Source organism: Ceratotherium simum, chromosome 36, assembly GCF_057802395.1.
Source record: "Ceratotherium simum simum isolate JZ-2026a chromosome 36, ASM5780239v1, whole genome shotgun sequence".
In the NCBI taxonomy this organism is placed as follows: Eukaryota; Metazoa; Chordata; class Mammalia; order Perissodactyla; family Rhinocerotidae; genus Ceratotherium; species Ceratotherium simum.
In genome coordinates, this window is record NC_141935.1 from 25348673 (window position 1) to 25637030 (window position 288358).

Sequence of the window (288358 nt, forward strand, 5' to 3'; positions counted from 1 at the left end):
TCTAGGCATTGCCTCCCTTCTTTGGCTCTTACGTACCAACAGACTATCCCATATCCTGACTCTTTTTCTCTGGGGTTGACCAAACTACTGTGCTTGCCCAATAATTCAGTTTTTCCAATCAAGAAAAAATGAAATGGAAAAAAAAAAAGCAGATTGTCTATATTTAGTCACTTTTGGACAAAGTTCCTATCCAGACCAGAAGCTTAGGCAAGGGTTTTTTCCTCCTTTCTTTAGTTTGTACAGATCTTGTCAACCCCCAATCTTGCACTTGGAAAATAAGAACAAGCCATTTATGGGCTGTCGTCATTCTGATGGATGATGTGAGCCTTCTCTGCTCCCTAAGTGCATATCTCCTTCCTGACCCTTGATCCAAGGCAATTAAGAAAAGCAATAACATTACAAAACCTCACTTTTGATCAATGCATTCCGGCCAGAGGGAGAGCGGGTTGTCTTTACAGAATATCTATAATTAGATTGGGTTTGGAATTTGGACTGCTGCACTGAGTAGAAAAAAGCATAGTTTTAAATTACCATCTCAATATTTCAGAAGGAACTAGAGGGAACTAAAAGCTGTGAACAGTATTAGCAGTGAATCAAGGCATTTTGAACTAGTGACCTTATTGTAACACTTTATAAGCCTCTAGATGAGTAGTTAGGTCTTGTACAAATGAGGGGTGATAGCTGGAGGTCACTAAACATTTTTGTCTAACCCAATCGAGCAACAATAGTGAAAGGGAATAAGGTATGCTGATAGACAGTAGGGATTCCTTTGCCTCTCATAATACCTTGAGATGCCATGAATCTACAAACTAAGCTTATTTTCTTAATAACAATTTTATTGAGGTATAATTCATGTACATCACTGCATCTATGTAAAGTGTACAACTCAATGCATTTTGAAAGGTGTATATACCAGTGAAATTGTGACCATAGTCAAGATACATTTTTATCCATCCCCAAAGTTGCCGCGTGACCTTCATAACCCATCCCCACACCATCCTTTGCCCCTCAAGGATCCACTGATCTGTTGCTGTCACTATGGATTAGTTTGCATTTTCTAAAATGTTATATAAATGGAAACATACGATATGTACTCTTTTTGCTGGCTTCTTTCACTCAGAATAATTATTTTGAGATTCATCCATGTCACAACCCATATGTTCTTTTCTATTGCTGAATAGTATTCCGTTGTATTAGTGATGGACATTGAGGTGTTTCCATTTGTTGGCTATTATAGATAAAGTTGTTATGAACATTTGTGTAAAAGTTTTTGTGTGGACACATTTTCATCTCTCTTAGGTAAGAATCTAGGTGTGGAATTGCTGGGCCATGCAGTAGACATGCACTTAACTTCATAAGAAACTGCCAAGCTATTTTCCAAAGTGGTTGTACCATTTCATATTCCCACTAGTTGTATATGTGAATTTGTTTGTTCCAATCCTCACCAACACTTGTAGTGTCAGTCTTTTTGTGTGTGTAACATAAAATTTGCCATTTTAACCATTTTTAAGTGTACAATTCAGTGGCATTAAGTACACTCGCAATGTTGTGCAACTATCACCACTACTGTCTACTTTCAAAACTTTTATATCACCCCAAACCGAAACATTGTAACTATTAAGCAATAACTCCATTTCCCCCTTCCCTCAGCCCCTGGTAACCATTGTTCTACTTTCTGTCTCTTTGAATTTTCCTGTGATAAATATTTTATATAGATGGAATCACACAATATTTGTTTTTTAGTGTCTGGCTTATTTCACGTAGCATAATGTTTTCAAGGTTCATCCATGTTGTAGTACGTATCATTTCATTCATTTTTTTGTGGTTTTGATTTGCATTTCCCTAATGATCACCAATATTTAGCATCTTTTCATGTATTTATTGGCCATTTGTATATCTTCTTTGGAGAATGTGTATTCAGCCCTTTACTCATTTTTTAATCGGGTTGTTTTTCTTTTTCAAATTGTAGAAGTTCTTTATATATTCTGGATATTAAACCCTTTTCAGATATTTGATTTGCAAATATTTTCTCCCATTCTGTGGGTTATCTTACATTTTCTTGTTAATTGCCTTTGATGCACAAATTTTTAAAAAGTTCTGATGAAGTCCAATTTATCTATTTTTTCTTTTGTTGTGTGTGCTTTTGGTGTCATATCTAAGAATCCATTGCCAAATCCATAGTCATGAAGATTTAATTTTATGTTTTATTCCAAGAGTTTAATGGATTTAGCTCATATTTAGGTCATTGATCCATTTTGTGTTAACTTTTTTATATGGTGTTATGCAGGGGTCCAATTTCATTCTTTTGCATGTGCAAATCCAGTTGTCCCAGAACCATCTGTTGAACAGAGTATTCTTTCCCCACTGAATGAATCAGACACTCTCATCAAAAATCAACTGGTGAACATATAGGCTTATTTCTGGACTCTCAATTCTATTCCATTGGTCTGTGTGTCTATCCTTATGCCAGTATCACGCTGTTTTGATTACTGTAGCTTTGCAGTAAGTTTTGAAATTGGGAAATGTGAGTCTTCCAATGTTGTCTTTCTTTTTTCAAGACTGTTTTGGCTATTTGGGTCCCCTGCAATGCCATATAAATTTGATAATCGGCTTTTCCAATTCTCCAAAATAAACAAATAAAAAGGCTGTTGGAATTTTGATAGGGATTGCATTGAATCTGTAGATCGCTTTGGGTAGTATTGATGTCTTAACAATATTGTCTTCCTATTCATGTACACAGGATAGCTTTCCATTTATTTAGATATTCTTTAATTTCTTTCAGCCATGTTTCATAGTTTTCAGTGTACCAGTCTTCTCCTCCTTGGTTAAATTTATTCTTAGGTATTTTATTCTTCCAGATTCTATTGTAAATGAAATTGCCTCTTTAGTTTCATTTCCAGAATGTTAATTGCTACTGTTTAGAAACACCACAGATTTGTGTGTGTTGACCTTGTACCCTAAACTTTGCTGAATTCATTTATTAGCACTGGCAGCTTTCTTGTGGATTCTTTGGGATTACATATTATAATCTATATATAGATTACTGTCTCTCTATATATTACATATACTATATATTCAGTCACCTGCAAATAGATAGTTTTACGTTTTCTTTTCCAATTTGGATGCCTCTTATATTTTTGCATAATTTTGGCTAGAACCTCCAGTACTAAGTTGAGTAGCAGTGGTGAAAGTAGCATCCTTGTCTTGTTCCTGATCTTAGGAGGAAAGCTTTCAGTCTTTCACCATATTAGCTGTAGGTTTTTCATAAATGCCCTTTATCATGTTGAGGAAGTTCCCTTCTATTCCTAATTTACAGAGTTTTTATCATGAAAGAATGTTGGATTTTCTCAAATGCCCTTTTTGCATCAGTTGAGATAATCATGTAGTTTTTTCTCTCTTATTCTATTAATGGGATATATTACATTGATTTTCTTATGCCAAACCACCCTTGCATTCCTGGGGCTAGTGTCAGTCTTTTTTTTTTTTTCCTTATTTTATTTATTTATTTTTTGTGAGGAGAATCAGCCCTGAGCTAACATCCATGCTAATCCTCCTCTTTTTGCTGAGGAAGACCAGCTCTGAGCTAACATCTATTGCCAATCCTCTTCCTTTTTTTTCCCCCAAAGCCCCAGTAGATAGTTGTATGTTATAGTTGCACATCCTTCTAGTTGCTGTACGTGGGATGCGGCCTCAGCACGGCCAGAGAAGCGGTGCGTTGGTGTGCGCCCGGGATCCGAACCCGGGCCGCCAGTAGCGGAACGTGCGCACTTAACCACTAAGACATGGGGCCGGCCCCATCTTTTTAATTTTACTTACTCTAGCAGGTGTATGGTGGTATCTCATTGTTCTAATTTGCATTTTCTTGATGGTTAATGATATTCAGCACCTTTTCATGTGGTCATTAGCCATTTGTATATTTTCTTTTGTAAAGAGTGTTCAAAGTTTTTTGACTGGGTGGTTTGTCATAATTTTGAGTTGTACGAGATCTTTATACACTCTGAATAGAATACAATACAACAAATGTATTGTGAATATTTTTTTCCCAGTCTTCAGCTTGCTTTTTCATTTTCCTAACCATGTTGTTCAAAGAGCATGTTTTTAAAGTCTAGTTAATTTCTTTTCTTTTATGGTTTGTGTGTATTTTGTGTTCTAAGAAATCTTTGCTTACCCAAAGTTTCCAAAGATTTTCTCCTGTTTTCTTCTAGAAATTTTATAGTTTTAGCTTGTACATTTAGATCCATTTATTTAGAGTTAATTTTTAATGTGTTGTGTGAGGTTTATTTTATTCCCACGAGGTATTATTTGTTGAAGACTTCCCACTCCCCCTTGCACCTTGGCACCTTTGTAGAAGGTCATTTGTACATACACATGTGGACATATTTCTGGGCTATCCTTTCTCCATACCACAGTTTGATTATTGTAGCATTCAGTCTTGGAATCAAGAAGTATAAGTCATCCAATTTTGTTCTTTCTAACAATTTCATTGGCTATCTTCTAGGTCACTTGCATCTCCACACAAATTTTAAAATCAGCCTGTCAATTTCTAAAAATTGCTGGAATTTTGATAGGGATTGTGTCAGGTCTATGGATCAATTAGGGAAGAACTGACATCTTAATAATATTGAATCTTCCAATCCATCAACAGATTACATCTCTCCACTTATTTAGGTCTTCTTTCTTTTCCTCTCAGCAATATTTTATAGATTGCACTGTATAGATTTTGCACGTTTTGTTAAATTTCTAAGTATATCATGTTTCTGATGCTATTGTAAGTGAAATGAATTTTTATTCATTTAGTCATGATTTTTAACTTCATGTTCCAATTGTCCATTGTTAGTATACAGAAATACTATTGATTTTTTTGTATATTGACCTTGCATCCTGTGACCTTGCTAAACTCACTTATTCTGATAGCATTTTATAGATTCCTTAGGATTTTCTTCATAAACAATGGTGTCATTTGCAAAAAGTTTTATTTCTTCCTTTCTAATCTGTACGCCTTTTACTCCTTTTCTTGCTATAAGACATCCAGTACAATATTGAATAGAAGTGGTCAGAGTGCACATTCTTGCCTTGTTCCTGACCTTAGGAAGAAAAGCATTTGGTCTTTCTCTGTTAATTATTTGATATTAGCTGTGGGTTTTTCAGAAACGCCTCCCTTTGATCAAGTTGAGGAAGTTCACTTCTAGTCCTAGTTTGCTGAGAGTTCTTATCATGAATGCTGTATGAATTTTACCCATTTATTGGTCTGATAATATGATTTTCTTTCTTTCATTTGCTAAAATGGTGAATTACATGAGTGATTTTTAAATTTTAAACCAACATTGTATTCCTGGGGTAAATTTCACTTGGTCATGATGGTCTGTTATCCTTTTTGTGTATTGTTAAGACTGAATGTACTAATATTTATTAAGGATTTTTGTGTTTAAGTTCATGAGTGATATTGGTCTTTAGTTATCTTATTTTCTTTGGTTTTGGTATCAGAGTAATATTGGTCTCATGAAATGAAGTGGCAAATATACTCTCCTTTCTGAAAGAGTGTTTTGTAGGATGGGTATTATTTCTTACTTAAATAATTGATAGAATCTATTGAGGAAGCACCTGGACCTGGAGTTTTGTGAGAAGGTTTTCAATTGTGCTATTCAGACTTTCAATTTTGAAGAAGGTTCTTGCTGAGAAGCTTTCCACCGTTGGAAAGCCCACCAGCTGTTTATGCTACAAATGCTAACTAGAAGTGAAAAGTAATTATTACTAGAACTTTGTGAGAAAAGATTCCTGTCTATCAAGTTGCTATGCAGGTGGCCTAGATAGAATTTTACTTTTATTCCTAATAGTGCATGACCTCTGGTAGGGAAGAGTGAGCAAGTTTCCATCCCCACGGGTAGCACGATCCTCAATTTCTTCATTTTTATTCCCCCTTCACAAATACGTTTACCTCACCAGACACTAACTTCTTTAAGCTGGTACCATTTCTTGTTTCTGGAGCCCCAGCACCCAGCTCAGTGCTAGGTACACTGCAGGCATTCAAATGTTTGTGAAGGTACAGACAGCGATAAACACTGCTCATGGTTCTGCACGGATCTCATGGCAACAGACAAAAAGTCGAGTTTAGGAGTAGCTCTTCTTAGAACCAGGGAGGAGAGATGCCCATAGGTTCCCATACCTTTTCCCTCAGTGGCTAAACCTAGGGAGATTTAAATCATACTAGAATTCCTTAAGGAAATTTTTAACTCACTGTTGCTTTTACAGGGTTAGTACATGAGGCTTTTTGTTTATTTTTGAGGTTGTTAAAATAGAAGGCACTAGAATTTGTGCCATAAACCCTAGATCACTCTTATTCTTTTTGAGGATGGAGGCAACATGATAGAATGGAAAGTATACTGGATTTGGGAGTTACAAGCCCTGGACTTGAGGGATGTGTGTTTACTGATCTAAGCATCAAATGAATAAACGTGAAAACACTATAACACTGCATAAACAAATATACAAGAGTGAATTAATATTGAGTGCATAGAAATTAATAAGAGTTATACAGGCCATGTCAGTGGGAAGACAAAAATTCAGTCTTCTCTGAATTGGGAGTAAATGCTACAAAGCCAGCTTCAGCAACACAAGTTAATAGCTAAAGGATTTCTCTGTTCTTTTGCCACCTTCCTTCTTTCACTTCTTAATTCCTACCCCTTCTCCATCTGCCACTCCCACCTCATACCCCCCAGCCACTCCCACCCCTTCTCTACCTGCCACTCCCACCCATATCCCCATGCCACTCCCACCCCATATCCCCCTGCCACTCCCACCCATAAACCCCTGCCACTCCTACCCCATATCCCCTGCCACTCCCACCCCTTCTCCACCTGCCACTCCCACCCCATATCCCTTGCCACTCCCACCCCATATCCCCTTGCCACTCCCACCCATAACCCCTGCCACTCCTACCCCATATCCTCCTGCCACTCCTACCCCATATCCTCCTGCCACTCCCACCCCTTCTCCACCTGCCACTCCCACCCCATATCCCCTGCCACTCCCACCCCATATCCCCTTGCCACTCCCACCCATAACCCCCTGCCACTCCTACCCCATATCCTCCTGCCACTCCCACCCCTTCTCCACCTGCCACTCCCACCCATATCCCCTGCCACTCCCACCCATATCCTCCTGCCACTCCCACCCATAACCCCTGCCACTCCCACCCCACATCCCCTGCCACTCCCACCCATATCCCCTGCCACTCCCACCCATATCCCCTGCCACTCCCACCCATAACCCCCTGCCACTCCCACCCCATATCCCCCTGCCACTCCCATCCCATATCTTCCTGCCACTCCAACAAGACCCAATTCATATCTGTCCTTTCAAAATAAACCCCTCCTTCAAATTTCAAGTCCTCTCAGCATAATACACAAATTCATAGCTCAATCAAGTAAACCTCTCAGAGGATTTTTATTTTTAAATCTAAAGGAATGAATTTTTAGGGCAAATTTCAGTTACTGTGTCAGGCAGATAGGGGAGGTGTTTTAGAAGCAGGGACACCTTTACATAGGGACCTATCAGACTCCCCAAAATAGATGGCCACCTACTTGTGGAACCAGACCAACTGCTGAAAGTATTTTGCTTTCACTTTAAAGCAGTTTTTCTCAGCACTCCAGGGTTCAAATAAACTCTCTGAGACACTTTGTTGGTGTAGATTTTAAATTACAAGCTTGATGTTACCCTCAAATACAGTTCTTAAGGAAGATTAGTTACAAATAGTTGCCAGTACTTTCAAATGACAGAAAAAATTACATTATAGTAAAACTGGATGAATTTTTTACGTGTGAGATAACAATTCTTTCATCACCAGATGGAATTACTCCAATTCATGCAATAAATGACTATTTTAAAGTTGCTCTATTTTTTCTAGTTGAGATTTCAGGCCTATTTTAAGTCAAGACATCAATATGCTCCTGAGCTCACCTCACTCTCCCTGGGAAGTGGTAAGCACACGTGATTTTTCTGAGACTCAACTGGGCCCTGGAGTACCAAGGTATTATCTCAGTCCTTTCATCTCAGTGGGAAGGTTCCCAGGAAATCTTCGGTGTCAGAAGTAGTGGCCCTGGTGACTCATAGTCAAATATGACACTATAGATTATTTAGGACTTTGATAGTGACCTGAAAGAGGCGAACAGGAGGGAGGGAAATTTTGACTTATCTTGACATAAAACTAGCAGAAATCAGCATCATCAAATTCCTGTAACTAGAAATCATGAGGGTAAAGTAGAAGAGGTCTGTCCATGATGGGGATGCCCCTCACAGCAGACCTTGTGAATGTCTTTTATAGAACCACATAAGATAGTACCGTCAACATTTTACATATTTTACATACAATTTGAATACAAATTCTTAAAATTTGTAATAGAACATTAAAATAATCTTCTAATAAAATCAGCCTTAAGTATAAGGAATCTAAATTTCAGTATCTTGTACACTTCTAAATAAATATCTTTGATCTATAATCCTTGAAAATATTACAGTTTATAGTGACATGACAGAGACAAGACAAACAGTATTGTAGGTGAAAATAAACCATCAATTTAAAAATTAACAAGCCTAAAACACATTGAATTGAAATTATAGAAAATCAAAACACTAATAAGTACATAGTAATTAAATATCTAGCATTGGCATAACCAAATGCATGCTCAACAACACACTTTCAACTTATATAAAAAGCCCTTTAAAATTCATATAATCTAAATAAATAAGCAGAAACACAAAGGGAGGTACTGTACCAGCCAGTAACAACTAGAAAGTAATTTCTCCCTTTTTCTTTCAAATGATCCTAACAGAAAAACATGAAATAATGATCACTTGCTAAAAAACTATAATTCATGTTTTGTTTCTTTTAAAATGCTGCCTTTGATATAAAAAGCCAAAGCAAGGCTTCCTATATGTTAGACCACTGCACTTTAGAAAAGGAAATGCCATCTAGCTGACAGATCTAAACAAAAACAGACATCTGCCTATTTAAGATATGATTGAATTTTCGCTTAATGACCCCATAATAGGTCTAAATCAAGCCCATGATATGAATGCACATTCAAACATCTGAATGCATAACCTGTTAATACTGAATTATATATGATTTAATTTCATTTGCCAAAGTATCAGTTTATTTTACATAAGACCAGAAAGAAAACATCTAGAGCAGGAACTAATATCTTAGCTTTGTATTCTGCTTCTTAGATTCTCAGAACATAATAGATGCTCAATAAAAGTTTGCTGACTTGAGTCCAGCATTCATCATACTTCAGCAAGTGCTGAATCCATGATGAAACTGGTCGCCTAAGACTCAGAGGGAGCTCTTAAATTTTACCGCTAGGCCTGTGATTAATTTCTGGCTAGATAATCATGTTAACTGTCACAGATCTGTCACAGCTTCTCATTTCAGGGCCAAGATTTCTACAGTTCATCTGTTCCACAGTTAAGCCTTCTTCAAAGATTTGTGCCTGCACATCTATAGACAAGTTAAAAGAATAAAGATAATCTTTGTTATTCTATGTTGGGTCTTTGCTTATGATAACTGTCTGAAGCACGCGTGCACACGCGTGCCTACGTGCACACACACACACCCATCTCACAAATGGAGAACAGAATCTGGAAATAATGTACAAAGCCTAAATTACATAGCTCCCAAGGTTAACTGAAAAAAGACACTGAAACCATAAGGTAACTCCTTTTGATTACACACAAACTTATTGCATGATGGCTGGAAGCAATGTCTTTGGACCAACAAATGTAAACGAAAAGTGTCCTTTAACCATTAGCTTGACAGGGACGCTAGAAATGGCGTGGCTCCACCACTGCCCTGTTTCATTCTGCTAAGTGCAGCTCATTACACTCGGAAGCAGCAAGGAGGAGATGGACATGCTCTCCAAAGACCACTCCTTCCGTCCACAATGCTCGGATGGATATTTGCCTCATTATGTGGATTATCCTAAGAGCTCCTCTGGATTGCCACTTAAAGCAGCTGTTTCTGATGCCCATGGTTCCTCACTGGGGGAGGGGACGTATGTTACAGAACTCCTAAAACAAAAGCCGTTTAGAAAGTTGCACTCTTTGATTCTCACAGCCGGCATGCCTGTCCCTCTTGAACGCTGCTAGGAGAGGTAGATCCAGTGTTTCAGTTCTGCCATTCCCTGCAGTAATTTAGTGTAATAGAAGTCCACGTTGTCTGCAAAGTCCGTACAAACAGGTGACTCCATGTCACCAAAAGTGCAGTATAATGCAGTTCCTCCAACACTAAGGAAAACCGTTGCTATGCACAGCAAGACCAGTAAAATACAGGAACCACCTCCAACTTCATCTGCAAATACGAGAACAGAGTAAGGTTAAATTGACACAATATGGAGACCCTGGCATCTGCTGCCTTCTCATTGATACGATAACTAGATGTTTCTAACATTAGTCTTCTAGGGAGAGGAGTCATTGACAGAAAGCTAGTGCACCTAACAACTCTACAAAGACCTATGTATTAGTTACCACAAAGATACATACTGTGGAGCTTGTCAATGATAAAATTAAAACTAGCTCACTCATACAACGAATAGAATCATTTCCATAAAAAAAGGGGGCTGGCCCCATGGCGTAGCGGTTAAGCGCGCGCTCCGCTACTGGCGAGCCGGGTTCGGATCCCGGGCGCACACCGACGCACTGCTTGTCAGGCCATGCTGTGGCAGTGTCCCACATAAAGTAGAGGAAGATGAGCATGAATGTTAGCTCAGATCCAGTCTTCCTCAGCAAAAAGAGGAGGATTGGCATGGATGTTAGCTCAGGGCTGATCTTCCTCACAAAAAAAAAATTAAAAAAGAAGAAGAAAAGGGCACTACTTCTCGGATGTGCTCATAACGTTATTTTAGGGTACAACTTACAACCTTGCTATTGCAATATATTTGGAGTTCACATCATATGTCCACCTTAAAGCAAAGTCAATTTGATATTAAACAACAAAAAACGTCTTTGGGTGGGATCACTCTTGCATCTTAATACTCAATTTTATTCGCATCATTTAGTGGAAGAGTAAAGTTCTAGCTGGTACAGTGGTTTCTTTTTATTTTGCTTAATACCTCTGGCAGGTTTGTTTTTAATAAAAATGTCCACATCGGTCTTTCTACATTGAAGAAAATAACCATTCTTTGTTGAAAGTCTTAATGATCATTCATAATTTAAAAAATAATAATAAATATTTGGAAAAGACTAAAAAGTTTTATGATCAGCATGATGAGTGTGTAACAAAACCTTCTTAGAAAAAAATCTGGCAGTATCTATTAAAATTTTAAATTAATTTACCCTCCAGACTGGTACACTTTTGAGAGTGAAGAGAACGTTACCCGAATGCAATGCTGCACAACAGGTGTAAACCAGGATGGCCTCAGGCCACTGGTCCCTGTCATTCAGCCCAGCAAACCCACTTTTAGGAATTAGCCTACAGATCTGCACCACACAAAATATCATATATACAAGCATGTTCACTGCAGCAAGGTTTGTTACAACAAAAAGTTGAGAATACTTTGGTTATTCCAGTTACAATGGAATAGTTAAATAGTTATAGGACATTCACATAATGGAATACTATGCAATTGTTTAACAGAATGAAGTAAATTTAATATGTTCTCTCATAGAAAGATTGATGGTTAAATTAAAAAGGAGTGACAGAACAATAGATAATGAACCCATTTGTGTTAAAAAAAAAAAAAGACATACCACACGTGTATGTGTCAGTGTGTATACACACACATACGTATTCATACATACAGAATGTGTCTTGAAAGGATGATGAGAACCTTCAATCAATACTTGGGGAAAATCCTCAAGGGAAGGTTGAAGGACTTATACTTTTTTACTTCATTACTATCTGAGTTTTTTCATTATTAGTATATATTACTTTTACAATAAAAAAACAAGTTTTATAATATAAACGAAATAGATTTTATTTGGAAGATTTTATAGTAATATGTGAATATAGTCTTCCTGTAAAAATTCAAACACAAAAGTATCTAAGAGTTTAAGGGACTCTCCCTTTTTATCCTACCCAATCATACTCCACTCCACCCCAGAGGCAAACACTGTTAAATCTGGTGTGTATCCTTCCAGATCGCACACATATGGTTTCAGGATTTTTATATAAATAAGATTATGTAATCATATTGTTCTGTGATTTACAAATTTATAGTTTAATAGATTTTAATGGTTAATAGATTCAATAGTTTATAACTGTATGCCAATATATTTTTTATACAAATGAATAAATATGATCATATCATTCATGTTGTGTTTTTTGGGTTTTTTGGGGGAGGTGTCAATTCAGTATTTTCACCATCTTTTCTTTTTTTGGTATGATTCCCTCCCACCTCCTTATCTATCTTAATAATCTAGTTTATGTATCTTTCCATATTTTTCTTCATAATCACATATTTATACGCAAACATTTAAATATAGTTTACTTACAGACATCTATTTTGTTTGTTTTATCTACATATGTTGAATGTCCAATGTGGAAGCTGTGAGACACATGTGGCTACTGAGCACAAGTTAAGTGACTTTGTTTAAGATGAGATGGCTACTGAGTGAGACAGGACTGTCAGTTCTAAATCCAGGGCTCCTCCTACTAAGCAAAGATTCAGTGCCAATTAGTGCAAACAAAGAACTGAGCACTTTATCTGGAGAAGGCTGTGATGGTTACAAGCAAGGTGCAGAGGCAAAATGCGGACTGAGAACAGATTATTTGCAAGCCTCCTACCAGCTTTATAATGGTAAACATTTAGAAGCCTCTACGGCCATCACTTTATGTCCTACTTAGAAAGTGAATTGACAGGTTTACACTGTTATTTTAACAATGCAGTTGTTTTATAAACTTGAGAAGCATACTGACAAGTTCTGGGCCATATTTCCACTCACCCTTATTTACCTAAGCCTTAGGTAAACCTAGCAACCACCTTAAATACAGACCCAGGAGGAAAAAGTCAAACAATAGCAACAGTGTTAAACTGCTGCTCTTGAGAGACACTATCTTCTATAGAGTCAAGAAGAAATCACTGAACACCAAAGAAAATATACTTGTAATCCATAAATATTTTCCACACCTATAAAGGAGGAGTATTAATTACCACTGAAAAGAAGATAAAAATAGCAGGCTTACTTAAAAAAAAAAGTACTAAACAAGGAAATTGAAATGAGCTCTATGAACATTGAGGACTATCTGTGGGACAGGGAGGCCATGAGTTGAATTTTGCAACTTGCTCACTTATTTAAGCAAACAAAATGCTTAGGAATAATTTAAGAGCTGATGATAGTTTGATTCTACACATTTCTTTATAGAAGATAAAGCAACTAAGTTCACATATTCTTTTACAAATCCCGTCACCAAACGTCCTATCCTACGTTAATTCATTCAGCAAGCACTGAGAATCAGCTCTGTGCTGGACTCAGTGCTGAGCAGTTCACCTTGATCTAAGTTATCGTCTATCTCCTGGAATCTCACTCTTCGCTTAGATGGTTTCTGGTGCATCTGGGCAGGATGGTCTCCTACGGTATCACTCCTCTTCTTTAATATAGAGACCAACCCTTCGGCAGGAACAACCTGTCAGAGATTATAAGAGTCATTTGTTATATTATGGTGGGACATATCAATGATAGTTTACATATAAGGGTAAAAAGGCTAAGTGAATTCAACTGGTATTTGAATTTCTATTATAGGTTTATCCAATTCCTATAGGAAAAAAATCACAATTAATCATCAAAATTTATTTCTATGCAGATGACTGCCAAATACACAAGTCTAAAACTCTAACTTAAGCCCTGAATTGACTTGAGGGCCAGGCAGTGTGACACAGCGTGCAGTGGACTGGAAATCAGGCCTCCTTGAACTCACTTGCTTCATAGCTCCATTCCCCTGTTAAGTCATCTGTAAAATGATCACCTACGGCGCCTCTTAGCTTCATTATTAGTGTTGGGTTTTGCTTTATAACAGAGGCTGATAATCTACCACTGCATTTTTCATTCTTTTCATTCACCAACAATTTTTAAGAAATGAACATGCGAGACTTAAAACATATTTGGTACCAACTTTTAACATCAAAATGAGTGTTGTCCTCAGTTCCTCTGAGAAACTATGCATTTACTAAATAATGCTCTACTGCTCAAAATATTTTAAGGACATCTCTTCCAGAATATCTCTCACAGCCAGTTTCCTAGGGACATATTCCTTTGTAGTTTGCATAGATCAGCAAGCTACGGCCAGTAGGCCAAAGGCCCACTGCCTATTTTTGTAAACAAAATTTAATTGGAACACAGCCAAGCCCATTCATCTACATATTGTGTATGGCTGCTTTGGGGCTACCATGGCAGAACTGAGTAGTTGCAACAGACCATCAAGTCTAAAATACTTACTATTTGGCCCTTCATAGAAAAAGTTTGCTGTCTAATATCTCTTCTATGTTGTCCTCTGGGTTTCACTTGGGACACTTCTCTCCTGCCTCCTCCCCATCCCTTTTTTAGGAACAAAAACAAAAACGCTTGCCATTTAGGAGTTAAAAGACTACGAGGTGTGGGGAGAGAGAAAAGAGGATCAGTTGGAGAGCCAGGCTGGGAGGCAGGAGGCCTTATCAAAGGGCCCCCCAAGCAGTAGGTTGAGTCACAGAAGTTAACTTGTGACTTGCCTGCTTGGACAAGCTGTAGGTGATGACACAGGTGGGCACTGTGAGCCCAAAACTGCAGAGGTCAGTGACAGTGGTATCAGATCACTGTAAGCTGAGGACTGTCTGTAATGGCATTTATCTGATCAACGGCCTAAAATACTTAATATGATTGCCAGTTCCAGCCAGCCATCTCTGATAATGTGCTATGCATAAATATTACAGGTTCTATTGGTTCTTTTTAAAACTCAAGGCTTTTAGGGCCAAATAACAAAACAGTCATCTACTGGGCTTCCCTGAACATGAGTCTATAAAAACCATTATCTAAAAAATAAAAAAAAAATCAATGTCAGCGATTTATTCTTTTTATAGGAAATATGTATTTCAGATGATATCCTTCCTCTGAGAAAACTAAAGTACTTTAGTGACATTAAAGTGCTAAGTACAAATATGCAAAGGAACAGCCTTTCAAATCTTGCTTTAGAAAGCAACGTTAAAGAAACCCTTCAAACAACAAAGAAAAATGACTTTACAAGGACCTTGCTGAAACTGAGAGGGAAAGAAGTCCTAAAAAGTTCCTAAAGAGCAAGAGATGGAAAATCAAAATTAATTTTTTAATGAATACATTACTACTAAAGATGTACCATTGATATTCTTTTCATTTTTAGTAAATGTAAAAAAAAAAAAATGAGGTTTTCATAGACAATCTATTTTCTCCATAAAATCAAGTCGTACATTTAACAACAGTGAATTCACAAACCACAGGCATTTTCAAGTTGCGTTAACTACTTAGAATAAACAATTAAGGGCCGGCCCCGTGGCTTAGCGGTTAAGTGTGTGCGCTCCGCTGCTGGCGGCCCGGGTTCGGATCCCGGGCACGCACCGACGCACCGCTTCTCTGGCCATGCTGAGGCCGTGTCCCACATACAGCAACTAGAAGGATGTGCCACTATGACATACAGCTATCTACTGGGGCTTTGGGGAAAAATAAATAAATAAAATTATTAAAAAAAAAAAAGAATAAACAATTAAGAATAGTTCTGAGGATGAGCCTCAGAGTGGTATTACTGTTAACTGCCTATCTTTGTGGTATGAATTTTGAACCTGTAAATTCAAGAGACAGACTCAAATCATAAATCAAAAGGCATTGCAAATATGAATCTATGGATGTTGAAAGACTGAGATAAACTTCAGAAATCATCTGGAAAGACAGAGAATGTGACTCTTAAGACCTGGATGCTAGTCCGAGTGCAGCAGCTGTTGGCCCCAACTTAGCTCCTGCTTGGCCTACTCTGAGGTGGTGGGCTCTGGAAGTCATGCAGTTAAGGGATACAAGCCTTCCCAAGTGGCCCCACCTTATTTACTATTGGTGACAATGAACTTGGGTAACTTTTTGAAAGAGTGAATCAGTATGAGAAATTACAGTTGAGTGAGAGGGACCAACATTTTGACACCTTCTCCTTCCCGAACCCTTAATTCTTGGCTAAAAATATAACCATATTCCATATTTTCTTTTCCTTTTTCTCTCCCACCAAAAACCTTTTGTTTCATCTGCCTGCCCCAATGTCTGAAGTGAAGGAGCATGCTCTTTTCCATTATTTCCTTTCAGTCTTGCTCAGGGATCTTCTTCAGGTTTCTCTGTTTCTTTCCTAACTGCCCTCTGGTCCTATAGTCTATAGATGGAGAACAGGGATGGTGGGACCATGCTTAGCCATAGGATATGCAAGCCAAGGGGGAAACTCTTAGAAGCCAGGTGAGTGTGTTCCTTTCTGTTTTGGCAAGAGTTTGGGCAGAGGCCTTAAAACCTATCCCTAGCATAGAAATTCTTACTTATCACACCAAGGCAGTCAAACATGAAGAGTTTAAGAAATGATTTTGGTAGTGTTGACCTTAATTCTATGGTAGAAGGGAAAGTAAGCCAAAACAAGGTCACAGTTTTAGTTTGGGGTCTCACTCAAAAGACTGCCACGTGTTTCTTTCTTTTTCATTTTCTCTTTTTTTTGCTGAGGAAAATTCACCCTGAGCTATCATCTGTTGCCAGTCTTCCTCTTTTTGTATGTGAGCCGCTGCCACAACATGGCCACTGACAGAGAAGTGGTGTAGGTCCACGCCGGGAACTGAAGCTGGGCCGCCAAAGCAGAGCACACCAAACTTAACCACTAGGCCACTGGAGCTGGCCCTGCCACGTGTTTCTAAGTAGGTTGGGAAGTTGATTTAGGGCACATAGAAATGTGTCTCCTCCAAACTACTCTAAAAAACATTCCTATGCCTTTTTTCTCTTACCCATAATGTCAGTGTTGAAAGGTTAAGAATTTTTAAATCTCAAAAAATAAAGCTTTAAAAACTAAATTTAGTTTCCCAGTTAAATTACCAAGTTCTTTTCCTATCCAAACAAAATATACCAAGCCCTTCCACTGAGAACAAAAAGAATTTCTAAGCTATAATTAATATATTTGTTACTGGTGGTACTCTATGAATAAGTATAGAATTAAAAAAAAAAACACAACAAAGCATCCATCTGGCCTAGTTCTCTATATTTGTAAATAAATGGTTCTTCCGCACTTCCCCTCCAATATCAATGATCATCTTAAATAGCATTTTACGAACGAACTGGTTGTAAAAACAAAATTATTTTGCAACTCTACTGGCACAGTAAATCCTAATGTGACAAGGAAAACATTCAAAGAGGCCTTGCTGTTAGAAGTGCCTCCTCACAAAATTAAAGGAGAAAATAGATACCAAATAATATTCTTTTAATGATGCAGGTTGTACTCAACCCAGAACCTCAAGGTTGGTAAACTTTGAACAAAGAACACATGCTTGGTTTCCAACTACTTGAGAATTAACATTCATAAATCATATTAGTACATTATAAACAGCTGAAATGCCAGTGAGCTCCCCGTAGAAGCACATGTCAAATTTACCACCGCTGTTCTTCACTGAAGGAACGATGTTCTCTGTCTGTTTCTTTAGATTTGGGTTCCACAATAAGGACTATAATCTAGTACACTTTATGTAAAGACAATTACATAATATGTCACATTTAACCTTCACAACTCTTATACAGGCATTATCAGCCCCATTTAACAGATGAAGAAACCAAGCTTGCTTAGAGAGCTTAAATAACATGCTTCAACTTGTAGCACCGGTTATTGGCAGAGTTTGAATACAAACTCAAGATTAAACCTCTTGCCATTTCCCTAATGTGAAAAGGTCTTATTTTCTATGACTCTTAAAATGTTGCTTAGTGTCATCTGTTATAATACATATTACAGTTAAAGTGAGATGAACAGAACTTTCAAAGAAACCTAGTAAGTTTCTTTTGTCTTTCCAAGTAGTCTATACCTGTAGCAACCAATCCTTATCTTACACACCACTCCAATTAAGAGAGACTTTAACGACTAAATCCATCAATCTAGAGACAAGAGGGAGGAGATGGTTAGATGAAAGATCTTTTGTGTCATTCAACTAATCTGGAAGTAGATTAATATCATGGCTACTACTATAGCAAATTAATATAACAAGTCACAGCTAGAGCAAGAGGAGGCAGCTATATGGAGGAAAGCCATCTTCCAAAAAAAACACGATGGTGATCTCCAACCTCACAATGCTGCATCTTAGAACAATGCAATACAGAGAGAGCGAAAAAGAGCAAAAAACATATTATGATGAAGTACGTCACTGGTGAATTTTTAAAAGATTAATTTAAAAAGGAAAAAGGGTTTTTTTAAATAAAAATAGGAGTTTTATGATGTATGTTTCTAAATTAGGCACTACCTCGTGTTTTTGTAATTTGTTTTTGTTTGCTTAAGGGGACAATTTAATAAGTATAACATAGGAAAAGAAATGGTAAGAATGCCAAGATATCATCCAACTTATTATTTTTGTGTGTGTGTGTGAGGAAGATTAGCCCTGAGCTAACACCTATCGCCAATCCTCCTCTTTTTTGCTGAGCAAGATTGGCCCTGGGCTAACATCCGTGCCCATCTTCCTCTACTTTATGTAGGATGCCTGCCATAGCACGGCTTGATGAGCAGTGCATAGGTCCACACCCAGGATCCGAACCTGCAAACCCAGGGCCGCCAGAAGCAGAGAGTGCGAACTTAACCACTACGCCACCAGGCTGGCCCCTCATCCCACTTTTTAACCCTCAGTAAATTGTTTAAATAGTTAGATTCCAAAACAGAACTCTTGATCCTCCTCCCCTCAAAACTGCTCCTCACCACCATCCTCCATCCCTAATCTATTAGCAAGCCCTGTCAGTTTCTCCTTCAAAAATATATCTTCACTACATCCACTGCTACTACCTGAATCCTATCCTTCGTTATTTCTCACCTGAATAAACTGCACAACCTTCTGACTGGTCTCCTTTCTTTGGCCCCTGCCTCCCTATATTCTAGTCTCCAGAGACCAGCCAGGAAGCAAATCAGGTCACATCTCCTGCTCAAAATCATGGCTTTCCACCACCATTCGAATTTCATTCCAGTTCCTTACCCTGGTCTACGAGGCCCTACAGGAACCAGCTCCAGCTTACCTCTTCCACCTGAAACTCCTACTGTCTTCCCCCTTGTTCACAGCTCCAGCTGTGCTGGCTCTCCTGCTGGTCCCAACAGCCCAGCTGAAAGAGCCTACTCCTCATCCTACCCACCAGTTGAGTCTCCCTACATCCCCTCACCCTGCTGAGATTTCTTCATAGCCCTTACCAATGTCTGAAACTATATTGTGTATTTTTTGTGAACCCGTTTATTATGTGTCTCTCCCTCTAGAGCATTGTTTACAGCCTCTAGGTGGCTGTTGTTTACAACAGTCTGTGTGGCTTTGTGGAGAATACAAACACGTATTCCACAGGATTCCTACCCTAAGGAGTTTACAATTTAGTGCAGAAGACAGTACGCGTGTGTGTAGGTCCTACATAACAATGGAAGACGACAGCAAGACACGACTTTAGGAGGAATGGCGCTCAAGCCCCTCCCTCATTGAAGTTCAGAGAAGTGGCTGGAAAGGAATAAACATTACGGAGTTCAGTGACCAAGGAATAAGGGCAGCAGCTGGCATTTACTGAGTACCGTCCCTGAGCCAGGCACTGAGCTTGGCTCTCCACGTGCTAAAAAGGCACCACCTACATCATGAGGGTTGGGGAGAAATAAATACGTGGAAAGGAGCTTCATCACCCCGGAGCAGACTAGCACAGAAGGTAAAGGTCAGAGGTGACAATATGTGAATTATATCTGGGAGGCAGCGAGGAGGCCAGGCTGATTACAGTACAGGCTGAGAACAAAGCAAAGTAGATGATGCTGGAGAGGCAGAGTGGGCCAGACTACCAAGTGTCCTGAATACCAAGCCACGTAACACAGCCTTTATCCCGCAGCTGAGAAGAGTTGTGGGAACAGACTGACAAGGCAAAAAATATATTATAGCTAAGGTTTAAACAGTCTACATGTTAGACTCAGACCCTCAGGTATGCTTGGCTTCATCTGTAGTGTTTTAAAAAGCTGAATACCTCTAGACAAGTAATGGAAACCTTCTCCCTATCACTCTACAACTAAGTCATTTCATTTACTTCTATTACCTGATTGGTCCCTTTGGGTATCAGTTTGAGATCCCAAGTCTATACAGTGCTAATGTAAGGCCATTTGGAAGGGGAGAAAAAGATGACAGGAGGGATGGGGAAACTCATCAAGTAGCTATCGCAAAAGTCCAGGAAAAGGCAGTGAAGATGTAAATGAAAAGAATGATTAAGATGGAAAAGAAAAGGAGCTGGGTGCAAGAGACACGACAATCCAGAGAAGCATTAATTAACTAGAACATTTAGATAAAGGGCAGGATAAGAAAGAAAGGCAAAGATGAGACCATCTGGCACAAAGAAAAGACAGGTAATCCCTGATCATTCTTTAGGGGCCCTTTAGACACTTACATAAATCCTAGGTCACCCATTTTCCACGAACCCTCTTATGTTATTGGAAGACTGCATTTCTTCCATTGTGAGGAAGCTGAACTTCCCCTGCTCCCCTCAAGAGGGCCATTTTGGGCAGAACAACCATGACTGCTGTTTCTAAGACCTTCCTTTGTCCAAGATCTATAGAACAGCTACCCACATGATTTCACAGAATACTACTGCTTAGACCTAGCCTCCCATCTTACCTTGGTAAGGGAATCCCACAGTGGTTAGTCTTAACGTAACTTAACTTGTCTCAGAAGTCACTTTGATTAGACAGCTTCTCTGAAGATAAACCCAATAGCAATTTTGGGTTGTCATCTGTCTCTGCATCAGAAAGTTCTAGGCTATGTCCTCCCCTATTCTGTTTCCTATGAGACAGGTAGACCTGAAGACACCTAAGCGAATGTTACCAATACAGATCCAAGGCAGGGCACATATTTTGCCCTCGTCCAGATTAAAAACTTTCTACCCAAGCAGTAGCAAAGTGGCTTCTTCTTCAGCTACCACATTATGACAATATTTCTAAAAACAAAAATCACTTGAATCTGAAGCATCTAATATAGTTTTCTGAACATACGACATCCCTGCAAATAAATGACACATGTATATGTTAATGAAGAAAAATGAATGGTTTACCTCCATATGGCATATCATGTTGCTAAAATCTACTCACAAAGGGGATCTCTGAATTACATACTAAGATTATTTCCCATGTTAAAAGATAGATTAATTTTGGTAAAATTTACCCGATATTCGATGTGTCACTTATTTAGAAAACAAAACAACTCCCTTACCCCCACACTTGTCATAGTCTACTATAAGCTGAGTGGACTTTTATTAGCAGAACAGGGTTCAATCATAATGCCACCTTGAATTTGTACAGCGTATTTCTTCTCTCAGGTTTTGACGCCAGGAACAGCTGAAGAGTTTAAAAAGAAGATAATGTAACCCTCTCAGGTTCCAGAATCAAGGAAGTCAATGATTTATTAGCATTACCAGGTTCCTGGGTAAAGTGGGTTTCGGGTTCTGACATTAAAATAATCAAGTCAGTATATTATGGGTATTTCAATAAAATTTCATCTTTTCCCAAAAACTAGTATACTCAAATCCAACAGACAACAGTTGCAGTCAGACAACTGTTAGACTGCAGGCTCCATATGTACAGGGTCCTTATCCGGAGTTTTAACTCTTAATCACTGCATCTGTAACGTCGTGGCACTTGCATAGAAGTTACTCTCATAAAATTTACCAAATGAGGAAATAAATCAGTGAATCTCTCCAACGTGCTGCCTGACACTGCACATATGATAAACTTTCTTAAAAATCTATGAAATGAGCATAAATGTTTTTGATGCTTTTCTAAACAGAGGAGATTATACTTTCGATGATAGTGCGTCACGCTCTTTTTTACATAGGAAAAAACAGCAATGCTTCAGATATGAAGCTATCATTTTACTTAGCAAAATTATTTTGGATTTGAAAAAGCTTCCCAAACCTAGAAAAGTTTCATTTACACATGTCTCTATATTAATGAATTAAATTACTGTAGACATTTTTTATATATTTTGTATGAGATTTTGTGTAAATTATTTCATTTTATGTGATGAATCTAATTGTCTCAAAAAACACAACTAACAAACGCTTCCATGGGGCTGGCAGTGGTTATCAAAGCCAAGTTCCACTGGGGCCAGGGCTGAGCAATGCAGAAGTGGCAAGAAAACGAAAGCAGAGAGACAAGAAAAAAGGGAAAAACTGGCGATGAAAGAACACCCCATTACATTCTACCAAAAACCTGGTGGCGGAAAGAGTGACAAGCAGCTAAGAAATCTGTGAGGGGCGGAGCCACTAAGGGAGAAACTAAGGAGAAACAGATTTGGGAGAAAGAACAGCACAGAGATGTGGGGGAAAGTAGTCTCACGAGCCTCAGTGGTTCCTGAGGGCGTGAAAAATACTATTCCTGAGTATTATTTAGTTATTAAGAAATTATGTTCTGTATCCTCTACTCACAAGACCATGGAGGCACGAAAAATATTTAAAAAACAATTCCAGCAAAATTAGTGACGTGCGCAGCAGCCCCCATAAGGCCAAGAACTTCATGATTCCCTAGTGTATCCTCGCCCCCGACACATGGAAGATCCTTAATACAATTTTACTGAAAGCATGAAACAAAGTGTTTGGATTAAAAAAAGTTTGCCTTATAAGCAAACCCACTATTTCCTGAATAGTTTACGTAGCATAGAACCTCACCCTTAAGGTATTAAGGAAATAGTAAGCATTAGTGATTCTTAGTTTTGAAATTTTAAAAACTCTTTTCCTGACAAAGTTAGGCAGATTTTATTAAAGTTTATTTCCCAGGATGAAGAAGGAAGTATCCAGAAACAACCTGTTTAGCATTATCATAGGAAAGTAAATTAGTTTTGTAAATCATACGTAGCTTTTGGGCTTCTTAAAACAGCACAACTTAACAGACCAATAGCATTTTAGGAAAGGGGACCATCTCGTTTAAAAAGTAACTTCACAGGAAAGACAACTCCAAAATGTAAATGCACATAGTTTCCACTGCTAGGCGTTAGGTAGGAAAAATTAACATTAGGAGTTTGAGGAAGGAATATTCCATTTAGCTGTTATACAACATCAATTCAACAGTAATCCCCACCAGAAATGTTCTTTAAGGTAGGGAGACTCAACAGGAGCACTCTGATCTTCTTCACAGTTTATACCTAAAAAGGTAAAACCAGACCTTATGTCTTTTCTCCATAAGGTCACCTTGATTATTGGCATGAAAAGAAGCAGTCAGATAATGGTAACCTTTTGGTATTAAAGCCGGATTTGAATATGGGTGTAACTTCTGTTTTGATAATTCCCTGTACCAGAGGTCTGGCAAAAGCAAACAAGAGAAGGAATACTGGTTCAGTGCTGTACTATTAGCTCTATTAATTTTTTTTTTAAATGTGGTAAAATAAAATTACCTTTTTAACAATTTTTAAGGGTACAATTCATGGCATTAATTACAGTCACAATGTTGTGCAACCATCGCCAATATCTATTTCTAAAATTTTCATCCCTCCAAACCGAAACTCCACACTCATTAAGCACTATTAAATAATTTTAAGAAAAAATTAAGAAGAAAAATCATAGTTTATGGAGGATTGACCATAAATGGCAATAAAAAGATCTGATTAAAATAAACAAAAGAATGAATACTGGGTCAAGTGCTTTACTATTCTACCTAATTTTGTCAAGAAAAAATTAAGAAGACAAATCATAATTGATGGAGAATTGACTATAAGTGGCAATAAAGGAAGCTAGCAATAAAACTGTTAATTATCCTAGAAAGCTTTTACAAGGCTCCATTTTCATGTGTATTTTGCTGTCTACTTTGGCTTGTACTTTTCCATTTCCCACTGGAACTTTTTTTTTCAATGATAAGGCAGAATTAGAAAACAATGGACATAAATAGGACATAAAAGCTTATTGGAAAAAAATGTAAGATGAAGAAGAAAGGTAGTTAGTATCCTATTTTGCAGAGGAGGAAACAGAGACTAGAGAGGTAATAGTAACTTCATAAGGCTGCTACCCGGTGGAGTCAGTATCTGAACTTGGGCTGTGAGACTCAGCTCTTTCCACTACACCAGGTCACCCTCCCAAGGGGCTTCAGGTATGGCTTTTACCTTTTTTTTTTTTCTGAACTTAAAAAATTGTATTATCAAGCAAAGGAGAATGGTCACCTTGATCCTCTCCTCTCCTTTTTTTTTTTTTTTTTTTGGTTTTGATTAGCTGCATTACTGTTTAGAGAAACTTTAAAACTTTGAGTTATTTATAATATTTGATGTAGTCAAGTAGCAAGTATTGTTTGTTCAACCCTAGAGCTTATAAATTAATACTGTAAGAAAGAGAAGACTCACAACATGCAACTTAAGGCTTAAAAATCCATCCAGTATCTCCTAATCTTACCATATTTTAAAATGTTTCCTTCACTCTGGTATACTGTTTTAAAGAATTAAAAAATATATTAAGAAACAATGAGTATCTTCTAGATGAGAAGAAAAATGAGATTTCCTTACAGGTATGTAACTAATTTTGTCTTGATCATAATTCCCAGGACTGCCACATAAAAGTCACAGGAATATAAAAAATGGTATTCATAATGCTTACTGTACCCAGAGGCATAAAATATAACTTCTTGATGTATAAACATCATGATTAAAAGTCATTTTATTCAATACATGTAAATAAACAAAACTACTAATGATTAAAAGTTTACGTTAACTAAATTTTTCCCTCATATTTGAGAACAGGGAAAACTTACAAAAACAAGGCAACGTTTAGCATATATGTGCTATTAAATTTCATTTCACTTTTAACTGTACTTATATTAAATCTCAAATTTACCTCTGCAATCTCTATCCTTTTTGCAAGATCATCGAGAGAAAGAGAGCTATCATCGGAAGGCAGATTCTCCTGTAGACTATAGGAGGCTTCTTCAGGAGAAAGATCTTGAAGATCAGAGTCTTCCTCTTGGTTATCTTCGTATGAAAGGGAATCTTCAGTATCTTTCAAGCATCCTTCTAAAAGGCTGTTCAAATAGTCTTCTGTTTCTTTATTGACTTGGTCGTCCTTATCTCCCTTTTCCTCTGGGGCCATATACACTTCTGGAAGCACTGTACTTAAGTCAGATACTTTATTATTTTCACAAAGTACACTCTCAGAGCCTTCTGAGTCAGTCTGCTCCTGTGGTGATTTTCCATCACTGTCTGTGAGATCAGGTTGCTGCAGCTCATTTAATTCATTGTTCTCAAGCTGGTCTGTGGGCAACGCCTTAGAAGCATCCTGAAGTGGCAACCTGAGTTCCTTTCTTTGAATCTGTGAATATTTACCCTCAGAAATCAACGCAGGAGGTATGTGATGAGAGCCTGGTAAAATCAAGGGCTCTATCATTGACTCGCTGGTAAGCAACACCTTAGAGTCTTCAGCAACGCCCTCTATTTCAGCCACATCTTGGCAGGCCTCTGTTTGAGCCAGCTGCAAGTGGCTGTCACTCTCACAGGCATTCTCGGAGGAATGTGGCCCAGACCCGCTCCCAGCAGTCTCTGAGGGCTGGGCGTGGAGCTGCAGTGTGGCTTCAGCGCTGCAGAGCGGCTCCTCCGTGTGGTCCTTCCCTGCAGTTACCGGAAGGCTCCGAGGATTTGCCTGCCTGTCCATCTGATTACAGCAGAAACTGCTCTCCCCAGTCTCTTCTTTATGTTGGCTTTCTTTACTTGGTTCCAGGCCAAGACAAGTTTCACTCTCTGAAGACGAAGAAAAACAAGTTGTTTTAAGATTCAAAACAACACTTTGTACAGGAGGGAAGAGAAAAGGCATATGAATAATATGTGTGACACAACAATATTCTAAACCTCTCAAATGGATCTTCTATCTGTTGGATAATAGTGTCTTTAGGTGGAGGAAATATCCTAAATATTCAGTAAATAATCCTTTATATAGAAAAATTAACAGAGATTATTCAAAAACACGATAAGAATATGAATAAATAATTTAATCTTCATTATCATTGAAAAAATCATTTGTCAAAGGTTTAAAAGATATTCTTCTGAACCTTATTGGCCTTCTATATTTAAATGAATATTTTAAAGTACAGAAAATTATTTTCAGTATAGTTAAGACATGGCATATTTTTATTTATTTTTTTTTCCCCCAAAGCCCCAGCAGACAGTTGTACGTCATAGCTGCACATCCTTCTAGTTGCTGTACGTGGGACGCGGCCTCAGCATGGCCGGAGAAGCGGTGCGTCGGTGCGCGCCCGGGATCCAAACAGGGGCCGCCAGCAGCAGAGCACGTGCACTTAACTGCTAAGCCACGGGGCTGGCCCAAGACATGGCATATTAAGTAAATATTTTTACATGATGAACCTTAGTTATATACTTACATAATTTAAAGTGTAAGAAAAGTAATATTGGTTCTGATCTATTTAGACTAAATTAAGGAACATAAGTCTGTTCTGTTAATTTATTTAAGCATAATAGCTTTAATAATAACATTCTTAATGTGCTTGAAAATTACTTGCAATTTCTTAAAGGGAGGTAGTGGTATAAGGCATAAGTTTTGGCACCAGGTAGAAATGGATTTGAATTTTGACATCTCTTTCAATTTCTATATTAAATAAAGTCAATTTAAAATATTTTTCTTTCACTTTAATACTAAACAGTTAAGAATTTTCAGGGGCTGGCCTGGTGGCGTAGCGGTTAAGTGTGCATGCTCTGGCAGCCTGGGGTTCGCGGGTTCGGATCCTGGGCGCACATCAATGCATTGCTTGTCAAGCCATGCTGTGGTGGCGTCCCATATAAAGTAGAGAAAGATGTGCATGGATGTGAGCCCAGGGTCAATCTTCCTCAGCAAAAAGGGGAGGATTGGCATGGGATGTTAGCTCAGGGCTGATCTTTCTCAAAAAAAGAAAAAAAAACCAGAATCTTCACATATACAGTCACGTGCTGCATAACGAGGTTTCAGTTTACGATGGACTGCATATGACGGTGGTCCCGTAAGATTAGTATCATATAGCCTAGGTGTGTAATAGGCTATACCATCTAGGTTTGTGTAAGTGACAAAATCGCCTAATGTCACATTTCTCAGAACATGTCCCCGACGTTTTGTGGTGCATGATTGTATACTGAATGCCTACATTGGTAGGTAACAGAGAAGCGTGCTCACGATTCAGTCAGCTTATCGGTCCATTAGCATTCCTAACTATTGCAGGAGTTTTAGCTTTTCTAAAAAAGTGATATATTGTTTAATTTATACAAATAATGAGCCAAAGGTTAAAATCAAAGATGAAATATAGTGGTAGTTATATTCTACTTGGTTTTTCACTTATTGATACTTTAACAATTACCACTTGACAATGGAGGCGGGTACCATACCAAAGAAAAGGCAGTACTTAAACACCATCTTCTGATTTCAGCGAATCAGGGATGGAGGCTGGCCACCTCAACTCTGGACTCCTGAGTTCAGTAGCATTGTACTACTTCCCCCCACACCCTGACTCAAATATCAGATGAAGAGAGGACAAGGAAAAAGAAGTCACTTTTTGGGAGACTGCATTCCTTCTCTCTTCCCACCCCAAAGAATCACTCAAAGTTTGGGAGACTGCAAGAAAACACATGGACATTTTACTCCCCTAGGCTGTCTGCATCGCCACTGAGGTTAGAGCAGAGTGCCACAGCCAGGTGGAAAGGGGCCAAGCTCTCCTCCACAAGTTCTCAGTACCCAAAGGTTCAGAAGACAGCCTTCAAAACACATGCACAGGATTCAGAGTAAATGAGATTGAAGGCCACAGTTCCACTGGTACCATTAAAGCACAGGGCTGAGAGAACCCCACATCAGAGGAATGGGGTGTGCTGTCCCTAGCCCAGGGTCAGTTACCTAAAGGACTGCAAATACCTAGGAGAGCCACTTGGGAGTAAGCTCCTCCTCAGCTGGTCCTGCTGGAGCCACCACACATCCCCATAGATCAATCTGGACTCAGCCAAACGCACTATTCTAGCTGGCTCCAACCGAGAGCAGACCAGCCCCCCCGGGGAAGGAGAGCAGAGAAGAGCCTTGGATAAAATGAGACTTAAGTGTTAAGATGAAGTTTGGAAATGAATAGGACTAAGTCCTAAAGAATCAAAACAAGACTATTTAATAGCTATAAGTGATGAAAAGTTACAGAATCAGCCTGAGGTGCCACTACATGACTAGAAAGTAAGGTGGTTGATTGCAGTTACTGGACAAAACACGACCATTTTAATACTGTTTCTAGTGAACCAAGACATCACTTAAGTGATGAGTAATAAAGACTACCCACAGGTACTACATATTATTTATAAAATACCAGCCTGAAAACAGTTGCTTCATTCCATCATGTAGAAACAATACTGAATATGGAAAAAAATGCAGGTAATTTAAGACGCAAAAGGCAAGAGTTCCAAACTAGATCAGGAGAGTAGCTGCAGTTTATTTTTGATGCCATATAAAATCTAAGTTACATTTTTAATACATATTCAGTCCCCAAATCAAACATGACATATGCTATTTTATAATTTATGATGTCAAATATGCTTTGGGGGGAAAGGCTAACATTTGTCTTTACAAGTAATGAAGAACAGTCCCCTGCCTTACCCTCCCGATCTGTCTGACTCCTCTTCTCTGGGGACAGCCCCTTTCAATTCCTTTAGCTGTGTCTTCAGATTTACTCTCCATTTCTAGATAAGACTTATACGCTATTTACTGATTTTTCAGTTTTAGAGGCCACCTGCTGACTTTCCAATGTGGAAGAAGAGAATTAGTTCTCTTGGTTCTTTTCATTCCTTTCCCCCCGATGATACCTTATTTCCCCTCCTCCAGCTTCCCACTACAGTTCAACACAGTCCTGGGACAAATCAACATTCAAATGTTGACATTACCACGGCTCTGTAAATATTATTTACAACTGACCCATTCTGCGTACTACGATACCTTTTCCTTTCTCATTTATGCTTTGTTTTCCTTGGTGTTGATAACTGCCTCACTACTTTGTTACCAAGAAAAAAAACCAAAACCAAAAACCTTTATCTATGAATCTCCAAACTGTGAGAGATGTACAACTGTGGCATATGTACCAACAGATAATCTATCAGTTTTGAAACATATCCTTCTTGAGCTCCTGACCTGAAGCTGCTCTCCAGGTCTGCTACACAGGTATTGTCCTGGAATTTCCCTTCTCGGTGAGCCTAAGAACTCCCATTGGATCTATCTTGGAAAGTCTGTCATCTGAATCCCAGATCTTCCTCCTCGTTTATTCTTTCTTGGTGGAATATTTCCTAACAAAAGGTACAGGGAAGGTACATTTTTTAAGATTGTTCACATTTGAAAGTCTGCACTCCTTCACCCCTGACTAAACCTTTGCTCAGGTGAAGTTTTCCAGGTTAGAAATTGTTTTCTCTCACCATTCTGAAGGCACTGCTGTATTGTGTCTAGCTTCCAGTAGCTGCAAATAGTTTCCTACCGTTCTGAATACCAATCCCTTGTAACCTACATTTTCTTCCTGGAAGATTTAGATTCGTTTCTTTTTATCTGGTGTCCTGAAACTTCACAACGTTTCTCATTCTTTGTGTTGGTACTTGTTGGACTTTCAACCTGGAAACTTGCGGCCTTCAATTCTGGGAAATTTTCCTGTATTACTTCTTTGATAATTTGTCCTCTGCCATTTTCTGTTCTCTCTTTTTAGAATGCCTACAGTAGGATTTGGGGCCTCCTGGACTGATTATCTAGAACTTTTCTGTTATACTGTTCATCTCTTTGTCTTTGGATCAAGTTTCTGAGATACTGCTTCAATTTTATCCTTCAACTCTTCTAATTAATTTTTTATTTTGGCCATTATACTTTTTAATTTCTAAAAAATTTTTAATTTTCTGAATGCTCCTCTTTTAGAGCATCTTATTGTTTCCATATATCCAATATTTTCTCTAATTTCTGTGATAATATTCACTTATTTTTAAAAAGTTTTCATCTGTTCTCTGCATTTGTTTCCTTTGGTTTGTCTGTCTGATTCGGTCTCCATCATTCTTATTTGAGGTTTTCTTAAATGAGGCCACGAGCAAGACTGTGGTTAAAGGCAAGCTTTCTCCAGGAGTAGTCCTCAGTGTGAGACAAAGAGGGCCTAGGGCCATTCGTTGGGAGGCCTTTAATGTGAGTATTTGGAGGTTTTATCTCATAGACTAGTAGCCAGTTTTCCAGAGAGGAAGAAACAGACTTAGCTGCCAGAGTTCCAGATGTCAAATACAAAATGTCAGCTAAAGGTCTCGCCCTTCAGTCCGTAAGATTGTCATTCAATCCTTATTTTCCATATACCCCTTCCTTGAGTTGTTCCTGATTCCTGAGTCCAGAATTCCTCAAAAAATAAACCTTCAGCCTCCTGCTTGGTAGAGAGGGAATATAAAGGTCTAAGTGCTTCTTGAATAGTCTTTCAGCCCAACCTCCTGTTTCCAGTCCAACCCTACACCCTCGACTTCAGAGGTTCCCTCTGTGCTTCCAACTCCCATCCTTTCCAGGCAGGAATCAACCTTTTCCCTGTAGACACTTAGCTTTCAGCTTTCTCTGGTGTGCTAAGCCGGTTGCCACCCATCCATCTGCTTTCCAGTTTCCAAATTTTTCTGGGTGTCACACTGGCTGCTGTTTCCTTGCCAGTTCTGTCCGTGGGGGTTTCTGCCTTTTAAGAATCCCTTTCTGATGTTTTAATGGTGTTCCAGCAAAAAGTGGAGATAAATGTTTGATCCATTGTGTTTAACTAAAAATATTGTCTGAATTTCCCACAATTATGTATTATACTATAAAACTTACTATTGTTAATGCTTCTGTTAACATTAACACGAATTTCTGTCAACTGTCTCTCCTGAACCCAAAGATCTAGTGAAGTAAGTTTGCTATTCCCTATTGCATTAACTTCACACACACTAAAAAACACAACCCTACTATGATGAAATAAAAATAGAATAACAGCTAAGTGCATGACCAATATTTAATAAATACTGAATTAAAGAGGTAGTTCTAAAATGAGAAGTTAGCCTAAGTTCTAACACATGCTCTGTAGAAATGTACATGCCTTTGAGTTATTCTTTCATCTCCCATCGCCCATGAGTTCTCTTTAGGGAAAAATCCCCCCCACAATTCATGATATGGGACTAAAGCATTCATGAATTAATACTTATTTCTTATACTTTCTGAATATCTCATTAATTAACATTAAGTACAAACATTTGAGTGGTATCAGGCTTGAGAAGAAAGTTTTCACAGTAAATATTTATTTTAGCAGACTGGAAAAAAAGTCCTTAAACAAAGTCTGAAATGTTGATAACAGAATTATTAGTACATCTTCTACAGAGGATAATTCAAAACTAAAAATGTACATAACCTGTTATCAAGGAAAAGCAAGTTAAAACCACAATGACATACCAATTCATATCAACTAAAAATGACTAAAATAAAAAAGACTGACAACATTAAACGTCAGCAAGGATGTGGAGCATCTGGGATTCTCATATATTGCTGGTGGGGTATAAAATGGTACAAGTACACTGGAGAACTGTTTGGCAGTTTCTTACTAAGTTAAACACGTACCTTTCCTATGACCCAGCGATTACACCCTTAATTATTTACCCAAGAGAAATGAAAACATACATCCACAAAAAGACTTCCTAGCAGTTTTATTCATGATAACCCCAAACTGGAAACAATCCAACTGTCTATCAACAGATGAATGGATAGAGAAATTGTAGTATAGTCAAAAAATGGAATACTACTCCGCAATGAAAAGGAATGAATTAATGATACATATAATAATATGGGCGACTCTCAAAAACATATGCTGAGCAATTCTATTTATATTAAATTCTAAAACAATGAAAACTCATCTATAACAGAAAAGCACTGGGTTGCCTGGGCCTGGAGGTGGGAGAGACTGACTGTAAAGGGGATTGGGAGGAAGATTTTGGAGTGATGAATATGTTCTATATCTCGACTGGGGTAGTGGTTACATGAGTGTATACATTTGTGAAAACTCATCAAATTATACACTTAAAATGGGTACACATTACAGCATGAAAATTGTACTTCAATAAAGTTGATAAAAAATGGGAAGGGAATGATACATATAAAACTCAGAATAATGGTTACCTTACGGGTGGAGTGAAAGCAGGGGACACAAAGGTAGTTGTAAAAGAAATGACAATAATTTAGTCCTTAGTTGGGTATTAAGTTCACAGGCCTTCATTTTGTTATCATTTGTTATAATGTATGTATGTAACATATATTATTTTTACATATAAAATATTACCTAATAAAAATAGGGGCCAGAGCAGTGGCGCAAGTGGTTAAGCGCGCGCGCTCCACTGCAGTGGCCTGGGGTTCGCTGGTTCAGATCCTGGGCGCACACCGATGCATCGCTTGTCAAGCCATGCTGTGGCTGCGTCCCATATAAAGTAGAAGAAGACGGGCATGGATGTTAGCCCAGGGCCAGTCTTCCTCAGCAAAAAAAGGAGGCTTGGCAGATGTTAGCTCAGGGCAGATGTTCCTCACAAAAAAAATAAATAAAAAATAAATAAAAATATAAATTAACAAAAATGGGTGGACTTAAGGGTCAGAAAACCAGGGTTTGGCTATGAGTTCTAATTAGTTCTGTTCCTGAATAAGTCACTTAGCTTCCTTGAGTTACTTAAAATGATTCTGCCTACCTTATACTGGCTATTGTGAGGAACAGATAAAATAATATACATAAAAGTACTTTGAATATAAAATACCAGGTAAATTACTTGAAGACTTTAATAATGGTAGATTAATTAGAAAAGTAGCGACAACAATACACAAAGAACATGGATAGAACACTCGTAGCAGGGGTAGTGATAACAGGAGGAGGAGGAAGGGGAGTAATGAGAGCAGTGAGTACGTACTGAGTTCATACTTTGTGCCAGGTACTGTTCTCAACTTTTAACATGAAGCTACTAATTTAATCCTCATAAGAATCCTGTGAGGTAAATGCTATTAGCGTCCACATTTTGGAGTTGAGGAAAGGGAGGCACAGAGAAGTTAGGCAACTTGCCTAAGGTCACACAGCTGTGAGCGGTGGAGACAGGATTCCAAGCACACAAGTTTGGCTCCAAAAACAATGTTTTTAATCATCACACAAAAAATATCAAGTTACATATTACATAAGGAGCTTAGGATCAAGGAATGTAGAGAGAAAGAAAAGGGAAAGGAAAGTTTATATTGTACTACACGTCAGACATTATTAGAAATGAGGAATATGAGGTAACACAAGGACAATGTATTAAATACAAATCATTTAAAGTAATATTTTCACATTTCTCTTTTTCTCATATTGTTATGTCTCTATGTATTTATTCACAGAATAACCAATCTGAGGAGATTAATTAATTCTGGGAGATCTGACATCTTTCTTTAAAAGATATTGTTTTATCAGACTTGGCAAGATTTCTTTCCCCAGAATTTAGTCCGCATCCTCCCCATAAGATGGTTACTAGTGAGATGTCTGTATTGTGGAAGTCTTTGATAAGCCATACAGCTTACTCAGCAGAAGCACCCTGCAGTCGATTAGAAACCAGAAGACTCGGGTTCTGGTTGTGAATCAAAGCACGAATCAAGGACTTAAACGTGGTGCCTCAGTTTCCCCATCTGCACCACATATCTCAGAGGAGAGGCCAAGCTAGAAGTCGTGCCACGCTGATGCTGGGCAGCAACCAGTGCGAGGTGTCAAATTCAAACTACCAGCCTGTAATAGCACTCCTTCCAAAATGCACAACACGGAGAAGATCTATGCCCAAACTATTTGTTAACTTCTTCCCTCTTTAAGATTTTTATGAAGCTAACTTTACTGATTTCCAACATAAAAATGACTGGAAAAGAACAGATGAGAAGAGCAGAGTACAGCAGGATTGGCCTGAGGCAATATCCCAAATTTTCCTCACAAGAGAAAAGAGGATAAAGTAAAATTTAGGGGAGAAAAAAAGGACTTTGTAAACAAAAAAATGTGAATTAAATTGAAGACATCATCATTATCATCTTATCTCTTCAGGCAACTCAGTCAAAACACCTGATGCTGCCTGGTAACTATCAGGGCACTCAGGCTCAGGAACATAAAGCCCAGGAATATAAATTAGTATTAAAATCATACATCAGGAAAAATAAACACCTTAAAACGGGCTTATCTTTATTTTCTAAAGTTTTTATAATGAATATACACTACCAGTGCAAGAAAAAAAATTTCTAAAAATCTTTAACTTTTGATGTAAGACAAAGTGGTATAAAATATGTCATAAATGCTTTAGAAATGTGTAAATGCAAATTAAAGTACATCATATGTTAGTCAACAAAAAAGGCAAGTAAATCCATTGTTATAGATAAATTATCAAGATATACAGCTTTTAAATATCAATATTTATAGAACAAATATCTGGTAAAGTGCATACAATAATTGCTGGTTTTTAAACAGAAAAGGACATCTGAATACTCCAAAACCAATTCTATTTCAGAGCATTTTTGTACAACCTTGTCATATTCTGTTACATACATATAACCAACTACTGAAAACATGGAAATAATTTTATGGTTTTATAAGAATTTAGAATTTATAATTTCTACTACTAGATACCTAAAAATAGTTACACAATATTAAAAAAATCTCACTTTTCTATTTGTCTAGGAGAGGTATATGCAAAAAAATTCCTTTGCAGCAATTCAGATGTAACACTTGTAAAATATTACAGGAGGCAGGCATCTCTTACATCCCTCTCGAACTTAAAAACATACCCGACTCTTGGGCTGTGGCTCCTCTTTCCTTTGGATCTTCAGACACCATTAATTGCGTAAAGCATTTCCCTCCCAGGGACTTTTCTACAGCTGCTAGCTAAAAAGTAAAAAAAAAAAAAAAAAAAAAAAAAACTTTTGGGGAAACTGTTACATTAAATTAGAAAGCTGAAAATAATTTGACAAAGGTTTCATTATTTTCTAAAACAGTCCATGCAACAGACATACGACATAACATTTTTCCTGAAAAATATTTTCAAAGAAACAATCTCTTACCTTATGTTTGGACAAAAGAGGACTGTAGAAAAAAAGAGAGAAAAAAAGAATTAAAAAAAATTTACAGCAGCAATCTGCTTCCAAACAAATGTCACTGAAATGGCTGTTAAAAAAAATACAGCTTCTCCGGATTCTAATATTAGCACAGAACATTTCCACCGCTGAAACATTACCACTGGTTCACACAGTTCAAAGTGCAACTATATCATGTGTTTATCTCCTTAGATAGACAATTACTGCTGAAAACTCTCAAAGAAGCTACAAATACTGAGACCTAGGAGAAAAAAGTACGTTAACCTTTTGCCAATAATGTATTAAAGAGTATTTCACACATATATATTTTTTACATTTTGGTTTATGTCATTATAGTCTAAAATAGATTACGGTGTAAGATAATTTTATTGGCATCATCCATGGAAACAGATAACAAAAAAAGTAATTTTTAAATATTATATTTTAGAGAATACCCAAGATAACAGAATACATATATCCACCAAAAGGCATGCACAAAAACGTTCATAGCCATTTTATTCATAATATTCAAAACCCAGAAACAATCCAAATGTCTGTTAACAATAGGAGGGACAAATAAATTGCTACAAAGTCATATAATGACTTATTCTACACAGGAATAAAACAGAGCAAATTACCATTACATGCAACAACATGTAACACGGACATAATGATGGGCAAAAGAAGCTAGATACAAAAATCTACACACAGTGTGATTACACTAACATGAAATTACAGAACAGGCAAATATACTGTTATAGAACTCAGACAGTGGTTACTTTAGGGGTCGAGGGGGTACTGACTTGGTACACGCATGAGGGAGTTTTCTGAGGGGCTAGGCTGTTCTGTATCTTGGTCAGAGTGGTAACTACAGACATATATGTATATGTAAAAATTCACCAAGCTTGTGCACTTCAATGTATGTATAACTCAAAAATATTTTTTATATTAAAAAAATTTAAGGGTAATAATTTAGGAGAATTACTCAAATTTAAAGCATAAAGATGCCCTGTTCATATCATGTGCAATAAATATTTGTTTTGTTTTGTTTTGTTTTGTTTTGTTTTTTTGAGGAAGATCAGCCCTGAGCTAACATCCATGCTAATCCTCCTCTTTTTGCTCAGGAAGACCGGCTCTGAGCTAACATCTATTGCCAATCCATCTCCTTTTTTTTTCCCCCAAAGCCCCAGTAGGTAGTTGTATGTCATAGTTGCACATCCTTCCAGTTGCTCTATGTGGGACGAGGACTCAGCATGGCCGGAGAAGCAGTGTGTCAGTGCACGCCCCCAGATCCGAACACGGGCCGCCAGCAGCTGAGCATGCGCACTTAACCGCTACACCACGGGGCCAGCCCCAATAAATATTTGTTTTTAAATAATTAAAACATTTGTAACACATTAAAAAATCATTAGTACCATGGGAAGGACAGGGAAAAGTGTCTACACTGAATATTTTGAAAGAAAACAATCTCATTTATGCATTTTAAAGGATTCCGATTATTTTAAAGCTCTATGAAGTTGAAAGTTAACCTATTTAATATGCTAAGAAATTAGGTTATAATGCGGTTTCAAAGGTTCAAACTGACTGACACAAGTAACTGCCATCACAAGAGTTGAATAGCCATCACTTCTGAATCTAGAATCATTCTTCCAAGGCTGGTCGTCAAAATAATCAGATCCAAAAGCAATTCTCTATCTGCTGCACGAGCTAACAATTACTTGGGTCTGGTTCATTATTAACAAACAGAGTTTTAGTTTACTTTTGTGATTCTGAGGGAAAAGCAGAAAAAGTTAACAGAACGCAGTCTTTCATCCTCTGTGTTGAGGACCCACGTTGCATCCCAGAAACCTGCACTAGTTTAATCACCATCATGCCCCTCACCTTCAGAATTCTGAGTCTTCAAATAATGAACTCAAAAAATATATTTAAGTGCTTTATTATTACTATAATTTAGTTTTAAAAAATCCAACTCTTTGATACAAACACAACTACAACAAATATAATTCTTTGGATACAAATCAAGCAATTAAAAATTATCTGGTAAATGTAATTTTCTTTCTGCATTATTTTGATGAAATATCATATTGTATTCACTTTCCAGTATTAGATTACTCTTAAAAATCTGTTTTTACTACAACATATAAACATTGGCAAACAACTACAATAAAAAATCCTAACACAACTTTTTCCATCTGAATTCCCTAACCTCTTACCAAACGGAGATCAAAACTAGAACTTAGGTGCTTAGAACCTATGTAAAGTTGATCTTTCACTGAATTCAATGTAAAAACCTGAGATAAAAGCTGAGAAAGGAATCTAATCACTTTATTTCATCCACTTTAATTTCTCCAGTTGAAAATATTAACAAAACAAAGAAATGGATCTTGTATTTCAAATATTCAGTGCTATAATGCTTCTTCAATATTCTATTCTAACTCATTTTAACCAAACACTGATATACTTACTCTTGATGTGTTGTGCAAAGTTTAGTAAGCCGTTCAAAATCTTCACCATTAAATCCTTTTTCTGAATTCCTTAGAGATGTGACTGTATGTGGTTGTACAGTTCTCCATTTTGTTTCTAAATGTAAAACATTTGTTAGTCACTGGCTATCACAAAACATATTTAGGAGGGAAAAAATAGTTAACTAGCACCACTTACAAAGATTGGCATGCAAAATTATCTTTTCAAACAACCCCAAAGGTAACACAATTAGAAATAGCTAAGCAGCTACTTTTCAATACAAGTCAATATTACCCCAGAGACTAAAGTAGCCAGTAGGGCATGCAAAGAGATCAGAAGAAACGCAAATAGCTACCAGTGTTCTTTTCTTGGCACTGACATGAAGAGTGAAACACAAAGAGAAATTTTTTTCTCACAATGACTTAGACTTGTGGTAAAAATGCCACTTTCTTTGCAACATTAACTTGACTGTAGAAACATTTATTTCCTGATTTACAAAACCCAGTCAAATAGTTAACTTTCTAGATAGCAGCTTGTTAGATTACAGATAATTCCACACTCTATGTTAGTCTGTACTCACCCCACTGTTCTTGAATGGCAGAAAGATTTGCGAGCAATTGCTCATGATACAATCGTTCAAGCTGAATGAATTTCATTGCTTTCTCATCTGAACAGAAAATTTGAGGAAAATAGAAATCCAGACCACTGACATTTAGCCCCGTATTTGAAGAAGGATATCTTATATAAGTTGAGAAAATTGAAGCTTACTAAAAAAATGAGAGGACTCTAAATATTTTTAAATTTCAACAAGTCTTAAGTAAGATTTCTTGGTTTTGAAGCAAATTTTAATGTTGCCTGTTATGCAGTAGCTGCTTGGGTTCCACGGTATAAGCAAACAGTAGAAACTAAAAGAAAGTTTTAATGCTCAAGGCCTGCTTGCTAATATATCTCTAACAGAGTCAATTAAAGATAATTTAACTGGAAATAGTACGCCTGCGGAATCCTGGCATCTAAGTGTTTTCCTTTTTTCTCTCCTTAAATTACTTTCTGTCAAGCAACTATGTTCCTCTTTAGTCAAGTGTTTGTTTCTGATTCCAACTCACCTTGACCCTTTACTTATTTCTCACTGAATGCTTTTCTCCCACGAAACCAAAGGATTACATGCCTAAATAAGGACAGAGCAAAACATTATATGGATCTTTTGCAAAACTTTAATTAACTCGCCACAGTGATTTTCATAATTATGTGATTCCACTCTGTAAATTTTCTTATAAACGTCTGCCTTCTCCACCTGTATCATACATTTAGCATCATATGAGGCCGTGATAAATTGTCCAACTGTCTACCTTCCTTTGGGCCATGTTCTAAACGTTGACCCAGAAAGAAGGAAGAGAAAAACTGATCAGGTTTTTGTCCTTCCTATGATCACTCAGAGATTCGGTTCTCTCTCATTTGCAGTCTTAAAGATATGCCAGGGATCATAAAACAAGCCAGGGAGAAGCAGGAACAATTCCACTTTCCTCTGCCCATGACTTAAAGTATACCAGTGTTTCTCAAACTTTACGGAACATAAAAATTATCTGAAAAGCTTGCTAAAATACACATTCATGGGTCTGATCCCCAGAAGCTCTGATTCTAAGGCACATGAATTTGCATTTCCAAGAAGCTCCCGGGATGCAGATGCAGGTCTGCACTGCACTCGATCATACTCATTATCTGGTTAAAAAAAAAAGAGTTCTAGCTTCATTTCCACCAGAATTAGATTTCCTACATACTTAGTAATAAACTGCCATTGTATGAAGTTGTTACCACAGTTTACTGGATCGAGTTCAAGGTGACAACTGCTTATCCCTCCAATCTGCTCAGAGATGTGGTACAACTCAACAAGGTGAGGAGGAAAAAGAAACTACACAAATGGAGAAAAACAGATGCACATGATACGTTCTTTCTAGACAGTATATGTTGGGCCATCCCTCAAAAAGAAAAACAATTTAAAAAAAGGGAATTTGAAAAACTGAGGGACGAAATCTTTCCCATACAAAAGTTAACATACAGTCTCACAACAACATTTATTCTGTTTGTTACTAGTGAAGAATTCAATCTTCCCTTTGCAGATACACAGCTGAAATAAGACAGTCAAGAGATTTATTATGTGTAATATGCTCGACAGGCTCTACTATATGAATATTACTTGGTTTGTACTTCTGTTTAATTCAAAAGAAAGAAAATCCAATGGAGTTTTTAATTATATTTTTCAGCAACATGTCCCCCCTCCACCCCCCACCAAACACACAAACATTTAGATTTTGGTAAACTTAGGGCTTATTTATGGAAGGTCACATTTGGGTGGTTCCAGAGAATTTCCTGGAGTGACAGAAATTCCCTACATCTTGCTTTCTGAGATGGTTACATGGGCACATACAACTGTTAAAACTCTTTGAAAACGAAAGATCTATATATTTTATTGTACGTAAATCTCAATTTTTAAAAATGAGCAGTTCTCTAAGAGTTCTACGAATTTCTTCCTGTAATTAAGAAAAGGATACAGTCTTCCTCCTGGAAATAGGACTCTGCTATCTGTTAAAAAACAAACAAAAAACAGAGGAAATTAAATTAACATTTGGATGAAAAGCCTAATTTGGAAGAAATCAAGACCTTGAAATTCTGAAAGTATTTGATATCAGTCTAATAAAACTCTTAAGTACATTCACCAGATCAGTTACTGTGACTGTAGGCACAGGACACATTTCTGAAATCACTTATCTCAAGCAAAGCGAACACAGACATTCTTTGGTCTTTATACAACCTCATTCTTCCTACTTTATTTCAAATCAAAGCAAACTTCACAGATACATTAGAGTTTAGAAGTAAGAACTCTAAAGAACAAGGAAAATGCTACAGAGGCTTATAAAGGTATAACACAAGTGAAAGAATGACTATCGTCAATTAAAAAGGTGAAATATGTCATGTCACAGGAGACCTTAAAACCACATTCATTTCATTTCTATTCCACAAACTACCTCATGGGACACTGACTTTTGGATCTGTTTTGATATTTCAGAAAAGGCCGGGCCAAGTGCTAAGAGTTGAGCAATGATGTCTGGAATATATACAAAGTGCTGCACAGATATAAAGGGCATTGGATGGGAGTCCAGAGACCCAGGATCTGGTCCCAGTCAAGGCTTATCATGTACCAGATTCATTCTATGCCATCCTTAAATTTAAAAATTCTTTGATTCTAAAAACTTTGGAGTATTTTCTTTAGATTTTTATTTAGATGTAGCATTTATAAATAGAACAGTAAAACTGAAATTGTTTTCTGAGAAATATCTGCATAAAATGACTGCTCTCATATTTAGAATATTTCATATAAGAACTTTACACTTTTAAAGCAGTTTCCACTGATTCTTACTACACCTCTAGTAAAAAAAGGTGTTCCATTAATAGATCACTATCTCCATTTTCCAGGTAGCTGCCACTGCAAAGAGCAATAAAGTACTTGTCAAACCTATAAACTAGCAATGAGAAGGAATGGTTTTTCCAAATCCCACAATGGAAACAGCATACTTTTAAAGGAAAATATCTGCCTAGCTTAAAATTTATCTATAGATCTAACATTTTTCTATGAGCAACACAGACGACTGGATTTATCACCTCTCTGTAAATTTTTAGTATAATCTAAAGTTTGATTCCATACTTATTTTCTACTCTGAGGACTTTGCAAAGGATAAATTGATTTTCAAGATTCTGCTTGTCTTTCATCAGCTCATCGTTCTAATAGTATGTTATAATAGTACTAGTTTGAACCAAGTCAAGTTGTCAATATTCAACCATTGTTTTACCTAAATATGAGAATTTCATATACTGCAACTAGTAGTGTGCTGATAAATGTTTACTGAATAATCAGCTCTCGAGTGTTGGGGAGAGCCCTGATTCGTCTTGTTTGCTCATTTCTGTGGTGCCAATACTCCCATCATGGCCAATTTCAAGCTACCAACATGATGGACATTCTCATGAGTGGGGACTTGCAGACTCCAGCACACCACTGGGTTACACCATCAGAAATCAATGACAACATTTCATCTACAAACTACCAGTGAGAAATCTATAGCATGATTTCCCTACTATTTGTGACATGAGATATAGTTTCAGGTTGCCCACTAAGATGAATGTCTGGCTTTCCAAAGCTATTCCCCTTGCCTTTTTACATTTGTGCATCACTGGCACATAGTTATTTATAAATAGCTCTTATTTAAGAAGTATTGATGGGGTCCATAGCTATTCTGAACCAGATTTTCTGGCACTACATAAATATATATTTCAAATAGCTTTCAAGTTTCTGTTGCAGTTCCAATACCATAAAAACAACCATGAAGACAGGGTCATGAAACCCAATGCCTCAAAAGTAAAAGGTATTTCCAGGTAAACAGGCAACTTGAAAAATAAATATACAGGGTATTTCCCCTATAAAAACCTAACCCCGTGGCTTGTAATTAATCTTTGGGTGGGGAACATGATGTAATCGACACAGAAATCAAAATATAATGATGTACACCCGAAATTTATATAATGTTATAAACCAATGTTACTGCAATAAAAAAAAAAAGTTGTGTAGAAAAAAAAGAAAAAACCTAACCCTAGCAAGTCCAGCCAGGCAAGGGAAGATGTGATTTTCTTTGAGGTCCCATATGTCTAAATGTGGGAGGTAGCCTGGCAGAGCAGAAAGAACGTGGAGTTTGGAGGTGAATAACCTGACTGCGTTCTACTCCAAGCTCTGCCATTACCAGCTGTGACCTTAGAGATGTCATTTCACGTCTCAAGCCTCAGCTTCCTTATCTGTAAAACAAGGACGACAGTACCTGTAACTCTGTGAGACAAAGCTGCCGTTAGGATTGAATGAGAGAATGTACTTAGCATAGTGCCCAGTACCAAGCAGTAAGTGTGTAAAACGGTTTTTGACTCTGAGTCTGAACGAGAAGAAGATGCAGAGTAGAATCACATGAAAAAGTAAATTGAAAATCACTCTCGGAGGACAACAGTTTTAAGGTTATCCTGGTTTCAGGCTTCTTTTACCTACCAGGAACAAAAAACGGGAATGAGGAAGGTGTATCTTTTGGCCATAGCCTCAGAGTGGCATCAAGGATCCCAGTGGATCCATTTCCTGCCTGAGTCTGACACTAGTTTCCGTAAAAGCCCACTGACCAAAGAGCACAGCACTTGATGTTTTTATTCCCACTTCTCTATGAAAAGCTTCCAGGTTTATGACTTCAGCTGTACACTTAAAGCTAACCTGCAGTCATATTAACTAAGTCAGTCTATGAAAGATTACTCAGCCCTTTAACAGTTCCAAGAGCTAAAAACACAAGTATATATCTAAAGTAATTGTAGTCATATTTCCAATGGCCTTTAGCACATATGCATCCATACAATATCACTTTAAAAATAATAATTGTCCCCAAATTAACTCTCCTCCTTTAATTCCGTATTTCTGTTAATGGTATTACCATCCCTCCAAACTGTATATACTAGAGTTATCTCTGACTTCTCTCTCATCCCCTTTTTACTATCTACACCAAGTTCTAGTGATTCTTCCTTCGGAAGATTTCAAATTCATCCTTCTCCATTTCTACTGTCACCACCTTAACTTAGATGCTTTTCTCACCATATGCTTGAATTATAATGTCTCCTTTTAGGTCTTATGTTTGTCAACATTATGCATGTATATGGTTTAAGGAGTCCAACAGTTCTCTAAGTGCGTTAAGAAAGCCTCTGCCACTCTTGCCCTATACTCTTTTCTTCAGGAGCAAACAGATTTCTTTTATCTATTTTTTTTTAACTTCTGTATCTCTAAATATTATGCTTATATTTCTTATTTCCAGTTTTAGCAGAAGATGAGGATTGAGTCCTTTGCTCCTCCCCTACCCCTACTCTACAAACACACACACTTTCTCTCACATACTCACTCTCTCCATATTGTTACATTGCAGTGATGGGTAGATAAATATTTAATGTTTACCTTAGAATGAACCAAACTATTATTATTTTTCCTTTCCTGAAAACTTTTTGCTTTCCCTGAAGTTGCTTTTCTCTTTTCCTTCTTGTTTTTTGGCTAGTTTCCATGCATTTCTTACTTGTACAACTCCAAATAGTCCGTCAAGAGTCTAAATTTCTCTCAATATATTCGGACACATCATATACTCAGAATCAAGAAAATGATATAGAATTCTCTCTTCAGACTCTTCTGATCTGCTCTAAACAGGACTGATTATCCTCTCCTTCTTGGTACATAGCTGTCATCTTAGAATCTCCCTTCACCTGGAGATTCCCTTCACCTCTCTCCTGGGTAGCATCCCCAATTTCCTATATCTCACATCTTTCTATTACTCTCTTGTTTGGGTGGAGCATATCTTCTAGTGGTTTCCTGAGAAAGAGTAGAAAGGAGATACCAAAGGCCTGAAATAGGAACATCCTTGATATATGTGAGGAAGTGCTGGGGGCTGGTGTACCTGGAAAGGAGTGAATAAGAAGGAGAGTTCTAGGAATTAACGTCTAAGAGGTAACAGGGCCAGATCATGCAGGGTCTTGTAGGCCATGGTAATGATTTTGGCTTCTACTCTGAATGAGAAGCGAAGCCACTGGAGGGCTCTGAGCAGAGGAGGGACGTGATCTGACTTATGTTTTGTCCGATCACAGTGACTGCTGTGTAGAGGGAAACACTAAATGGAAGTAAGAGTGAAAGCAGAGAGGTTTCTACTGTGAAGAGTGAACTGCCAGGATCCAGGTGAGATTTGATGGTGCCTTGTACTGAGATGGTAGCAATGGAGGAGGTAAGAAGAGATCAGATTCTGGATATATTTTGAAGTAGATCTGCAGGACTTGCTGATTAGATCTGGATGTGGGGAAAAGTAAGCAAAAGATGACTTGAACGTGTCTGGTCTCAGCAACTGGAGGGATGGAGTTGCCGTTGAACAAGAGGGGGAAGACTAGGAAAGCAGTAGATTTGGGAGAAAAATAAAAATTCAATTTTGGACATCTTAAATTTGAAATGTCCATTAGACGTCTCAGGAAGCTGGATATTTAATTCTGGAGTCCAGAATTGAATCCTGAAGTACTCCAATGCTTAAAAATTAGTAAAATTTGGAGGACTCAACAAATGGCCAGAGAAGGCATGGCCAGCGAAGTAAGAGGTAAAAACCAAGAATGAGGGGGTCCCAAAAGGCAAACAAAGAAAATGCTCCAAAATAGAATATGTGATCAACTTGTCAAAGCTTCTAATAGCACCAGTACGATGAAAACTGAGGACTGATCGCTGGATTTGACAACAGGGCGGTTATTCGTGACCTTTACATGCAATTCTGGTGGAGCAGTGGATACGAAACCCAGACTGCAGTGAGTTCTAGAGAGAACTGGGTTATGGAATGTCACCTAAGCAGAATTCTTGTCCCAAATGTTTTAACCTGAATCAAATCATAAGAAATAATTAGACAAATCCTGATTATAGGACATTCTACTAGAATTCTTAGGCTCTTCATAAGTGTCAATATTATGAAATTAAAAAAAAAAAAAAAAAGTCAGGAGATTTTTCTGGATTACAAAAGACGAAAGAATCTTGACAACCAAATGCAATATGTGCTCCTTCACCAGATCCTGGATTAGGGGAAAACTAGTTATAAAGAACATTCATGGAATAACTAGAGGGAAACCTAACTATAGGCTGTATATTAAATAATACTGTATCAATGTCTAATTTCTTGGGGTTGATAATGGCATTGTAAGTATGTATATGTTCTTGGGAAATATATGTGCAAGTATTAAGGATGAAGTGATATAATGCCTGAAGATTACTTTAAAATGCTTCCATGGAAAAGATGTGCCGGGGGGCAGGGGGAAGCAGGAGCACAAATTTGGCAAAATGTCAACAACTGGTGAATCCAGGTGAAAGGCACAGTGTGAGGTGCTGGGAATCACTGAAATGAATAAAACCTCACTCCACCTCTCCCTGAGTTGAGGCTCCCTCGGGAGGTGCGAGGATATTTTCTATTTCTGGGCTGAGAAGGGCAGCCATCAGCTGACTCCCGTAGGCCTGATGTCTCAGTTTACTGCAGGCTTCAGCATCTCTTTGCTGGTCTCCAGCCTTCATTTCTAACAAGCAACCTTTGAATTAGTGACAGTGAGGATACAGTTATAATGCTTAATATTTATTTGGTTTTTACTGCATACCAAGCACTATGTTAAGTGCTTTTACCAGCATTATCTCATTTAGTCATTTACGACTTTACAGAAGAAGAAACTGAAAGTTACTTAGCTTGTTAGTAGTAGAGCCAAAGCCCATACTTTTAAACCACTACTATACTGTATAAGCTCCTCTGCCAGGAGAGGATCGATTGCTGAGATATTTAAGAAGCATAACCTACAGGATTCAGCAAATCGCTATGTTCCTGGGAGACAGAGGTGGAATTTTACTTTGAGATATAAAGAAATTAAATAATCTCTTAGGCCTGATCAAGATTGTTATCATCTTCCTGCCTAAAAATGTGATTTTCTACTAGATCTGCTTTGGCTGTTGGACCACCTGCCAGTAGAAAAGAACATTCTTTTTAACAACAGCCCAGTGACACAAACTCCTTGAAAAGATCTGACTACACTTGTTATTTCCATCTTTACTCCAAATGTCTTTTTTCCCAACTTTTTATTGAAATTCTACAGGAGAGTTCAAAGAATAGTAAAATCAATAGCCATATACCTTTCACCCAGATTTGTCCATTGTTGACCTTTTGCCAAAAGTGCTTTCTCTCTCTGTCTTTCCCTCTCTTACATATTTTTTTCCACTAAAATACCTTAAGTACGTTGCAGGCACTGTGTCACTTTACTCCTAAATACTTGCAGATGTACCTCCCAAGAACAGTGATACTCTCCTACATAACCCACAACTCCATTATCAACCTCAAGAAATTAGACATTGGTGCAAATTTATTTAATAAACAGCCCACTTTCAAATTTCTCCAAAGTTGTTCCAAAAACAGATGCACTGAATGGAATAAACAAATTCTAGCCCCAGAATTATATGGAACTTGCTTTATGAAGGAGTCTCAGTTTTCTTATTTGTAAGCAGATGAAGCTAATACTTACATCTAGGTTGTTGGGAGAATGAAATAACAATAAGCTTGAATACCCTTTGCAAACTCAATCCACTGTACAAAAGGAAGGCTGAAAGATTAGAAAGCTGCCTTGGTGTTGGTGTTTCTCAACTATGGCAAGTTAGTAACACAACAGAGGTCAAAAAGCAGTACAAATTTTCTCAAAGGCATTCTTTAAGTTGACAAAGGAGGTTATATACATTTGTAAGAATATACATTTTCCTGTCTTGGGAAAAAAGCTATTTTACTTTTTAAAAATTAAAAATTACTCACTGTACGTTGCAAAAATTAAAATGAAACAGAAGTAAATGAAATAAAAAGTGAAGCTTTTTCCATTCCCATATACCAGCTATTTTTATTTTAATGGAAAATAAAATACAGCTCATAAATATCTTAATTTTTCCTGAATTAGCTCTTGTGTAAAAAAGCTTCCTCTTCACTGTCCTAAAAGCCTCCCAGTCTCCAAGCTCTCCATCACCTAATTTACCCTCCCAGTCATCAGAAAAGTTATTTTTCTAAAATTCAAATTTGATTCTGGCACTCCCATACTTAAAAACTCCCAGTCCCTAAAAGTAAGGCCTTAACGTCACCAGCTATCCAATCTCCTTTCCCATCTCTTTTCCATCTTCACCTCCAACAATATCCCAGCCATGCCTTTGCACTGGCTGACCTAGATGAACTAGATCACTTTGCTCATCTAGTGAGTGCCTACATCTCCTGCAAATCCCAGCTCAAGAGTCACCTTCTTTGTCCCTAATGCCTACCGGACAGTTAATCATGCATTTTGTGCTTTTGCTGAATCTTAAACATATGTCTACTCTAACACTTAACACAGACTTCTACAATGATTTGTCTGTTTAACTGTTTCTCCTATTCCTTAGTGGCTCTCTTAAGGACATACTCTGTTAAGTGATCTTTGTTTCCCCAGTGTCTAGCATGGTTTTTGGCACCTAGTTGGTGCTGACTAAGTGCTTGCTACATTGACTTTTACTTGCACACAGCTTATTCATTAAATAAAAGAAGTCAGTGATTGTTTGAATTACAGACTGATTATCCAAGACCAATGTGCGGCCACCAGTCAGTAATATGCCAAATTTCCCACCAGCCACTGATCTAGGGTCACCTTCTCCTGGGCTCACCAACAACAGGTGGGGTAGAATCAATTACAGAGCATTGGATTTTAGATTATTACAAACATTGGTCCCAGGATTTCAGTGAGGCTGAAAGTGAAGGGTTTAATGTAGTACCTGATGAAGGCAAAGGGGAAGTGCTCTTGAGTCCAACTGCTCAACTTCACCTCGTATAAGTGAGAACAGAGACTGCAGAACTAGCTTCGGGGCTTCTGGTGGATCATTAGCATTTACTTCAGCAGACTCTTCGTCGCTAACAGCATGTGTGGTTGCACTTAGTACATTTTCTTGCATTAAAGGTGTGGTACCTCCTGAAGAAAGTTCTTTAAGAAGTAAATAAAACGCCTGTTAGGATAGATTTCCATCATGGTGGCACACCTTAAAACAGTAATGCCTGTTAGCCATAAAATTTTCAAATAAAACAAATTATATGAAAAAACACAAACACACAACAGAAACCATAAGCTATTGTCCTGATTAACATTGTGCTGACATCTGGTTGCTTCCATTAACACACACACAAACCATTTTTTGCAGAATTATTGTTGAGAGTATTAATAAAAAGAGATTTAGAGAAAAGTATGCAGATTAAAACCTGACCAAAATCTTGATTCTCCCAAAGGAAAAATGGATTAGCTGTAATTTGAAGCTACTTGCTCAAAATACTCCCTGAAAAAATACTCTGTGCCTTTCTGAGCAATTACAGATTCTAACAGTTGGAATACTTTCCTCCCATCTGTGCCTATTTATGTTCCACCCTAACAAAATCCACGCACTTCCCTATAACATAGGACTGAAGCAAACTTATTTTCCTCTGAATCCTGTTTATGGCCCTCTATTATGCTGGGTTGCATTATAGTAAGTGATGTAAGGTCTCATCTTTATTAGATCATAACTCTTGCAGCATAGGGATTAATTTATGTACCATGGTATCCCTACTATTTCCAGTGTCTTCAGCACTAAAATGCCAAGTACTGTGCTTTTTTTAAAAAAAAAAATCACCTACAGTGATTCCTTATATTTTAGAAAATTCTCTTCTAGGAATTTTATGTCATTTGGTCTCTGGAAGTACAAGGTCCAGTGATGGCCTTCCATTTTGCAAGGACGGTATTTGTGAAAACATGGGTGTTTCTTCTACTTTCTAATTTTCTTTCTTTTTTTTTTTAAATTAATTAATTAATTTATTGCAGTAACATTGATTCATAATATTATATAAATTTCAGGTGTACATAATTATATTTCGATTTCTGTATAGATTACATCTTTTCTAATTTTCTAACCACAATGGCAGTAGTGCCAATGTGGGAACAGAAGCTTTCCATAGAGAACTACAAAGAAACTAAGAAAACTACTGTTTTATTTCCCTTTTCCCTAGCCACACAACTATGCCCAAGATATTTAATCTCTCTTAGACTGTGATAAGGCTAGCCTCCCAAATTCTCTACTTCCCTTGATTAAATTCTTATCACATAGTTAGCAAATATTACTCCAGGCTTCTTCTTTAAAAAAAGGTTTAAATTTAAAACGCTCATTTTCATAACAGGGACTTAAATAAAATCCTTGAAGAATATTACCAAAGAAAGACAGGATTCTTTTTTTTTTTTTTTTTTTGTGAGGAAGATCAGCCCTGAGCTAACATCCATGCCAATCCTCCTCTTTTTGCTGAGGAAGACTGGGCCTGAGCTAACATCCGTGCCCATCTTCCTCTACTTTATGTGGGACGCAGCCACAGCATGGCCTGACAAGCAGTGCATCGGCCCGGATCCGAACGGGCCGCCAGCAGCGAAGTGCACACTTAACCGCCACGCCACGGGGCCGGCCCCAGGCAGGATTCTTAAAGGTAAGAAAAAAGGACAGGGGCCGGCTCTGTGGCCTAGTGGTTAAGTTCGGCATGCTCTGCTTCCGCGGCCCAGGTTCGCAAGTTCAGATTGTGGGCATGGATCTATACCACTCATCAGCCAAGCTGTGGCGGCGAACCACATACAAAATAGAGGAAGATGGCACAGATGTTAGCTCAGGGCTAATCTTCCTCCAGCAAAAAAGGAGGAAGATTGGCAACAAATGTTAGCTCAGGATAAATCTTCCTCAGCTTTGAAAAAAAAAAAAAGGACAGATTTTATGACTCCCTTACCTAAAGGGGATCAAAAAAGGGTCCTGAATAATGGAAACAGAAATATGCATTTGATTATCTTCAGTTATTTAGACAGTGTAGATTCATAATGGTCACAGTTCTTGCTAGGTCCATTTTCTAAGTTATTTTAATAATTAACGTATGGATAAGTAAAATTTACAAATAAACAATGCATCAGTATATAAAATTATGTAGTGAACAAAAGAAATTTCAACAGAAAGAATATCAATCATAAAACATAACCAACAGAACTCTCAAAAGCCTACAGAAGTCCAAGGATTCTAAGAGCAACAGAAGGCTAATGTGAACAACTAGAAAGAATATAGTACTCTAATCACCAAATGTAGGGAGGGGATGGAAAATATTAACTAGGCTCAGAAGGGTCATTCCAGATAGGTTAAGAGGTCAGGGAAACTTGCAAGGCTCATAGCACAAAAGGATTATCTATCAGGGCTTGAAGATCACGAGCTTCAGAGAAGATTTAACTACAAAACCACCTGACCACTTGAGACAACATTCCTTGCTTGGACAGAGTAGTAAAAATCAAAGAGCACTGCAACAGGAGCAAGAGATTTAAGTTCTGTCATTATTTTCTAGGTGACCTTGGATTAGACACTTTATTCTCTATAGTTTCCTCATCTTGAAGAGAAAGGGATTGACTAGATGAGATCTCAGGTCCCTCCTAGATCTGATCATCTCAAACACTTGAAATCTCCATAGCGATTTTGGTATTTAAGAAATGTAGCCAGGCTGGCCCCCATGGCCCCAGGCCTTCCCCAGGGCCAGGCCACCCCCTGAAGACCCAGCCTCCAGGCCAGCACTCATGGCCCCAGGCTCCAGGTTCACCCCAGATTCAGACCACCCCTGCTGACCCAGGCTCCAGGCTGGGTCACTCAACACAGACTCCCAGCTCACATCAGAGCCAGGCTGGCCCTGACAGACTGAATTGTCAGGCTCACCCCAGTGGTCCCTGGAATCTGGTCAGCCCCGAAGGACTCAGAATCTAGGCTCTCCCACAAAGACTGCCAACCTGCTGACCCAGGCACCAGACTCGCCCACCTAAGGACTCCAACACCAAGGCTGCCCATGGACACTACCAGATGGACCACCCAGAATCTCTGCACAGGCTGAGTGGTGAAGGACCTTCCCTGCCAAAACCATTCTGTAAAGACGACTTCTTCAAATGCACAGACACCAATGCAAGGCCATAAGGATCATAAATAATCAAGGAAACACAACACCACCAAAGGAAACTAATAAAGCTCTAATAACTGACCCTAAAGAAGTGGAGATCTATGAACCACTGGACAAAGAATTCAGAACAATCCTCTTAAAGAAATTCATGGAACTATAAGAAAATATAGATAGACAAACGGAATTAGGAAACCAATGCACGAACAAAATGAGAAATTCAATAAAGAAAAAGAAACACTAAAAAAAATCAAACAGGAATTCTAGAGTTGAAGAATTCACTGACTGAACTGAAGAATTCAATAGAGAGCTTCAACAGCAGACTCAATAAGCAGAAGAAAAAATCAGTGAACCTGTAGACAGGTCATCTGAAGTTATCCATTCAGAAGAGCAAGAAGAAAAAAGAACGAAAAAGAGTGAAGAAAGTTTACATGAAATATGGGATACAATTAAGAGAAACAATCTACATATTATTGGAATCCCAGAAGGAAAAGAGAGGGAGAAAGGGGCAGAAAGCTAACTTAAAGAAATAATGGCTGAGACATCTCCAAATCTGGGGAGACACTTGGACATCCAAGTTCATGAAGCTTATGGGTTCCCCAAAAGTTTCAACCTAAAAAGATCTTCTCTAAGACACATTATAATAAAACTGTCTAAAATCAAAGAAACAGAGAGAATTTTAAAAGCAGCAAGAGAAAAAAAAAACTCCTCCCACACAAGAAAACCCCCATAAGACTATGAGTCGACTTCTCAGCAGAAACCCTGCAGGCCAGGAGAGAGTGGATATTGGAAGTGCTGGAAGGAAAAAGCTGCCAACCAAGAATACTTTATTTGGCAAAGTTGTCCTTCATAAATGAAGGAGAGATAAAGACTTTCCCAGACGAAAAAAAGTTGTGAGAGTTCATCACCACTAGATCTGCCTTTACAAGAAATGCTAAAGGAAGTTCTTTAACTCAAAATGAAAGGATGCTAACAACAGAAAAACATAAAAGTATAAAACTCAGTGTAAAGGTAAGAATAAAATCAGAATACTCTAATACTGTAATGGTGGTATGTAAATCACTTTTAACTCTGGTATAAAAATTAAAAGACAAAAGTATTAAAAATAACTATAGCTATAATGAAGTGTTAAGGGCTACATTATATACAAAAGACATAAATTATGACATCAATAACATGAAATGTGGGAGGAGACAAATTGTAGTGTTTGATTGTGGTAAAAGTTAAGCTGCTATCAGCTTAAAATATACTATTATATACATAAGATGTTTTATGTAAGCCTCATGGCAACCACAAATAAAAAATACATAGCTGATGCACAAAAGAGAAAGAGAAAGAAATCAAAGCATACCATTAAAAGAAATCATCAAATAACAAAGGAAGACAGAAACAGATGAAGACAGGAACTATAAAACAGTCAGAAAACAATTTACAAAATAGTAATTATAAATCCTTACCTATCAGTAATTACTTTAAGTATAAATGGATTAAATTCTCCAATCAAAAGACACAGAGTGGCTGAATGGATTAAAAAAACAAGACCCAACAATATGTTGCCTACAACAGACTCACTTTAGCTTTAAGGACACAGATAGGCTGAAAGTGAAGGGATGGAAAAAGATATTCCAGAGCCAGCCTGTTGGTGTAGCAGTTAAGTTTGCATGCTCCGCTTTGGTGGACCAGGGTTCGCAGGTTTGGATCCTGTCACAGACCTAGGCACCGCTTATCAAAGCCATGCTGTGGTGGTGTCCCATACAAAATAGAGGAATATGGGCACAGATGTTAGCCCAGGGCCAGTCTTCCTCAGCGAAAAAAAAAATAAAAAAAAAAAACGAGGAGGAGTGGCAACAGATGTTAGCTTAGGACTAATCTTCCTCAAAAAAAAAAAAGAAAGAAAAGAAAAAGATATTCCATGCAAATGGTAACCAGAAGAGAGAAGGAGTAGCTATACTTACATCAGAGAAAATAGATTCTAAGTCAAAAACTGTCAAAAGAGACAAAGATCATGATATAATGATAAAAGAGTCAATTCACCAAGAGGATATAATAACTGTAAATATATGTGCACCCAATATCACAGCACCTAAATATATAAAGCAAACATTAACAGACCTGAAGGGAGAAACAAACAGCAATACAATAATAGCAGATGACTTCAATACCCCACTTTCAGCTATGGGTAGATCATACAGACAGAAAATAAAAAGCAAACAGTGAACTTGAACAATGCTATAGACCAAATGGACCTAACAGAAATATATAAAACATTTCATTCAACAGCAACAGAGTACACACTCTTATTAAGCACACACAGAACATTCTCTAGAATAGATCATGTGTTAGACCACAAAACAAGTCTTAAATTTAAGAAGACTGAAATCTTATCAAGTGTCTTTTCTGACGACAATGGTATGAATGAAATCAATAACAGGAGGAAACTGGGAAAATTCATAAATATGTGGAAATTACACAACACACTCCAGAACAACCAATGGATCAAAAAATAAATCAAAGGGGAAATAAGAAGTATCTTGAGAAAAATGAAAATGGAAACATAGCATACCAAAATCTACGTGATGCAGAAGACACAGTTCTAAGAGGGAAGTTTATAGTGATAAATACCCATATTAAGAAAAAAGAAAGATCTCAAATAAACAACCTAACCTTACACCTCTAGGAACTAGAATAAAAGAAGAACAAACTAAGCCCAAAGTTAGCATAAGAAAGGAAAAGATAAAGATTACAGCAGAAATAAATGAAATAGAGACTAGAAAAATGACAGAAAAGATCAACGAAACAATGAGTTGGTTTTTTAAAAAGATACACAAAATTGACAAATCTTTAGCTAGACTAAGAAAAAAAAGAAAAAAGACTCAAATAAAATCAGAAATGAAAGAGGAGATATCACAAATGATACCACGGAAATACAAATCATTATAAGAGACTTCTATGAACATGTATATGCCAACAAATTGGACAACCTAGAAGAAATAGATAAGTTCCCAGAAATATAACATACCAAGACTGAACCATGAAGAAAGAGAAAATCTGAAGAGACCAATAATGAATAAGGAGATTGAATCAGTAATCAAAAATCTCCCTACAAAGAAAAACCCAGGACCAGATAGTTTCATTGGTGAATTCTACCAAGCATTTTAACAAGAATTAATGCCAGTACTTCTTAAACTTTTCCAAAAAATTGAAGAGGGGGAAACACTCCAAAGCTTATTTTTACAAGGCCAGCATTTCCCTAATACTAAAACCACATAAGGATACTACAAGAAAAGTAAACTAGAGGCCACTATAGATGCCACAAATTCTCAACAAAATACTAACAAGTCGAATTCAACAGCATATTAAAAGGACTGGATGCCATCAAGCAGGATTTATCCCTGAGATGCAAGGATGATTCAACATACACAAATCAATCAATGTGATACACAACATTAACAAAATGAAGGATAAATACCACATGATCATATCAATAGATGCAGAAAAAGCATTTAACAAAATACAATATCCTTTCATGATAAAAACTCTCAACAAATTAGCTATAGAAGGAATGTACCTCAACATAATAAGCCCACAGCTAACATCATACTCAATAGTGAAAGGTTGAAAGGTTTTCCCCTAAGGTCAGGAACAAGACTAGGGTGCCCACTCCCACCACTCTTATTCAATACAGTACTGAAGGTCCTAGCCAGAGTAATCAGGCAAGAAAAAGAAATAAAAAGCATCCAACTCAGAAAGGAAGAAGTAAAACTGTTTCTGTTTATAGATGATATGATCTTATAAATAGAAAATCCTAAGGACGCCACCAAAAAACTGTTAGAATTAATAAATGAATTCGATAAAGTTGCAGGATATATAACCAACATACAAAAATCAGTTGTGTTTCTATACACTAACAATGAACTATCTGAAAAAGAAATAAAGAAACAATCCCATTTACAATAGCATTGAAAACAATAAAATTTAGGAATAAAACTTAGGAATAAAATCAACCAAGGAGGTGAAAGAGCTGTACACTGAAAACTATAAAATACTGATGAAAGAAACTGAAGAAGAAACAAATAAATGGAAAGATATACTATGTTCACGGATTGGAGGAACATTGTTAAAATGTCCATACTACCCACAGCAATCTATAGATTCAATGTAATTCCAATCAAAATTCCAATGGCATTTTTCAAAGAAATAGAAAAAAAATCCTAAAATTCATATGGAACCACAGAAGACCACAAATAGCCATGGCAACCCTGAGCAAAAAGAACAAAGTTGAAGGAATCACCCTACCTGATTTCAAAGTATACAAAGCTATCATAACCAAAACAGCAAAGGTACTGGCATAAAAAAGACATACAGACCCATGGAACAGAAATAAATCCATGCATTTACGGTCAACTGATCGTCAAGGTGCCAGGAACACACAGTGGGGAAAGGACAGTCTCTTCAACAAATGGTACATGCACACACTGGAATATTATTCAGCCAGGAGAAAGAAGTAAATCCTGTCTTTTATGACAACTTGGATGCACCTGGAGGACATTATGCTAAGTGAAATAAGCTAGACAGAGAAAGACAAATACTGTATTATCTCAATTATATACACAATCTTAAAAAAAAAAAGTCAAACTCACAGAAGCAAAGAGTATAATGGTGGTTACCAGGTGTTGGGGAGGTGGGAGGAAAATGGGGAGAGGCTTGTCAAAGAGTACAAAGTTGCAGGTACGTAGGATGAATAAGTCTAGAGATCTAATGTATAGGCATGATGACTATACTTAATAATACTGTATTGAACACAAGAAATCTGCTAAGAGAGTAAATTTTAGGTGCACTCATCACAATAAAATGGTAACTATGTGAGCAGATGATATGTTAATTAGCTTGACTGTAGTAATCATTTCACTATATATATGTATAGCAAATCATCATGTTGTACACCTTAAGTATATACAATTTTTATTACAAAATATATAAATGACTAAAAAAAAGAAATGTAGACTATCACTGTGAACAAGGTTGTCCATTATTTAAAATATTGAAGGTAAGGTTACTCGCCTAATACAAGTATTTACTACTTCCTCTTCCCCCAATATATTTTTTTAACCAATGTTACTATTTTGCATAAACTATGGATTGCATAAATGGTGGCATATTAGAGTTTGAGGCAAGAAAATAAATGAATGGGCTTGCAAAAAGAATTCCACAACATTCCACACCAAAGAGCAGGTTTCTGTTTCTGGTACTGTCAAGCTTTTAGGAAAATAATTCAATTGGGGATGGAAGAAAGGTTACTGAAAGGCCCAATACATTTCAAATACTGTACACTACTACTCAGAGTATAAGGACGCTATCTTATATGCAGGTTTTCGTGGCTTTAGAAAACAATCTGCCTCTGTTCATGCTGTTCCCTCCACCTGGATGGTCAGCTTTTCAAGGGCAGGTGTATGATTCACCATTGTGACCTCAGCACTGAACACAATGCCTGACACAGAGCAGGTACTCAAATAGTTCTTGGAAAAACAGTTGATTAAATATTAGTATGTACCACAGAGTATACTACAAGCCATATACGCTAAGTCACTTGATTCTTAGAACAACACTATAAAGTGGTATTAACAATTATAGATGAAGCAACTAAAATTCGTCACAGAGATTAAATGAGAGCATGAGCTCTGAAGTCAGGCTGCCTGGGTTTGAATAAATCGATTGCTTTCTAGTTTTGTGACTCGGTGCAAGTCAATCTCTTTAATCCTTAATTTCTCCAACTGTTAAATGGGGATACTGCCTTATTATCATATGGACTCTCCTAGGAAATTACATTTAGATAAGAAATAAAGTAGGAGGCCCTTCTATTTATCCCCAATCCCACAACCTCTCTTCTTTCAAATAAGAGCACTGAGTTTTTGAAAGAAAGGCCTTAGGAAACAAAACTATGTTCACTGCTTTTATAAAGATACTTTCCTTGACCCACATATTGAAGGTCTCTTTCACTACATTGAGGCTGGATAAAAGAAGGAATCTGAGGGAAAGTCATACCAGCATTCAGAGACAATTACTGAAACAAAGCAAACTCCACCCCTTCCCTTCCGAGTGAACCATCCACCCTTTCTCTGATCATGTTTTTTCTTGCTGAGGCTGGCAGGCAGGAACTGTTGTGAAGAAGCGTGGCTGCCAACACACTCAGAGGAAAGGCGTGTATGATAATGGTTCCATAGCAAATTATGGTAAGTCAAACACGAAACAGAACTCCTTTAAACACACTTTAAAATCCAGCAAGAGTGAGATAACATGTTGTAATGATTAGGCTCAGTCTGAAATCAGACTGGCTGGAATCAAATCCTGCGAGTGTCACTTATTAGCAATGATATTGGGCAAGTTACTTAATCTCTCTGTGCTTCAGATTCCTCATCTACGAATTTAGGCTAATTGTAGTACTTAATAAGGCTGTGGAGAAGATTAAACGAGATATTCCATATAAAGCATGTATCACAGTGGCTGGCATACAGCAAATGCTCAATAAATGCTCAAGAACTTTGGTTTTAAAACTCAGCAAGCTGCAATCAAAATTAGCTCTGTATGTTCTTAACAGTGAGTTTGGATAATTTTTTGGTGATTTTTTTTAAATACATAAAACTTACCATTTTAACCATTTTGAAGTGTACAATTCAGTGACATTAATTACATTCACAATGTTGTGCATTCATTACCACTATCCATTTCCAGAAGTTTTTCATCAACCCAAACAGAAACTCTGTACCCATTAAACACTAACTCCCCATTCCCCTCCTCCTCCTCCTCCAGCCCCTAGAACCCTCTATTCTACTTTCTGTCTCTAAAGATTTCATTTTATTTATTTTATTTTTTGCCCCCAAAGCCCCAGTGGATAGTTGTGTGTCGTAGCTGCACATCCTTCTAGTTGCTGTATGTGGGACTCGGCCTCAGGATGAACGGAGAAGTGGTGCCTCGATGCGCACCCGGGATCCGAACCCGGGCCGCCAGCATCGCAGCGCGCGCACTTAACCACCAAGCCACAGGGCCGGCCCCTCTACTTTCTGTCTCTATGACTTTGCCTGTTCTAAGCATCTCATTTAAGCGGACTCATACAACATTTGTCCTTTTGTGTCTGGCTTATTTCACTTAGCATAATGTCTTCAAGGTTCATCCATGTTGGAGCATGTATCAGATTATCATTCCTTTTTAAGGCTGAATAACATTTCATTGTATATATACACCACATTTTGTTTTTCCATTTGTCTGTCTATGGATGTTTGGGTTGTTAACACCTTTTGGCTACTGTGAATAATGTTGCTATGAACATTGGTGTATCAGTAAGTGAGTTCTTGCTTTCAATTATTTTGGGTATATATACAAAAATGGAATTGCTGGATTAAATGGTAATTCCATGTTTAACTTTTTGAGTAACCACCAAACTTTTTCCTGGAACTCTATAGAATTTTAACTCCATCTCAACCACTGCAACCTTAGGTGGCTTCAATATTTATGCTTTTTTTCCCCTCTATCTCTAAAATGGAGATAATATCACTGCCCAAAGATTAATGAGTTGATGCTTCTAAACCAACAGCATCCTTATCTAAAAGATATCATACAAAAATATGAAATAGTAGTATTCTTCAGAGCTCCTCAATTTAATTCTATGTCTCTGGGCACAGTTCTTGCTATTGGAAACCCTGAAATTAAAGGCTGTGACAGAATCCAAATCATGGAAAAGGAAGCTCCAAACTCCTATCCCTCCACAGAAACATAAAAAAAATAATCAGATCTACCAAAATTGATTCTGTCAGAATTCTGGAAAAACAGTCATAGGTATACAGCAACAAAGTGAATGCTGAATCAAGAAAAATTCAACGGAAAACTCGCAGGAAAGCTTTGTGGCGTTTTAAAACTGTTACCCTTGCCTCACCCCTTCCCCCAGCACAACAGCAGTCTTGAAGACAGCAGAACACGTTCCCCGTTGGGGACCCTGATCTCTGGTTCCAAAGGGAGCACAGCAGACCTTGTTCACAAATTATTGTGTTTGTCTATTCTAACCTGTCTGGGGCTACCTGAAGAACTGATGCAAGGTGCTCCTCACCTCTGTTTCATCAAACTCAGAAGCCACTCAGAGCAGAAGAGCAGCAGGCATTGCTGGAAAATACTGTCAGGTGATCAAAAAATCTGCAGCCACCTGGGACAAAATATTTGCAGTTGAGGGATACAATAGACCACTTACAGCCAGGGAGCAAAAGCCAAGGATACGGTTTCTTTGGGAAATCAGGGCACTCAAAAGCACTTGTGCATACTGGGGAATTGAGAAAGCCACACGTATACCCAGGACAACATGAATGTTTAGAAGAGACCTAAGAACACCTAAAGCTTTCACCACTGGATGATCTAAAAGCTCGGTACGAGCAAGAAATGAAGGCCGAGGTGAAACCGTAAACAGAGTTACAATGTTAAGGAATGACTCAAGCACAGGGCTAATCCATAAAGAATGGAAGATGAACACAAATCATGACTTCAACAATCAAGAACAGCCAACCTTGAGCAAGGAGGAAAATGATTTCCAGAGTTACTATATTATGATACAGTAGCACCCCTTATCTGCAGGGATATATTCCAAGACGCCCAGTGAATGCCTGAAACTGTGGATAGTACCAAACTCTATATATACTGTTTTTTCCTATAGATACATACCTATGATAAAGTTTTATAAATTAGGCACAGTGAGAGATTAATAATAACTAATAAGAAAATAGAACAATTATAATATACTGTAATAAAAGTTATGTGAACGTGGTCTCTCTCAAAATATGTCACTGTACTGTACTCACACTCCTTATGATGATGTGAGATGATACAATGCCTATGTGATAAGATGAAGTGAGATGAATGACGCAGGCATTGTGATGTAGTGTCCTGGGTGGAACGGAGCATGACAACACATTTCATCACGCTACTCAGAATGCTGTGCAATTTAAAACTTATGAATTATTTATTTCTGGAATTTTTCATTTAATATTTTCAGATAGTGGTCAACTGTGGGTAACTGAGACTGCAGAAAAGGGAGGAATACTGTATTCAAACATCCAGTTTTCCAAAAAAAAAATCACAAAGCATACAAAGAAACAGTCAAGTATGGCCTTTTTAGAAGAAAGAAATAAACTGATAGGAGACACCCCTGAGGAAGCCCAGACATTGGATTAGACAAATAATTTAAATCATCTGTCTTAAATATGCTCAAAGAGCTAAGGGAAACCACGGACAAAGAAGTAAAGGAAATTAGAAAAACAATGGATGAATAAAATGAGAATATCAATAGATAGATAGAAATTATAAACAGAAATGAAACAAAATTTCTGGAACTGAAAAATACATTGATTGAAAGGGAAAATTCCCTCGCGCAATTCAACAGCAGATTTGAGCAAGCAGAAAAAAGAATCAGAGAACTTGATGATATGACAATTATCCTATTGGACAGGATAGGCAATTATCCTGTCTGAGGAACAGAAAGAGAAGAATGAAGAAAAGTTAATAGAGCCTAAGGGAGTTATGTGATACACATGGGAGTCACAGAAGGAGAAGAAAGAGCTAAAGGGGCATAAAGAATATTTGAAGAAATAATGGCTGAAAACTTACCAAATTTGATGAAAAACACAAACCTAAATATCCACAAAACTCAACAAACTCCAAACATAATAAACTTGAAGAGAGCCACATTTAGACACATTACAATCAAATTATCAAAACCCAAAGACAAAGAATTTTGAAAGCAGAGAGAAAGAAGCATCATGAACAAGGGAATCTTCAATAAGATTAACAACTAATTTCTCTTCAGAAACCACAGAAGTCAGAAGGCAGTGGCATGATGTATTCAAAACACAGTCATGTGCCATATAATGACGTTTTGGTCAACGACAGAGCACATATAGATGGCAGTCCCATAAGATTAGTACCATACAGCCCAGGTGTGTAGTAGGCCATACCATCTAGGTATGTATAAGTACTGTAGGGGAGGAAGAAATTTTCTTCTACACTTCTAGGTTCTTCTGGATGATCTAAGAATTAAATTGACATAAGACAGATCAACAGGAGACAAACAAAAGTTTAATAACACGAATAACATGGGAGAAACTCAGGAAAACTCACCAAAACGGCCGCAGCCCTCACCTTAAATACCGTCTTCAGCTAAAGACAAAAGAAGATGTTGGGGATGAGGAGAGTCAGGGACTTCAAAGGGAAGGAAGGCAATTCACAGATAGGTGAAAAAGAGCAAGCATTTGGAAAACAAATGTTTATGTGGCCACATAGAAATAGACGAACACAGAGGGGAGCTCAACAAACAGGTTTCTCTTTTCTTTTTTATTTTTTGCTGAAGAAGATTTGCCCGGAGCTAACATCTGTTACCAATCTTCTTCTTTTTTTTTGTTTACATGAGCTGCCACCACAGCATGGCCACGGACAGAAAGTGGTGTGAGTCCACACCTGGGAACCGAACCCGCACCACGGAAGCAGCACGGCCAAACTTAACCACTAGGCTACCTGGGCTGGTCCAAACAGGCTTTTCTAGGTTCCTCCCTGTCTACTACCTAGTTCACGTTATGCTAAGGTGATAAAAATCCACACATAAAGAATTATTAGACCTAATAAATCAATTCAGCAAAGTTGCAGGATAAAAAAATCAACGTGCAAAAATCAGTTGTATTTCTATACATGAGCAATGAACTGGAAAAGGAAATTAATAAAACAATTCAATTTACAAAAGCATCAAAAAGAACAAAATACTTAGGAATAAATTTAACGAAGGAGGAACAAGACTTGTTTACTGAAAACTACAAAACAATCAATCAATTAATTAAAGAATATACAAATAAATGGAGAGACATCCTCTGTTCACGGATTAGAAGAATATTAAGATGACAGTTCTACTCAAACAATCTACAGATTCAACGCAATCCCAATCAAAATTGCAACGCTGTTTTCTACAGAAAGAGAACCCACCCTAAAATTCATATGAAATTTCAAAGGACACAGAACAGCCAAAACAATTTTGAAAAAGAAGAACAAAGTTGGAAGACTCATACTTCCAGATTTCAAAACTTACTACAAAGCTACAGTAATAACATAATGTGCTACTGGCATAAGGATAGACATATTATAGACCAATGGAATAGAATTGAGAACCCAAAAATAAACTCTCAGACCTACTGCTAATTCATTTTTGACAAGGGTGCCAAAGCCATTCAATGTGGGGAAAAAACAGTCTTCTCAACAAATGGTGCTGGGAAAACTGGATATCTTCACAGCAAATTAAGTTGGACCCTTACCCAACACCATATACAAAAATTAACTCAAAATGGATCAAAAATCTAAATGTAAGAGCTAAAACTATAAAACTCTTAGAAGAAAACATTGGGGAAAATCTTCTTGACATTGGATTTGCCAATGATTTCTTGGATATGACACCAAAAGCACAGTCAACAAAAGAAAAAATTAGACACATTGGACTTCATTTAAATTGAAAATATTTTGCATCATAGGACAGTATCATGTGAGTGAAAAGACAACTCACAGAATGGAAGAAAATATTTGCAAATCATATATCTGATAAGGGATTAATATCCAGAATACCTAAAGAACTCTTACAACTAAACAACAAAACAAACAACCCAATTCAAAAACAGGCAAAGGACTTGAATAGACATATTTCTAAAGAAGATATACATATGGCCAATAAGCACATGAAAAGATGATCAATATTACTATCATTAGGGAAATGCAAATCAAACCCACAACGAGATACCAGTTTATACTCATTATGATGGCCATAGTGTAAGTGCCTGACATTAAGCTTTTGATTGCTAAGGCACTCACTTTAAAGACATCCATCTCAAATAAACACATTGCCCCACCCATGAAGATCCCCTTTTTAGAAAGCCCTGGTTTACTTAGATAACTGATCAACCACTTGCTTTTCCCTTCCTGAGCTTTAATTCACACTCATGTTTTAAATTCACCAATGAAGAGTGAACCCTCAAAACCCTAGGCATTCCACCCTCAACCCCAATAAAAGCAGAACCCCAGGTCCACTCTCTCTCTCTACTGGGGACCTCATTGTGTGGCCCTAGGTGTGCCATGTACCCTCCAGGACCTCTGAGTAATAAACCTTATTTTTCAAGGTTCACTGATGGTTGTTGCTGAAGTGTGTCTTACAACCACAGTAAGAACCACAAGGGCTGGTCCAGCCACAACATTGGCTCCCGTTGGGGAAGTGTCTGTGGGGGCTCACCTCAAGAAGTACAGGCCCAGGTGAGTGCCCCCAGGCATTTCTAGAAGATATCAATAGGTTGAGACTGACCCAAAATAATTGGCAGTTCCTCAACAAGTTAAACATTGAATTACCATATGATTCAGCAATTCCATTTCTAGGTATATACACAAAATAGGTATATTTTTAGGTATATGGGCACTCAAACAGATCCACGTATGTCAATGTTCATGGCAGCATTATTCGCATTACCCAAAAGGTGGCAACAACCCAAATCTTTATCAACAGATGAATGGATACTCAAAATGTGGTATATACATACAATGGAATACATGCTGCAACACAGACGAATCCTGAAAGCATTATGCTAGGTCAAAGGAGCCAGTCACAAAAGGACAAATATTGTGTGATTCCACTTCTATAAAATATCTAGAATAGGCAAATTCATATAGACAGAAATTACAACAGAGGTTACCAGGGGCTGAGAGAGGAAGGATGGGGAGTTACTGCTTACCGCTTACAGAGTCTCTGTTCAGAGTGATAAAAATTTTGGATAAACATAGTGGTGATGGTTACACAATATTATGAATGTAATTAATGCCACTGAATTGTATACTTAAAAAGGCAAATTTATGTTATATGTATTTTACTGCAGTAAAAAATAAAAGAAAAAAATGCCTCCATTTCTGTGATTTCATGTTATGATTCTTTGAACCACTGCATAGCTGAATTGCTCAAACCATCTTACTTCTTCAGGCTGATGATTTTCTTGGCCATAATTCAGGAAGATAGATCAGAAACAAATTTTAATACAAGGTTTATATAGTTCCTATGCTAGACTGTCTGCGCTTCGCTCCTTTTTTTCCTCCCACATTTCCTCCCTCTAAGGTTCTACTTAGTGCCATGAAAATAGGAGAGTGCTCACCATTTAAATATCTTCAATCGTTGGCTAAACACATTTAAGTGGTAAAAGGAAAATATCCCTTCCTTTTCCTCAACACTAGACACTAGTATTATGAGTGAGATAAATGTGAAAATGAGCCAACTTCCTTCTGACCTGACCTGGGGTCAAAAGGATATCTGATGTAATTATGGCATAATTACCATTCGATCCACATGGCACATTCTCCTCCTGTGCCCTCAGGCGGTAGCCTCTGCTTCAGAGGGAGCAGCATAGGGCTGTGGTTAGCAGCTCAGGCTGCAGTCAAGCTGCCCTGTGACCTAAGGTAAGTGACCTGACTCCTTTCAACCTGGCTCCTCATAAATTAACGGCTAAGGATTAAATTAAGTGTCATACAATGTGCACCTAGCACTTAGTAGGCACTCCAAATGGTAGCACTGTTCTCTTGATTGAGTGCTGAAGTGATTTCAATGTCAATAAAGGGATGGAAAGACATAAAAAGAGCTCCTGGACTTTATTTTAGGAGGCATCTTGAAAATTACTATTAATACTTCAGTTTGGAGGGAAAGGATTCAAACAAGGCTGAAAGACCACTTCTTTCACTTGCTAAATCACCTATGTTTTAAGGATTTTAGTAGAAATGTGCCATCATAGCAGACTCTAAAGGATAACAACACATAAACCTTCAAAACAAAATAGTCTAATTGTCTTGTCAACTAGATGCCACAAAGGGCACTTTTCTTGAGTGGAAGGAGCAGCCCTTTTTACAGCTTGTTTGTTTTGCTGAGCTCTTAAGCAGAGCTCTAATTATTCATTAGAAATTTTAATGAGCCACACTGAACCACTCTCTAGATCCATAAGCCTACCTTAGTATTTAAGCACTCTGCCTCCAGCCAGACTGTCTTGAACTCAAAGACCATTATTTATTTTCTCCTTTCATATAAAAGGCTCACTTAGTTAGGATACCCACTTGTCTGAGTATCCTAACTCAATATTTAGATTTTATAGATACACAGTGGATCTGAAAAAGCACTGCAAGAAATGAACTACATGCAACTCCAAGGGAATTTAACAAACGCATGACCATGAGAGCTCCCATAGGCTGTTTAAGACCAGAGTCTCCATGTCCATTGACTCTTAGAGGTTGTAAAAACTGGTAATCCCATAGGCAGCTACACTCTATCACAGCACTTAGAGCTATTCCCTCAAGCTTCACCACTTCCTAGAGTTTGCCCCAGGCTGTTTTCAATTCATACTGAAGGCACAGTTAGAACACATTAATATTGCTGGGATTCACACTCTAAATTATGTATAATATGTAAACTAGCACCAATGTTTGGATTCCCTAAGTTTCCTCTTAGAACTTTGATTAGATATTTTACACTTTACTACATCAAAAACTAAAAATATGCAAAAGATTTCCCTAAGCATGCAATTAATTATGCTAATTTTTAAACTTCTTATCCAGGCCTACAGACAACTGAAGCACCAAAGATTCAAATGCAATTAATATGTTGTTTTTCCATTAGAAGTATACTTACTTTGCTAACATCAAAATGGCTAAATTTTACCATATTTTCCAGTTCATTCCAAGCACACTGAATTCATCATCTATCATATATAAAATATTCCTTTGTTCTCCAGGATAAATAAAATTCTCAAATTTTATGTGAACTTATATAAAGTATATGATCTTCCTATAAATCTGAAAATATACATATTTTGTTTCTCTAACAAACATAAGGACATATATTTAAGTTTAAAACTTAAAAATAGCATCTGTTTGTAGAAGGGGGAGAACCTAAATATCCAAAGGAAATCAAATTGCTAAAGCTTCCTTAAAGAGGTCTCCCCCACCTTAATATTCTATAATTCTTTAAAAAGTACTGACATCACTGGGCCGGCCCCGTGGCTTAGTGGTTAAGTGCGCGCGCTCCGCTACTGGCGGCCCAGGTTCGGATCCCAGGCGCGCACCGACGCACTGCTTGTCCGGCCATGCTGAGGCCGCATCCCACATACAGCAACTAGAAGGATGTGCAGCTATGACATACAACTATCTACTGGGGCTTTGGGGGAAAAATAAATAAATAAAAATTATAAAAAAAAAAAAGTACTGACATCAGAGATTCTCTTTGCATTGGTGGAATCATGAAAAAGGAAGATTTAGAAAACCAGGAGTTAACTCTGAACTTTCAATAAAGTGAAAGAAAAGCACAAAGAAATATGCTGAATGGCATTTCATTGTAAAGTTTACAGAAAACTATATTACTTCAAATTCCATTGCACTAGGATTCTTTAAATTTTGCAGAGACAAGGACTATATCCCAACTGCTTCCTCATATCATCAAACCAACTACCATCCCATTTGTTTTTTTTCTATGATATAATTCACATAACATACAATTCACCCATTTAAAGTGTACATCTAGTTCAATGGCTTTAGTATATTCAGCGTGGTTGCAATCATCGCCGCAACCAAGTTTAGAATGTTTTCATTACCCTAAAAAGAAACCTGCACACCTTAGCTGTCATCCCCACTTCCTCCATTTCCCCCAACTTCCCCAGCCATAGGCAGCCACTAATCTACTTTCTGTTTCTATGGAATGCCTATTCTGGACATTTCATATAAATGGAACCATATAATATATGGTTTTTTGTGACTGGCTTCTTTCATTTAGCATAACGTTTTCAAGGTTCATCCATGTTGTAGCATGTGTTAGTACTTCATTCCTTTTTATTACCAAATAATATTCTACTGTATATATATATATAATCTACCTGCTTTTGATTTGTATGGCTCATTTTTCAAATGCTTGTGTGCTTTTTTCAAAATTAGAGAGTCAGATGTACATAATAACTTTGTTAAAACAAAACAAAACAACCACAAAAAACCCTTTTAATCAATTGTAGTGTTAACCCAAGAATCATACTTAGAAACTATTATTTCAAATAAATAAAGATATGAAGAAGACATCCACTCTTTGTAGGGTTCATGATCAAGCAAAAAGTTGGAGTGAAACAAGATTACTTTAGAAAACTATTTAACATTTGAAAATTTGACTTTAACAGAGAACTGAGAAGCCAAAGTCCCTAAACATCCTACCTGAATTTATGCTTCTATAACAAAATATTCTTAGTAAAATAAAGATGAAAGTCTTCATTCATGCCTGTGTTCATATATATGTAATTATTTAAATACTCATATGAATCTGGAGGTGTAAATTTCTTAATTTTTCTTTATATAAAATATCACATTACTTAAAAAATACATATCGTATTACTGGGACTTGATGAAGAATGTTGGTTTCTGGACAGAACCTGAAAGAATATATTGACAGTAATTCTCTTCTTTTTCACTTTCTTTCTATATAAATATCATATTTTAAAAGCATGACTGAAATCATGAAAAAATAACTAGAAAAGGAGTACAAAATTACCTGACTGGCTTGTCTGTATCATTATATATACTGGGTCCCACCAGCAATCTCAGAGAAAGGTGCTCAGAAAAGAAAAGAATGTGACTAGAACTACTGTTACCTTCTCTCAAGGCCCTTGCCACACTCTGAGACACTGCCATTCTCCTGGCAGACTATGGTCAGCGCTTCTAAGATGGCCTCCAGGGATCCCCACCTCTTGGTATTCATGCCATTGTATAATCCCCTCTCAGTAAGTATGGGCTGGACCTAGTGATCCTGCTTCTAATGAATGGAATATGGCAGAAGTGATGGACTGTTACTTTTATAATTAGGTCATAAAAAAAGTGTGGCTTGTAACTAGGGTGTTCTCTTGGATTGCTAGCCCTGGGAGAGCCAGCTGTCATGTTGTAAGGCAGCCCTGTGGGGTAAACCACGTGGGGAGAGAGAAGGACTGCCAAATAACATGTGAGTGAACTTGGAAGCAGATTCTCCAGCCCCAGTCCAAGACTTGAGATGACTGCAGGCCTTGCTAAGAGCTTGTTTACAACCCCATGAGAGACTTGAGAACGAGGCACCAAGCTAAGCCATGCCCAGATTTCTCACTCATGGAAACCATGAAATAATAAATGTCTGTTGTTATTAGCTGCTAAATTTTGGGGAAATTTGTTATGCAGCAACAGATAAATAATACATAGACCATGCAAAATTCTTTAATTTTCTGCTTCTTGATTATATTCTTTTGTTCCCTTCCCATACATGTTTGTGTTTTCAGTTGCAACAAACACCATTCCTAATGCTGCTAGAAATGGAGCAGTCTGTTGGAAAGAGCTAGAGGCTAGCAGGGGGCACATTTCTACCATTCTAGCTATCAGGTTAGGGGCATCCACAGAAGTAGGGAATATGGGTAATGTACCAAGGTATATAAAGCAACTATTAACAGACCTAAAGGGAGAAATTGACAACAACACAATAACAGTAGGGGACCTCAACACCCCACTTACATCAATGCATAGATCATCCAGACAGAAAGTCAGCAAGGAAACAGTGGACTTAAGTGAAACACTAGACCAGATGGACTTAACAGATATATATAGAACATTCCATCCAAAAACAGCAGAATACACATTCTTCTCAAGTGCACATGGAACATTCTCAAAGATAGACCATATGGTGGGAAACAAGGCAAGCCTCAACAAAGTTAAGAAGACTGAAATCATATCAAGCATCTTTTCCAACCACAATGCTATGAAACTAGAAATCAACTACAAGAAAAAAGATGGGGAAGTCACAAATATGTGGAGACTAAACAACATGCTATGAACAACCACTGGATCAATGAAGAAATCAAAGGAGAAATCAAAAAATACCTGGGGGCCGGCCTGGTGGCGCAAGCGGTTAAGTGCGCGCACTCCGCTGCAGCGGCCCGGGGTTCGCTGGTTCGGATCCCGGGCGCGCACCGACGCACTGCTTGGCAAGCCATGCTGTGGCGGCGTCCCATATAAAGTGGAGGAAGATGGGCACAGATGTTAGCCCAGGGCCGTCTTCCTCAGCAAAAAAAGAGGAGGATTGGCGGATGTTAGCACAGGGCTGATCTCCTCACAAAAAAAAAAAAAAAAAAAATACCTGGAGACAAATGAAAATGAAAACACAACATACCAACTCCTATGGGATGCAGCAAAAGTGGTACTAAGAGGGAAGTTTATAGCAATACAGGCCCACCTCAACAAACAAGAAAAATCTCAAATAAGTAAACTTAAACTACACCTAACAGAACTAGAAAAAGAAGAACAAAGCCCAAAGTCAGCAGAAGGAGGGAAAAACAAAAAAGTAGAAAAAAAATAAACGAAATAGAGACTAAAAAAACAATAGAAAGAATCAATGAAACTAAGAGCTGATTCTTTGAGAAGATAAACCAAATTGACAAACCCTTAGCCAGACTCACTAAGAAAAAAAGAAAGAAGGCTCAAACAAATAAAATTAGAAATGAAAGAGGAGAAATTACAATGTATACCGCAGAAATACAAAAGATTATAAGAGGATACTATGAAAAACTATACGCCAACAAATTGGATAACCTAAAAGAAATGGATAAATTCTTAGACTCATACAACCTCCCAAATCTGAATCAAGAAGAAATAGAGAATCTGAATAGACCAATCACAAATAAAGAGATTGAAACAGTAATCAAAACCTCCCAAAAAATAACAGTCCAGGACCAGATGGATTCTCAGGAGAATTCTACCAAACATTCAAAGAAGATTTAATACCTATCCTTCTCAAACTGTTTGGAAAGAATGTTGAAGATGGAACACTTCCTAACTCATTCTATGAGGCCAACATTACCTGAGACCAAAACCAGACAAGGACAACACAAAGAAGGAAAATTACAGGCCAATGTTGCTGATGAACACAGATGCAAAAATCCTCAACAAAATATTGGCAAATTGAATACAGCAATACATTAAAAGGATCATACACCATGATCAAGTGGGATTTATACCAGGGACACAGGGAGGGTCCACATCCACAAATCAATCAATGTGATACGCCATATTAATAAAATGAGGACTAAAAACCACATGATCATCTCAATAGATGCAGAGAAAGCATTTGACAAGATCCAAAATCCACTTATGATAAAAACTCTCAAGAAAATGGGTATAGAAGGAAAGTACCTCAACATGATAAAGGCCATATATGACAAACCCACAGCCAACCTCACACTTAATGGTGAAAAACTAAAAGCCATCCCTCAGAACAGGAACAAGGTAAGGGCGCCCACTCTCGCCACTCCTATTCAATATAGTACTGGAGGTTTTGGCCAGAGCAATTAGGCAAGAAAAAGAAATAAAAGGTATCCAAATTGGAAAGGAAGAAGTAAAACTCGTACTGTTTGTGGATGACATGATTCTATATATACAAAACCTTAAAGAATCCACCAGAAAACTATTAGAAATAATCAACAACTATAGTAAAGTTGCAGGGTACAATATCAACTTAAAAAAATTAGTTGCATTTCTATACACTAATAATGAGCCAGCAGAAAGAGAAGTCAAGAATACAATCCCATTTACAATCACAACAAAAAGAATAAAGTATCTAGGAATAAATTTAACCAAGGAGGTGAAAGACCTATACAATGAAAACTATAAGACGTTATTGAAAGAAATCGAAGAAGACATAAAGAAATGGAAATATATTCCATGTTCATGGGTTCAAAGAATAAATATAGTTAAAATGTCCATATTACCTGAAGCAATCTACAGATTCAACGCAATCCCAATCAGAATGCCCATGACATTCTTCATGGAAATAGAACAAAGAATCCTAAAATTTATATGGAACATCAAAAGACCCTGAATAGCCAAAGCAATCTTGAGGAAAAAAGAAAAACAAAGCTGGAGGCATCACAATCCCTGACTTTAAAATATATTACAAAGCTTCAGTTATCAAAACAGCATGACAGTGGCACAAAAACAGACACACAGATCAATGGAACAGAACTGAAAGCCCAGAAATAAAACCACACATCTACGGACAGCTAATCTTTAACAAAAGAGCCAAGAACATACAATGGAGAAAGCACAGTCTCTTCAATAAATGGTGCTGAGAAAACTGGACAGCCATGTGCAAAAGAATGAAAGCAGACCATTATCTTACACCATACACAAAAATTAACTAAAAATGGGATTAAAGATTTGAATGTAATACCGGAAACCAGAAAACTCCTAGAAGAAAATATAGGCAGTACACTCTTTGACGTTGGTCTTAGCAGCATCTTTTCGAATACCATGTCTACTCAGACACGGGAAACAAAAGAAAAAATAAACAAATGGGACTACATCAGACTAAAAAGCTGTAAGGCAAAGGAAACCGTGAACAAAACGAAAAGACCACCACTCAGGAGAAAATATTTGCAAATCATATATCCGACAAGGGGCTAATTTCCAAAATATATAAAGAACTCATACAACTCAACAACAAAAAAACAACCTGATCAAAAAACGGGCAGAAAATATGAACAGGCCTTTTTCCAAAGAAGAGATACAGATGACCAACAGGCACATGAAAAGATGTTCAACATCACCAATTATTAGGGAAATGAAAATCAAAACTACAATGAGATATCACCTGCCACCCGTCAAAATGGCTATAATTAACAATACAAGAAATAACAAATGTTGGAGAGGATGTGGAGAAAAGGGAACCCTCATACACTGCTGGTGGGAATGCAGACTGGTGCAGCCACTATGGAAAACAGTATGGAGATTTCTCAAAAAATTAAAAATAGAAATACCATACGATACAGCTGTCCCATTACTTGGTGTTTATCCAAAGAACATGAAATGAACAATACAAAGAGACTTATGCACTCCTATGTTCATTGCAGCATTATTCACAATAGCCAAGATGTGGAAGCAACCCAACTGCCCATCAACAGATGAATGGATAAAGAAGATGTGGTATATATATATATACAATGAACACTACTCAGCCATAAAAAAAGACCAAATCGTCCCATTTGCAACAATATGGATGACCTTGAGGGTATTATGTTAAGCGAAATAAGCGAGACAGAGAAAGACAAACACCATATGATTTCACTCATATTTGGAAGATAAACACATGGATAAGGAGAATAGATTAGTGGTTACCAGAGAGGAAGGGGGTGAGGGGGTGGGTGAAACAGGTAAAGGGGCACATATGTATGTGACAGATAAAAACTAGACTATCCGTAGTGAGCACGACGCAGTCTATACAGCACTGATATATAATAATGTGCACCTGAAGTTACACAATGTTATAAACTGATATGATCTCAATAAAATAATTAAAAAAAAAAAAGTAAGGGATATGTTACCCCAACTATAAACTCCAATCTGAGCTTTCCACTAAAGGGTTTTCTTTCATTAGCAGTCAGAACACCCAGGGGATCATATTCAAGGTCATCTCCTATCATCCTCCACATTGCTCTCTCCATTCAGCACACAGTGAACTTGTGTCAGTTCCATAAGCAAGCAGTGCTCCCTCCTGCCCCAAAGCACAGCTCCCAGAACTGACTTCAAGCACTATGCACTCTTGTAATCATTTTATTATTTAATGCCTTCCTCCTCACTAAACTATGAGGAGTCCATGAGGGTAAGGGCAAGATCTGTCTTGTCATCACTGTAGGCACTGTTAGTGCCTGGCAACTATTTACACAGTAGAAAAATCAATAAACGTTGGTGAATTACCATTACTATTAGTAACCCTATCAAGAGAACCTCACTATTCAGCAGAAGGAGGACTCTGCTGCACAGAAAACACATTTTGGCTAATTAGGAGCCCTGGATTCACATCCTAACTCTTACCATCTCTCCTGCAAAGATGGACAAGGCATTTTCTAGATTAAACCTTAACTTCTTCATTTGTAAAAATTAAGGGGTTAGAGCAGGTCATTTTTAGGATCCTTTCTAGCTCTCCCAAATTTACATCTCTAGCCAAGATCACAGCCCTGAGATTTGACCAACTGCCTGTTCAACATGTCCACTTAGACGTCTAAGAGACCCCGAACACCTGACTCCAAATCACCACACTGCCTTTGCCCTCTTCCCCCTAGACTGCTCTTTGTCTCCTCGTATCCCCACCCTCAATAAGTGGCACTACCATGCATCTGGTGCCTAAACCAGAAAACTGGGGATTATCCTGGCCTTTTTTTTCATACCTAATCTATGATCACTCCAGTCAATTCTACCTCAATAACTTTGAATTCACATACTTCTTTCCAGCTGCTCCCTCTGTACAGATCACTAGCATTCCTTGCAGAGATTATAGCAAAAGCCCCTTAACTGGTTGCACTGCCTATAATCTTGCACAGTTCTAACTCATTCTTCACAGTGGAGATTGAGCAATCTTTCTAAAAAAAAGCAACCAACTCACATCACGTCATTCTTTTGTTCAAACTTGTTGGGAAGGCCCAAACTGGTTATTATGACACAAAAAGTCCTTTATAACCAGGATCTTGCTTATCTTCTTAACCTCAATCTATCTGCTCTAATCTCTACTATTTCCCCTAGATTCATTCTGCTCCAGCCAAACTGAATATTGACAGTTGCCCAAACATAGAGTGCTCTCTTCTTGTCTTATGGACTTTAGTTCATGGTGTGCCTGCTACCTCTAATGTCCTTCCTCTCCCCTTCATCCCCATATCTCCTTTACTTGGCTAGCACTTATTTGTCCTATCTCAGTTTGGATATCAATTCCTCCCGGAAGCCTTCCATAACCCCCCTAGGACAGTATACTTCCACAGCCATGTGCCTACTTAGCACCAGTCATGACTCCCATCTTGCTAGACTATACTTGTTAGTTACTTGGCTCCTGTACTCAAGCATAAAGAACTCAAAGGCAGGTTCCCCAACAGTTTTATAGTGCTTGTCATTCAATGTTCAGTAAATATCTGTAAGTACCCATGTATGGTTATACAAAATAATGTAAGAAAAATTTTTATAAAGGGAAGAATTCTTCTGTCATGTAAAGTCATCATCTAGTCTATCTTACTCAAAATCTTTTTGTGGTAGGCAGAATAACGGCACCCAAAGACATCCATGCCCCAAATCACCAAAACCTATAAATATGTTATACTACATTACAAAGGGGAATTAAGGCTGCAGACGGAATAAGGTTGCTAATCAGCTGACCTTAAAAAGGAGAGATTATCTTAAATTATCTGGGTGGGCCCAATGTAATCACAATCTTTAAACACAGAAGAGGGAGACAGCGAAGGACTCGACACACCAACATGCCTTGCTGGCTTTGAAGATGGAGGGAGGGTGCCACAAGCTGAGGAATGCAGGCAGCCTCTAGAAGACGGAAAAAGCAGGGATGCTGATTCTTCCCTGGAGCCTCAAGGAAGGAATGGAGCCCGGCTGACAGCTTGATTTTAGCCCAGTGACACCCGTCTCAGATTCCTGACCTACAGAACTGTAAGATAATAAATTTGTGTTGGTTTTAAGATACTATGTTTGTAGTAATTTGTTACAACAGCAACAGAAAACTAATACACTTTTAATACTGGGGCTTTTTTTTTTTAAGGGAATTTTGGCTAGTGACCTTCAAGTCCCTTCTGATTCTAAAATTATTTGAACCTATATAAATTAGGAACCCTCTTCTATAATCAGCAAGACAAAAAATAACAAATGTTGGAGAGGATGTGGAGAAAAGGGAAGCCTCGTTCACTGCTGGTGGGAACGCAAACTGGTACAGCCTCTGTGGAGAACAGTATGCAGATTCCTCAAAAAATTAAAAATAGAAATACCTTATGATTCAGCTATCCCACTTCTGGGTATTTATCCAAAGAATTTGAAATCAAAAATCCAAAGAGGCTTATGCACCCTTATGTTCATTGCAGCATTATTCACTACAGCCAAGAAGTGGAAGCAACCCAAGTGCCCATGGACAGATGATTGGATAAAGAAGATGTGATACATATATACAAAGGAATACTACTCAGCCATAAAAAAAGACAAAACCGCCCCATTTGCAACAACATGGATGGACCTGGAGGGTATTATGTTAAGTGAAATAAGCCAGACCGAGAAAAACAAACACTGTATGACTTCACTCATATGTGGAATATAAACTAACACACGGACAGAGAGAACAGTTTGGTGGTTACCAGGGGGAAGGGAGTTGGAGGGTGGGCACAAGGGGTGACGGGGCACATTTATATGGTGACTGACAAATAAAAATGTACAACTGGAATCTCACAATGTTATAGACTATTATGACATCAATATTTTTTTCAAAAACTAGGAACCCTTGGAGTGACGTCAGCATCATGGCGGAGTGAGCTTTCCCGTGAACTCTTCCCCCGACAAGATACAACAAAAGGAACAGTCACAGACCAACAACGGAATCCCAGACAGTGAAAAGCTACAGCGGGGGGATCCACACTGCCGCACATCTGCGAGCAGAACGTGCTGGGCCCCTGCAGGAAGTGGGGAGAGGTAAGGAGAACTCCTCTCCCTCCCCATCAGATCAGCATCCCGGTCCGCGCGGGTCCCAGAGAGGGGGGAGGGGCGGCCCTCAGCGGGGAAACCGTGGCTCTTCGGGCTCTCTCAGCCAGTGGGAAACTCCGGCACAGAGGACTCAGAGGAGCCACAGGGCTAGCATCAACATCTGAGCACCCCAGAGAGCGGATAAAGAGGGGCAAACGAGAAGCCTCCCACGTCAGGGACCCAGAGGGCAAAAGAGAGAGCTCCCTGCTCCTGGCAAACCGGACTCTGCAGCTCAACCGACCAGACCAGACCTAGCAATCCGCGGCAGACCTGATCAAACGACTGGACCCGTGGATCGCAGCGGGAAAAAAAAAAAACAAAAAAAAACAAAACTGCGGATCGCAGCAGAAAAACCGGGGCAGAGCGCAGGGGCCTTAGACAACACAGCCCTTTACCACCAGACAGTGGCGGCAGGTGGAAATTGCAACCAGAGATTTCCAGGATGAGGAAAAACAAAACCAACACAGGAACCACAATGCAAAAATATATGAAATCACCAGACCAGAAACAAAATGACAAGCACCCAGAAATCAAGCCCGAAGACACAGAAATCCATAAACTAAATGACAGAGATTTCAAAATAGCTATCATAAAAACGCTCAACGAAATACGAGACAACACAGACAAACAATTCAATGAGATTAGGAGTTTCTTCACAAAAGAGATTGAAATCATAAAGAAAAACCAATCAGTGCTGATGGAGATGAAGAACACAATGGAGGAGATAAAGGAGAATCTGGAATCTCTAAAGAACAGAGCTGACAATATGGAGGAAAGAATTAGCACCTTAGAGGATAGGAATACAGATATACTCCAGATGGAAGAGGAGAGAGAATTAAGACTAAAAAGAAATGAAGAAAGACTCCGAGAAATATCTGACTCTATTAGAAAATGTAACATGAGAATTATAGGTATTCCTGAGGGAGAGGAGAGGGAAAGAGGAACAGAGAGCCTATTCAAGGAAATAATAGCTGAGAATTTCCCAAATCTGGGGAAGGAGCAGGAAATACCAATAAGTGAAGCCAACAGGACACCTATATATATTAACAGACAAAGGCCTTCACCACGACACCTAGTGGTAAGGCTAGCCAGGGTCCACGACAAAGAAACCATATTAAGGGCAGCTAGACAAAAACAAAAAATAGCGTACAAAGGAACTCCCATCAGGCTCTCAGTGGATTTCTCAACAGAAACTTTACAGGCTAGAAGAGACTGGAATGATATATTCAAAATACTGAAAGACAAAAACTTTCAGCCAAGAATACTCTATCCAGCAAAAATATCCTTCAAATATGATGGAGAAACAGTAACTCTCCCAGATAAACAAAAGCTAAGGGAGTTCATGGCCACGAGACCCCCACTACAAGAAATACTCAAGAAGGCCCTCAGGCCTGAAAAAAAGAAGAGAAAGGGAACACAAAGCTTGGAGGAAGGAGAAAAGTAGGTAGACAAACTCAGAAAAATAGTAGATCTTTACTGGAATAGGTTAGCAACCACTTAAATACTAAATTCAAAGATCAAAGGAAGAAATTCACCAAAAATAACCTTAACCTCATCACTGTAAACATACACCCGCAACACAAGATAGAATAAGGTATAACAAGAAAAACTTAGAAGGGGAAGAGGAAAGTGACTGAAGTGACTTAGTATAAGGAAATAGGAGGCCATCAGATAATGGACTATCCCATACACAATATTTTTTGCCCAAACCTCAAGGTAACCACTAAACAAATAATCAAAACAAAACCACATATGATAATCAAAGAGAAAACTAGAAGAGTCATAAGACAGAACAACCAAACTGAATTGGCAGTCCAAAACAAATGGGACAAGAAACAAAGGAAATGCAAAAGAACCAGAAAATAAGTGACAAAACAGCAACGTTAAGCCCTCATATATCAATAATTACCCTAAATGTAAATGGATTGAACTCTCCAATCAAAAGATACAGAGTGGCAGGATGGATTAAAAAGCAAAACCCAACAATATGCTGCCTTCAGGAAACACATCTTAGCACTAAAGACAAGCACAGGCTCAGAGTGAAAGGATGGAAGACAATACTCCAAGCTAATGGCAAACAAAAGAAAGCAGGTGTTGCCATACTCATATCAGACAAAGTAGACTTCAAGATAAAACAGGTTAAGAAAGACAAAGAAGGGAAATATATAATGATAAAAGGGACACTACATCAAGAAGACATATCACTTATAAATATATATGCACCCAACATAGGAGCACCAATGTACATAAAGCAACTATTAACAAGCCTAAAAGGAGAAATCAACAACAACACAATAATAGTAGGGGATCTTAACACCCCACTTACAGCAATGGATAGATCATCTAGACAAAAAGTCAATAAAGAAATAGTAGACTTAAATGAAAAACTGGACGAGATGGACCTAGTAGACATATACAGGGCACTCCATCCAAAAACAGCTGACTACACATTCTTCTCAAGTGCGCATGGAACATTCTCTAGGATAGACCATATGTTGGGAAATAAAGCAAGCCTCAATAAATTTAAGAAGATTGAAATCATAACAAGCATCTTTTCAGACCATAAGGTTATGAAACTGGAAATGAACCATGAAAAAAAAACTGGGAAAGTGACAAAAATGTGGAGATTAAACAACATGATACTGAACAACCAATGGATCATTGATGAAATTAAAGGAGAAATCAAAAACTATCTGGAAACAAACGAAAATGATAACATGCCATATCAAACCATATGGGATGCAGCAAAAGCGGTCCTGAGAGGGAAACTCATAGCGATACAAGCCCACCTGAACAAACAAGAAAAAGCCCTAATAGGCAACCTTAAATTACACCTAACAGAACTAGAAAAAGAAGAACAAACAAAGCCCAAAGCCAGCAGAAGGAGAGAAATAATAAAAATCAGAGCAGAAATAAATGAAATTGAGACCAAAAAAACAGTAGAAAGGATTAATGAAACAAAGAGTTGGTTCTTCGAGAAGATAAACAAAATCGACAAACCCTTAGCCAGGATTACTAAGAAAAAAAGAGAAAAGGCTCAAGTAAATAAAATTAGAAATGAAAGAGGAGAAATTACAACGGATACCATGGAAATAGAAAGGATTATAAGAGAATACTATGAGAAATTATATGCCAACAAATTGGACAATCTAGAAGAAATGGATAAATTCTTAGACTTATACAACCTCCCAAAATTGAACCAAGAAGAAATGGAGAATCTGAATAGACCAATAACAAGTAAAGAGATTGAAATAGTAATCAAAACCCTCCCCAAAAATAAAAGTCCAGGACCAGATGGCTTCTCCAGTGAATTTTACCAAACATTCAAAGAAGATTTAATACCCATCCTTCTCAAACTATTCCAAAAACTAGGAACCCTTTTATTCTATTCTTACATGGGCAACAGCTACCTTTCCGAGGAGATATGATCTGTCTGATTGATCCCTCAATGAGAGAAGAGTAAAAAAAAGAGGCTACTGTTTCTGCAGGTCACTTTCCAAAGAAATTTTAGTTTAAAAGAGCTGGAACATTTACTAGGAGCAGAGATAAAGTAAACCAGGACTTAGTATATAGTCTGTAAGAGAGTTAAACTGTCCATTTACCTACCTAATGAACAGAATGGGTTACAATCCCAAAATACCAACCCCCGCACCTATCATTCTTCTTACAGAAGTTTAGCCAGGCTTTTACATTTTTTAATTTGAATGTACTTAGGTAGGGTATGCACACTCCTCTTCATCATAGTCCACATCAGTCCCAGTGATCTCAATCTTGGCCAGAACTATGAGCATATTACTCAACTGACTCCAGCATTCGAGTTTAGAGACCAGTTCTAAAGGTTGTACTACAGTTGAAGCCAGACCTGTAAAATGCAAATATGCCTTGAGTATTCCTATGGCATTACCAGTTATTATTTTGGATATCAGTTAACATGCCAATAGGCATGTTATATCCGACATTAAACTAGGATGGCACTGAAAACATGTTTTTAGGAATACTCATTAGGGGAGAGAGGCAGAGAAAGGTAAGTCTAAAAAGAGAGTATTAAAAACACCCCAGGAGGTAAGAAAGATACTGACAAAAGAGGTAAAATGGGCTTTAAGTCAAATTAAACCAATCTCTCAACTTTGGTGAATGCTGCTCCTAGTCACGCTACTCAAAAATCATCTTGTGACACACATAAAGACAACCACCACACTTAGAAACACTTATTTCATACGAGGTTCTTTTACAAAGCACTTTACATCCAGGATTGCTCATTCTAAGAATAATCCTGCAAGACTCGCAGGATCAGCCCTCCTACAGACAAGGAAAGAGGTACTTTTCTAAGGTCATATAGGTAGAAACAGGTAGAGCCAAGATTCCAACCCAAAGTCTTTGTTCTTCTCACTACACAAGGCTGACTCCAGGCCACAGACCCATTTCCAAGTTTGTTTTCCTCCAGCTTTCAGGCCCTCCTTGTCACCTCCCAGCTGGCCACTTTGTGAAGGCCTCCAGGGGAACAAGTCAGGACACTGAACAGTGGCAAGTCAATCCAGAAGGGCTTTCCTTCCTCAGTTTCCATCTGTGCCTATCTCTGGCTTCCTGCCATTTGCTGAACTGTTTTGTCAAATGCTTAGATACTACGGCAACCGAGTAAATAACTAAAGTATGTTGTTATGGCAACCACCAGACACTTAATCTGAACTTGTCTCTTACAACCGTACAAAACTTATGGGCTAGTGGTTGCCAAGGGCTGGGAGGAGCAAGGAATGGGGAGTGACTGCTAATGTGTACAGGGTTTCTTTTTAGAGGGATAAAATGTTCTAGAATTAGATACTAGTGATGGTCGTACAAAACCATCCGAATATACTAAAACCACTGAGTTGTACACTTGATAAAGGTGAATTTTATGGCAAGTAAATTACATCTCAATTAAAGAAAGCTGTAACTATAATCAAAGAGGCAGATATTAACAAGTGTTGGAGAAGATGCGGAGAAACCCTCATATATTGCTGGTGGGAATGTAAAATGGTGTCGCCACATTGGAAAACAGTTTGGCAGTCCTCAAAAAGTTAAACATAGAGTTACTTTATGATCCAGCAATTCTACCTCTAGGCATATATAACCTCCAAAAATGAAAACATATACCCACACAAAAACTTGTACACAAATATTCATAGGAGCATTATTCAAAATAGCCAAAAAGTAGAAACAGCCCAAATGCCTATCAGTTGACAAAGAGATAAATGAAATGTGGTATATCCGTACAATGGAATATTATTTGACCATAAGAAGGAATAAAGTACTGACACATGCTACAACATGGAGTGAATCTTTAAAACACTAGGCTCAATAAAAGCCAGTCATAAAAGACCATATACGATTCCATTTATATGAAATGTCCAGAGTAGGCAAATCTATAGAGAAAAAGTACATTAGTGGTTGCCTAGGGCTGGGATGGCTTGGGGGGAAATGGGGAGTGACTGCTAACAGGCATGGGGCTTCTTTTTGTGGTAATGAAAATGTTCTAAAATTGATTGTAGTAATGGTTGCATAGCTTTGTGAATGTACAGTTACGTGTCACATAACGACGTTCTGGTCAATGACAGACCACCGTAAGATTAGTACCACATAGCCTAGGTGTGTAGTAGGCCACACCATCTAGGTTTGTGTAAGTACACTCTGTGATGTTGGCACAATGACAAAATCGCCTAACAATGCATTTCTCAGAACAATCCTTGCCGTTAAGCAAAGCATGACTGTATTAAAAATTACTGAATTGCACACTTTAAGTCCATGAATTGTACGGTATGTGAACTATATCTCAATAAAGCTGTTAAAAATTTATAGGCTCATTTTCATTAGTTTTAGAATACTATTTACCAAAAACTATGCCAGTTTTAAGTATCGTGAAAACTTGATGTAATGCAGCTTGAAACCCTGTTTAGTTGACTATAGCAAGGGGATTCAATTCTTTTAAGGAAAAAATAAGCCTGTAATATAAGGACAACTGGACTTACGTGAGGCCAAGTTCAAGGTCTTAGCAGGTCTACAGAAATGTCGCCTTCAGAAAACCTATAAATAATTACATGCCTCCTAATACTACTGCTCTATTTTTTTCCCAGTACTAGCTTTTGGATATATGAAAAATTACTACAAATTAAACTAGGCAAGGGAGCATAAGAGTGAATAAATCTACCTTAATGTATGTTCCCAAAAAGGTGTTGAGAGCACACCTATCTATAAAAAACTTGTTTCTGGTTTGGGATTGAATATCATGTTTTACATGTCATTTCACATTTGAGAAGCTCTTCTACTATTAGAAAAGTACTCATCTGCAAAATTTTGAAACTTTATTTCCCTAGGATCTTAAATTTCACAGTATAAAGAAGAGTAAATATGCCCATGTCTAGATCCCTAAGTATAAACTCTCTGCATTGTGAGTTTTGACACAGAGAAGGGATCAGGGGGAAACAAGATGAGAGATATCTTTAGGCAGCTTTTGCGGTACTCCAGCTAAAGACGGTGATGCTGATCTGGAGATGGAGCACAACAGACCAACTATTGAGATCACAGGGACATACAATCACTTGGACTTGGTGATTCGATGTGTACTGAGAGAGGATGGGCTTCAGCGATCTCTTGAGGTAAACTGAGGAAAGCTCTCCAGGCAATCCTAAAGCTTCCCATTCTAGATCCCTTCCAGGTCTAGGAAGGGATAATTCTACTCTCAAAAGAATCCTTACATTCAGTTTAAAATTCTTTTGCCCACTCAAACTTACCTTCTTTTAATTTAACAAAACTTAAAGTACAAACGAAAATGTACCCCTTACATAAAAAACACTCTACAGACATACTAGAGGTGAATCACCGAATTTTAACTGAGTGTGTATACTATACCAACTCTATTCAGAAATCTAAGAAATTCACAGCTCAGAAAGGAATTTTATAGATGTATGTAGACAAACATCATCATTATACAGATGAGGAAACTGAAGTACAGAACGGTTAAGTCTCACCAAGTGACCTAAAACCAGAAGCAAGATTTGAACCTCGGTTTTACAACCCCTAATTCATTTTTCTTATACTCTTAAACTCATTTTATATAAGATACATAAAATAATTTTAAAAAATAATCTGTATAGAGACTAAGTTTTATAAATCATATATTTCAAATGCATTAGGGGATAATAATTCTACACATATCTGCTCATTGGATAATAAGTACTAAATAAGTTTAAGTTATACAATCACACCTAGGGAATCTGGAAGAAGGTCATGGAAGGAACAAAAGGAGCCATAATCTTGAAGCTATGACTGACCTTTGTACATATGCAGCTAGGTATCAGTTCTTAAAAACATCACAAGATCAGATTAGAGAGGCACAAACTGCCCTTGAATTATAGTTATAGAATAAATCAATTTACATACAAACAGTACTATATATAGCCAGTCCTAGTGGTCTCGTGGTTAAGATCTGGCACTCTCACCACTGTGGCCAGGGTTCGTTTCCAGGTCAGGGACCCACGTCATCCATCTGTCGGTTGTCATACTGTGGCAGCTGCATGTTACTGTGATGCTGAAAGCTACACCACTGGGATTTCAAATACCAGCAGGGTCACCCACGGTGGACAGGTTTCAGCGAAGCTTTCAGACTAGACAGATTAGGAAGAAGGACCTCGCCACCCACTTCTGAAAAAATTGGCCATGAAAACCCTATGAATAGCAGCGGAGCATTGTCTGATATAGTGCCGGAAGGAGAAAGGACAGCGCAAAAAGACCAGGCAGGGTACCTTTGCTGTATACATGGCCGCTAGGAGTCGGAATTCACTCGATGACACTAACAAAGCACTGAATACATCATCTGTTTACCCTTAAGTCTTTTAAGAAAATCCTTTCATATCTCTTGTCAAAAATTATTTTAGGGCCGGCCCCGTGGCTTGGCAGTTAAGTGTGCGCGCTCCGCTGCTGGCGGCCCGGGTTCGGATCCCAGGCGCGCACCAACACACTGCTTCTCCGGCCATGCTGAGGCCGCGTCCCACATACAGCAACTAGAAGGATGCGCAGCTGTGACGTACAACTGTCTACTGGGGCTTTGGGGGGAAAAAATAAATAAAATCTTTAAAAAAAAATTATTTTAATTTGCTTTAAGTCTACTAGGGAAAAGCAAAGACAAAGGGGTCAGTTAACTGGAAAGCCAAATTATGAGTTACATTAAAAAGCTCCCAAATTACCTTACTGAATAAGTAAGGGTTGATTTGTAGAAACTGGGAAGTTTCATCTTTTACTCCAAATAAAAAAAACAAATAAAATACAGGACATGGATAGGCTGACTATATTTCTAATCAGCCAAAGAAGCAGAAGAGAGCAGAAGAGGAGAAAAGACACTCCACTCCATTCACTAGAGCCTTATGCAAAGACTGCTGGCTTAGGTGAAGTGGTACTACACTAAGGAGTCCCAGTCTAGGAAGTACCAGAACTCTCTAGTCCCACATGCTTCTGATCAAAAGTAACCAGAAGCTGCCTTTTCCCAGAGCTGCCTTTTCCTGTGATCCACTAAAAAAGTCCATAGCTCCAAACTTTGCCAAATTATATACAAAATGAGAAATACTCTGGATTACTCTGTAACCAAAGTGATTATAGATAATCAAAGCTAGATGTCTTATTTAACATTGGTATACGATGTATATTAATATATGTTAAGTATATTAATATATGTTAAGTATATTATTCACCTACTGAGTGAAATGGAAAGATTCTATAAAGAGGTAAGATTGTACTAGCACATAAACTCACAGGTTAGAGACAAAAGTACAATGATGACAGAAGGAAATGTTTAAGGCTGATATTGGTAAAACTGGTCTAATTTATAAAAGAAGGAGACTATATATATTTAAAATACCTAGTGTGAAAACATGTACAAAGAATGTCAATTTCAGCACTGGGGACAGCCATAAAGTGGTTAAATAAATGACGGTACATCCATACCATGGACTACTGTGGAGACATGTCACATGCGTGGCATCCCACCCAGCTGGATCTACATGTGCTACTGTAGAACTAGCTCCGGAATATAGTAAGAGAAGAAAAGCAAGACGCAGGACAGAATACACAGCATGGGATGGGAAGATGGTTTATTTTTACAGAATAGTATAAATAGTAATTAAAACAAAAATACCTTGTGGTATCTTCTCAGCAGTGCCTCTTTTGCTTACTAAAGTTCTTTTTCCAGGTATTTTTTTGTCCTTTCCCAAGAAGGCCTGTCCACCTTGGGGGCCTTCACGAGGCGTGTTTTCCGAGTTCTCACTTGCAGCCACCTCACAGCCTGGTGTGCAGCTTTCATTATTGTTGAGACTGTCCTGCTCAAACACTTCAGGCTTGCCCATCGCACAGTCACTGCTGGTCAGATGCTCATGCCCATCCTCATCAAGCTGGTTTTCATTTTCGTCTGATGCAGAAGGCAAGCGTGTTACTCTACTTTCCACACCATCGCCAGGATGACACCCATCTTGTGGTTCTATCTGCAGATTATATGTAGGAGTTTCACTGTCATCCATTAGAGCATCTTTTGTTGAACCACTGAAGTTTCATTAAAGTCCTTCCATGTCTACAAAGACAAAAAGAGAAAAGCTACTTCACCTTCTAAACTCTGGATTCTGAGTGATCTTGGATTTTCCTCTTCTTTTGGGTTGCTTGCCTGTAAGTAGGAAGAGAAGGAAATGACTGGAGCTCATTCCTCTTATCTCTTCCCCACTTGCAACCCCACCCCACCTCACCTAGTTCTTGCAACCCCACCCCACCTCACCTAGTTCTTGCGTGAATACAATGGTTCTCAATCCTGGCTGCATTTTATTACCTGTGGAGCTTGTCCAAATTCTATCCTAGAGCTATTAAATCAGAGGATCGAGCCCAAGTACTGATATGTTTTTTTAAGTTCTCTAGGTGATTTTAATGTGCATCATGTTGGATCACTGCCTTAATCAAAGAAATTACTAGTTAAATGAGGTTTTCTGCTAAAATCAATCACTCAAGTTACCCTTGGACACTTATCAGACAAATGAAAGTTAGTTGTATAAGCCCTTGTCTGGCCAAATAGCAGCAATATTTGCAAATGAAAACATTTAAAGATATTTTTTAAATAAATTGAAAAAGCGCATGTGAGGAGAAATTCAGATAGCATTTTTTTACACTATATTCTCATTACACTTTTGATTTCCTAAAAATAAGCCCTGGAAAAGTACCTTAGAATTGTCAGCAAATTCCTGTTATACAATTAAAAAAAAAGGGGGGGCGGGCATGATTAACTCTAGGCCTAGATCTAGTTTAGACTTAGAAAAATCCATATCTGCTCCAAGGACCCTGCTAACATTGTAAAGATCTACAAAATAGATTACAAACCCTTTATCAGTCATGTTTTATCCCCTCTTATCACCCAAAAGTACATTACATTTTAAGGAAAATGATGCCAGCAAAATTTAGATATTTTTATGCTTGCCAAATATTATTTTGGGTTTGAATCAAATATAATATTCCAGTAATTCTGGAAAAAACTTCAGTGATAGGACTTTTTAAATTTTTCTAATTAATAAACAGAAATGGTTACTCTTTAGAAACATGTAAAGTATAATTCTTTAAAAACATGAAAAGAAAGCAGAAATAAAACATTAACCCTAAACCAATTGTATCATACACCTTCAACATAATTTGCAACTGGAATATTTCATTTGATTCAGACATAACAGTATTGCTCAGCAAACATAAAAATATCTAAATCTGGCTGGTATCATTTTCTTTAAAATGTATACTATGTATCTCCACTGATAGGTATGTAATATAGAAAGTAAAATGATTTACCTAGACTAGATAACTTAGTGTAGACCTAAAAGAAATTCTAAATAAAGTATAATTTTGAATTTAAAAATAGTTATTTTAACGAAGTGTCTTTAAGATCACTATCATGAAAGAATTCAAATTCAAATAACTTTTAAAGTGCATGTGGCTAAAACAGTGGAAACAACCCAAAAGTCCATTCATGGATGAAGAGATAAACAAAATGTGGTATATTCACACAATGGAACATTATTCAGCCATAAAAAGGAATGAAGTTCTGATACACGCTATAGCATGAATGAATCTTGAAAACATTATGCTAAGTGAAATAAGCCAAGACATGAAAGGAAAAATATTGTATGATTCCACTTATATGAAATATCTAGAATAGGCAAATTCATAGAGATAGAAAGTGGATTAGAGGTTACCAGGGGCTGAGGGCTGGAGGAAAAGTGAGTTACTGCTTAATGGTTACAGAGTTTTTGCTTAGAGTGATGGAAAAGATTTAGAAACAGTTAGTGGTGATGGCTGCACAGCAGTGTGAATGTAATTAATGCCACTGAATTGTACACTTAAAAATGGTTAACATGGCCTATTTTATGTTATATGTATTTTACCACAATAAAAATAGTGAAACGAAGTTTATGTGGCAATGTAGGACAAACGTCAGCCCTTAACACTGGTAACAGCCTCAGTTGTTACCCAAAGAGACACAGAGGTCACATGCCCAGGGGGATGGTGGGAAGTAGACAGCAGTCTAGAGAGCCCCAAACAATAACCACCACCTCTTGGAGAGTCTCTATCATGCATTAGAAACTGTGCCAGGCACTTTACAGACTTCATTTCTAATCCTCCAAAACAAGCCTACATGGGAGGTATTCACTCTGTCTTTTAGATGAAGAATCTGAGGCTTGGAAAGGCAAAAATAACTTGTTTAAGATCATATTTCTGGAAAGAGGTAGAACTGGATCTGAAACCAGGTCTTCTTGATGTGAATCCTGTGCAGTACAGCATCATAGCTGAGAGCACGGGCAGACTGAGGCTTAAATTCTGGCTATGCCATTTAACCAACTGCATGGCCTCAGACGTTCCCCAGCATCTCCAAGCTTCAATTTTCTCATCTGTAAAAGTGGAGGACTGTAACACCTACCTCGAAGAGTCATCTGTGAGGCTCAGACAACACGGCGGGGACAGCACTTGGCAGAGCGCTCGGCCCACAGTCAATGCTCAATAAAAGCTAGCCCTTCTTGCTTCCCAAGAACTTGCCCAGGTTGGCTTCAACACTGACAGGTTTACTTAAGCAGGTCCGTAGCCTGACTGCAGGTTCAGAAACAGCGCTTTCCCAAACCTCCCAGAAACTATGAGGTTCTTGATGATAGAACCTAACGCTAACCCGCACCATTTGAGAATGCTGACGTGCTAACTTATGATGGAGATATCTCATTTAGGTCCTGAAATGCTTACGTGTCTGTTCTGCGCAGCCTGTTTCAGATAATTAAGATATCTAGAAATTAGTGATTACAGCTCCTTGGTGAGTATAAAATTACAGATCACATTCGCAGCTTTGTTGAGTGTCATGTACCAGGCCCTGAGTTAAACTCCTCAGACTGATATTTTTATTCAATTCTCACAGTTACCTCAGCAGAGAGGTAACTTTAGTCCCATTATACTAATAAAAAGACCAAGTATCATATCTTGTCAAAAGTCATTCAGCTAGTAAGTTCAGAAACAGAATTTGGATGATTCATGATCCTGAGGCCATCTATTAATCTTTACGCTCTACGGACAACGGGGAGAGAGTCACTGAGAGAAGAGTTCTCTCCAGCTGTGGTTCAGCCCAGTGAAGAATGTCCACCCCATAGCAGAGGACACAGCTCTAACGACCAAGAAGTTCAAGTTCCTGGAAGTTCTCTCTTTCCCTGGAAAGGGCTGGATCCACACCATACACCATTTCCTACATAGCCTACCTTCTTATGTTGGCAACTTTTTTTTTTTTTAAGGTATACTAAAATACTATTTAAGTTAAGTAGCTATTACCAGCAAAGTAGGTATTCCTTCCTTTGGGCCTCAAGACATTTTGTCTATTATTTTATGATGACATAATTAGTTTAATTCTCAAAAGGTAACTTTGTAAACTACTTTTCAACACTAACTCTTACGGCCTTTCCAAGGTGAATGTCCTGTAATTATTTTTACAAGACACCTACCAATTCTTCAAGTCATGGCTCAAAAGTCACTCCAATTTGCCTTCCCTAACTTTTCCATTCCAAAACACCCATACGATAACATACTCTTCCAGTAGTCTGTACGACCACTTAGTCTCCTTCCCAAATACTGCCTTGCACTATGTATTTTTGCATGTATATGTCTTACTAGATTTAAGCCATTTGAATACCCATAACTCAGCCATAGTTAATTTTTATTCTTCACAATTTCTAGCCCTGGGCCTTGTAATTATTAGACACATGAAAGAGTAAGGGAACTAATTTTCTACAATTTCTCTCTAAAAAGGAAAAAGTCAGGCACATGGATTCCTATCCGTCCCCCATCCCTACTCTGAGAGGTAAAGGGACCTATTACATAATATTTGGCTTCTGTCTACATTCTTAACACATTTCAATTGGAATATTTTAATTTAAGAAATAGGATAGGGGCCGGCCCCATGGTGTAGTGGTTAAGCACGCGTGCTCCACTGCTGGTGGCCCGGGTTCGGATCCCGGGTGCGCACCAACGCACTGCTTGTCAGGCCATGCTGTGGCGGCATCCCATGTAAAGTGGAGGAAGATAGGCACAGATGTTAGCCCAGGGCCAGTCTTCCTCAGCAAAAAGAGGAGGACTGGTGTGAATGTTAGCTCAGGGCTGATCTTCCTCACAAAAAAAAAAGAAAGAAAGTAATAGGATAACTTTCTTAATGAGATTTTTAACTTTCTTAATGGGATTTTTAATCAGTATAGTCCTACTACCTTTGGAAACAATTATAAATAAGTATTACTTTTGTCTCTTCTTCCTTCTCTTTCCTCTCCCTCAATGCTACACCAACAGCTTTTCAAAAAGGCGATCTGCTGGGACACCTGTATCTCACGCTACAAAAGCACTCCAGCATGGGAAAATCTCAAAGAGAAAGAGACCCAGTTGATACACAGCATTTTGTGTGTGTGTGTGTATGTGTGTGTGTGTGTGTGTGTGTGGAAGACCAGCTCTGAGCTAACATCCAATGCCAGTCCTCCTCTTTTTGCTGAGTTAGATCGGCCCTGGGCTAACGTCCATGCCCATCTTCCTCTACTTTATACGGGACGCCGCCACAGTATGGCTTGACAAGCGGTGCGTTGGTCTGCAGCCGGGATCTGAACCCATGAACCCCGGGCCGCCCAAGCAGAGCATGCGAACTTAACAGGTACGCCACCAGGCCAGCCCCTGATACACAGTATTTTTAAATAAGTATGTGCTAACACTGCATAGGACTTGGAGGTTAGAAGTACAGTTGAAATGGCATTCAAAGTTATTTGTTGTATCTAAACTGTATGTCTATTGCGTGCGAGTCCCTATGCCTATACCAATTCTCACAAAAGAAACAGCAACACACGCAGTCACCACACAGCACTGACTCTGGCATATTTTTGCCTTTTAAAAGCATGACAGTGAGTGCTGCCCAAGTTTCCAGCCTCTTGTAGCAAAACAGCATTCCAAATATGTCCATTGTATAAAAGTTATTTGACATGTTGACTCTGTACAGCTAATGAATTAAGTAAACATACTCAAGTGAGGCTTATACAAAACTTTGAGGAAGAAGCTTTAAATAATAGAGTAACAAAAAGAAATCTACGTTTTGTCAAAAATATCATCTCAATCCCAGGTATGATTTGACTTCATTTTTGATACATCTTAATGGATATCTGATGAGATTAAACATCAGGTGTCACAAAAATTAAAAAATTATAGGAATAGTTAAATATACAATATTACTCAATTATTTTATTTAAATGCTTTAAGGAGATTATGAATGCCATTTTTCTGTAATCCATATAAATTAGGCCTAAATACGATTCTTCTTAAGAATTAGGATGCAACCTCAAGTTTAAATTTGATAATTTATAGTCAAACCGAAATTTAGAGGAAGACAGTTACCAAAACAATAAGGAATTCTATTAACCCCAAATTCAAATTTGGCTACTCATAGTCAACTCAGAATGGAGGAAAAAAGTCACCACACCCATGTGTTATTGTGTTTATTACAGTGATTACATATCACTTTACGTTTTCCTATCTTACATCAATGCTAAATCTATAGTTTTCTGTGATTAATGCTTTGTTTAGACATATGTACCTCTAGGTAATATCCAGTATACCAGGAATCAAAAGTATGCCTCAGAGGAATGACTCAAAAATTTTGCAACAAACAAGAAACTCATTTTTCATTGAGATCCTATACACACAAAATACACATATACAACTGACACAAAGTTATCTTAAAGCCTAACACATATGAAGCATTCTAACACATTCTCCATCCTATTCAATACTATTTCCTACTTTTTTAAAAAGCTGATCAAGATCCACTAGGTTGATTTCATACCCCACCTTGATAACAGCAATGTGATAAGGCAGTTTCTAGGAATCAGCAGTATCTCAACTCCAGGACCGCCATCTGAGGACCAGAGAAGTTTACAATTATCTCCATATTGCTTCCTTATGAAACTCAGACATAAATTTCACTTAAAATGTTGTCCCCATAATTTCAATATAACAACTTTTGCTAATTTATTTCATTCCTCTTGCATTAAAATTTAGCTCTACTACTAACCTTGATTTGAGGTCCCTTAGCTGACATCTTCAGCTTTCAGCTATATTCTATACCTATGCTATCCTATTATGGTAGCCACTAACCACACAGGGCTACTGAGTACTTGAGATATGAACAGTGAGACTGAGGAACTGAATTTTTATTTTTATTTAATTTTAATTAATTTATATTTAAAAACAGATATTGATCAGTTATTGAAAAGTACGTAAGTTTGGAACAAATTGGGTATATGAATCTGTTTTTTCACCGGTAAATTTTAGGAAATCTAAACGCAGATCAAGCATTTCCAATGAAAAATGTGTCCAAATTGAAATACTTACTATGAACACAAAGAATGTAAAACAGCTCATTAATAATTTTAAATACTGATTACATATTGCAATGACTATTTTGATCTACTGGGTTAAATAAAGTCTATTGTTAAAATTAATTTCACCTCTTAAAAGTTTTTGTAATGTGGTTACTAGAAAACAAAATTTCGCATACAGCTCACATTATATTTCTGTTGGACAACACTGCCCTCCCTGATACTGCCTTGACAGTGCCACCGTAGCCAAGCACGGCTTATGGTGAATCACTCCATTCCAGATTCCTTCTTGCTAATACAAGTTATGCTGTAGGCATTTCCTGGCTATAGACATTATTATTACCATAATTAAACAAGGTAAATACTTACTGAAGGAAACAGATACTGTATGTTTTAAAATTAATTTGTAAGTACTTATTTATATCCTATTTTCAGGATGTAAACCCCAGGATCGTGACGTTCCTTTTTTTTTTTTTTGTACTTCCTCATATTTAAAACATTCTTGGCACTTCATAAATGTTGAATAGTAATTATAATGAGTAAGACAGCCTTACATTAACCTTTCTAAATACTTTAATTTCTATATAATAGTACAGTACTACAATAATAAACCAGATTGTTTTACTATTTCCTTAATAAGAAAAAAAGCACAATTCATAATAAGGAATTCATTCCTTTTGATTTTTTCAGAAAAAGATTCACCCTGAGCTAACATCCACTGCCAATCTTCCTCTTTTTTGTATGTAAGCCACCACCACAGCATGGCCACCAACAGATAAGTGGTGTAGGTCAGTGCCCAGGAGCCGAACCCAGGCTGCTGAAGCAGAGCGCGCTGAACTTAACCACTAGGCCATCGGGGCTGGCCCTGGAATTCGTTCTCAACATAAAAAAGAAAAGTCATAGAAGAGAAAATTTATGCCATAAGATAAGAAGGAGGATAAAAATGTGACCAAGTATATAACAAGACTACAAGAACATGAAAGGAAAAACAAGAAAAATAAATAATTATAGTCAAATGTGAAGGTAATGATTCTAAGGGAGAAAACAACAAACAGATTTCTATTTAGGCAGAGAAAGCATTCTTAAAATATGAAGATATTAACTGAAACTACATGACTCATAAGCCCAAAACAACCTTGGGGCAGATAAGTTGAGTGGAAGGAAGCATAATTTCTTTCATTTTCTTCAGTCCTCCCTTTCACAATGGGGCTCAGTTCAAGATAGCTTACACCACTACAGAGGCTTTGAGTTCAAAATCCATTACATAAACGGAAACGACAGGTCAAAAGCCTCATCATGAGCACATCAAGCAGTGCAAAAACAGAGTCATCTCTCTCTTTTCCCTCTCTCTTTATACACAGACATACACAAGTTTTACTTAAAGAAACAAAATAGAAGCAAATCTCTAAAACAGTACAACCTCAAGGACATCTTCAAACATCCATAAACAAGTATTTTTAGCAATAATTTCTAACATTTTCTTCATTTAACAATCATTAACTAGAAATTTTGCCTATTTCAGGGTAACTGAATTCATGATTCAAAATGTTCCTAGAAGTGAACTTCTATATCACTTGAAGATAAAGGGTGGGCAAATCACAGTATATGAAATTATCAGTTAGCAACACAAGCATCTTCTTTAGTTAGTTTCACAGAGTTAATATCACACACATAGAGGGAATTGCATTTTAGAGGAAGGAGTCATTTCCCTAGGTTCACACTTAAGTTGTGTTTATTTGGTTTTAAATGCTTTGTTATAAAACATATTGCAACCACACTTTGAAGACACAACCAGTAGAATTTAAGAACTTGAAAATAATTGTTGGTTCAGACCATAACCATCCCTTTTAAAACAAAAATTATGTTTACTGCTACATATCTACTATATATCTTCAGGGAAACTGTCTCACTAATTTTTAAACTTTGAGCACTTTGCTACACAACTAGTGATATAAAGCAACCTATCTACACTTGAATCACTAAAGACACACATAAAACTATATATTTTGCATTAAAATGATAATTGTTGTTAATATAGTGGCAAGGGCAAATAATTCATTAGAACTTTCCCTTAAGAGGCATCACCAAATAGTTAGCATTACCTGAATAAAACGCTAACTATCAGTAGTAATCAACAGTGACTTAATACTCACTAAGTATCCGGCAGTATTTCAGTAATATATATATATAAAATTTAATCCTCACACAAGTCCTAAAAAGTAGTTCTATAATTACATCCACATCACAGAGAAGGAAATAGCAACAGAAAGATCAAATAAATAGGCCAAGGTCACATAGCCAGTAAGTGACAAAGTCAGAATTCAAACTCAAAGGACCTGACTCCAGAGCCTATACCCTTAACCACTATAATCATTTTTATATTAATTTAAAAAATCAACTATTCTCACATATATATTTTGTAAACACCAAATTGCTAGCTTTAAGGAGACAACAACAGGAACAATTTCTAGTATTTTGAAATGTTTTTCAGATACATAGAGTTTAGAAAATACATTGAGGCAAAATAAAATAAAACCCACCCATAAGACTATTTATTTGCTGTACTCTTTAAACGTGAACTCGTTTCTTTAGGTTTACACATTAATCTCTATAACATCTCTGTCAGAAATCAGCATCAAGAATTTGACATGGGGGCCGGCCCCATGGCGTAGCAGTTAAGTGCGCGTGCTCCGCGCTGGCGGCCCAGGTTCAGATCCTGGGCGTGCACTGACACACCGCTTGTCAAGCCATGCTGTGGCGGCATCCCACATATAAAGTAGAGGAAGATGGGCACAGATGTTAGCCCAGGGCCAGTCTTCCTCAGCAAAAAAGAGGAGGATTGGCATGGATGTTAGCTCAGGGCTGATCTTCCTCACAAAAAAAAGAAAAAAGAATTTGACATGGACTCTTGTACACATAGAATTTAATTTCTACCAGGCAGATCACAGGTATGTAGTGACCCAATCTCACAGCTAAAGGGGAAATAAAGTGCAAGAGTCTCCAAACTTTGATACTGTACCCCTAATGAGGAAAGAAATTGATCACAAATACACCCACTGTATGCATATTTGTTCAAAAGTTATAGGCTCATATACTGTACTAATATATATGTATATATCCATTTTTAAAATTTTGCAAAAATAAACACTAAGAAAGGACAAAAAAGTTCTACTTCTGGCAAGGGCAGACTAGCTCATTTCAGATAAACCCTCCTGATGAGAACTAGAAAAGCTGGCAGAAAGCCTCAATTTGGAGGCTGAAAAAGCTGAGCAGAGGTTTTAGCAGACTTACAGAGCAGGCAGAAAAAATGAAGTTCGGGACCTGCTAAGAAGAGGGACGCTGTAGGCTTTCAAGTAGGACCTAAAAGGGCCACTCCCTAGAAGACAAGCTGAGCCTGAAATGACCAGCCCTCACAAGGACCAGGCCCAGCAGAATCACCTGCATCTCCAGATGAATTAAGATGAGCTGCCCTAACTTGACTGCCTGCCAGCAACATAAATTCTCTCTGGAAGAAGAAAGCCAACAAAGGCTCAAATTATCTCCACAAGTTTTCATCTATAATGCCCAGTATAGAATCCAAAATACCAGGCATACGAGAGGTCAAGATTTGACAAAAAACTGGGAGGAAAAGGAGTTAACAGAAACAGAGTCATAGGAGATCCATATATCGGACTTAATTTACAGGAACTTTAAGATAACTACTATTAAAATGTTCAAGGACGTAAATGGATAGGAGAGAAAATTTCAGAAGAGAACCAGAATTGATAATATATTCGTAAAAGCAAACAGTTTATCTGGCTTTTTAATCAAACCACTAGATTTGATTTTTTAAAAATCAGATGGATAGTCTAGATCTAAAAAACAGAGTAAATGAAATTACTCTAGATATGGAACTCAAGGCTAACATTTATTAATTTCCAAAAGATTTCAGAACATGGGCCGGCCCCGTGGTTTAGCGGTTTAAGTGTGTGCGCTCCGCTGCTGGCGGCCTGGGTTCGGATCCTGGGCGCACACCGACGCACTGCTTCTCTGGCCATGCTGAGGCCGCGTCCCATATACAGCAACTAGAAGGATGTGCAGCTATGACATACAACTATCTACTGGGGCTTTGGGGGGAAAATAAATAAATAAATAAAATCTTTAAAAAAAAAAAAAAGATTTCAGAACAAAGAAATGAGTGTATGATAACTTTTGAATTCACTCAAAACGGTGTCTAATAACTTTTTAATCAATTCAAGAAAACTTCATTTAAATGAGTCACTAAGGAGAAAACAAAAAAACAGTAACTTTCCTAAACTCTATTTTCTGTTTTTTAAATCCAATCACTGATATGCACTAAGCCTGGCTAAGCACACTTTAGTATCATGAACAGATCTTTACCTACAATATCTACTTCTTTTCTTACACTGATTTATGACTATTTTCTCTCTGTGATAGGTGTAGAATAAATATTAGACTGAATAAGAACTTACATTCAAAACTTCTAAATTATAACTAAATTATTGTGAGTGTAAGATAATAATCAAATACTGTCTTTGACACAAGCATGCCGACCTATATATTTGTGCCACCATCTACAGTCCTGGGTAACTTAAGAGCTGATACATTGCTAAAATGCCCAGCTGTTTACGTCTTGTTTATTTAACTCAAATCTCTTTGACGATTAACAAACAAGTGCTATCCTCAAGTCCCAAGGTTTATTTTGCAGCTACAAAGACAAAACACAGAACATTGAATTCAATGATAGCAATGGATAACATGGAATTATATTCAAAGCATCTGAAAAAAATTTCACTACATTTAACTGCTAACAAATGAATAAACACTGTGCTGTACTTTGCAGGAGAGCAAGACAAAAGGAAGTTGGCTAATGGCTATAATAAAACCATAGCTCCAAATCATTAATCATTAGTGGGAATCATTAAATGTATCAGTAGGGATCGTCTGAAAGATTTTTAATCAGAGGAGTGACATGATCAGGTTTACATATTAGAAAAATCACTTGTGTTGATCATTAATAATATGAGATTTCTTTTCCTTTTTCCAGGATGAGAGAGAAAATGCTAATAGGCAAAGAAAGGAAGGGCCAGTAGAGAGGGAGAAGTTAAGGATAACAAGAGAGAGACAGCACTAAACAAAGGATGACGCAAAGACTGAGGAGGTGGGATGGCACCCAGGACATGGGCAGAGGGACTACCCTTAAACAGAGGGGCATGTTTTACATTGCGACAGAAGGATTGGGGGAGGGGCATTACACTGGAGTTAAATTGGAGGCATTTCCATTTCATGATATATCTTTCTCAGGGAAATAGGGAGTAGGATATCTGCTGAAGGGGCCTGGGGGCATTGGGAGCAGGGGCTTGGGAAGGTTTAAAACAGTCCGTAGAAGATTGTAGGGCTTCTGCCAAGGGCCCACTGAAATTAGTTCTACTAAAAATTCATGGTTTCCATTTTACTTGGTTATATACACTGTCTTCAAATCAATCTCATGATGCAAATAAACCACAAAATAGCAGGTAAAAGGAGATTCTTTTACCCTAACCTTCCAATGAGTACAAAATATCAATAGAAATGCTGGAATTTTCTCACTGTAATGGAAAGAGAGAGATTTCTTCAGTCTATTTCAACACCAATTGTCATTTGTACTCCTGTTCTTTATTTTGCACAGCTCTGTTATTCTTCTTCCTACCTCTTTATGTGGACAACTGAATGCAGTTGTAAAATCCTTGCCTCTGGTTTACTTCATTTAAAGAAAATGAGTTCTTAAAATCCTGACCTATATTGCAATTGTACTCAAATGTATGCCAGAATAATATTTTTAAAGTGATAGCACCTCATTTTAACCTGTCACTAAGATCTCACAAATGCTATTCAATAAACTTTCATGTTTTGCATACTTTAGAGATACTAATTCTAACATGCCACTTCTTCTGTTGAAGTCAGTTTCAAATTTCATCTTTTTTCTTCTTAGCAATTTGGGATTTTTCTACATAGATACAAGACTAAATTCTTATACCTAAATAAGAAAGTCAACATATTGATTTAGTGAATCAGAAAACTTGAGTTCTGATATTATCTCATTTCCAGGGATCTAAGTTTCCTCTAAGATTCTTCCTAACTTTAACATTTGATGATTCTAGTTATTAGTTCCCAAGTTATCTGTTATTTGTCTTTCACTGCTTCAAGTCTAAAACAAATATCACTTTCTAGTTCATTATTATGAGAGTTGTAATCATTTCTTATCTACTTAAAAAGCACAGTTACAGGCAAACTTGCACATTTTCTTCTGCCACCTTTATTGTCTACCTTTCCTTATCTTGAAAAACAATGATATAAGGTTGCCCTTTCAACGGGAATATGATGCTCCTGCCCCACATCCAGGAGAATGAGAGCCTTGAACTGTTAGCGCAATACAGGTGCTTATTCTTTGTTTTTTTAATCCAGGGCTCTTTGTAATCAAAAGCACACATTTGCCAGCATTAAAGGTTTAGTAGGAGGACATGGAACAATAAATCTCCACGTGGAGACTGAACTTTGACCTCAGAGGTGGAGTGCTTTAACTGAGCTAACCTGATGTTAACGTAATCAACGGTAACTGTCTACTATGAATAAAATATGCTTACTAGATATAGTGGGGGAAGAGAGAGACAGATGAGACACAATTCACCATTCAGAGTTTATACTCTAATAGAAAATGGCTGAAATCCTGTCCTACTCTTCTTTGTCCCCAAAAAAACCTTTGCTACAGAGAAGAATATGGTAAAATGACAGGCAAGTTCTTTCAGAACTCAGAGGAAGGAAAATTACTTTTACTTGTGGGGAGGGCGTAATATGTGAATATTTAAGAATATTCAATTCTCTTAAATAAGGAAGAGAAATGAAACTCAGAATAGAATCAAACAGCTTGACATGTTAGATACAGAAAAAGTAAATAGAGCATATGTGTGTTAAACACAGATAGGAAGGAATGAAAGAACCAAAGTGCACCAAACACTCATAACACCATATATAAGACATCAAATACTCATGAAGGTATTGATATTCATAAGTTATTAAATCAGCCACCCATTGGTAACACTCACTCTAGACCTACACGCCTTTTGCCCAAGAAACAGATGAAATGCAGAGCTGCTCCTCACGCTAGCTGGGGGACAACAGCACTGGCCAGGTGTACTTGTCCCTGTTTCTCTGACAAGGGGAGTGTTGGCTCCAGGCACCTTCAGTCTGTTGGGCTGCCTTGCTCATCTTCAACGCTGGTCCACACCACCAGCCGGGAGGGCTGATACAGCAGAGAGAGGACAGGACATATCACTGGGTAACCCAGCTCTCAGGTGGTGTGGTCCTTCCACTCCCCTTGCACCCTATCCTAAGTACACGGAGAGGCAATTTCAAGGGAAGAAACAAACATGAGCAAAATAAAAAGGTGAGCAAACACAGGGCACGTTTTAAGCACAGCAAACAGCTGGACTTTGGAATAGGAGTGCTGTGGGAAGGTGAGATTGATAAATTGAGGCTGGGCTATATCATGATGATAAAAGAATCTAAACCAGTGCTTCTCATACTACCTATTGTGTTTTTTCTTCCAGTAGGCCATGAATCATTTACTAGAAAAAAGGAGAAAGACATATAAAACACAAACGCAATTTTTAACATCATTATATTCAGATAAAATTTACTCTGTTGAAATGCCATGGAAGTTTGTGAACACTCTCAATCTCCGTAGTGATTTCACTGCAGAGAGGTAACAAAATATCTGGTGGACTGTCACCAGACCAATGACCATAATTTGAGCAGCACTGATTTAGACTTTCTGTGGTTGGGACTGAGAAGCCATTAAAGGCTTCTGAACAAGAGGCCAGGCTATCAGATTTGTGCTTTATGCAGACTAATCTGATGGTGATATACATGACGGAGCAGAGAAGGAGAAAGTGCATTAGAGGTGAGATGAGTGAGGCGATCCTCATTGAGTATGACAGTGGTGGGAATAGAAACGAGAAAGACTATGGAGGCAGAATGAACAGTCTGGACTCCTGACTAGATGTGGAAGGTAAGAGACAGAAAGGAATGAGGTTCTCTTAGACTTGGATCCCAGAGGACTGGGAGACAGTGGTGTACTGAAAGAGGAACACAGGAGGAGGAAGTAGTCCATTTACCAGGCACCTTCTTCCCAGTCACAGCTTCTCTAGCTGCCTATCCCATCACCTCCAAACACACGTCCCTCTTCCCTCGGGTTGTCAGTAATCGATGGGGAGAGACAGACAACAGCTAGGAGAAGGCAGATGAAAGACAAACAAAAGCAGCAAAGTTGTATTTTTGTGAAGGTTGTTATTTTGTGTGTGAAGTTAGTAAATTTGATCATTCTTAGCATATGTATCTAAAAGTTTCATCTCAGTAAAAATAAGGAGTACCTATAAAATGTTAACAATTTCATTCCTGACTGATACAAAAGTTTATAATTATCTTCTTTTGAACTTTAACCAAAAACAACTCTACAAATTCAAAAGGTATTAAATTAGAGTGGATACCATTAAAATTATGAGAAATCATACACATTGAAAAAATACTTTTGCCTATATTAGCAGCTATCTCATAACATTTCACCTGTGAAACATTCTTTCTCCCTGAAGAATCCAGTTCAGACACATGAAGGAAAATAACATCAAGTGGGCCGCTATTAAAGGGAATCAGCTCAAAGCTAAGTAACATTTCTCCAAAGTCACAAAGAACATTATCATCTAACAGAACTGAAGGCCAAATTCATTCGTATTTTGTGAAATGATATGAATAAATTATATCATTTCTTATAAGAAATAGGCCCTTAGGCCCTTTCACACTTCATATGTTTTTTTTCCCTGGACAGGTTTCTCAGTATTTTACAGTTCTACCATAACACAAAAAGAGTATTTAAAACTTGTTTCATGATCTGCCTCAACAAAATCTTTATTCATGTTATTCCTATTGTCTCTTGTTTGATAACAAATTTCTATCAAAATGAAATCATCAGGATTCCAGATTATTTCTATTACCCTTTTCTCTATCCTATTTTGCCATTATGTCTTTTCTCTCACCGTTATCTTTATTATTCTACTAGTTGGTAAGTTCAGAATTTTCTCACTTCTAAAAGGTTAGAGAAAAGCATATTATAAGATAGTAAACTGTAATTTACACCTAAGACTCAAGACCTCTGTCTTGGTATAAAATGCTATTTATAACTGACATGCTGTCTACAACTAATCTCTAAGGGGAAAAACTTCATATATTTGTTATGGACTATGAAGTAGAAAGATACTTTGACGCAAAAAGAACAAAAAAGAAAGAGTGTGCTACAAGTATTTCAAACTGAGTACCTTTAGTTGCTGATCAGCACCACTTAGCTAAATACTAACAGCTAACACTGATTAGGCAATTAGGATGTGCCAGGCACTGCACTTTATATGCTAAGCATTGTACCTTATATTATTACATTATTATTAGTTCATTTAATCCTCAGAATTACTCTATGAAGAACATAAATTTATTCCCATTTTTCAGAGGCAGAGAAGCTTAAGTAACTCAGTCAAGGTCACAGAGCTAGCAAGTGACTAAGTCAGGATTCAAATCCAGGTTTCAGAGCTCATGCTTTACGTGTGCCCTACAGCTTTTGAGCAAGAGAAATTAGGCAGGGATAGTATATTGCAGAGGTTTGAGTGTTCTGGTGAAATTAAAAACTCTTTATCTTATGTATTAGGCAAAGCAGTAAAGAAATTCCTTAATTATTACCACTGATAAGTGACAGAATTATCTTGGCTTTTTTAGCTCTGATTTGTATTTGATAGCCCCGATTTGTATCTAAGGATAGAGTGAAAAGTTAGAAATAATCTTCAACTGTGTCCCTATACCATCTGTGCACATTAAATACTCATTTGACAAGCTCAGCGGATAGATTTTCATTTTAAAGTAGTTTCAATTTGCATCAAAAGAGCACTCAACTATTAAGATTCTAAAAAATTAAAGTATATCTCATTAACAATAATTATTTAAAAGCTACCTTTATGTGTGGCCTTCAATAATTTAAATAAAGCCACAGTTATAGTTAATACAGCACCAGAAAAACTCCTCCATATTAAGGGGGGAGACTAGAATAAATCCTGTGATCTTAGATTGGAATTTGAGGTATCATGTGAACTCATGTTTTTTAAGATAGATATAGAAATAAATGTATGTGTGCATCATATACACTTACATATAGTTCCTAGCTCTGCACACTGAGAACATCTAGAAGCAATGAATCAGTACCACTGAGCATAACTAGCACCCAGATCTTGGTTTCTAAAGGCCATCCTCCACTAAAAGAACCTTTGATCCTTTGACAAATGGCTAATTCCAACACTGGTGGGAAAGGAAAGTACAAGATGAACTTGGAATACTTTGTGGTGCCAAAAAGAGAAGAGGGGCATAAACATGGGGAGATGTCAAAAGGACAAAGGAAATAGCCTGAAGGGGCTCCCACTGGCAAAACATGAAACAATTTGAGCATCAAGATATTAACAGATTATAATCCACCGATAAAATAAGAATCCATGAGTTCATACTCATATAAATAATAAATAAATAGGCGAGAATGGAAAACTCCTTAGTAGAATGCCAACTAATAAATGTAGAAAGGATAATGGTTATAGAAAAATTGCCACTTTGCAACCATCATAGTAAGAACTGATTCAGGCAAGAATCATTAACTGATGTCAAAACTAGTGGGTACAAGTTTAATCTGACAAGCTCCACCTTAAGCAAGTGATTCAAGTTAAGATAACCAAAAACGGGACAAACGGACATGAGCCTATAATTCCACTTCTTTGGTGTTCCTGCCAAAGATGCATAACCTAAATCTAATCATTTGGGGACATTCTTCAAAATAACTGCCCTGTCCTCAAAAATATCAAGAGCAATAAAGAAGAAAGACTGAGGAATGTTCCAAATTAAAGGAGGCTAAGAAAACATGACAACTAAATGCAATGTGATCTTGTGTTGGATCCTGGACTGGGGGAAAAAAAAAAAAAGACAGATATAAAGGATATTATTAAGACAACTGTCAAAATTTGAATATGGACTACAGACTAGATAACAGTATTATATCACCATTATATTTCCTGATTTTGATAACTGCACTGTGGTTATGTAAGAGAATGTCCTTGTTCTTAGGAAATTCGCCTTCTAATATATTTAGAAGTAAAGGACATGTCTGCAACGCACTCTGAAATGGTTCAGAAGAAAAATCTGTGTCTATGTGTATGTGTGTAAATGTGTAACATAAATATTTATACACAGAGAGTGGTAGAACACAGATGATAAAGCAAAGGAGGCAAATGGTCAACAACAAGTGTATCTGTGTAAAGAGTATAGGGGAGTTCTTTATTCTTAAAACTTCTCTATAAGCTTGAAACCATTTCAAAAAGTTATCCCAAAAAACTTCATATTTCTCTAATTTCTTATTTTTGGGGGGAACCTTTAAAAGATTCTCTTTTATTTTTAGAATATTTTATTTTAGATGAATCAGTGACAAAGTCTTATTCATAATCTTCAACATTAATAATGCATTTTAAAGTCTACCCTGCTTCTTTTCCTAAAGTATATAGGAATGAACTATTTTTTCCAAGAATACTCAACTTGATGTTAATTAACAGCATTTCAGAATAAATTATTTCTCAAGTGAGAGGACATAGCCTAAACATAGCTATAGCTAAATATGTCCTTCTAATTTTAAAGAATTTTTATCTTCCCACAACTCCTTTACAAGTAAATACCACTCAGAAAATTCTATTCCCAGAAAAGACTTCAGAAAAATATTAACACAGTACAACCATTCTTGCTATATAAAATCTTCCTTGAATTATTTTCACACTTAAAAAAAATCTTCACAGGTCTAGAAGAAATCTGGCAGAGAAAACTGAGTTTTAAAAAAGCATGTGTGGCATTTGGTGGGGGAGATATCACTGGAAAAAAGGGCAGAGAGAGAGAGAGAGAGAGAGATAACATGTGTAAGGTAAATTGGTGGTATGGTGGGGGATATTACCTGTCTTCTGATTCTGCAGCTGGATGTTGCCTTCCTCCCTGCCAAGGAGTTTGCAGCCTGTAATGGAATCCATTTAAATAATCACGTACTTTACAAAGGACCAAGAAAACATTCTCTGAAAGATTGTGATGGATGCGGATACAATATGGAGATAGTCACAAAGATTTATCCAATATGGTGGTTACCATATCCGTGGATGGGATTGGTCAAGGAAGAAAAGCACACAATTACGAGGAAAAAACAGGACAGAAATAGCACCTGAAGGCAGATTGCTCAGGGAAGCATAAGGATGTGAGTGGATGTTCTGATGAACTAAATTCTTTTTAGTGCTATAAATAAACCTTCAGAAAGACACCCACGTTCTCAAAATTAAATCCATATATATCCTCAATCTTTAGAAAATAATAATTCAATTAGTAACAGTAATAAAGGGACTAAAAAAATAGTTTCCTTTGGCACAGAGTCAATCATTATTTGAGGGCCTATTATGTGCAAAGTACTATAAAAGTTAATAGAATCCATTTAGAAAGATAGAGAAATATGTCTGAAAATAGTGCCTTGGGCATCCTGAATTAGTCTTTACAAATCAGAGAACTTAACTGTTCTTATCTTTTTCTCTGGCCTTTAAACTAAGGTATATAAACAAGTATGTTGGTAAAATGGCAAAATAATGTCCTGCTTATGGTGTAAATTGTAAAATGTTTAGGGATTATTTTTATTTTACTCAATAAAAGATTTCAATAATTTTATGCATTCATTTCTTTTCTGACTGAATGGACTTTAAATGCTACAAAAGCCTAATATTTACATGTCAAGAATGAAATCTACACAGGCTTCAAAAGATGATGGGTTATTTATTTTCTTTAAAATCTAAGGAAAACATCAATAAAACAGGCAACTGGTAATGTTATACCTCAATACAAAATTTAGAAATTCAGTACAGTTTATTACTATTTTCAAGAATATAATTCCCCATCATTCCTAAGTACCAGACGTTCCATTTCAAAACATGAAGCAAAGAATAGAGACAGGATAGAGCAAAATGAAAGAAAGCCCTGATTTTGGAGTCATTCTCTCCGCACTTCAAAATCAGGCTCCTAGGGGCTGGCCCAGTGGCGTAGCGGTTAAGTTCACGCACTCCGCTTTGGTGGCCCGGGGTTTGCTGGTTCTGATCCCCGGCGCAGACATAGGCACCGCTTATCAAGCCATGCTGTGACGGTGTCCCAGATAAAGTAGAGGAAGATGGGCACGGATGTTAGCTCAGGGCCAATCTTCCTCAGCAAAAAAGAGGATTGGCAACAGATGTTAGCTCAGGGCTAATCTTCCTCAAAAACAAAAAACAGGCTCCCATACTTACCAGCAGTGTAATTTTAGTCAAATTAGTCCAACTCTACGAGCCTCAATTTTTTTTTTTTTAAAGATTTTATTTATTTATTTTTCTTCCCCCCAAAGCCCCAGTAGATAGCTGTATGTCATAGCTGCACATCCCTCTAGTTGCTGTATGTGGGACGCGGCCTCAGCATGGCCGGAGAAGCGGCGCGTCGGTGCGCGCCCGGGATCTGAACCCGGGCCTCCAGCAGCAGAGCACGTGCACTTAACCGCTAAGCCAGGGGGCCGGCCCGAGCCTCAATTTCTTTGCTGTAAGAATGAAGTGAGGTCATGTATGGAAAACGTCTAAGGCCATCCATAAAGATAAGTTAAGAACGCTCTGGTAAATAGTCCCTGTATGTCAAGACAGTCATAAAATCCCATGCTCCAATTAAAAGAGCAACTACCTGATCAGAGATCTTCCTTGCCATGTATTCTAAGCAGAAATTTAGTTTTACTTACTCTGCTTAGGACTCTGTGATTTCCAAATCCGAGTTACTCTCTACTTCTGTAACTCCTGTTAGGTATACATTACATTTTCTTACTATATGATCTACACCACTTAACCTCTCTTTAATAATTTCTCTTTAGGGCCGGCCTCGTGGCTTAGCGGTTAAGTGCGTGAGCTCCGCTGCTGGCGGCCCAGGGTCGGATCCCGGGTGTGCACCGAGGCACTGCTTCTCCGGCCATGCTGAGGCCGTGTCCCACATACAGCAACTAGAAGGATTTGCAGCTACTGGGGCTTTGGGGGAAAAAAATACATTAAAAAAAAATAGTAATAATTTTTCTTTATATTTTTGCACTGCAAACGGGAGCCTGAATTCAGAATCTAACTTCACAAATATCATCCACTTAACTACATCTTACCTCAGTTGTGTATAATTTGCTTGCTCAGTTTATCTCTGTGACTTTTATTTCTAGAAGTCATATACAGTACTATGTAAAATGTCTTTAATTTTTTGATAGTATCTTTTTCCTTTTCCATGTTTTTTATCCTACATTTTTAATATTTATTTTAAAGTCAGAAAATGCTCATTCTTTTAAGTTCTTGGAAGTCTACATCCGTTGTTTGTTGTTTCTGTCGACTCTTGCTCATGGTGGACTATTTTGTAATTTTGCATAATGAGCTCCTCTGCAGTGAGGGGCTTCGTGTGTGGGAATCTTGCACAGGCTGATTTAAGGATCACTTCTTCCAGAGTGCTTTTGCTTTTGCCAGATATCCCAGTGTGTGTTACCAGCCAGGGCCAGTTTTTATATTAATTCTCAGCTGAGGAAAGCATTACTATGAACCCCAAACCTCAGGGTTAATAGACCTGTGGTTACAAATTCTCAGGGAAGCCCCTTTCTTCAATGGAATGCCAAGGCAGAGACAGAAAAACTTCTTATCTCTTTGCTACTGGGCGGATATCGCCCCCTGCCCAAATCCATCACTCTTGAGAACAGAGATCTCTGAGGGTCCTGGTTGTATGTGAAGCTCTCAGTTCCAAGGCCCTATGCAGGTTCCTTGGCTCAGTCTTAAGGTCTCCTGTTCTGTCCCCACGTGGCAGTTGAACTTCAAGCCTATCGGATAACCGCCCCCATCTCGTTCTCCTAAAATAGCTGTTTATAATATGCAATATTTATCAAACATTTAACGAATGCCAGGTACTATGCTAACACTTCACACATCTTATTTCACTGCATTCTCACAAAAATCCTACTATTTCTCCCATCTTACAGATGAGGAAACAGAAAGAGAGAGAAGTAACTTGCTCAAGCTTATGTAGCAAGTAAGTAGCAGAACTGAAATTTGAACCCAGATCTATGTGAATTTGGACTGTGCACTGTAATTACCACATACTGCCACTTCTCAAAACTTCTTCCTAGGGCCTAGGCTAATGCTAGATGCAGAGTAGTCACTCAAGGACTGTCTGTTGAATGAACAGATTCTCCTTCAGTGTGTAAGTTTGTTATGGGAAACCCTGAGAACAATTAAGCATTTGGTAGATTTTTAAGAGTAGAAATCATGTTGGATGGCACTTCCAGTCATGTTTTATACTTGAATTACAATATTAAAATGTCTGTCTTCTTGACTGTTTGTGAAATCATGAATTTTCTAGTGATAGAAAGATGTATAACATTGAGTGTTTGATAATTGTGACATTTGTCATCACTTTCATCATCATCATCGACACAGGGTCACTCCTTGAGAAGAACTCCCTCCTTGGATTCCTAGTGGAGAGCACACATACAGAACCTAGTAGGCAGCAAGGCATAATAAATAAATATTTAACAGAAAAAGTAAAGAGGAAAGAGTAAAAGCTGACCAGGGATCTGCAAAGTCACAGGATGATAAACGCACATTTTCTGGTAACATGAACTTATTCCAAAAATTGAAGGGGGAGGGCAGATACTAGTTTTATGTTAAAAACAGATGTTATAGAGCAGAATATAAAAAATATAAAATTCAAAAAAATCTTAGGTTCCAATAGATGACTTCATGAAATCTTTAAGTTTGATGTTAGGAATAACCATAATAACAGAGTATGAGAATAATAACAAATATTTATACAGTGCTTACTCTGTGCCATGCATACGTTAACTCATTTATCCTCACAACAAACCTATCAGGTAGTTACTATTGCCCATTTTATGGGTAAGCAAACTGAGACACTGATAGGTTCAGCAACTCATCCAAGGTCAAACAGCTGCTGGACCTGGGTCTCGAACCTAGGCCGATGGGCTCCAGAGTCTATGCTGCCTCTGATGGCCATACACAAGGTGGAATTGGAGCTGGGTGATGATGAAGAGTTTGGAGACATTAGAAGGAGGAAGGGAAACTGCAAGAATCTTTATTATTTGGCCTTAGAAAAGTCCAGTCATAGTTTGAGGCAACAGCTAATACAGAATCTACACTAAAAAACATTTCAAAGACATTTTTTAAAATGAAATAAGCACTGTATCTTTTAAAGTGTCGAGTGGACACTGTCTCGAGTTTGCTTATTTATTGCTTCAGGCTTTTTCACAAGTTGTTTCACGCATGTATATTATTTCCCAAGTAGAACTCAAGTGCCTGAAGCAAGAGAATGTGTGTTATTTCTTTTGCACCGTTACCACAACACAGCCCTAGGCACATAACTGCTTAATGAATGCTTGTTCAACTGAACTAAAATCCCAAAGTCTCTCTTTCACTACCTCTTACCTAAGGAAATAGATGTGGAAAAATTGGTTACGTCACTTAAAATAATATTTAAAATTTATTTAACAACAAAATCCCACAAATATTTTCTGGTAGGAAACAGAAATAGAGGAGAAACTCCAAAATAGAGAGCATTTTTGTCACTGAAAGATTAAATATGATAAGGACAAGTCAGCAAGTTCCAATAAGGAAGCATGAATTAGGGGGGGAAAAGAAAAAAAAGCGAACGAATTAAATTAAATAAGCCCAGTCTACTTTCTTTTTTGTGTGTGTGAGGAGATCGGCCCTGTGCTAACATCTGCCAATCCTCCTCTTTTTTTGCTGAGGAAAACTGGCCCTGGGCTAACATCCACGCCCATCCTCCTCCACTTTATATGGGACGCCACCACAGCATGGCTTGCCAAGCAGTGCGTGCCCAGGATCCGAACTGGCAAACCCCGGGCCGCCACAGGAGAGTGCGCGCACTCAACCGCTTGCGCCACCTGGCCGGCCCCATGAGCCCAGTCTACTTTCTGACCTAGAAAATTTTGAGTCTGTAATTACAAATCCTTGCTGCTCATGCTATGCAAATTAAAAGATAAAGTGTAAATATTCAAAGAAAATATAGAAAAATTGTTTTAAGTTCTTTTCAAAAATAGAGATGAGAAAAATGGAATTAGACCAAGGTCAAATTTATTTTAACCTAGCCTTTCCATTTTTTTCCCTTCAACTACAATTTTACTTGAAAAGTTTACCTTCTCACATTCTTGACTGGATTTCTCCACTACAGAAAAACATAAAAGATAATTCCATGCCCATTTAAATGGCAAAATGAACAATCTACGAAAGAAATGGAATAAAACCAGTTCCAATAAGAATTATGACCACCCTTAATGAAATTAAGAAAATACATTACTTTATGAATAGGACTGTCCTGAAATTTTAAAGGTACAAGACTAAAATAATAGTAGAGTAACCTCAGAGGTCCAAGTGAAAGTGAAGATATACTGAGAATCTGAATAATAGGTATAACATAGTGGATGGAGTATATAGGACATCACCCAGACTACTGAGTTGCAGAGTAACCTTAGCCCAAAGTTCAATTCAAAAACAGACCCAGAGAATGGTCAGAGGGTCTAGAAAGAGAATTAGAATAAGCAGGTAAAACTAGGAGAAGAAAGAGTCTACATAAAGGAGTGACATGGGAGGAGGGGAGCAGGGGAGATGAACAACAGAGTCATAATAATGATACAACAGGATTTGGTTGTACTGCTTAAACTTCTATTTCATAAGAATTACCAATTTTGAAGATGTTTTAACCACAAAAACCTTTGCACCTGAATGATTCTCTTAATACACGTTCATTTCCTTACTACAAGAAAGGTGTCCACCTTAGCAATCTTCAAAAAAGCTACAACTTGGCAATGTCTCATTAAAAATCAGAGGCAGGGGGCCAGCCCGGTGGTGCAAGCGGTTAAGTGTGCGTGCTCCGCCGCGGTGGCCCGGGGTTCGCCGGTTCAGATCCCGGGCGCGCACCGATGCACCACTTGTCAAGCCATGCTGTGGCGGCGTCCCATATAAAGTAGAGGAAGATGGGCATGGATGTTAGCCCAGGGCAAGTCTTCCTCAGCAAAAAAAAAAAAAAAAGAGAGGAGGATTGGCAGATGTTAGCTCAGGGCCGATCTTCCTCACAAAAAAAAAAAATCAGAGGCAGGATAGTTTCTAAGAAGATAAAAATTGAAAACAATATTTAGAACTTTTTAAAGTAAAAATGTTACTTTATTTGTTTCATGTTAGAACAAGACTTCCAAATGTTTCCACTCTGGCGCTTGCCTGAATTTTGAAGGCCAAGTTTCCATCGCTCCCTAAGGCAAAGTTAATGTCCTTTGCTAAGATTTACTGAGTCCTACTAAGTACATTCCACCAGGCTCAGTGCAGTGTGTGTGGTGGGTAGGAGCAGGAGAGGATAGCTTAAAAAGAATTAAGAGGTGTAACCTGTGCCCAAGGCTGAGGAGATAAAGCACATATACAAGAAACAAACAACAGTAAAGGGCAAGGTATTAGTGATGATTGAGAGTAGGTGAAAAGAAAAAAAGTGATAAAGCATAAAAGAAAAAAACAATGAGCTGCAAATTTTGAAATCTGCATTGTAATCCAAGGCCTGTTAATAACTTGTTTGAAAAGCTTGGGCAAGACACCCCTCTGAGCCTTAATTTCTTCAGCAATAAAATCATGGGCCCTTTCAATTTTAACTATGTATGCCACTATTTCTCTTGAATGGCTCTACTAAAAGCAGTAATTATGATGGTCCTTAAGTGTTGACATATTATTTTTACTTATAATCTCACTTAAATATGTAAAAACAAAATTTTTATGTGCTTATAACTCCAATACAACTATTAAAACAGACAAATTTAAAAATTAATACAAGCAATAAAAACACCAATAAAAATATCACTAATTTAATATGATGCTGCCCCATAAAAATTAAATTTCTGTTCACAACTTGAATATGGTATCAATTGTGATGACACAGTTCTTTCAAATTCAGCACCTCTGCTTATCAGGGGCACCTGAGAACTCAACTCTCCCACACTTTACTTACTACTGCAAAACCTTTGTTTTTACAACATGCTGTGATGTTGCCCCAAAGGCATCATTTATTAATTTTACCCCCATGATTATAAACAGAAATGCAAACTTGGGCATTGAAATCCCCTATTGGAATGTTGTTTTAAGGTGTTGGTCATGATGATCTTGAATAAGCTTATATTATTTTCCTTTAGCTTATCATCAAAATGAAAATAGGGAATTTAAAAAATTCTAATTATTTTTTTCCTTTTTGTACTTCTCTGTATTTTATACGTTTTCTATGATAAACAAGCATTTTTCAATTGAGTTTAACTGATAGCTTTATTGAGATATAATTTACACATTTAAAATGTACAATTCAAGTTTTTAATATATTTATAAAGATGTGCAACTACGTCACAATCAATTTGAGAACATTTTCATCACCCCAAAAAGAACCTCCTGACTCCCCCATACCCATTAGTAGTAACTTGCCATTCTCTCAGCCCTCTCGCCTCCCCACTCACCCCAGCCCCAGGCAACCACTGAACCACTAATCTTTCTGTCTCTAGGGATTTGCCTTATTCCAGATATGTCATATAAATGGAATCATACACTATGTGGTCTATTGTGACCAGCTTCAGAGTACGTTTTCAGGGTACATACATGTCTTAGCATATATCAATACTTCACTGATACTTCATTTCTCTTATTACCAAATAATATTCCATTGTACGGATACACTACACCTTATCCATTCATCAGTTGACGGACATTTGGGTTGTTTCCACTTTTTGGCTATTATTAATAATGCTGCTATAAACATTCCTGTACACGTTTTTTGTTTCTGTTTTTTTTGGTGAGGAAGATTAGCCCTCAGCTAATATCCGCGCCCATCTTCCTCTGCTTTATATGGGATGCCACCATAGCATGGCTTGACAAGTGGTGTGTCAGTCCGTGCCCAGGATCCGAACCTGCGAACCCCAGACCACCGAAGCAGAGTGCGCAAATTTAACTGCTATGCCACCGGGCCGGCCCCAGTACAAGTGTTTTTTTGAACACCTGTTTTCACTTCTTTTCAGTAAATACCTAGGAGTGGAACTGCTGGGTCATATACTAATTTGGTGTTTAACTTATTGAGAAACCACCTTACTATTATCCAGAGTGGTCATACCATTTTACATCCCCACCAGCAATGCACAAGGGTTCCAACTTCTCTATCACCGGGTACGAAGTGGTATCTCACTGTGGTTTTGATTTGCATTTCCCTGATGGCTAATGATGTTGAGCATCTTTTCATGTGTTTATTGGTCATTTGTATATCTTCTTTGAAGAAATGTATATTTAGGTCCTTTGCCGATTTTCAAATTGGAGTATTTGTCTTTTTATTTTTTGAGTTGTAAGTTGCATTATTTTTACACTCAGAAAAAACTTTTTAAAAAGCACTGAACATATGCTAATATATATTTTTTAATCACTAAGAATGTGGCAGAGTTAATATAAATATTGAGGGTTGTGCTAGTGGAGGCACCTTCCCCATTCCTGATGGACTCCTTCACTCACCTCTGGGAAGGTAGACTTATTTATCTGCTTGGCAAATTTGGTAATACCTAAGCTTGACTGGCTCAGCCACCTGCTTTCTTCCTCAAGTGAGCCTGCTAGCAGAGAACACACTGCTCTGCTCTGCTGTTTGAGCTGGGCAGGCCTCCTGGACAGGAAAAGACAGAGAAGGGATAAGATGGAATCGAAATAAGAAGGAAAGATTGGACAGATGGAAAAAAAGGAGAGGTGGGATGGGACAGATACAAAGACAAGGAGTTTTAGAGGAAACTGAGTGTGACAGCTTGGCTGGGTGGGAAAAGTGTAAGAAGTAGCTAGAGGCCTACTGGAGTTGCCTCTTCAACTCATGCTGCTGCTACTCCAGCTCAAGTCCCAACCCTCAGCCTTTCTACAATCTCTCAGCAACCCAGCTCTCTAACTCTCCTCCCTACTAGTCTTCTACAAAATCTCTTCCCTAAAATAGGCAACTCATTTGCCCCTCAAATTAACAAGGATTTTTAAAAATGAGATATGTAATACTGGTGAGGGTTCAATGAAATACCCACTGTCACATGCTGCTCAATTTGAATGTAAACTGGCACAATGTAAGAGAAACCAATTTCACAATATGTAGCAAGAATATTAAAACAATTAAGACCTAGTAGTTTTATTTCTGAAGATTTATGCTAAAGTAATATTCTGAACACCAACAAAAAAGAAGGAAAAAAAAAGAGAAATCCTCTATGCACAATGATGAACATGGAGGCTTTACTTTATAGGCTTATTTTGTTCCAGGGACTGTTCTATGTATTCTATCACATCACCTCAGTTAATTCTTGTAACTCCTATGAAGTATTACTTCCCCCATTTACAAATCGGAAAACTAAGGGGTAAGGAAGTTAAATAGTTTGTCCAAGGTCACTGTGGCAGTGAGTGAAAAATTGAAGACAATCTAAATATTCAACAATAAGGGAATGATTAAGTAAGTTATAGCATACCCCAAATGTTACAACGTCACAAAATATGTACGCCATGAATCTATAATAAAATGAGGGAAGTAGAATCCAAAACAAATCATAAATATGATCTCGACTATGTTTACACACACTCCAAAGAGACTGAAAGTAAATATTCAAAAACGTTAACAGTTCTTGCTCTTAGTTGATGGGAGTACAAGTGAATTTTTTCCTTTTTTGCACTTTTCTGTATTTTGCATATTCAAACATATAATATTTTTATACTCAAATTTTTTTAAAAAGCATTGAATCAAGAACATATAATTTTTTAAAAAATCACTAAGAATGCTAACAGAGTTCATCTAAACAGTGATTAATATTGTTCACCTCTTCAAAAAGAAAATAATACAAATAAATATAAGGTTATCACAGCAGTTTAGCAAATCAAAAACAAAACACACCATTTGCTAATTGCTTTCTGTGTGCCAAACACTGTGGAAGGTAGTCATCTTGACATATATTATCTCATGTAATAAGTATGTGGGGTTTTTTTCTTTTGGAGGGTGAGGACACCCATTGCCTTAGGACCCTACCTATTTTAGAGTATCAAAGAGTCATTCAATATATTTGCCAATAACCTACAGAAACAGGAATTCCTACAAAGCCAGTTCTCAACAGCACAAAGTAGAGAGACCTCTATGGTAGAACTCTGTAGATCTTAGAAATGAACTCATCTGAATTGTTACAGAACTTTTTCCTATATGTTTACCAAATCCTAAGTCAAAAAGGTTAGCATTTAAAATTCTGGTAAAACAAAGAAAGAAAATTCTACACAATATTTACTGAATTATAAATTATCCCAACCAAAAAAGTTTTTCATATATATTTCCTTTCTCTTCTAAAATAATTATAACAAATCTACACAAAGCTGTTCATGACATTAAGAGATAGAATGATGTATATATATTTGGGACTTGCATTTTTCATCAAATGTTTTGGTGAAAGGGCTCATTTCCACTTCATTTCCCACAGGACTTACTACAATGTTGATCACCAATGGGCTCAAACATTAGTCATTAAACTAATAAGAACTAATGCTAGATTCAGAGTCATTCACAAGCCACCATATTTCAAAATTATTCACCAAAATGTATACGGATGTTGTAACATGTACATACATATGTATATTGTAACTTGTAGGTTCATATGGATTATCAGTAAATTAAAATTAACTTATGAATTCAACTAGGATAAAGAACATAATAATCCATATGGCATCAAACACAGTTTTAACACTATTTTTATTTTTATTTATTTATTTATTTATTTTGTGAAGAAGATCAGCCCTGAGCTAACATCCATGCTAATCCTCCTCTTTTTGCTGAGGAAGACCAGCTCTGAGCTAACATCTATTGCCAATCCTCCTCCTTTGCCCCCCCCCAAAAGCCCCAGTAGATAGTTGTATGTCATAGTTGCACATCCTTCTAGTTGCTGTATGTGGGACGCGGCCTCAGCATGGCCGGAGAAGCAGTGGGTCGGTGCGTGCCCGGGATCCAAACCCGGGCCACCAGTAGCGGAGCACGCGCACTTAACGGCTACTAAGCCACGGGGCCGGCCCCTTAACACTATTTTTAAATTATAAAACCCAAGCCAGGAGATCTCTAGCTTACTCTCTATTCTTCTTTTGACCAAGGAGCAAAAACTCATTAATTCTATCATTTCAGAAGTCATGAAATTTCAAAACGAGTTTAGGCTGATATATTTACTTTTAATTAAGGCTTTCATGGTCTCATACAGCCCTTTCAAACCATCCTGCATACCAGAGGCAGATTACTCTTCAGAAAACACTACCTTTGTGTTTTACATAATAAAAACGGTGACTTGATATACTTGTGGAATGAATATTTCTTCATGTTCCAAAAATCTATAATGACATCTTATAGTCTGGTCAATTTAGCTAGTGTCACGCCAGTCTTATCTTTTTGCTGAGCATCAAAACACTCTATTCATCTCAGATGAGTCTCAATATCTCCAACATTCCACTACCAATATCCCCTTATCTGGCTCTAAATTCCTACTCTTTTTATTCTCAATCCCTTATGCCACTACCCCAGCTGCCATTACCCAATTCAACCACATCAAGAACTCCAGACTCCTCCTTTTTTTTTTTTTTTTTAAATATTAGTCAGCCTCCTCCTGGCATTACCTTCTTTCCTGTCCAGCATTGAATCCACGTATCTTCTCTAGCTACTTCCTTAGACCTCTTATACTTCTACCGTACCCACCCTATAAAACCCCAGCCCTCATCAACCTAACCACTTTCTCTGCTCTTATACCAAAGCTATCTATTGCTAAAGAAAATCACAACTCTGCGGATTGGTAACACTGTAAAAGCAGTATCCATCCAACCTCAGGGTGGAGCCTCAATGCTGGTCAGTCATCCTTCCTCATAGAGCTCCCAGGACCACAGGCTCCAAAGACATACTAAGCCTTTTACCACCAGCCTCGAGTGCCCTTCCTATCCCTAGCTCAGCAGACAGTCTCACTGGGACCACAAGTAAATAGAGGTTACCAGATGTTAGCTGGTAACCAGTATTTCATCCTCTTTTCTCAGTAGAAGAATGTGTCTATCTGCTGTTCAAGCATAACCCTTCTACCTGTACCCAGTTTGGCACCCTCTCCCAGTTCATCAGGGAGCTCGTCTGTATAATCAGTCTATCTGTGGACTCATTCCTCTCACAGGGTAGGGCATCCTTATAAAACACAGATCTCCTTTACCCTAATCCCATGTCTGTGAATAACTCTGGACTTCAAGGAAAAATTCAACCACAAGAATTAATTGTCTTTCTGTAAAATGCACAGAGGGCAAACAAATGATAAAAAATAAAGTAACCTGCAAGGTACTAGGGAAGTATAAAGAGTAATTTCTAAAGGTTTAAAAGATAAAAGGTAAGACAGTTGGGGAAGATTTGCTTTTTAAAAGAATCACTTTGCCTTTTCTTTTCAAATAATCTATTAAATTATTTTTATTTTAAATAAAATACTACTAAAAAATGAAGCTTATATACAGGAATCCTTACAAAACTGTAGCTGCTTCTAAGAGTTAGAGATTTATAACTAAGTTCAAATTAATTTTGTGCTTCTTATTCTTTTTGGGGTCATGGACTCTGAAGAATCTAATGAAAGCTAAGGATTTCCTTCTCTGAAAAGTACACATATACTACCACTAAATTATAAATGCTATTTCCAGGGGTCTGTACGCCTGGAAGCCTATTTTTGGGTCCAAGGTAAAAAACTGAGTAGTCTCAAGAAATTTTATTTTACCCATGTCGTATAGGTATCTACTGTTTTCCATTCCTACAACAAAATATCTAAATAAATATTTATAATATTAATCCTTATTCTGACGTTTGACATAATGGTGACATACTGATCTATATCTCCAGCACACTAAAAGTTAATAGAAAGGCAGGAAGGGAGATAGACGTAAAAGTGAACATGCTTTCTTGTAATCAGTCATGCAAGAGAACGTATTTTGATGGGGTTTAGGAAAGGAAAAACTTCCACAGTAAGGCAGTTTATTCTAGATTAGAAATTCTAAGAAAAGGATAAACCAGTAGAGAAGAAATTTGTCCCAGAGGAAGATACCTTCCAATGTTTTGGAAGACTGCTGGTAGAATACGATTTCTCCCCAAAGATGTTTTATTTGGAGAATCTTAGGTAGAGAATATTCCCTAAAGAAAATATATATGACAGAAACAGACACTATTAAATATATTCTAGTAATAGTCCAACGTCTGTGCACTCAAAGTTTCCTTGTACTGAAAGTTTCTTCCTGGCAAATCCTTCAAATATCATAAGTAGGATGAGAGAGATCAATGGATTCTGATTGTTAAATTAAAGTTTCTGTTCAACTTTCATTATGGAAACATTAATTTCTGAATAACTATGTTTTCCTCAAGTTAAAATTTATCTATTTTTTTTTTCTCTTTGAAGCATTACTACTTTTGTAACAGAGAAGGAAGGAGAGGAAAGAGGGAAGGAGTAAAATTTGTACTCCTACCCCCATCCCCCTTCAAGTTACAATAAACTATGACCTGTTCCGACTTTTGAGCTTTCCATGGAAGACAGAAGAATAGTAAAAAACCAAAAGATTAGGTAAGGCAGAATAAGCTATAGGGGCCTTCTGGATATCTTTTCACATACTCTGAAGAGCTACAACAAAATCGGAACTCTCCAGCAAAGGCTATACATGGTTTTATATAAAGTATTATACAACTACATGGAAGTCTGGATTATAAGACAGATATTCTTAGAATATCTGTTTCCTCAGCCTAGATAAGTGTTTTTGGAGCAGAATTTTTGCTCCTAAGTTTTTTGTACACATAGGTATACTCTTTGAGGCTGTCAAGGAAGGCAAGCCATATACACGAAGGTCAAAGCCCTGTTGGGGTTCACTAGGGAATCTCTAGGTTTTCTCCAGGTATACAGCTGAAAAATGACAAAAAGCCTGTAGGCATCAAAATCCACTAAATTATAATTAACCAAGAGGCCACCTGATATAATAAAAACTACCTCCTAAATTACATACTTTTTTACTTCAGGTTAACTAGTGAAAATATGAGCTTTCGTGAATACAAGACCTATTAGACCAATTTTTAAACTAGAGTTCAAATGTAAGACTAATAAGACAAACCATCTTTTCTCTCCTTAGTTACAAAACGCTGATGATTAAAATAAGGAAGTCACATGACACTGCTTCTAGTTTTGGCTCTTTATAGATGCTCTTACCCAATGCTCTAGGTATAACTCTTAACTGGCACGGCAAAGAACTCCACAAAAAATTTTTTAAAAACTATTGAAGCAAAAGAAACCTAAGCATTACTTTGTAAACTGCTGAAGAAAATAAAGCCTGATGACTGAATTTGGATTAAGAAGTCACAAATGCAACATGGATGGACATTGAGGGTATAATGCAAAGTGAAATAAGTCAGAGGGAGAAGGTCAAATACCGTATGATTTCCTTCATTAAGTAGTAGATAATAACAACAATAAACAAACATAGGGACAGAGATTGGATTGGTGGTTACCAGAGGGGAAGGGGGGAGGGAGGAGGGTGAAAGGGATAATTCGGTACATGTGTGTGGTGATGGGTTGTAATTAGTATTTTGGTGGTGAACATGATGTAGTCCACGCAGAAATAGAAGTACAATGATGTACACCTGAAATTTTTACAATGTTATAAACCAATGTTACTGCAATAAACAAAAAATTTAAAAAATAAATAAATAAATAAAATTTAAAAAAAATAAAATAAAATAAAAAGAAGTCACAAATGGCTGTAAATAAAGCCTTTTCCAGGAAACTAAATTTCATAATTTTCGAATGAGCATTGTTTCTAGAAACTTCCACTCCTCCTTTCATCTGAGATGAACTTCAGGGAGGAAATCACGTCGGTTACTTGGTATGAATCCTTCTAAGACCTAATTTAGGTAAACTTTTTTCATGCTCCACAAGTGAAAAAAAAAAAATCTAAAGTAATCTTTGGTGCTTCATAAGGTAAAAGAAAGAAAGAAATCCACTAGGCTTCAAGAAATAAAATATATTTTCACAAAAATAAGTCCTTACTGAAAAATCTTAAGCAATGTTTTTCAGTTCATCTAAAAATTCTTTTTAAGATTTAGCTGTACAGTGGTAATACCTGCAGAAGAGAGAAACAGTGCGCAAGAAAAACAATGCATGCATAAAATAAAAATATAAGTGGTATGCTCTCAAATACCTAGGAACAATAGCATTCTTGATCTCACCATAAAGTTCACATATTTTAAGGAAATTATTTATTTCAAAATCTGTAATATAAAAAGTGCTTTAAAATGTTAGTTTGCCTTTGTTCAAATTAGAAAACCACAGCAATCTAAATCACTGGGTTTTCAAAACTCAGCTAACGTAGAAAAAAAGGTAATTATTTAGTCAGGTAGTAGTTTTCCAGGAAAAACAGGCTAGGTATTCTCATAAGAGAATTTAACGGATATGACAATTACAAAATATTAATTCCTAAAATCTCCTAGGTACTGTCAATTAAAATGTCAAATGCCCAAATATCAATAAAGGTGACTAAATTTGTCGCTTACTGCTTCAGAATTCTTCCCACAGTCAAAAGGGAAAAATAATCTTGATTTGTCGGTATTTTGACAGACATACACTATCTTTCCTTTCCACAAGGCTAACGATGACGAAAAATGGGAAGTCCTAAGAGATGGCAGGGAAGAGGGTATGATGGTAAAAAGTTTCCATCTCCAAATATATGAAAGAGCAGAATCTCAACACTGTGATTAAAACAATTTAAGAAATCTCAATCTATCATAAGATTCAGAATTTTTTAATGACGTTTTCCTTTAAAGAATACTACAAATGAATTATTTCAAATGCGTGAAAAACAAAAGTATTGCCTGGTTAAAAGAAAATATAATTTCCCTCAAGGGAATGGTTCTCAAATAAAGAAAAGCCGGTACAGTGTTCGTGTGAATCTTCAAGGCCCTAAACTGAAGAGAATGCTCCATATCTGTATCAAGACGCAGACATACTGAGTGTAGAATTTCTCAATAAAAATATAATCCTTGTAGAGGCCATTTAAATCGTATAAGAGCTTTTTTTTAAAAAAATTGAGGGCCGGCCCTGTGGCTTGGTGGTTAAGTGCGCGCGCTGCGATGCTGGTGGCCCGGGTTCGGATCCCGGGTGCGCATCGAGGCACCACTTCTCCGTTCATCCTGAGGCCGAGTCCCACATGCAGCAACTAGAAGGATGTGCAGCTACGACGTACGGCTACCCGCTGGGGCTTTGGGGGGAAAAAATAAAATAAATAAAATCTTTAAAAAAAAAAAAAAAAAAAAAAATTGAAAATTGCCAGACTATCAATTATTCTCAAATAACAAAAAAAAATTTGCTAAGACTAATTTGTAGGAACAAAACAATGTATTCTCTTTTTTATCCAACTGAAATGGTGTCAATGGATAGATTTAAATACAAATGAAAACACTATATTTTCCTACATAATGCACATGCATCTCTCAAGAAACAAGCAACATCCAATAACTAACCCCTTCCCCAATTCTGACTTTGATCCTTTAATATCCTACACACTGCCAACAGTGTGCCAGGTCTATAATGACTAGATTTTACGGAGGGAGTTTGTTTACTGACCAGGTAATTTAAGATTTCTTTATACCACAAGGTTGGGAATGGCGTATGTTACTTGTATCAAATTACACTGAATATTAATTAGGCCTTCAGGTGAATTTTGACACTGAATTTTAACATTAAATGTAGAAGCAAAACAGTGCACTAAAGCAGTATTTCGGTAAATTTATTAGAGTAAGGGGTCCAGATAAGAACAATGACGGGTCCTAATGATCCCCACTGAGGTCAGTTAGCTTCCAACAGGGCTATCTTTCAGTTATAACAGCTCTGAACAAGAGAGAGTTCCATGCAAATCACTACCTCTGTTACAAAAACAACTTAAAGCACAGATCTAGACAATACATCAATAGCTTTCTGTAAAAACTGCCATATTTCCTTTTAAATTTATCTAAACCACCATACCCATGTGTTAACCTTTTGCTACCACTGGTGTTTTACAGCCAAAAAACATACCCTCTTGCTTTCTAAATTTAGCTAAAAAGAATTTATCCTTCCTTTGATAAGAAACAGCTTCTCTATATGAGAAGCACGTCTACAAAACTCTCAGCCATGCCTGAAACTGATTCAGAAAAGAGGTCTTCAACAGCAGGTACTCTTCCTGTTCACCATCAAGTTCAGTCTTCTTGTAGGTCCTCCAGTTCTCCTTACTTAATACCAATAGATACAGTAAACAAAGACTCACACAGTGCCTAGACACATTGTTGACGCGCAGATGTAAAAAACTGTAACAGTGACACCCCAGGAAATGACTGAGCACTCTATTCATCTTATGACCCTCACTAAACAAGCACCGGGGACCTGTTTATCCTCCTCACTGTTAACAGAGTCAACACTAAGAGGAAGAGACTTCTTGGAACTCTCTTCCTGCATAGAAACTCCTCAGTTTGAATATCGAAGCACTTCAGGAAAAGGATTTTTAAATTTACCTCAAAGAATTTACCCCAGATTCTCAAGAGTAGGAAGACATCTTAAGAATCTCACAGCAATCCTATAGGTTATGTGCAGCCCAGTAAGTTCCTAACCATTAGCTAGCTACATGTAGCTACTGAGCACTTGAAACGTGGCCAGGCCACATGCAGATGGACTGTAAGTGTAAAATACACAGCAGGTTTCACAGATTTAGTATGAAAGAATGTAAAATATCTCATTATGAACTTAAAATTGATTACATGTTGAAATTATATATAGGATTAAATAAAATATATTACTAAAATTAATTTCACCTGTTTCTTATGTGACTAGAAAATTTAAATTGCTTATGTGGCTTGCATTATACTCTTATTGGACAGCACTACTATAGACCTACAGCCTTAATTCTGATAGCAAACAAAAACTATCACTCAGCATTTCCCAATTATAATTGCCATTTAAAAGCCAAAAGAAAAGCAGTATTCTTCCTTCTTACCAATTGAGATGATAGTAAAAATAACTTAAGAAGAGTACAAAAATAGCAGAATCACTTTGCCCTGACACCATTTTAAAGAAAGATTACTTCAAAAAGGCAAAAATAGTACAGGACGCAAAAAACACACCTCTTAAGAAAACAGGATGAGAAATACACAAACCAAGTTTTTCTAATAAAGTAGAGCAAAATGCTGATCATAAGGTTCATCTTTAAAGTGAAATGGACATTTCTTTCATTTCCAGCACCTGGGGCCTCAGAAAAATAGTGTTTAAGATTCTGTCTCTTTATTATTCAAGCATCTTGAACCATAAACAATCCATTAACACAATAAAAAGGGAAATAATCATCATGACCTAATTCTCTTTTCCAAAACCAAAAGAAAATAACACCACCCAAAAGCAAATTAAAAAACTACATCAGTTTCTCTAGGGCTGAGTAGGCTACCTTTGGTCCACAAATATTATGAAATAAGAAGCATATTTTAAAATAAGTATTTTTTTACCACAATTTTTTTGAAGTGTATTTTAAAAGTGAAACATTCAACAACACATTTCTATGAGTGAACCATTTCTTCCTCAACCGTAAGACATCATTCTGCTTTGTTTGATTTTAAAATACTTAGGCCTCCAGGACTCTTGGGGAGAAAACCCCAGTGTATTTCTGAATCTATAAAAATATTTTTTTAAGGGGAGAGGGGAAGACAGCTCAGTAAAGGATCCTGGGGGGGGGGTGCTATCTCAGGTGTTCAGAGGATGCAAAAGTTACTTCTATAAAATTGTAGATGGGGAAACTGTATAAAAAAAGAATTTAAGGAAATTAAGACCAAAGAGTCCCCAGGGCTCAGCAAGAGTTGATCCGATACTTTCTATGGTGTCCTAACAAATTTATAATCCAAAAAAGGCCGTATTTGGCTGTCAATTTTTTTATCCATTTGAGATTCATCAGCTGCGTATAATCTCCAGACTTCTATTTGCTAGGTGAGGCATTCCTTAGAAACCTTTTCTTTGTGCATTTAAATGCCAAGCTCAAATACGTCCCCAGTAGTGTAAGCAGAAAGAATTGTACATATTTTAAAGCAGGGAGTTGATTGGCTGCAGTTTCCTGCCTTCGTGGAAAGCGTAATGGATAAAGCTCTTTCTGCATATAATCCTTAAACACTGACAGCACTCGCAAAGAATCGAGTCTTCTAACACTGCCCAATAGGTAAAAAGGCTGCCAAAATTTCCATCAGAGCATCCTATTTTTAGAGACTTTGGAATGGGTCTTTTGAATCGCATTCCACTGTTCAATGTGTTTGACTAAGTTTATACGGGGAGCAAAATAAGCATCCTAAGGTCTTCATCTTTTTAAGCTTCGAAAGGAATTTTAAGCTTTTATATCTTAATTTTTAAAACCTTAACCTTAAATCTTTTAAACACACAAATTAAAACTAAACATTAAGGTAAATATTGGGCCAGACGGAGAAACGGAAGGGAGACACGAGGCGTTCTTGACAACCGAAGTGGCAGGAGAGAAGAAAAAACAAACAGGTATGAAGGAAAAGAAAAAGCATCCCCAAGGGTGGAGGGATGGGGCTGTGGGCAGCAGGGGAGAGAGGCACAGAGGCAGCCGCAGGCTCCGCCAGGAGCCGGGCAGGAACGACGCTGGTGCCCTGGGGAGGGAGAAATTGGCGCGAGGCGCAGGAACAGACCACAGACTAGAGACAAGAGACAAACAGGAGACCGGAGAGGGGGCGGAGGTGAGGGAAGCCGGCTACACCTCACCGAGAGGGCAAAGGCGGCGCTGCCGGAGGAGGACAGCGCCGGGGGAGACGCGAGGGGCTCCGAAGGCGCCCACCCGGCCGCGAGCCCGCCGGCGCCCTGCATCCCGCTCTTCCTCTCCTCACCTGGGACTCGGCGGCGAAGGGAGGGCTACCGCTGGGCGCCGGGTCTGTTTCCAGCCGCCCTCGCTGACATGGCGACCGACGAGCTGTCACACAGCCTGCTCAGGTCTCCCGCCGCTCGGGTGGAGCAGACACCTCTCGCCTTCCCGCCCCGCCTCCCTCTGCGCACCCTTCCCGGCCGGCCGGCAGGCTGCGGGCGGCCCGCGGCCCCGGAGCATAGAGCGCGGGCGGCTAGAGAGGAAGCGCAGAGGGCGGACAACCATAGAGTACGAGTCCAGACACAACCTGGACGGCCGTCTCTCTCCTCATCGGTCCACTCACAGTCCTCCGGCGCCCACGCCGGACCGGAAACGGAAGTGAGGGAAAGAGCACCAAGGAGAGGTCGTTCGCATGCGCAGTTTGTAATGTTTACTTCCGCCCGGCCTAGTCGGGGGGTAGGAGTTTGTTGCACATGGGGTGGTCTTTGTGGAGTTCGCCGACGATGTAAGGACGCTGGGTGACGTTGGGACAGACCTCAGAGGGTCAGGATGTGGCTCCCAGTGGCGGGGCTTCCTCCGCGGCTGACGCTCACTGCCTTCACCGGCGCCGGTCGCTCTTGCATTTTGGGATCCGGAGCGGCGAGGCGGAAGGACGTCCTAGCGAGGAACCGCCGGGGTTTGTCTGACTTCCACCCGCAGCTGTTGCCCAGTCTGGGTTTCGGAGACTCGCCCTCCTGGGTGTCCAAGTGCCGCTTAGAGCCCAGGCGGTACATAACCAGTCCGAGGCTGGCTGAGACCTTGGTGCGGGTCCTGCGGGAAAACCGAGAAAAAACTTGCCAGCTATTCCTGGAGTGCAATCCGGGTGAGTCCGTCGCGGACTGTATTTTCTTGGATGTTCAGCACTTCTGCAAACTTTTATTGACCACCCGTGGTGTGCTAAGACATAGCCCCTTCCTTTGAGCAGCTTATGTGGTCTGTATTAATCATGACACCACAAAATATTTCTGTAGCGGTTTGCAGTTTACACAATATTTTGATAAAACATGCTCTTAGATTTCGCCGTCTCCCCGGAATAGTTGCCAGGACCCCCACCCCAAGAGAACTTTTTTTTTTTTTTACCCTTCCGTGCATCTCCTGCAGACCATAGCAGGATGCTGAGAATGCAAGATTTATGGATTTTTTGAAAAATTATTTTTTAAAGCTCCATTTCCTATAGTGAGGAGTCAGTTCTATTTAGGTTTGACAATATCTTTGATGATTAAAGTATCTAGATAGTCCATGAGTAAGTGGTAGACTAGAGGCAACCTTTTTTGTTTGCTTTTTTATTGAGAGATGATGAAACATTGTGATTGAGAACAGGTTTTGCAGTCTTTGGCAGAATGAATTTAAAGCCAAGCAACGCTGCTTACCAGTTGCCATGTTGGAGTCAAGTAACTATGTAATCCTCAGTTTCATTATATGTAAATGAGGAGCCTAATATCTACTTGGGGGATGTGAGAATTAAAATTAGATAATACGTGTAAAACATCTAATTTCTTTGATATTGAAAGAAATTATGTTGTCTCTTGTGCAAATAAACTTTTTGTTCTGTTAATATACTAGGTCCTGGAATCCTGACTCAAGCATTACTTGAAACTGGTGCCAGAGTGATTGCCCTTGAAAGTGATAGAACTTTTATTCCACATTTGGAGGTATATTTTTAGTTTATAAAAAATAATTTATTGTTCAACTACTTTTGAGTGGTTTAGGGAAGTAAAATTAAGCACACTATTTTCATAGAATCATTTTTAGGGCCATGCCTTAAATATTTTATCCCCAGTGACTAGAACAGAGTAAGTATCAATGCTTGTTGAATGACTAAAAGATTGGAGTTCTGAGACTTGTTTTGGGGTTCTAGTTCTGCTAGACTAGTTGAGTGACTGAAAAAAGTGTATAACTTGTATGTCTAGGCTTGTTTCCTAATCTCTGGTAGGCTATGCTGTGCCCCTGCTTTCTGTGAGCTTAGAATCTAATTGGAGTGCTAAGATTAGGTTAATGGGACTATGTTAACTCTGGATTTAGGGTTTCAGAGGCAAGAAAGGTTTGGTATATCAGATACAATTGCATGGAGTGAAGGCATTATCCAAATGGATTTTTCAGTGAATTCTGCTGCTTGTATAGCAGACAAGTTCACATAACAGTAAAGTGGAAATTCCTTGTGTCAAAGCCAGCCTCTTTTTCTTTCTGTTTTTGTTCCTCCTTCCTTTATAAATCTCCAGATTCAATTTAGGAAACTTATACTTCTCTGTGCCAACTTACTGAAACCATGTAAAATGGTGGTATCTAAAAAGCAGAATGACAACAAAAAATTATGAAAATCTTTACCAAATCCAGCTGTTTATTTTTTAATAAAATTGTGCATTAGATGGTTGTTATTCTACAACTGACTGCTTTGAAAAGAATTCAACATTTTAGCCAGGTTCTTTAATTGATGGTAAATCTACTGGAATTCCAAAAACGTGAAGAGAAAAAGAACACATAAAATTGTTTGAAGATTCAAGATCATGAATCGTGGCTTAGTAAACATAGCCATCTGTAATTTTGTCTTGGAAATTAAAAACAAGAGATAGCTTTTATCTTGTTTATCTTTAAAAAACGGTCTACTTTGGACGATCAATCTACATGGTCACAGAATAATTAAGGTGACATTAAAATGTCTTTCTCTTGACAGTTTGTTATCCTGTAACACGGTAGTTGCTTTTCTATAAGATCAAGATAAGTCTTAATTTAAAAACACTCGATTCAATGAAAAAAGGAGAGTAAGGGCTCGAGAATTCTTGACACACAATATATCTTACAGGAATATCAATTATAAAATGTTTATGGGGCCGGCCCTGTGGCGTAGCAGTTAAGTGCGCGTGCTCTGCTGCTGGCGGCCCAGGTTCAGATCCCGGGTGCACATTGACGCACCACTTGTCAGGCCATGCTGTGGCAGCGTCCCATATACAGCAACTAGAAGGATGTGCAGCTATGATGTACAACTTTCTACTGGGGCTTTGGGGAACAAAAAGGAGGAGGATTGGCAATAGATGTTAGCTCAGAGCCAGTCTTCCTCAGCAAAAAGAGGAGGATTAGCATTGATGTTAGCTCAGGGCTGATCTTCCTCACAAAAAATAAAAATAAAAAAAATAATAAAGTGGAGGAAGATGGGCACAGATGTTAGCCCAGGGCCAGTCTTCCTCAGCAAAAAGAGGAGGATTGGCATGGATGTTAGCTCAGGGCTGATCTTCCTCACGCACACACACACACACACACACACACGATGTTTCTGAAGATAAATGTAAGCACAAAATCTAAACATCATTGACTAAATCTAGTCTTTGATTAGAACTAGGTTTTACTCCAGTGAAGGCTTTTATTTTCTGACTCCTCATTCTCCCCTCCCTTCAGCACTAACCTGAGCTCAGCCCTTAGTACATGTTCTTTCACTCTTGCTAACTATTGTTATGATGAAATGAAAAGCCGTTCAAGTAAAGTTTTGTGTCAATTCGTCTGTTTGGCAGAATAAAAGAGAAGTAACCATTTAAATAGAACCTTTGCAGCCCTAAATCAGGGCCTTAAAGTGATGCTCTTAGCAGACAATTCTTCTAGCCACCCAAAGGCTCTCAGGTTTGCTCCTAAAAACGGAAAGGATTTTCAAGGATAATGCTTGACTCTGGATTTTTATCTAACTTTAAAATACCCCCACCCTGCTACACACACACCCAGCACCACCCCCACCCCCTGCAATTTCCCTGGTAAGATTCCTGAGACTCCACATTAACAATATTTCAAGCAGGAACAGTTTGTTTTCCTATCTGGCTGTGCTACAGATACACATGTAGCAAGTTGTGTTCTATAATAATAAATCATGCTATATCTCACGTGAATTGTGAAAACTTGTGGCAGAAGTAGCTGTATACGGTCAGTGGAAGAGCTGTCCGTGTTTGTAGTAAACGGCGTCTTATTTCAGCAGGGATAGAGCACAATCTTTTCAAATCAGGCTGAATCTCAGCCCTCGCACTTACTACCTTTAAGACCCTTGGGCAAGTGAGTAATTTAACCTGTCTGAGCTTTGGGTTTTCTCATAGATAAAATAGAGACGTTAATACCCACCTGTAAAGGATCTTGATGCAACTTAAGTAAGATGAACTACGTAAAGGGGCTGACATAATGACTGGTAGAAACTCAAGGGTTATTTCTCTTTCTTCTGTCCTTTCTGCTTCCTGTGTATGAATCCTAAATGCAATCGAGTCGAGTTTTCCAATGTGATTTCACTACTATTATGAATTGAATTATTTATTCTGGAGTTTTTGCTGTTGTCGTTTTTGAATTGTGGAATGGTAAGTGACAGTTACCAAAACAAAAATGTTATGTGGCCTCTCAGAATAAGTGTAACAAAGTCATAAAGTACACATTCTTTTTATATTCCCATCAAACCAAAATCCATTAGCTTTCCTTAATTATAAAGATTAAAATATGACTTTTGAATAACTTGTGAGATTATTTTATGCTATACATATAATTTGTAAGAGTTTAAAGATAATCAGTTTTTAAGGTCTGCATTATGAGTGCTCTTTTTCTTTAGCTTTCATAACACTGCACTCTTCTGGTTTTCTTCCTTACTTTTTTGGCTTGTTCTCAGCTTCTTGTCATGAGATTTCAGAGTTGCTCCATCCTCAGGCCTAGTCCTCTGTACTTCTCCCTAGCGATGTCTGTGCTCCTGGCTTTAATTACCTTCAACCAGCTAAATTCTCACAAATTTGTGTCTTCGGCCTGGACCACTCGACTAACTTCCCCCCTTCAGGGCTGCAGCTTCACGCCTGGCGTCTTCACTTGGATTCACCTAATAGGCATCTCAGAATTAACATGACCAAAAATATATAATTTCCGCCTCCAGTCTGTTCCTTCCACTAGTCTTTTTCAAGGGTCCCCTTGAAGGTGATCATTAAAATTTACTAGATTTAGAAATAGAATAATATTTATTTATAGGTTGAACTAAATCACTTAAGAAAAATTAGGCTTTTTAATTCATAACTTTAAATTGCAAATTCGTTGATGATAATTTTATTTATTTATTTTTTCCCCCAAAGCCCCAGTAGATAGTTGTATGTCATAGCTGCACATCCTTCTAGTTGCTGTATGTGGGACACGGCCTCAGCATGGCCAGAGAAGCGGTGCATCGGTGCGCGCCTGGGATCCGAACCCGGGCCGCCAGCAGCAGAGCACGTGCACTTAACCGCTAAGCCACAGGGCTGGCCTGCAAATTCGTTGAAACTCTGATAAATACCAGTAGAATTTTCTGTGCATGAGAGCCTCAATATGCACATTAAAACACATCGCCCTCTTCTATTTGATTTGTTGCAACTTCAAATTAAGTTGATGGAGTCTGTAGCTAATAACCTGCTCTCACTAGTAAGTTCTCCAGTGCACTTGGAAGGTGAACTCATCAGGGCAGTGAAAAGATGGAGGTACATTGGACTTCTTCCAATGGGCAAGGAGCTTTCCTTCTTGAGTTGCCTCTGTCTTTAGAAAAAGTTAATGAAAAATTAAGGAGAAATGGAGAGTGACCAGCACAATGAGCTAAGGTCATTTGGCGAAGGACTAACTAAACTCCTCTAGAAAAACAGGAATACTCTCTTGAATATCTGCCTTTCACTTTAATAATTTTATTGTTTTTCTCTACTATGAAACATCTTCCCGTGATCCTCCGAGAGCAGATGGATCGCAGCTCTCTGCCTGAGCCCGGATGTGGTCTCAGAATCTTTGCTCAGTGCTCTGGGCAGCCACTATTAAGCAGTCAGAAATTAGTATGAGGAAGCTTCTTGAACAGCTGAAGCCATTGAAATAAAGTAAAGAAAGTAAAAGGATAAGTAAGAATTTGTTGAAGATTTTTTGTTTGGGGGCTTTTTCTTGGTAATATTGCACTTTCATGATTTTTCAGGCATTAATTGATTTCTATTAACTCTTAAATTTTAGGGTATGTCAGTAATGTTTTCTTTACATCCTTATTAAGGTAGTAATATTTTTTATATGAATTATTTTTTGAAGTAGATCTCTGAATTGTTACCAAGTCTTCGTAACACTGAAATTTCTAAACATGTTACTCTGTCTGTCTTTAGTCCCTAGGAAAAAATCTGAATGGAAAACTAGAAGTGGTACACTGTGACTTCTTTAAACTGGATCCTACAAATTATGGAACAGTAAAACCTCCTATTATGATTTCGAAGATGCTTTTTCAGAATTTGGGAATACAAGCACTTCCTTGGTCAAAAGGTAATTTTTGTCATTCACTAAAGCAAATACCTTATAATTTGTCAGCTTTGTCTACCGGTACACCTGGTTTGTTGAAGAGATTGTGTACAGTTTATATTATACAGTTTATGGACAGATGCTCTTAAATTGAATATGGCTTTCCCCTCACCAAGACAGAGATAATCAGAGCCATTCCTTAGAGGCCAAGTTCCATATCAAGGAAAGATGCTGAGGCTTGGTTTTGATTGAAAGAAACTTAAAATTAATATAGTTTATTAACTAAGTTCGGCTTAATAAAATATGGTCATAGGAAAAAGTGTTAAGAATCTATTCAAATATTTTTCCTTATATTCTTAACAGGTATCCCTTTAAAAGTAATGGGAATCTTCCCAATTAAAAATGAGAGAAGGACACTTTGGAAACTTTTACATGACCTATATTCCTGTACTTCTATATATAGATATGGACGAGTAGAACTGAATATGTTTATTAGTGAAAAGCAATACCAGGTGAGTTATTAACCTGGTTAGTTTTTGTTTTGAAAGAGTTCTGCGATTTTTTTCTGAGTGATCTTAATCTGTTGTAATTTTAATTTGGGCTCATGACATTGAGAGTACTAAGAATATTTTTAAATTTCTGTAGAGTAATCTTTAGGTACAATTTTTTTAAGGTTTTTTTTTTTTTTAGTAAAATATACATAACAAAATTTACCATTTTAACTATTTTTAAGTGTACAGTTCAGTGGCATTAAGTAGATTCACATTGTGGTACAACTATTACCACCATCTATCTCTTTCATCATTCCACACTAACACTCTGTATCCGTTAAACACTGACTCTCCATTCCCCTCACCCCCGAGCTCCTGTCTCTATGAATTTCACTATTCTAGATACTTTGTATAAGTGGAATCATACAATATTCCACTTTGTGTCTGGCTTATTTTACTTAGCATAATGTCTTTAGGGTTCATCCAAGTTGTAGCATGTGTCAGAATTTCATTGTTTTTTAAGGCTGAATAATATTCCATTGCATATATACACCACCTTTCCATTCATTTGACAATGGACACTTGGGTTGCTTCCACCTTTTGGCTATTGTGAATAATGCTGCTATGAGCTTTGGTGTGCAAATATCTTTTTGAGTCCCTGCTGTCAGTTCTTTTGAGCATATACCCAGAAGTGGAATTTCTGGATCATATGATGCTATTTTTAATTTTTGGAGGAACCACCATACTATTTTCCACAGTGGCTGCACCATTTTATATTCCCACCAACAATGCACTAAGGGTTCCAGTTTCTCCACATTCTTTCCAACACTTGTCATTTTCTCTTGTTTGATAATACTCATTCTAATGGTGTAAAGTGGTATATCATTGTGGTTTTGATTTGTATTTCCTAATGATTAGTGATGTTGAGCATCTTTTCATGTGCTTATAGACTATTTGTGTATAATCTTTGGAGAAATGTCTGTTAAAGTCCTTTGCTCGTTTTTTAGTTGGGTGGTTTGTTTTTTTGTTGTTGACTTCTAGGAGTTCTTTATATAGTCATGTGTCACTTAATGATGGGAATATGTTCTGAGAAATGCATTGTTAGGTGATTTTGTTGTGTGAACATCGTAGGATGTACTCACACAAACCTAGATAGTATAGCCTACTACACGCCTATGCTGTATGGTACTAATCTTATGGGACCCCACCATCTATGCGGTCCAACATTGACCAAAATGTCGTTATGCGGTACATGACTATATATTCTCAATATTAATCCCTTCTCAGATTTGATTTGCAAATATTTTCTCCCCTTCTATGGGTTGCCTGTTTACATTATTGATAGTGTCCTTTGATTCTCCAAGTTTTTAATTTTGATGAAGTCCAATTTGTCTATTTTTTGTTGTTGTTGCCTGTGCCTTTGGTGTTATATTTAAGAAATCATTGCCAAATCCAATGTCATGAAGCTTTTCCCCTATGTTTTCTTCTAAAAGTGTTATCGGGGCCGGCTCCGTGGCTTAACGGTTAAGTGCACGTGCTCCGCTGCTGGCGACCCGGGTTCAGATCCCGGGCGCGTACCGACAAACCGCTTCTCCGGCCATGCTGAGGCTGCGTCCCACGTACAGCAACTAGAAGGATGTGCACCTATGACATACAACTGTCTACTGGGGCTTTGGGGGAAAAAAATAAATAAATAAAGTTAAAAAAAATTTTTTTAAGTGTTATCGTTTTAGCTCATGTTCAGGTCTTTAATCCATTTGGAATTACTTTTTTTATATGGTGTTACATTAGATAAGGGTCCAACTTCATTCTTTTGCATATGGATATTAAGCTTTCCCATCTTTTGTTAAAAAGACTTTCCTTTTCCCATTAAATAACCTTGGCACCCTTGTCAAAAAAATCATTTAACTGTATATTTGAGGGTCTGGTTCTGGGCTCTCTATTTTATTCCATTGGTCTATATGTCTGTCTGTATGCCAGTACTGCACTATTTTGATTGCTATAACTTTGTAGTAAGTTTTGAAATCAGGAACTGTGAGTCATCCTATTTTGTTCTTTTTTAGATTATTTAGGCTATTTGGTGTCCCTTGAGATTCCATATGAATTTTAGGGTGAATTTTTCCTATTTCTGCAAGAAAACATCGCTGGAATTTTGATAGGGATTGCCTTGAATCTGTAGATCGCTTTGGGTAGTATTGACATCTTAACGCTGTTAAATCTTCCAATCCATGAAAACAGGATGTCTTTCCATTTATTTGTGTTTTCTTTAATTTCTTTCAGCAGTGTTTTGTAGTTTTCGGTGTATAAGTCTTTCACCTCCGTGATTAAGTTGATTCCTAAGTATTTTATTATTTTTGATGCTATTGTAAATGGAATTGCTTTCCTAATTTCCTTTTCAAGTTGTTCATTGTTAGTGTATAGAACTACAACTGATTTTTGATTTTGTATCCTGTAACTTTGCTGAGATCGGTTATTAGTTCTAACAGTTTTTTTGTGGAATCTTGAAGGTTTCAGACTCTACTTTTTATTCTCAGAAATCAAAGGGCCCCCTGAAGTCCTTGATATCGCCTTGAGTATAATGTTTCGTTTCTGCCTAGGCTGCTTCATATTATTAATCCTTTAATCTAATATCCTGGGAGATGCATATTTCTATATCGGAGAGCTATGGGTTAGGATGGTGGGGCAAGAAATGAAGGGATGGTTTACTCACCAAGACCCAGATAGTAAATAGTGACTATCCACTTAAAGAGAGCATGGGGTTCAAAATCTTGAGCCTGTACATACAGTATATACATGAAAGAATGAGAGGAGGAAAACTAGGAAATGCTTCATGCAGTTTCATCTTGCTACTAGGAAAATGTTGTAACGCTTCGTTTATGTGCCGTTTCACGTGCGGTTTCGTTTCTTTCTAGTGACCTCATTCACTGAAGTAAGCTCTCATCCTTCAAGTGTCAGCTCAGAATTTAATAGCCCACCTGATACATATTTCTAACACACTTGTCCTTCTCCACTGTAATTATACATTTTTGTTTCATTTTTCTTTAATGAGATTTAGGTGATATCGTTAAAGGAGATCAATCTCAAATACATTATAAGTGTACATGGTGATATATTTCAACATGAAAGTTTAAAAGACTTTTTCTTTTTTGAAACAGTTTGAAATGGTTAAGATTTTGCATATAATTCTCATTTTCTTTAATTTCTAGATGCTATTAAGATATTACTATTAGCCAGCATTTGACTTTGATTGATTATAATTATATATAATATGTAACTTCTGTTTTCCTTTTAATAGAAATTAATGGCAAATCCCAAAAATCCAAACTTGTATCAGGCATTAAGTGTGCTCTGGCAAGTAGCTTGTGAGATTAAGCTTCTGCATATGGTGAGTAAAATCTTTCTAAATTTCAACAGAGAACTTTACTGTTTTCAGAGAGGCTACATTTTTGTGACCAGTACATGGAGAAAAATTAAAGATTAATTTTATTATTTTTCCCTGTTGAATAGAGCAAGGTAACTTTGCATGCTGGGTTGTTTTGTTTTGTTTTGTTTTTGGTCACAAATATTTATATTTTTCTTGATTGTAAAAATAATATATGCTCCTTGTAAAAAACATGAGACATGTTAAAGAAAGAAAGAAAAGAAGAATCAAAAAAAAAAAAAATCACCACATGATTCTACCACTGAGAGGTCACTCTTGACATTTGGGGCATATTTTTAGTTTTTTATTTTTCCTGTGTGGTTTTTTTTTCCCTTTATATAGTGGAGATTATATTATTTTGTATCTTATTTTTTCACTTAATAGCTAATAGTTAATTATAAGTTTTTTCCCTTGTCACTAAACATTCTTCTTAAGTTTTTAATGGCTACTTAATACTTCATTATAGAGTACTTCCTTTTTTTGGTTTATTCCCTTAGGCAAGATCAGAATTGTCTAATAGAAGTGTAATATGAGCCACATACATAATTTTACATTTTTTAGTAGCCACATTATAAAAAGTAAAAAAGAAACAGGTGAAATTAATTTTAATATTATATTTTATTTAAACTTCTCAATTCACAGTATTGTCATTTCAGTGTATAATCAATATTTTAAAATTAGTTATTACATAATTTACATTCTTTTTGTGTGTATTAGGTCTTTGAAATCCAGTGTCTGTTTTATACTCACAACACGTCTCAATTCAGACTGGACACATTTCAGGTGTTCAATAGCCACATGTGACTGGTGGCTACCATATTTAATAGCAGAGGACTAGAGTGTAAGAAAAAAATGATAAATACTATTTCTTTCATACCATAATTTGCCCATTCTCTTTTTTTTTTAGTAGACTGAAATATATATCAAGTAGATTTTATAGGATATATGTTTGTATATTTTAGGAGCCCTTGTCCTTCCAAGGATGTGTGGGTTTAATTTTTAAATTTTGCAGTGTGTATCTCCATGTAGTCTCTTCATTGCTTTTGTCCAGGAACACATTAAGCCCTTCAAGGGCATACTTAGTTGTTAGAATGTTATCTCATTTGATTTTAGCTTTTGTTCCAATTCTGTTTGTTTCCTCCAAAACATCTGAGTTTCTTAGGTTGGATCTTTGTTCCTTGCCTTTCGTATCTATCATGCCGTCATTGTTTATCTGTATTCCCAGAAATCTTTTCACACTTAGTGTCACAGCACTGACTCGGCTTTCTGCCTGCACTGTATATTGTGATCTTGGTACTGTAGTTCTTGGTTTCCCTAAAAGCCTTTCTAACCCACTGATCTCCTCTCGTTCTTTTGGCTTTTTATCTCAGCCTCTTCTCTCCTCATGGCTTTCAGCTAGTTTCTTTTTTTTTTTTTTGGGTGAGGAAAATCAGCCCTGAGCTGACATCCATGCCAATCCACCTCTTTTTGCCGAGGAAGACTGCCACCTCTTTTTGCCGAGGAAGACTGGCCCTGAGCTCACATCTGTGCCCATCTTCCTCTACTTTATATGGGACGCCACCACAGCATGGCCTGACCAGCGGTGCATCGGCGTGCGCCCAGGATCCGAACCCGGGCCACTAGCAGCAGAGTGCACGCACTTAACCGCTACGCCATGGGGCTGGCCCCCTCAGCTAGTTTCTTCATGGAGGCCTCCCAAGGACTTTAGCTTTCAGGAGAGTTTTCTTGTTCTGCAGTATTTCTTTTCAAAGGCCTTAGGTTGAGTTTTGCCATTTATTAACCTCCAGAAAGGAGAGGTCTGTTTGGACCCAATGTTTTTAACATTTGTCCATTTATATATCTACAACTGGAGGGTCGGTGATTGAACTCAATTCCCCAAGGTCTTGTGGGTTTTCCTCTCCTGTGCCTTTGGTAGATGGGAGTGAGGTCTCCTCGGCGCCCACAGCTGTGCCCTACCTTTGGTAGATGGGAGTGAGGTCTCCTCGGCGCCCACTGCTGTGCTCTACCTTTGGTAGATGGGAGTGAGGTCTCCTCGGCGCCCACTGCTGTGCCCTACCTTTGGTAGATGGGAGTGAGGTCTCCTCGGCACCCACTGCTGTGCCCTACCTTTGGTAGATGGGAGTGAGGTCTCCTCGATGCCCATTGCTGTGCCCTAAACTGCTGTGGATAGACCACAGGATAGCTAGACCAAGTGTGGGGGAAACTGCTTTGCCTTCCTCCACTTACATCCTAGAACTGCTGGGAGTTTCACGGATGGACAACAATTGCATTTTTCCTTCCACTTCAGCTGCCACTGTAGTTAGTAATAGATTACCATTTCTGACAACAGCCTTTCAAATCTTATGTCCAATATTGTAAGTTTTGGTCTTTTAAGTCTGTGTCAGATGCTGTATCTCTTTATGTGTCCCAACATATTCCAGTGAGCTTTATTAATAGGCTTTTCCACTAAGGTAGGGCAAAAAAAAAAATTCTCGGTATTGATCTGATAGCCCTATTGTGACTCTAGTATGGAAATGTTGGCTGTTAAAAATGATAACTTAAGAACTTATTTGCATAAGTATATTAAGGGTACCTCTCTTTTATCTAAGTAAGTAATAGAGTTACCAATATTGGGATAGACCTTTGATTCTCCTTTTCTTTTCTTTTCTTTTTTTTTTTTTTGTGAGGAAGATCAGCCCTGAGCTAACATCCGTGCCAGTCCTCCTCTTTTTGCTGAGGAAGACTAGCCCTGGGCTAACATCTGTGCGTATCTTCCTCCACTTTATATGGGACGCTGCCACAGCATGGCCGGACAAGCGGTGCGTTGGTGCGCACCCAGGATCTGAACCCAGGCCGCCAGCAGCGGAGCGCACACTCTTAACCACTATGCCATGGGGCCGGCCCCTCTCCTTTTCTTTTTTTTTTTTTTTTAAAGATTTTATTTATTTTTTATTTTTTGCCCCCAAAGCCCCAGTAGATAGTTGTATGTCATAGCTGCACACCCTTCTAGTTGCTGTATGTGGGACTCGGCCTCAGGATGGACAGAGAAGTGGTGCCTTGATGCGCACCCGGGATCCGAACCCGGGCCGCCAGCATCGCAGCGCGCGCACTTAACCACCAAGCCACAGGGCCGGCCCCCCTCTCCTTTTCTTTATCTAAAAAAAACAAGACGAGAGAAGAGAGATATGTATGGTTTAATTATCACATGTTGTTTTTCATATATCCAATTAGACTGGTGACTTAGATTTAATTCATTCTGTTGTTTAAACAAGACATTTTTAAAAGTGGTAATAATTTGAGGCACTTTGACCAAAGAGAACTAAAAGAAGTGTTTGTTTTTTCTTCCCTCAAGGAGCCTTGGTCATCATTTGACATATACACCCAAAATGGACAACTGGAAAAGCCAAAGAGTAGGGTAAGAATGACTGAATGCTTTTCCTTTTTTTTTCTCTAAATGGAACATCTTTTATCTTCTTGAAGGTTATCCTTATTTTCTCTAAGATTATCTGGTATTCTGTATTTATTTAAATTTTTAATTTTAGAATATCTAGAAATGTTCTTTAAGCATATCTTACTGCTTTTGATAAATTCAAATTATTTTGGAAGAGTTGTATTTTTCAGCTATTTATACAGTGGATGCTACCATAATAATAGGCTTAAACAGAGACTCTGACTTCCATTTTTATCTCTTTTGAAATGAAAATACATCTCAGATTTGAAAAATATAATTTTAATATTCATCTAATTTGATAAACTAAAAATGAAGTTTTGTACTTTATTAATAAATCAGAAATTTGTGATATTACTACTTATAATTGAATTCACCAACAGGTGCATCTTGTTTCTTACCTGGTGGGTGGAGCTTTTATTTTTGTTTGTCTTTTCCCCTTTCTAAAGAACCAAAGTGATGATGTTATAAAGTGATCCTCTATTTAGTTTATATCAGGGCTACTTGTAGTCAAATTGTAATAAAGTAGCCAAAATTTCAAAAACAATTTTTGGAGTCAATTCAAAAGTTCCACTTTAGGATTAAGTGCTATAATGATGCCCTCATCCCAGCATATCTGCTCAGTCTGAAGTTCCCATTTGCTTGACTCTTGACACTAAAGGAAAAAAAGAAAACTATCAACTTAGAAATGGTCTTATTTTAGGGTGATCACTTATCATTGTGATCATTGTGATTATAGCTCTGTTTCACTATTCATAAGCATAATTTATGTAGCCTCACAAAATAGAATAGGAAGAATACTTTTTGGCTGGATACCATTAGGAACTTATCTAGATGTCCCCAAAATGAGCAACTCTGTGTATAAGATGCTTTCTCAATGACAAGATCAAAAGCTACAAAAGTTTTTTGGCCAACTTAAGTATATAAACTTTCAGGGATGAAGATGAAATAACCACATGTCATGTTTCATGAGAGAATTTTATTCCAGTACTTCAATTTTATCTTTGACATCAATGTGTTCTTAATCACTACAGAAGCACTTTGAGGCATTTAATTTTTTAGAGACATCATCTTCATGTACATCCAAGTTGTTTGAGATTTTCCACTTTTTTGAAGCCATGTTTCTATGCTATCGTTGGAACTCTTTTGCTAAGCTACAAATAACCATTCATTTAACATCAGGAAAGTTTTTTTATTCCCTATTTATCAGGTAAATCTGTATCTGTAACTCCAAAACTATTTACCAGGTTGCTTTTTAAAGTCACCCACAAAAGACTTGTTAACAACAACATATAATACTTTCAATTGCGAGGTTATCCCCCTTATCCTGATTAATAATTACTAAATACTTTTGAATTTCATTGCCTTCCTTTTTTATCAGTTCCTTCAGCCGCAGGCATCCAGAACTAGAAACTAAAATTGATTGAAATTTTCTTTTTTGGGCAATAATGTCTTCCACAAACAGTATTTATATTTCAATATATATGTATTATAAAGTACATAAGGGATCGCTATCCAATATGTGAGATTTCCTAAGGACTCAAACATAAGGCTACATCTTTTCTTTTTTTTTTTTTTTTTTGAGGAAGATCAGCCCTGAGCTAACATCCGATGCCAATCCTCCTCTTTTTGCTGAGGAAGATTGCCCTGGGCTAACATCTGTGCCCATCTTCCTCTACTTTATATGGCACGCCGCCACAGCATGGTTTGACAAGCAGTGCATCAGTGCACGCCTGGGATCCGAACCTGGGCTGCCAGCAGCAGAGAGCGCGCACTTAACCGCTGCACCATTGGGCCAGCCCAGGCTCTCTCTTTTCTGATACCGGTTTTATTTTGAACTGTGTAATACTGTATCCTAGAGCAGGTTGGTGAACTTTTTCTGTAAAGGATCAGGTAATAAATATTTTATGCTTCACAGGCCACATGCAGTCTCTCTCACATATTCTTTGTTTTTGCCTTTTTAAAAAAAAAAATCCTTTACAGATGTAAAAACCATTCTCAGCCCTAGACTGTGCAAAAACTGGCAGGTCATGGACCATAGTTTGCTAACCCTGTATTTTTTAAAAATATCCAATTAAAAATTATAAGTCAGTAATATTTTTTTATCCTTAGGATCTGGTGTTGTGACTCAAACATAGAAGAGACTCAGTGCATATTAGTGTCATGTTTTGGATTTGACCTTACCCTTCTTAAAAGTTAATAAGCTGTTACTCTTTCATGGATGCTAGCCAGACACAGGCTCCTGGATCAGACAAAGGACTTTATTTGCACCCAAGCCCCGCAGAGTGATGTGATATGGCTTGGTTGGGGTGTGCATGCAGTGGTTTTACATTGCAGCAGAGGAGCACAGAGCTGGGGGAATCCACCTCTTTCATAGCAAACATTAAGCAAGCCTTCTTTTTGTCCTGGGGAGAGACACGATCTCATTCCTCAAGGTGGCTCACTGCAGACAACCCTGGGAAATGGCCCAGGTAAAGAACGGTTGGGCCCCTGCATTCTTGGCGCACCCAACAAGAACATACAGGAATACTCGGTCTGTGGTGATTGCTTCTTCCAACAGGTACCTTGAATGAGCAATTGAACAATGTTTTGCTCTGGCAATATTTTATGACTAACGTGATTTATTTTCCCTTCTCTCCAGGAATCATTAGAAGAAATACAACAAAACCTGTGTTTAGTTCAATTGACTCCTCGTAGAAATTTATTTACAGACAACTTAACACCTGTTAACTATGATGTATTTTTTCACATGTTAAAGCAGTGTTTTATGAAGCGTAATGCCAAGCTAATAGACCATTTACAGTAAGTAAGAAGAATAAAAGCCAGTATAAAAGTAGCAATTTAATGCGAGAATTATACTTTCGTGTTAAAGCTCTGTTTTTTGTATCTCGTATATCTTGATTAACGGAGTGAAGTACCATGTTTTCACTCGTCTGTTTCTTCAAAATACTTTCTTCTCCCTGATACATATAATTATATTTTCCACATAATCTCCTGAGCTTAGCTTTTTTATCCTTCTTTGAAAAAACAACTAGGAATGCCTACAAGTTGTTTTATCTTTGTCGGAGTATATGGCCAGGATTAACCTACACAAAGAACTAGCTGCTTGCCACTGGCTGGGGTGGAGCAAGTCAGCGTTAGTGGTGGCATACCCACCATCTACCTCTTGTCATTGCCTGTCCTTAGTGGTTCTGTTTCCTAACCAAAGTAGTCATGGATCATTACACCTCCCTGGTACTCCTGCCCTGGACCAAATTTTATGTTTCTACCTAAAGCTTTATAAAAATTATAGCTGTTCCTACCTACTTTGTATCTATATAAATGTAGTTTTGATATAGGACTGATGTGTACAGTTCTGTAAGTTATGTTTTGCACCTTGCAATCAGCAGCCCACAGTCATGCAAAGTATTGTCAGGGGAAGGGCAAAATGTTAAAATAATCTTTTTAATTAATCTGATCATAATTTAATATATAACTCTGTATGAGCTATTGATTGAACAATATTTATGTACAAATAAATGTTAAAAATGGCAATAGACCAGTAAAAGTAATCTACTATTTTTTGTCTTGTCGCCTTGTGATAGTGGCTGTTTTGAATGAAAATACCAAGAATATAGGAAATTAAGGAATGAATGTAATAAACTGTGATGCAAAATGTTAAAACTTCTCTTGTAGATCTCTATGATTTGAAAGCATGTTTACAGCTGTGACCAAGATTCCATTCAAAACGAAAAAGTATTGGAAATATTTTCCACCAAAATATTTTATTACAGTTGTTTACTTGTTATCAGAGGCTCCCTGATGGTTTTTTGCTAAACTAATATTTAAGGCAGCTTTACAATTTATTTACCAGTAATTGTTACATAAAAATGTGGAAAAGTATTCCCTCTTTGAAAACTGCTTAGATAGCAGTTTCTACTGTTTGTACTTATTGAACTTTTACATGAACCTAATTGGAGTTAAGAATATTTTTGCAAAGAGAGTTAAAAGATGAACTAGGTAGGCAGAATGTTTTTAAAGGCCAATGTTAAACTAGAATTCTGTGTAAGAAATGATTAAAACATATTAAAGCCTAAATCTGCTCTTTTCATTACAGGTAAGTCATGAAGCTTCAGGAATAAAGCTAGTTAAAGCTGTATATATGCAAGCTCTTAAACTAAATAGGATTAATTCTGTATAATAAGTTAGGCATTTTACGTTGGGCTTAAAAGCCATCTCTATCAGTATTAACTGACAATTGTTATGAGAAAGAATTAAGCAAATTTACTTTGTATTTCTTTTGCAGTTCATTGAGTCCAGTTGACGCAATGGATATACTGAAGAAAACCAAAAAAAAGGAAAAAATGAAAATAACAAATTTGTACCCTCGAGACTTTAAACAGCTTTTTGAAACTATAGAGTGTTCCAAAGATTATACCTGTAAATGGCTATATGATGACTTCATGGATGACAGAATCGTGTAAGGAACAAGACATTAGCTGGAATGTTCATTTATTGGGCAATTATGACACAAATGAAAAAGAACAAAGTTTGAAAAGCTCAACATCCTTTCAACAGAGGATAACTGTTCTTGTTTTGCACAGACTAGGCAGATCATTTCTTCTGAGGTTGATATCATTAGCATATTGGATAAAACAGTGGCCGCTGTTTTTATTCACAACTGAGCAAAATGAAAACTTCAGTTAATTATGGATTTGATCAGATTGGATTTGTTTTGTTTTAAATTCTTATCTACTGTAAACATACTGCTAGTTGTAGGGTATTGCCAGATGTAATTTAGTTTTAAAAATCCTTTTGGCCAGGTGTCTTATCTTACATTGTATTAATTTAAATATTGCACTTCCACTGTTGATGTTTGCATCCTCCTGGGGGGCAAAAGAGTTTGTACATCATTAAGCTTAGAAAGTAAATTAAACTGATTTAAGTGGTTTGTTTTACTTTTCAGTTTGTTGAAATGTATTATGAAGTCTGTACAATGAAATTATTTAAATTTTAGTATGGTTTAAACTTTTTTGGAAATTAAAATATTTTAAGTAATAAGATTTTGTGGGTTTTTGTCTCTAAATATCTAATGAAAGATTAAATTGACCCTAATTTATTTACTTTAAATTTTATGTATTGTCGGGGCCGGCCCCGTGGCTTAGCGGTTAAGTGCGCGCGCTCCGCCACTGGCGGCCCAGGTTTGGATCCCAGGCGCGTACCGACGCACCGCTTCTCCGGCCATGCTGAGGCAGTGTCCCATACGGCAACCAAGAAGGATGTGCAGCTATGACATGGAACTATCTATTGGCGCTTTGGGGAAAAAAGGGAAAAAGAGGAGGAGGATTGGCAATAGATGTTAGCTCAGGGCCGGTCTTCCTCAGCAAAAAGAGGAGGATTGGCATGGATGTTAGCTCAGGGCTGATCTTCCTCACAAAAAAAAATAATAATTCTATGTGTTGTCAATGTACTTTCAGTGAGTAATTCAATCTATGTTATTCACAAGTCTCTTGCATTTTTATTCCATCTGAAGTTCATCTGAAGTTAGACCTTTGCATGAACCTAAATGGAATTATAAGAATATTTTCTTAGATCATTGAAGAAGCTACTAGATTTTTACCTGTGACATATCTAATCTCCTCAGATTTGTTTGCTATTATAACACTTCATTATACCTAAGGCATATTAGTAAGTAACTCTTTGTGGGACGTGTTCTTTTTTTTTTTTTTTTTTAATTCAAACGTGCCATTTTGCCCCTTTTGTCTTCTCCCACCCTCTTCCCCTCTTGTAACTGCCAGTCTAATCTCTGTTTCTGTGTGTTTGTTTGTTGTTGTTTCGTCTTCCACGTATGAGTGAAATCATACGGTGTTTGGCTTTCTCCATCTGACTTATTTTGCTTAACATAATACTTCCAAGGTCCATCTGTGTTGTTGCAAATGGCAAGATTTCCTCTTTTTTTTTTTGGCTGAGTAGTATTCCATTGTGTATATATACCATATCTTTATCTACTCATCCATCCATGGGCACTTAGGTTGTCTCCAATTCTTGGCTGTTGTGAATAATGCTGCAGTGAACGTAGCGGTGCATATATATCTTTTCGAATTAGTGTTTTCATGTTCTTTGGATAAATACCCAGAAGTGGAATAGCGGGATCATATGATAGTTCTGTTTTTAATTTTTTTGAGGAATCTCCATACTGTTTTCCATAGTGGCTGCACCAGTTTATATTCCCACCAGCAGTGTATGAGGATTCCCTTTTCTCCACATCCTCTCCAACACTTATTATTTCTTGTCTTTTTAATCATAGCCCTTCTGACAAGCTTGAGGTAATATCTCATTGTGATTTTGATTTGCATTTTCCTAATAATTAGTGATATTAAATATCTTTTCATGTGCCTGTTAGCCATCTGTATATCTTCTTTGAAAAAATGTTCAGATCCTCTGCCCATTATTTAATTGGGTTGCTTGTTTTTTTTGTTGTTGAGTTGTATGAGTTCTTTATATATTTTGGATATTAACCCCTTATTGGATATATGATTTGCAAATATCTTTTCCCAGTTGGTAGGTTGTCTTTTTGTTTTGTTGATGGTTTCCTTTGCTGTGCAGAAGCTTTTTAGTTTGATATAGTCCCATTTGTTTATTTTTTCTTTTGTTGCCCTTGCCTGAGGAGACATATTCAAAAAGATACTGCTAAGACTGATGTCAGAGAGCATGCTGTGTATATTTTCTTCTAGGAGTTGTATGGTTTCTGGTCTTAAATTCAAGTCTTTAATCCATTTTGAGTTAATTTTTGTGTATGGTGTAAGATAGTGGTCTACTTTCATTCTTTTGCATGTGGCTGTCCAGTTTTCCCAACACCATTTATTGAAGAGACTCTCCTTTCTCCATTGTATATTGTTGGCCCCTTTGTCAAAAATTAGCTGTCCATAAATGCGTGGGTTTATTTCTGGCCTCTCAGTTCTGTTCCATTGATCTGTGTATCTGTGGTTTTTTTGCCAGTGCCATGCTGTTTTGATTACTATAGCTTTGTAGTATATTTTGAATTCAGGGAGTGTGATACCTCCAGCTTTGTTCTTTTCTCTCAAGATTGCTTTGGCTGTTCGAGGTCTTGTGTTGTTCCATATAAATTTTAGGATTCTTTGTTCTATTTCTGTGAAAAATGTTATTGGGACTTTGATAGGGTTTGCATTGAATCTGTAGATTGTTTTAGGTAGTATGGACGTTTTAACTATGTTAATTCTTCCAATCTATGAGCACAGAATATCTTTCCACTTTTTTTTTTGTCTGTTTCAGTTTCTTTCAATAATGTTTATAGTTTTCGACATATAGGTCTTTGACCTCATTGGTTAAATTTATTCTTAGGTATTTTATTCTTTTTGTTGTGATTCTAAATGGGAATGTATTCTTCATTTCTTTTTTTGCTATTTCATTGTTAGTGTATAGAAATGCAACTGATCTTTGTATGTTGATTTTGTACCCTGCAACTTTACTGTGTTTTTTATTTCTAATAGTTTTTTGGTGGATTCTTTAGGATTTTTTATATATAAAATCATGTCATCTGCAAATACTGACAGTTTTACTTCTTCCTTTCCAGTTTAGATCCCTTTTATTTCTTTTTCTTCCCCAATTGCTCTGGCTAGGACTTCCAATACTATGTTGAATAAGAGTGGCGGAAGTGGGCATCCTTATCTTGTTCCCGTTTTTAGAGGGATAGCTTTCAGTTTTTCACTGTTGAGTATGATGTTAGCTGTGAGATTGTTATATATGGCTTTTATTATGTTGAGATACTTATCTTCTATACTCATTTTATGGAGAGTTTTTATCATAAATGGATGCTGGATCATGTCAGATGCTTTCTCAGCATCTGTTGAGATGATCATGTGATTTTTATTTCTCATTTTATTAATGTGGTGTATCACATTGATTGATTTGCATATGTTGAACCATCCCCACATCCCTGGTATAAATCCAACTTGATCATGGTGTATGACCCTTTTAATGTATTGCTGTATTTGATTTGCTAATATTTTGTTGAGGATTTTTGCGTCTATGTTCATCAGTGATATTGGCCTATAATTTTTTGTGTTGTCTTTGTCTAGTTTTGGTATCAGAGTTCACTTTGTAGAATTGAGTTAGGAAGCCTTCCCTCCTCTCCAGTTTTTTGGAACAGTTTGACAAGGGTAGGTATTAAATCTTCTTTGAATGTTTGGTAGAATTCTCCAGAGAAGCCATCTGGCCCTGGACTTTTGTATTTTGGGAGGTTTTTGATTCTTATTTCAATCTTTTTACTTGTGATTGGTCTATTCAGATTCTCTATTTCTTCTTGATTCAGTTTTGGGAAGTTGTATGAGTCTAAGACTTTATCCGTTTCTTCTAGGTTATCCAATTTGTTGGCATATAGTTTTTCATAGTATTCTCTTATAATCCTTTGTATTTCTGTGGTATCTGTTGTAATTTCTCCTCTTTCATTTCTAATTTTATTTATTTGAGCCTTCTCTGTTTGTTAGTCTGGCTAATGGTTTGTCAATTTTGTTTATCTTCTCAAAGAACCAGCTCTTAATGTCATTGATCCTTTCTATTGTTTTTTTAGTCTCTATTTCATTTATTTCTGCTCTAATTTTTATTTTTCCCTCCTTCTACTGACTTTGTGCTTTGTTCTTCTTTTTCTAGTTCTGTTAGGCGTAGTTTAAGATTTCTTATTTGAGATTTTTTTTGTTTCTTGACGTAGGCCTGTATTTTTTTTTTTTTTTTGAACTTTTTTTGTGTGTGTGTGAGGAAGATCAGCCCTGAGCTAACATCCATGTCAATCATCCTCTTTTTTTGCTGAGGAAGCCTGGCCCTGGGCTAACATCTGTGCCCATCTTCCTCCACTTTATATGGGATGCCGCCACAGCATGGCCTGACAAGTGGTGTGTTGGTGCATGCCCGGGATCTGAACCCCGGGCCGCCAGCAGCGGAGCGCCGCACTTAACTGCTACGCCATGGGGCTGGCCCCCAGGCTGTATTGCTATAAACTTCCCTGTTAGTACTGCTTTTGGTATAGGGTATGTTCTTAATAACATTTAGCCAAACCAGTTCTTCCCAACTCTTCTACTGTTGTCATTGGTGTACCGTTCAATCTGGCTGGCAACTCGGAAGCTGCTTCTTTCTCTTGTCATTCCTATCCTGCTGTTACGTAATTTGCCTAACCTTTATAATGTCATTCAGTCTTCTTTCTCACCGTTTTCTTCCTAGTTCTATGCCTTAAGCCTCAATTTCTCCTGAAGCTTAACTGCCTCTCTTTCATCTTTCAATCCTTCTTGTTTATTATTGCCATATTAATCTTTCTAAACATCTATTTCACCATAGACTCTTCATAAAAAACAGTGATAATATTTAGGAGGCTTTGGTTTCCATATGGGTGATAGTGGCATCTATCTCTTAGGGTTATTGTCAGAAGGAGTAAATAAGTCAAGAAAGAGCTTAGGAGAGCAGCTGACAGAGTGATAGCTATAAATGTTGGTATAATGTGTTATCTTCCCCTACTCCCTCCTATATAGACAGCCTATAATGGAGAGGCTCTGTGCTCCCTTCGTTCTGTAGTCAACTAGAATTAAAAATAAATTTACAATTGTCTATTCACTAAAAGATGTAAATAATGAAGCTTAATATATGGAGGTAGTTGCTCATGGTAGCAGTAAGGGGCCCCAAGAATTTGCTATTAAGATTAGTCTTCTTGTTACATAGTAAAAACCCAGAGGAGTCAGTAGTGTGCAAAGCCTCTGGAGAGGGCAGCTAAGTTAACTAAAAACTTAAAATCCATTATAATTAGTAATTAGAAGTCGGGCCAGTTTCAGAGAAGTGGTGGAGGCAGAACCCTGATGGTGGGTGTGTGTGACTTCTCTTGTGATAACTGTCTGTGTAGAGAAAGAAAAAGGAGGATGCAGAGTTTGAGGTGGGTTCTTCTGTTTCTTCGTTTAATTGTTTTAAGATGAGACATTTAAGCATGTTACTAGGTTACAAGAATGGAGTCAACTGAGACATTTTAAATATAGCTCAGAGGGATTAACTGATGGTTTTAGGAAAGTGGATGGGGTCAAAAGATCAGAGAAGTACATTTAGCTCTTAGCCTAGATAAAAGGAGTTGAGTGTGGATGCTAATATGAATATATGTAGGGGTCAGAAGATGAATTAATGCCTTACAAGTTCCATACACTCTGGAAAACATCAGGCAGGGTCGCTTCAGATAGAGTGGAAGAGGGGACTTGAGAATGACAAAGATTTGTTAACTGCTGTGGGCAATCAGAAAGGGAGTTAAGGAGAGGCTCTAAATAATACACAGGGTCTAGCTAAGGATGAATACCAAATTTATATTGGTATTATAGTCTATACTACTGTGTAATTTTAGGACTGGAGCCATGGAGGATATGGACAATTAGGTTAATAAAAGGTAAAAGTTGTATATTAAGGAGATTAGCCTTTAGGTCTGTGCATATGATTGATTTCCGTTATTTATAGAGTGAGAAATTAGTCAGACATTCAGTGTCTTTCAGATGGGATGGATGCAGCCTAAGGCAGTGGAGGTGTGGCCAGATCTCCTGTTTCGGGAAGCATAGTTGACTGATGTCCCCAGCATCCTCCCCCTTGAATCCACCACTATGCTTATGCCAAGGCTACACTTCCTATAGCTGCTCCCAGGCAATGACTAAGTATGGTGGAGGTACTAAGACAGGCCCCTTCTGGTGACACACAGAACTCCAATGGGCAATTTTTGCGCAAGGACTCCCTGTTGGCCTGGCTAAACCTTCCTTGGAATTTTTCTGTGGTCTGGGACTTTGTATCTACTCTTTCTTCCTTCCGTCTCTCCATCCGTAGAGTCAGACCTGCATTCGCAGTCTGAAGCACGTCCTGCCTTCTGCTTCCTTCTCTAAAACCCTTTTACATGTCTAATCTCGTCTTAGCATCTGTTTCTCTGCAGACACAAACTAACACAGGAGTCAGGAATGTGAAAGTAACAGGAAGAAAATGGTTGAAATAATGAAGCAAGTGTTAGAAAGCCACTTTTAAGCATTAAATTCTGATATTAAGATACCAGAGGTGGAGTGATTGCTGATGATAACAAGGTCCAGTACCAAGTAATTCAGGGTGAAGCACTTAAAGATATTTTGCCCAAGGGTTTTTTGTTTTTGCTGGTGGCTGAGGATAGTGGCTGATCTTGTTACCACACAAAGGGCACCATCTGCTCACCGCAAGTCAAAAGCCAATCATCAAGAGGCAAGATGGTGGAAAAGAAAGGGCATTTTATTACAGCTTGCTAGCAAGGGGGAAGACAGCTGACTAATGTCTGAAAGAACCACCTTAAGGGGGCACAAAATGTTATAGCAGTTATATAGGCTGGTGGGTTATAGGGGAGCGGGTTAGGAATGTTGACCCTCTGGTGTTACAGACTGGGAGTCACCACACCAGATCTTTCAGTTTTCATTGATGACAGCTGTCAGCATAGACAATGTTCGGGGGTCATCACATTCATAAGGAACTCAAAAGAACAAAGTTATCATCTTATCACAGCAGGAGGTACATGCACAAGCAGAGGTCGTAAAATCTACAGAGCAGTTAGATCTGGAGGGTGCATATCCAGCTGGGTTAGTCAGAGGTCATTCAAGGTTACAATAGGGTTTTTCTTCTACAGTATGTCTTCCCTTATGTCAACCTTGTCTTGAGTCGGTATTAATCATCCAGTTTGTTTGAATCCCCAAAATGTGATGAGTTTAGCAGAATGTTCAAATGGAATATTGGGAACATGCCTGGTACCTCCAAAGACACGTTTTCACTAGAAGAGTGAAATGAAGGTAATTAGGAGAGCTAAGAGCTGGAGTTATTACAACAGGAGACTTTCAGTGGTATCTAAGGATCTTTTTCTGTGTTTGTTTTGGGGATATTGATAACTTCCCGATAAGAAATTAGATATTGTTCTCTAGAATATATAAGAATGTAGTCAGTGTAAGTTCAGAAGGTGATTGGGACCAAAACAGGCATGCTCTATATTAGTGGGGTAAAAAAAATGTTCTGTGTTTTAGTGGGCTATGACCCTTCGTTCTCTGATCATTAAATTGTAGAATGGCATTTGGCAGGTTACTTATCTGGGCCTTGGTTTTGCACGTGCAAAATGAAAAGGATTTAACTATGTGGTCTTTTTCTTCTCTGTGATATTCTGTAATTATCTGACAATACATTATCAAAACTGTAAAGTATATCTCCTATAGGAAGGAAAATTCCTCCTTTGCTGACCACGTAAAGAAGATCTTCTGGAGAATGAAGTTAACATAGAGAAAACAGAGCTAATACATGGAAATAGGGAGACATCATTCTGATAATATTTGAGCCCCTGGCTTCAGCCATACCTGAAGCCATATACATGTTTAAAGCCAAGCAAATGCCTGAAGCCAATTTCCTTTTTTGTTTAAACTAGTTTGGGATGGAATTCTATCACTTTCAACCAAGAATCCTTATATAGATACCATCTTAATAGCACTTACCAATAGCGTCCCATTCCTACATTACTGCAGGGACTCTTCTGAGTCTAACTATAATTAGCATGCTCCTGAAGTGATGACCATGGCTGGTGACCTCCAAGCCATAAGCCTGGTCCTTTGGATTAAAAGAGAAGGAAGGGTTTTTTTTAGTTCCACACCCTGTGAGTATATTATTTGCACCATTCTAAGGTTTGAAAGGGGAATTCTAGTTACCTGATGAGACACATAATAGACTTTTAAAATAATCCAGTAATTCTTGGTTAAATGTTCATTCGGTTTATTACTAAAACTGCTGGGTAATTCTGTATTAAACATTTATAGCTACTATTTAATTTACCTCTTGCTCATAAAATAGTGTGTTAAACTTTCAATTATGGTTTATGGGGAATTGAGGCACAACATTCTATGCTCTCCTTGGTTTTTATCTGCTCATTAAAAGCAAGGATCTGAAAGTAATGGAACAAGTAGGATGAGAAAGTGTTGATTTTTGTGTATTTTTAAAATTCAATTTAGATTTCTGGTGAGAGCTAATTGTAAAGCAAATTGGTAAGGATTTTGATTGGAAATATCAAATCTTCTCCAAACTCAGAGAAAGATGGTCAGTTTCAAGATCCTACCCAGGATTTCCTTTTTATTTGTGGTATAGATCATAAATCTACTCCATAGATCATGAACCTCTCTTAACACCCTCCAGTTCTCTTTAAAAGAAACTTCTTCTTTTACTGTTTTCATACAAGAGAAATCTCCAAAAGAATTTGTTGAGTGCAGGATAAGACTGAGAGCCCAGGAATTCTGGGCTTCTGTTTCTATAATACATCTAAATCATTATATGGTCCATCCCAGGCAACTTTGAAAATAGTAAGAGTCAGCCATCTTTACCGTTTCTGAGTGGTCTTTGTATAGGAAATCTGGAATCTGATGCTTGTGATTCATCATTTAAGAATTCTGGAAAGCAGAACTGTCCATTTTACAATAGTTAATTAATCTCTTATTAAGAAAAAAACCCCTTCTGTTACTGAATATGTGGTTCTCATTATAGGATTTAATGAGTATTGTATTATTATGGAATTGTTTATTCCGTAGGTAGGAACAGATCCAGGTTTTGTGGGCCTAAGGCTTTTACAACGTTAGGGATCCCCCTTTTAAAATTGTGGAGATACATATATACATGTATACACGTATATATGTATATATATACATATATATGACACAAAACTTACCATTTTAACCATTTTAAGTGTATAATTCAGTAGCATTAAGTACCTTCACATTGTTGTGCTACCATCACCATTATATTTTTTCAGAACTTTTTCATCATCCCAAATAGAAACTCTATACCCATTAAAAACTAATTCCCCATTTCCCCCCTCTCCCTAGCCCCTGGTAACTGCTGTTTTACTGTTTGTCTTCAAGAATTTGTCTATTCCACGTACCTCATGTAAGTGGAATCATACAAATATTTGTTGTTTTGTATCTGCCTTATTTTACTTAGCGTAATGTTTTCAAGGTCCGTTCACATTGTAACATATTAGAATTTCATTCCTTTTTAAGGCTAAATAATATTCCATTGTATGCATATACTACATTTTGTTTATCCATTCATTTGTAGATGGACACTTGGGTTGTTTCTCCCTTTTGGCTATTGTGAATGATGCTGCTATGAACATTGGTGTGCAAGTATCTCTTGGAGTCTCTGCTTTCAATTCTTTTGGGCATTGGGGGACCTCTTTTAAGAAAAAGGATACACGATAGCCAGAAGGACCCAGAGGGTAGAGGATTTGTCTTCCTCTCCTACAATACAAACTGGATTTCAAAGAGAGTATGAACATAAAAATGTAATCTATTTTATTATTAATTTTTATTATTGATGATATGTCTAAGTGATAATACTTCGGCTATGTTGTGTTAAATAAAATATATTATTAAAATGAAAAAAAAGAAAAAGGATACGAAATAATGAATACAAATCTAAGTACAAAAGGGAATATTTGGAAAAAGTGACAAATTTTTAAAAGCTGATAAATACCACAAACATCACAAAATCCAGAAAAATAACATATATTATTATTAACTGTGATAGAACCCTGTGATACTTTTTCCCCTATATTTTTTGGCTGCATAGTCTTTGATAACTTCTTCATAAGACAACAATTTTATTTTTATATTTTATTATTTTTTTTTGTGAGGAAGATCAGCCCTGAGCTAACATCTGTTGCCAATCCTCCTATTTTTGGCCAAAGAGGATTGGCCCTGGGCTAACATCCGTGCCCATCTTCCTCTACTTTATACGGGATGCCGCCACAGCATGGCTTGACAAGCAGTGTGTCGGTGGGCGCCCAGGATCCAAACCTGCGAACCCCAGGCCGCCCAGCGGAGGGCGTGCACTTAACTGCTGTGCCACCGGGCCAGCCCCCAAGACAACAATGTTATAAGATCAGTCTCTTTGTTTTTTTTTAAGTGAGGAAGATTGGCCCTGAGCTAACACCTGTTGTCAATCTTCCTCTTTTTGCTTGAAGAAGGTTGTCGCTGAGCTAATATCTGTGCCAATCTTCCTCTATTTTGTATGTGGGACGCTGCCACAGTATGGCTTGATGAGCAGTGTGTAGGTCCACACCCAGGATCCGAACCTGCAAACCCTGGGCCACTGAAGCGTAGTGCGCAAACTGAACCACTACGCCACCGGGCCAGCCCCTAAGATCAGTTTCTATAGAGAGAATGAAGAGATAATTCAGTCTTTCCTCTAACATGGTTGATTGAAATTCGTTTTTTACTATCAGTAGTTTAAAAAACCTTCTTTCAGCCCTCAACTAATTATTGGTGATTCCATGTCTCTAACTTCCTCTGCAGTGTCTTACACTGGTGGCTCTTCTCTCCTAAGGGCAAGCCCCCAGGGGCTCCAGCCCTTTGATCTCCCTCCACACTGTCACAGGTCCAGCTCAGCCAGTTCCCTGAAGTGCCTGGTCCTTCCTCACTCCCTGAACCCTACCTCTGCCACGTTGGTCCTTGGTTGATGAGTGAAGCCTGAGTCATAGTGGTTCCCAAGCAGCCGCTCATTTAGATCCTTCTCCGTGGGTCAAAGATAACTCCGGATAATCATTGAGGGCTGTGGATATGGAGCCTCAAGACTGCCACCAGGGAATAGAGGACTACCCCCAGGCTAGGACAGCGCTCTGTGGCTTCCACGTATCTGAGGATACTTCTTCCTTCCTGTGTCCACTGAGGAAAACGGAGGGCTTTGGAAAGGGACTTTTCAAGTGAGGTACCCTGATTCTGAAGTTTCCTTAGTCTCTGTCCTCTGGGCCAAACAAGAGATAGTGAGTAACCTGCACGGTAAGAAAAACCCTCTTCATGGAGTGCACTACTTCCCAGTTCTCGGAGTTCTTTTCTTCCTCAGAATGGGGGCCCAGAGACCGTCAATTCCAGGCTCAGTATCCAAGACCCAAGTCAGGAAATATTTAAATAATTCCAACTTTACATTCTGTGGCTCAACATCGAGTTATCCTGGCTTCACATAGCATCTCAATAACTGAAATCTCACCTTCTTTTTATGCCTTGAACCTTCAGTTGTGGAGCTCATGGCTTCTCTTGCCGGTGCCCTTCTCACAGGCACACAGAACTACACTCAGATTCATGAGAGAAACAACCTAGGAGAATAGGGACTGAGACGCTGCCAGTCATTCATCTGTCAAATCTCTGCATGCTAATTATGAGCAACACATTGTTTATGAGTGCAGGAAGATGGGAGTTTGCACCCCTGAAACTGTGCTCCATGTTTGTAGATACCTGCTGATGGAAATTCCTGATGCCCAATGCCTGCTTCTGAGATCAAAAGTCTTGGGTCTCTGTTGCCCAATACGGGTCCAAATAGAGACCTCTTCCTGCAGCCTCTTGGACACTGAGCTTCTCTGGCAGCATAGATGATCTATTCTAGCGTAAGCAGCTGGATCAGAGTCCCTATCTTCTCTTGGCTCTGGTGAAAGAATCTGATCCGTGGTCCAGGCATCTTCTGCCTGTCCTGGGTCCTGCTGTAACCCCAACAATGACAATAAACAGGGAACAAAGGAAAATAACGAAGATACATATTAACCAAATGCTGTGTGTAAACTTCATTTGGATTCTGAATCAAACAAACCAACTCCAAAAACAAACAAGGAAGGATTTATGAGACTATTAGAAGAATTTTGTAGGGTGAGAATGATGGTATTTTCTCCTCAACATTTTATTATGAAAAATTTCAAACATACAGTACAGTTGAAAGAATTTAGAGTGAACGCTGTATATCACCACCTGGATTCTGTCTTTAACATTTTACTCTACTAGCTTTATTACATACCTACCCATTTATCCATCCCTTTATCCATCCATTAGTGCATCTTATTTTTGGTGCGTTTCACAGTAGTTGGTAGCAACCAGCACTGCCAGAGCTCCTCCAGGTCTCTGCAACTCTGTAATGGGTGGGTCTCACGGGCAGAGCCCAGGTCTTGTACTTGCACCCCAGCTGCAAAAGTGACTGGGAAATGACGATATTGGTTCCATTTCTTTACCACCGACCAAAATAAGGGTGATTTACACAAAATGTCTCTCTCATAGAAATGTCCAACCAGGTGAACAATCCAAGGGTGTAGGGCTCTTCCTTTCCCATTCCATCATTTTCTTGGATATTGCTTTTTTCTTCTTCGTAGGAGATGGCTCATCATCAGTTCTACATTCAAGCTCTAGTCAGTGGGAAGTGAAAAACATACATATGCACAGGCCAGGAGGAAGACTGAAGGAATGGGACATTCCTCTAAGGTTTGGGGCAGTTGGCTTTCTGGGTCATGGGGAGGAGGAACAAGACATACGTTAGGGGAAATGGGGCATGTCTGGGTAGGTGGAGCCACATCCCAGAACCGGAAAGATGGGGTTATCCCATCTCTTTAGTAATTGGGAATATTCTATGGTAGAATTAGCCCTGGCTCTCTGGAACTCCTTATGACATGTTATTTAGTTCAGTAAACAATTTTTAAGTTCCTTCTATGTATCATGCTTACTGCTAAGCACTCGTATGAGATGGCTACAGTACTAGTGCTGGTAGAATGCTGTATGCAGGCATTATCTTATACTTACAGACTTAAAAGTTTTAACTTGAGTAATGATTCCTTACATTTGTACAGTGCTTTAAAGATTTTTCAAAATATTTTCATAGGCTTTATTGTCATCACTCTGTAAGGTATTATCATGTTCATTGTAAAGTTAATAACCAGGCTTAGAAAAGTTACCTAAGGTCACATGACAGAACTGAGACTCAGATCCATGCCTTTGAAATCCTGGCTCACTTTTCTTTTCACACCACCACAGCCACTTCTAGAATACTTCAGGAAGTGTCAAAAGCTGCCTCTCCAGGTTGTGGGAATCAGGCTACACTTACAGTGCTAGAGTATCACCCCACAGACTACTTACTAATTGCAAAGGTAAAATGTACCTTTACAATGAAGAGTTCTAGCAGCCCCTACTTTAACCTATGGATCAAACTTAGTGTTATTAACAGTGGGACAACCTGATATTACACACATTCAGACGCGATATGGTGCAATATGAAGTGAATAATATCATTTGTAGTGTTTTTGCTAAAAAACACTTGAATCAAATCAAGCCTCTAGACTCCAGCATCCAGATCTAGCTTGCAGTTTACAGAAACACAGGGAATAGAGGAACAAGTTAAATAACACAAGAAAATAACCAGATAAATACAGAGTGTGGAACATTTTACAAGACTTGTAGGTTGAAATCTTAAGAGTCAATGTATGAAAAAGAAAATGCACGACTTTTGATTGGATCCTGGCTTTTAGAAAAAGTTACAAAAGCCATTCTTAAAGTGAATATGGTTTTTGTTTGCTAATATAGAATAATCTTTTTAGGTGTGATAATAATATTGTAGTTTTATAGGATATTTATTCTGAGAAAATGCATGTTACAGTATTTAATTATGAAATGTTATGATGTAAAGTATTAGTTATGAAATGTTATGACGCCTGCAACGTATTTTCAGACGGTTCAACAATACACACATATATACACACATGGGGAGAGAGAATGAGCAGAAATGGCAAAATGCTAAGCATAACTTGATTTAGGTGGAGGGTATACAGGTGTTCACTACACTGTTCTCTCAACTTTCCGTCTGCATTAAAACCGTCATAACAAAATGTTAGGGAGGAAAAAATAGCGCCTCTGCAACTAGAAGGATGTGCAGCTATGACATACAACTATCCACTGGGGCTTTGGGGGGAAGATAAATAAATAAGTAAAATCTTAAAAAAAAAAAAAAAAAAAAATAGCGCCTTTCCCGGAAGAACCGGCTCAGGCACTATCAGCCTGGGAAACCCGGAGAGACTGCCAGGCTCCGCCTTCCTCAACTCTCCTGGCTCTCCGCTCGTCCCGTCTGGGCATGCGCAGAGGCCCCGCGCGCCCGCCCCGCCCCTCGGGCGTAGGTGTGCGCGCAGGGCGCATGCGCGCGGCTCCCGGCAGCCCGCGAGAGGCAAGCGGGACGCGGCGGCGGTCTGAGGCGGGGAGCTGAGGAGGATGGAGCCGCTGAAGGTGGAAAAGTTCAGCACCGCCGACAGGGGAAACGGGCTGCGCGCCTTGGTGCCGCTGCGCCCCGGAGAGCTGCTCTTCCGCTCGGATCCCTTGGCGTACACGGTGTGCAAAGGGAGTCGTGGCGTCGTCTGCGACCGCTGCCTCCTGGGGTACGTGCGGAGCGCCCTCGCCCACCGGAGCCCGAGCAGTGCGGGGGGCGTCGGCCGGGCAGCCCGCCCTGGGACTCCGCCTGGCCGTGGCTGCACAGGAGCTCGGCGGTGCTGTCGCGGTGCCCAGCCCCGCGCTCCCCCGGACGCGCGGTTCCCGGGGGCGGAGCGGGGCTCGCTGACAACCCCCGGGCTGCGCTGGGAACTGGGGGCAGTCGGGGGGCAGACTTTAAGGGCAAGCGTTGGGCCGCGGGCAGTGTTGCCGGGGCACAGAAAGTCTGTGTGCTGTGCGACAGGCTTCCTCGGTGCGGCTGTGGAAGTCACAGTTGGCGGGGGTGGCGGTGGGTGGCCCGGGGATGTGGATAAATCAGGCTCGCGGCTGAGGCCCCGCCGGGGAAGGACCCGGCGTGCAGGGGGCGGAAGAATCTTGGTGTTTGCGGAGCACTTGCTTTGGTCCAGGTTCTGTCTGGCCTGGGGATGCGAAGATGATCGGGACATCCTTAAGAATGTTTAAGGAGCAGATAAATGAGAGAGAGAATCAATTACAGTGTATCAGAAGGGCTGAACTAGGGTTGCAGTGCCGCGCTGTCGGAGTGTGTTCCTGAGGTTCCATGCTGTGCCCTGCTTTTAATGGCTGTGCAAGCAAGTCTGACCCTTAACCACCTATCTAGATGCGAGAATTCGTGTGCAGGTGTTTTATAAGCCTGGAACCACTGGGCCAGTGTGAAGTGCTGTGCGAAAGCAATTTATGGAAATATGTAATATATATGCACAGTCATAGGAATTGTGTTCAAGCAACCACTGTTACTGAGCTCCTATTATATGCCAAGGAGGAGGGCTCTGTTTGGGATGGGTGGGATGATCTTGTCTGGTACTCCTCTTCCAGACCTACTAGCTTGGGGTTGGGGCGGGTGGAGGTGAGCAGGTAAGTGCAAAGCTCAGATCAGTAGCTTGGCCATTAGTCTTACTATGTCCTTATTTGGTGCATAATTGAGGAATTTATTTAATTTTGTATTTTGAAGGTACCAAATAATAATTATCTGTTGCTTCCTGAAGTAACCATAAGAGCAACAACAACAAAAAATCTGTTGAGGGGAGAGCACCTTGAGGTTTTTGTAAACTGTATGGTTGAATACAGTTCATCACTTTCAAGATTGGACGTTTCGCTGAAGGCCTGACGTTGAAAGTCATAGGTCTTTGATTCTCACTCAAGGAAATTGGAGAAAGTTGGGCTCTTCATCCTGTTAAATCCTTTGGGGGTGTATCTAGAGTTTGAATGTAGTCCAAAGTAGAGAACTTGCTGTTTCTTAAGTCCTATGATATTAATTGATGGAGAAGACATGGGTAATCTTGGAGATAAAATCAGACAGACAAGTTATTTAGTACTTGGAATGGAAAAGTTTTAGAGTGAATACGTGATGACAGATTATTAACTGAAGTATCAGAGCTGAACCTGAGTCATACTACACGTGGAATTGTCCATTTTCCAAAATAGATTACACAAACCTGGCCTTTTGTGTGGGATGCTCTTGATTGACCATGCTGTTTCATTACTGCTGTCACTCATTTTTCTTATCGGCAAGAACTGTAATGATTAAAGCAAAAAAAGAAATTTCGTGAAAGGGTATTGGGGAGTTCTCAGCACTGCTTTATTTATTTATTTATTTATTTATTTATTTATTTATTTATTTATTTATTTTTGTGAGGAAGATCAGCCCTGAGCTAACATCCATCCATGCTAATCCTCTTTTTGCTGAGAAAGACCGTCTGTGAGCTAACATCTATTGCCAATCCTCCTCCTTTTTTTCCCCCAAAGTCCCAGTAGATAGTTGTGTGTCATAGTTGCATGTCCTTCTAGTTGCTGTATGTGGGACGCGGCTTCAGCATGGCCAGAGAAGTGGGGCACACATCAGCATGGCCAGAGAAGTGGTGCGTCGGTGCGCGCCCAGGATCCGAACCCAGGCGGCCAGTAGCGGAGGGCCCGCGCTTAACCGCTAAGCCATGGGGCCGGCCCACAGCACTGCTTTAAAGTCTGGAGAAAACCTGGCTCTGAAAATGAACAGGAACCAAGGAAAGTTCCACAGTCAGAATTGCACTTCAGAAGTAGTTGGGGTTGGGACCTGGGGAGTACATCACTTCTGATGGTACCTGGTAATACTGGGTTCTGCAGCATGTACCACCAGCACCGGGACACTGGACACTGCTGCTACTCTTGCCACGCTGCTGCTGCCTGGGAAGCTGGTTATTGCTGGAAAGTAGTTTTCTCAACCATGCTTCTTGTGATATTAGCTTCTGGTTTAGAGTCCTCAGTGGGTGTCTTGGATTGCCTGAGCTTAGGTCACTGCCTGCACCCTAGCTGCGCAGGAAGTTGAGAAGGTGAGTATTCGGCCTTTTTGGCTCTTAAGAAAGGAGGCAGGCTCTACTTCCCACCAATATTCAGTTAATGGGGAAAATCACCAAACGTAAACATAGGAAAAGGGATATCAGTGAATGCCAGGCATCCAAACAAAACAAACTAAAACACACAAATGGATTTTTCATACTGACTAATAAACACTTGTTTATTGGTACTCTACACAAAAACATATATTTGCAGTCGTTTTGGATTGCTAGGATCTAGTTCGCTTGTGTTGTGGTAGTAGGTGCTCTGTTGAACACGTGCACTCGAGTGGGTGCAGTGCTTCTGAAGTGCCTAGTTGGGAATCTCTACAGCCTGGAAATCGTGTTAGAGAAATCAAAGTTTGGTGCGTTGTTTCATGCAGTTTTCTACCGCTATTGAATGGCCATCTTTGGGAGATACGGTTTCTGTGTTCCTTATCACCTTGTAAGTAAAACTTGTTTCTTTATGCATCGTCAACGGTGAAGTCCTTGAAAGTAGATATTACATCTTTCAATTTTTGCAGCCCCAAAGCCTGGCACATAGGAACCTCTTAGTTTATAGTATGAACATCTGGCAGAATTTTCCTCTAGCTGTCCTTGCTCGTCTGCTGCCTTCCATTTGAATTAAAGAATAGAATGAGGGGCCAGCCCCAGTGGCCTAGTGGTTAAGGTTGGCACACTCTGAGTCAGCGTCCTGGGTTCAGTTCCCAGGCGTGGACTTACACCATTCATCTGACAGTGGCCGTGCTGTGGTGGCAGCTTACATACAAAGAGAGGAAGGTTGGCAACAGATGTTAGCTCAGGGTGAATCTTCCTCAGCAAAAAAAAGAAAGAAAGAAATAGAATGAAAATATTAGTTTGTAACAGTTAACAACAGTTCCATGGCTTGTTGGAGGGGGACCAAAATATAGTAAAATAAAATAACAAGTATTTATTATAGTTACTTCATTAGTCTCCACATAATTTTTTGTTATAAGATTCTGATTTCCTTTGGCCTTGGGCTGTTTTGATTAGTGCTTTAGTTCTTGTGTATTTATATTTATTAACAGAGAAACTTGAACCTGCTTCATAGCTTCTCTTGCTTTTTTCCTCTCATTAAGGATCGGCTTCTGGTTTTTTATGTTGTGAGTGAATAGAAAATGAAGTATGTAAATTGGAGAAAGATGAAATGACAATGAAATTGTGACCTGAAATAATTTATATTATCCTTTTTCTGCTGTTGCACACATTTTTAGTTTGATGGAGCTGGAAAGGATTGACAGAGGGGTCACTGGTGTTTTCTGTTTGTTTTGGTAAATGTAGCACATACAATTCTATTGTAATTGTTTTGTTTGTAGGTCTCACCATTCCCCAATGTAGTGACCTAAGTCTAATCTTTATATCTCTGCGGCCTAGCACACAGGAGATGCTAACTGTTGAAGTTGTGAAGGGATAATATTTTGGGGAATTTTAAGTCACTGTATGTTTCTGGTTTTCTGAAGTTTCGAGTTGCATGCAGTTTCCATATCAAGAGCTACCTCTGGCAAACTCTAATGATGGTTTCTTCTGTAGGGTAAAGAGGAGATCTCTTCCATCATTAAGGCCAAGCATGAGGCTTAGTGCCTCCCGGGAGGAAGGAGGATGAATTGGAAGTGGAAAGTCCGTCTTTTTCAGCCATGGTGGATTGTGGGAAGAAGGGGGACAGAAGTAGGGAAAACAGATTGTGAGAAATATATATTCTGACCTTCCCTGTCTGGCCAAAGTTCTGCAGTTAGGGTGAGGGTGTTCAGTGGGTTGAGGGGACAGTCAAGAGTAGAAGGCCTTTGGCTCTGCTGTTTGTTTGGAATCTCGAGAGGAGATAGCTATTAGGTTGGTGCTGTGCCAACATTGGGGGCTACAGCATAGCAGTGGTAGAAGGAAGTGGGTAGATAGATGAGCCTGTGGTAGCAGGGGATTCTGAAATGCTTGCATACCACTCTGAGGGATGTGGAGGAGCTTAGAGGCCTGGTGGAACAGCAGGCATCATGACAAAGGAATGTGTGACTCTAGACTAAAGGTCAGGATCATGGATACCAGAGATAGGAGCCAGCATGACATCCCAAAAGGTGTGATGGCGCCAGTCTAGCCATGGGACCCAGTCACCTTGCAGCAGAGACCAGCGAGGATCCATAGAGATACCAAGATCCAAGGTCTTCTTGCCGCCATGAGAATGTCCCAAAAGCCCCATTTGGAGAACAATTTACCTAAAAGCACCTATTTAAACCAGCTCTGGTAAGGAGTTAAACTTAAATGTGTGAATATTAGCTGGAAGAGACTGAGATATTACTTGGCAAATTTTAAGTTTCTGGCTGTTTACTAGAGTGAGTGTTCGTGAGGAAGATTAGATTAATTACAGACAAAACAACCTCGTGTTCATGAGACAGATTAGATCAATTGTAGAAAATAAAGGCGCCACATTTGCGTTAGAGTGTATGTAAATATGACCAGGCAGTAAAGGGCAAAAAAAGAACACTGTTGGGTGAGATGATGTAATCCACCTTGGCCAAGGCCTGGACCTGGGGTGGAGGTAGGAGGGAATACCTTCATATATTTCGGTAAGGAGAAGAGGTGCCAGAGAAGGCAGCAGCAGTGATTGAAAGGTTTGAGGACAGCTAGAGAAGTGGTTGCTGAGTGACTCAGTCTTAGAGAAAAGAAGGTTTGAAATATTCTTCTAGGAGAGAAGAGTGAAATGCTTAGTGAAATGTAGTAGGATCGCTGGGGTCCGCTTAAAACTTGCGTTCATTTATTTAAAGTGAGAGGGCCCGGCCTGGTGGCTCAGCAGTTAAGTGTGCGCCCTCCGCTTCGGCGGCCTGGGGTTCACGGGTTCGGATCCCGGGCGCGCACCGATGCACCGCTTGTCAGGCCATGCTGTGGTGGCGTCCCATATAAAGAAGAGGAAGATGGGCACAGATGTTAGCTCAGGGCCAGTCTCCCTCAGCAAAAAGAGGAGATGGGCATTGGATGTTAGTTCAGGGCTAATCTTCCTCACAAAAAATAAAAATAAAAAAAAATAAAAAATAAAGTGAGAGCAGTTAACAGGGTGTTGTTTTTTTCTCTCCCACTGGTCGGCTGCTTAACTATGAGAATTGGGTTTACACAGGACTTCCAGGTTAGCATGATGGATGGAGAGAGGGCAAGGGAGGTTGTAATCATGGACCATGATTTCTCAGCTAGGGACTGAGGTCGTAAGGAGGGTGATGGACAGTGAAATATGGTGGAATCAATGGATTAGAGGACCTGAGGTGGTCAGAGAAATGGTGGAGTGGTCAGAGAATGGGATGACTTGACATGTATATGCTTTAGAAGTAGTGTATGTGTTAGTACAAGGTTTAGGGTCTGGCAGAAAGTGGCTGAGGTAGGGAATAAGAAAAGATTGTTAAAATGATCTGGAAACCGAGAGGCTGAGGTGTAAGATGAATTTTCTGAATAAGGTGAGTTACCAAGAATGTTAGGCATTGGAATGAATAGTTTCAACAAAGGCAGAATTCTCTCATTGGCTTCCTAACCCAAGGTTTAAGGGCCGATTAGAAAGAGCCAAGTGGACACAGGGAGGCACTCAGCTCTGTTCAAATAGTGGATGAAAGGCATTATGTGGGTTTACAGCTGATTTTGTGAAATGTGACAGCACCAGGTTCAAGTGAACTGCTGGAATGTTATACACTCTTCTGGAGGAGGTGAGGGGCTCAAGGTTGAAGGACTAGTGAAATCTTCTCGAAGGGTAGAACCTTGAGAGATGGCTTGAAGTCAAGATTTGCAGATTCCTGGGCAATGGCTAATGAGTTTACCTAAGGGTCATGGACTTGGAATAAAATAAAGTGGAAGGCTGGATGATAAGGTGGGTTGAGAAAGGACTCTATGGATATGACTTCCATTTTTCTTTTTAAGTGGAAGTTATAAGTCCTGTTTCTTTTGGTTCTTCCTTTTCTTCTGAAAAGAAGTTTGGGGAAGGGCTATATGGCTGAGCCTTGAGCCTGAAAACATTTGGTCCATGTGAATGCCACAGCAGAGGATGTTCTTACTCAGACAGGATGACCTGCTTTGTGGATAGCAGTAAGTTGTTCTCCTTCTTCAGACAGCCTGGTGCTTGTTCAGAAGGCTCAAGAACAGAGCAACCATGGGGACAGGTTTGGAGGCTGGTGCCTGGAACTCAGCAGTACAGACTTCCCCTCACCATGGCCATTGGGGCTTTTGCTGGTACAGAGTGCCCAGTTTGCGACTGGTAGTAAGGGATCCTGAGTGCCCCAGATGGTGACATACCTTCAGGACCAGCCAGCCAACTGGTGTCAGGTTTTTATTTTAGACCCTCTTGTCATGGAGGGATCGTAGATTTGTTCTCATTGGGACACTCATTTTTTCATGCATTTGGATTTGTCTTCTCTACCTGTGCTACCGTCTCTGAGACCTACTGAAAATCTGTAGAGCTGTGGTGTTCCTCACCAGGTTGTCACAGGAGGAGAACTGAAGCAATGGGCTAATGCCTGTGGTCTGACTGCTCTTAACATACACTGTTGTTTGAGACAGCAGATTTCATAGACCAGTGATTCTCAAACTTTTCAGTCTCAGGACCCCTTTATAGTCTTAAAAATTATTGAAAAGGATTTCATAGGAGGGGTTTTAAAGTTATTTAGGGTTCTGAAGAGGTTTTGTTTATGTGGTTACATTTATTGATTTTACTGCATAAAAATTAAAACTGATAAGTTTTGAAAATAAGTATTTAAACACAAATTATTACATTTTAACGAAGTTTTTTAATGAAACAAACTATATTTTCCAAAACAAAAGAAAACTTACTGAGAAAAGTTGCCTGCTTTACAATTTTGCATGTCTGTTTAAGGTCTGGCTTAATAGAAGAGCTTGGATTCTCATAACTGCTTCTGCGTACAGTGTATTGGAATCACATGGCGTGTAGCCTCTAGAAAACTCCACTGTACGCTCATGACAGAAGGAGAATAAAAAAGGCAGAAAATGTCTTAGTATTATTATGAAAATAGTTTTGATCTTGTGTGCCTCCTTAAAGGGCTTTGGGGCTTCCCAGGGGTCCCTGGACTATACTTGGAGAACCACGGTTATAAAACACTGGAGGTGTCTTTTGTATCATTTTGAGAGGCTTGGGTTTGTTCTCTAGTATATGTTGTGAACCAGTGCATAATATTTGGTTCAGGTTTTCTCCTAACCTGCCAGGATATATGGGATCAGGAACCAAGGTATGGAGTTAGTGTCTCTTGGATGATTCACTCAATTTTTGCTTCCCATCCTCTAACTCTGGGCTGGTTCTGGTTGTTAGGAGTCAAGGGAGAGATGTTCCACTGAATTGGATATGGCCAGATGGGGGGTGGTGATTAACCTTGATTATCAAGGGAAGGTAAGAGAGGCACTTTCCATTTATTTGTTACCATAATATGTGACAATTAAATATTGTTATTCAATAGCTAATATTTATTATCACTTATTGAACAACGCCAGGCATGATTTTAAGTGCTTCACCTTGTGTACTACTTCACTTAATTCTCATAACAACCCTAAAAAAGTGTCTGTTATTTTCCTTTTAAGAACAAATATGGACTAGAGAGCATTCATACACTTGTAGAAGTATAAATTGGTACTGTTCTTTTTTTGGTAGTACCTATCAAAATTGAGCACTCTGTTTTCTTGACCCTGCTTGTGGGATTCTGACGGAAAGACAGATAACAATGGTTGCACAAGGATACTTAGCATAGCATTTTGGCGATTAAAAAATAGGGAAAAAGTGGGGCCAGCCCTGTGGCTTAGTGATTAAGTTCGGCACACTCCACTTCGGCAGCCGGGTTCGTGGGTTCGGTTCCTGGGTGCGGACCTTGTCACCCATGCTGTGGTGGTGACCCACATACAAAATAGAGGAAGATGGGCACAGATGCTAGCTCAGGGTGAATCTTCCTCAGCAAAAAAAAAAAAAAAAAAATTAATTTTAATGTCCATTAATAGGAAACTGGTTAAATTTTGGTGCAGCCATATTGTAGAATACCATCTAGCTGTTAAGACTGAAGTGGATCTCTTGGTACAGAAGTGGATGGATGTCCATGACACACTGCTGGGTGAATAAAGTTGTAGAACAATGTATGTATTTTAAATAAAATCTTTGTGTATGTGTATATGTACTTGTGTGTATAGAAGAGGTCTGGAAGAACACCCCAGAATTCTAATATGATACTTCTGGAGAATGGGACCGGGATGGGGGGAAGATATCCCTTTGTACTTTATATATTTTGTATTTTTCCTCCAATCAAGCTTCTTTCATTTTTTTTGTGATTAGAGATTTAAATAAACTTTGAGAAAGTTTTTCTTAGACTTTGTTTCATTTGGAATTGTATAGAAGGGTGTACGCTGCTTGGGATGAAGATGCCTTTGAAATGCTTGCCAGCTTATGTCCACTTTTTTTGCGTTGTCAGCTGGTAAGACCAAGAGTGAACCTTTTGAGAGAAGGTGAGCCAGTTCACTGGCTGGCCATTGGCTTTAGAATTTAACTAAAAGAAGTTGAACTCCAGTTGATGGTCCTCATAATTCTCTTTGCTCTGCCCTTGCTCAAGCCTGGTTATTCAACTTTCCTTAGTATTTCTGAGACATCACAGTGTCCATTAGTAAACTTGCTTCATTTCCTCAGTGGGCACACAAGACGACTACATTCCCCAGCCTCCTTGCAGTTGGATTGGGGTCCTGTGACTCAGTTTTGGCCAGTGGAGTGTGGGCTGGAGGTTATACAAGCCGTTTCTGGGTCTGCCGTGAAATACCCTGTGCCATCTTCCCTGCTCGCTCTTACCTTGCCTTGATGACTGGAGGCCGTGAATTGAGATGGAGAAACAGGAAGCATGAGTCATGGCGTGAAGGAGCGCTGCTCCTACATGCGTCAGGTTTGGCGGGAGCTGGAAATAAACCTCTAGTGAGGTAAGCCACTTAGAGCAGTCCTTCTTGAACTTTAACGTGCATATGAATCACCTGAAGATCTTGTCCAAGTGCAGATTCTGATTCAGTAAGGTCTGGGTTGGGTGTGAGATTCTGCATTTCTAACAAGCTCCTAGGTGATGCAAAAGCTACTGATCTGCTGATCATACATGAGTAGCAAAGATTTAAAAGGGTTAAGTACTGTAAGTACTCAGTAAGCACTCACCAAATGCATGTTATAGCATCCTGAAATAGCACTCAATATGTTGGAAAGGAATTAGGGAGTATACGTACATAATCAAATGTTTAAATTATTCCTAAGTACACATCTACTCTTTTATGTATGGTGGACTGGAATAGAGTTTTAGTATTATGTGTGCAGAAAATTATGTGACATTAGAACCTGGAGTTATTTTTAAGATCATTTTGAACATTTGCCCTTAGACATACTGTCATTTTGGTTGAAACAGTTATATGCTTCTCTAGCTACCTTCATGGAAAAATAATCTCTTCTCACCATAATTTTCGAAAATTTTAAAACTTTTTTTGGAAATAATTTCAAATTTACAGAAAAGTTGCGAGAATAAGAATAGTACCAAAAAAAAAGTCTGTATACCCTTTGCCCAGATTAAACTATTAATGTTTGACCTCACTTGCTTTATCATTTGCACACTCTCTCCTCCCTTGAGCCCCCATCTTTACACACACACACACACACACACTCCTTTCTCCCTAAATACTTTAGTGTGTATATCCAAAGAATAGGGAAGTTATCAGACATGTCAATTTCAGTAAATTTAACTTTACCACAATACTTTACTTAATCTGTATTTCAATTTTGTCAAGTGACCCAATGTTTTTTCCTTTTAGTACAGGATCCAGTCAAGCATTGCATTTACTTGTCCTATCTTTGGTCTTCTTTAATCTGGAACATTTCCACAACTTTTCTTTGTCATGTATAACACTGACATTTTTTCCTTTTTTTTAACAGAACGCTCTTCATTTTGAGTTTATCTAATCTTTCTTTCTGGTTAGATTCAGGTTATGCATTCTCAGCTGGGATGCTACGTGGGTGATGTATCTTCAGGGTATCAAATCTGGAAGCTCATGATGTCCAGCTGCCTTCCATTGATGGTGTCAATTGTGATCACCCAGTCAAGCTGTTGTTCTCTTTTTCCACTGAGCACTATTCCCCCCTGGCCCCAACTAATAATCTGTGGGGAGACATTTTAAGACCATGGAAATGTCCTGCTCGTTAAAATTTCCCCTTAGATTTAGCATCCATGGATGATTCTTTCTTGATTGAATCTTTGGTGTGATAGTTGCAAAACGTTGATTTTCCTACTACAGCACTCACCCCACACTTACCAGTTGACATTCAGCCCAGCATTCTACCATAAGCAAGAGCCTGCCCTTCTCCTTCATTATTTATCTTTTTATTATCAGTATGGACTCGTGAATTTCCATTTTTTTCAATGGTTTATAATTAATTGTGTACCTAATTATTTTGGTGCTGAAATTGTTCTGGAGTTTTTTTTTTTTTGTGAGGAGATCAGCCCTGTGCTAACATCTGCCAATCCTCCTCTCTTTTTGCTGAGGAAGACTGGCCCTGGGCTAACATCCGTGCCCATCTTCCTCCACTTTATATGGGACGCCGCCACAGCATGGCTTGCCAAGCAGTGCGTCGGTGCGTGCCCAGGATCTGAACCGGCGAACGCCGGGCTGCCGCAGGAGAGCGCGCGCACTTAACTGCTTGCGCCACCGGGCTGGCCCCTGTTCCGGATTTTTTTAGTAGGAAACCTCTCAAGGTGGATCCTGAGTCCTTGTGATATGGCCCAACTATTATTTTTAGTGCTTCCTTACTTTCTGGCATAACAGATGTTCAGCTCACTCTGTACCTATCCTGCCCCAACCCTGGAATCAGTATTTCTCTGAGAATTCCTGGTTTCTTTTAGTGAGGAATAATATTAGAGACCAAGATCTGAGTGTTTGGTGTGCTCATTGCTACTGGGATGTCTTTGCTCTTTGACTCTCTCAGCAGACAAAGTTAGGAAGTTTGCAGGTGCATACAAATATGCATACATATACACATACATATTTTAGAAGTCGTGAGTTCACACCAATACTTTCAATTCCGATTTGTCTCCTCAGGGTTCTTCCTTGCCTTCCCCTATTCCATACTTGTATATCCTTTCTGCCTCAGTGAGAACTTGGTCCTCGACAATGTCTAAAATTTATCATCTAAAATTGTTCCAGAATTTCTATGCCCACATCATTACGAAAAAAAAAACAAAACCCACTTAAAACAGTACAGAATTTGTTTGCAGTTTCCCCCTCCCATCTACTCCACCAAAGACTGAGAGTATATAGTTAAGTACGGTGCTCATTTTGTATTCTTTCAGTCTATTTATGGGTATTCATTGGAAATACAATTGAGTTCATTTGTTTCACTTTGCTTTGAGTTTTAGGTTTTCTCCTCCATCCTTTTTGATTTAGTTTTGTATATGTAGAACATTAACATGCTTCCAAAACTCCAACTATAAAAAAGATAGAAGTATCAGCCCCTCCCATATCTATACTGTTCCCCACTGCCACCCCTTTTAGGTAACCAAGTTCATTGTTTTCTGATTTATCTTCTCTCTCTCTCTCTTTTTTTTTTTTTTTTGGTAAAGATAAGCAAATATGTGTGTTTTATTTTCCATTCTTATATGAAAGATAGCATACTGTGTTTGCTCTTTTGAACCTGATTTGTTCACTTAAAATATCTACTGGAAATCGCTCCGTATCAGTTTATAGAGATCTTTCTTTTTCTTTCTTATGGGTTTGTAATACTCTATTTTGTGTACATACCATAGTTTCTAATTTCCTATGCTTGGACATTTAGGTGATTTCCAGTATTTTGCAATTGTGAATAGTGCTGTAATGAATAACCTTGCACTTATGTATTTTTGTGTTGTTGCAGGTATATCTTCAGGGGAAATTCCTAGAGGTGGGATTGCTGGGTCCAAGTGTCAATACCTATGTGGGGGTGGTACCTTTTACATTTCCACTAGCAATGTATGAGAGTGCTTGTTTCTCTCAGCTTTGCAGACTGAGTGTATTGTCAAGCTTTTGAATTTTTGCTAATCTGATGGGTGAGAAGTGGTATCTAAGTATAGTTTAAATTGCATTTAAATTTAATTTTGCATTATGAGTACAGTTAAACATCTTTTCATATTTAAAGGCCATATTTATATCTTTTCGTGAATTGTCTCCATGTATCTTTTGCCCATTATTCTATAAGATTTTTGGTCTATTTTCCCCCCAAATTTTAAACAGGTTTTTGTATATTAGAGATGTAAGCCCTTTATCTTTGATAAATATGGCAAATATTTTCTCTCAGATTGTCTTTTAACTTTGCTTATGATAGAGGAATTCACCCATGTTTTCTTCTTGAACTCGTGTAGCTTAAATCTTTACATTTAGATCTTTGATTCATTTAGAGTTTATTCTTATGTATGGTATAAGGAGTGGATCTAATTTTACCTTTTTGTTTTTTTCGTGTGGAAGATTAGCCCTGAGCTAACATCTGTTGCCAGTCCTCTTTTTGCTGAGGAAGATTGGCCCTGGGCTAACATCCTTGCCCATCTTCCTCTACTTTATATGTGGGACGCCACCACAGCATGGCTTGATAAGCCATGCATAGGTCTGCACCTGGGATCCAAACCTGTGAACCTCAGGCCCCCAAAGCGGAGCATGCAAACTTAACCACTATGCCACCAGGCCAGCCCCTAATTTTACCTTTTTCCAAATGGCTATCCAGTTGTCCCATCACCATTTATTAAAAAGATTATTTTTGTCTCAGTGATTTACTCCAGTGGTCGTATTCTAGATCATGTACTAGTTGGGTCTAACTCTGGACTTTCTACTCTGTTCCGTTGGTCTGCTTATTCATGCACCGGTACCATACTGTTTGTTTTTTTTTTTTTGCTGAGGAAGATTCACCCTAACATCTGTTGCCAATCTTCCTCTCTTTTTTTTTTACTTGAGGAAGATTCACCTTGGGCTAACATATGTGCCAGTCTTCTTCTGTTTTGTGTGTGGGTTGCCTCCTCAGCATGGCTGCCGACGAGTGGTGTATGTCTGCACCCGGGAACTGAACCTGGGCTGCCAAAGCAAAGCAAGTGTGCCGAACTTAACCACTAGGCCACGGGGCTGGTCCCCCACTGATTTAATTATAGAAAATTGAATTTCTGGGAATACTCTTATGTCATCTTCAAATACATAGTTTTGTTTCTTCTTTTTCAATTTTTATGCCTCTAAGTGTTTTTTTCTAGGCTACTTATTTTGAGTAATGCCTCCATAACAATGTTAAATAGTAGTGGAGGTAGTGGGCATTCTTGTCTTCTTCATGGCCTCTAGGGTTTCCTTGTTAAGTAAGATGCTGATTTTAGGACTGAGGTACATATATTTTATCCTGTTAAGGAAGTGTCCATCCGTTTCTATTTTCTCAAGAGTTTTAAATTAAGACTAGGTGTTGGATTCTGCCAAAAGTATTTTAATCATTTGTGAAGAATCATGATTTTTTCCCTCTAGACTTTTTTTTTTAACAACATTTATTGGGGCTTTTTTTCTTTTTGGTGAGGAAGATTGCCCCTGTGCTGACATCTGTGCTAGTCTTCCTCTGCTTTGTATATGGGACACCGCCACAGCATGGCTTGATGAGCGGTCTGTAGGTCTGTGCCCGGGACCCGAACCCACGAACCCTGGGCCGCTGAAGTGGAGCACGTGAACTTAACCACTGTGCCACCAGGCTGGCCCCTCCCTCTAGACTTATTAATATCCCACCGTAAATTTTACTTAAGAGAGACTATAGAGCCAAATTATATATAAGTCTCCTTATATTTCAGGCTTACTTGCTTAGATAAAGAGTATCATTAAAATAAATCTGTTTCAGTGTTGTGAAATTTTAATCAGTGGGGCGTTTATGCAGATTATCTCCCCCACCCCAGTCTTGCTGACTAGACCCCAGTCTTGTCTACAGTTTCCAACAGTTTCACCAAATAAAGGTGAAATTCTTAATTTAAGAGGCTAATAGAATCTTGGGATAGAATGTTTGAGTTGGATGGGATCTCAGAAACAATCTAATCCAGAGCCTTTGGATAAGAATGATCAATGGATGCTAAAATGAGTGGGCAAAACTATGATCAGAGATAGATATTTACATAGTTTCAAAGAGACCCCACACTAGATACTTATTAAGTACAAGGGAAAAGTATAGTAACCTCACAGTGGAAAAACTTGGCAGGCATCACTTTAACCAGATGATCAAAGTTAATATCACCAATAATAGGACAAATTGACATCATGTGCCTCCTGATATGCACTGAGAAGGACACAACATCACTTCTGTGATATATAGATGCCCAAAATGCATAACCTGAATTCAATCATGAGGAAACATCAGAGAAAACCAAATGGAGGAACAGTCTACACAACTATAACTAGGCAGTACTTGCAAAAGTATCCAAGTCATGAATGACAGAGAGAGACTGAAGAACTCTTCCAGATTAAAGGAGATTAAAGAAGCATGACAACTAAATGCCAAGTGTGATCCTGGATCAAAAATTGGACATTAGTGGGACAATTGATGGAATTTGTCTGTAGATCAGATAATAGTATTGAATCAGTGTTAATTTTTTGATTTTGGTAATTGTTCTTTGATTATGTAAGATGTTAACCTTTGGGGAATCCTTGTAAAAGACGTGGGCATTCTTTACTATTGCAACTTTTTAATGAGTCTGAAATGATTTCAAAATGAAAAGTTAAAAAATAAAAACAAAAGTTTTATCTTTTTGAGATAGATAATGGGTAAAGTGACAGGTTTTCTGGGGTTTGCTTTAAAATAATGTAGTTGGGAGATATTGGTGTGGGTATAGGTTATACAAGATGGGCATGTGTTGATAGTTTCGGAAGCTGGTTGATGAGTATGTGGGGTTTCATTATGCTATTCTCTCTACTTTTGGGAATGTTTGAAAAGAAAATATAAAAGGGCTATTCTCAAGTGTCTGGTCATTCTTGGCTGGTCATAGTGAGGCACTAAAAACTTCTCGCTTAGAAACAAACAACTCTGGGCATTTGTGCAGATTCCTTCCCTAAGAGTGTCTACGTATATGGTCATCTGGTGTCTCCCAACTGTCAGGGCTATTCTCTGGGGCTGGTCAGGTTTTCCCGAAAGAGGTTGTATCAGTTAGAGTTCGATCAGAGAATCAGAAGTGACATTGAGTGACAAAGGTTAAGGATTATAGAGATTAGACCTTACATAATAGTGGGAGTTGGTAAAGATGCTGTTGCCTCTGCATTGTGTGGTGGGCCTGAAGAATTGTAAGTCAACAGAGCTGGCAGAAAGATAAGCTGGATGTCAAGTGGAGGAAAGCAAGAGCAAATTGGAATCCAATTGGAACTAATAAGGACAAATTGGAACTTGCATCTGTCTGTCACTGCCTTCCCCCTCGATGACACTGATGGCCTGCAGAAATTGCTAATGCCATTTGCCGCAGAACTGTTCATGTATGGGCCCCACGACTTGGAGAAGGTTCAGGAAGAGACAGCAGGAGCGAGAAGAGCAGAGGAGCGGGGGCTGGCTGCAGCCCCAGGCCAAAAAGGGCAGGCATTAGGTAGTGACAATAGACGCAAGCTGCAACAGTACCTGGCAACCTCCACAAGCCTTCAGACTATAATGACGGTTGCTTCACTTGTCCCTTCCAAATCTCACACGTGTCTTTTTGTGGCCAACCTTTACCTAGAATCATACAGAGGGAATTTTGGGAAATGTAGTTCCAGCTTGCTATGTTGCTATACTACAGAAACCACCGTAGTTTATCCCTTGTCAACTATACACACCTCATTTAACCATACTTAACGACAATAGCAAACTCATTCTCCCTCCTAACTGTCCTTCACACAACCGAAAACACACTAACCCTCTCCAGAAGAGTATACAAAATCCCTTTACCCATCTTGGGGTGACTTCATTCTTCTTATAGCTGAATCACATTCTCCCTTTGATATTCTATACCTTTGATATCCTATAATCCTCTGTCATTCTCCAAGATCTGTCTTCTGCATTGGCCAAATAGGCAAATTAAATGAGGATGTGAGAGGAATCACCATCTTTGCATCTCTCAAATCGTTGATGGTGGCATTAAGCCCCTCAGAAATGCAGTATTTTATTTAGGTAGGTAAAGGCAGTTTTGGTGGCTTCCACTTGGACTTTTATACCATAATAGCCATTACTGTATTGGTAAGGGAACAAGAGAGGGGATTCTGACAGTTGCTGAGGATGTCTATTCCAGTTATGCGTTCTGGAACTGGGGAATGTAACCACAGGGTGGATTCGGGGACCTACTGGACCCACAGTAAGATGAATCTGAGCCCAAACTCCATTTATTCCGTGACTTCCATAAGCTCCTATTCCTGAGAGGTTGACCTACAATGTATTTTGGGTCTTCAGGAGTTAACTAGTTCAGAGCCAAGGTCCAGTAATCCCCCAAGGTCTGGTTATGTCCTCTTCCTCAGTGCAAAGTCATCCTTGTAAATGACTGTAGATCTCTTTTGGGATGCCTAGGAGGAAGATTTACAGTATCCATATTTGGCTTTCTGATACAGTTCTTTCTCAAGGGGACCTGACCTTCCCTTCATTCAAGGGGCTCTAGGTCTGTGAAGTGGCTCAAATCTGGGAATTGGTAGAGGGCCCACAGCTCTATTTTTTCAGTGATTTAAGTCATGCTTCTGTTTACCAGACCTAGAGCTTTTCTACTAATACTAATCAAGTAAGACTTTAGTCGATTGCCCATTTATTTCAGTTCTAGGGACACTGTTATTAATTAGCCAATGTCAAAGATCTCATCAGTTCAAACCTTTCTGGTTACTGTTTTGGCTGCCATTATGGTATCCACTCCCATCTTGTCTTTGGTGATTAAGTGCTCTTGGTCCCTGCCTCCCTGGGATCCCGTCATCCCCTACTAAATTCAGGGAACCCAGTTTGATGGCAGGAGTTACCACTTTTATTCCTGGTCTATGGAGAATAGCCAACACAGAGCTCTTAAAGAAGGCCAAGCCTCCTCTCAGGAATGTATTTCTCATAGCTTGGTGAATGGAATCATTTCTAGATCCTCCCAGGGACATGGTTATGGGGTTGGTAAGCAGGTCTTACATATTAAATCCACTCAGCATTCTGATCGCCCTAAGCCATGAGATATCTTCTTCCTCAGAACTTCCTACCAAAGAAGTTCTGACATTTCAACTTCATTTACTATAGGTCACTTTTAGGTCCACCTTTCAAGCAAACCAAGCAAACTGTTAGAGCCATTCCCAGCTACTTGAGCCAACTTATTGAATCCACAGCCTCTGCTTAGTGCACCCATATCAATAAATGCAGCTTATCTTCCACCCTAATCCAGCACTCTTAGGATTCTTTCCCATATGTGTTCCCCAAGTTTTTGTTAATATAAATGGCAAAATCTTGCAATTCTTTTGGTGTGTAATGCACCTCCTCATGGGTTGCACTTTTTAGTTTTGTCCTTTGGAAGCTGCCAGGACTTGAGTCTGATCGTAGATCCAGACAGACGGAGAGGTGGTGGGGGTAGTTCCTGAGGAGGATCAGTAGTCCTCCGCAAGGCGCTTATCATAGGGGAGGCTGCTGCATGTTCTTCAGGCAGAGGGAGACCAACTTTTTCAGAGTGCTTGTACTGTTAAGGCAGTTCAACAGAATTTAGGAGTTTAAGGTACCAAGTTTCAGGGGTATCTGCCCAAATGTTTGCATCCCTAATTTGGGGTCCTACTCCTTAGCAGTCAATTCCCTAAGTTTATGTAAGAGTTAAACATGTGAGTTTGGAAATTCAGTTTACGTTGTCATTCAGTTCTTGCTACTCCAAGTGTGGCCTGTGGATCAGCAGCATCATTATCAACTGGGAGCTTGTTAGCAATGCAGAGTTTTATGCTGCACCACAGACTTACTGAATCAGAATATACATTTTCTGCATATAATGTCAAGATATCTGGGTAACTTGCATTTACATTAAACTGAGACAAACTGATTTCTGTAAGTACTTTTAAACTTAAGGTTCTGAGCAGACCAGTTATTTGATAAATATTTCCTGTTATATTCTTTTGGGAGATTATTTGATTTGATTTTATATTTAATTCTATATATGCTACATATAAAATTTTTGCAAATCAAGTTTTATATGAATTGCCATTTCCGCTTGGAAATTCTCCATGAAGTCTTAATTGGATGTGATGCTCCCTCTAGTGGACAATGGGGTGAGAAGCACACAAAACGTTTTTCAGAATAGTAAGTTTTCAGCTATTAAATCTTAATATCCCTGAGTGATCATCTTCATGAACTTCTTTTTCAAACTGTACTCAACTTCTGTTTACCGTAACTGTTGTTTTGAATTTCACCAAAAAAAAAGGCAGACAAGTCAGATTTTGTCATAAATATTTATATAAAACTCACCATAATGAAAGAGCACTGGTCAAATTGATATGGTAATAATGCCTTATTAATAATGAGCATGTTATTCACATTAAGAGTCAAAACTCATGTCTGAAACTGGTAGTCACATTTGAATGTGTGATGACCTGGAGGAAAAATTGTGCCTGTTGATCTGCTTATACTTGGGATTTATTACTGTGAAGGATTTTGTGCAAATGATTTCCCCCCCTAGTTTTTGCTATAATAACTACTTGGTAGGATGAAAATAATAAATGTGACTGTGTGGAATAGTCTTATCTCTGATATCTCATTCCAATCTTAGAACTTAAATGGTTGCTTTCCCAGCAACACAGTTATATTTCTGAACAGTTCCTAAAAAGGCATATAACCCATGTGATAAACACCTTAGGCATTTTTTTTAACGAAAAAATCGACAAGTAAAGCCATTATTTTACTTGTTTCAATATAGTAAAATCAAGAAAGTTTCCTTTTTAAAATTGTTCCTAGTTTACTATTTTACACATGGCCTATTCTGTTCTAGGTACTTTCGTCGTAAGCATCTTTGCAGCAAACATTTTTGCTGCCTAACTAACTGGCTGTAAGGCAATTTTGCCGTAAAAGATAAAATAACTGGTTGACAGTTTGGTTTGACGGTTTGGTTTCAACTAGAAAATATGATGATAAAACTTACTGCAAGTGTGAAATGAGAGAGTGTAAAGCCATATTGCATACTAGAAAATGGTAACACATCAGTTTGTAAATCCTTCCGTGAGCACAGTCATCCCTCCCACCCGTCAAAACCAAAAGTTTACCAAGCTGTGGTAAATATCAGAGGCGGCTAGTCATTCACAGGTCTTCAAGATCATTAATTATCCATTCTTTAGCTAAATTTAGATACAACAGCTTGTTCTCTAAAGCCATCTTTACCAAATTTATCAGCAATATTAGAAGTTGGAGGCAAAAGAAGAATCAAGCTCCTCCTCCTACCCCCCCCCCACAAAGAAATGGTTATCTGATTCCTGATGAGTGTAAGTTTCTTGAAAATGGTGAAAATTTTTTGCTATTTGATAGTGGAGAACATGATGTGGACAGAATTTTGACATTTGGCACAGAATCTGGCTTAGATGATTTGGTCAAATAAAGGGACTGGGCCTGTGGTGGAACATTTAAATGGAGTCCAGATATGTACTACGTGTTTCATTATGTCCTTTTTAATGTCCGTCTTTTATTTTTTGTTATTTTATCTTTTACAGCAAAATTGCCTTATGGCCAATTAGTTATGTGGTCAAAATGTTTGCTTGCGGCAAAGATGTTTACCGCAAAGATACTTACAGTGAAAATATCTGACATGGGCCTCTTCATGCTTAATTACAATTCTAGGTTAATACTCATTTTTTTTTTTTTTTGGTGAGGATGATCATCCCTGAGCTAACATCTGATGCCAATCCTCCTCTTTTTGCTGAGGAAAATTGACCCTGGGCTAACATCCGTGCCCATCTTCCTCTACTTTATATGGGACGCCACCACAGCATGGCCTGACAAGCGGTGCGTCAGTGCGGGCCCGGGATCCGAACCCGGGAACCCCGGGTCGCCGAAGCGGAGGGCGTGCACTAAACTGCTGCGCCACCCACCCGGCTCCTATGTGTTCATTTTTTTTTTTATTACTTTAGTTGAGAATCATAATGTCAGGAAGTCCTCTGTTGTTCTTGTTATTAGCCTTTGAGGCAAAAAGAGAAACCTACACAAGGGGGAAAGATAGATTGATAAATTGAAAGATTTGACTTCATACAAGTTACAAACATCATTATGTCAAAGAACTGTCTTATAATGGAAAAGCCATGAGACTGAGGAAAATATTTCTACATAAAATGGCTCATATCTTTATAAAAATCCATATAAAATCATTCATAAATTAATAAGAGGAAGCAACTTATGAAAAAGACTACCTGTTTCCTGGGACTCTTTTCTCTTTCTCTCTGTCTCTGAACAGTTCTGATCTTTAGATTTCTCTGTGCGAGGTTCTCTTCTGATTCATTGGTTCTCAACCTTGGCTACACATTGGAAGCACGTAGGGAGCTTTAAAAAATACTGACCCATGGGTCCCACCCCAGAGACTCTGATTTAATTGGTTTAGAATATGGCTTGAGTATGGAAATTTTAAAAGCTCTCCAGGTGATTATAATGTGCAGTCTGGGTTGACAACTTCTGTTTTTCTTTTTCGTCCTAACTGGCTCCCCTCGCTGCATCTTTATATTCGAGGGCTGAGGTGGAATTGCCACAGGTGGTTTTAGTCAAGCCACGTATGATGTCCATAAATAATTCTGCAAGTTGAATTTCAAAGTGGGCATTTATATTAGCATGTTCTGTTCTCATTTAAATGATTGTCATATGTAGGGCAAGCACGTATTACATTGAATTTTTAATTTGAATGGTTGTGATGTTTCTCACAAGTGAATTTGAGGAGTATATCAAAATTTAATTGTTGTTAGCATTTTTTGGCTGCTGTGTTTACCTCTTGTTAGGAAGTAGATGTTAATTAGAAAGATTTATGTTATACAGGTGATCAAGGAAAGAGTGCGTGGATATTTAGGTAACAGTTTCTCTGGGCAGTTTATTTTTTTATTTTTTGACTGTATAATATTGGATACTCATTTTAGGTGCTGAAAACTTAAGCATCTTACAAAAGCCTGTCTTAAAGTCTATGAATCATTGGTTTTTACTGTTTTTACAAATTTGCCTGTAGAATTTTGAAAAACATCCAGATGTCTGGCCACATCCTTAAAGATCCTTTTAAAGCTCCACGGGTAATGCCGATGCATAGCCTGAGCTGAGAACCTTTGGGGAAGGAAAAAGAAAAGCGGCATAAAGAATAGCTATGGGAGAATAACTAAGGGGGAAATGCATATAGATTCTGTACTAGACTGTTTGGTTTTGACTGCATTGGAGTTTTGTTTGCGTAGGAGGTTATAGGGGATAAGGTTGGAATAGATTCTGGAATACAGAGGCCTTGATGGTCAGGCTAAAGAATCTGAACTTTATTTTTTATTAGTTTGATTAGTATTGAGGAGCTCATAAAGATTTTTGAGTAGCAGTATTATGGAAGGTTAGTGGACGAATACTGATTTGGGTGAATTTTGTGACTGGGGAGAGATGTGGAAAGACTGGAGATGAGGATTCCGGTTAAGAGAAAATTTGCTTTACTCTGGGTGTGAAGTAATGAGGCCTGAGTTAGGAGGTGGCAGAGGGCCTAGAAATAAAACAAGTCCTTTTGAGAGAAGAGTTGACCCAATTTGTTGACTTGATTGTAGGGCGAGGAAGGAGTGAAGAATGAATGCAGGGTTTTGAGCTCGAATTGTTGGAATAATGGTGATACTATTGCTATTTGAAGTCATTGGTGTGGGGGAGATCATCAGGTAATAGATTACGCAGCAAAGGATAGTGCTGCTGAGGACCAAGCTTAAGAAAAATCACTTCTCAGGACTGGGAGACAAGAGAGACTTTTAAATAAATTAATAGTTCTGTTTTTTTTGGCCTAGGTTTCACTGTCTAGGTGAGTAGGGTAAGTAGCTTAACTCTCTGAGCCTCTGTTTTACCTTTTTTGAAATGAAGGGGGCTTAAAATGAAGGGATTGAATGATTTCTGACGTCCTTTTTAAGGTTCTTGAGATCATTTCTGTATTTGCTGTCACTGCCTCCGTTTTTGTAACAGTTTTATTGAGATGTAATCCATATACCATGCCATTCACACATTTAAAGTGACATAAAGTAACAAAATTTACCATTTTATCCATTTTTAGGTGTACAATTCAGACATTAAATACGTTAAAAATGTTAGGCAACCATCACTGCAACCAAACATTTTCGTCACCCTCAAAAGAAACCCTGTACCTTAAGCCTGTCTTCTACTGCAAGTAAACAGAGGAAAACGTTTAGGATTAAACTCTTGAATTTAGGCTCTTTATCACCTGCATTGTAACCAAATGAGTTCACAGCCACCTAGAATCACTTCTATTTCAAATCCGCTCCTTGCCGTCCTGACCCACTAGATGGCAGTGTGGGAACACCAGGTGGGAAAAGTGGCTTGGAGGACTCCACCTCTATTTGTACACATTTATAACAGGCTGTGCGCGTTACGTCTATCTGTAGTAGTAGGTGTAGTTGTTATGCAGGCAGCCTCAGAGGACTGAAAGTCTCCTGCTGAAAGATTTTGCTAATGCAGAATAGTGTCTTTACCAGTTGACCATGCTTCTCAGTCATCTAAACCAGTCTTAACATTCCTGCCTGGTGTCTGCCTGTCACTTGTTAAATGCAGTGACCCCTTCATCCTTTTCATGACTCTTGCCATATCTGTGAATCCTGTTCAGTCTTCAAGCCAGTTTTCCGTTTTAGCTTTTTGCTCCCGTAGTTCCTTGGGTCTCTTTTCACCCTTTCCATTGCTTGTCCTCTTCCCTCCCAGCCATGAGCCATGGGCATTCTCTAAGATAGGGATTCTCAACTTTGGCTGCACATGGGAATCACCTGGGGAGCTTTTAAAGATTCTGATGCCTCGGCCACCCTCAAGATCTATTTTTTTTTTTTAATTTATTTTTTCCCCCAAAGCCCCAGTAGATAGTTGCATGTCATAGCTGCACATCCTTCCAGTCGCTGCATGTGGGACGCGGCCTCAGCATGGCCGGACAAGCGGTGCGTCGGCGCGCCCGGGATCCGAACCCGGGCTGCCAGCAGCGGAGCATGCGCACTTAACCGCTAAGCCATGGGGCCGGCGCCCCCTCAAGATCTATTAAATCAGAATCTTTGGACGTGAGACCCAGACATCATTATTTTTTAATCTCTAAATTGCCTGCTAAATGTTTTTGTCTTCCTTTATCTTTTATGCAGTTCGTAAAAAGGAACTGATTTAACGAGATCCACTCTAAGTTCGTAATATTTCAGTCTGATGTCATCCACTCTCCCAAGTGGTATATCAATCTCGACTGTTTTTTTTTTTTTTCTCTGTCTGTTACTAGTTCTTTTCATTTTTACCCGGAAATGTCTCTTTCTTTCCTCTATTCCCCCTGCCACCAACTTAGTACAGTCTCTCATTTCTGTCAGTGCCCTCCAGCCAAAGACTATGAGGAACATACTTGTAGTTGAACAAAGCTGAATTTATTAACTCATTGCAGTGAGAAAACTCACACACCACGGAGAATTGTGGGGTGTCTTAGAGGATGATAGAAGGGATTTATTATAGGATTTGGCTTGTGTTAGGTGGTTTGGGGAGGGTTCAAGGAAGTGGGGCTTTGCTCTGGATTGGATGCTCTCAAGCCGGGGGGGCGTGATTCCATGACCCCCTTTAATAAATCTTACCTAGAAGGCAGGAGGAATGAAATGTGGCTGAAGCTGTGATTCGTAAAGAAGCAGCAATCACCTACGTTAGCCAGGATGGGGGATTTCTGCGGCTTGGACAACGTTCACGTTTTGTCCATTTGCGGACACGATTATGGAGAGGTCTTGTTTTTGTCTTGATCTGTCCTGGCCACAGAGTGGCTTTATCTGATGTTGATGTTCTGTGAAATTGTTTATGTTCAACAGGAGAACATCACTGCCTGGCTGTGAGTGTTGGCCAGCTCCGAGCAACACCAAAGCATAGCTGATAGTGCCAGGCCGGCCCTGGCAGTTAGGGGCAGCTCCTTTTTAGGGCTGTTTCTTACCTGATTATATCTTTTTACAGATCCTCCCTACTTCTTTCTATTCTATGAAGTAGTGCCATATTAGTCTCTAGTAAGTATCCCTTTAAAGACTGAATCTTATCTCACCAAACATAAATAGTGGTGCTTTCTAATTTGGCCCAACTCTGGCCAACATTATATCCCAGTGTACCCTCTGTTGTCGCCAGACGGGTCTCCTCAGTGCCTTCTGAACCAGTCAGACTTTACCTTTGCTTTGGTGCTTTCCCTTGTGGTATCTTAGCGAGTTACATGAGTTGGGGCAAGCCACTTAACTGCTCTGAACTTTTTCTTCATCTTGAACCCAGCCTCTCAGGGTTATTCTTAGAATGAAAAGAGAGAACACATATGAAAGTATTTGGTGATATAAGAGGCACTCATACTTAATGAACTTTCCTTGGTCTACTTAGTTCTCATTGATTTCCGTCATTGATCTGTGACATTAGGTAATATTACATAATTTAGCTCTGAATTTGGTTATTATCGGGTTCTATTAGTTATTTCCCCCTCTGGTTCTAGCCTCCTTGAGGACAAGTACCTGGTCTTATTTTTCTGTGTATTTCCAGAGCCTAGCACAGTGCTGAGGACACATGGGTGCTCAATGTCTTAGAGACTGAAATGTGCAGGGTTATCAGAGCACTGTGTCTACAGATAACATCTGAAACATTTTCCTGATACTTTTTGAAACTTTCTCTTTCCCTTAATTAATTACCGCTCTTGGTCAATTGGTACTACTGGTCTGGAGAGCTAGTATAATTTGGGCCACAGGCTGAATTCTTAATATCAACTACAATTCTATGTGGTCACCAAAAAGTTTACATCAAAATGAATGTTTAGGGCCGGCCCCGTGGCTTAGCGTTTAAGTGTGCGCACTCCGCTACTGGCGGCCTGGGTTCGGATCCCGGGCGCACACCGACGCACCGCTTCTCTGGCCATGCTGAGGCCGCGTCCCACATACAGCAGCTAGAAGGATGTGCAACTATGACATACAACTATCTACTGGGACTTTGTGGGGAAAAAAGGAGGAGGATTGGCGATAGACGTTAGCTCAGAGCCGGTCTTCCTCAGCAAAAAGAGGAGGATTAGCGTGGATGTTAGCTCAGGGCTGATCTTCCTCACAAAAAAAAAAGAAAAAAAACCGAAATGAATGTTTATAGATGAGTATTTAATTCACCTATAAAAATGACTTAAAGCTCAAAGAATGTAAATTTTAAACACACATAACTTCATACCAGTGTACTTTTTTTGCTCTCTATCTCAGCCTACACACAGCCAACTACAAAAAGAGGTGAGCTCCATTTTAAATAATTATTTAAACAGTTATTTATAATTTTCAGTATTCGCCTTTCGTGTCTCTATATCTTTGAAGGACACAAGATAGTGAAGCTCTCTGATCTAGAGTTATTTTTAATTTTTTAATGATTTTTAGAATGCCAGCTTCTTTATCTAGGTTACTCTGAAATTGCTATCTAATAAGGCAAATTTCCCTTTTGTCCCTTTTCTTTCTCTTTACTTGTTTAATCTTGGGCATCTTAACCCCTTGGCTTCTGTTTCCTCTTTCATAAAATGAGGATAATATTTACCTTATGTGATCTTCATGAGGGTTAAGTGAAAGAACACACATGCGAGTACCCAGTATAGTGCCTGGACTATTGCATTGCTTCTCAAGGCGTGACCCACCATTCACCTCCGTTAGAATTAGCTGGGAGTGGGGCTCATTACAAATCTGTTTTCCTGTGCCTCTCCTCAGAGTATCTACTATTTTAGGCCAGAAATCTACATTCTTACCAAACTACCTGAGTGATGCTGGTACCCACCAAATTTTGAGACCTGCTTACCCACAGGACAGAGACACATTCCTTTTAGAATCTGTCCTTTGCCTACTTTTTTGTCTTATAGGCACTAAAGTTTGAGAACACTTGGGGCAAATAAATATTACTTGAATGTGAATATTTGGAGCAATTCTCAGTAATAGTCTGATTAAAGTCTTTACTATTCTTTTCTGAGCTTAGCTCATACTTTTTCTTAGCAGACTTCACTTTCTTCTGTCTTAACTCTCCTTTTTGACTAAATTTCCTGAACTTGACTTTTTTATATCCGAGATCTATAGTAAGATCTTTCTTTTGTTGGTTTCAGTCAAGATATACAGCTCAAGCTGGCAGATGATTCTAGAAGTCTATTTTAAAATGCCCAGACTGGGCCGGCTCTGTGGCTTGGCGGTTAAGTGCGCGCGCTCTGATGCTGGCGACCGGGGTTCGGATCCCGGGAGCGCCCCGAGGCACCACTTCTCCCTCCAACACGAGGCCGGGTCCCGCGTACAGCAACTAGAAGGATGTGAACCTATGACATACAACTGTCTACTGGGGCTTTGGGGGGAAAAAACTGAATAAATAAAATCTTTTTTTTTTTTTTTTTTTTTTTTTTAAAGATTTTATTTATTTTATTTTTCCCCCCAAAGCCCCAGCAGATAGTTGTATGTCATAGCTGCACATCCTTCTAGTTGCGGCATGTGGGACTCGGCCTCAGGATGGACGGAGAAGTGGTGCCTCGATGCACACCCGGGATCCGAACCCGGGCCGCCAGCATTGCAGCGCGCGCACTTAACCACCAAGCCACAGGGCCGGCCCAATAAATAAAATCTTTAAAATGCCCAGACTGATGCAGAAATAGAAGTATAATGATGTACACCTGAAATTTATACAATGTTATAAACCAATGTTATTGCAATAAACAAAAAATTAAAAAAATAAAATAAAATAAAATGCCCAGACTTATTTTGAATGAAATTATCCATATAATAACTATTTTAATCATTAATTTATCAGTCATAGATCGAATAAATTGATTTAGTTATAATTTGGAACCCAACCCTTAATGAGCATGATTTAATGAGCAGTGTACTTGTGGAAGATCGATTTGTTGAGAGGGCAAATGATTCATGTAGCTACTATGCATAGGAAATGGTAAGAGACAGGAGTAAGTAGAGCCTAAGTTAGAAAATAAGCATGGTTTTCTACAGCAGACTGACACCTCCTGGAACCATTTTCCTTATGTTTGGGGATACCTTCTATTTGTATCCTTTTTCTTTCTGTAGATGAATAAATTATTCGATAATTCCCTTTTTGTTTAGAGTAGTGCTCTCTCTTCCATGCACTCATACCATGTATCTTTTATCCCACTTACTACATTGTATTTTAATTATTTGAACCAATATTTATTAAATGATTTTCTGTCTCCCTTGGAAGCTCTGGATGCAGGAACTGTGTCTTCTAGTACCACCAATATATGCCAATTCTGACTGTTCTTCTTCTTTTTTTTTTTTTTGGTGAGGAAGATCTGCCCTGAGCTAAGATCCATGCTAATCCTCCACTTTTTGCTGAGGAAGACTGGCTCTGAGCTAACATCTATTGCCAATCCTTCTCTTTTTTTTTTTCCCCCAAAGCCCCAGTAGATAGTTGTACGTCATAGTTGCACATCCTTCTAGTTGCTGTATGTGGGACGCGGCCTCAGCATGGCCGGAGAAGCGGTGTGTCGGTGCGTGCCCGGGATCCGAACCCGGGCCGCCAGTAGCGGAGCGCACGCACTTAACCGCTAAGCCACGGGGCCGGCCCTGTTCTTCTTTATGTAAATTAAATCCCTCAGGATAGTTCTAAGCCATGTTTTCTTCATATTTCTTTTAGTACCGGTAGGTAATTTTATTTATTTTGTAATCTTGGAGACTGATTGATCCTCTGCCTTTCTTATACGACCAGTGGCTCTTGTTTTTAAACAGCATTATGCTTCTCTAAATCTGTTCTCCTTTCTTTAAAGATTTTATTTATTTTATTTTTTCCCCCAAAGCCCCAGTGGATAGTTGTATGTCGTAGCTGCACATCCTTCTAGTTGCTGTATGCGGGACTCGGCCTCAGGATGAACGGAGAAGTGGTGCCTCGATGCACGCCCGGGATCCGAACCCGGGCCACCAGCATCGCAGCGCGCGCACTTAACCACCAAGCCACAGGGCCGGCCCTGTTCTCCTTTCTTTAAATGTTGTAGTTTGGAGAACTGCAGCATTGCTTTGTTTCTAAGGCTCTGATCATTGATGAGAATGAGTGTGATGTATGGATTACTTTTTTTTGTAGGGGGAAGATTACTTTTTTTGAGATTAGTTTTTAATTAGTATTTATGTATTCATCTGTTTGTTCACATGTATAGTGAAAAATAGCTCTGTACTTGGAGCAAGGAGCCTGAGGTTTGAGTTCTTCCATTATTTGTCAGATTTGTAACCCTTCATTTTCCTCATCTACAAAATGGAGGTGATGATTCCTACCTATATCCGTGGGATTGTAGTGAAGATTGAGTTAGTTGACATACCAAAGCATTATATAAATGTGATGTATTATCACAGTCATCACCCTGATCCCTGAAATAAAGTTTTTAGAGATGAAAGATCAATTAATAAATCAAGAGTTGGAATTGGGTTTTGGTTTTTCTCTTTTTGGCTAAAATATTCAGAAGTTAGTGTAGTTACTTGTAGATGAATGTCACCTATAATATCTTTTGAGTAATGAATCTGCTATTACCCATTCTAGAGGAATTTGAACCTGTTAATACTTCTGTCGTATCTGTTAAAGAGCTTTGTTGTCGTATAGATTCTGCTTCAGGTTCTGGTTATGCCATTTGCTAATTGTATGAACTTGGGAAATGACTAGCTGAGCCTAGTTTCCTCATTGATAAAATGGGGTTAATAATAATAAAAACACCTACCTTACAGAGTTGCTGAAAAGAATACAGGAGAAAACCTCTGATAAAGTATCCAGCATCCAGTGCAATGCCTGAGATATTGTTTGTGATTGATAAGTAAGTAGTAATGATAATAGTAATCAGTATGGAGGATGATGATAGTTAACGCTTATGGGATACTTGCTGTGTGTCAGGAGCAATGCCAAGGCAAAATATAGTGAGGTCTTTATAGGTATTGTTATTATTCCCATTTTTATAGATAAGGAAACTGAAGTTTACATAGGTTATAACTTGCCCAAGTTATACAGCTAATTATGCCTGAATTCAAAGCCCATGATCTTTATTACTAATTAAGCTTCTCATTCCTGTTGGAAACTTGTCAGATGTCAACAGTAATTATATTTTCTATGATACAATAAAGTTGATAATAAAATAACATCTCTCTTTGGGATTAGAAAACATGTACAGACAAGATTTAATATCTAAAACTTTCTCTGGTAATGTGTAGCTAGTCCAATAATTTAAAGATTTAGGTTAAAGTTATATATATATATTTTCTTCAATATCTTAAAAAATTTTATTGTGAATGACATCTGTTAAAATTGTGAAAAAAAAATGGTAGACGTAATATAATATGAAACATTACTTGGAATTAACCACAAAACTACTTGGACTGCATTGAGATTTTCTTCCTTTTTATCAGAAAGACCCAAAACAGCAGAGTGGATGAAAGAGAGAGAAAGAGAGACGTACCAATTACTATGTTTTCTGTGAATGCTCATTGCTGTTTTTTGTTTTTTCTTTTCCTGTGTTGTGCCATCTTAATTGCTCCATGCTCTTGTAAGAAATCTGATGTGAAAGTCACAGTTGTATGAGAGAACATAATTACATAATTACACAACCTTCTTTCCCATAAATGGTCCCTTAAGCCTTTAGGTCAGCAACAGAGATAACTTAATGACTTCTTCCAAAGAAGTTCTTTAGTTTCATTTTTAGAGAAAGAAGTCTTTGTATTTGCATACAACAGGGCTTTGGTAAATGTTGTGTATTTAGGGAAAGAATAAGGTACCTTTGGGGGCTCGGGTAAGTATTTTGATGTTAATCTTAAAATGTATTTTCATGCTGTGAATGATAATTTGTGATAAACTGGTGCTCTGGGTGTCTTAGTGGTTCTTCTTTTCATTGCCATTTTAGTATGACTCATTATGTAATGCTCTTTAATGTTTTGCTTGAGTTAGTATGAATGTTTTATGAGAATACCAGATTTTAAGGATTTATCAACAGCTTAATTCTTAGTTTAATGTTACAGCACATCAGCTGAGGTATACGTATCATCAAGGGGGATGTCTTTCTTTGATTACCTTAACTTCGGTAGCTTAAAAAGGAACATTAACAAAAAGTCATCTGGGTGCAGTAGAAAATCAGTTTTGTTGCTGTGAACAGTAAATCCTTTTGAAGTGTGCAACTGGGTTTTGTTTAGGTTCAAAAGAGGGGCAATGAGATCAGCCTGGTGGTATACGAACATATGGTCTAAGTCAGAAGAAACTTGAAATTTGGGGTAACTAGTTTATCCCTTTGGTAACTTATAACTATAGACTCTTGGAAATCTTAGAGGTTCCCTGGTCTATCTTGCTTGTGGTGCAATGTTTTTCTTCTGTTTGTCCCTGACTGGCAGTTTTCCAGTATCTTACTGGACATTCCCCCTATTGAGAAGTATAAGACTTTGATTTCCCTACACGTGAATTTGAACCAATACTTGTTTCTCACTGTGTCCTAAGTTAGTGGTTATGAAACATATGGAACTTCTTACCTTAATTTTATTGGCTAAAGTTATGTGTCTGTTGGTTCAGGGACTGGCCACTTCTTTAGAAAAAGGTGCTGTACTGAGATTGAGTAGCTGTTTATCCCCTGATGTGTGAGAGGGTGGGTACTTGTGCCTCTGAGTGAGGGTTATGGAGAGCCCACCTTAGCTGCTAATCTGAGGTGAGGGAGAGGGCTTGTATTTGGCCTGATCTGGGCCGGGAAAGGGGATGAGGTGGCTTCCATCAGCCATTCTAACTGTGAAAAATATCTGAGGGATGACATACCAGCTTGTCCCACATGGATGCTTATGTATGTGATGGATATAGATACATGATAAATCAATTTATAGAGTGATAAGAGGTGCCTAACATGCATCTGTAACATTGAGGATTGGGTCAGTGAGGAGGACTGCCATGGCTTTACATACAACTAAGTGAGACCATTAGTGTAAAGATTATATGTCCTGACCTGACCCAGAATGTCATGTCACCTCTCATGGCAAACTGAGAATCACTTTGATGATAAAAGTTATGGAAGTTTTTGAGCTACTCAGAAAGAAGATGGCATATTCACCTGAAGCTATTTGGAGCAGATTTATTACACCCATAATCTATGCATAGCACTATTTCCCTGTTTGTTATTTTTAAAATTGAGGTCTAAAGAGATCTTTTGAAAAAAATGTTACTTGGATTGCATTGAAATTTGCTTTCCTTTTATCAGAGGAGCCAAAACTGAAAGTGGAAGGGGGCAGGGCATGATTGATTAGTAAGTTTTCTGTGAATGCTCATTGCTGGTAAAATTTATTTTTGCTGTGCAGTGCCATCTTGTAAGAGAGCTGATGTGAGAACCACAGTTGTATTAGAGAACATAAATACACACCTCCTCCTTTCTCTTAGATTAGGAGCTAAGAGGTGTGTCTGAATAGGTAGGTGTTTATTAATTTTACCTTGCTAAGTTTTTTGAAACATTTTAATACAGTAAAAATATGTTGATAATTGTTGAAGCTGGTTGATCAGTACATGAGGGTGCATTATACTTCTTTGTATATTTTAATGTTTTATTGTACAAAATGTTCAATTAAAAGTACTTTAAACGTGTGACAGAAAATCTCACGTGGAGTCTCAGGAGCTAGACTTCTCTTATTAAAAATAAAAGAAGACAACTTGAACTTTCTGAGAAGCTTACAAATGTATACATTCAAGAAGGCCAAATCCAATTGAGGGTTTGTGGGGGGGGGGATAGTTTCTGAACCACCTGACACTAAACAATTTATTCAGTATTTATTTCAATGTTTTTTGCAAGCCTTCTACATGGCAGTCATTGTTCTAGGTACTGAGGATACAACAGGGAACAAAACAGACAAAAGTCTCTGCTTTGTTCTTGACACATGCCAAGCACATTACTAATCCACAGTGCCTAGCACAATGCCAGATGGTAAGCTATACCTTCAATAAAAGTGTGTTAAATGAACAGCCTTATAAAGTAAGTGCTATTTTTATCTCCATTTGACAGTTGAGGTGACTGAGGCTTAAAGAGGTTACTTGACCAAAGTCACAGCTATAAGTGATAGAGCTGGATATTGAAGTCAGGTCTTTGGGACCTCAAGCCCAAGCTATGAACTATGACTCTGTACTGCCTCCAGGATAGAGGACAGATGTGCACATGTGAGCACTTGCGTGTGCATAGACACGTATTTTCTCACCCACCAACACTTTTATACAGAGTATCTTTAGAATTTGGCTGTACTTTTAGGTGAATGTCCTGAGGTAATTAAATTAAATCTCCTATCATTTAAAGCATCAGTTATTAGATATTCTTATTGTAGTTTAGGTTGGTTCATTTTTCTTGTTTTAAGTTGTCCTGATCTTTAGTCTTAATCCTTGTCATAATGTTTGGTGAAATATATCTCAATACCCAGCACCACGTTTTCATAGTAGGTCTTCAACAGATGATTGTTAGAATGAAAAACTGGGAGGGCCTCAGTAGCTAATTTTGTCATTCATCTTTGTCTTTGTACATATATATGTATTAGGTTACTTGAGATTGACTTTTATGTTTTTTTCCCAGTTCTTATTTAATAATTGGTTGTCATAATAGCAGTAGTCTAGATATAAGTGGCTTTTGTGCTACAGTACAAGTATAGGCTTATTATAATTAAAGATCCATTCTGAGTGTGTGAGAAATACTTATTTCAGTTAAGCAATGAATAACTCCATATTAGAAATGCAGTATATGGGTCAGAGGAGAAATCCTGGGCTTTGGAGTCAGATAGAGCTGGATTCATTACAGCCTTTTCAGTTATTATGTGACACTTCAACAAGTTGCATAAATTTCATGAGGTTTAATTTTCTCTTTTATAAAAAGTGTTCTGTAATTTCTTTCTTTCTTTTTTTTTTTTTTTGTGAGGAAGATCAGCCCTGAGCTAACATCTGTTAATCCTCCTCTTTTTGCTGAGGAAGACTGGCCCTGGGTTAACATCCGTGCCCATCTTCCTCCACTTTATATGGGACGCCACCACAGCATGGCCTGACAAGCGGTGCGTTGGTACGCGCCTGGGATCCGAACCTGGGCTGCCAGCAGCGGAGCTCACGCACTTAACCTCTATGCCACAGGGCCAGCCCCAGGGTTCTGTAACTTCTATTGCAATAATAACTATGTAATTGAGTGTTTACTATATGCAAAACAGGAATTATGATGTAATAAGTTTGAATAAACCTGCCCATAGGTCACACAGTCACTAAGGGTGAATGTAAACCCAGAGTGTAAACCTAGGTCTGCCTAATTGCCAAGCTTGTGCCTACTTTCTGGTAAGTATGCCATAAATAATAGTTCCCTTCTATGCTTTTCCTCAAGTAGTTTCTCTAGGTTTCAAAAAGAGCATTAGAATATAATCATGTTAACAGATGATTTTAGGATGTGGGGATTTTTTTAACAAGTATGGTACCTGTTGGAAAAAAGCTATTATAGTTAATTTGATGTCAATAAGACCAAATTTTAATTTCAAAATCTAATAAATTCCTTGATTACATTTATTTAAGTGTCACGTAAGGAGGAAAAATAGAATGCATAAACAAAGAAAACTCTAAATAGTCCTTAAAAGAGACTGTACAAGGTGATTTTTAGAAACAGCCTGACTCTGAAAAAGAGAAGTGAGGTTTAAGCATATTAGGAATTAACCATATTTTAATGTTGGTCTAGATTCAAACAAGCAAATCGGCTTCAGTTCACTTCAGAGATGTCTTGAAATGTAAGGGTCTGAAGCATGTGGTTTTAATAGAGAAGCATGACTAGTTGGCACAATTTCTTTTTGTAATCCCTCCTTTAAAGAGTTGCTGACCTGAAGTAATCCAGGGACAGGCTGTCTTTTGCAGCTTTTTGTGTCATATTTGAGAACTGAATAGTCAAGGGTTTTTGTGTCTTAATGATGTGTCTGTTTTTACACGTAATGTTCAGTCAAATGCTAAGTTGAAAAGCTTGTCTAGCCGCCCCCTCTGCCCCGCCAGAAGAGGTGTTTTTCTTCTGTATATTTGCATGGGAATAGGGAGAAATAGGTTTTTTTCTTTAGAGTAGAAACAAGGATATTGCACAAATCAAGTGTATTTTAGGTAGGTCTTGAACTTCATTGTGAATTGAAATTCTTCATATAGCTTGAAAACAGCACCTTGGTTCAGTACTTGAATTTAGGGTAGAAATGCCTTTTTGCTTAGGTCACTAGGTCCTAAGTTAAATGTCACCCTCAGTGCATAGTTGGGCAGCAGAGCCAAGTGGTTTAGAATCTTATTGTTAAAAATGTGGTCTGTGGACCAGCAGCATTGGTAACCAGATGCTTTTTGGAAATGTAAAATCTCAGGCCCAACCCTAGACCAGCTTAATTAGAGTCTACATTTTAACTAGATCTCCAGCTGATCTGTGTGCATTTTAAGTCTGAGTGGCACTGATTGAACATGAGCTATGGAGCCAGACAAGCTGAGTTTAAATCCTGAATCTGACACTTTCTCACTTAGTGACATTGAGCAAGTTGTTTAACCTGCCATGTCTGTTTCCTTATCTGTAAAACAGGGATAATAATGGTATATGTGCAATGCTTAGAGGAGTGTTGTTCATAAGAAATAGTCCACTAGAATTAGCAAGATATTTTTAAAATGTAGGCTACACTGTATGCAGTAGATGAGTAATTACAGAATAAAATGCCCGTATTCATTAGGATGAACCACACTGTTAATTTATTGGTTAAGTTTTTAAAAAATAACTTTAGGATCATATACTGGTATTATCTTTATATATCGTATTTCTGTATTACCTGTTAGAATAACAAGGTGAAATCTAGATAGCTTATAACTTTTGAGCTTGAATAAAATCAATTTAAGCTATTGCTTCAAAGTGCAAACTTTTTTTTTTTTTGCGGGGAGATCAGCCCTGAGCTAACATCCATGCCAATCCTCCTCTTTTTGCTGAGGAAGATTGGCCCTGAGCTAACATCCGTGCCCATCTTCCTGCACTTTATGGGGGACGCCACCACAGCATGGCCTGACAAGTGGTGCTTCGGTGCGTGCCCGGGATCCGAACCCGGGCCACCAGCAGCAGAGCGCGAGCACTTAACCGCTACGCCATGGGGCCGGCCTCCAAAGTGGAAACTTTTAGTGCACCCTAAATCACTCGAAGGTTGTAGTTGAAGATTTGGCCATCTTTGCCAAAAATACCGAAGGCGACGCCTTAATTATTCTGATAGCGCCGATAGGACCAATGGGCTTACTTCTCTCTTTCCAATCCTAGCTCCAGGGCTCAGCTTCTTCTCCCTCCCGATACTTGACTGAATTGCCTCGTACAACATTGTGTCTTGGAAAGGAGATGAGGGAAACGAAAAGAGGGAGATAATGGGAAGTAAAGGGGCGAAAGACCTGCAGGTCACACTGCCCTTGGTCACCTCTCCCTGTCTCCCATTTTCCCTCCCCTAATCTTGGAGAGTTGCTGACCTCTGCTCTAAATGTTGGAATCCTCTACACGTATTAGAGATTAAAAAAAGAAAAAGCCAGTGCCTACATTTTATAATTCTATACATAGAATTAAGTTTTGCTATTAAAAATTGTTTAGTATCAGTTTTTTTAAGAGTAGTCAAGCCTCATTACTCCCGAATTTCTGTAAGAACTGTATAAAACCAAATGTGTTATCTGTGGGGGAAAACTACAGACTTCAAAGTTTAGGTAAAAGCGGAAAGCGCCCTAATGTAGAATTAGTATATTTTGTATTTTATTCTGGTTAATTTATTTAGCTATTGACTGTGATTAAGCATATATAGGTTTAGGTTAAAAATAAGTCCTCGGTAACTTTTGGTAGGCCTAAGTTATAGTGAATTTGAGTGGCCCTACAAGTTTGTTTTGAAGATCAGAATTTCAGCTTTATTAATGATAGAGCATTTGGAAAACATGTCTCTGGTGTTTGGCGACAACGGGCTTCCCCAGAATTAGGCAACAGAGGCAAATGAAGTCTCTTGGCAATGCTGGACAGCCGCAGTCTTTCTCCTGAGGGGTAGAGCTGACCTCTCTAAACCTTATAACATGGAGGAGTTGCCCCCAAAAACAGTTCTGAAGGGATTGAGCTATGTGTGTCCAGCTTCCCAAACTCACCAATTCAGATAGGTCATAAATGGCTTTTAAATTGCCAGTGCATAGTGTCTGTCTGCTGTGCGAGGAGGGCGATTTTAGTACTCGGAGGCATACCTCCGAGATATTGCAGGTTTGGTTCCAGACCACCCCAATAAAGCAAATATCGTGATAAAGTGAGTCATAGGTATGTTTTGGTTTCCCAGTGCATATAAAAATTATGTTTATGCTATGGTGTAGTCTATTAAGTGTGCAATAGCATTATGTCTAAAAAAAACAATGTACATACCTTAATTAAAAAATATTTTATTGCTGCAAAATGCTAACGATCATCTGTGCTTCAGTGAGTTGTAATCTTTTTGCTGGTGGAGGATCATGCCTTAGTGTTGATGGCTGGTGACTGATGGTGGTTGCTGAGGGTTGGGGTGGCTGTGGCAATTTCTTAAAATAAGACAACAACGAAATTTGCTGCATCAACTGACTCTTACAAATGATTTCTCTGTAGTATGCAATGCTATTTGGTAGCACTTTACCCACAGTGGAACTTCTTTCAAAATTGGAGTCAGTCCTCTCAAACCTTGCCACTGCTTTGTCAACTAAGTTTATATAATATTCTAAATCCTTTGTTGTCATTGCAACAATCTTCACAGCATCTTCACCAGGAGTTGATTCCATCTTAAGAAACCACTTTCCTTGCTCATCTATGGGAAGCAACTCCTCATCTGTTAACGTTTGATCGTGATATTGCGGCAGTTCAGTCACATCTTCAGGCTCCACTTCTGATTCTAGTTCTCTTGCTGTTTCCACCACATCTGCAGTTACTTCCTCCACTTGAACTCTTGAACCCCTCCAAGCCATCCATGAGGGTTGGAGTCAACTTCTTCCAAACTCCTGTTAATGTTGATATTTTGATGTCTTCCTGTGAATCATGAATGTCATCTAGAATGGTGAATCCTTTTTAATTTACTTTGCCCAGATCCATCAGAGGAATCACTCTCTGTGGCAGCTATAGCCTTATGAAATGTACTTCTTTTTTTTTTTTGTGAGGAAGATTGGCCCTGAGCTAACATCTGCCAATCCTCCTCTTTTTTGTTTTTGCTGGGGAAGACTGGCCCTGAGCTAACATCCATGCCCATCTTCCTCTGCTGTATATGGGACGCCACCACAGCATGGCTTGACAAGCAGTGCGTCGGTGCACGCCCGGGATCCGAACCGGCAAACCCCGGGCCGCCACAGTGGAGCGCACGCACTTAACCACTTGCGCCACCAGGCTGGCTCCAGAAATGTACTTCTTAAATAATAAGATTTGAAAGTCACCATTACACCCTGATCCATGGGTTGCAAAATGGATATTGTGTTAGTAGGCATGAAAACAACGTTAGTCTCGTTGTACATCTCCATCAGAGCTCTTGGGTGAGCAGGTGCATTGTCGATGAGCAGTAATCTTTTCAAAGGAATTTTTTTCTCTGAGCAGTAGGTCTCAACAGTGTACTTAAAATATTTAGTAAACCATGTGTAAACAGATGTACTGTCCCAGGCTTTGTGGTTCATTTATAGAGCACAGGCAGAGTAGATTTAGCGTAATTCTTAAGGGCTGTAGAATTTTCGGAATGGTAAAGGGGCATTGGCTTCAACTTAAAGTCACCAGCTGCATTAGCCCCGGACAAGAGAGTCAGCCTGTCTTTGAAGCTTTGAAGCCAGGCATTGACTTCTCCTCTCTAGCTGTGAAAGTCCTAGATGGCATCTTCTTCTATCGTGAGCCTGTTTCACCTTGAAACAGTATTGAAAATCTGTTGTTTAGCGTAACCACCTTCGTTAATTATCCTAGCTAGATCTTCTGGAGAACTTGCTGCAGCTCCTGTATCAGCACTTGCTGTGTCACCTTGCGCTTTTATGTTATGGAGATGGCTTCTTTCCTGAAACCTCATGAACCAACCTCTGCTAGCTTCAAACTTTTCTTCTGCAGCTTCCTCACCTCTCTCAGCCTTCATAGAATTGAAGAGAGTTAGGGCCTTTCTCTGGATTAGCCTTTGGCTTAAGGGCATATTGTGGCTGGTGTGATCTTCTATCCAGACCACTAAAACTTTCTCATATCAGCAAGAAGGCTGTTTCGCTTTCTTATCCTTTGTGTGTTCACTGGAGTAGCACTTCTAATTTCCTTCAAGAACTTTTCCTTTGCATTCACAACTTTGCTAACTGTTTAGCACAAGAAGCCTAGCTTTCGGCCTATCTTGGCTTTAGACATGCCTTCCTCGCTAAGCTTAATCATTTCTAGCTTTTGATTTAAAGTAAGAATCATGCGACTCTCTCTTTCACTTGAACACTTAGAAACCATTGTAGGGTTATTAATTGGTCTAATTTCAATATTATTGTGTCTCAGAGAATAGTGAGGCCAAGGAGAAGAAGAGAGACAGAGGAGCGGCCAGTCAGTGGAGCAGTGAGAACACACATAACATTTATCGATTCATTTAACTATCTTCTCTGGGTGTGGTTCGTGGTGCCCCAAAACAATTATGATAGTAACATCAAAGATCACTGATCACAGATCACCATAACAAATGTAATAATAATAAAAAAGTTTAAAATATTGCAAGAATTACCAAAATGTGACACAGACATGATGTGAGCAAATGCTGTTGGAAAAATGGTGCTGATAGACTTGCTTGACACAAGGTTGCCACAGATCTTCAATTTGTAAAATATACAATATCTGTGAAGCACAATAAAACAAGGTATGCCTGTACATAAAAAATGTTTTTCAAACGCTTCAAGACCTATTAGAAAGTCGGTAATATTCTTAGCTAGACACAACTGAACTTATAAAAAATGCTTTTAGAAAAATGGTTCTGAAATAAGCCTAGAGTGGTAATTTACAGAGCCAGTAATAAAAGACTTTTCTTCTTTGAGATGAACCAAGTACTCATCAGCAAAAGTAATAAGGAACCAAGGCACTTTTCCGAGTTAAAAAAATATATGTATATAATAAAATAAATAATACTATAATAAATCAGATTTACTCTAAATATATTCTGGGCTCAGACTGCTAAAGTGCTATTTATCTCCAAGATGTAAAACAAGTTAGACTTAGTTTACTGGTTTTCCTCATTGCCAGAACTTACCCTCTGTGAAAAGATTAACTGAAAAATCAAGATACATACTAAATAAGGGAATGAAAAAGATTCATCAGAGAAGACCAGATGGACCAGAAAGTCTTGTATGAATCTTTAACAATAATCAAGCTGTAGAAAGCAAGGAAAATCTTTAAACAGAACTGTCTCACTCTCTGCATTCAGTTAAACATCGTCTTGTCAGCTATTCCTTCAGATGTAGCTTGAATTTGTACATTTCTCTCTGTTTTCACTGCAGCCAACCTCATCCAGGCAGACACACATGCACACACATTCGTGCACACACATTCGTGCACACACACATGCACATACACAGGCGCCTGCGTATCTCCATCTCCATATCTATATATCTATATCTGTGTCTATATTTATACACACATATACATGTGTGTGCTGTGAGTGTATGTATTTTAAGAGGAAGAAATGGTCCAACAAAACTACAGGCAATATATTTGGGTTTTGGAGAAATAAAACTAAAACAATGTATTCTTTCTTGTCCCAGACTTTGGTATTTATCTTAGAGCAGAAAGCAAGGAACATTAAAACACATAGAGGTGGATTTGTCATCAAAGAAGAGTGAGCCTACTGTGTATAGGATTGATTCAGTATCAGCTTTATTTAGTGTGGAGAAATCATGATTTTGACCTTTTAGATCAGAAATGTCAGATACATGTCACGCATGCTACCACTCCGTTTCCTCTGAGCAAACTTGACTAATCTCCTATGATATTCGGAATTGACCTCAGAAGCTTAATACCTTTCTCCTCCTAGCAGGCTATTATCAGCTGATTGTAGAATATAATATGAAACCCATTTCTACTTATTATGTAAGTGAGGGCTCTGGGAGTCTCATATTTCCTAAGGCTTCACATACCACGACTACGTTTGTAACTCAAGTTTTTGCGTCTTTGATCGTAGTTATAATAGCTGGACTCATGCTCTAGATTCTCTCCCCTGCAGTGGGCAGTGGCTGAAATCTCTGTTCAGTTCTTTTAGCTTTAGTTGGGCTTCTTGCAGTTTGCCCTATGCATGTGTAGTCTGGGGGTCAGCCAAAAATTTGGGTAGAATTTATACTTAAAATTTGGGGCATGCTCTCTCTCTCTGGGTCTCTCCTTTCTTGATTTTCCCCTCTCACTTTTTAGCTGCTGTGGTTGCCCCAAGCTCTGGTTCTTCAAGCCAGTAAGACTGTGAGTTTTTATCCTGGTTTCTGCTGTCCTGCATAGCACCGACTGGGGCCCTGCCTCCAGAATAAAAGTCATTAAAAATAAACAACCAGCCAACCAACTAGCCAACCAAGAAGTTCACCCGGTGCCATTCCCTTCATCCAGGTGTAATCCCCATTCCCCCCTCCCCACACCCCTGCCTCCCCGCCTTCTCCCCGTTTCTGCTTTTGGTTGCTCTCCAGTGCCTTCGAGTAGTTGTTTTTTATATTTTGCCCAGGGTTATTGCTGGTATCAGCAGGAAGCTTGGCCCATATAGGAGCAATTACTCATGACTTTTTGTTCTTTCTTTTTTAAAAAATTGAGATGTTACTAACATACCATAAAATTCACCCTTTTAAAGTGTACAATTCACTGGTTTTTAGTATGTTCACAAAATTGTGCAACCATCACCACTATCTAATTCTAGAACATTTTCATCACACCAAAAAGAAATCCCATACCCATTAGCAATCACTCCCCATACTCCACTCTCCGCTAGTCCTTGGCAACCAGTGGTCTATGTTCTTTCTCTAGGGATTTTCTAATTCTAGACCTTCATATACATGGAATTGTATAATATGTAGCCTTTGTGTCTAGCTTCTTTCACTTAGTGTAACGTTTTCAAGTTGTATCCATGTTTTTTCATGTGTCATTACTTCATTACTTTTTATAGCTGAATAATTTCTATTGCATGAATATACTGTGTTTTGTTTATCCATTCATCAGTTGATGGGCATTTGGGTTGTTTCCACCTTTTGGCTATTATGAATAATGCTGCTATGACCTTTCATGTACAAGTTTTTGTGTGGACTTATGTTTTCAACTCTTGGGAACCTGTGACTTTTAAATCTTGATCTCTTTTCCACGTGCCTCCTCTAAGTTCCAGACTCATATCTTAAGTAACCTATTGGTTGTCTCTTCTTGGATGGCTCATGGACACCTAAAAGTCAGTCTAAAATTCAAGTCATTATGTTTTCCTCAAACCAGTACCTCCTCCTCTTTTCTTATTTCAGCTACTCCAGGTGTAACCCCGGGTATTGTCTCTTGTTCTTCTCTCTCCCTCATCTGCCGTATCCAGTCATTGCCAGGTTCTCATTATTCCTTTTCATAAATAACTCTCAAATCTTCCCCTTTGCTCCACCCCTGCTGCTACTTCCTTAGTTCAGCTCTCATGACCACCTCTTCCTTTATCACTGCACAGCCAACTGGTCTTCCTGCCTCCAATCTTGCTCTCTCCAGTTCCTTTTAGATCTTTCTAAAAATAAAAATCTGATCATGACACTCCATTGCTTTCAATCTCTTCTGTGGTTTTTCCATTGCGCTTGGGATACTTTGTAAGGGAAATTTGGCTTCTGTTTACCTTTCCATATGCACCTATTGACCGTCTTTCACCCCACCTTTATACTCCAGCCCAACTGAATTACTTTCAGGTCCATAAATGGTCCATGCTTTTCCTTGCCTCTGGCTTTCACATATGCTGTCTTTTTGCCTCTCTTCCCCTGCCTTACACCCTTTGCTTGGCTAATTTCTGCATATCCTTCACGTTTCATCTTACTTGTCACTTCTTCTAGCAGCCTTCCTGTACCCTCCCTATCTGGGTTAAGTGCTCCTCTTAGATGCTTCCGTGGCATCCTATATTTCTTCCCTCATAGCACACTTGGCAGTGTAATGGGATTTTCCATTCCTTTATCTGTGTCTTCTACCATACTGTGAACTTCATGAGGAACCATGTCTATTTTCCTATTAGAGGAATTCTTAGCTCTTAGTGCAGGGACTGGCATAGTAGGTACTCAGTAAATATTTGAATCAAGAAATGAATAAAACATTGACAGGGGTGTAGATTATTAATGTAGTCAGTAGATATTTTGTAAATACCCGCTCTATGCTAAGAACTATGTGAGATGTTGGGCAGGATATAAGAGAAGGGGAAATCAAGTGCCAGACCTCATCAACGAGCTTATATTGCAGTTATAAAAACAAATGAGATGCTAGAAGACGTGACAGACTATCACGAGTGTTAATTCTTGTGGTATGGATGATAAGTACAGATTAGAGATCTGTGTGATTACTGGGTATTGGAGTATTCAGAGATGTATGTGTTAGAGAAGAAGGCTCTAATCCAGCTGGCGAAGAAGAATAACCAAATTAATGAATGATAATCATTAATTAGTTTAAAATGACTCCTAATACCTTCATTATAATTGGAGTTATATGGAAATGTTAATGAAGCCTGGAAACAATGCTTTCCACAAAGTAGTTCCTCAATAAATTCTTTTAGGTTTATTTAAATGGAAAATGTGTGAAATTTAAGTACTTTTATCTTTTTTGAGAAGTCCTGCTGATCATCAGGCAGCTGGAATGTTCAGTGAAATGGTTAGAGTTGATGATTGTAATAAAACATGACTTGATTAGTGAATTTTATAAGCATCCTATACTGTTGACAAGGACTTAGTGATATTTATGTATTAAATTCTTTTCAGCTAAAAAAGTTTTGAGATGTTTAAAGCATGCAGGGCACAGGAATTGAGAGATGAAGGCATATATACAATTGCCTTTAAGCAGAGTAGTGTCACTGGCGCATAATAAAGCATCTGAACTCACTTATCTCATGGGGGAAAACATGCTGTAAGGAAAGGATGTTTGTTACTGGAAATTATCCTTTGTGTGCGTTCATTTCTAGTAAAGGCCAGTGTGTGACTAAGTTCTTTGCAAGGAATGACAGTTCTTTGGGTTTTGGTGCCATTTTCCCCTTTTGTTCTTGATGTATTTTTACTCAAGTTTCTGTCATTTATGTCAAATAGGTCTGCTTTCTGCTGTTACTTCCATGTTTTGTCTCTTTGCCTTCTCTTGCCAACTCTACATTGCCTGCGTGGGTGTATTTATTTCAAGAAGTATTTGCTGAGCAGTGTTCCAGATATTGTGCTAGGTATGGGTCTGTGGGAGTCATGGAGATGGATGAGATGGTCCAGGGAGGATCTTGGAGTGAGAAGAGATTAGATGTGGGGACTGAGCCTAAGGGAGCATTATAATACGTTAAAGGGTAGCGGAGGAAGAGAGCCAGCAAGAGAGAAGCAGAAAGAAAATAAGGAGATGGTCATAGATGCTAGGAGAAGATAGAATTTCAAGGAGGAGGAGTGGTTTACAGCATGTGAATCCTTTAGAGAAGTGAAATAACATGAGAATAAAAAAAGAGACTACTGTTTGGAGTTGAAAATCCAGAGGTTATTGGTGATTTGCCGGGAAGCAATTTGATAGAGTGATTGGTGGGGGAATGCCAGTTTGGGTGGAAAGGGTCAGATTTGGTGAAGATACAGGTGAAATCTGGAGGCAGAGGGGAGATATTTTGGAAATTCATGCCGACTGACTTCCTTTCTTGGCATCAGGAGGCAAGCAGGTACAATTAGAGTTGCACACTTGAAGGGAGTGGAAACGTTTACCAAACAAGAATGCCTGGTTTCTGTGGAGGTGATACTGGAGAGGTTGGAGTTCAAAATAAGCTGCTCATTCATTTGAGTCTAGGAAGCAAGTCTCAAACATCAATCATTTGACCTATAAATATTTAATATATAGCTCTAAGCTATATGACTCTTTTAAAGAATAATCAAAATCTTGTCATAAATAATTAACACTAATTCTTTAATATTGCTAAACATTCATTCAGTGTTTAAATTTCTCCAGTTGTCTCATTTTTTGTTTTTTCGCATTAGGATCAAATAAGGAATACATTGCAATTGGTTGATTTTTTTTTTTTACTTTTTTTATTTAGGTGAAATTTACATAAGAAAATTAACCATTTTAAAGCGAACAATTCACTGGCATTTAGTATATTAACAATGTTGTGCAACCACCTCCTCATGATATTGGTTTTTAGTTTTATTGATTTGTTCTTATCTTTTTCTTTTCCTTGCAATTTATTCCTTGAAGAAACTGGGCTTTTTTTTTTGCCTCTAGGGTTTCCCAAAATCTGGATTTTACTGATTGTATCCCCAAACTGTCATTTAATATGTTCCTCTTTCCCTGTAAATTATAAATTGATAGCTGGATCTAGGCTTGATTAGTTTCAGGTTCAATATTTTGCAAGAATATTTTATAGGAGTTTCGTGTTATTAGGCGGCGCATAATGTCTATGAAAAGGGGAAACTTTGAACAGCATTTTCTATACAGGGATCTCATTGTGGGCTTCATCTACTATAATGACTACTTTATTATAGTCTGAACATCTGGTAAGTCTTGATATTGCCTTGTGGTTGAAAAGGCATCATTTTTGGAGAATTGTACCCCTCCCCGTCTTGCATTTCCTACTGAGGCTAAACCCAGTGCTGTCCTAGGGAGCTGCCCAGGTCTTATGGCTATACTACTGGCAGCACCCTGAGTGTACAGTGCCCATCCATCTCTCTCTCTCTCTTTCTCTCACTGCACTATATTCAGTACACTGGCATGATCTCTTGGTTCTACCTCTCAAAGATATTGAATCCACACACTTCTCTCCATCTCCACTGGTTACCCTAATCCAAGTCACAGTATCTCTTGCCATAGTAACTGCAGTAGCTTCCTAGTCTCTGCTTACATTCTTGTCCTTTATTAGCCATTTTTCCGTAGGTGTCCATTGATCTTTTCTTTCATCTTTAAAATAACATGAAATTTGTCATTTAACCTTTTTTTTTTTTTTGTAGGGAAGATTAGCCCTGAGCTAACATCTGTTGCCAATCCTCCTCTTTTTTTTTTTTTTTTTTTTTTTTTTGTGAGGAGATCAGCCCTGTGCTAACATCCGCCAATCCTCCTCTTTTTTTTGCCGAGGAAGACGGCCCTGGGCTAACATCTGTGCCCATCTTCCTCCACTTTATATGGGATGCCGCCACAGCATGGCTTGCCAAGCAGTGCGTCGGTGCGCGCCCGGGATCCGAACCAGCGAACCCCGGGCCGCCGCAGCGGAGCACGCGCACCTAACCGCTTGCGCCACCGGGCCGGCCCCAATCCTCCTCTTTTTTGCTGAGGAAGATTGGCCCTGGGCTAACATCCATGCCCCTCTTCCTCTACTTTATGTGGGACACTGCCACAATGTGGCTTGATGAGTGGTGCGTAGGTCCACACCTGGGATCCATACCCCCAAACCCTGGGAGCATGTGAACTCAGCCACTATGCCACTGGGCCAGCCCCTCATTTTAACCATTTGTAAGTGTGCAATTCAGTGGCATTAATTACATTTACAATGTTGTGCAACCACCATTATCTGTTTCCGCAACTATTTCAATCACCCTGAACTGAAGCTCTGTAACCATTTAGCAGTAGTAACTCCCCACACCCGCTTCCACAGTCCCTGGCAACTTTTAATGTACTTTCTGTCTCTAGGAATTTGCCTGTTCTAGTTATTTCATATAAGTGGAATCAAATAATATGTGGTCTTGTGTGACTGGCTTCTTTCACTTAGCATAGTGTTTTCAAGGTTCATCCATGTTGTAGCATCCATGTTTCAACTTCATTCCTTTTTATGGCTGAATAATACTCCGTTGCATGTATATACCATGTTTTTTGCTCCTATTCATCTGTTGCTGGATATTTGGTTTGTTTCTACCTGTTGGCTATTATAAATAATGCTGCTATGAACATTCATGTATAAGTTTTTGTGTGGACATATATTTTCATTTCTCTTGGGTGTATAGCTAGGACTGGAATTTCTGAATCATATAGTAATTCTATGTTTTAACCATTTGAGGAACTGCTAGATTATTTTCCAAAGAGGCTGTGCCGTTTTGCATTCCCACCAACATGTTATGAGGGTTCCAATTTCTTCGCATCCTCCCCAACATTTGTTATCTGTCTTTTGACTGTAGCCATCTTAGTGGGTTAGAAGTGATTTTGATTTGCATTTTCCTGATGGCTGATGTCTCCCTTATTCTTGAAATACCTACTTCTCTTGACTTGCACTTAATACCTAGTACTTGCTTGGTTTCCCTCTTACCTCCTGCTTCTTTGTAGTCTCTCTTGCTGACTCTGCCTCTTCTATCTGCCCATGAAATATGGAGTACCCCAGGGTACAATCTTGGGTCTTCTTTCTCTCTGTGCACTTTTCTAAGGTGATCTCATCCAGTCTCATGCATTAAATACCTTCTGTAGCAGAGGCAATCCTTCTAGGCCTCCGTTTTCCTTGGCTTTTAGGTGTGATATAGTGAGACTCCCTTAAGATGATCACCAGGTGAGTGGCCAAGTTAGAATCCATGGTTCTAAAATTGTAAGCAGTTTGCTTATGGTATTCCAAGTGTTGGTGTGAACTTTAGATGAGTGTACATGTGGTAGAGGGGAGTGGAGAGGGAAGCTTTTGGACATACCTGGTGGCAGCTGGAAATTGTGAACATTTTTTCTGGGGCACCTGGAAATTTGCTCGCCTGTTTGGACCTCCTCATTGTGCAGAGGAGACGTTTCTCATCTGACCAAAAGGGCCTTGAGGAGCCAGTGTCATAGATGACTCACAAGGCTGCTGAGACTGTGGCCTACTCTCCTCCCTTCTGAGTGCTGGCCTTGACTGGTTGTGTGAGATTGTGGGGCATGCCTTCTGACCAGGATCCTCACTTTCTTTTCCTTTGGGTTAAGGATAAGTGGGGGCAATAATAATATAATAATAAAAGTGAGTTTGCATATTTAATCTGCAAGTGTTCCTTATTCTGTGATATCAAAAGGTAAAGAGCCTGAGAGAGATCTGTTACCAGGTTTATGCTCTAGTAATAACCCTCAGCCATCTCTTAAAACATTGCCTGTAAATTGATGACTCTCAAATGTATATCTCCAGTTCTAACCTCTCCCCTGAACTCCATGAAACAGTAAAACTACCCTGTTGTGCAGTGAAATCCCAGAATGACTGCAACATGCATTTGGTTCAAATAAGAAAAGGACATTCATTTCCTAATCTAAGCTATAGATAGAGTAAAAAGCACACAAAAAACAAAAAGGAAAAAACAAATTCCGAAGGGGGAAATAGTGCGATAAATTGTGATCTAAATATGAATCAAATTATGACCTGATGTGCTTTGGAGCAATTGGTAGTATGTAGAAAGGAGACTGCATTTAATTGTGGCACTAGGAACGTTCTTTTTTGAGTGGCAAGAGGGTCATGACAGTACAACCATAGAGAAAGAAATGTAATCTTAAGGTTCTGTTTGGTCCTTTGGTAAGCAGTGTTCTTTATTGGTTTTCACCTTCAAAATCATCCTTTAGACTAGTGGTTCTCAAAGTGTGGTCCCTGGACCAGCAGCATCAGCATCACCTGGGAACTGGGTAGAAATGCAAAGTCTCAGGCCACACCCCAGACCTATTGAATCAGAAACTCCCCAGGTAAGGTCCATCAGTCCGTGTTTTAACAAGTTCTCCAGGTGATTTTGATGCATATTGCAATTTAAGAACCACTGCTGCAAACAATGCATGGAAGACTTATTTAATTGTGGCTATATAATGAATGTGAATTTTAAATCTTGACAATGTAAAAAAAAAAAAAAAGGTATAGCTGACAGAAGTTGGGAGGAGATGTAGAAGAATGAGTACAGGTTCTGATAGCCTTATTTTGTGAAGGAGGAGTCAAGATATTTTGTAGTTGATGGGACAAAAAATGAAATTGGAAGTATGTCTTAAAAGTAACCAGTAGAAGAACTAAAATTAATGATATACATTGAGAGGACAGGAGAAGGGTGTTCATGGGAAGTATAAGTTGGCTAAAGCATCATGTCCTAACACGTAATATCTCATTGATATCTAACGGTGATAAGTGAAGAAATAGTAATAAAAGTGTATTATTTATTTATTTATTTATTTATTTATTCATTCATTCATTCATTCATTCATTCATTCATTTATTTATTTATTTAGTGAGGAAGATCAGCCCTGAGCTAACATCCATGCCAGTCCTCCTCTTTTTACTGAGGAAGACTGGCTCTGAGCTAACATCTATTGCCAATCCTCCTCCTTTTTTTTCCCCCAAAGCCCCAGTAGATAGTTGTATGTCATAGTTGCACATCCTTCTAGTTGCTGTATGTGGGACACGGCCTCAGCATGGCCGGAGAAGCGGTGCGTCGGTGCGCGTCCGAGATCCGAACCCGGGCTGCCAGTTGCGGAGCGTGCGCACTTAACCGCTAAGCCACGGGGCCGGGCTCAAAAGTGTATTATTTAGAAAATTGAGGGTAAATCCCAGAAGACCCCCAAAATGAAATGATTAAATATGATTGCCTTTGGGGGAGCAGGACAAGGGATCCCTTTGTACTCTTTGACTTTTTAACCATATGCTATATATTACTTTGATTAAAATTTTAAAAGTAAATAAAATGTGCTTCAATCTATTGTGGAGGAATATGCACTCATTAAATTGCAGAAAGGGTTTTCTGGGTTCTTTTTCACAAGGTTGAAAGCTTCTGATTATCGTAATTAGATATGGCACTTTCTGTATGGGTGCTAGGTGGGTGGGTTTGTAGAAATGTGGGATGTGTGTTTTTCTGAGGCCCTTTGTGGCTTGTGTTGGGTAATTAACCTTTAGTTTGTATTCTTCTCATATTTTTATTATTTAAAGAACATCAGAAATCATTGGAAAACTGAAATCAAGTATTTTGGTTGAATGCTTACATATTTTTTATAGAATCATTTACAGCATAAGACATCATAAGTAATACCTTCTTTAGGTTTTTGTTTCCCAAGACTGGTCTGAATGTCCTCCACTTTCTGTATTTGACTTGTGCTTCTTGCTAATCAGCTTTTAAAGGCTAATGAGGTTAGGAGCCAAATTTGGTAGCTGTGCAGTTCTTAACCTGGTTGACTTCAGGAGCAATCTTCCTGTATTTTTATAGAACTTCTTTTTATTCATATGTAATGATCTATTTATAGATAAGAGATAAAGTGTTTTAATCTTACTCAGGGGGTCCCTGATGAGCCCAGGATGAGATCCAAGTGCAACAGTAAGCTGAGTACCAGTGAATAATTGCTGTGCTAGCTGGAGCTTTAATCCTCTCATAAAATATTTATCTGTGATTTATATCACATTGATTTTTAGATCTTTTCCATTGGAAAGTATACTTTGTTAGCTTGCTAGTTATGGTTGAAATTAAAGATGAAGTGTAAATACATTCTTATTTTTAAATATGTGTTAAAATTGGTCAAACCACTTAGAAAAGCTTTATTTTGGAATAATGTCAAAATAACAGAAAAATTGAAGGAACAGTACAGGGAACCCTCATATGTCCTTTACCCAAATTCAGCAAATTTTAACATTTCACCACATTAGCTTTATCATATTTATTTTTTCTATCTACAAACACACACACAGACACATACACACACAACTTGTTTTTTTTAAATCTTTTTTTTTTTTTTTTTGTGAGGAAGATCAGCCCTGAGCTAACATCCATGCCAATCCTCCTCTTTTTGCTGAGGAAGACTGGCCCTGGGCTAACATCTGTGCCCATCTTCCTCCACTTTATATGGGATGCCGCCACAGCATGGCCTGACAAGTGGTGCCTCGGTGTGTGCCCAGGATCTGAACCTGGGCCACCAGCGGTGGAGCATGGGCACTTAACCGCTATGCCACCAGGCCAGCCCCTCTAAATCATTTTGAGTGGTGGTCCAGTGGTTAAGATTTGGCACTCTCACCACTGTGGCCTCGGGTTTGTTTCCCGGTCAGGAAACCATACCACCCATCTGTCAGTTGTCATACTGTGGCAGCTGTGTGATGCTGTAAGCTATGCCACTGGGATTTCAGATACTGGCAGGGTCACCCATGGTGGACAGGTTTCAGTGGAGCTTCCAGACTAAGACAGACTAGGAGGAAGGACCTGGCCACCCACTTCTGAAAAAATTGGCCATGAAAACCCTGTGAATAGCAGCAGAGCATCGTCTGATATAGCACCGGAAGGTGAGAGGATGGCGCAAAAAGACCAGGCAGGGTTCCGCTCTGCTGGACACAGGATCACTAGGAGTCAGAAGCCACACTATGGCCCTAACAAACAAAACCATTTGAGAGTAGACTGCATACACAATGTCTCTATACTTAACACTTCAGTGAATATTTCCTAAGAACAAGGATATTCTCTTATATAACCACTGTACACTTAATCAAATCCAGGAAATTTAATGTTCACACAATACTTGTATCTACAGTCCATATTTCTAATTTTGCCAATTGTTTCAATAATGTCCTTTGTTGCATTTTTTTCTTCCAGTCTAAGATGCAGTCTAGGATCACATGGTACGTGTAGTTGTCATGACTCTTTAGTCTCCTTTAATCTGGAATTGTTTCTCACCCTTTCTTAGTCTTTTTTGACATTAATATTTTTATGATGTTAATATTTTTGAAGAATACCAGCTGGTTATTTTATAGGGTGTTCCTAAATTAGGATTTGTCTAATGTTTCCTCATGTTGAGATTTGGATTATTCATCCCCAGCCAGAGTACTCCATAAGTGATGTTGTGTCCTTCTCAGGGCATCACATCAGGAGGCACACAATGTCCATCGGCTCCTCATTGGTGAAATTTTGAGCACCTGGGCAAGGTACTGCCTGTGCTGAGTAGTTAATGTTTTTCCCCTTGTAACTAGCAAGACAATCTGTGGGGAGATACTTTGAGGCCATGCAAATATGTATTCCTCATCATTTTTTTCCTCCATATGTTTAGCATCTACTTATGATTGGTTCTTGCCTGAATCAATATTTACTGTGATGGTTTTAAAATAATGATTTTCTTTTTTTTTGTGAGGAAGATTAGCCCTGAGCTAACATCCATTGCCAATCCCCCTCTTTTTGCTGAGGAAGATTGGCCCTGGGCTAACATCCATGCCCATCTTCCTCTACTTTATATGTGGGATGCCGCCACAGCATGGCTTGATAAGTGGTACGTAGGTCTGTGCCCAGGATCCGAACCTGCAAACCCAAGGCCGCCGAAGTGGAGCACGCGAACTTAACTACTACGCCACCGGGCTGGTCCCAATAATGATTTTCTAACTCCTTTACGCCCTCCACATTTATAAGTGTTTATTGTCTTCAAAGGAAGAGTCACCCCTTCTCATTTATGTATTTATTTTTATCAGTAAGGACTCATACTGGTAGGTTTAAGAAATAAAAAACCTATTTTATTCAGTGCGTTACAATCCGTTATTGTTCTATTTATTTTGATGCTAAAATTGTCACAGATTTGACTCATCGGAACTCCTTCAAGCTGGCTCCTATATTTTCTGATCTGCCTCTATAATTTTTTGGAACACTTTGTTACTCTCTGGCACCACAGAATGTTCCAGGTTTGTCTTGTGTCTTCCTTCCCCAGCCTGGAATCAGCCTTTTTCTGAATTCTCTTAGCTTCTGTTGACATACTAACACCCAAGCCTGGACTAGTAAATAGTGAAATTTACAATAATTTAGGGATTTTTACAACGAAGGGAAATTGTGGGAAGAGGAAAAAGACCCAGATTAAAGAAGTAGTTGGTAGAACTTTACCAGTTTGGGAGGTGTGTTAGATAGGTGGTGGTGGTAATGGTGGAGAGCAGATGGCCAGCAGCAGAGGCCACTCCAGTGGGTGGCCAAGGAAATTGGCTAAATATGATAATACTCCTGGTTCTTCATGGCGTGTCCTTGTCATACCGTGGATTCCAGAAGTTCTCTTTTGCTCTAGTGATGGACTGTGGAGCTACTGAATGGGCCAGTGGGTAGGCAGTGGCTTGGGTTTAGGATGAAAAGGCTACCATGTCTAGACTTAATGACCAGAGGCAAACGAATGTGGTTGTGGACCCCAGTAGTATATGCTAGCACAGTGTCCCGAAAGGCCATTTAGCAGGGGTTCGGGATGGAGAGAGGGACTGTGACTGCAAAGGAGTGCCACAAGGGAATTTTTGGGGTGGTGGAACTGTTCTGTATCTATGCAGTTATGAAAAATTATAGAATTGTGTATTAAAAAAGTGAATTTAACTGTATGTAAATTAAAAAATTTTTTTTATTGATGTTACAATAGTTTATAACATTGTGAACTTTTTTTTTTTTTTTTTTTTTTGTGAGGAGGACCAGCCCTGAGCTAACATCCAATGCCAATCCTCCTCTTTTTTTGCTGAGGAAGACTGGCCCTGGGCTAACATCCATGCCCATCTTCCTCCACTTTATATGGGACGCCGCCACAGCATGGCTTAACAAGCAGTGCGTCGGTGCGCACCTGGGATCCGAACCGGCGAACCCCGGGCCGCCGCAGCGGAACGTGCGCACTTAACCGCTTGCACCACCGGGCTGGCCCCACATTGTGAACTTTTAGTTGTACCTTATTGTTTGTGAGTCACTGTATAAATGCATCCTTTCCCCCCTTATACCCACCCCCCAACCCCCTTGCCCCTGGTAACCACCAAACAGTTCTCTCTGTCCATTTGTTAGTTTATCTTCCACTTATGAGTGGAATCATGTGGTGTTTGTCTTTCTCTCTCTCGCTTATTTCGCTTAACATGATACCCTCCAGGTCCATCCATGTTGTTGCAAATGGGACCATTTTGTCCTTTTTTATGGCTGAGTAGTATTCCATTGTGTATGTATGTGTGTATATATATAGATATGTATATATACACACACACCACGTCTTCATTATCCAGTCATCAGTCGAGGGACACTTGGGTTGCTTCCACTTCTTGGCTATAGTGAATAATGCTGCAGTGAACATAGGGGTGCATAAGCCGCTTTGGATTGTTGATTTCAGGTTCGTTGGATAGATACCCAGTAGTGGGATAGCTGGGTCATATGGTATTCCTATTTTTAATTTTTTGAGGAATCTCCATGCTGTTTTCAATAGAGGCTGCACTAGTTGCATTCCCACCAGCAATGAATTAGGGTTCCCGTTTCTCCGCAACCTCTCCAACATTTGTTGTTTTTTGTCTTGCTGATTATAGCCATTACTAACCGGTGTAAGGTGATATCCTAGTGTAGTTTTGATTTGCGTTTCCCTGATGGTTAGTGATGTTGAACATCTTTTCACGTGCCTATTGGCCATCTGTATATCTTCCTTGGAAGTGTGTCTGTTCATATCCTCTGCCCATTTTTTGATTGGGTTGTTTGTTTTTTTTGTTGTTCAGTTGTGTGAGTTCTTTATATATTATGGAGATTATATATATCTCCATAATATATATATCTCTCCAAATCATATATCCCTTGTTGGATATATGATTTGCAAATATTTTCTCCCAGCTGGTGGTTTGTCTTTTCATTTTGATCCTGGTTTCATTTGCCTTGTAGAAGCTCTGTAAATTTTTTAAAAAGGCGTATTGGGTAGTTTTTGTCAAGATAAAGAGGAGCCATCCTGCAGTATATGAAAACTTAATTTTGTCAAATCTTGTCTCATTCTTGTCCTAAATCATAGACTGTGCCAATTTCCCATTGTTTTAGTGATAAATGTTCTTTCAGTACTTCTTCCAAACTTTTGAACTTCCTTCATTAATTTGTTTTATTATCAGCATTGCTTCCTTGTACCATGTGAGGAGTTATTAGCAGTGTATTTGGCTAGTTCCAGAAGTAGATGCTGTCACGTTTTGGTCACCTACAGAGTGATGGCAGTTTATACGTCCTCCCACGAGTGCATTACTACCAGATTTGTGAATTAGTCCATTTTTCCTGAAACAATTCAAGTCATTAGGTAGAGAATTCAAATTATTTGGTAGAATACCATCCCCTGCCATGTCCACTGGTTCTGAGGAAATAGATTTTGACAAGTAACCATCAGTTGGTGTTTGGGCATTTTTTTCCCCAGCTTTATTGATATATAATTGACATGTTGTGTAAGCTCAAGGTGTACAATGTGATGATTTGATACATGTATATATTGAAAAATGTTTACCTCAGTAAAGTTAGTGAACATATCCTTCACCTCGCGTAATTACCATTTTTTTGTTGTTGTTGTTGAGAGTATTTCTCCATCTTCTCCTTATTACCATCTTGAAGGATAGTAGCATCTGGAAAAGAAAATAAGAAGCTTAGCTGAGAGGCTTTTATTTTATTTATATTTTATCTCTGCATTTTGTGGTCCTCAGTTTGAGGAATTTATTTCCTAAAGCAAGAAGATATACCAAATGACAATCTCCAGTCCCTCAAATAAAGCTAAAAAAAGATTATATAACAAAACCATCATCTTCCTTTCTTTGCTTTAACATACAGGACCAAGTAAGACATTATTAATAATAAATGAACATTTACAGTTCTCTGAAAAAAAAAAAAAACGAAGGCCACACAGGACCATTTGTATCTCAGTGGCCACCAATTTAGTGATAAGTCCAGATTAGCCTTAACACAATGGACTGGAAAAACTGTGAGGGTCTAGAGGATACTATGTGGCTCCAAGACTGCTTCCTCTGCCACCGCCCTAAAGTCACACAGACCATTGTTTAACCAGACCCCACGTAGGTTCTGGGTCCCATATTGTTCAGACTGCTTGGAATTTACGCTATTGAGTATCATCTCTCTCTCTTGTATCTTTAACCTTGTCTCTCTACTGACTCATTCCCATCAGCACTTAAACATGTTATATTGTCTTCCATCAAAAATAAAACTAATAAGGCACCCCTCTGCCTTAGCCTCATATCTCTTCTTAAGTCTGCTTACCGTATTATCTCCTCTCCTTCACAACCAGATTTCTCAAAAGCTTTGTTTACAATTGAAGACTCCACTTCAGTTTCCTCTCCTAATTCCCTTAAATTTGAAGTTTAGGTTTTAGACCTTTTTGGTGCCTGTGCCTAGGCCGTCTTTTCAGTCCATATTGTTTTTCTTCCTCTGATGATCTCATGCATAGATGCAATTAATTATATACTAGTGATTCCCCAAATTATATTTTCACGGTAAATAGGCCTGTCTTTTGAATTCCAGACCTTTGTGTTCAACTGTCCACTTGATATTTGTCATTGGATACGTCAGAGGTGCTTGAAATTCAACATGTTTAAACACTGTGTTCTCTCTCTCGCTTCTTAAATCTGCTTCTCCTCCCACTCTGTTTCTGTAATTGGTACCACCATTTTGCCCTTGTGAGAAATCTGGGGGGCATCCTTGTTATCTTCTCTCCCTTTTCCTGTCCCATCAGCCTGATAATCAGCGAATCATATTGATTTTAGCAATGAATTATTTCTCAAATATGTGTATATATCTCAGTATCTCCACTGTCGTCACCCTACTCAAACCATCATACCATCATCTCTTGCCTAAATTTCTGTAATAGTCTCCTAACTCCACACCTGGTACACATTCCTATTCCTTCCTAGCTATTGTTCTTAGTTTAGGGCTTAAAATCCTTACCGAGCCTACATGTTCCTCCCTGCCTCATCTTGAACCACTTCTTGAACTTTTCCTTTTCTCTCCTCTCATTCCAATCAATCGACAAGTCCAGCTAATTTTTTAATTTTTATATTACTCAGTTTTTCTTGAATTCTCCTTTCCATACCTACCACCACTGTCACAGTTCAGGCCTCCATTATCTCACCTGGAGGCCATCCCTGTCACAGCCTCTTAAAAGTGCTTTTGCTACCTCCTGATTTCTTATTCACCAGCCCATCCTCTGTTAGCCACCAGATGAGCTCTCTGAAATTTCTCTGCATCCTGATTTCTTACAACATAATGTCCACACTCCTCAGTGTGTTTACATAGTCGTGCAGTTCCAACCCTTCTCTCCACTCCAGGTCATCTCTTGACGGTCTCTGCTCTGAACTTGTTCCAGTTACACCAGATTGCTGAAGGCGATTCACCTGCCCTCCTCCACACTCAGTGGGCAGATTCTTCTCTCCATGGCTGTACTCAAAATGCCTAGCTTCCTGCATCTCCACACACCTTTACCTGGGTACCTCCTACCTTTTGTTTTAGATTCACCTCTTTGATGGAAGCCTTCCTTGTTCTCCCTACCACACCACACATTAGGTACCTTCTTCTGCTGCACTTTCCCAATTAAATTACAGTTAGGTTTTTGTGTTTGCTCCTTTTCTAAACTGTGAGTGCCTTCATCTTTATGTCCCTAGAATTAGGCAGACATGCAAAGAATAAATGAGAATGAATGCATGAACATGGGTGTTCTGTGAGCTAGAAGTATGTGCCGCTGCAAAAATCAAATAATGGCAGTACTTTCCCTGTGTCAGAAAAAAAATATGTTTGTGAGTACATTTTCTCAATTTTAACTCTTTTACGTATATTTTTCTTAACCTTTAGTTACATACTTCTTCACAACAAACCAAATGAATAAGTAGCAGGTATATATTTTTTTTTTTTTTTAAATTTTTTGTTTATTGCAGTAACATTGGTTTATAACATTGTAAAAATTTCAGGTGTACATCATTGTACTTCTATTTCTGCATAGATTACATCATGTTCACCACCAAAATACTAATTACAACCCATCACCACACACATGTACCCAATTATCCCTTTCACCCTCCTCCCTCCCCCCTTCCCCTCTGGTAACCACCAATCCAATCTCTGTCCCTATGTGTTTGTTTATTGTTGTTATTATCTACTACTTAATGAAGGAAATCATACGGTATTTGACCTTCTCCCTCTGACTTATTTCACTTTGCATCATGCCCTCAATGTCCATCCATGTTGTCACAAATGGCTGGATTTCATCGTTTCTTATGGCTGAGTAGTATTCCATTGTGTATAAGCAGGTATATGTTTTTGAAAAAACATGGAAATAGACTGCCATGCTTTGTGTGGTAGGTTTTTGTTCTTCTACAGAAACATGCTTGTGATATGATCATTTTCTGTCACTAAAATTGTCCTAAGTTTTTATGATGAATTTTAAGATAGCAGCATTTTATGACATTCCACATTATTTATGGTGATCTGTGTAATTCCTGGAGCAGCATCTACTGGGTTTTCAGTAAATATTCTTGTTGACTAATCAAGAGTATCATAACGTCTGCTATCTGATAAAGATTGGCAGCTTTTAAATTAGAGAATAAACATGTTTGAATTCATTTTCCTTGAAGTAAAGTTGGATTCTTAGGCTTAAGACACTTGGAAAATACAAGAAATACCAGAATATGCCCAAGGCTTGTTTGATTCTTACATTCTCTTCAATTAATGTTTTTCACAAGTTACCTTAAACAATTTAGAGTCGTTGTATGCCTTTAATAATATTTGAAGACAGCTATCTTCTGCCTCATGGTCTTCTTATCTCCAGGATAACTTGTCATCTCTTGTAGCTTGATAGTTACCCTGATGATGATGGGGTTTTTACCTGGTTGGCATTTGTTCTAAGTATGGCAGAAAGTTACTAAATTTGTACTTAGCTAATTAAGAGTTTATAACAATTCTGACATGCTGATTTGCACTTTCTTTTTACTGTTTAAGGCAAAGAGAAAAGGATTTGCTTAGCTAATTAAAACTAAATAAGAAAGAATGTTTAATCTACTTGAGGCAAACGAATAACAGTTTTCAAGCACTTGCAGAATCAACACAAACTAAGGATATGCCAATTAAAATTATTTTTTATTAATTAAAGCGCTAATAGATTCTCTAAGGCACAACTTTTATCTGCCCTCTTCCTTGGCCTTTGCTGAGGTTATTAGGAAATAGGGACCCACTGGTGTTTTTTCAAACTCTTTGTTCGTGACTCAGAGTAAGAAATATATATTATATTGCTCTCCAATACACACACACATAACTGAAACAAAAATTGTAGAAAACAGTATTTAACCTTACCTCTTATCTCTATTTTTATTCTCTTATATTTCAAGTTTTAAAAAGTGCTTTTTGGGACCAACTAAATTGATTTTACAAATTGATCCAGAAAAAAGTATTATTGCACTAGATTATGAGCTTGAGTGCAGAGGGCGTGGCTTCATCATCTTTCTGTTGCCAGGTGCTGGTAGTGCCTGGTGTGAAGTAGGTGCTCAGTAGATGTTAATTGAATGAACTGGTGGTTGGAAAGAGAGTAAGAAATGAAGTAGAAGTTATAAAAGGAGTAGATGTTTTTGGCAGTGAAGTCTTTGGATGTAATCAAGGCAGCAGAGGCAAAGCACTTCTGGTATTTATGTTTGGCATAAGGTTTCTTGTTTGCAGGCAACAGAAACCAGCTTGAGCTAGCTTAAGCAAAGAAGAATGTACTAAAAGGATCAGGGTGTCTCACAGAACTGAAGGGCAGGGGCGCATTTTGTGGCTTGGGAAGGGATTGAAGCTAGGAACTGGAAAGCCTTCAAGAATCCAGGCGTGTTATCCATCCAGTGTGTTTTTCATTTCTGCTTCTCTCTGCTTGGCTGCTTCGGTTTTTTTTTTTTTTTTTGCTGCAAAATGTTTTCCTCTGATGCTCAGTCCACATGACAGACAATTTATGTCCAAAGCTGCTGGTTTTATTTTTTGGTCCAGAGCCTTTAGTATTGCATGTGACTTGTACATGGTAGAATAAATTAGTCTTTTGATATATACTGTATGCTAGGTGTTAGTAATCTCAAGTCAACTAGTTTTAGATTAGATCTGCTCTGGTATCCTGCTCTTAAATTTAGTGTTTCTGATGGCTTTGTTTTACCTTCTGGATCATGTGACTGCACATTGCACCCATGCGTGTATGTATAATTATTGCTTGCAAAAGTGTTAATTAATTCAGCACTTTCACAGCATCCTTTTCTAGTACTAGGTTAGGCTGTGGGATGGTCACAAAGATGAATATAATGTATTTAGAATGATTTTGTCCCTTGAAGGCTATGGCCCTGTTCCAGCAAAGTGTACCAAGTCATGCACAGATGAGCTGTGTTCATGATGTTAGTTCAAAATTAGTCTTCAATGTTTCCATACCTCAGTTTCATCTCTGCCTGCCCTGTTTGTCACTTTTACGTCTATCCTTCTCATCTGGGATGAAGACCTGCTCTGACCTTTCTTCACTTTTTGGTTCACTCTTTTTATTCTACATGTGGGCTTAGGCCTTTGTTCCAGTATCAGTCCTTGTAGCCTGAGCCAGGGGCCCTAACAGCTATGAACTGCCCTCAGGGGAGTCTTGGCTTATTAGCCTGGCATCTTGGGCCCCTCTTGGACCCAAGTCAGAAAAACAAGAGAGCTGGACCAGAAAATATGGTTATGATCTTCAAGAAATGCATAGACTAATGGAGAAGACAGAATCACAAATGTTTTTAATACAACATTGTAACTATCATAACTCAAGTTTGAACAAAGTACTATAGGAATGTTTATGGCAATGCCTGTCACACAGTAGCAGGGCCTCCAGAAAAATTTTTGGGGAGAATCTATAAATGAATGAGGGTGTTATTTGCTATAGCCTCACTAAAGAGGTAACATTTGAGCTGGTTTTTGCAGGATCTGTAAAATTTGGATGACGGGTGGGTAATGGATTGGGCATTTTTACTGTAAGAACAGCTTGTGTACAGGAACTAAGTTATGAACCGATGGAGAGCAGTTGAGTGTGAAGGTAGTATTGATTACAGTGGGAGAATAGCTGGAGAGATTGGTTAGAGCCAGGTTGAGAAAGGCCTCTGAGGCCATGGACGAGAATTTGGACTTCATTTGCTAAGAGCTATGTGAGAGTTTCCAATGAAGAAGTAGTGGGAGGAGATTCGTTCTTTTAAAGGTAACTCTGCGGTCAGTCTTAACCTGAACAGGCAAGAGATGGGCAGTACGGGCACGAATTAAGATGCCATTTTAAAAGTCTAGGCAAAAGATGATGAAGGCTCTACCTAAAGGCTGTAGCAGTGAGGGTGAAAAGAACTTAAATTTGATATGCTTTGGGGAGATAGACTCTTCAGGACTGTTTGCTTCTACACAGGGCCAGATTTAATCTATGTGGTCCATTCACTACTGGGGTGGAGGCTCATAAGCTGAGCCTTGGGTACACCATCCCCATCTCCCTGTGTCCTCCTTCATTGCTCTGATTCTGTCTCTAGCTGGTTAGTCATCCCTTAGCCATGTCTCCTGTTTTCCATTCGTGCAGTTACTTCTTAGATTTGACTTTAGAAATTTGATTAGTCTCTTTGGCGTTTGGCTGTCACTCACCCTCTGGTGCCACCCATTTGTGGATGCTTTGAATATTAAACTGAAAAAAAAAAAACCCACCCAGTCTTATGGAGGAAGATAGACATATGAACATTCAGTTACAATAAATGGCGATAAATACCTTGATGGAGATGTGGACAGAATATTGTGGAAGCTAGGAGGAAGGACTGCCTGATGCTCCTGGGGTCAGTTAAGGAAGAGGAGAAGATGATCTAGTTTAGTGCTGGTGGATGTGTATGTCAGACAGGAGAGAAGTTTGAGGTGCCTGTGGGATATTCAGGGGGAGATGATGAGGAGAGGCTTGGAGTGCTGGATCTAGAAAGTGGTAGGTCTGGACCTTGACTGCCCATTAGAGAAGCTAAACAACAATAGAGCCGTGCCCTGGTGCCACTCATGGAGATAGCAATTTAATTAATCTGAGATAGGGACCCAGCTTGGTATGTTTTAAAAACAACTGAGGTGATGCTAATGTGCAGCCAGGTTGACAATCACTTTAATTTAGGAGAGAAGTTTTCTTGGAGATAGTGGAGTATAGGTGATAGCTGCAGCCATAGGTATAGATCAGTTTGGGAACAGAGAGAATGAGAAGAAAATGGAACCAGATAGTTAGGGATTGTAATTAGGGAACACCAACATTGTGGTAGGCAGCCAGGTGGTGCCAGCCAAGGAGAACCTGCAAACATAATCCCTAAATCTTAATTTCCCTCTGTTTTAATTTAGGTTATTCATGTGTATTGTGCATAATTCTTACCTCTTATGATCCAAAGTGGATTGTATATCAGGATATACCTTAAGTGCCTGATTCACATATATATTGTTGATCAACAGACTGATGCAGCTGTTAAACATTAATCCTTTTATCATTGATGTAGAAAATCATGACCTTTAATTCTTATCAGCGGCAAATACCTATATCTGCCTCCAAGTTTAGTTAAAAGAAGAATGCATGAAAGTAACAGTTTCCAAGAATCCATTTTATTTTCTGAATTCAAAGTCACCTGTCATTTTTGCCATAAATTCTTTGAGGCATGAAATAGCCTGCCAGTTGTCTATTGCTCTCAAAGTTAATGAATGGTTATCAATTTATCATGGGTAATAACCTAGCTGCAAACTGTAAAGAAGGCATTCTGTCACTTCCTAGCATTTTTGCCTCAAGGCAGTGTCTGCCTTTTCTACAGGATTTGGAGGCTCAGTGTCCCTAAAGCTTTTAATAGAGCATATTTCTTACTTGGAAACCTCTTTACATTTGGTAATAATGCAATGAAATATTAGCTGGTTATATCTTGTTTTGTGTAAATAAAATTTTTTGATGTAGGATGTCATAGTTTTACATTGAACCAGTACAGTTAGAGATATTTAATTTTTATTTCCAACTCATATTCCTTTCAGTTCTCACAAGTAAAGTGTAGTGGTTTTCCAGCTCTCGAGACTCTTGGTTAGGTGGTTAATGATTGGAAAAACAGGACTGTTTGCAGGAACCTTACTTTTTAAATTTAATTTTTATTTATTTATTTCTTATTGATGTCATAATAGTTTACAACATTGTGAACTTTTAGTTGTACATTATTGTTTGTCAGTCACCATATAAATGCATCCCTTCACCCTCTGTGCGCAGTCCCCAACCCCTTCCCCCTGGTAACCATCAAACTGTTCTCACTGTCTGTGTGTTAGTTTATCTTTCATATATGAGTGAAATCATGTGGTGTTTGTCTTTTTCTGTCTGGCTTATTTCGCTTAACATAATACCCTCCAGGTCCATTCTTGTTGTTGCAAATGGGACAATTTTGTCTTTTTTTGTGGCTGAGTATTATTACATTGTACATGTATACCACATCTTCTTTATCCAGTCATCACTCGAGGGACATTTGGGTTGGTTCTACTTCCTGGCTATAGTGAATAGAGCTGCAATGAACATAGGGGTGCATAAGCCTCTTTGGATTGTTGATTTCAGGTCCAGGAACCTTACTTTTTAAAGGCATATCTTTTTTTTCCCCCCCAGCAAAGAGAAGAACTCTGTAACATCAGCTCTTTCAGATCAACGACTTGGACTTGACTGTGTCTTTATTTAAAAACAACAACAACAGGGGCTGGCCCAGTGGCGCAAGTGATTAAGTGTTCCGCTCCGCTGCGGTGGCCTGGGGCTCGCCGGTTCGGATCCCGGGCACGCACTGATGCACTGCTTGGCAGGCCATGCTGTGGCGGAGTCCCATGTAAAGTGGAGGAAGATGGGCATGGATGTTAGCCCAGGGCCAGTCTTCCTCAGCAAAAAAAAAAAAGAGGAGGATTGGCAGATGTTAGCACAAGGCTGATCTCACAAAATAAATAAATAAATAAATAAAAACAGCAACAACAACAAACTAGGTCCATGTCTTATTCAGTTTTCAGGCACTGAACATAGTATCTTAACTCAGTAAATATTTGTTGAAGTGAATTAATGTGAACTATCACCCCTACTTCCTCAATTATAAGTTTGTGGTATTGTGAAGTGGGTTATCTTAGGGATGGGGCACATTGATTTAACCTCATATATGACTTTTATCCTAGCAGTGTAAGTAGGGGTGACCACACAACACAGCTAAATGTGCTTATTCTCAGTTACAAACTTCGGAATTTCAGTCCCAGTTCTTTCATCCGTGAAGAGCTGCCCTTAGAACTTGCTTCCAGTCTTGTTGCTTTATATAAGAATTCTTTTGTGTTTTTATGTTTCATTTTGGCTCATTCAATAGGAGCCTAGCACAGTGACTTGTATATAGTAGTGGTTAGTAAATTAATGATTAAATATGCCTTAGTGGAGTAGGAGAATATACTTTACTGAGATTTTCTTGAGGTTTTAGTGTGTTTTCAATAATCGCTGATCAGTTATTACCATTGCCATAGATTATTTACCTGTATACATTTAAAAACCCTTCAAATCCTTTCAGCTTCTAAAAGTTGGAGGAAATAAAATTCTGTTCTGATTGACTGCTTCTTGTATTCTCATTCCTAAAATATCTATGGGAAAGCAAAGAGAGAAATTCTTCCGTTATTGGTTTGCCTTATTCGTTTCATGTGTTGCTTTGTATTCTCTTAATGTGCTTATTCTGTCTCCCCAACCATACAATAAATATTTCTTTTGATGGAGTCATATCTTAACATGTAATTATAACTGCTGCAGAGTTGTGCACATAGTAGGAACTGCATAAATTGTTGATTGGTTGCTTGGCTGATTGATTAGTTATGGGGCTAATCTTGACAATGAAAGCATTTTCCCCTATCTCAGTGCATAACAGTTTCTTTATGGATGCATACCTGTCTTATAAAAATATTTCCTAGAGAGAATCCCAGTTTCCCTCGTTAACTCATTTTGTAGCTGAATGATCCTTACTTTTCAAGGAGCATATCTCTGTTTATTCAGAATTTCTCTTTTTGCAGTATGAACAATTTCCTCTCCTATCACGTAATGTGAGTCAGCTGGTCTGAAGCATCTGTTGTCATGTAGGCATTAACTGCTCAACTTTAGTAAGGCCTTTAGCTGGAGTAGGAGCAAATGAGATGATCCACTTGTTCTATTAGATCCCCTCCCCCCAGCCCTCTCATTGTGCGGAGAGCTGGTACTTACTTAGCAGTAAAAATGTGGACTGTTGTATGAACACAGATGAGGTTTACTAATACTTTGCCAACAAGCTGCTCTGTGTCATGTCCATGCTCTTGGGCTGGTAACAGAAGGGATTCAGTTTGTTGAGGATTGGCCTAAGAGATGGAGCATAAATAGATTAGATGACAAAGCTCACCTGATCTAAGTGAGGGGGGAGGAGTGGGCCTTTTTAGGGTTGGTTTGCTTCCTGTTCTGGCAATTTTATTCAGGTGCTGGAGGAGCCCTTTGAGTCAGGGCACACCTTTTGAATCTCTCACCACCTATAAATTTGGAGCTCATATTCATTGATAAACTAGCAGAATTGTATTTTTATTCAAAGAGGAACTATATATTTCTTTTTGTTTCCAGTTATCTTTTTTTGTCACTAGTATAAATGGCATCTTTTTTAAATCAATGTATTTTCTAGGTTTTTATTGTTAACATATAGAAATACTATTGATTTTTTACATGATTTTGTAATCCACTACTCAACTAAATTCTCGTTTCTAACAGTGTTTCAGCTTTTTTCCCATTGAGTTTTCTAGATACAGTCATATCATCTGTGTAAATGGATACTTTTGCCTTCTCCTTTCCAGTATAGTTTCGTGTAGCATAGTGGTGAAGGGCATAGGCTCTGGGACCATTGCTGCTTGGGTTTAATCCTGTCTCCACTAACTTGCTAGCTGTGTAACTTTGGGCAAGTTAGTTATGTTTTCTGTGCCTCGATCTCCCCATCTGTAAAATGGGATAATAGTAGTACTACCTCATAGGATTGTTAAGAGGATTATATGAATTAAATGATTTAATATTTACAAAGTGCTTAGAACAATGTCTGACACACAGTATCATAAAAATATTTAATAAATAAAAATATTATTTTTTCCTTGCATTGACTTGTACTTCTAGACCGATATTAAAAAATGATGGTGAGCTTTCTTTATTCTTTCTAGGTTTCAACAGAAATGTTTCTAATGCTTCATTGTTTTAATGTTTCTAGTAAAACATTAGGAAGTTATGGACTTATATAAAATTTTGTGTTTTTCATTTATATTAAGGAAATAGTCATATTGCTAAGGGTTAAAAATCAGGAGTGATTTTTAAATTTTGTCATATGCCTTTTCGGTATATACTGAGAAGGTCATATAACTTTTCTTTTTTTTTTTTTTTTTAAAGATTTTTTTTTTATTTATTTATTTTTCCCCCCCAAAGCCCCAGTAGATAGTTGTGTGTCATAGCTGCACATCCTTCTAGTTGCTGTATGTGGGACGCGGCCTCAGCATGGCCGGAGAAGCAGCGCGCCGGTGCGAGCCCGGGATCCGAACCCGGGTCGCCAGCAGTGGAGCGCGCTCACTTAACCACCAAGCCACGGGGCCGGCCCCATATAACTTTTCTTTTTTGACCTATTTATATGGCTATTTATTTGAGTAGCTTTCCTAATTTTATCCTTGCATCACTTCAGTGAACACTTTGTGCTCCTAGCTTCTCTTTCATTTAGAGCACTTCTGAGTTCTTTTTGGTATTACTTTTAAAGTTTTTGCGTTAATATTCTCAAGTGAGATCTGACAGTAATTTTTAATGTGTTCGTGGTGTCAGTGTGATGCTGTAAGTATCTGACAGTTTTCCTTCTTTCTCTGTATGCTGGACAAGTTTAAATTGTATTATTTCTCTCTTTTTTTACATTAACAGAATGTCAAATTAGGAAGGGGACTGAGAGATTTAGTTTAACTGTCTTAGTTTTACAGATGAAGAAACAGTGTCTTGTTTACAGCTTCTTAATGGCAGCTACTTGGGGTTAAGGAGTGGGGGTTGTGCTATGGAGGTGAGGAAATAACATTTGTTGAGCATTTACTTAGACATGTAAAAACAGTATCATACTTTTTTTTTTAATTTAATTAATTAATTTATTTTTCCCCCAAAGCCCTAGTAGATAGTTGTATGTCATAGCTGCCCATCCTTCTAGTTGCTGTATGTGGGACGCGGCCTCAGCATGGCCGGACAAGCGGTGCGTCGGTGCGCGCCCAGGATCTGAACCCGGGCCGCCAGCAGCGGAGCGTGCGCACTTAACTGCTAAGCCACAGGGCCGGCCCCAGTATCGTACTTTTGATGTACTCATTAGATGTGGGCTTGCTTATTTGAATATCTGAAGTCAGAGTAAAAAATTCTATTGATTTTAAAAAATAGACTTTATTTTTTAGAGCTGTTTTAGGTTCATAGCACAATTGAGTGGAAAGTACAGAGTTCCCCTGTACCCTCTGCCCCCATATATGCTCAGCCTCCCCCACTGTCAACATCCCCACCAGAATGGTACATTTGTTACAATTGATGGACCTACATAGACACATAATTATCATCCAAATCTGTAGTTTACATTAGGATTCGCTCTTGGAGTTGTACATTCTATGGGTTTTGACAAATGTATAATGACCTGTATCCACCAATATAGTATCACACAGAATAATTTCACTGCCCTAAACATCCTATGCTCTGCCCATTCATCCTTCTCTCCTCTCTTAACCTCTGGCAACCGCTGATTTTTTTTTTTTACTGTTTCCATAGTTTTGCCTTTTCCAGAATGTTATATAGTTGGAATCATATAGTATCTAGCCTTTTCAGATGGACTTCTTTCACTTAGTAATGTGCATTTAAGGTTCCTCCATGTCTTTTCATTGCTTAATAGCTTGGTGTGTGTGTGCGTGCGCGCGCGCGTGCGTGCTCAATAATATTCCATACAATGGAATATTATTGTATGGATAAAATTCTCTTGGTTTTGGATGGCTGAATGTCTTTCCTGAAGATTGTGTCTGTCTCTTTTTTTTTTTTTTTTGTGAGGAAGATCAGCCCTGAGCTAACATCTGATGCCAATCCTCCTCTTTGTTTTTGCTGAGGAAGACTGGCCCTGGGCTAACATCCATGCCCATCTTCCTCTACTTTATATGGGACACTGCCACAGCATGGCTTGATAAGCGGTGCGTCACTGTGAGCCCGGGATCTGAACCTGCGAATCCCAGGCCTCCAAAGTGGAGCGCACGCACCTAACCGCTACGCCACAGGGCCGGCCCTTATCTAAGTCTCCTTTTAATCTCAGAATCTAGTCAGTCAGCTAACAAATATTTGTGAAAGCCCACAAAATGCTTTGTCACTCTCCTAGGCTTTGGTGATATAGCAGAGATCACAACAGACATGAACTATGCCTTTCCTTGTGGAACCTGGCATAATTTCTAGAACACAATATGTGCTTGGTGAATGTTTGAGGTTGAAATGTGATTGCTCATGGCCCATCAACCCGTTTGGGGATTCTTTGTCTTCTTGAAAGAGTTTCCAAATGTGGTAATATGCACTCATTTCCACTAGGTGGTGGTAGAGTCATGTACCCAAAACAGTTTATACCATAATTGTCACTAATGGTTTATAAATGTAGTTCTCTTTATAATAAGTAAAATTTAAATCTGTTTATATTAATTTACTAGAGTGTAGTCACTAATTAAAATGAGAACTTTTGACATGTCTTTTAGAATGAGTCCCAATAAGTAAAATTTCTCAAATTCTGAAGTTTGTCTTCCTTTGTTTAGTAGTGAAACATTTATTGAGATCCGGCAACATTCTGGTTATTGCGCTAGTGTTGGGGATCCAGAGTAGAGTATGATTCCTTTTTTGTCCTTGACATATCACAGTTTAATGGGAGAGACTGACGTGAAGAGACATCCATTACATACAGTGACATGCATGTGTCTTAAGTGTACTATTAGATGCGTTTTGACAAATAAGTACACCTGTGTAACCCAAATCGCTCTCAAGTTATAGATCATTGCCATCTTGGCGTGGCTATTTTTAAGGGCCATGTGCAGGCTGAGTAAGCAGAGGAAGCCAATTGAGAGAAGAATGGAGATGATTAAACCAAGCATTTCTTGAGAAAGTAGCTTGGTTTCTTGAGTTATTATTTATCAGTTCAAATTCAGTCCTTGTGAGTCCGGGATGTACTTTTGTTCTGTCCATGAGATTTTATATGAACTGTTTCGGTGGTTTTGTCACTTGCCAAATAGTATACCTGTGCTAGAATGCCCGTCCTTTACTTTCTAAGATGAGGGACTTGGCTCCATACTGCTAATAACATAACTTAAAAACAAACAAAACAAAAATAACTCACGAATCTAGTAGCAACAGGTTATTGAATCACAGGATTAAATGTTTTGGGGCTGAAAACCACATCCTAATCAAAGCAACTAACTTCACTGAGCATTTACTCTGTGCCAGGCACTGTTCCCTTGTGTTCATCATCTCTTTTTAGGACAACCCTAAGCAGTAGGTGGTTACTGCCCCTTGGTTGGGAACATCAGTGAGGAAACTGCTATTCCAAGAGATTACGGAACTTGCATAAGATCATAGCTAAAGGAGTCAGATTTGTTCTTTTCTTTTGGTGAGGAACCTTGGCCCTGAGCTAACATCTGTTGCCAGTCTTCTTTTTTGCTTGAGAAAGATGGTCCCTGAGCTAACATCTGTGCCAATCTTCCTCTGTTTTGTATGGGGGGTGCTGCCTCAGCATGGCTTGGTGAGCGGTGCATAGGTCTGTGCCCAGGATCCGAACCTGCGAACCCCAGGCCGCTGAAGCAGAGCACGAACTTAACCACTACACCACGGGGCTGGCCCCAGGAGTCAGACTTTGAAACCCAGGTCTCTCTGGTTCCAAAGCAGGGTCCTCCCTCTACTCTGCGCCCCACTGCCTCTCAACTATACGATGCTGTCTCAGAAGAAGGAATTTTTAAGAGCAAACACACCACAAAAATAAAATGAGGATTTTTAACTTATTTTATCCTAGTTGTGGAAATAAATGAAGAGCACACAAATGAGAACAACCAATGGCTTTTTATTCAGAGCTTGCTATAGCAAGGGAGTCAGCCACCATCACTGCATTTGGCAGAGATTCAAAGGCAGGCAGAGGAGTGGGAAACCTTGATAGTGAAAAAGAGAAGGCCTCAGCTGTGCCCTGATTGGGCGCTTTTGTATGGAGAAGCTGGAGGCAGGCTAATTAGAAGCAGGACATCCCCACGTGATTGGTTAGGGGTGCATTTTTGGTTTTCTCTGTTAGTCCTAGGTTGAAGAAGGGGCAAAAATGAGGGAAGCTGTCAGTTCTTAGTCAAGTCCTGGCCGTTTTGGGCCAATTGTTACAGAGGTTATTGTTTGGCTTCCTGGACTGGTTGTTAGAGATAGTAGTCTGACTTCTTGGACTGGTTGCTGTGGATAATGGGTTGGCTTCTTGGGCTTGTGGCTGCAAGTTGTGATTCAGAGTTGTATTTTTATATATGATCTGGCCATTGTCCATTTGTATATTCAGTCTCCCATAGTAGATGTGTTGGGGATGGATATTTCTTGCTAGATGATTGACTGTCTAATATATATTCAAATATATTTTATTTTCAGAGGATAATAACAGTTTGATTTCTGGGGAGGGAAGAGTGGAGGAAGAAGAGAGAGGCATTTATTGAACATCTGTTTTATCCCAGTCTCTGTGCATTGTTTCTCGAAGTGTAGCCTCAGGAGTTTCAGCATCATGTGGAACTTGTTCACCATCAGATTGTCAGGCCTCACCCCATACCCAGTGAATCAGAAACTCTGCAAGTGGGCCCCACCAGTTGCTGTTTTCGCGGGCCCTGCAGGTGGCTGTGATGCATGCTAAAGTAGAGAATCACTGCTTTATATCAAGGAATCCTGATAACCCAAGGCAGGTAAGACTATATCCCATTTTAGGGGTAAGGAAATGAGGTTAAGATTGGCAGTTTACTCTGGTAAGTACAAAAAGTGATAGATGTAGGGGTGAAATCCAGGCCCGTCTGAGTATAAAACCCTGCTCAGGTGAACTTTATGTTAGGTGAATTTTACCTCAATAAAAACCAACCCAAACAAAAAAAACTATTAGTTTCCTAGGGCTACCTTAACAAATTAACACAAATTTGGTAGCTTTAAAAGAGAAATTTCTTCTCTCACAGTTCTGGAGGTCAGAAGTCTGAACTCAAGGTGCTGGCAGGGCTTTCTCTAAAGGCTGTAGGGGAGAATTCTTAACTCTTCGGAGCTTCTTCTGGCTCCCAGCAATCCTTGGCATTTCTTGGCTCTTAGTTGCATGACTCTGTTGTCACATGGCTTTCTTCCTGTGTCTCTACGTTGCTGTGTGTTCTCTCTGTGTGTTCTTTTCTTATAATGACACCAATCATTGGATTTAGGGCCCACCTAATCCATTATGACCTCATCTTAACTAATGACATCGGCAAAGACCCTGTTTCCAAATAAGGTCACATTTTGAGGTTCTGGGTGAACATGAATTTGGGGGGCACGCTATTCAGTCCACTGCAGCACCTTTGTAGAAAACCAGTTGACAACATAGGAGAGTCTGTTTCTGGACACTCTATTCTGTTCCGTTGATGTACATGTCTATCTTTATGTCAATACTATGCTGTCTTGATTATTCTAGCTTTATAGTAAGTCTTGACATCAGGTAGTGTGAGTCTTCCTATTTTGTTCTTTGTAAAAATTGTTTTAGCTATTTTAGGTCCTTTGCTTTTCCATATAAATTTTAGAATCAGTTTGTCAATTTATATAAAAAAGCCTGCTGGGATTTTGATTGGGCTTACTTTGAATCTGTTGATCAATTTGATTGCTTAATATTAATTGAGTTTTCTGATTCATTTGTTTAGATCTAGCTTTCACTAGTGGTTAATAGTGGCTTAAAGTGTTCCCTGGCTTGTGGTTATGTAACTCCAGTCTCTGTCTCCATGTTCACATGGCCTTCTCTTCTTCTCTCTGTGTCTTCTCCTCTGCCTCTTAGGGTCCACCCAGATAATCCTGGGTGATCTCATCTCAAGATTCTTGACCTAATTACATCTGCAAATATCCTTTTTCCAAATAAGGTCACATTCACAAGCTCCTGGGGTTAGGACATGGTCGTATCTTTTTGAGGGCCACCATTCAACAAAAACTATGAACCGTGCTCAGTCCCCTGCTTGAAAAATTGTTACTTTGTGGTAAAAATACAAAACAAAAATAAATCATGTTTACACACTGAGTATCTGAGGATGTTCGGATCCATTGCTCTCTGATCTTATCTCCTTCCACTACCTGCAGCTCACTGGACTCCAGCCACACTGCCCTCTCAGTGTTTCTCGTACACTCCAAGCAGTCCTTGGCACTATTCCCATTGCTTGGGTTTCTCATTCTCCAGAAGCTGCAAGCTGCTCCTTCAATTCATTTGGGTCTCTGCCCAGTGTCATCTTATCAGAGGGGCTCTCCCTACCCTATCTAAAATATCAAATATCTCTATCATTCTCCATCCTCTACCCTGCTTTATTTTTCTTCTGAGCACTTACTACCGTCTGATAGATTACATAATTGTCCATCTGTTGTTTGTCTTCATAAACTCTAATGTAAGCCCCATGATAGTAGGGACTGTGTTGTTCCTTAATATATCCCCAACACCTAAAAAAGCATCTGGCACATACTTAGCAAATGTTTTTGAATTAATTTAAATGAATGAGTGGGTGATTTTCTTCAGTAGAGAAATAACCTTTAAAAAAGGAGATGACTTTAATCCCATTGTATTAAAACCCAGGTTTTAAAAAAGCTTAAAGCTTGAAGAAGCTTCTAATTGTCAAATTTGGGACAGTTGAGTATTAAGAAAGAATAATAGCTGTAATTGATGGTAATATTTTGAATAAGCAAAAATCCATTAGTCCACAGTGATACTCAAAAGGGTAGTGGAGTTGGGGTGAGGAGGAGAAAGAGAAAAACGAAAAGCAAAGCTTTACCTGACAGAAGAATATCTTCTAATAATTATAGATGTGAATGATAGAAAATCACCCTTTTGAAGTACTCTTGCAAAAATGTTTAACTTGGATCTAATCAAGCCTGTACCAAACTTCAAGGTTTTAGAAAACACAGGGGATAGAGAAATAAGGTAACTGGCCCCCAGAGGAAAAGTCATATACATTCAAAATGCATGACATTTAATAAGACAGTTTTCTGGGACTTTTCAAAAGGTCATTGTCATAAAAAACAGACTCTGTGTGTGTGTGTGTGTGTGTGTGTATGTGTATGTGTGTGAGAGTATGAGAGAGAAAGAGATACTGAGAGAAAAGCTATTCTCTAGACTTAAAGGAACTAGAGAGACATAATTACCAATTGTGATGTATGAATTTAGATTGGATCCAGGGTGAAGCGGGGAGTTATAACAAACGTTCTTTCACTAGTTGGAGAAATTTGAACACACACTGCATACTAGATAATATTATGTAATTATTGTTTATTTTCTTGGGTGGGATAATAGCATGTGATCATATAAGAGATGTTATTCTTAGGAATCACGTGCTGAAGGTTTTAGGGATGAGTTAGAATTTCTGCAGCTTTCAAATGGAGGAGCAAAAGAACATACACATTTATGTATATGTAGAGAGATGAAACAGACATGGCAAATTGTTAACAAATGTTGAATCTGGGGGAAGGGTATATCTGTGGTCATTATATTTTTTCCCCATCAACTTTTCTATTTGAAAAAAGGAGGAGGAAAGCAGTCCTCTTAAAAAGCTAGATGTGCAAGAGTAGAGCTCAATAATCCAAGTGATGATTACATGGCAATTAATTCCCCAGAGGAGATGACGCTGCTTTGAACTGAGAAAGGATGTTGAATGAAGAATTGACTAAGCACGAAGCTCACTGTCCGATGTGATTTATGATGTGTGCGTGTCCTTCTAGAGCTCCTTATGTGGGTATTTCTGTAGAATATAATGTTGAAAAAGAAATATTGGAAAGACTATCATCCTTGTATTGAGAAAAATCAATCTTAAAAGACAGGTGAAACTACTTCAGGTATGTGGCCTATGAGTCAGTTTCTTTCTTTCTCTCAGATATTTGTGAGAGAAACTATGGGGGTTAGGTTTGTTTTCAGATATCAAATATTTTTAGTATTTTCATCTTGTCATAAGCCTGAAATTTTTCCTGTGGCTTTTATAGCCAATAATCATTTTTTTTGTCTTGAAGCAATCAATTATTTGTATTACGGTATTGATTTTATAAGTATTCTTTTTTCATACTGCATTTTGTTACTCAACATTAAGAAGGTTAATGGGACCAAAAAGTATAGTGCGCATTCTAATTCACTTGTTTAATTACCCACCTAATTTCTCAGAAAAAGGCCAAACATGACAGATTACCTTAGAATTACATCTAGTTTCCAAAGGAAACATTATAATGATAATAATGCATTTAACACTTTTTTTTTTTATTTTTTTTTTTTATTTTTTTTATTTTTTTATTCTACTCTTTTTTTTTTTCCCCAAAGCCCCAGTAGATAGTCGTACATCATAGTTGCACATCCTTCTAGTTGCTGTATGTGGGACGTGGCCTCAGCATGGCCAGAGAAGCAGTGTGGTGCGTCGGTGCGCACCTGGGATCCGAACCCAGGGCCGCCAGCAGCAGAAGGCACGCATCCAACCGCTAAGCCATGGGGCCGGCCCGCATTTAACACTTTACTAAAATTTTCATTTATAGGATTTGGTATTGCTTCTTGAAAGCTATATAGCTTAAAATATAGAACTTGCCCTAAGTTATGGTGTAATATAATTAGCTAGAATGCCATTTCTAAACTACTGTGTTACTGCAGTAATAGAAAATTCCTTTTAATAATGCAGTGTCATCAGATGCCTCAACTTATAGAGGTTCATAAACTTTATCCCCATGTGGTACTAGTCTAAATCATAGATAAGTTTTAATTGACTTTTTAGAAATGAAACCTCTCCTAGGCAGAGCTCCCGTTGCAAGCTCAAAGAGCTAGCTTGAATGGGTTTAGGAAAACAGCACCTCTTTGATAATATCTCTAATTTGAAAGTTCCATTTACTAAAGATTAGTACATTATCTCTCCTAGATCACAGAATTTATTGGATAATATAGCCTTTTTATTTTTGACATTCTTTGAAAGATTATGTTGTTTATATATAGTAAATCATCACACCTTTTCTTATTAGATAAATAGAATTATTTCTAGAGTTGTCTTTAGGACAAATGAGGTAACATCTGATGGGTGTAGCATTGTGATGCCTTGAATCTCTGCTTACTTGCTATTTGTTATATGAGATATACTCTGTTTCATAGTTTGTTCAGTAGTAAAACAAGCCGTGGTTTTGGGCTCTGCTTTCACAAAAGCACTGGGAGACTTATGCAGTATCCTCTTCACTATTTCAATATTTGGTCTTTGTTTTTAGAGGCAATTGATATAATTACGTCCTGAGTCTTCTGATTTACCTTAGTAAACCGGGAGGTAAAGATTAAAAAACAAACCAGTTCTAGCAAAGTGTTAAAAGTATGAAATGGAATTAACTGCATGTGAACTTGAATGAACTTGATCTGTGGGGCAATTCATTGGTTATATGTTCATGTATTGTTCAATCTTAATAGATGTCTAGTAATGCCTTACTTTTTATGAGTCAAGTTAATTCCTTCATTTCCAGGATTTTTTTTTTTTTTTTTTTTTGCATGTCCACTCAAAGGCAAAACTCCAGGCCATTTCAGAAGTAAGAATGTTTGTGGAATTAAGTCCGAGTCATTCAGGCAAATTAAGTTCTTATCTGCGCTAAGCTCTTCCGGACAAATGACTGGGAGTCTCCTCCATACTTGTACAAATTAAATTCCTAATCTCTTGGTTTGCAAAAGACTATGTCTTACCACCTGTAGGGGTTTTCTTTTTTTTTTTTTTTTTAAAGATTTTATTTATTTTATTTTTTCCCCCCAAAGCCCCAGTGCATAGCTGTATGTCGTAGCTGCACATCCTTCTAGTTGCTGCATGTGGGACTCGGCCTCAGGATGAACGGAGAAGCGGTGCCTTGATGCGCACCCGGGATCCGAACCCGGGCCACCAGCATCGCAGCGCGCGCACTTAACCACCAAGCCACAGGGCCGGCCCTGTAGGGGTTTTCTAACTCAGCTCTCTTGAGTTCATTTTCTTTGTTGTTAACTGTGTCATGTGCTATTAGACTCTGGGCACCTTAAACACAATTTGAAATTCAGATAAAGATTTGAGAGTGGCTTAAAAAGTAGAATGTTATTAGTGCTGTTTATCCCTTAGGTCAATAGTGAGAAGGGCAAATTCTTATGTTTTCCCTATACTGTGCTCTGATTGGGGTTAAATTCATGGAAGGCAATTTTAGAGAAGTAGGACAGGCCTATAATTGAAAATAAAATGTTTCCATTTTTTCTGAGTTAACTTCATTCTGTTAACCATTCTCTTCTTAACTTAAATTCCCTAAACTCGTTAGCGTTTATTGAATGTTTACTATAGGCTAGGTTTTGTGCTAAGTGCCTCATGTTATCTCATCCAATCCTCACAATAGTTCGATGAAGCACAATAGTTCTGTGACACACGGTTACTTATAACATCATTATCTTATCATCGTCAGAATCATGACATATTATCACCATCAGTCCTGTTTTATAGATGAGGAATCTGAGCCTCAAAGAGATAAAGGACTTGTCATTTATGGCCTTTATTATGTAGAAGTATATTCCTTCTTTACCCAATTTGTTGAGAGTTTTTATCATGAATGAGTGTTGAATTTTGTCAAATGAAAGATTTTTATCTTTCATTCTATTAAATGTGATGTATCACGTTTACTGATATGCATATGTTGGACGTCATACTTCAACTGAAAGGTTGACAGCTTTTCCTCTAAGATCAGGAATAAGACAAGGGTGCCCACTCTCACCACTCCTATTCAACATAGTACTGGAAGTCCTAGCCAGAGCAATCAGGCAAGAAAAGAAATAAAAGACATTTGAATCAGAAAGGAAGAAGTAAAATTGTCTCTGTCTGCAGGTGACATGATCTTATATATAGAAAATTTGAAAGACTTCGCTAAAAAACTGTTAGAACTAATAAATTCAGTAGAGTTGCAGGATACAAAATCTAATCTCTTCTAATGTACAGCATGGTAACCATAGTTAACAATACTGTACTGTATATTTGAAAGTTGCCAAGAGTGTAGATCTTAAAAGTTCTCACCATACACAAAAGATTGTAACTATGTGAGGTGATGAATGTGTTAACTAACCTTATTGCAATCTATACACATATTAAATCATTATGTTGTATACCTTAAACTTATATAAAGTTATATATCAATTATATCTCAATAAACCTGAAAAAAAAAGGAGATAAAGGAATTTATTCAAAGTCACATGGCTTATAAGTAGTAGAGCTGGAGTCCAAACCCTGGGCTTTATGATTTCAGAGTTCAAGCTCTGCACCCCTATGTTGAACTTCCATATCTTAGAGCTTTCACCATGTTGCCCTGTATCTTGATTCTGCTTCTATGCTTAGGACATTATAATTGACAGTTTTCACAGTTTGTGTGCCAGGCTTTCAATTTTAAGTTCAGCTCTGGAGCTGTTTCTTAGATTCGTAGTCTTCAAACTGGAGTATATGTATGCCTGGAGTTTCATGGAAGGTTTCCAGGGATTTTGCATGTAAAAATAGTTCTAATGGTACTTATACGTACTTTCCTAAAATTGGTTACCTGAGAGCCCTTGTGGCTGGCTGATTCTCCTTTCCTACCTTTCCATTCACAAATTGCTTTTCTCCCACTTCACAAAGACAGTCAGTCATGCTTCTCATCCAGCATGAATCTTTCAGTAGTTGCTTGCCTCAGGGAGTAAAAACCTCTGGTTCACCCAATAAAGGGACCATTTAAGAATTCTTAGCTCCTGAGTGAGAATTTATAAATAGCAAAGTGAAGAGAGCTTTGGTTAGAATCATAGATGGAGTAGAGCCTTATTTTATCTTGGTAACAAATGCATGGCAGAATTCCATGCCTTAATTTTTTCTTTTAGAATTGGACTTGATTGTTATGTGTGTGAAGGGGGAAAAGGGGTTTACAGGAAAGGCAGATTAGCACATTTATTAGGATTGAGAAATGAAGTCAGGCTTTTCTGACAGAAAGTAAGTTTGATTTGGTTTATTGATTTGACAATGAGGACATGCTTAGCAATTGGATTGTTTAGTGGACATATTTTATTGAGTAAATGAGTGAAATCTACAGCAACAGTAATATATTTGAAATACATATGTGCTGTGGTATTATATAGTGAAATGTTATTCAGCCATAAAAAAGAAGGAAATTCTGCCTTTTGAGACAACAGGGATAAACCTGGAGGACATTATGCTAAGTGAAATAAACCAGACATAGAAAGACAAATACTGTATGATATCATTTATATGTGAAATCTAAAAAAGTGGAACTCGTAGAACCAGGGAGTAGAATGGTAGTTGCCAGGGGCTGAGAGGTGGGGGAAGTGGGGAGATGTTGGTCAAAGGGTACAAACTTTCAGTTATAAGATGAGTAATTTCTGGGATCACGTGGTTACTATAGTTAATAATACAGTATTGTGTACTTGAAATTTGCTAAGAGACTAGATCTTAAATGTTCTCTCGGCAAAAAGAGAAGATAACGATGTGAGGTGATGGATGTGTTAACTAGCTTGATTGTGGTAATCATTTCACAATGTATATTAAATCATCATGTTGTACACCATGAATATACAATTTTTATTTGTCAATTATAACTCAGTAAAGCTGGAAAAATAAAATACGTATATACTATGCTGGAAATTACATCCTCTGCCTCCATTAAATTTATGATAAAAATTTAAGATGTCAACCTAAAACTGCCACAGAAGTACAAGATTCTTTTAGGAGGTGCAAAAATAAAGATTGAAGCACATGATGTTCGACCTCTGTGCCCATCTTATGTACCCCCATGCCAGCCTAACCCTCACTTGCCCAAGATTGGCTAGAGCTACTGTTTGTCTGAGAAAGGAGTTAGAACTTATTTCCCCCAAGTGCTTCATTTATTTTTATTTTTTTATTTTTTTGTGAGGAAGATCAGCCTTGAGCTAACATCCATGCTAATCCTCCTCTTTTTGCTGAGGCACACCAGCTCTGAGCTAACATCTATTGCCGGTCCTCCTCCTTTTTTTTTTCCCCCAAAGCCCCAGTAGATAGTTGTATGTCATAGTTGCACATCCTTCTAGTTGCTGTATGTGGGACCCAGCCTCAGCATGGCCGGAGAAGCAGTGCGTCGGTGCGCGCCCGGGATCTGAACCCGGGCCGCCAGTAGCGGAGCGCGTGCACTTAACCGCTAAGCCACGGGACCGACCCACTCTCCCAAGTGTTTTAAAATTATATTAATCCACTTGAAGCACTGTAATTAAAGTAATCTCAGTTGCTGAGTCTTCTTCTTTAGAGACTGCCTCTTAATGTTACATGTATATTGATTCTATAGGAGACTATTGCCATTTGAGGAGTTATGTTCTAGAGCTTCCTAAGTAGATTCAGATTCAACTAATTTTTATTGCTGTCCGACTGTGTATTAAGTTATGTTAAAGAAGTTAGTGAATATTATATACTGTACTTGTAGTAGATGGAGAAATGTCCAACTTGAGGATCAAACTCAAAGGTATTAAAAAGTTTAGCCTTGGGCCGGCCCCGTGGCTTAGCGGTTAAGCGCACGTGCTCTGCTCCTGGCGGCCCGGGTTCGGATCCCGGGCACGCACCAACGCACCACTTCTCCGGCCATGCTGAGGCCGCATCCCACATACATCAACTAGAAGGATGTACAGCTATGACATACAACTATCTACTGGGGCTTTGGGGGGAAAATAAATAAATAAAATCTTTAAAAAAAAAAAAAGTTTAGCCTTTATTTTAATCTTATTCCTTGGTGAAACCAGTAGAACTGATTGACAAAAGGAAGTTGAGCAAAACGTCTTATGAGAAAATGTAGGGGAACCAAAATGTTAATGCAAGAAGTAAGAGAATAAAAAACGAAATCAACTACAGGGAATACACAAAACCCAAAGTAGACAAAGCTACCACAAGTTTTTTATTTAAATAAGAACATTTTAAACAGAGTAGAGCTTCAAGTCTGAAGTTGGGTACCTGGAGCACTTTGTATGGGAAGTTGGTAGCCACGAATCCTGGAAGGTAGAGAAGGTAGCCTGAGGTTGAGTGGACTCTGCGGTTAGGTGCACAGAGGGGGAAAACTAACCGTTAGATTCCTATCTGAGTTTATCTCCCATGATTATCCATCCATTCCCTTTTTGCCCCGCTTCATCTGACAAAAGCTTTGAGGGAGTAGAACTAGTGTTTTCCTTAATGGTTCTGCTTCATCAGTGAGCTATAGTATGTGTTCATTTCAAAATTATAAACCTCTGGCCTAGTTCAATATGCAGTTCAAAAAAAATTTTTTTTAACTTAACCTCCAACTGGTTTCCAGTTCCACATCAATACATCTCTTCATTGTAAGATTGTCTTTGCTTTTCACATTTTCTATGTAACTACTTTTACTCTTTTTATTTCTTCTCATGAAACCTTTTCAGTAGTCTTTTAATGAAAGATTTTCCTTAAGGGTCCATTATTTTTGTCCCCTGTGGTCTAGCTCTAATGGATTATTACATTACCCTTCCTTGCTTGATGAAAGCTACTCCACGGTATAACACCTCCCCTGTGCTCCCATGGCACGTATACATTGTAGCACTTATCATATGATATAGTACATGGTAGTGTGCAAATTGGATTCCTCAGCTAAGTTGTGAGAGTCTTGAGAGTATGTATTACCTGTGATTCTTCAGTGCTTTCCATAGAGCCTATCAAATTGTAAGCATTTTATGCTTGTTGACTGAGTGCATGGATATATGAACATCAAAGACATTAAAGAAAAATAAGTGGAAAAAAGAGACTAATAATAGTGTTAGCCAACATTTATAGTGTGTTTATTATATGCTATAATAAGTGCTTTGTGTGTACTAGTTCATGGAATCCTCACAATCACTCCATGAAAAACTTGTCAAATTTTATGTCATAGATTAAAGACAAGTGCGAGTGGCTTGGAAACTCAGCTTTAATTCATTCTTAAGTGAAAATCCAAAGTAAGCTTTTATAGTCTGAACCTTTTATAGTCTGTTTGACCTACTCGAGGTAGCATTATAGCATAGAGGTTAAGACTATGGGCTCTAGAGCCAGGCTTTCTGGGTTCAAATCCTGGCTCTTACTTTATTTAGCTGCACAAGTTATTGCGCAAGTGTGCCTTAATTTGCTCATGTACAAAAAGGGGATGACAATAAATGTACCTTATATGATTGTTGTAGACACTAAATAAGTTAATGTGTGCAACATGCTAGGCAGTACCTAGCAAAAGTAAACAGCTGCTAAATGTTAAGTAATATTGTTTTGTAAATGACTATATTAACACTTTTACTTAACACAATTACATGTCTTGAATATCAGACTTCTGGCTATCTTCTTTTTGCTTTTTCAGACAAGAAGGCTTTGGGGGGGTATAGTCTCTATGTGATTTAAAAGTTATTTAGACCTTAAGATGTCAGCATTGTTAATTTAGGGAAAATGAGAAGCCGTTCTTTGTCCTTGTTTCAGGGCTTCTATTGAGCCACAGGAATGCTTTCCAGTTTCTTGAAGATTTTGAAGCTCCAGTGACATCAGAAAAGGAATGACCTGGCCAATTCTTAAATAAAGATTGTTAGTAATAGTAATATCAGTGTACTGGTTTTAAATTAGCTTCCATTTGCTCATCAGTATAGTGGACCAGTGGTACTTTTCTCACAGGACTCTTGTGAGGGTGAAATGAGATAGAGTGGAGCCACTATAGTAAAAAATTCTGCATTGTTGTTACAAACCATGACCTTGCCCTGTAGGTAGAATGACCTTGAAACAAAGGTATTTTGGTATTTTAATAAGTAAACATCCATGAATGAGATCTAAGAAAGAAACCACCTTAGAATGAATTTTACTTAAAATGGTCACTCTTTAGAGACCTTCCGGTGAGCCTCCTCGTGAGCTCTCTCAAAGTCTTTGGGAAAAAGTTCCCCTTTATGTCTGGAATATGTATGTGCTTATGAATGGCAGGCCAAGGGGAGAGGCACAAAACAGAGATTAAGGGTTACCTGTAATTTGCTTCTGCATAATGTGACTGGATTGTAGGACCATGCTTCTCCCCACCAACAGGTGTGCGTAATTCCCAGTGGCCTTAAACCACACAACAGGCAGAGAGAGCCTCACAGCACATGGCACGAGGGGTATTGTTCCGTTCATGAAGGGATATTTTTTCCTCTCTTAGGAAAATACGAAGGAAGGGATATGCCAGGACATTTAGAGAGATGGTCACAGAGGAGAGAGCTCCAACCCTGTAATTATGAAAGGGATTTTGTGAACTTCTTCTCGGAAAGCTCATGATGCTGCAGGTTGTTTGAATTACCCTTCTCTGCTCCTACAGAGTAGTCAAACAGGAGGCTTTCCTTTTAGTCACATCAAAGTCAAGATTTTCAACTTCACCTTAAATATGTTTGTACGCTTACTTTAGTTTTTGCACCCCCAGACTCTTTTTTTTCATAGACGTCTACTTGTTGATTTGAGGAGAAAGTTCCCACATCACTAAGTTCTGCCTGAAAAGACTTCTATAAATTTGACTTTGTAATTAAAAAAAAAAAGTACTATTGTGATTATTTGCCCTGTGACCCTAAATATCATTAAATATTAACACTACGTTCATCAGTATAATGAACGTGATGGTACGTTGCTCACAGGTTTTTTGTGAGGATAAAAGAATTTATGGAAAGTGCTAAGTCTAGTGCTTTGCAAACGGTAAGTGCTCAATATGTGGTAGGTATCTTTTAATTGTTCATTTTTTAATGATATTTAGTGACATGGGGCAAATAATTGTACTGATAAAAGTTAATTACAAAATGGTATCCCAGGTTTTGAAAAATAAAATTGTATATATATTTTTGTGTGTGTGCATTGATTTAACAGTGGTTGTCTTTCTGGGTGATGACATTATATTTCTTCTGTTTGTTTTTCTCATTATTTTGCAATATAAAAAACCTCCACAAATGTGACTATTTAGCAGAGTGAAAGATTTTTTTAAAAATTCTTTTTTGGGGCTGGCCCTGTGGCGTAGCGGTTAAGCGTGTGCACGCTCCGCTGCTGGCGGCCCGGGTTCGGATCCCAGGTGCACACCGATGCACCACTTGTCAGGCCATGCTGTGGCGGCGTCCCACGTAAAGTGGAGGAAGATAGGCACAGATGTTAGCCCAGGGCTAGTCTTCCTTAGCAAAAAAAGAGGAGGATTGGCGTGGATGTTAGCTCAGGGCTGATCTTCCTCACAAAAAAAAGAAAAAATTATTTTTTAAAGAATGCTGTTGAAAACTGTCATAACTGCCTACAGAAATAACGTTTAACTTTTTTCAGCCAGAGGGTAAATTGAAGATTACCTCTCACCCCTTTGGGATGAGATCTGTTTGCTTTGCAGGATACATGGGTGACATTGGGTGTTTGGGGCACTGATGGTATTGGTGGAAAAAAATGCAGAATTATGGGATGGCTGATCCTCATAAACCTCTCCCAAAATCTATTTTGACTGTTTGAAAAATTTATAAATTAGGTTTTTACCTGTCTGAGGTAATATTAGGAGATCTGCCCATCAAATTTTTATTTCTCATATATTACATTTTGGTTAAAAGAAGATAAAATCCTGACTGATCCTGTGGTGATAACATTTCTATCAGAATTTAACATAAAAAGTGCAAAGTAGTAAGCACTGTCTTCATCAAGATATTAAAAATTTTAGAATATATAACATAGCCACTTCATTTTCAGCATTTGGTAGTGTATCTTTAATAAAATACAAACCGGACTCTGTAGTAACAGTGGGAAACTATGCATTGTGGCTGAAATAACTTAAAAGTGTGTGGAGAGATTAAATGTAAGGTAAAAGACAAGCTTTTCTTTTTTTGTTTTTTTTGTGAGGAAGATCAGCCCTGAGCTAACATCCACGCCAATCCTCCTCTTTTTGCTGGGGAAGACCGGCCCTGAGCTAACATCTATTGCCAATCCTCCTCCTTTTTTTTTCCCTTTTTCTCCCCAAAGCCCCAGTAGATAGTTGTATGTCATAGTTGCACATCCTTCTAGTTGCTGTATGTGGGACGCGGCCTCAGCATGGCCGGAGAAGCGGTGCGTCGGTGTGCACCTGGGATCCAAACCCGGGCCGCCAGTAGCGGAGCGCACACACTTAACTGCTAAGCCACGGGGCCGGCCCCCACAACCTTTTCTTTTTACTTCCATAACATAATTCAAGAAATGGTAGTTGTAGACTCTGAGACTAGAAGCATAATAAATGTGCTGGAAGTACTTAAGAAGTTTGATTTCTTAAGTAGGTTACGTATATTCTGTGTGTATCAGTAAACACTTTCTTTGTAGGTAGATAACTTGGGTGGACTAAAGTTTTTCCTTGAGTTATTATAAATTCCAAATTAGCAGAACTGGAGAAAATGAAAACTTCTTAGACCTAGGGTATGCTGCACTGTGACTTCATATTTGGACCCATACCTGGCTATCTGTCCTTCGTGGCAGGGTGTGGTGGTAAGGACAGTGGCCTGGGGGTCAGGAGGCTCTAGGCTCTCTCTAGCACTAACCTCAGCCTTGTAACCAGACAGTTCTGATAATGTCTTTTTTTTTCTTTTTTAACTGTGGTAAAATACACATAACATCAAATTTATCATCTTAACCATTTTTAAGCGTATATACATAGTTGAGTGGCATTAAGTACATTCATGTTGTTGTGTAACTGTTACCACCATCCATTTCCAGAATTCTTTTCATCTTGCAAATCTGAAACTTTGTAACTATTGACGATAACTCCTCCCACCTCCATTTCTGTCTCTGTGAATTTAAGTACTCTAGGTACCTCTTATAAGTGGCATCATATAGAATTTGTTCTTTTGTGACTGGCTCATTTCACTTAGCATAGTGTCCTCAAGGTTCATCCCTGTTGTGTCATGAGTCATAATTTCCTTCCTTTTTAAGGCTAAATAATATTCCATTGTGTATATACCACATTTTGTTTATCCATTCATCTGTAGATGGACACTTGGATTGCTTCCACCTTTTGGCTATTGTGTATAATACAGCTATGAGCATGGGTGTACAAATACCTGTTCAAGATCCTGCTTTAAATTCTTCTGTAAATATATCCAGAAATGTAGTTGCTGTATCGTATGGTAGTTCTATTTTTAATATTTTTAGGGAACCACCATACTGTTTTCCAAAGTAGCAGTACCGTTTTACATTCCCGCCAACAGTGTATAAGGGTTCCAGTTTCTCCACATCCTTGCCAACGCTTTTGACGCACTCTGGTTCCACGTATATGTGATGATCAGCGTAAGTTTGTGTGTGTATATATTGTTTCAGATTTTCTTTTTTTGCTGGGACAGATTCTCCCTGAGCTAGCATCTGTTGCCAATCTTCCTCCCTTTTTTTTCCTCCCCAAAGCCCCAGTACATAGTTGTATATTCTAGTTGTAAGTCCTCCTAGGTCTTCTATGTGAGCCGCTGCCACAGCGGTGAGTGGTGTGGTTCCGCGCCCAGGAACTGAACCCAAGGTGCCAAAGTGGAGCGTGCCAAACTTTAACCACTAGGTGGTCAGGGCTGTGCTTCAGATTTTTCTTGGATACCCTAAATGAACTAGACCAGTGTTTCCTAAACTTGCTGGACCATAAGACTTACCTGGAGTAAGATTCCTTGCCCCAGACCTGTTGAATCAGTCTCCAGTCCTGGAAATCTATGTATTTGACAAGCACCTCAGGTGATTCTCATAACGAGGCAAATTTGGGAAATACTGATTAGAGCTTTATTTTCCATGATTATTCATCAGATATGTTTCATAAACCTTCCACAGTCTCCCTCTTTGAGTTGAGATTCACAATGAACATTAGCTTATTAAAGGATATGTAAAAATTTCCCCAAGAAAAGTATTTTATCTCTGTTTAATCCAGCATTTGCCAACTTAACCACAAGCGCTCCTTTGGCAGCATATTTAACTTATACTATGCTGTTATTCCTTAAAACATCATTTGGTAAATACTGATTTAGCCAAATGTTTCTCAGCTCTCATTCCATGGGAAAATTTGACCATTCTGAAAATTTTACTGCTGAAAGGTCTTATTAGAAGTGATTTACAGGGCCGGCCCCGTGGCTTAGCGGTTAAGTGTGCGCGTTGCGCTACTGGCGGCCCGGGTTCGGATCCCAGGCGAGCACTGACGCACCGCTTCTCCGGCCACGCTGAGGCCGCGTCCCACATACAGCAACTAGAAGGCTGTGCAACTATGACATACAACTATCTACTGGGGCTTTGGGGGAAAAAAGGGAAAAAAAAGGAGGAGGATTGGCAATAGATGTTAGCTCAGAGCCAGTCTTCCTCAGCAAAAAGAGGAGGATTAGCATGGATGTTAGCTCAGGGCTGATCTTCCTCACAAAAAAAAAAAACTCAACGTTATGACTGAGGAGAATAAAGCACAGAGAGGAAAAAAAAAAAAAAAAAAAAAAAGAAGTGATTTACAGTCTTAACATATTCAGGCCTTAACTATCAATTAATTCCCTGTGTGAAAGAGGTCTTTTGTTTTCTATGTACATACCACAGCCTGTCTGCTTATAATTAGTGGGAGCTGTTCTTTTTTATTGGTTTCTCTAGGTTGTTTTAATTATTTTAGTCTTAAATTTATAGACTTAATCATTGTAGTCTTTTGATACTAGAGAAACGGATGATTTTCAAATGTGAGGGAGAAATATCCAGAGATTCTTGCTTCTTATGACTGTAGTAGTCGCTGCAGTGAGTCAGGTACTTTAGAATGTTCCATGACTAACAACAATGAAGCACAGCATGATGTCCGCAAAGCAGAAAATGCTAGGTGTTGTCTGGAGCCTCCCTGTCCAGTGCAGTAGCTACTAGCTACTTGTGGTTATTTAAATTTAAATTAAAAAATTTAGTACTTTAAGCATACACCTACATTTTAAGTGTTCAGAAGCCACCTATGGCTAGTGGCTCCTGTGTTGGACAGTGCAGATATAGAACATTTCCACCGTTGCAGAAAGTTCTTCTGGACCGTGCCCGTCTAGAGGGTCTAAAACATTATTATGGTTTATTGTGTGACCTACATGAAGTTTGTCAAAACTGCCATGTGTCATTTGTGGAGATGATTTGGTGAATAAAATCGTGGAGCCGGAAAAGTTTTCTTTATATCTGAAGATAAAAATTTAGAATTAGAGAATAAACCCATCCAAAAAAACAAATAAAACAATAGCAACAAAATATTCTTCAAAAAACTCAAACACCCATGTAAGGGATTTGTTTATAAACCCATCAATTGTTTAAAAACTTTTTATTGAACTCTTTTATATATATACACAAAATATGTATAAAATCATATGTTTAATGTATATAAAAGCATATAAATTACAGGTTGCTGAATTTTTACAAACTGAATACGACAGTGTCACCAGCACCCCATATGCCTTCTTCCTTTTGTGTTGAAAGTATTGCAGAGTTTGCTTATTTATTAACGAATGTGTTTTCACTTCTAAATAGTAAATGAATTTGAGACACCATGTCACAAGAACATTCCTCTTCAATTTATGAAATAAAAATTGAATTTTGAAATAAAACCAAATTGAGGTTGTGTCTCTAATCCTCTGTAGTAAATACTATCTCCAACTTGTGAAACAAAATAGACATTTTTTTAAAAAGTAAAATTTTTAGTTGAAGTGCACATAATAGAATAATTATAAAATATAGCCTTTCAGTCTTTGAATTGTCTTTTATTAGACATGAATATAAGAAGCATCATAAGAAGCATCAAAAGCACTATTTGTGAACATTAGAGAGAAACCTTCTTGAATATTTAATACCTACTATTCACTAGAAGACTTGTGTTTGGGAAACATGGAGATGACCAATTCTTTTGTGAATCGCCAGAATATACATTTCATGTATACTGAAGAAGAAGAACCTATAAAATTATCTTCAGATTTAGGATTACAATAAATATTTAACAAATGAATATGACGAGTTGGAGTGATTAAACTCTCCCAAGAAAAGACAATAAAAATGTTAGTATTTTTTCCAGTTGTAAAGCAAAGTTTGGGGCTTTGATGATGATGAAAACCAAAGCATAGAAATGGGTTGGTTTCTCAATTTTTTGTTTCATACCTACATATTTAACTCCAAAAATAGCAGAATTGGTAGGAAGATAATAATCACATGAATATTTTTAATTGCAGCAATTTATTTGATAGATATTTCATGTGACATATTTTTAGACACAACTTCTTGCATATATATGGGCTAATAAATACGTAAATTTTTTTATCCTATTTACTGAAGAACTTAGATTGTTTTATATCTATGTATTATTAATGGTCTGCAGCAGAGACTTTTACTAGCTATTGTAGACTAGTATTTTTTTCAGATTTTTTTGGACTGAAATTCACAAAAATATGTTTTCCATCTTGAATTAGTACAAACACATATATATTTATAACTGAAACCAGTAAATAACACCTTACTACCTGTGATGTGGTATATATTTTATTCCATTCTTTAATTGCTTCTTTAATTCACTTAAAAAAATGCTCTTACAACTCACTAATGGGTTGCAGCTGGCTATGTGAAAATCCTATTCTAATCTCCTACAGAAGCCAAAGTTCAACAGTTGCTAATTGAAAGACCCTGTCTTCCTCCATCTACACATGGGACTGATAGTATTGGTGCTCCTCTTCATGGCCACTGTTGGCCATCCAAATTCAAGTCTGCCTCTATTAGTAAACACATGAACGCCCACCGCCTTTTAGATCCTGTGGCCATCACTCCCTAATCATGTTACTTAATGCTTTGATAGTGGTATAAGGTGTGTCCTGTCTCCTGTGACTTGGTGTTTATTGTGATCCCAGGGAAGATACATAGTGAGGCCAGTTCTGTTCAGGGAGAGCCTGCAACCTGGCTACCATCACCCCTTCCTCCATTTTTTTTAATACTTTTTCTTTAATTGAGATAAAATTCACATAACATAAAGTTCACCATGTTAACAATTTTAAAGTGTACAGTTGGGTTTTTAGCATATTCAGTGTTGTGCTATATAATTACAGGACATTTCCATCATTCCAAAAAGAAATGCTTTACCTCCCAATTTTCCCCTCCTCCACCCCATAGCAACTACTGATCTATTTTCTGTCTCTGTGGATTTACCTATTCTGGACAATTCATATTGATGGAGTCACACAATATGTGTGTGTTCTTTTGTGACTGACTTCTTTCACTTAGCATCATGTTTTCAAGGTTCAGCCATGTTGTATCATGTGTTGGTATTTCATTCCTTTTTTTTATTGAGCTATAATTGACATATAAGATTATATTAGTTTCAGGTGTACAACATAATGATTTGATGTTTGTATATATTGCAAATTCATTCCTTTTTATGGCTGAATAAGATTCTGTTGTATGGATATACCAAAACATTTTGTTTATCCATTCATCAGTTGATGGACGTTTGAGGTTTTTTCCACTTTCTGACTCTTATGAATAAATAATGTTGCTATAAACATTTGTGAACAAGTTTTTTGTGTAGACGTATGTTTTTATTTCTCTTGGGTATATACCTAGGAGTGGAATTGCTGGGTCATATAGTAACTCTGTATTTATCTTTTTGAGGAACTTCCAAACTGTTTTCCACAGTGGCTGCACAGTTTTATGCCAGCGATGTACTAGGGTTGCAATTTGTCTGCATCCTCAACAACACTTGTTATTTCCATTTTTAAAAAGTAGTTATTATAGCCATCCTAGTGGGTATAAAGTGCTATCTCATTGTGGTTTGATTTGCATTTCTCTAATGATAAATGATTTTGAGTGTCTTTTCCTGTGGTTATTGGCCATTTTATATCTTCTTTGGAGAAATGTGCAAATCCTTTGCCCATTTGTAAGTTGGGTTATTTGTCTCTTTATTGTTGCATTGTAAGAGTTCTTTATGTGTACTAGATATCAGACCTTTATCAGATATATGATTTTTCAAAAATTTTCTCCTATTTTGTGGGTTGTCTTTTCGCCTTCTTGATAGTGTCCTTTGATGTGCAAAAGTTTTTAATTTTGATGAAGTCTAACTTATCTGTTTTTTCTTTTGTTATTTGTGCATTTGGTGTTATATTAAGAAACTGTTGTCTAATGCAAGGCCACTAAGATTTATATCTACATTTCCTTCTAAGAGTTTTAGCTCTTCCATTTAGTTCTTCAATCCATTTTGAGTTAATTTTCATATATGGAGTGAGGTAGGGGTTCAAATTCATTCTTTTGTATGTGGATATTCAGTTGTCCTGGTACCATTTGTTGAAAAGACTATTCTGTCCCTCCTTTCATCTTTTCTGAGACCTGTCTACACCTCTGTATATAGGAAGAAGAATGGGAATTATTTGTGGATTTACTCATTGACTTGATAACACTGGATCCAGTAATATTTTTCTTTTTCTTAAACAACTTTATTAAAGTATCATTTTGATACCATGAAATCCACCCATTTTAAGTGTACAGTTCAGTGATTGTGAGAGGAAGGAGATTAAGGCACACTAAGGAAAGAACCAGACCCTGTTCTAGAATACTTTGATAGATACCAAAGGCCATAATTGTAGGCAAGGCTATTAGCATTTGTCTCAGGAGACAAAAAGTGTTTCTTCTCTTCTGAAAAATTTGCCATATCATTTGTCTTCTCGGAATTTCTTGATTATTTCCAAGGTGAAGATATAGGACAGGGCCTCTAGGTTTTTACCTAAAGGAAGGTCGAGAGAAACTCATGAATTGTTGGCCTATACCAGGAAAGTAATTTCTCTGGGCCTGAGTTAACTACATTTTTCACTGTCTTGCTCCAGCTGTCTCTCATCATTCACCCATAAGCTTGTGCTTTTAAAGTCCTCTTGATGGTTGAAAATTCATTTACTATGTGTGGTTTTATAATAGAAATCTGATCATGTGGTATATTTGCAGGAAGAAAGATATAAATAAGAGACAGTACTTTACTGACTTGATTTTATTTTCCTGTTGTTGACATCGTTTATATTTTGGCAAAAGGGAGTGCAATCTCATATAGAAGAATTCCCTCTGAACGTTTGCCAGAATCAGTTTACTGTCATTTCTAGTTAAAAAGGTTTTCTTTTTTCAAATTTAACATACACCTCCTTTTTGCACAGCAGATGGGAAAGATCAATGAGCTGCTTTAGAGAATTACAGGGTTTTTTTCTCTGTTTGATCTTTGATCTTAAGACAGCTTTTAACCTTGTAGTAATCTCCCAAGAGATTTGAGGAAATATTTTGTAAAACAAAATTATAGGGACTATGAATACGTAATTGGTGTTCTCAAAGCATTCTGTCAAATGTAAAGTAAATGCTCTTACAAAATCATTATCAGCTGTTATGTGTTTTTTATTAGGCTGAATTCTCATTGTAGTTTACGTCTAAATGCACTATTGCAATTTAGTTTTAAATTTATTTTATTGTTAGGAAAATAATGAGACTTTTCTTGTTATATCAGCAGCTGGAAAAAATCACATCAGTGAATAGCCAAAACTCCCTAATTATGTTTTAAGGCCAAAAAAATATATTAGAGTATTTTAATTTGGAATTTGGAATGTTGCTCTTAAGTTGACTTTTGGTAAGCTCTATATTTAGTTTTGTAGTCTTACAGCAAGCAAGTTCAGGCATTAATAAAAACAAAATTGTGGTGCAGAAAGAACATTGCTTCTACTGTTAAAACATGACAAAACGCAACAAAAAAGGTGGACAACTGCAAGTTGATAGCTTTTTTGGACCCATCAGAGAGCTTAGGTTACAAGGCAGCCAACTGGCTTGAGACCTAAGGAGAAACAGGTGCCTGTAGAGAGACGTGAGCACTTGTTGACCGGGGCAGACACTGCTGGGCACTGGAAAGAATTTAGCTAGAATAGTGAAAGAAATCTGTGGATGATGAATGTGGGCTGGCAACAGAATGTGAAGTCCCTGGAGGCTGCACATATAGGGAGAGTTTATATCCACTTGCAGGCTTTTTCTCTATGAACTCTATCAGGTGTTCCCAAAAAAGACAGGTGACATTCCTGAGAATTTGTCCTTTGGGGAAAAGAGCAGCTGCTACAGATGGAGCAAGACATTTTGCCAGGACCCTTCTTCCCTATCTTCCCTTTCTGCTCTACTGAGTGAGAAGATGGGGAAGAGCAAAAAACTCATGTTGCCTTTAGGGCACTGGTAGAAACCAGTTGCACCTTGGGGAAGGAAACAGAATCAAACCTACCCTTGAGTGGCATGTTGGGTCCAGAGCCACAGCTGGGTAAGGGGCAGGAGCCCCTTGAGATGGGGATATAGTGACTGTCTAAGATGGATGATTAATCAGAAAAACAGGATCCCTAGTCCTGTCTCCTATCACCAGAGTGGTAAGCATCAAGTAACAAGTAACAATGAAATACTTCTGGGGAGTGGCTAGACCATGCAGACTTCTCTGAGGTGCAGCACAAAGGGAAGACCTAAAGCTGCGAGTTTAGCGGACATTGAGAAGAAACCTGGGCAAACCAGTCCCCACTCTAAACACAAGTTAGTAGTGGAGGAGTTTGAAGACTGTGGTGCACTGGGGGTAACCACACCCATAAAAAACCTCAAGCCCAGCCCAACTTCTGACTAGATTAACTTAAACCCCCACCCTAAAGGCATAGCAAAAGAAAAGGCGTGCCCATATCTAGGCATGACAACTATTACCTCAGTCCCTACTCTCCTTCACAAGACTTTCAACTTTGAACAAAACAATTAGGATGCGTACAAAAAGGTGACAGAAAACTCTAACACGCTGCCAAGAGACAAAGCAATCAACAGAATCAGATTCAGATATGACACAGAAATTGGAACTATCTGATAGAAAATTTAAAATAGCTGTGATTACTATAATGAAGGCTCTAATGAAAAAGGTTAACAGCATGATAAATTAGATGGGTAGCTTTAGCAGAAGGATAGAAACTACAAGAAAGAATTAAATAGAAATACTAAAAGAGAGAAAAAGTAGCCAAAATGAAGACTGCCTTTGGTGGGCTTATCAGTAGTTCTGACATAGTCAAAGGAAAGAATCAGTGATCTTGAGAATAGGTCAACAGAAGTTACTGAAAAAGAGAAAAAATCAAAAAAGAGAAAAAGGAGTAGGGAAAAAACACCAAAAGAACAGAGCATCTAAGAGTTATGGAACAATATCAGGAGATCTAACATAAGCACAATTGGAATACTGTAAACCACTAAAAGATTAAACTGGAAAAGGCAAAACTATATATAGAGAAAACAGATCAGGGGTTGCCAGGGTTGGAGATAGGGAAGAAGGTGATTGCAAGGGCCAACACGAGGGAATTTTTAGGGTAATGAAGCTATTCTGTATCATGACTGTCATGGTGGATACATGACTCTGTGCATTTAACAAAACCCACAGAACTGTATACCTCAAAGAGTAGATTTTACTCTGTGTAAATTAAAAAAACAAAACAAAACAACCAGGTTGTCAGGGGAAACCAAAATGAATATGAACTATTACTAATGAACCTAACTATATTACAAATGAATAACTTCACTGAAGGGAGTGGGGAGGAAAAGAACTAGCCTAGTTATTGTTGGAAAATAGTATTCTGATCGGGTGTTATAAGGCTAAAGACGAAGATAAAAAGAGCTGCATGCACACAGTACTGTACTCTAGTTAGTTGCTTTCTCACAGACATATGAATGAACAATTCCAAAACTGTATGTTTACTGGGGTTGAAAAAATAAGTACAGTAGATAACAAGAGCCAGGTTTCTGACTGTCAGAGAAAAAAATCACAAATAAGGAAAGGTGACAGGTTAGAATGAGCCCTTTGGTGTTGGATTGTAATCAGAAGTATCAGTATGAATTCATTCTGAATATTTTAGTTATATATGTGAATAGAGAGATAACAAAAATAAATGCAGGTGTGTGTGTATACCTACATATATTTCCTATCTCTGTCTGCTGAGAGGGTTTAGAAGCAGAGATACCCCAGTGGCAATGAGCACACCAGGTTATATCTTGTTTTCTAAATACTGTTCTCCAATAAAAGGACCAACTTTCCTTGGAGAAATCGTTGATTCCAGGAGTGGGTTAGAGAAAATAGAAGGTGAGCCTGGAACATCTTGTGATGCCAGAACTAAGGACGTTCTTAGAAAAAGAATGGAGACAGGTTGGGAGGCACAGGAGCCAACCTGAAAGAGCTCTCTGTGGCCAAAGCTGGAACAGTTTGAGCAACAAACCTTCAGAATAGTTTTGGATTATAACTCACAGAATAAAATAAATATCTATGAGCCCATACTTATATAAATAAATAAGTAAATGAATAAATAAATGGAGAGGTTGCATACAGAAGAATTTGAATATAAATATAGAAAGAATGAGGGAAATAGAAAATCACTTTGAGAACACCACAGTAATAATTGTTACAGGCAAGATCCAGTGATGGATGCTAAAATAAGTGGATGAAAGTTTGAGAAGAAATAGGATATTTGCAGAACCTCAGAGTATCCCTTCCAAGATATTAATTACAAGAGAAAGAGAGTAACTTTGCAGTGGATAAACTTGGCAGATACCACCTTAGCCAAAAGAAGAGCACATCACCTTTTGTGGTATTCTTGCCGAAATGCGTAACCTCAATCTAATCATGAGAAAGACCTCAGGTGGATCCAAAATACTTGATTATTGCTCTTCAAAAGTATCAAGTGTCAATAGACGAGGAAAGATTTAGGGATTGTCACAGATTGGAGGAGACTAAGGAGACAGGATACCTAAATACATTGTAGAATCCTGGACAGAACAAGGACGTTAGTTGAAAAATTTATTTGGATGAAATCTGAGTAAGGTCTGTAGTTTAGTTGATAGTATTGCATCAATGTTTGTTTCTTAGTTTTGATAATTATGGTATGGTTAAGTAAGATGTTAATATTAGGGGAAGCTGGGTAAAGAGTAGGTGGGAATTCTCTGTATTGTTATTGCAACTTTTCTGTAAGTTTAAGATTATTTCAAAATAAAGATTTAAAGGGAAAAAATTATAGGCTTAAGAAAATGTTTTTTTGTTGCTGCCTGATGGTGCCTGAGATAGTCTGTAAAAACAAAGCTCCTACCCCCAATTACTGGAGATTTAAATCTGTCAACTTCAGTTCACTTTAGGAAGAGTAGGTTCTTTTTCAATCCCCTACTATTTTATATAGTTTTATTAAAACAAGGAAGAAGGTTTCATAAATAAGTTTTCTCCTGAAATATTTTAGGGCTTTTACATTTTCTCTCTCAAGTGAGCGTGAAGGAAATTTGAACATGAAACTATTACTAAAAGCTTCAGGTTTAAAAATTTTTTAAAACTTGGCACCTACTTCCAACTCTTACTTGCGTGATAGATTCATCAAATGGTAACAACTCGGTGACAGATGCTGAGCTGGGACCCATGGTACGAAGACTATTAAGGTAGTTCACTCTGCTTGACGACCTTCCAGTTATTGGGAGAATATAGAAAAAACTGTAGCAGAGGAAAGTTCAGTGTCACGTGGGATATCCTAATCAGTGCAATTTTGAGCTTGTTTCCTTTTTACCGTCTGCTTGGAATTCTTCTATCATTTAGAATCTCCACACTGTTACTCTCCCTCCATTAAAACCATTTTGGAATTCTCAGTAGTTCCTGATGGTTTTCCTAACTTAGGACAGAGAAGAGTGGTAGTTCTTGTCCTAGCTGTACATTGTCTAGTATTACAGTTACTCAGAATGCGCCCTTGCTTAACACGCTACTCTTATGGAAGAAACTGGAGTATAAATATATGCCTTCACTTAAAATTGTGCTGCTTTGTTTTGTTTATTCCATGGTCTATTCATGGAGTAAAAAAATAACTTATGAAACCTGTGGACTCTCTTTGTAGAAAAAGGTATATGTACACATTTTGCAATAATTTCAGATAATCAGATCTCACCGAAGCTTATCCATTGACCCTAGGTAAAGAACCATGTTTTTGGGCAAAAACGAAGTGTCAGTTTATCTTGATACTTGGTTTTGTTCTTAACATATAGTAAATAATTTTTCAGGGGCGATTATGATAACTCAAACAGTGAAAAGTTTTATATAAAAAAAAGACTATGGAATGTTTTGTAGTGATGACCATTGAAGGCATACAGCAGGATGATTGTAAAAGAGAAGGCTGCCTTCAGAGTAGGAATATGATTTAGAAGATAGTCTGAGGACCAAGCAAGTGAGTGCCCTTCTCTTTTTCCTTCAGTGGAATGAGCAGGGAGTAGCTGAATGATGATAGACCTGGGAATCTTTTACATCACTCTTGTGTCTCACCTGCGATTATGCAGTGAGGTCAAATGCTTTGACTTCTCTCCCTCCATTCTTGATGTGTTCCGTTTGCCCTTTTGCTATTGCTATGATGTTGGTCTGATTTGATGTTAAATGTGAACCTTCTAGTTCTTAGTGTTTTGGTGTCAGACGGGTTGTATTGAATTCAGATTCCAGGTGTTTCTTAAATGTCTGCTATTTGGCAGACTTTGCGCAAAATCCACTTTTATACACCTTATTTCATTTTATCTTATTTAATTAAATGAGATTTTGAAATCTAGCTGGGGCACAATACCATTTTATTGTGTGGGCCAAATTGTCTTGAGAGAAGAAGTGTATGGGAAACCTGAATTGGTGTTTTAAGAGTTACTAATGGAATTATGGAAGTAGTGGAAGAATGGCATAAACTTTATGTAAAGTAACATATAGGAAGGCCGGGAAGACTGTGGAAGATAAGGTGTGTGTTTTGAAACTCACCTCTAACACTAAATGCTAGTGATGACACATTTGCCTACATGCAACTGTAACGAGTTTACACTTGAAGATAGAGGACTCCTCTATAGAAACGAATTGCTTTGTTATTAATGAATCTAGGATGGGGGACATGTATGCTACAGTTGCAGCACAAGATTTACTTGCTGCATGATAATATCTTGGATTCTATTATATGAAACTTTTCTTAGTTGTAGTTTAATTTGTAATGTATTTGAGTTAATTTTGAGCTTTGTTAGTCATAGATTATGATTTTGTTTGCCTTTTGTCTCTTAGAAATATTCAAAGAAAAATTCTAGAGTAGCCATTTTATTAGTAGTGAAGTCTCACAGCGTATTGAAAACTAAGCCTGACACAGTGAAGCGAAATTTCTCAAATGAACATGAGTGAACTTGTTAGAGAGAATCTCTTGCTGTTTCTTGACTCTGTATGCAGATTACGTATTTTGAGTTTTTGATAAACTTTATTTCTTGATTCTTACTCGGTGCCCTCTAATTAACTTTTTAAAAAGTACCAAACACTACCACCTCCCCACCTCCTTTAAAATCTTTTTGTGAGAACAAGGAGAATGATTAACTTTCTAATTGATGCATGGTGGCATAGCTATCTGAAATACTTTCATTAAAGCAACTTAATTTTTTAAAGATAGCCAAGTTAAATATGTAATCACTCTCCAGAGTAATTAAAATGAAAGAATGGATATGATTAGAAATTGTGTCTGTCTTTTTATAGGGTGTCACATAACTGGTAGTTCTGCTATCTACATGCAGTTGATAATAGAAGGTTCTGAAAGTTTCCTTGGAGAAAGTGCTAGAGGAGATAGTACTTTCACACTGATAGTTCAATCTGAGTTTGACATAACTTTTGCATTACTCTTGTGTCGCATCTGCAGTTATGCAGTGAGGTCAAAAACATACAGGTATATTCTTCTATGTTTTTTTCTCCCACAATATAGCCAGAAATGTGGTTTTTTAGGAACCGACTGATTTTCTCAATTCCAGTAAGCAAAGGAAATTTCAAGTTTTTTTAATGGCTCCTTCTATTATAAAATATCAAGTCCTTTTTAAGAAAAGAGAAACTGAGTTTAAAATGAAGTTTAAGATTGAAATTTGGTTGCCTAGAGGCAGTTTGAACAGATTGTCGCAGAATTGGAGAGTAATTTATGTAGCAGATATACATAAATTTGCTCCTTTTAGAAAGTGGTCATACAAAAGACGTGACCTCATTTACACGCCTTCTCATCAAATTTTGCTGCGCAGTGTATTGCCAGATTTTTGATTGGTTTCTTTTTCTCAAAAAGTTAGCATTGTAATTAAAACAAAAGATTAGTTTGCTCAAAATAACAAGTTAGTTAGGCTTGTTAAAATTGAAAATCTTTTTCTGTGTGCTTTATAGCTTTTTTTGTTTAGGATAAACCTCTTGGAATTGAATTCAGCCCATCCAGCAGATACTATTGTCCTTTCCTTCCACCTGACGACTTTCCCTGTCTGTCTGGGTAACTTCAGCTCAGCTCAAATGCAGTCTTTCCTGAGCTCCCTGTGTGTACCCCAGCCCCGTTCCTGCCACTCCACTTATACTGCTTTCAGCCAGGTCATCAACAACCTCAATCCCTGGGGATATGTTTGGGTTCTTATGTTATTCCATCTTGCTGGGAAATTGGTCAGTATTGGCTTCTCTCTCTTTTTCTTAAACGCTGTTTTTCCTCCTCTTCTGATTTCCTTTCACTTATATGGTTGCTGGTGCTTGTTCTTTGTGAGCTCCTCTTCTGCTTATTCCAGTAATGGTGACGTTCCTCAGGTTATTTCTCTCGGGGCCTTTCTTCTCTTATGTGTCAAATCCTCTCAGGGCAGTGTCTTTCATTTCATAGCTTCAACTTGCATCTGGTCCTGATGACTTTCAAATAAAAACTCCCAGCCCAGATCTTTCTTCTGGATTCCTGACTCATATCTAGCTGGGCGGTTCCAGTAAGTGAGAAAAATCACTAAGGTGTCCCATAAACCCTTTAAACCTAGTGTCTCCAGACAACTCTTTAGGGATCCCCCCCCTTTCCAGTCACGTCCTTCCTCTGCTTGAAAACGTTCAGTGCCTCTTCTTGCCTGCCAAATGTTCTGGCCTCAAACCATGTTTCTAGCTTAATTTTCCATTGTGCCACATACAACCTTTGCTTTAGTGAAACTAAAATCCTTGGCTTTCTACCAGTAGGCCCTGAACTTGCCCATATTCCTGTTATTTTCTCTTGCTTCATGCCTCCTTCTCTTAAACAGTTCCTCATCTCTTACAGATGCTCAGACAGCTCTGATGCCAGCTTGATACTGGAACTTTCTTTGATTCAGTTATTCTTATTAAGATTTTATTTATTCAGTTTTTTCCCCCCAAAGCCCCAGCAGATAGCTGTATGTCATAGGTTCACATCCTTCTAGTTGCTGTACGTGGGACTCGGCCCCACGTTGGACGGAGAAGTGGTGCCCCGGGGCGCTCCCGGGATCCGAACCCGGGCCGCCAGCATCAGAGCGCGCGCACTTAACCGCCAAGCCACGGAGCCGGCCCTGATTCAGTTATTCTATGTTACCCTTTCCTTTGTGTGAACTTCCATATTTTATTGAAACCCATTTAATGACATTATCTCATTCTGCTAGTTGTATAATTATTTAGTATTTGCCTTCTCTTTCTCACTAATGTGTCATATCCTTGAGGCTGGAGTTAAGGCATTTTTCCTTATAGGACCCAAACATTGGGCCTGGCATATGGTGGGTATGTCCTGGCCTGATGTGGTATTTGATTGTGGGGTTGAAGAGTGATACTTCTGACAACACTTTTAGTTACCATTCATGTTAACTTCTGGACACAGAGCAGGATTGATTTCTGTTCCATTTCTTGGCCTGTATGTGGAGTCAGATTAGACTCATGCTAGATATATATGAGGAAGCAGTTGTGGATTTTTAGAACGCTGGCTGATGGCATTTACGGTATTATTTGACTCTTAAGATACACATTTTCCCCCACATTTTAACATTTCTGAAATTAGGATGCATTTTACAGTTGATAGCCTCTTACAATGATAATTGTCAATGTTATACTATTTTTAGTAGTATCTTTAATAATGGCATGTCATACAATCTGTAGCATCTTAGATTTGATGAATTTTAGTAAATTATAGTGTGAGGTTACACGATAATTTGCATTCGTGGGGTTGTGTCACCCAAGGGTGTTATTGGTTGCAGTGGACATTGTGGTCTCTACTCAACATTCTTTCCAACCCAGCCACATTACATAGCGGTTGTGCAGCTTGGCTAGAATGGGCCCCCTCACCTCAACTCATCCGTCTGCCTGCGGTGGGTTCCGACTGGTGTAGGGAACTCAGGGCACCCTCATCCGCTGTCTACAGTGGTTGGTTCTGTGGTGGGAACAGTGTTTAGATGTGTCCCATTAAAGTGAGACTCCGGGCTTTTGTTTGGTGAGAGGAAATACTCTTTCTCTCTCCCTTTACATGAGAACAAAGGTTATGTAGCTCCAGGAGATACTGGCAGCCATAATACCACTGAGGGGAGCCAGCCTGAGCTTCAGGCTAGCTGTGGAAGAGGGCAGAGCGAAGAGAATTGGAGAGAAGGGAGCTGCAGCCTGAGACACTGTGAAGAGGCAGCAGAGCATTAGCGGTTAAGAGGTAGCCCTGACTATACTGCACGGGCTTGATTACCAGTTCTGCCGCTTACTAACTGTGGCACTCTGGGCAAGTATAGTGACACAACCTGTATGTACCTCGATTTCCTTGTCTGTAGAATGGGGATAATAACTCTCAGAGTTGTGGCGAGGATTAAATGGATTAATACATGAAAAATGGAGAGAGCAGTACCTGGCACATAGTGTTTGCTGTTGTTACTGTTGTTGTGGTTATCATCACTACCCAACTCTGAAACCTGCCCTCCCTCTGGGCTTTCTTTTATTGTTCATGCAAGTTTGAGTGAGGCTTTTTGTTCTTTGCAACTGAAAAACACCCGAATTGGTATACTAGTTAAGCTCAGAATTCTGAGAATAATTTGAATTTAGCTTAAAGGTAAATATTTAGTTAAGTAGTTTGACTTCCTTACCACTAGGTACTTTACATAATAGGTTAAAAGAACTCTAAAAATGTGAGAATTATTGTTTTTAGAGACTTATTTTGTCTAGGACTGAATTTTGTCTAGGACTGAAAAAAATCAGTCTTAGGGTTTTTAGGAGAGCTAACTGAACTAGCTCCCCCTCCCCCTCACTTGAACAAATAAGCATTAATAATGATAATGGCTTTTGGCACCTGCATTATAAAGAGTTATTTAAATTTTTTTTTTTTTAATATTTGAAAGGTTCTTTGAGTAGAAAAGCAGATATTTTTAATTACTTCCTGTGTCACGCATCCATCTCCATATTTGTACTTGGAATCCCTGTATAATAAGAATTTAAGAATCTTTTCACTGAAGGAAGTAAATTATATTAAAAATTTAAAAGTTAATACCTTAGAGACAGGCACCTCCACACCCTAAGGATTCCTGGTATAAGGGGGAACGTATATCGATCCTGACTGACTCTATTCATAGAAGACTCGCCTCTAAACTGTTCGGGAAAATTGAGAACAAGAGAGTGCTCCAGAGGGATAAGTTTGGGAGGGTCGGGCGGAGGGGGTCCAGATGGGGACGCGTGTGTGTAACCTGATAATTGCTTCGCGCCATAGCAATTCAGCGCCATAAAATGTAACTGTTTAAATGTTTTAAATTAGCCAATCATGTAAGATCACGCCAACCTTTTCCCGCTTTATGCTTTCGAATCCTATAAAAGAGCTTGCCCCTTAGGTTCGGGTCGACTCCTCTGTCTCCCAAGTAGAGATACGTATGGCGACCGAGCTCCGCTAATTAAAACCTCGTGCATTTTGCATCAAGCTCGGTCTCCTGTGTTCGTGGGTCCGCGCCTTCCCGAGACTGGAGTTGGATTTCCTTTTGGAATCCTACATTTGGGGCTCGATCCGATCGGCGCGTCACCCCAGACTCAAGACCCCTTGGAGGTAAGCCTGAGTGACTGGGTGTGCAGTGTGTGCGGCGCAGCATTGCTTTGGTCTCGTATCTGGGCAGCCGCCGCTTCGGGTCGAGAGGGCCCAGCGGCTGCAGTGGCAGACGTGCTGGGAACTGCAGGCTGCAACCCTGGGGACGCCCCAGGGACAAGGAGTCAGAAAGCCTGACTACCCCCTTTCAGGTAGAAAAGAAACGGCACTCTTTTCCCAGGGAGGACACAAACCCTCCTGCCTGAAACCGCCGGTTGGCTTGTACAGACACCAACCGGGCAAAGTTGTTTTTGTCTTGCTGTGTTTTTGATGTTCATTGTTCTGTTTTTGTTCGCTACGTGGACCTCATTTTGACGGGATGGGACAGACTATGACGAATTTCCTCTCTTTGACCTTAGACCACTGGACTGAAGTGAGAGCGAGCGCACGATTTGTCGGTAGAAATAAAAAGGGCGCAGACTTTTGCGCCTGAGTGGCCCCTCCTCAATGTGGGTTGGCCCTCTGAGGACGTTTAATCTAACTGTTATCCTCGCGGTGAGGGCTATTGTTTTCCAGGAGAAACCGGGTCCCATCCTGACCAACGACCATATATTACAGTGTGGCAGGATCTGGTGCAGAACCCACTCCCGTGGGTTAAGCCATGGGTAAAGCAGAAAACTAAGCCCCGAGTCCTGGCGCTGCAGGATGCGGAGACACGGCAAAAATCGAAATCAACTCGAACAGCGGAGTCGGAGACCCCTTTCGCCCGCCTCGGGGCTCACTCCTGAGATTGAGCCTCCTCCCGAATGGCCCCCCTTTCTCGCCTCCCCTTACCCTCCCCGCCCAGGATCGCAATCAGGACGGAGGGCGACTGGCTCGGGTCCCTCCGCTGGAACCCGAAGCCGCGAGCCACTCGGACGGGCCTGATACCACGGTGGCGCTCCCGCTAAGAGAGTATGGAGCTCCTGCGGGGCCCAACCAGCTGTCACCCCTCCAGTACTGGCCTTTCTCTTCCTCAGACCTGTATAACTGGAAAAATAACCATCCCCCCTTTTCAGAAAACCCCGCCGGATTAACCGCCCTGATAGAGTCCCTAATGTTTTCCCATCAGCCCACTTGGGATGACTGTCAACAGCTCTTACAGGCACTCTTCACCACGGAGGAGAGAGAAAGAATCACATGGTGGCCAGACTTACACCCTGACGTGTGCCCCGGTCACCACAGACCTCGTTCAATTGACTCCTGGTGCGGGGGCAAAGAAGACTTCTACTGTAAAAACTGGGGATGTGAAACCAGTGGGACTACTTATTGGGAACCCTCCTCTTCTTGGGATTTAATCAGGGTTAGAGCAAATTATAGCCACCAGATGAGTCGGGGCTCAGAATGCAATACCTGGTGCCACCCCTTAACCATTCAGTTCACAGGGAAGGGAAAAACAATTAAAACCTGGATCGGGAATGGTCATTCATGGGGAATAAGATTGTACAAAGAACGGTACGATGATGGCCTGACCTTCTCTATTAGATTAAAAATAGAACCCCCGCCAGCAGACCAATAGGGCCAAACGGGATCCTAGCCGATCAGAGGCCCTCTGTCCCAAAAAATCCCCCGCCAGCAGACCGATAGGGGTTAAATAGCCCCAAACCCCCCAGGTAAAATCCATAACCCTAAATGGGGCCGTAGATATGGTCACCAGATCTGCTCTGCGACCACCATCTACGCCACCTCCGCAGTACCTACTGAGCAAAGATGGCACAGACTGTTTAACTTAGTATGGGGAGCTTACTACGCCTTGAATGATTCCAACCCTGAAATGACTGAATCATGCTGGCTATGCCTACGGTCAGCCCCCTTATTATGAAGGAATTGCCACCATGGGGGTCTATAATAACACCCCAGACCACACGACTTGTCTTTGGGGCAAAGAAGGGCGGCTAACCTAACGGATGTGTCGGGACCGGTTCAGGACTATGCTTAGGAAAAATTCCCCAGGCTACCAAGCTCTATGTAATAAGATTGAAGTCAGCCTCCGACTACTCCTGGTCATTTTTGGTACCAGGACCCAATAGGTGGTGGGCCTGCACCACGGCCTAACCCCTGCATCTCAACTAGCGCATTCAATTGTCACAAGATTTTTGCGTGCTTGTGCAGTTGGTGCCTAGAATTTATTATCATACTGCCAATAGTTTCGAGGATGAATTTGACCAGAGATCCAGATTATGGAAAAGAGAACCAGTATCCCTCACCCTGGCTGTACTCCTGGGACTGGGAGTTGCGTGGGCGAGGGACTGGCACTACGCCTTAGTCACAGGAGAAAGGGGATTAACTGCCTTGAGCAATGCTATAGATGAAGACCTCAGGACTTTAGAACAGTCCATCTCTAAATTAGAAGAGTCCCTCACCTCCCCGTCTGAGTAGTGCTCCAGAATAGAAGAGGATTAGATCTGCTGTTTTTAAGAGAGGGAGGACTTTGTGCTGGCCCTTAAAGAAGACTGCTGTTTCTATGCAGATCACACAGGGGTAGTCCGAGATTCAATGCAAAGATTAAAGAAAAGATTAGACATGAGGCAGCAAAGCAGGGAGGCGAACAGAGCTGGTTTGAATCCTGGTTCACTAAGTCCCCTGGATGACGACCTTACTATCCTCCCTAGCAGGACCCTTTGCTGATTCTTTGTCTACTTTTTGGTCTTCGGACCGAGTGTTTTCAATAGAATTACTGCTTTCATAAGAAAGAGTCAATGCAGTGCATGCTATGATGCTCCAACGCCATTACCAAGCTCTCCCACACAATGAGCCACTGATAGTAGACATAAAACTAAGTTCTAAGATTAGAACTAGGGACAAAAGAAGAAGTGGGGAATGAAGGAAGTAAATTATATTAAAAATTTAAAAGTTAATACCTTAGAGACAGGCACCTCCACACCCTAAGGATTCCTGGTATAAGGGGGAACGCTTATCGATCCTGACTGACTCTATTCATAGAAGACTAGCCTCTAAACTGTTCGGGAAAATTGAGAACAAGAGAGTGCTCCAGAGGGATAAGTTTGGGAGGGTCGGGTGGAGGGGTCCAGATGGGGACGCGTGTGTAACCTGATAATTGCTTCGCGCCATAGCAATTCGCCATAAAATGTAACTGTTTAAATGTTTTAAATTAGCCAATCATGTAAGACCACACAACCTTTTTCCGCTTTATGCTTCCGAATCCTATAAAAGAGCTTGCTCCTTAAGGTTCGGGTCGACCCTCTGTCTCCTGCGAGAGATCCGTGTCGACCCGGAGCTCCGCTTAATTAAAACCTCGTGCATTTGCATCAAGCTCGGTCTCCTGTGTCTGTGGGTCCGCGCCTTCCCGAGACTGGAGTTGGATTTCCTTTTTGGAATCCTACATCACCTTTCAGATACATCTCTAAATTCTAACTCCTTGAAAATGGAAACTCCTTTACTTTTTTTTTTCTTTTTAAGCTACATTTAGTTGTAATAATGTTCAACACAATATAGGTACTAAATGTAACCCTTAGTAAACAGTCACATCTCCTGTGTCAACCACTCTAATGACATGGGTATTGACTTACTGTTTTTTTTCCAGTTCTATTGAGGTGTAATTGACATATAACATTGTATTAGTTTTAGGTCTACAATATGATTGTAATTCTGATTATAATTTTCCAGTTCTGTTGAGATATAATTGACATACAGCATTGTATTAGTTTTAGGTGTACAATATGATTGACTTACTTTAGAAAATATTCCTTTAAAAAACAACCTTCCCTATTACATTTAAAACATTTTTCATTTTAGAAAAATTTGACCTAAAGGTATGTGCTTTGGGGAAAACACCTATTATGATTATAAGTTGTCTATATTTTGTTCTTTGGTTTACATAAGAATTCAAGGGAAAGAGACTATACCATTCTGAGCAAGACTTAGAAAACCTAAAGTATTCCAGTGTGACATTTGCTTTCTGTAGCTAGCTTCCTTCGTTCTTATACACAATTACAAGGCTGAAGGATCTAGCTTTCTTGTTTCTTGTCTGTTAATCTCTCTTTCTCCTTGGTAAGTTGTTAAGAACATATACTTACAAAGGAGTTCAGTAGTTTCTAAAATAATTTTTTTGGCTGCTATAACACAGGTTCTTAGATATATAGAAAGTTTTATTGTTTACAAAGCATTTCATATCTGTTTTCTTTTTAGGATCTCTGAGACATAGATAGGCCAGACATTATATTATTCTGTTTTAAGTGAAGAAACCGTGGCTTCTATTTAACACAAATGTGGTAGGTGACATATATAGAAATATGATTATACTCTCAGAGTTAAACTGTCAAACTGTAAAATAATCAGCATCCTACTTTAATAGGAAAACACTAGAGGCATTCTCGCTAAGGTCAGAAACATTGTCCTGGAGGTATTAACAAATGCGGTTGACAAGAGAAAACAATTAGAGGCGTCATAAGTGGAAAACTATTTCTGTTTGCAGTTGATATGGCATTTTCCCTGGAAAACCCTAGTTAATCAATGGTAAAACTGATTCAAACAGTGAACCTAAGGAGCGTTATGCTCAGTGAAAAAAACGAGACACAAAAAACCACATATTGTATGATTCCATTTATATGAAATGTTCACAACAGGCAAATCTATAGAGACAGAAAGTAGATTAGTACTTGCCTAGGGCTGGGAGGTGGGGATAGGTTGGGGCTGGGGAGTGACTCCATATGGGCACAAGGTTTCTTTCTAGGGTGATGAAACTGTTCTAAAATTAGATTGTGGGCTGGCTGTAAAACTCTATAAATATACTAAAACCTATTGAATTGTATACTTTAAAGGAGTGAATTTTATGGTATGTAAATGATTTCTTCAGAAAGTGTTTTAAAAAAACTAACTCAAACAGTAAAATAATTCAAGAGGGTAGTAGGATATAAAGTTAACATACAAAAATGAAAAGCCTTCATATACATAAATAACAACCAGTTAGAAGATATAATGGAAGAGAAAACCCCATTTACAATAGCAACAAAAAAGATAAAATACTCAGGAATTAAACTTTAAAAATGTGCAAAACTTATATGAAGAAAACTTTTTTTTTTTAATAATTTTTTATTTATTTTTATTTTTCCCCCAAAGCCCCAGTAGATAGTTGTACGTCATAGTTGCACATCCTTCTAGTTGCTGTATGTGGGACGCGGCCTCAGCATGGCCGGAGAAGCGGTGTGTCGGTGCGCGCCCAGGGTCCGAACCCGGGCCGCCAGCATCGGAGTGCGCGCACTTAACCGCTAAGCCACAGGGCCGGCCCTGAAGAAAACTTTTTAAAACACTCCTGAAAGGCTTAAAGGTAGAACTGAACAAAACTGAAGTCATTCCTCGTTCTAGGATAGGATGACAATACTGTACAGTTGTAATCAAGGATTTGAGTGCACGTAGTTTGAGAGATGATCCCAGGAAGCACCTGTGAGGGAGTGTGAGTGGGGAAGTGAGATGGAATGGAATGAAGCCAATACAGGGTGTGTTAATGAATGGGCTACCACTGTTGGCAGCTGGGGCTCAATCCTATTGGAGACTTTTGTGAAGCTGCATAGAACCCACCTCAGACTTATCTCACCTGAGGGCAAAGAATTGGGAGTAGTTATTCACCAACTCCTGTCCAGCTTTGGTGGCTGGTTTCTCCCTGATGTTGTGGCCTGCAGTAGAAAGCCATAAGCATGTAAGGGAATGGTTAGCGCTGAGCAGATCAGCAGCCTTTGGTGCAGTGGCCTTCCAGGTGTGTGCTATTGAGAGGGAACAGATATTCCAGTTTCAAACCAAACTGAGGAGATGGATGTACTCTGTGGTTTTGTTGTCTATTTGGTGTCATATCTCCGCTACCTGGAGAGTTGTGGTCTTCACTGAATGGGACCATAAATGACTCAGGGAGTAGTTTGGTATTTTTTGTGTTGAAAGAAGTTGATGGGCTCCTCCATCACAGGGCCTCTCCACATATGCTCTGTCCGTGCCTGCTCGGAAGTCTGGACTGGTTCTTGGAAAGGGAGCTGAGCTCTTCTTGCTAGGACCAGTTTTACATCAAACTGGGGGTTTTGCCAATTAAATTTAATTGAATAGGATAAATTGTAACATTGATAAAGGCAATTATTTATTTTACAAAAGTGAGCAAATTTTTTTTGCTCCATTAGCCTCTGCCAATATGAATTCTAATATATTTGGAACTTGATCCCTATTATCACAGTATGAAATAAGGAAAGCATAATTGCATTTTGGCAAATAGATATGTTGATGTGACAACTTTTTGAATGTTGATCAAGAAACTGTATAGTATATAAGATACGTAATGGTTCAGTGAACCAAAGATTCAGGATTTTGCAAATAACTATTTCAATTCAGTATTTTACTTGATTTTCTTCTTACAAATTGTCAGCTGCTATTTTTATTGGATGACGCGTAGTATTTCAAAATGCTTATTTGAATGAAAAGATATCAGTAAACCAGTTGGCTAATTAAAAATATCTCTTGATTTTGAAAACCGTGCACAGATATTTTGTGACAGATTGAGAGGGAAGTAATGTAAAAATGACCATACTACAGTAAGTCATCTGTAAAACCTACAGGCAGACATTTATATCCATTCTTAAAGATGCTGGTTTTTAGCTTTATTCCCAGCAGATACACTAACACAGACAGGCTTCAATATGTTGCTTGGTGGGCATTTTTCATACCAAGTTTTATTAAGTATAGTTACTTTCTGTTTTTTTTCCCCTTTGTTCCTATTCTCTCTTTTTCTACCTTCCCTTGAATTGAGTATTTTTTTAATATTTCATTTTATCTCTTCTATTGGCTTATTAGCTATTCTTTATTTTTTGTTGTTGTTGCTGTAGGATTTAAAATATTTACCTCTAACTTATCATAATTGTTAAATAATATATACTTAACATATAATGTAAGGACCTTATAATAGTATACTTCCATTTTCCCCCTCCCGTTTTTTGTGCTGTTTTATCATACATATTACTTGTACATGTTATAAACTTAACAGTATATTGTCATCTTTTTTGCTTTAAATAGTAAATTATCTTTAAGTAAAATTTTAAAATGTGAAACAAAGTTTTTTATATTTGCCCACGTATATAATGTTTCTAGCGCTCTTCATTTCTTTGGGTTTATCTGAATTTTTATCTGGTATTCTTTTCCTTCAGCTTCCTTAAAAATTTTTAGTTACAGGTCTGCTGGTACCATATTCTCTTTGCATTTGTCTGGAATTTATATTTTGCCTTCACTTTTAATGATATTTTTGCTAGGTATAGAATTTTGGCTTGTCTCCCCACACTTTATTTTTTGGCCTTTCAGCACTTTAAAGATGTTCCATTGTCCTCTGGTTTGCAGTGTTTCTGAGGTGAATTCAGTGGTAAAGTCGTTACAGTGGCCTGTGAGGTCTGCGTGATCTGGAACTTTCTGACTCGCTGACCTCATTTCCTCCTCTTTCCTCCCTCCCTCATTCAAACAGGCTAAGTGCTTACCTACTCTGGGTTTTTGCATTTGTTGTTCCATCTTTGGGGACCACTCTTCTCTCAGATATTTGACTCAGGTTCTCACCTCATGCAGGTCATATGAAAAAGGCATTCTGTGGCTGCTCTCTATATAACAGTAGTACCTTCTACTCTGTACTTGTTTTCCCTCTGACCCTACTTTATTTTTACCCCTAATGCTTACCCCTGTGTGACATACTATATGTTGATTTGTTTATTGCCTTTTTTCTTCTATTGAATTTTAGATCCAACTAGAGAGGGAATTAATTTTGTCTTTATCATCTAAAATAGTGCCTGGCACAGAATAGGGATTTAGTATATATTTGTGGAATGAATGAATGGATGAATGAATGAAATAAAGATTTCAATTCATTAAGGAAGTGATGGTATAAATTTTGAGGATTAAAAAGAGCTATCTTTATTCTTAAAATTGTATTGAATATAAAGTGCTTGTGAGTCCATTGTATGGAAACTTTGTAGCCTTTATTACTAATTCTCTACCTGACCATGAGCAGATTATACTCTCTGAGCCTGTAAATGAAGCACTGGGGTCAGGTGATATCTAAAGTCCCTTCCAGCTATTTTATATGTATATGTATATAAATTCTCAACAAGGTCCTAATGAGGTCCCCTTCTTAGTCTTCTCTGCAAAAGTCCATTGTAATCAGGTTAAATATACAGTAGGGAGATTATGTCATTTTCCTATGCAGAAAACCTTTGTTGGTTTTCCATTGCCCTTGAATTCTTTGACCTTTGGTCCATCATCAAAGGGCCTTCACAGTGTCATTCCATCTTGTCTCCAGGATTCCATATCACCATGCCTTACTATATTTTCTACTCTATATCCCATATATATTCTATATTTTCTTTTTTTAGTTGTCGCTTTTGTTCCTTCCTTTTAGGAATTCCTGCCTCCCATTCCTATTTGTCAAAATCTTACCTGCCTTTCATGTCTAATATCAAATGCTATCTTCTTCACGACATCTTTCCCAATGCTCAGAATTAAATGTGATTGTTTCTTATTCTGAACTTGTTTTGTACTTTGGTGAAATGAAATATAACATTTGAACGTGCCTAAAAGATAACAGGGCCTCAAAACCGTCTTACTGAATTTAAAACATTAAATAATCTCTTTGTTCTTGACGTAGGTGAGTACATTGGTGTAGTGCGTTAACATTGACTCTAGGAAAAATTGTGAAGCCAGTGAAGTGTATTTTTTAAACTCTTCCTCCCTTTTCCTTTGGAGGAGCATTGGCTCCCCTCCCCGGGTTACATTTTGTTTCTCACTTTGCACTTGGTGATCGGGGCTTTGCACTATAGCTTTCCTCTCCCGGAGTGGCAGCCTCAGCTATAGGCCTTTCCTAGCTCCTTTCTAGACTTAAAAATCTCTTTTCTATATTATTGCTTTTAATTTTTTTAAACTTTAAACTTTTAAACTTTAAAAAGTCATTTTTAGGTACCTCAGCTTTTTATGATTGCTTTTACTATTTTTTGTTTAGTATTTTAAGTCCTATAAGATTGCCTTTTTTTTTTTTTTTTTAAAGATTTTATTTATTTGTTTTTTCCCCCCAAAGTCCCAGTAGATAGCTGTATGTCATAGCTGCACATCCCTCTAGTTGCTGTATGTGGGACACGGCCTCAGCATGGCCCGAGAAGTGGTGCGTCAGTGCGCGCCCAGGATCCGAACCCGGGCCGCCAGCAGCGGAGCACGTGCACTCAACCGCCAAGCCACGGGGCCGGCCCAAGATTGCCTTTAAATTGGCCCTGGAGCTCTATGACTTTCAGTAAAATAAAATCACATTAGAACTTTAGTTTTAAGATTATCTTATTTTTTCCCCCATTTTTCTCATGGATTTGAAGGTCGCCTTTTTGATTTTATCATTTTATCATCACTTTATTGCCTTCAGTGTTTTTATACAAAGAGCCTCTCTTGATATCCTTTTATTCAAGTTCTTTTGATAACTCTTACTGGTTTTCAGATATCAGTAAATGAATCTTGAAAAAGGAATTTATCAAACTATTTACTATTCTTTATTGTAAGGTAAATCAAAATGTACATCTATTTTAGCCTTGTAGTAGTTTTGTTTGTTTAATACAGTGAAATATTGAATATAATCTTGATATAAATTAAAGAAGCTTCTTTCTATTATTAGTAATTTAGATTACTCCTTCTCAGTTACTGATGCGAACAGATGTGACCCTTACCTATCAGATATAACAATGTAAACTTTGGAGAAGAATGGATATTTGAGTTTAGAGTTTATTTCAACATAGGATATCATACTTTTACAAGACCATGTCTTGACAGGTAGTAACTGGACTGCCTAAAAAGATCTGTTGTGTAAAAGTAGGCATACTTCATACTTGACCATACTTGACCATACTTGACCATCGGTTCATCAAGTTACTGTTCATCAGGTCAAGTTCATCAGTTACTGCATTCCCACCAATATGGCTGGTTGTCTTTCCAGTTAACCATTTTTGCTGTTCTCTACAAGACCTTTTCTTCCTTAACGTGTGCTAAAATTTTAATGGGCACTACCCTTCCTGTTAACATTTCCGTTTTAATACTCTGAAGACTTATCTTGAAAGCTTTCTGTCAGTGGAAATTTGATATATTAGAGTAAGCAGATGGTTCAGATATTTTTGGGCAGCTGAATCTTTTTGCTCCCTGGGAAATCATGCCAAGTATGTGAGTACAGTAGTCCCCCCTTATCTGAGGGTGATGCGTTCCAAGACCCCCAGTGGATGCCTGAAACCATGGATAGTACTGAACCCTATATATACTATATTTTTCCCTATACGTACATGCCTATGATAAAGTTTAATATATAAATTAGGCACAGTAAGAGATTAACAACAATAACGTATCTTTGGCATATCCCAATTGCCAGCATCACTACACTTGTGCTTTGGGGCCGTTATTACGTAAAATTAGGGTTACTTGAACACAAGCACTGCAGTACCTAGACAGTCAGTCTGATGCTGAGTGGGCTCAGCATCTGAGTGGGCTGAGTGACTGCGAGTAGCGTGTTTGACGTGGATATGTGAGAGATTTCATCACTCAGAATGGCATCCAGGTTAAAACTTATGAATTGTTTATTTCTGGAATTTTCCATTTAATATTTTCAGAGCATGGTTGACCGTGGCTACCTGAAACCCTGGAAAGCGAAACCGTGGATGAAGGGGAACTGCCTTATCGTCTCTGCCAGTTCATGAGACCAGCTCTAGATGGGGTCACGTATTCTTGGAAATAAAACTGTAGTTCTTCATGCATCCTTTCTAACCTGTTAAATTATTTGTGAATGAACCTTAGATGATGGTGATTCTAAATTGACTCCAGTCTGAATTATCAATGACCACAGTGCACACAGGAAGTAAGTGCTTAACACGTGTGTATTGTATCGCTGTGAGGTATAATGGTTCACTGTGCCCATAATGGTTCTGTTTGCTTCCAGTCGCAAGCTATAGGAGCAGTCTCTTGCGTTCTGGAGTTCAAGTTTCTTTTTGTTGTACTTTCTGAGAAACTTAACTTTATCTTCTAACCTTTTTATTGAGTTGTTCATATGTTTTTTTCTGCTGTTGTAACAAATTACCACACATTTATTAGCTTTAAGTACCACACATTCATTATTTTACAGTTTTGGAGGTCAGAAGGGCTCTCACTGAGCTAAAATCAGTTGTCAGCAGGCTGCATTCATTCTGGAGGCTCTAGGGGAGAATCTGCTTCCTTGCCCTTTTCAGCTTTTAGAGGCTGCCTGCATTTCTTGTCTTGTAGCCCCTTCTCCCATCTTCAAAGCCAATAATATAGCATCTTCAAATCTCTGACTCTGACCTTCTGCCTCCCTCTTCTATCATTAAAGGACCCTTGTGATTACTGGGCCCACGAGGATAATCTAGAAATAATCTCTTTATTTTAAGGTCAGATGATTAACAATCTTAATTCTACTTGCATTCCTCACTGCTTTTTGCCAGGTAAGGTAACGTATTCATAGGTTCCAGGATTAGGCTGTGGACATCCTGGGGTGGGGGGAGTGTTATTCTGCCTACTACAGTTTATTCCTGCTCTTGTGCTTTAATTTCCCAGAATATTTGTTTTCTCCGTTTTTTAAAAACAGGGTTGCAATAACTTCTCTCTAAGGATAACTGGATAGTTTTTGTTGTTTTGTTTTCAGTTTTAAGTTTTCTGGTAGCAACATTAAAAAGAAATAGGTTAAATTAATTTTAATATATTTTATTTAACCTAGTATATCAAAAATACTATTTCAACATGTAATCAGTATAACGATTATTGAGATTTTTACATTTTTTTCTTATTAAGTTTTAAAAATATAGAGTGAATTCTATATTTACAGACCATCTCAATTCAGACTATCTACAGTTCAGTGTTGAGTAGCCACGTGTTGCTAAGCGGCTACCATATTGGATAATGTAGGCCTAGGGTTATTTGGGGAAAGCCTGGCTATTGGATTTGGGACTGCTCAAATTCTCCAGAAAAGCAGAAAAATGTCTTCCTATCTTCTGCTGTGGGAGTTTAAGCCTGTCTGCCATTGTTCGGGGATTCGAGTGTGGGGAGGGGTGGGAGCCCCAGTATAAACTTTGACTCACTCTCTCTGTTTTCAGCATGGCACCCTTATCCTTAGCCATGCCTCATGCCCCCCAGAGGGTCAGTTCCTCAGCTATGCAGCCTCAGAGATTGCTCCTGCGGTCCAGTTAATTATTTTTTATTCTTTCAACAGATCTTCAGCATTTTTTCAAGTTTCTTTTAACATTCCTTCACTCTCACTTTCATAGGTTCTGGGATGCTACTAATCCCTCATTTTTGAAGCCTTAGTTTAGATTTCACCTTTTTTTTTTTTCCCTTCTAAGTGAGTCTCTGGCTTTTTTAAGCTAGCTTCTACAATTATATCCTGTTATCTTCTCTCCTTTTTTCCTTTTTTTTTTTTTTGCTGAGGAAAATTTGCCCTGAGCTAACATCCGTTGCCCATCTTCCTCTTTTTGCTTGAGGAAGATTCGCCCTGACTGACGTCTCTGCCAGTCTTCCTCTCTTTTTTTGTATGTGGGTCGCCGCCACAGCATGGCCACCAGCAAGTGGTGTAGGTCTGTACCCAGGAACCGAACCTGAGCCGCTGAAGCCGAGTGCACCGAACTTAACCACTAGGCCACGGGGCCGGCCCCTCTCCTGTTTTTTATGTTGTTATCTGTTTATGCACATTCTCCCTCCCTCCTTTAAAAAAATGTTGTCTTTGTTATTTTTATGGAATTTTGAGAGAGCACTGAAGTCGATGCAGGTATTCACTTGGCCGCTTTTAACTGTAAACTCCTCCACAACCTTTCCACTGTCTTTTCAAATGTCTCTCTTGGTGGTTGTTTGGCCTCCCGATTCTGATTCTGCACAGACCAGAACTCGGTGATAAACTTTTCTTTAGCTCAGGGCACTTAATCCTTATTTCCTCACATACAGAGTCCCTTTTATGTTCCAAACTCTGAGAATACAGAGATGGCTATGACCCAGTGTTTGTCTTTTAAGGGTCTCTAGGTCCAGTGGAGGAAGAAGACTTACAAAGGACAAAAGGGGATGAACAGCTGTAGGTGCTTTCAGAGCACGGACAGGGAAGCTGTCTGGCTCTCCAAAGCAAGAGGCCTTCGTCCACTGCACAGCTGCTCTCGTTTTTTTTAGCATTGCTTGTCTCTTTGTCTTTTTCTTTCCTCTTTTCTTCTAAGACTTTAAATTTGCAAATTTTTGTCTCCTACTCTGGGTCAGCCAGCTCCTTTCCCAACTCACAGTGTCTTAGAAGCTGTTCACTTAAAGATTCCTTTGTCCACTTGACACCCCTACAGGTCTGCAACATCATGCACAACCCTGAGGCGTGCCGCACAAGGCTTACTCACGGGCAGAGAGTATGCCCTGGGCTAGCAGTGTGACCTGGTCCACCGTCTGTGAAATCAGTTACTTTGAAAAAGTTTGAATTTCCATCCCAATAATTTATATTTTTTAAATTGAGATAAAATAAATATAACACAAAATTTGCCATTTCAGCCATTTTTAAATACAATTCAGTGGCCTTAATTGCATTCACAGTGTTGTGCAATTGTCACCATTATCTATTTCTACAATTTTTTCATCACCCCAAAAAAATTCTGTAACCATTGAGCAGTGAGTCCTCATTTCCTCTTGCCCGTCAGTCCCTGGTAACTTCTAATCTACTTTCTGTTTCTCTGAATTTGCCTGTTCTAGATATTTCATGTAAGTTGAATCATACCATATTCATCCTTTTGTGTCTGGCTTATTTCACCTAGCCTAATGTTTTCAAGGTTCATCCATGTTGAAATATATATCAGAACTTCATCTATTGGTTTTTGATCTTGGAGAGTCATACTAGTTCTCTCTTGAAACATTTGTATGGTTTTCCATGCAAAAATGAATTCTTTATTTTCCTCCTTTTTCTTTCATATTATATGACCTTAGTAACAGCTTTTTTTACTTTTCCCAGTGGATACTGTTATAATTGTGGGCTTGTTGATTCATGCAGATGAATAGTAATTTCTTGCAAGTTATCCTGGCATGTAGGGTTCATTTTTCATGTGATCTGCATAAAAATAGTGGTGGTGAATATTAATCAAGTAAGAATGCAGATTTGAATGCTAAGCTTTAAAAAAAGCTTAATTAGAATACACAAGTCACATTAGCGGTCCCTCTGCAGGGAAAGTGTATTCTACTAGTTTTGGAGCTTAAAACTTTTTTCTTGTTCCAACCTACTGATAGGTGTCACAGCATGGATAAGAAATTGGCGGTGGGATGGAGCAGAACTGCTGTGCTTATATGAAGTTCTCAAGATTGTTCATTATTATCATTAGCATATCTTATACCAAATTGAAATTGTTTTCCCCAGGACAAAAAATATGGGTTTATTCAACCAGTTAAACCAAGTTTACTTGTTGACAAATTTATATGTGAAGGCACTGTGCTAGATGCCACATAGGAGATACAAAGAAGTATAAGGGTTTTGTGAAACTTCCAGACTAGTGAACTTATCTGTGGGGATTTTATACCCAAATGGATGCAGTTCAAGACATACATATATTTATCACAAACGTGCATAAAGTTAAACAACCACACAGAATTAAACAGTGCATCAAGATCACAATAAAAGTGATATCAAAGGATACATAACAGTGACTAAATGAACTTTTTAGACTAGTGGTGTTCAATATTTTTATTTCAAATAGTGCAACCCTTTTTTCCTCCACATGAAGTCCTAAACTAAACCCAAATATATAAAATAATAATAATAATAATAATGTGAGCAAAGACTTTTTTATGACTAGAAGCCAGGGTTCCAGACCCAGTTCTGCCAGCTAACTGTCTGATCTGGGACTATTTACGTAAACTCTAGGTCAATTTCCTCATTAGCAAATGGGTTTAATAATGGGATTCTTGTGAGGATTCAAAATAATGGAGTTTAGTAAAGCATTTAAAACTGTCTGGGGCCGGCCCTGTGGCTTGGTGGTTAAGTGCGCGCGCTGCAATGCTGGTGGCCCGGGTTCGGATCCCGGGTGCGCATCGAGGCACCACTTCTCGGATCCCGGGTGCGCATCGAGGCACCACTTCTCCGTTCATCCTGAGGCCGAGTCCCACATACAGCAACTAGAAGGATGTGCAGCTATGACATACAACTATCTACTGGGGCCTTGGGGGGAAAAAATAAAATAAATAAAATCTTTAAAACTGTCTGGAACATTCTGAGTACTACATACATTTTATCTATTAATATTGCTGTTATATTAGAAGAAGAGGAGTGGGCCCTTGACACCATCCTCTCCCCTTCTATCTGTGGAATCCTAAGCCTAGAGATAATAAATGCTATCTGAGTTTAGAGAAGAAAAGATTATTTAAACTGGTATAGGTTTTTGGCTAAAAATTCCTGAGAGTATATCTGTGTTAACAGTTCCAAGGGCTTATTAGTTTTATTATCCTCTTTTGGATATTATCCTCATCACAGTAATATGAAATATACCTAAACCTAAATAGTCAGCCTTCATTAAGACAGCATTTTGTAACAAATGCTGTGCTGCTCACCAGGATTTGCCCAGTGTGGATATCAGAAACCTGGCTCCAGTATTCAAGTATGGTTTACCTGATGCAGATATATGTTTTCATTTATACGTGTGTATATATCTGTGAATATATGTGAGAACATGTATGTATTCTGTCTACATATATATTATGCAGATAAAACATGTACGTAAAAACCTTCAGAATGATGGCAAGGAGAACTATTTACATGGTACCACACATTATAAATCTCTCGGTTCTTCTCCTAGCAAACTTGTGCTAAACCTTAACCTGTGTGGAGAAGAGAATGGTTCCCTTCTTGTCTGGATGCTTCTTTGTGTCCCACGTGGCTGAGTTGGGACATCTGGTTTTTGCTTCAGGGCTGTGTTAATTCATCTGATAATGTTTTTAGTTTTTCCTTACATTTTCCAAGAACAATCTGTAAATGCCATTTTAAAAAACTGATTTATTTAAAATCTTTTGCTTTCCTCTAATATATTAATATATCCTTCACATTTCTCACTGCTAGTTTTTTTGTAAATAACAGTGGGTGTTCCCTTAGACCTTGTGTTCTCTCCAAAGACTGCCTACTCTATTTGGCATTTGGTAGCCACTTCCCTCTGCCTACTCTAGGGATAGGAGCGGTCTGGAGTCCAAGGAGAAAAATGGATTTCCAACTGGGCAGATATAGGGAGACATTCCTGTATTGCACCATTAAATATCACCCCCTCCGTCCCACCCATAAATAGCAATTATAGGGAATTATTCTGTAATCACTTCATGTTCAGTATTTATGTTAGCACATCAAAAGAGGATGTTTAATTCTTAAGGTTAATGGTTATGTTTTTTAAATTTTTAATCATTTGTGGAATAAAAAATATCCCACTTTGATTTGCTAATACATTCTGATGCAGATAGCTACTGTTAAATAATTAAACCATCCTGTTGGGAATAGAACTGTTGTATTTTCATCATAATCTTTACTGATTAAAATTATCTATTTACTCAGTTTTTGCTAGTGAATTTTAGTCCTGGCAGAGAATAAAGCCTAATGATTAACAGCATGGGTTCTGGAGTCAGTCTACCTGGGCTTGAATGTTTGAATATAAGCTGCACTATTTACTGTGTGACTTTGGGCAACCTAACTTGTTTTCTCTAGCCTCAGTTTTCTCATTTGTAAAATGGGGCTAAATTTGGTACCTACCTCATAGGGTTATTATGAAGATCAAATGAGATATTTAGCACAGTTCCTGGTAGTTGTTAGCACTAGTTATAATGATTATTGTTGAGAGGCAACTTGGTGTAATGGAATTAGACACACATGGTTTATATCCTAGCACTGGGGTGGGAGGGGGGAGCAGTGGAGGTGTCTTTGTACATGACCTTGAGCAAACTGTCTAATCTTTCTGTATTGATTTCTTCAACCTATAAATTGTGAGTAACCTTCCTTATAAGGTAATTGGGAAGATCTGGTACATAGCAAAATTTAAAAACTGCCACTGTATTATTCTCTTCTTTCTTTCTTTTCTGTTCTTAGTTCAGTTTGGGAATGTGTAAATTGAGAAAATCTTTTAATTCTCTGAAAAAAAAATCAGCTAGCATTCTTTTATAACATGTTAAGTAGTTGTCATTCAATATGTTTTGTTAAGTTTTATTGGAATTTGTTTTTTTAATGCCTGCCCTGTTTTTTCACTGAATTATGGGAAACAGAAGGCATTGAAAAGAGATCAGGTATTAAAGAGCTTTAAGGTTTTATATCTAAAGAATAATTAGAAAATAAAAGATTGGGCAATGCAGTTTTTCACTAGAAGCTATGAGGGTAAGAAACTAAAGATATGTCACCTGGGTCAGGGAAATGAGATAGGAGTCTTGTGTTTTGTCTTTGATTTGCTGATGGAAACATCAGCAACATGAGGAAGTCATATTCAAGCTGGGAGAGTGCTGTAGGAACTATAAGGGATTGTGGAAGTCATTCTTATTTACTGGGTGGGTAAAGATGCTGAGAGGTTTGAGATGGTCTCGTGGTGATCAGTCCCAGATCATGGGCCTCTTGGGATGTGCTGAGAAGGACAGTTAACTCAAACCAAGTTGATTCAGCTAGGGAGGCAGTGATAATAGAAAGAGGAGGGATAGTGGCTTCTATTCCTCAAAGACTTGCTTCAGGGTAGGGATTAGGTTAGGGAGGGGCCAGGGCTCTATGGAGAACTCACAAGTTTAATTTTTCGCTCTGTTTATCAATATTCCTGGGCAGTCAGAAAGCTGGTGTTGGGGATATGGAGCTCTGATTTTCCTATATAGTAAAATATTGATAGGAAACAGCAAGGTGGTATCACATCAGTTCATTCTGTGGACCACGAGTTTTTTTCAGAGAACGTCAGCCCTGTAAGGCACAATGTCCCCTTTTTTAATAAACTTCCATTTTGAAATGCACACACACACACACACACACACACACACAGTGTGTGTGTGATTACTATCCCGAAGAAGTAATCTTAGCTAATATAACTACTTATGCACACAATTTCAAAATATCAATATAATGCCCTAATGATAATATAAAGAAGAAATAAAAGCAAAGTTATCATAAAATAGTATATGTTACCATATATAAATGTTTAGGCACTAATAGAATTCATGGGGAAGAATTACTGTAAATATGCAACTGTAAAGGAGACTGACAGAAGTGTGTTGTGTTGGTGATTCAAATAGCATGACGTTATCCTCTGAAATGATGAACAACTCTTGGTAAAGTTTTGGACACAAAAAGTACCAGTTTCCTTTGATTTAGCTAGTAGTTGCAATCGTGAAAAATACGTTACATAGACTAAAATAATACAAAGAGTACTTCTGCTTCTATGTAAAAAGAGATTTGGTTCTAGACCTAAATGTCCAGTTGGACATTTGAAAGCTGTGTGGGATTGTGACATATATTGTAGGATGGAAGCATCCTTGTCTCCTTCACAGTGAATGCCTGTGGTGCCCCTAATCATTGTGAAAACCAAGCCACCCTCACAACTTTCTACCACCCCTCCCAGGGGTCATTGCCAACCCTTCTGAGAAGCGGAACTTGATTCCACCCACATTTGCCAGGGGATTTAGAAGACAGGACAGTGATCACTGCTATGGTCACATCCAAATCCCAAGAGACTTCCTCTTTCCCTATCATTGCCAAACCCATTAAATAAACTGTCTATTTCTAATAATATGACCTAACAAATAGCTTGGAAATGTTTTGTTTGTTTTGGAAGGGAGGCATCAGCATAAGAGACAATATTGCATAATGACTATGAGCAGGAACTCTGGATCCAGACTGCCTGCATTCCAGTCCAGTCACTGCCGCTTACCACCTGTATGATCTTGCACACAGTTCCTTACCCTCTCAGTGTCTCAGTTTTCTCGTCTGAAAATGGATGGGTACATTGAATTACTTACCTTGTGGGATTGTTGTGAGGATTTAATAAGCTTTGAATAGTTCTTGACACATTGCTCTGTGCGCACAGTGTGTGGAAGAGAGACTTGTGAGAATGGTGAGACAGGCAAGGACAGGCTTTTTAAAGGTGAGAAAGGAAATTATTAAATTATAAATATACAATGCAGAAACAAGATCATGTATTTTGATTTTCTCTCATAGCGTATCTTTATCAGAGCTCTAAATAGATTTTAATGGATAAAATTTATCATCATTCTTTCCCTTTCCTCCCTTTTGGCAAGGATAATAATGGTTAATAGCTAACAATTATAGAGCTCTTAACATGTGCCAAGCATGGTACTAATAGGCTTACAAGTATAGTATCATTTAATTTTTAAATAAACCTAGGATGTTGTTACTATTATTATGCACATTTTTACATAGAGAAGAATGAAACAGGTTGAATAATTAACTCAGAGTATCACAGCTTAGAGGTCAGACTCAAGTCATCTAACTCCAGAGTCCATCTTTTAATCGCTGGGCAACACTAAACAATGAAATGGGCAAATAGAGACACCACTTGAGAACAGCCTCAACCGTCCAGGCTTGTGACCAGTCTCAGATTAATTGGGCTGGGTGACTAATCCTTGATATTTTCTGGTTGACTCTAGGATTTTAATGATCAGCATACTGGTGGAGGTTTTGGTTTTGTTTTACAAGTGGATTAGTGTCTAGATCGAGACTGTCCAAAAAGTACTTTCTGTAATGATGGAAATATATATTTGCTCTGTGTTATATGGTAACCAGCCACTAGCCATCTGTTACTATTGAGCACTTGAAATGGGGCTAGCATGACTGAGGAAGTTAACTTTTAAATTTTATTGAATTTTAGTTAGTTTAAATATAAATAGCCACATGTGGCTAGTATTGGACAGGACAGGTCTAGATGAGTAAAGGGGATGCAGAGAGAAACTGCTTGCAGGGGCATTCTAAATGCTGCGGTTTTGTTGCCTTCTCTGTCTCCTGGACTTGTGAAACTGCCAGTCTGCATTTGAACAGGAGCCAGAGTCTGCTCTAAGGTATAGAAATGATACATATAGGTAATGGGACTTACTTCTGCCTTTTTGGATACGGAGGCCTTAGTGCCATGTCGTGAGAAGTATCCTTTGTCTAGCAGGTGGGTATCCATGTGACGTCATCTGGTGTGCTCACAGATCCTCGGCTTCAGCATCCCTGGTACTGCTCAACTGGCTCAAGAAACCTTTAATTATTGCAGCATATGTTTCAGTTTTCAGGCTGGAGGAAATTTATTCCCTCCAGCCTGAAGTCAGCACAGATGGGATCTTGAGCGAAGGCCTCAACAGGAAAGAAGTAAATTGCTAACCCTTCACAGCTGGCACGATGCTACTGACCTCAACAGCTGTGGTTGCCACGGTATTTGGAAAGCTTTCATAATAAAAAGCAAAAAATTCTGTTTATAGCCATTATCTTTATTTGAATTCAAGGTGGGTAAATGAAGGATAGCATATGTTGCTGGCTTTATTTATTTATTTTTTAAAAATCAGCATCAGAACAGAAGTAGGTTGTTTGTGTTCAATGTGTCCATGTGTATAGCAGTATACGTTGCAGTTCAGGTGTGTATCCAAACATGAATAAATTTCTGTGAAAATGTTGACTTTGAATCAAGGGATGTTTCTGCTTATTTTTTTATCTGAAATGTATGTATGCTTAAACATAGAGATTAACTTCTTCTTTTTGAGCTCTATGAAATGGTATCATTGCTGAGTGTAGTTTTGTGGGATTTTGTTTTTACTCAATGTTACATTTTCAAGATGCATGTATCTTATTGCCCGTAGCTATAGTTCCTTCATTTTCATGGCTATATGATATTCCACTGTATAGACCATACTTCATTTATCCATTCTCCTGTCAGTGGACTTCTGGGTTGTTTCCTAGTTAAATGTTCTTTCAGTGATTATACTTTCTGTTGCATTATTGTTTGAAGGTAGCAGGGATAGGGCATAGATTATCCACATCTTAGAAGGAGGGACCATTAAGAAGAGGGATCAGGAATACAGGATATATTTAAAGTAAGGAGAAAGAAGGGAATTGACATATATTATTTTCTGGGTACCTGGAACTGTCATATGTGCCATCTCATTTAATTCACATAACAGTCATGTGAGAGCTTTTATTATCTCCATTTAATAAGTGAAGAAATGGACATATAGAGAGGAAAATTAACTTTTTCAAGTAATGCAGCTAGTAAAAGATAGAGCTAAATGTTCAACCTGAGTTTTTCTGACCCGAGTTCTTTATGCTGTGTATACCTGGGGCTGACTAGAACAGTCAGGGTTATATGACCATGAAGGGAAACAAAGTGTAGATGGAAAGAGGTTACAGTTAGGCTCTGTCACTTAAAACAACAAAGTAAACGTAGCACCGGGGAAATTTGAATTCAAGGTAGACAAACGGAGGAAAACAAGCAAAAGGAACTTCATGTTCCAGGCCCCTGCATATTGCTTTCCAACACGAATCATTCTGACTTGGGCTGTGACTTATCCAGCTAGCTCTGTGGTCCTCGCTCCTCTAGTAATTTTTCTTCTGTCAGGGTGAACTAAAAAGTCATGCAGTCCCAGGCTCCCATTAATCTGCCACAAATAGAATAAGTTGACCCTGATTTATCAGCAATCTGCCGTATGAGGTTTTTTTAAACTATGAATCTTTATGGAGAGTTAGGATAGAAGGGGGTGCCAGCCTAGCAAATGAGAGGACTTTGTTTTTTTCAGTCTGTAACATTTTTGACTGCTATGAGTGCAATCCATAATAGAATGTAAGTACATATTCAAAATTTACTTCCATGATTGTAAATTATTGACTCGTACTGCTAGCCCAGGGCTCAAGTAGTCCGAGTGGTTGTGCAACTGAATACAGAAAAATCTCTTTTGGTAAACAGAGGCTGGAAATTGGCGTTGCTCTTTGCAGGTGGCTATTGTACTTGCTCATGTTTTATTTAGGTGTTTAGCAGTGCCATTTGAATTTCTAATTAAAGTTGTGCCTGCACTTCAATTGTTTATGAAGCCTCACATAGATTTAATCATCAGATCAGCTTGATGAGGATTTGCAGAAGTAAGCTTTATTGCCTCACACAGTGGCTTCTAGCCTCTATCTTGAATGTGAAGGGAGCATTGATTCATAAGAACATTACAAAGAGCTCAATGATCATTGGAGTATATTGAGTGGAGAATGAAATGCAGAAGTCTATTACAAGTACTCTGTCTCTATTAACCTCTCTAACCCTTCCATTTAGTTTGATGGATAGAGGGATTTGTGCCCTGAAATCGCAGAGGTATCATGTGCTCAGATGTGGGATCATCTTTAAGATGGTGGTGTTAATCATTTTAGCAGATCAAGACTCAGTTTAACTGGTTTTGAACCGTTTGGCTTCACATTTTATTATGGTATTTCATAAATTTGGAAAATAAGTAATCAGCAAATCTAATCTCGAATTTACTCATTAGGATGAATAACATCTGTATTTTGATATTTATTGTATTTTGTATTTTGATATGTTAATCCCATATATATTGAATTAATGTTCCTATGATTATAATAAAAATATTACAGTTCTGTATTTTGCCATTCTGTTGGAAGAAGAAATGATGATGATAGTATGTACTGTTTAGAGAGGTTATTCTTAGCCTAGCCTAGAATGCATTATAATAGTAATCTTAGAATAGCATTTGAGTTACTGGGCTTTAAAAACATTGTTGCTGGGATGTTTTAAAACTTTATATGATTATTACATACCTTATTTTAAAAGTTTAATATTATCAATGTTTTCCATTTTAATGACTCTCCTTGGTTGCTTTGAAATATTCTTTTAGCTTTCAAAGAAAGCTTTGCTTTGAAAATGATCATTAAATTAATCTAAGGAAATGTGAGTCTTAAGATACTGTGATGATGTTCAGCTGCCCCAAATGCTTTTTAAAAAGTTAATATTGTATTCATCGAGTGTGACGAGTTTCTTTTGATTTATAAATTTCAGATTTTGTGAAATTTATGAATTTCAAGTGTTTCTGAAAAAAGACAATGGCAGAAGTAAAGTAGTTTCTCTCCACGTGATGAATGTTTTTGTTTTTCATTGTTTTCCTGGTATGATGTAATTCGTGGTCTTTTTTTGTGCCCAGGATAATTAAAAAAGTGCATTGGGTCTTTTATCCCATAGCTAATATTGTTTCCTATGTCTGTTTTGTTTCATTTTGTTTTTAAAAATATCTTAAGTTTTCCATCTCAACTGCAGTTGAGCCTGAAAGGGGCAAGAATTAATCTTTTGGAAATGCCTAGGAAACTATACTGTCTCAAAATATTATGTCATAAAATAACACAACTAATCACTGATGCCGACCATGTTATTGTTTCTTAAAGTTGTCTGAATACCTCAAGTACTTTTAAAAAAATGGATTTGAAATGAAATGCTGAAATGCAAATGGTTGCTCGTGTAGCTACAAAGATTATCTATAAAAAAACACTTAATATACTATGTTTTAGTTCCTTGGTGAATTATTTTCCTGTTAGACTAAGCTTTGTGAAAGCAGGTACTGTTTCTGTTTTGTTCTGTGCTTGTTCCTCACCACCTGTCCTGGTATCTGGCTTAATAAATAAGTTGTTAGATGAATAAATTGAATGAATGACTTCTTAAACTGATAACAGTATCTTAAAATTAGTAAATTAGTCACCTAGCAATTGAGCATTTTTCTAGGATTATGTATCTTAAATATATAGCTTTTTATCTTAGAGGGGTTTCTTTACCTTTTCTTTCTTTTGAAAAGTAGTCTAAGAAAAAAAAGACAAAGATGAAATTTATAGCATAAAAATATCACTCTTATCTTAGTGGTCTTGTGGAATGGCTTATTAATGTCAGAGTTTGGAATACTTGGATGCCATGAGAGCATTACATAAATTCATAATTACAGTGTACTGATTTTTAGATCAGAATCATTAATTTCTATGCTTGAAATTTTATGTTTGTTCATGCAAATAATTTTAAAGTTGATGTTAATGCATCTTATTTATGGACATCAAATGTCTCATATGTAGTCTCTGTAATAAAGTTTACAGGATGACATACTACTATAAATCCATAAATGGCTTTATAGCCTGGTTTGGGGACCTGGCAATAATAAACACTTGTTATTTTTGATAATGAATAAGTGAGGGATTTAGGGCTTGTCTTGGAATAGCTCCTATCTTCTGAGACAGTTTTCCAACTCAGACCTCAAGTAGTTAAGAAGACCACAGAGCTATTATATGCTGTAGACTAGGTCCTAAAAATTCATAGTCCAACAGGCAGATAAGAAATTGAACAGTTTTCCCCAGAAAGCATAAATTCTAAGGATTCCTAATAATCTCTGGAAGATTGAGATCACAGTGACACACCTCTTACCTTGACTTCAGCCACACTTGGTAAAGAAACATTGTTGCTATCTGTTCACTTGGTTAAGTTCAGTGTTTATACTTGCTGAGTATATGAAAGCACTGGTTGTCTTATAAATATCAAAATAAACTAAGATTACATAATAGTTTATTCTTTGATTTTATGAAAGTTATCCTGAATTAGTCCAATATGTAGAAAACGGAGTGCTCATGTATGTTGATGACATTTATCCAGTTCAGATTCAGAAGCTCTCTGATGATCCAAGTAGGGTGATACGGAAGAGTGGAAACTCAGAGAGCTCTATGGTTCGAGATGTAATTAGTAAGTGAGACCGTGGGAACAACCACCTTTGAATAATAAATAGTTAGCTAGCTGAGAAGGTGACGCTAAAATTCCTGACTATAGGATCAAGAAAAATAGAAACATGTTATAGCCCTGAGATATAGATGTAAAAATGCCTATAAAGCCCAATTTGCAGAGGCCCGTATATCTGTATCAATCAGGTATACTTTCATCCCAATCTTAAATATTATTTTCCCAAAGGCTCTCTTATATTTTGGCGTGTGTTCCTTGTGGCCTCCTACATGATGAGATACGGTAGTCCTCACTCCCACATAGACTCTTCAAGCTCTTACTTGCTCCAAACATCTTCCTTTTTCCTGGTAGACTGCCTCAAACATTTTTCTTACCTTGTACTTTTAAAATCAGGTTTTAAAAGCTACTTCCACCCTCTCCTGTACCTGACATACATGTCTTGGCGTCTGTAGGCTCTTGACATGGGATGTCCTTGCTCATAGTCTTCAGGTATTTGCAGAATATAGAGCCAGTGGTTGGGGTCCCCTTCTCGGTCTCACAGTGGTGGTCCCCATGAAGTACTTATGCATACAGTCCATTTGTGAAAAGGGGGGAACTTCTCAAAGGCACAGTGATGACCAGTGATTTGGCCCTGTCTGCTTTTAGAGAACCCCTTAGGGCAATTCAGATGGCTCTTTGAAAAGAGCCAGTTTGTCTCAGGCTCAAGGGAATTAGAAAAAATATTTCCCCACAGGACAGCATGAGCGATGTTGGTATTGAGTTACTGTTTGGCCGACACCGAACATTTTGGGAATGGAGGAACAAATGACTTATTCCTGTACTTGTACTTTGCCTCTATGTGTGGATTTTTATGTTAATATATTTAAAGTCTGCCTCATTCCAAACATTTATGTTTTAAGATCCATGCTATTTGGTTATAGATTGTTTGCTTGGGGATAGTGGTAGAAATTCAATCTTCTGTTTTGTTTTAAAGTGGAGGGAGTTTGAACACCTTCCTTGGTGTTAAGACTGATTGTCTCATGTAGTTCTACCCAACAAGGGACCAAATTGTCACTCTTGCATAGTAAAGCATAGCTAAATTCGTGAGTTGATTGCTGCTGTCTATTGTTCAGTCTCTTTACAGTGTAGGCCTTAGGGTTGAGTTACCTGATCTTGGTGATTTCTTGTTTTGATATATTCTGGTCTCTGTATTGAAAGCCTGTGATCCAGTGACGTTCATAGCAGGATTCCAAAGGTTGGCGGAAATGATTAAGGCTCTAGCTCTGCCTCTGCCGAATAGTAGTTATTTAGATGATGTGTGGCCCTGCTGTCTGTTTATAGTTTAAGGCCCTCTGTTTTGGTGTGCTGACATCAGAGCTTGTCTGTGTAGTCAGGTTTGTGTACACTGGGGTTAAACTTGCTTTCTTTATGGGGAAGAGGTGCACGGGAGGTCTCTCACAATGTATATTGGTCAGAACTAGCTGTTTGGATTTCATTCTTCAAGGAAGTTAGTACTTACTCAGTTTCAGATGTTGGTTGGTTTTATCAATTACACACCTGTGTTATATGAGTTAGTTTGTCTAATGTTTTAGGTAAATGCTAATAAGAGCAATCAAAAAACATATCATTTGCCTACCAGTTTATTATCAGTTACACACCTGTGTTATATGAGTTAGTTTGTCTAATGTTTTAGTGGTATTTATACTAATAAGAGCAATCAAAAAACATATCATTTGCATACCAGTGTAACCCCCTCCCTGAAGGACACAAGATAACAGTTATTTATTGGGATGTGACACTGGGAAGGAGTATTATGACTAATTAGATTTTCCTGGCTTTCTGTTTCTATGAAATAAATAAAAATAAAACTAGTAAAACCCCAGAATCCATATGGAAAAATCGTTTGCTTTTAACAGCTAATGCTAGTTTTCAGTTTTTACCATAAGATGTCACCAGAGTACAGAAAGTAGTTCAGAAACAAAGTAACTGTTTCCTTTGGAATTTTAGTATCATAAATTTTGCTCTCATGATACTTAGCTTTTTAAAAAATATTACATCAATAAAAATGCTTATATTAAAATTTATTGCTTTGGTTTAGATATTTAGGTGAAGTTCTTTTGGAAGATGAGCTAATTACAATGCTTCTCTTACTAGCTTTGTGAAGTATGGGAAGGATAGCCAGAATCAGGCTGCCTGGGTTCAAATTCTGGTTCTGCCAGTTCATAACGATATTGTAATGGGTGAGTTTTAAAATTTTTTTTAAATTTAGTTAAAAAAAACCCAGTTTTATTGATACAAAACTTACATCCTATACAATTCATCTGTTTAAATTATATAATTCAGTGTTTTTCAGTATATTCTCAGAGTTGTACAGCTATCACCAATTTTAGAACTTTTTTCCCCCCTAGAAGAAAATCTGTAACCATTAGCTGTCACTCCACTGGTGGATCATATAGTAACTCTTTAATATTTTGAGAAACTGCCAAATTGTTTCCAAAGTGATTAGCCGTTTTACATTCCCACCAGTGTGTAGGGTTCCAATTTCTCCTCATCCTTGTCAACACTTGTTATTGTCTGTCTTTTTGATTATATCCCTCCTAGTGTGTTTGAAGTGCCATATCATTGTGGTTTGGATTTATATTTCTCTTCCTAATGATTAATGATGTTGAACGTCTTTTCATATGCTTATCTTTGTATATCTTTGGAGAAATATGCATTTATTTTAATTGACTTTTTGTTGTTGTTGATGCGTCTCTAAAATGGTGATAAAACTCGTACCTTTCTAATGGAGTTATTATGAGGATTAAAAGAATATATGTAGAATGCTTAGAGCAGTGCTTGATACCTGGTAAATACTCCTTTAATGTTGGTTATTATTATTGTTATTATCACTTATAACAGTTTCTTCATGTGCTTAATGATTCCTAGTGACTATATTTTAATTTCTCTGATGAGAATTGTGAAAAATAAATTTGATCTTCAGCTCCCAATTCTGCTAGCCCTGGTCTTTGCTGCATATGTTCAGTTGTTCATTTGTTCATTCATTCCTTCATTCAGCAAGCATTTGTTGAACACCTATTATGTGTCATATTTTGTGAAAGAACCTGAAAATGCAAACATATAAAATGGTGGTTCTTTTTTTCCAGAAAGTCTGGAGAGAGAGATACCAAAATGATAATTTTAGAGCGACGAGTGTTTTAATATATGTATGTACAAGCTGTGGTGAAAGCCCAGGAGAAGCATTCCAGAAAGGCTTTGTAGACAAGCTGAGACTTGAAGAATGAGTAGGAGTTTCTCATGCAAAATGTTGGGGTCAGTGTTCTGGGCAGTGCAAGGGCATGTTTAAATGCATAGGAATTTGAAAACACTGAATGTTCAGGTAGGATGAGAGTTACAGGACTGCTGCCCTGTGTAAGGCTGAGAGTGGTTGGAGGTAGAGTATCATAAGCTATAGAGATGGCAGCAACAAATAGGAAAACACCTCTTGCTTCCCGCCATTTAATGCTCGGAACATTCTTCTCTCTCCCTTCTTAACATGTCCAATTTTTCGTTATGAAAGGTCTTACTTTTCATGATCAAATGGTCTTCGTCTCTAGTAATATTCCTGTCTTAAAGACTATTTTATCTGATATTAATATAATCACTGCAGCACTCTTATGGTTATTGTTTTGTTTTCAACCTGTTCGTATCTTGTGAATCTAGAGTATATCTCCTCTAGACAGCATGTTGTTAGATCTTTCTTTTTTTAGCGCAGTCTAACTAACAGTATCTCCTTTTTTTTTTTAAAGATTTTTTTTATTTTTTCCCCCCAAAGCCCCAGTAGATAGCTGTGTGTCATAGCTGCCCACCCTTCTAGTTGCTGTATGTGGGACGTGGCCTCAGCATGGCCGGAGAAGCAGCGCATCAGTGCGAGCCCAGGATCCGAACCCGGGTCGCCAGCAGTGGAGCGCACGCACTTAACCACTAAGCCACGGGGCCGGCCCAGTATCTCCTTTTTGATTTGAATGTTCAGTCTATTCACATTAATACAATTTTTGATATAGTTGGATTTATGTTTGGATTTATTTTATTATTTGTTTCCTATAGGTCTTATGTCTTTTTTATTCTTCTGTTCCTTTGTTACTGCCTTCTTTTGTGTTGAATAAATGTTTTTTGAATGTATCATTTTAGTTTGTTGACTTTTTTTTTGTGTGTGGGAAAGATTAGCCCTGAGCTAACATCTGCCAATCCTCCTTTTTTTGCTGAGGAAGACTGGCCCTGGGCTAACATCCGTGCCCATCTTCCTCTACTTTATATGGGACGCCGCCACAGCATGGCTTGACAAGCGGTGCGTCAGTGCGTGTCCGGGATCCGAACCGGCGAACCCCGGGCTGCCGCAGCAGAGGGTGCGCACTTAACCACTTGCGCCACCGGGCCAGCCCCTGTTGACTTTTTTTAAGTCATCTTTTTTGAGTTATTTCTTTTAGTGATTGCGCTAGGGCTACGCTAAGGCAATAGCCACTAGCCACATGTGGCTTTTGTGCACTTGAAATGTGGCTAGTCTAAATTGACATATGCTAAAGAGAAATACAAACTGGATTTCAAAAACTTAGTGTGATATGCAGAATGTAAAATATCTCAATAATTTATATGTGAATTGCATATTGTAATAATATTTTGGATATTTTGGGTTAAATGAAAATATTAAAATTTCACATTTAAAAATCTTTTAAAAAATACGAATAGAAAATTTCAAATTACATATGTGACTTTCATTTGTGGCTCTCATATTTCTGTTGGATAGCACTTATTTAAAGTTTACAATGTGCATCTTTAATGTATCACAATCTATTTCAGTTTAATACTGATGTAGTGCTGGTAAAATATAGCACCTTTGCTCCCATGTAGCTCCATTTTTTGTCCCTTCCTGTGTGCTGTTCTGTCAGATATAGTATCTATATGTTATAAAACCAAACAATACATAATTTTTACTTTAAACAATCCTGTGTTTTTTTAAAAAAAATAAGAGAATAAAATAATGTGTGTGTGTACATTCTTTTACATTTACCTACGTATTAACTGTTTCTAGTGCTCTTCATTCCTTCCTGTGGAGTTGAGTTACCATCTGAGCTACACTATTCTTATAGTATATCGTGTAGACTGGGTCTGCTTGCAGTGAATTCTCCCACTTTTTTGCTTATCTGAGAATGTTTTAATTTATTCTTTATTCTTTTTTTTTGTTTTATTTGCTGAGGAAGATTCACCCTGAGCTAACATCTGTGGCCAATCTTCCTCTATTTTGTATGTGGGTTTCTACCAAGCATGGCTGACAAGAGGTGTAGGTTTGCGCCTGGGAAGCGAACCTGGGCTGCTGAAGTGGAGCATGCCGAATTTAACCACTAGGCCACTGGGCCAACCCCTTCTTCTTCATTTTTTCTTTCTGTTTGTTTTTGTGAGGAAGATTAGCCCTGAGTTAACATCCACTGCCAATCCTCCTCTTTTTGCTGAGGAAGATTGGCTCTGGGCTAACATCCCTGCCCATCTTCCTCTATTTTATATGCAGGATGCCTGCCACAGCATGGCTTGATAAGTGATGCGTAAGTTGGCACCTGGGATCTGAACCTGTGAACCCCAGGCTGCTGCAGTGGA

The 288358-nt window shown here is 38.4% G+C and overlaps 3 protein-coding genes across 14 annotated transcripts in view; 2 read left to right on the forward strand and 1 right to left on the reverse strand.

Annotated features, from left to right (window-relative positions):
* Nucleotides 1-7419: 7419 nt before the first annotated feature.
* CNST (consortin, connexin sorting protein) lies at nt 7420-124085 on the reverse strand. 7 transcript variants are annotated; one of them, XM_087424450.1, is made up of 13 exons: nt 123956-124041; nt 103878-103934; nt 91299-91365; nt 85069-85497; nt 48080-48285; nt 40242-40272; nt 38276-38362; nt 37698-37812; nt 35221-35242; nt 34948-35044; nt 25003-25898; nt 13483-13618; nt 7420-10345 (listed from the first exon to the last, which is right to left on the reverse strand). In XM_087424450.1, the coding sequence occupies exons 4-13, from the start codon at nt 85445-85447 to the stop codon at nt 10140-10142; spliced, it is 2175 nt and encodes a 724-aa protein (XP_087280576.1). In that variant the 5' UTR covers nt 85448-85497; nt 91299-91365; nt 103878-103934; nt 123956-124041; the 3' UTR covers nt 7420-10139. The 7 variants fall into 7 exon arrangements, with proteins under 7 accessions (XP_087280576.1, XP_087280571.1, XP_087280574.1 ...); XM_087424445.1 differs by having other exon boundaries at nt 85069-85587; XM_087424448.1 differs by lacking the exon at nt 91299-91365.
* A 272-nt stretch (nt 124086-124357) lies between these two features.
* Nucleotides 124358-142581, forward strand: TFB2M (transcription factor B2, mitochondrial). 2 transcript variants are annotated; one of them, XM_004439573.3, is made up of 8 exons: nt 124359-124792; nt 125533-125621; nt 130071-130224; nt 130564-130712; nt 133987-134076; nt 137444-137506; nt 140181-140341; nt 141825-142581. In XM_004439573.3, the coding sequence occupies exons 1-8, from the start codon at nt 124480-124482 to the stop codon at nt 142000-142002; spliced, it is 1197 nt and encodes a 398-aa protein (XP_004439630.1). In that variant the 5' UTR covers nt 124359-124479; the 3' UTR covers nt 142003-142581. The 2 variants fall into 2 exon arrangements, with proteins under 2 accessions (XP_087280577.1, XP_004439630.1); XM_087424451.1 differs by lacking the exon at nt 133987-134076 and having other exon boundaries at nt 124358-124792.
* Nucleotides 142582-156538: 13957 nt separating this feature from the next.
* The window catches only part of SMYD3 (SET and MYND domain containing 3), a 736966-nt gene continuing 605146 nt past the window's right edge, over nt 156539-288358 (forward strand). For 2 of the 5 annotated variants that reach the window (XM_087424454.1, XM_087424456.1), the window contains exon 1: nt 156540-156755. In XM_087424454.1, coding sequence (XP_087280580.1) covers nt 156592-156755 — 164 coding nt within the window. In that variant the 5' untranslated portion in view covers nt 156540-156591. Of the gene's footprint in view, nt 156756-288358 lie in introns of all 5 variants that reach the window. The other 3 variants (XM_087424455.1, XM_087424453.1, XM_004439574.3) reach the window with 3 other exon arrangements.

What these genes read in the sequence shown, in the direction of transcription:
- CNST (XM_087424447.1), bottom strand. Translation starts at nt 85,447, where the DNA reads ATGGATGACAGTGAAACTCCTACATATAATCTGCAGATAGAACCACAA. An exon ending in TGCTGAGAAGATACCACAAG is followed by an intron (nt 48,286 to 85,068) that starts GTATTTTTGTTT and finishes TACTTCTTAAAG; the next exon opens with AACTTTCTTCAGGAGGTACC. An exon ending in AGCCACAGCCCAAGAGTCGG is followed by an intron (nt 25,899 to 34,947) that starts GTATGTTTTTAA and finishes CTTCGTCTTCAG; the next exon opens with AGAGTGAAACTTGTCTTGGC.
- TFB2M (XM_004439573.3), top strand. Translation starts at nt 124,480, where the DNA reads ATGTGGCTCCCAGTGGCGGGGCTTCCTCCGCGGCTGACGCTCACTGCC. An exon ending in CTTTTATTCCACATTTGGAG is followed by an intron (nt 125,622 to 130,070) that starts GTATATTTTTAG and finishes GTCTGTCTTTAG; the next exon opens with TCCCTAGGAAAAAATCTGAA. An exon ending in TGGAAAAGCCAAAGAGTAGG is followed by an intron (nt 137,507 to 140,180) that starts GTAAGAATGACT and finishes CCTTCTCTCCAG; the next exon opens with GAATCATTAGAAGAAATACA.